Source organism: Channa argus, chromosome 3 (genome assembly GCF_033026475.1).
Source record: "Channa argus isolate prfri chromosome 3, Channa argus male v1.0, whole genome shotgun sequence".
NCBI lineage: Eukaryota > Metazoa > Chordata > Actinopteri > Anabantiformes > Channidae > Channa > Channa argus.
Window position 1 is genome coordinate 11,455,416 of NC_090199.1, and position 238,192 is coordinate 11,693,607.

Consider the following 238,192-nt stretch of genomic DNA (forward strand, 5'->3'; position numbering starts at 1 on the left):
AGTAAATATCCATCTGCCACTTGCTAATAAAAAAAACTCCTTTAGATGACATTTTCTCAAGTCATTATGTTCATGCTGCATAATTTGTAGTCTTGGTCAACCTATTCTTACAGACCATCTGAAGGACTTAAAAGATTAATATTTTACACTACAGGGGGGGCAGAGGGAACTTTAAGAAGAAGAAACCAGAGGTGACAGTAGTTTGCGGTCATTCACTGTTCAGCATCTGGGGGGGGAAAAAATCAACGCCCAAGCTGACGGAGTAACAGAATCGATGTTGTGCAAATCCTGCACATGTTGGAATGAAGGAGGAATCACACAGTTGAAGATAACGCAAAAACAGGAACATCAGTGGCCTGGACAGGATGTTTGAAATGACTATGTCCAAACTGAGGAGGGCAGTAACTCGTCACCGTTGCCTGGAAGAAAGCGAAGAAGGAGCTGCGAGCGATCTGCAAACATTTCTGCAGGAATGGGTCGTGGAGAGGATCTTAGTGACTTTCAGCGTGGCACCGTGGTTGGATGCCACCTGAGTAAAAAATCGGTCCGGGCGATTGCTGCCCTGCTAAACCTGCCTCGCTCCACCGTGAGCAATGTGATCCTGCAGTGGAAACGTGGAGGGATAACGACGGCTCTTCCGCGGAGCGGCCGACCGCACAAACTGAAGGAGGAGGACCGTCAGGTGCTGGAGAAAGTGGCGCGGGAGTCATGTCTGCCCTCGATGAAAGCGCTCGCCTCTGAGTTTCAGAGCGTCTCAGGAGCCAGTGTGAGCTACGGAACTGTCCGCAGGGAGCTGCAGGCGATGGGTTTCCTGGTGTCCACGTACAAGACTAAAGGTGCGTTCAGGACGTGTGGGTATCACAGGGTCGCCTTATCACAAATGGGTGGCAAGGTAAAGCGCCCATGAAGTTTTGGCAACATAATACATGTTCAAAATAATACAAGTTCTCAGAGAAATTACTGTCAAACTGTGTTGCAGCTTATTCTAGTATTGGGAACCAGTGTCCCCAGTTCAGCGTTGACATGGCCAGTTTTAAGGTGCAATATGTGAGTTGTGGGAAACACGTACAAAACCCATTTCCCCTCAAAAGTGTGGATACTGTGTAAAATGTACATTGCAAATCATTTAGACGTTTGGATTTTAAAAAGAACAAAGAGAACATCACAACAAATGTTGAACCTGAGAGACTTCATTGTTTTTGAAAAATATCTGCTCATTTTGAACTTTTGAAATCAGCAGCATGTATCCAAAAGATTGAGAAAACTTAACACAAGACTGGAAAAGTTATTTAATTCTTTGATAAATACACCTGTCGGCATATCTCACAGGTGTGAGGTCAGGTCGGTATAATAACTGCGTGGGAAAAAAAAGAACATCTTTACAACTTCTTTACAAATGATGGATTCTGCATCCTCCAAGCCAAAGGGGAGAGGGAGCATTTGAGTTCCCTCCAGCCCCTTTTGTTTCAGGATAGGCCTTGCTTATTTCAGCATACAATGCCAAAGCACATTCTGCAAATATAACAGCACACCTCCGTGGAAGTCTGAGTGACCTCTCACCCTTGAAAACACTTGGTGCATTGTGACATAAAAATACAACAAAGAAGGCCCTGAACCGCCCAGCTAAATTAGGAAAATTTACTTTTAGAATTAAAGTAACCGGTCTCTTCAGACTTGCAGAGTCTTGTTAAAAAGAAAAGGTTATGCAACACAGTTGTAAATGTGCCTTCATCCCAACTTTTCTTTTGAGACATGTTGCTGGTATCAAATATATTTTTCAAAAGACAATCACATCTCTCAGTTTCTAAATCTGATTTGTTTCTCAAATAATATGCAAAGCATTACATTTTACACAACATCCCAAGTTTTCTGGAAAATTGTTTTAAAGATAAAAGGAACAAGTCAATATATCAATAAGATTAGTGACATGTGACTCCCTTCCAGTAAAGACGGCACCAAACGAAAAGCCATTTTCTCCATACTGGAATGAAGCAGGTACTTTAATCGTTTGGAAACTGAGGCAGCATCCATTCCAAGAGTAGTATTATAAAATATTAAGAGCTAAATACAGAAGAAAAGAAAAGAAGCAAAGCGATGCAAAGAGAAGACTTTTGCAATAAATTAGAGACTGTGATGGAAAATGTATTTGCAAAGCATGTAGACAATTAAAGTATGATCGTATTAATACAGAGCTTGGCAGGCTCTGAGAGAATGACTAGTAGAACTAACAGTGGAATTTGAACATGAAATGAGAAATGGCTGCTTATAAAGCACTTTTATCCAAAGTGCTTTACAATGTTGTTTCTCATTCACCCATTCACACACACGCTCACACACCAATAGTGCTGATTGCCGTGGCACGAATGCCTTACCACCTCAGCTACAGCTACAGATTTACTGCTGGGGTCATATTCAATTATATGGACCGGACCCGTCGGCTAAGGCAGTAATCATGACCACAACATGCTACAGATTTGCACATTTGCACAACACTGATCAGAGGAGCGACTTCAGGAGATCCAGTGAAAATGTCATGAAGGAGCGAAGCGACATAGGAGACAGTGCGGGAGAGATGTTGGTGTAGAGGAGGAATGACTGTGTGGGGAATTGTTTTCATTGTGTTACTTTTGGCTGAAACTGGCGGCTATTGAAATGACGACATCCCACCTGAAGAGGGCAGCAGGCTCTCCGTCCAGCCTGTCAAGCCAGGACGAAGGAGACCGAAACTGGATAAAACGAGGAGGAGCTGCATGTCATCTCTACACAATTCTGCAGGAATGGGCCGTGGAGAGGAGCTGAGTGATTTTCAGCGTGGCACCGTGATTGGATGCCACCTGTCTAAAAAGTCACTACGGGAGATTTCAGCCTTGTTAAACCTGCCCCGCTCCACTGTGAGATATGTGATCCTGCAGTGGAAACGCGGAGTAACTACGGCTCTTCCCCGGAGCGGCCGGCCGCAGAAGCTGAGGGAGGAGGACCGTCAGGCGCTGGAGAAAGTGGCGCTGGAGACGCGTCTGCCCTCGATGAAAGCGCTCACCTCCGAGTTTCAGAGTGTGTCCGGAGCCAATGTGAGTTCCGGGACCGTCCGCAGGGAGCTGCATGCCATGGGTTTCCGTGGACGAGTGTCCACATACAGCAAGTCTAAAGGTGCGTTCAGGGGCTTTGGGAGATGTGGGATCACTACTGTTGACCTAGAGATCATGTCAATAGGGGGGAACTGTATTTTCACCAAGTTAGGCACAAAGGATTCCTGATCTTACTAATGTTAGCAGAGACTCTAAGTCACTGTATGAGGTGTAGACTGTCTGGAGACTGAATTTAATGGTTTGGATGAGCTGTGCAGGAATTGCAGCAGTTTTAAGTCTCAGGCCCTCAATTTTGGTGGTTAAAAATACACTATATTACCAAAAGTATTCTCTCACCTCCACAGGGTTTAATATGATGTCAGCCCACCCTCTGCAGCTATTTAGTGACATCCCATTCTTAATCCATAGGGTTTAATATGACGTTGGCCCACCCTTTCTAGCTATAACAGCTTCAACTCTTCTGGGAAGGCTTTCCACAAGGTTTAGGAGTGTGTCTATGAAATACATAACACACAGTGCTCGCATTCTTCGCTCTAATTCATCCCAAAGGTGTTCTATCGTGTTGAGGTCAGGACCAGTCAAGTTCTTCCACAGCAAACTCACTCATCCATGTCTTTATGGACCTTGCTTTGTGCACCTGAATTCATTTATTTGGATGGGTGAGCAAATACTTTTGGCAATATAGTGTATTTGGACAAAATAAAATGATTATGAAATTGTTAGTTTGGTTGCTAATCTTTCAGTGAAATGCTGCCTGAAGTCTGTATAACGCAGACATCATCAGATTTTTAGGTGTCTTTCGTGGTGACGCTCTATACTACAGCTCCCTTCACTCCCTGCTTGGTTTTGGGGTGTTCTGCTTTCAGTTATACCTTCAGGAGGTGAAACACAGCTCAGCTGGATTCTGCTCAGGTGATAGACTCCTTTTACAGCCATTGGAGAACCATAGATGTTTTGGTCCAAAGTCTTGGGTTACTTTTGCAGTTCCGCTCATGTCATTGCACATCTACACTGACACACATGCAGAACTTACTCTGCTTTTTTTTTTTTCAAGGTTTAAAATCATGGCTTCTTAAAATTAAAAAGGGTCTAATGTTTACATGTCGTCTTTTATTGTTCCTGTTTCTGGTGCATATTTTCTTATTACTGCCACTCAGTTTGCTTCTTGCTGAATAGGAGCAAGAAGGAACTATAATACTGTAAGATATCCAACACTTTTTACCCTTTTAGTTCAATGCTGTGCTGCTTTGATTGTTTGGACAGATTAAATGTGAAACAAGACCTGGAGCTAATTAGTTTCCCACATGCACTGTGCTGTGTCTCATCGTCGTCTTTACTAAACTGAAGCCCCATTATTGACTGTTTGCTGCAGTCACTGTGTTGTAAGCTGTAACATTAGCCATGCATGCTAACCTGTATCTAACCAAATGAACATGCTGTTGTTTTGATCCATGTTTTCAGATTCTCCAGGCAAATGGCTACATACCCACACGCAGATGCATTATATTTCCAAAAGTATTCGCTTACCTGTCTTTAGACCCATATGAACTTTAGTGACATCCCATTCTTAATCCATAGGGTTTAATATGACGTCGGCCCACCCTTTCTAGCTATAACAGCTTCAACTCTTCTGGGAAGGCTTTCCACGAAGTTTAGGAGTGTGTTTATGAAATACATAAAACACAGTGCTCGCATTCTTCGCTCTAATTCATCCCCAAGGTGTTCTATTGGGTTGAGGTCAGGACTCTGTGCAGGCCAGTTAAGTTCTTCCACACCAAACTCACTCATCCATGTCTTTATGGGCCTTGCTTTGTGCACCTGAATTCATTTATTTGGATCGGTGAGCAAATACCTTTGGCAATATAGTGTATGTAGGCTTTTTTTGGAACCAATAAGAAGAATTGAAGTTGAGCTTTGTCATGCTGACCAGGGACTCCAAATCTTTTATATGTGGTTGTAATTTGGAACGGAGCATGGATTTCCAACTCTTGCCAAACCATTTGGTAGTAGTTAATTCTTACACACAAAATGTAATTTTACCTCTAGTGGATATGTCATGTTTTTTCAACCTGATGATGGTTTATTGCACTAGCAGTGACAGCTTTTTGGACCTTTTTTATTGACAATTAAAAACTATGCTTTCCCAATTACAACACTTTAAATGAACTCTAAACCTTTTATCTGTTTACTTGTAAACAATCTAAAGAATGAAGAAATCCCACAAAGCCTGAGCAGCCAACTGTCCAAATATTTTTGGGACAGCGAAGCTGGTAAATAAAATAATAATTCAATAATTGAAAATGTTTTAAATCAAACCATTAAATTAAGTCTGACAGTATACTTTTTTAAGTCTATATTATTTCATTTCAAATCCTCTGTGGTGGACGTAAAGAGCCAAAATGAACTGTGTCACTGTCTGAATATTTATGGGCCCTACTGTAGATAGAAAACATTAGGTGACTTCATGCACTTGTTGGAACAGAGGGAAATCACTGCTTCCATGGTTAAAAAACATCAACCTATTAGGGAGATTGAAGTATTGCTCCTGCAGGACTGTATTGTTCAAATTAACTGAATGTACTCTGGATTGCTACAAACTCTGGGAAAGAAAGCATGGACAGATTGAGACCGTAAAACCTGCTGTTCTTTAAACTGCTTCTCCTGCCTGCAGAGGATAACCTACAGCCTCCACTGAAAGGCCCTCCCAACATTTGAGGGGACCAAAACTACCTTCACAGTGTTTGACGCAGTGATTGTTTCAATGACCACGTCCAACCTGAGGAGGGCAGCAACGCGCATCGCTGCGTCGAGCCGGCTAAACTTCAAAATAGAACGAAGAAAAAGAAAAAGGGGAGAGAAGGAGGAGGTATGGAAAGAGGAGGGGAAAGGGGATAAATTAATGCCACATGTCATCTCCAAACATTTCTGCAGGAATGGGCCGTGGAGAGGAGCTAAGTGACTTTCAGCGTGGCACCGTGGTTGGATGCCACCTGTGTAATAAATCCGTGCGGGAGATTGCTGCCTTGTTAAACCTGCCTCGCTCCACCGTGAGCTCCGTGATTTTAAAGTGGAAACGTGGAGGAATAACGACGGCTCTTCCCCGGAGCGGCCGGCCGCACAAGCTGAAGGAGGAGGACCGTCAGGCGCTGGAGAAAGTGGCCCTTGAGACGCGCCTGCCCTCGATTAAAGCGCTCGCCTCTGAGTTTCAGAGCGTGTCCGGAGCCAGTGTGAGCTTCAGGACCGTCCGCAGGGAGCTGCAGACCATGGGTTTCCGGGGCAGAGTGTCCAAATACGGCAAGGGCAAAGGTGCGTTCAGGAGGTGTGGGAATTACAGCTTAAACAACCTGTAGGTCTGATGTTTGCGTTTACGTACATATGGCCATACACCGACATGTTTTTGACAGCACACAGTTTGTTACTGAAGACGGGATCATTGATACTGATACCAGTACAAATACTTTTACATTTTGAAAGTAGCACATTTGACATTATATCATTAACACAAGAGGTCTTTGATTTTCAAATCCACTGTCAATAGGCTACATCTGAAAAACATGTTCTTCAAATCTTTTGTGTCCTGTGATAACCACAAACTTTTTAATTGGTCCAGTCATACTGATATGGTACAATTTAAATTGATAGTAATTATGTGTTGTTTTTTTTATCCATTGTATGCACCTCTTATGTGAAATACATGTGCCTTTTTTCCAGTTCTATGGCCAAGTGTATATTTCAGTGCCTCCAAGAATTAACAATGGTGGTTTTGCGTCCTTTAATTTATTCAGTACAAGTAAATATTTTGTAACCTTGCTATTTACAACATAAGAAAACCTCACAACATGCGTCACAAATTTTTAGAAAAGCTGTCACGAAATCGAGCCTTTTTCACTGCAACAATAACAAAAATCATCTGTGAAATCCTGGATACAATGGTTATTAATTTTTTAATTTACAAATATGCTGATAAAAGCATGTGGCATTATCATTTTGAGTGTCCCAGTATAAACAATGAATGGGAAGTCAGAAGAGCCTGCACTGCCATTGGAGCAAGCCTTAAGATGGCTTGCTCCAATGGCTGAAAAATCTGAACAAATCCATCTTAAGTGGTTAAAAAACATTTTAGATGTGGTAAATATTAGGCACATTCTTTGAAAGACATGTACTGGTGAGCTTTGCTTCCTCCACAGAATGTGACAAAACCTAGAACAACAGAAGAGTGTGTAGGAGGACCTGCTCATGTCCAACATACAACTATACCATAAGCAGTGTAATATTCTGCCGTAGCCGAGGCACTCGCCTGACCCGAATCCACGTTAGCATGAATTTCACTTGACGAAGACAAAACCAAGGGGGAACTGAAACATCTTGACTGTTTGTTTCATTTCCAGTTCATTGTGGTTGCATAAAAAGCGGAAATTATGAAGAATTTGTAGCAATCCAAATTTATAAAGAGCTGGATTTGTCTTTCTCTATGTAGTTTTTTAAATGTTTGTTTTTTTATATAAATATATAATTTGTGTGTATATCAATTCAGAAAAAAAGTGTTCATGGGAGTGTATTCACTGTGTGATGTACCCATTTGTTGCAGACCTATGCAGTCACAAAGTTTATTGTGTAGAAGACAATTTTTTTCAGTCCTTGCTTCTCACCATATTTACCTCAGAAATCTCATTCTCAATCCAAAGCGATGGACATGAATTTGCAGCTTCCCAGTCTTCTGGAAAGATTTCCACAGGATCTTGGCACCAGACTGCAGGGATTTACTTGCATTTAGCCACAAGAGCTACAATGTCGTCCAATACTGATTTGGGGCAAAAAAGCTTGGATTTCAGCTCCAGTTCATCCCAAGTGTCTTGGATGAAGTTGAGGTCATGAGTCTTTGCAGACTACTCATGTTCATTCACAGAAAACTAAAAAGACCATTTCTTTTGTGAATGGAGGCTGTGTCATGTTGAAATGGGAAAGATTTAGCAGTGTGGCATTGTTACCATCCACCACTATTGTTCAGATTGAAATATCAGGTGATGATATCAGCACATTTTGTACATTTGTACATTTTACTAATTCACCCCTGCTGCTATCAACAGGTTAACATTCATTCAACTATTGTCATTTCATTTGTTCTAGACATTTTTTTTTTTTCCATTTTGGCTGGGGGTGGTAATGGGCTGTTGGGGGTTTAGTGTCTTGCCCAGAGACATATAGCTGGGGTTGGGGATCGAACCACTGACCCTGTGGAAAACTGCCTTACCAACTGAGGTACAGCCTTCCCCTAACATTTCTTTTATCAGGCATATTTGCTTACATGCCTCTCTCCAGCAAACTGCCTCTAAAACTGTCCCTGAGTTGGCAGGATGTTATATCAGACCAGACCAGGTTTTAGGTACCCAACTGAGATTACAGTTTTTATTTTTGTTCAATTCCAGGAGGGAAAAAGGTGGAGAAGAAGCCGACGGCCTCCAGCCAACAGGATGCCATGGTGGATGTGTCACGTCTGGACTTGCGTGTTGGACATATAATCACAGCGCTGCAGCTTCCAGACAGTGACAATCTGTATGTGGTGGATGTGGGAGAGGTTTCTCCCAGAACAGTGATTGGTAAACTGGCAAAGCACATACCTGTGGACCAGGTACAGTGTTAGTGTTACACGATGTGTGTAGTGTATTTTTGGCATAATTTTTTTAGGATTTTTAGCTTGTTGTTACTTTAACTTTAGCTGTAAGTCTTAGAACTCATGAAAAATACCATTAAAGAACCATTAAAAAAAATTGTCTGTAATGTCTACACAGTTTATCCAATATTATTAACCCAGCTATTAAATTTAAGCCTGCAGGTTTTTGATATATATATATATATATATATAGAGAGATAGAGAGAGAGATAGAGATAGATAGAGATAGATAGATAGAGATAGATAGAGATAGATAGATAGAGATAGATAGATAGATAGAGATAGATAGAGAGATAGATAGATAGAGATAGATAGATAGATAGATAGATAGAGATATAGAGATATAGATATAGATATAGAGATATAGATATAGAGATATAGATAGATAGATAGATAGAGATATAGAGATAGAGATATAGAGATATAGATATAGATATAGAGATATAGATATATATATATATATATATATATATATATATATATATATATATATATATATATATATAATGAGAGAGAGATACATACATACACACACACACACACAACCGCGTATTTAAAACGTGGTCTTCATCATTTTGCCCCCACAGTGAGTTTGAAATGAAGCACTCAGTATGTGTTTAAAGTGTCGACTGCCAGCTTTAAGTTAATGGTTAAGTTGAAATTATTGGACAAACTATTTAGGAAATACTGTGTTTTTATCCATAGAACCCCAATTGTGGTGGCTCAAATATATTTGGAAACAATCAACATAATCTTTAGATAAATTGTCAGTTTTAGTTTGGTTGCTGTTTGCTTTGAAAAAGTCTTGGGTTTCTCTCGGAAGATGCAACAGGTAATTTTCTGTCCACGCTATGCAACACTTTCCAATGGCTTTGATGTATTTGGTTAATTCTGAAACGATCTATGAAATCAGAAATTTTGGTGATTGGTGAGGTGATATTTCAAATGTAATATTTTGACTTTGGATATTCTGATCTGATTAGTGTATTTCTTCTTTTGAGAATGTTCCACATAAATTATCTGGTCACTCCTAATTTTTTTATTTATTGTCTCTGTTGGTTTTTAAGCCTAATGCCAGTTTACTGCACTGGTAGTTGAAGCTCTTTGGCCTTTATATTGACAGGGAACCAAAAGAAACATTTAAAGCAAACTCTAAACCTTTTGTTAAAGGTAAATAAATTATAGAGGGGATAAAACACCAGGACCAGCTAAGCAGACCAACTTTAACAAAAAAAGCAATTTTTTTTAAGCCTTTGAAAATCCAGTCCAGTTTCGAATGAATTATGGCAGATTATGCAAATATTTTTTCTCATTTTGAGAAATAAAAGTGGCAAAGCCGGCCTCTGCAACTGGGGAGACTGTGGCGCAGGAAGGTAGAGCGGTTGTCCACCAATCTCACAGTTGTTGGTTCAATCCCCGGCTCCTCTGGTCACATGTCGACGTGTCCTTGAGCAAGACACTGAACCCCAACTTAGTTGCTCCCGGTGATTGGCCAGCTGCATAGCAGCTCCCCCATCGGTGTATGAATGTGTGGGCGATTTTGAGTGTGAATGGGTAAATAAGAAGCAGTGTAAAGCGCTTTGAGTGCCAATAGGTAGAAAAGCGCTATATAAGTGCAGACCATTTACTCTGTGCTTTGGCAGCGCCACACCTGTGCCCACATCAGACTAATGCCACTGCCACCTACACAAGCACCATGTCCTACAGTAGAAATATGATTTAAGGACAGCATCAAAAGTATGCTGTACAATTGGAGACGTGGTTAATTGAAAATTTGAGAAGATTTACTATAGGTTTTATGGAAACACTACCAGTCTGTTATGCTTGAATGAATAAATAGATGCTGTACAGAAATGCAATTGGTCCAAGAAATACAAAAGTTTTAAACTGTTAAGGTAAGTATCTATACTAGAAAGGAAGTACTGTATGTTAACCAAGTCAGAGTTAATTCACATAAAATAAACGTACTAAAGCTCAACTAAAATATATATATATATAACTAAACTAAAAAAAAAATTATATATATATATATATATATATATATATATATATATATATATATATATATATATATATATATATATATATATATATATAATTTTTTTTTTTTTTTTTTTTTTTTAAAACATATGTGATTCTAGGTTTGTATAGTAATTGGACAACCCCCAAAGAAGTTGGGACAATGTGTAAAACGTAAATAAAAACAGAATGCAATGATTTGCAAAAATGTTTTAGTTTTTTTTTGTCCTTTCAGCTTATCCCGTGATTTCAAGGTCGCCACAGCAGATCATTGTGCCCATGTAGATTTGGTACAGTTTTTACACTGGATGCCCTTCCGTGCTTGTCCAAGCCACATTTTTACCGACTTGGACCGGCACTGCACATGGGCTGTTGGGAGGTTTTGCCCAGAGACACCTCGACATATAGCCCGGATCGGGGATCAGTGGACTACTTACCAACTGAGCTTCAGCTGCCCTACAAATGACTTATAATATGATCAACCCATATTTTATTCACAATAACCATTGTGTAGCATCCACTTTTCTTTTAACTGTCTGTAAATGTCTGGGAAGTGAGGAGAACAGTTGCTGGAGTTTTAGGTGAGAAAAGTCCCATTCTTGTCTGATGCAGAATTCTAGCTGCTCAATAGTCCTTTGTTGCTGGATTTTTTTTTTTGTTTGTTTTATGATGCACAAAATGTTCCATTGGTGAAAGGTCTGGACTGCAGGCAGCCTAGTTCAGCACCCAAAATCTTCTCCTGCAAAGCCATGCTGTTGTGATGAATCCAGTATGTAGTTTAGCATTGTCTTGCTAAAATATGCAAAGCTATTCCTGAAAGAGACATTGTTTTAACCTAAGTTTTAACCTCTGGCCTTATCCCTTGTGGAGATTCCTCCTGATTCTCTGAATCTTTTGATGATCTCATACTGTAGATGGTGGGATCTTTTAAAGTCTTCAAAATTTAAAGTTGAGGAACGTTTTTCTGAAATGATTCCACAATTTTTTTTGATGCAGATTGGTGAACCTCTGCTCTTCTTTACATTCAAGAGGCTCTGCCTCTCTGAAATGCTCCTTCATACCCAGTCATGTTACTGACATGTTGCCAATTGGGCTAATTAGTTGTAAAATGCTCCTTCATTTGTTTTTGATTTGTGGCAATTACTCTTCCAGCCTTTTGTTGCCCCTGTTCCAACTTTTTTGGGATGTGTTGGTGCCATTAAATTCAAAATGAGCTAATATTTTCCATTAAATGCAAAAATGTATACTTTTCAATGTCTTATATGTTGCTTATGCTCTATTTTAAAGAAGATATTTTTTCTACTGTCTTGAGCATGTGGTCTGTAAGTATTTTAAAATCTCCTGTCCCTCATGTAGATGCAGAACCGCATGGTAGTCCTTTTGTGTAACCTGAGGCCAGTCACAGTAAGAGGAATGGTGTCCACGGCAATGGTCCTGTGTGCCAGCTCATCAGACAAGGTTGAAATCCTTGATCCTCCGGGTGGAGCAGTGCCAGGGGACAGAATTATTTTTCAGGGATTCCCAGGTACTACAACCTGATTACTGTACTTTCAAAAACACTTAAAGAGAGATTAAAAAGAGCCTTCTTGATGGTAGAAGTAAGAGTTGTCTTCAGCATCTGCACTCCTGGGCCACTTTAATGCAATCCAATACAGCAGCTCTGCAATGAGTTCTACCTTTACAATGTTAAAATTTCTGAGTTTTTAATTTGAAACTGTCAGGAAGGGGCTAATTCTACTCTGTTTATTATTGAGGTCAAAATGGGTAGTGGGGTTGTACTGGAGTGCATTTTAAGAAGAGGTGGCGCTGATGTTTTGGCCCCGATTCTTAGTAAATATTGTTCATGTTAAATTTAATAATAATTATATATGGATGCTTTAATGCAGACATTTTGTAGTGACTAATCATAATACTGGTGTGATGACATTTTAAGGGTTAATTTGAGCATTCAAGAAATTTTTAAATATTGATGAGTATTGCAATATGGCCTAAAAATTCTGCATCATTTATCACATTTTATTTATATAGTGCTTTCCAACAATCAACAGGTTGAACAAAGTGCTTTTACAGTTAAAAAAAAAAGAGATTTAGAATTTATAAAATGCAGAAATGTAATTAAATATAATCTACAGGATCACAGACACATTCTTAAAGTACTAAAAGGATATAAAACTCTAACAACCAATTTAAAGTTAATACAATAAGCACATTGCCTTTCCTAACACCAAAGATGGCACTGACCCAGCTTGTTGCCCAAAGACTTGACCATGACACATGGACAGGAGGAACTGTGTATTGCGCCACTAAATCTGCAATTACTGGACAACCCTGTCCACCACTTGAGCTATTGCCACCTCTTTTAGACAATGATATCCCTTGTGGCAGCAATTTAGGCGAGCTCCTTCCCTGTTTCAACATGAAAATTCCCCTTTGCACAAAGTGAACTCTCAAAGTTTTTTTTCATTTAAGTCCTTTAAACACCCTTGGGATGAATAGGACTGCGCATTGTTAGAATGCCTCATTTCCAGACCTCAGTGCTAGCCTCTATGATCCTGTGGCAGAGGGGAAGAAAATCACAGCAGCTAGTTTTCCATAGTGTATTGGGAGGTCTTTCCAGATAAGTGGAAGCTGTTACAGAGAAAGTTATGCAAGGGCATGACCTATCACAAAAGAATACATCAGACCTTGAAATCAAATCCTGTGTGGTGATGTGAGAGAAAAGAGGAGTTTATAATGCATACATATGACTTCTTGATTGCAGGTGAACCAGACAAAGAGCTGAACCCTAAGAAGAAAGTGTGGGAGCAGATTCAGGCAGATCTACGCACAGACGGCCAGTTTGTTGCAACCTACAAAGGAGCCGCTTTTGAAGTTGCCGGCAAGGGAGTGTGCAAAGCCAAAACCATGAGCAACAGTGAAATCAAATAATCTAACAGAACTGCTAGGAACAGCTTGGTGCACATCCCTGCAGCCAAAACATTGTGGAAAGTCTTCCCAGAAGAGTGGAAGCTGTTGTTTAAACCTATGGTTCTGGGTGTTTATATTTGATTGTCCACATACTTAAATAGTGAAAGCCAAGGAAGTGAGTATGTCGCCCTCCGATGGACATATCTGAGAATGACTTTTACATTTCTTTAAGTTAAAAAAATCTTTTCACTTTTGCCCAAGGAGGGCACTGGAGTACCAATGATCACGTACTGTATGTGCATGTGGGGGAATTTGTTAAAAGGAGACATGAGAGTATCCATCATGATGAAAAGTAAAGGGACGTTCTTCAAAACAATCCCTCTATGTTTGGGAAATGTTTGATAAAATGTTAAAGTTTTCCCATGACGACACACTTGTCATTTTAACTGAACAGTAGACGAAACGGAAAGTTCCAAGGAAAAGCGGGGTATTTACCATTTTAGTTTGTGTTGACAGAATGAAATTAGTTCAGTAAATACAAGGCCAAATCAAGTCAGTGTGCTATGTGCATGGTTTTATTTGAATTATCTAAGCTAATATAGTGTTATATCTGAGATCCTGCTTGAGATCCTAACAATTATGGTTTTCTTTCTTACATTTGCAAATATCTGGAAATAGAAAACTGACAGGTCTGAATTGTTGTAGTGGATGTTCATTGTAACATCATCTCGGACATTATCTGCTTCATGGTACATGTTTTTTTTTTTTTTTGGTTTGGTCACCTCCCACCACAGTTGCTATGCACCTGACAATCTCCATGGAAGAAACGGGGATTCTGTTTTTAGAGAGCAGAGAATAAACCAAAATATTTTGGTTTCTAAATAAGCTACGTTGTAATTTTTACCTCTTGAGAAATGGGAAAACTCTTTCTGTAAAATGTCCAAAAACAAAACAAAAAAAACCCAAACACGCAAGGTCCTTCTTCCTTTATTTTAAAGAAAGAACTGAAAACTGCATTTCAAAGCGGGATGTGATTCAGGAACTAAGAAGTGGAACAGATAGTGGGAGATATGATGTTGCTGGCAGTTGTTTGACAAGATGGGAAGGTTTAAATGAAGTTGGTATACACTAAATACCTTAAGTACTTTTTGGTGGAAACTATAAACCCTCTGCTGAATTGCAGATGAAAATCTAGCATACAATTTTACATTTTAATAGTATTAGTCCTGTATTCCAGCCAATGCTACAATTGTCATTTGTATGTTTCCAACAGCTGTTGTAAGAGAAGAGGTAAAAAGGCAGATCAGGGTGTTTTCCATCTTAGTCCAGTGTGTCTTGACTAACATTTCAGGCTTCCATGAATCAAAAACACTTTTATATAAAAAGGTCATAGAGTGTTAATAATAATGCCCCCCCCCCAAACGCCTACCGTAGAGTGCACTTTAAAAAACCAAGAGGAAACCATGCTGGGGAAAGCAGATACTGTACAGGTGCAGCACTCATTTTAGTACATGCATCTAAAAACTGGGTTGGCTGCCTCGGGGCTGTGAGAGTGCGCGTATCGAGACCGTGTGGCTTACCAAAAGGGAAAGTTTGTAAACAACTACCTGAAACCATATTTCAGTTGAGTTGAGTCAACCAATGAATAAAGTTATGTTCTCCATCCTCCTGCATCCTGTTTTTGAGAGACGACAATGAGCAGGAAACCCAACATAACTCTTTCACTGTCATTGCCTGTATTTAGTCACTTGCTTAACGCCTGTAAATAATCCTGCCTTCTATGACAAACTTTGGTGCAGTTAAATGTAAAGAAATCTCACTGCTTATGCATGTTTACTTTGGGTCTGCCTATGGTTAACCTCAGAGAACCCCATACTGTGTGCCTAACCTACCTACAAATACTCTATTTTGGTTTGATATTTATCATACTACCTCTTTAAAACTGGACCTAAAGCTGTTTGTACTATTACCCAAGCACACAACGTACAATACCGATTAGGTACCTGCTGTTTGCAATTTGGCAGCTGAGTAATCAGAAAAAAAGTTAAACAGGGACCAAGAACTCAACAGAGCTTTTCCCAGAGATGGGACAACCTACCAGAGGTAGAGTGGTTATACTATAGCCGCATATGGTTTGAAATTGACAAAAAAAAGTGTGTACAAGAGTCTGAGAACATAAGATCATGACCACATCTCTAAACATCTTCATAGCAGGCATTGCTCATCACAGTTAGGCATTGTGGTGGGTGCGTCCAACAGCAGCACAGAAACTGGGCAGAGAGGATGAATGCAGCCAGACACAGAAAGGCCTATGAAGAAAGAAAATCTGCTACACAATTCACAGGACATTAGACTGGGACGTTGGTCCAGAACAGTGACTTGAAGCAAACAGTCCAGGTGGGACTGGAGAGGTACTGGGACTGTCTGAGGGCTACAGCTCATTTTGCCCAGTCGCTCGTAATGGGTAAATCAGCCTCTTAAAAAAAATCTGATAAATAGATGAACAAACGGGAATATTTTTATGCTTCACTGTGCACCTGAAACTTTCCACTCAGCCCTATTGACGTTGTTGGAAAAAGGGGGCAGATTATTGGGTTATTAATGAATGAATGAATAATAGGAATCAATAGGGAAACAGCTCAGGTACCTGTGAACAAGATCAGCCTAACCTAATCCAAACGTATAATTTCGAAATAATGTAGTTTATTAACGTTTTCACGAATTCATTAATTTTCTTGACATGCCTCCACCTCCTTCTCGCTGACGTCACGCAGCCCACGCTGCACTTTCCTTATTTTCCGGCACCGCGGCGCTACAGCTGAGGAGGACAGGACCGCAGTGTTGTTGTTGTCGTCGTCTTTACTGTACAATACACGGACGGACAGCGCGGCTGGGAGCTCACACGGACTAAGGCGGTACCTGTCGGTAGGCTGGGACGCGATTCTCTCGGCCGAATAACAAAGCACGTATCGCCGGACCACTGGCCCGCACCTGACGCGGAGCATGGACAACAAAGACTGAGCAGAGCACTGCGCCGAGCCGAGCTGCATCCGAAGCCTCCAAGTACTTCATTTATCAAGAACCTGTGTTGCTGCAAAACAAGGTTTGTGCGCGCGAAATTTGGCGTTGGACGTCCACACTGCAGGCCGATACTAACCGATCCGTGCGGGCAGGTTTCATTATAACAACACTTGCGTGCGCCTCTTACTTCGCTCCGACATCCAGTAGTAGGCGAGATATTAGGCGTCGAGAAGCGCTCAGAAGAGTGTCAGGCCCTATTTATTCATCCTTTCTGAATACAATCACACAAGTTTTAATGGTCGTCGTCAACAGCCCTGTGTGTTCAATGTTCCGTTAAAAAAACAGGAGAATTATGTGGGTCAGTCCCGAAGATGTCCTACTGGCGGGTGCATTATGGATCACCGAGAGAGCAAATCCATATTTCATCCTCCAGAAACGGAAGGGCCACGGGGATGGAGGCGGAGGGCTGGCGGGTGAGTGCCATCTTTATTCTGAATGTATCAATAACAACAACAACAACACCACCACAAAAAAGCAACTTATTTGCTTATATTCCTATTTGATGAAAAGATGTTAGTCAGATGCACACGAGCAGTGAAATATGTCAGGTGAAGTGTGGATGTGAAACGTGAGCAAGACGAGTAATACTAGACAGATCACGTGACTAATTATCACAGGTGGCCTTTCACCTGCAAGAGGAGGTGAACGTGTTTAGTGTTTACTCTAACTGATTCATACACGCTCTTGTCAGATTTCTTTAAAGACCACGAAACCTTTGACCCAGTTTGCGTACATCCAACAGAGACACTTAAAGGTCAAAGTGCAGCCGGTATCTAACGTTTGGCCATAATTTCTGCAGACTTCACGTCACATCATGATCTATACTATGGTAAAATGACTTGAGCTTTTCATGCTTGCAAGGGAAATTGGATTTCAAGCAATACAACAATGCAAACAATAGAAGCTGTTGTTTCAGTTTTGCAGCTGCTAATAGCCTCAACAACAGTGAATCTATTTGGCCACCAACTAGAGACATGGTCTTTTTGCTTGCTCATGCTGAATCATTCCCCTTCTTCCTTCTCGTACTCCTCCCCCCTCAATTGCTTATTCCATCCAAAATGGGTCAAGCAACAGCAGAAGCTACATGGAGAACAGGATGAGGAGGAAGAACAGGTTATGGGAATGACTGCTGTCCTGTTTTCTCTAGGAATTGTGACATTTGGTTCATTCATTGACCTGAATTCAGTGGGCTATAGTTGACCACAAAGTGTGGTGCTTCCTCAAGTTTAACAAATGAGATGTTGTTAAACATGTTTGAAGACACAAATAAGTGTGACTCATATTCCTTTTGGTCTCAACTTTTATAGATTATATTGTATTGGCCTTTTTGTCACAATTATATTTCCTGCCTTAGGTTTAAGAGCTGCAGGGTCCTGATAAAGCTATATAAACCACCCTTCCTTCCCCTTTTTCTCGGCTATTTTGTACAATTCACCAATGGTGAAATGAGAAAAGCTAAGATCATAGATGAGTATCATAAGATCAGGATTGGATTACATAATGCAATTACAGTAGTTTCTTCTTATTGTATGTCCCAGTTTTGACATATATAATCTAGTGGTTCCCAACCTTTCTGCTAGTACATTTTGACCCTCATCATTGACAGTCAGATAATTTAAACAGAGAATGAAGATGACGTAAATCTACAACGTATTTCATAAGAATGAAGAAAAGATTATGGATTATGTCAAAACCAAATATAATTTTGTTTCACCCCTGTAATTAGCAATTACATTCAAGCCCTTTTGGAAGGCTGATCAACATGATTAAAAAACCATTTATGGACAGAACCGCTAACCTATAATTAATAATTTTGGTTAACGCATTGAACTACTTAAAATACTTTAACAAATGGTCAATAATCCTTTAAATCCCTTATTGCCATAAATCAGTGAATAATACACCCAGAGCAAAGTGGGGGATCTCTAATGGTAGACAGGTTTGTGTCATCTCAGTTATGTTGTCATATTCTCCATCCCTGCTCTGTCTAATTAAGTTTACAGTAAACATAAGATTTAGACGTGATGAATAAACACAACATGGTTACAATATAACAATGTGTTTTTACTAGAATTTGTTCCTCTCTGATATCAATAATTCAATAAGTATTAGGCCTCTTTTTCTTTCAGTCCCTGGTGTGTTTATGCTGTGCCAACTCAAATTGTGCACCACTCAAGTGGTGCTGGGGAATGATGTCATTGTTATGTAAAAGCTGAGCTTGCTGACTTGTTCTGTGTGCCAGTTGGCTCCCAGTCACACTGGTACTGTCCTTAAGCAGTTATTCCAGGGAGAGGAGAAGCCATCAGCTGCACCAGGGGGGAAGCATTTTACACATATTCCACTTGACTGGACTTGAGCTCCACCGTTGGAGCCGGCAGAAGGCCCATGAGTTTTGGTGGAAAATTAGCAAATGCGTGTTTGCTTTGATGAAACCTGGTATCAGCATCATGAAAATCTCATCAATACAATAGCTGCTCAAGCTGAGGTAGACAGCTGCATAAAAAGAGAAACTGCAGTTGTCAGGGATGAGGGATGGCAAGAGGTCATGAGGTCTTTTCTTGGATAATTTTTAGGTGGTAAATTCCATAAGTTGGATTGCACTACAACTCATAGGTCTATGGAGCCTGTGGCAAGGGATCACGAGTTGCTGTTGAATCATATCAAAAGGTTGCTAGCCAAAGTTTTGGAACCAGCGATTAAAAGGATGCATGAATCACTGTTTTGACGTAACAGTGCTGCAAATATGGGGCAGTTTGGTTTTATTTTCATGAAGCATTTAACCTGATAAGCTGCTGGCTTCCGTCACTTGGAGTCTTATCATATAATGAACCTTACGTTAAAAATGTTCGCACTCACACATATCTAACATATTCATTAAAGTGTGCCCATGAATGTGCTGTCTTTATCTTTTAGAGACAGCAAAATGGAAAAATGTATACAAAACCACAATGTACTAAATAAACATCATGTTACTTGTTGCGAAATCTGAGGCACTGTTGTCTATAGGGTAAAATAACATAATTTAAGTCCCTGTACAACACGGTATTTCACAATCTCCATTCGTTGTAGGCTGCGCAGTTATCTTGTACTTTATAACCAGTGTTCAGTGTCAGTATAAATGTTGAGAAATGGTGGAAAAACACACAGTATCTAAGAGCTTAAGTGGATGCAATGAAGCTCACATGTGACACTAAAGATTCAGACGTGTCTCAGGTTTCTGTAATCGAAAACACTGTTTATTTTAAGTCTCGGGGAGATTTTGGTCAATTGTGTGCTCAATGGAAACATCCTACAGCAATGACCAGTCACCATGAAGCTGCATTCATCAGAAAGAGGATGTAAAAAATAAAAGATCTCTTTACTCCTGATGCTTGGTTTCTTAGTTTCTGCCACTAGGTGGTTTTTATTTAAAAAAAAAAAACAAAAAAAATTTTTTGCTCTTACAATGGGGAGCTCTCATGGTGTCCTTTGTTTCGTGTGAAGCAAAAAGCATCACATGATTTTACAGCTTGCTCTCTTCAGGAGATTGCAACCCCATCAAGGAGTTTTCCAGCCACCCAGAATAAGCAAGCAGAACATGTGCCATTACAGCTGTGTGAAGTGTTTGTTTTGAAAGACAGGCACCAACTCGTGTGTGTGTGTGTGTGCGCGCGCGCGTGCGCGTGCGTGCAAGCTTGCCTTAGTACAAGTCACATGGAATTTGGTTTGATGAGTTAGCACTGCAGAAGCTTGTAAACATCACCTCCTCCTGTTTCTGTGCAAGACACTGAACCCTCAACAGCCCCCTCCCTTCCCCAGCTGTGCAGTGCCAGTCTAAGCCGGGAAGGAAAGGGGGAAAAAAATTAAAAGAATAAAAATAAAAGGTCAATGGCTTTCAGCTTGTCCCTTCAGGGGTCGCCAAAGCGGAATATGTTCCACACGTTGATTTGGTATGAGATTTTCCTGCTGCAACCCTCCAATTTTATGTGGGCTGGGGATCGGCACAGGCCCTTGGTGGCTGGGGAGGGCCACAGCTGATGGGTTGGGATTCAGAATCCCGGCCTCCTGCGTCCCAATGCTCTACAGCTGAGTCACCAGGCCCCCCAAAGATGATAAAATAAATACTTTTTAATGCCTGAATTTACAGAGACATTGAAAAACTGTCTTTTGTTAGTCTGTTATGGGCTTCACATGTGTCAGTCTAAGCAGAGGAAAGAACGAATGGATGCAGAGCGGTGATGCACCTTATAGTGGTATTGTGCATAACCCCCAGGTTTCCTGCGCTAAACCTCAAGTCACACTTCGTAGGCTGAACCCAGTACAAATAAAGTCCAAATTTTTCAGCTTCTTATTAATTTTTTTAACCGAAGGCTTCCAGGAAGGAGATGCTTGTGTTTGACATTTAACAGCATCCAGTTAGTGAGGAAATCTACTGTAGCTGGGTTAAAAACTTGAAAGCCTTGTCTGAGGTCAACATATGAGCAACTCTGCACCTTTTAACCTTGAGAGGAAGTTGTCTTCACACTTTAAAAAAATAGTTTGCCTCTCACAAAGAGACCAAACCGAAGTGTCAAATGCTATTATATCATTAGTTTCAATTGTGATGACTGATCCAGTCAGCTCAAGGCTTTTTTATTTTATTAAAAATAAACAAATAAAAAGAAGTCTATTCAACATAACACCAAGTGGCAATTTTAGAGCTCTGTTAGCAAATGTCCAAAATGGGCATAGTAAATCATGAGGAATTTGAAAAGAAAAATTGAGGAAATAAAAAGCAGCAAAGGGAGAATGATGAAGACAGAATGAGAGCAATTAACTGCCTTTAAATGATGGAGGGTTGGTGAGTTTACAAAATGCATGTCTCCTATGTCTGACTTGTTTTTCTTTGAAAATAACAAAACTTCCCCCTCATCTTCTCTCTGTGTGACTCATTCTATGTTTGCTTTAATGAGCTGTTGAGCAAAAATAACCTCATGGCTGTTATACCTTTTCTAAACCAAGGGAGAATATTCACAGCCGCAAATATTTGTAATATTACTACATTTAAGGAAAGTTCAGGTGACTGGTCCGACTTTCTACCTTTGAACTATTTTGTAAAATGTTGTTAAATGTAACTGCTCTTACATCAGTGTTTTAAGCCATGTTGTGGTTGTGAAGAATCTCTTTGGTTGTAAGATAATGACAGTCAAGTCATTAAAAAAGAAATGAGGTCATCGGTCTCAACAAAAACTATTCAGTCCACTAGGTTGTTAATAGCTCCCATGAAGCTTTCTCAAATTGGAACACAGTTTGCAACCTTACGAACAGCTAAATGAGTTTCCTTTCTGCATGACCAACTACAAAGTACTTCCAGAACTCCACCATCACTGTCTGTATCACCCACATGCTCTTGTTTATACATGAGCATGTGATCAAAAAAAAGAAAAACCCATACACTTACTATTCTACAAAATCACCATAGTGCCACTATTGAAAGCTCCGCAGGGTGCTTCTTAATGACTGGATGTTGGGTGCAGAGTCTAAGTGGTCATTTAAGGGGTCTGCCTCTTAAATTAAAGCAACACTCCACCAATATAGTTCTCGCAATAAGCAAAGGATTTGAGACCGATACATAAAACTTATCCTCACTTTCAGTATTAGTATTTGCAGGCCTCCCAAAGCCAGGATCCTACAGTACATGTCCCATAATGCAACCAGCAGAAACCCTTCATGGTAAACATCCTTGTCTTTCAAACTCCACACTCCAGCTTTTCAAAGCAGGCTTTCAGTTCAAAAGACCCTCAAGATCAGATAACTCCGATAGGATCACCAGGCTTATTTTTCAGACTACACGAAACTCCTTCAAATCCGTAAGAGATGACATACAACAGTTTACACATCCTGAGTAGGAAAGCTTAAAATGTAAAATTGGAAAGGGATAAATAACAAACATCTTACAGTACATCTTAGTCTGATGGTTTGAATGCATGGATGCTTGCTAGTCTGAAACATGAAAATGTAGTGCGTATGATTTATAAACTTTTGAGCTTGTCGATCCTTTTCCCACTGCTTGTTCTGTGTCTGTGTTGACATTTAGTTGCCCCCTTTATAAAATCTAACACCGTCAGAACAATTGACCTCAGTGTCATATATGTAGCCCACCAGTTTATCAAGTCTAACAAGTAAACAGATGAAAGTATTGCCAACCACAGACATTTGAAGCCGTGGAACATTTTTTTTATATGCTCAAATCTTAAACCACAAGACCTCGTGGGTCTCCCCCTTTGTTTATGCATAACAAAATGATCTGAAACTGTTTGTGCACAAAATGTGCTTGCTTCACACATTTGTTTGTTCAGTCTTTGTATGGGTTGTTATTTTAAAATGTGAATTGTTGATTCTTTAATATCTTTATTTAGCCTTAGAGAAGCCTTATGTGAAGTCTGATCTACGCATGTGTTTGGTTCTTAAGTTCTTTTCTGAGGTGTTAATAACAGTTTTCTGGCTTCTTATAGGTTTGCTGGTGGGGACATTGGATGTCGTCCTGGACTCCAGTGCTCGAATGGCTCCATACAGGATCCTTTACCAGACTCCGGACTCTTTAGTTTACTGGATCATTGCTCATGGTATGTGCACTATGTCTTCTGGCTCAAAAACTGCTGAAATACAGTACAGCTATTCGGAGAAACAAGTCACAAAGCTCGAGTCTACTTTGTGAATTTGTTTACTTTTAAACTGCTTCCAGTATAGACCCCTGTGTAATTTTACCCATCCTTTCCCTATTCTCCAATATACACATTATGTTATAACATCCTGCCTTTTCCCATGGTAGATGTGAATGCCAGGCATTACATCATGCCCCAATGGATTTAAAAGGCAGGATTTCAGGACCAGATGCAGAAATCCGATGTAGTTTTTTTAATTTATTTTTTTAATCAGTTGAAGGTTTTATTATGCGTTCATTTCATGTGCTGGGGTTCGTAGTATGCAAACCCTTACTCAATAAAAACTAGAGATAATAAATAATAGTGCTTCATCGACAGTCTGTGGCAGTAAATCAGCCAAATTAGCAGCTACACTCTGATTAGAAGCAGCAATGTCATTTGTATGTCTCAATAAATATGAATACGTCCCAGCTGTCTATTAGGAAAAGCCGTGACTCTTCCAACTAAAATAAAATAACAGTAAATAATCAGAATATAGTGACAGCCTCACTGTCACAGGCTTACTGCTTAGTTTGCCGAGCAGTCCAGAACTCAGAGGTGTTTACTGTCATAGAAAACTGAGAAATCCGGCAAATTATCACGATCAAGAATCTGCAACCAGTCAACCAGGCCCTTTTTTGCATAGAAAATCAATTGAACTGCAAAAATTCCCTAGAATATCTGATTGTTTAAGACCTGAGCGTTCCTATGATTACAATAAGATTAACTGGCAATGGAGTCATGACATGAATTAATTAAAAACATCATATTAATAAATCATTCTCCCCATTCTTGGCTATATATATCTCTGGACACGACACTGAACCCCTGATAGCCCATTCCCCTCCCCAGCTGTGCAGTGCTGGTCCAAGCCCGGTAGAAATTGGGGTGGGTTGCATCAGGAAGGGCATCCAGCATAAAAACTGTGCCAAATCAACATGGGGACAATGATCCGCTCTGGCGACCCTGAACTCACGGGAAAAGTCAAAAGGACAAAAAAATCACACTTATTTTACACTCTTTCTTTAAATGAAAAATTACCAAGGAGGTGTTCTTTATTGGGTTAGCCTGGTAATAGAAAAGCAGTTTAAATCTAAAATTAAATATCTGAGACACTTTGAAGACAAATGTAAAAAGGCATCATCAGCTTACCTCGTTAAGTCCTATACATTGTGCAGCAGTATACTTCAGGATCTTTTGTACAGAATGAATTACATTAATAAGATTGTGGTTTTAGAAATAAGAGAATCAAACTGGTGTAATTAGCTGTGTCTGGACGCTACAGGAACACAGGCAGAGATGACTCTGTTTGAGAATAGGTGTAACACTGTATTTATTTAGCTGTTCCCCTCTAAATGTGTGTATAAAACAGTGATATTTGTGTTCCCCATATAAAATGGAGGCTTACTAAAGACGATCCTTCCTCTGAAATGGCATTGGTGCCCATCTTCCCCTCCATCCTCTACCCCTCCCAGTTCTTAATCCCTCAGCCCCGACTGTTCCACAGTCTGGGGGATGTGGCCAATGCAGTGAATGAGCACTCACTGAAGTGCTGTTTGCAGCAGCCTTCAGTTCTAATGGTCCTTTGGCAACAATTACATCGACCAATTACTCCATTGTCCAAAAAAAAAACCCTACATTTTTCACCGTACTGATTACTGATAAGAAACAATGGGTAATGCTAGTATTAAAGTTAAAACGACAATATATTGCATTTCATTTTTACTCTTTGTTCTTTGCTTTATCTGATGCTTCATTAGCCCACCTGCCAACTCTCCTCTTACTGTTGTGGGCTTTGAAAGTCTGTTACAGTTTCATAAGTCCAAAAGTGAAATAACTTATTATTTTTCTGAACAACCATATAAAACTTAAAGATGTTTCATTTACTATCTTAAATCCCAAGAATGAAAATACAGTTTAACCTTAGAGAAGCTGGAGCCACTGTAATAGGGGTATTTTGCTGTAGACATGCAGTTAATCTTCTAATCTACTACTAAGTAATGCACCAATCAATTAAAGGACTAATCGCTTCAATTCTGCTTTGCTTCCCTTTTAATTTCAAAAGTGTAATGTGAAATATTTGAATGTCTGTCTAAGATTAAACTGTGACTTGATCATTATTTTTGAAACATTACACCTTCGAGCTCCTCCTGTGAACTTGCTGAGTGCTCTGACTCTCCCCCGCCCTTCCTTTGCAGGAACCTCCCGTAAGGAGATCACAGAACACTGGGAGTGGCTGGAACATAACCTGCTGCAGACTCTCTCCATCTTTGAGAATGAGAATGACATAACCACCTTTGTCAAAGGAAAGGTTCAGGTAAACAGAACTTTAGTTTAATGTTTGGACATTAATATTTTTCATTTTCTGTGTGAAATTAGGTCGAGAGGCAGGGTATGCCCAGGACAGGTCACTGGTCTAGCTCAGGGCCAACAGACAGACAACCTTTCACACTCACATCCACACCAACTTGCAATTTAGAGTCACTAATTAACCTAACACGCATGTCTTGGGGCTGTGGGAGAAAACCGGATTACTGAGAGGAAACTAATCTAAACACAGGGAAAACATGCAAACTCCACACAGAAAGGCCACGCTCAGTTGGGGATGTGAATCCTCAACCTTCTTTTAATAATGTGGGTTTTCTTTTCCTTCTACTTTTCTCAAATTTTCAGATCTCATTTGGCAAACAGTTGTTCTCCAGATTTTATTTATGACACAGCAACAGTCTGCATCTGTACACATAAATACATAATGTCAGACAGAGATGGATAAAACATATACATTTTGTGTATTAGTGGAGACATGCAAATGTTTAAGTAGAACACCGTACATTGGCAAAACTTAAACCTTCCTGGGGGCAGCATCAAAATGTCCTTTAGTGGATTAAGATATGTGCAGCGATTTTACTGCTGGTTGGTTAAAGCTAATAAAGTTCTCTTACACACATGAGCCAGTGTCTGATTCAACACTGGTGAAGCTGAAATTTTAGGTTTTTGCATAAAACCTCAATAACACAAACTGCTGCTGCTTCCTACAAGTGCGAGCTGATCACCTCATTCCATCTCTTTCCCCCGGTGCTGCAGGGCATCATTGCAGAGTACAACAAGAACCATGATATCAAAGAGGACGATGACACTGACAAGTTCAAAGAGGCCAGCGCCAAGTTTCGTAAGCTGTTTGGGATGCCAAAAGAGGAGAAGCTAGTCAACTATTACTCCTGCAGCTACTGGAAAGGAAAGGTGCCTCGGCAGGGATGGCTCTACCTCAGCATCAACCACCTCTGCTTCTACTCTTACTTGCTGGGAAAAGAAGGTTAGATATGAACCTTTCCTATTCTGAGGACACACTTATTTTCACCTATGCTGATTTGCTTAATTGCTCTCTCTATTAGCCAAACTGGTGGTGCGTTGGGCAGACATCACCCAGCTAGAGAAGAGCGCCACCCTCCTACTGCCCGATGTGATCAAGGTTAGCACCCGCAACAACGAACACGTCTTCTCAGTCTTCCTCAACATCAATGAGACGTTCAAGCTGGCAGAGCAGCTGGCCAACATCGCCATGCGTCAGCTGCTGGACAACAAGGGGTTCGAGCAGGACCGCTCGCTGCCCAAGCTCAAGAAGAAGTCACCCAAGAAAGTGTCGGCGCTCAAGAGGTAAGAACTGATGCAGAGCAGGAATTCTTCAGCTCTTTAATAATAATTGCTGTTTGTACATGTTTACGACATGTGGTCGAACATTAACCAGTTACGGTTATATAGAGTAGCTTGGTTCTATAATTTATCCAGGACAAAGAGTGAGCATCTAAAACTGTGTTGTAAACGTACGTGTGCAAAACTGCAAAAGCATCCCATACGTGAGGAACTACAAAGACATTAAAATGGTCCAAATATAGTTTGACCTACACATTTATGTAAGTGGCTCAGTGTCACTGAATGCAGTGCATTATAATATCTAGTCTCACTCGGGTTGTGTGATGGTTGCTTCACTACATCTTCTGTAAACTGTCACTTCACTGAATCTACATTGACACTGACGTGACAATGTAGATTCAGACATTCACCCAAATTTTATAAAACCGGAAATAAAACTGTCTACTTGGCTATAAATGTAAATTTAACATAATATATTCCGCATCGTTGTTCTTCGAACAAGGCTATTTGAAGATGCCTGAGGAGTTTAACCGCAAACAAAGCTGTTTGAAGGACAACAATGAGCTAAAAGTCTTTCAGCTAACTTGAGCTCTGAATTTACCTCTTGTAGGGATCTGGATGCAAGAGCTAAGAGCGAGCGTTACAGGGCTCTCTTCCGTTTGCCCAAGGATGAAAAACTGGACGGACACACAGACTGCACTTTGTGGACCCCTTTTAACAAGATTCACATTCTGGGACAGATGTTTGTTTCAACAAACTACATCTGCTTCATCAGCAAGGAAGAGACATTGTGCAGCCTCATCATCCCCCTGCGTGAGGTGGGTTGTTCTTGACTCGATCTGTTGGTTATCAGTTATCAGACTTTACGGAGTTTGTCACTTTAAAGAAGTATTGTATTCACAGCACTGCCATCTAGTGACCAACACTGGCTTTGTTATAAACAACTGTGGTTCTGTGTGCTATTTTATATCATACAGCTTTTCAGATAAATTTAAGCAGCTGAATGTGATCTTCAATAAGTTTACATTTCATGGTTTTTGTTAAGGTTATAGCGGTTAGTCATTATTTCATGGTGACCATGAAGGTTCCCCGACATCTTCCAGGTGACCATCGTGGAGAAAGCGGACAGCTCCAGTGTGCTGCCCAGCCCACTCTCCATCAGTACTAAAAATCGGATGACGTTCCTGTTTGCTAACTTGAAGGACCGAGACTTCCTTGTGCAGAGGATTTCGGACTTTTTGCAGCAGACCACCTCCAAGATCTACCTAGAGAGGGAACTTACCAGCAGCCTTAATAGCTCAGATGATGAGGTAGGAATTATTTAAGTGCTGATGTTAATGTTTCTGTGAATATACATGATCGAAAACATGATTTGGAATGTTTCCTCTCCAGGTTTACTCCCAGCATGGATCCCTGCTCTCCAGCAGCCCCCAGCACAGTTTTGGTTCGGAGAGCGAGCGCACGTTCAACCTGAATGACAGCAGTGTGCCAACGGCCACCCAGGCTCTCATGACTATGTACCGCCGCCGGTCGCCCGAGGAGTTTAACCCCAAGCTGGTGGGTCAAATTACACTGTCTTGTACAGTCTAAAGCAATTATTCTTGTCACGGATGGTACAGCCTCTTTTACAGCCCTGTGTGATAACACTCTGATCCATTGGGCTTCCTTTAAAGGCTTTTTGTCTTGGTTTTAAACATTTTTCACTTGCTTTTCCATAATTAGCGTTTTCACAACATTACACTGCATTGAGAATTGCTGCTAGCAACATCCTGTAAAGACATTTTTCCCTCAAGGGTTTACGTTATTAAAGCTGGATCTGCTGTAATCTTTAATTCAGTGAGGCTAAATTATTAAACTATAGAACTTTACAGTATTTATTCACTCTAGAGCGTGTAAGAAAACACACAATGTAAAAACTGCATTACGTGTTTTGTTTTTCTTCCTCCTTGCTTTGCTCAGGCGAAGGAGTTCCTAAAGGAGCAGGCGTGGAAAAACCACTTTACTGAATATGGACAGGGAGTGTGCATGTACCGCACTGAGAAGACGAAGGAGCTTGTCCTCAAGGGAATTCCTGAGAGCATGAGAGGGGAGCTCTGGCTGCTTTTTTCTGGTGAGCTCTGAAGTAAACATGAACACAATACAGTTTTCTGAGCAGATAGTCACATGCTACCATATGCAGCCATACCCTGCACATGCTGTTACATGACATTTTTTTTTTTCTGGAGGTGTTAATTAATCTTCAGACATCCTGTTGACGAATGCACAATATTAGAGCATCATGACTAATGTGAGACATGAAAATGTAGTGGGGAATAAAGCTTAGGTTATTAGTCTATGTCAAACTGTACTAGTCTATTGTAATGGGTCTGTCCAGTATAATGCAGTTTTGGCTCAGTGTTCCAACAATTACATTATTCAAGAGTGAAATTCAGTGTTTGCTCAGACCTAGGTGACTTCCCCCCCCCATGCAATAATAAAAGTGCACACACTCCTCACCACCACCAGTCATTGTTAATTATCATAACTATGTGTTATCGTAAAAATCATATCAGCGTCTTTTCACCATGTAGAAGTGTTTGTGACCCTGATGACAAAAACATACAAAACTCTTTTACATTTTTACTCAGATCTGTCAGATTTAGTGTATTTTGACATTTGTAATTGTTATTCTGAATGTATCAGAACAAAGGCTAATACACAAAATATTCATAAATCACTATTACATTAATGTTAAAAAAATGTTAGGGCTGTATCTAAAAACGTCTATTTTAATTAGTAATGTAACAAAAATCATTTCCCTTCTCCGTTTGAGAGTTGCCAAGTCTCAGAGGAAAAGGAAGATGTCACGGTGATGACCCATCTCAGTTTAATGCAAGCTGGAATGGAAAAAAACACTACAGCACATCAGCATATTCAAATAAGTAATGTATCTCCCAAACCCCTTCTACTTGTACTCAACACATCAAAGGCTCCCACCCTCACGAAGACCTCAAAAAGGAAGATGTGTTTACAGGCATCAATCACACTGACTTATCCTTTGTTGTGGCTTTCAAACAGCTGTAAGGCAATAAACCCCTTGTAGCTTTTCCGTAGACCCTGCAGCACCAAATCCACCATTTGCCATTTACAGGAAAACATTCTTCTGGGTAAAATAAGACACTTCAGGGGTTGGTGATCTTAAGCCTTCTTAAAAGCACTGTCCTTGAATGTGAACAAGCCCCCCTCATTTGAATACGCTACTCTCCAAAAACAGACTCTATGCTTAATTATTTTATGATCCATATTTTCAGTACTTAACAACAAAGTGACCGTATTAACCTGAAATGAAACATTTCCCTAATGGAACATTACATTACTGTGGAACACTGCTACATTTTCAGGCATGCACAGACTCCAGACTTTCCTGTTCAGAAGCACACATCACGTTTGTGCAACACAAGCAGCTGGTACTTGCCCTCACTTGAGCAGAGCCAGGTCATAAACAGCTCCACCCTTTCTCTGGTGACCCACTTACAGCTTACTCTGCTGTTGTCATAGCGGGATTGTGTTCACCTTAGTCACTGGCACCTTTAGAAATTAGTTTTCCACACTCTTTGGCATCCTATTTTAGTAAAGAAAAAAAAAGGATTGTGGATATTTGTGCTTAGTAAATCCTGGAACATGGTCTTACATTTAAAGATCTGGTGCAGAGGTTCTCCATTATTTCTTTTAAACATGCAAACAGGGCTCCAAGACATTTGAAGAATAAATGGTTATGATTCAATTTACATTTCATCTGAGTTATTTTGCACTTTTCTTTTTAAGAAGTCAACTATTTAAGATACAGACCTTTTGGTTTTAAGTGAGGCCTAAAGCCAGTCTGAATAAGTAAATGCCAAAATAAATACAAAGTAACTACAAGGAGTGTAAAATAACGTTTTATGGAGGTATGAAGGCATACACTGATTTGTAAATTTTGAACTGCACAGTAAAAGTGAAACTTGGATATAATCGGTTTAGGTTTTGTGGTTGCTGTGATAAGTGGCTTATCTTATAAAAACTGACTTTAATCAGTCATTAAACAACTTCATTGATTGTATCTACCATGAGATTTAGAAATGCATCTTTCTGGAAAGTAGTTTTCACATACAAGGAATCTGTCTTGGTGAGGATGGTGCACCGAGTTGTATGTTATATAGATTTGAGAAGACTAATATCGAGAGTTACATGTTCACACAGGGGCGATTAACGAGATGGCCACTCACCCCGGATACTATGAAGACTTGGTTGAGAAGTCGATGGGCAAGTACAACCTGGCGACAGAGGAGATCGAGAGGGACCTGCATCGTTCTCTCCCAGAGCACCCGGCCTTTCAGAATGAGATGGGCATTGCTGCCCTCCGCAGGGTCCTCACCGCCTACGCATTTAGAAACCCAAACATTGGATACTGTCAGGTACACACACTCTTATTTTTGTTTCCTCATGAACTGACAGAAAACTTGAAGTCCTTGCTAACACGTTATTTTTGTTGTTCTTCTCTGCATCATCTCCACAGGCAATGAATATTGTAACATCTGTGTTGCTGCTCTATGCCAAGGAAGAGGAGGCTTTTTGGCTGCTGGTGGCACTTTGTGAGAGGATGCTGCCTGACTACTACAACACTAGAGTTGTAGGTCAGTCGGGTCTTTGTCTTTTGTCAAACAAAAGTGGTCCTACTGTACTTCTTGAAGAATAATTGGATTAGTTTTAGCTTTATTTAATGCTTGGTGGAGTCACGGGCAATGAGGTCATAAAGAGAAAGATGTCATGGAATACAGAATGCTGCAGCCATATTGGCTGTCCCCAAAAATGTCTGTTTTACACTTTGATCTCGTTTCCTCCTTTCTCCCAGGTGCCTTAGTTGATCAGGGCGTGTTTGAGGAACTTGCCCGCGAGTACGTCCCCGAGTTGTATGATTGCATGCAGGACCTTGGTGTCATCTCCACAATTTCTCTCTCCTGGTTCCTCACCCTCTTCCTGTCTGTCATGCCATTTGAGAGCGCGGTTGTGGTGGTTGACTGCTTCTTCTACGATGGCATCAAGGTCATCTTTCAGCTGGCACTTTCTGTACTGCACGCCAACATCCACCAGCTGCTGGGCTGCAAGGATGATGGGGAGGCCATGACTGTACTGGGCAGGTAAGAACATGCAGCAGGGACCCACAGTATTTTGTGTATATTTTTTTACCATTTATCAGATTTCATCATGAAACGTGCCTTGATGATTTTAGACATGTATATTTTCTCTAACTGTAGATACTTGGACAGTGTGACGAACAAGGACAGCACTTTACCTCCCATTCCTCATCTACACTCCTTACTGACAGATAATGGAGATCCACATCCAGAGGTCGACATCTTTAAACTGGTCCGCAGCTCCTATGAGGTATTTCACCTGGATGAGTTATTAAGAGACTCATATGGGCAAAGTACAAACAATTATTGATCTACTACACATTTGATGGATATTTATAAATGTGTGTCGCTCTTTTCAAATGCTTCTTTTCTCAAATAAGTTGTACTGTTGTAGGTTTTACATTTTAGTTCCTCAGAATTATGCAGTTGTGTCCAGATGCCTTGTTTTCACTGTGTTGTGAGTCTTAGCACAGCTGAGCTGACGTTCTCTCTTTCTCCTTCTTTTGTATCAGAAATTTGGTTCTATTCGTGCAGATGTGATTGAACAGATGCGTTTCAAACAGAGACTGAGAGTCATCCAAACCATTGAAGATACAACAAAACGCAACGTGGTAAGGATACAGTTACACATGCATTAACTTTTAAACACATCTGTCTTGATTATAATATTGTGTAGCTTACAGACTTACATCTTATATTGGCAATAATTGCACAATTATGGAAACCTTATTCAGCTCATGTTTTCAGAATCTCACTCTGACACTTTCATATCTAAAAGGTGCTCCTGATGTCTTTGCAAGGGCCTATAGTGTGTGTATATATAAAAGTTTGCTATAAAATGTGCTTGCTCAACTTTGTTCTACAGGTCAAATTAGATCTGAGCTCTGAACCACAACTGCTTTCAAGTCAATATTACATGGTCTTCGTTTACGCTTCAAGCTACTTTCTATCTTCTATTTTTACCTAATGTGATTATATTGTGTTTCAGGTCAGAACTATTGTTACAGAGACTGCATTCAGTATTGATGAGTTGGAGGAGCTCTACGTACTCTTCAAGGTGAGTTGTAGCTCACATGTTCATGTCGTGGTGCTAAAAGAACCTTCCTAGCTTCTACTTACATTACTGCCACAATGCAATGGCTGAAATACACACAGGAAATGAATATGCTGTTTGGTCTCCACAGTGAAAAATAATAAAACAGCACAGCAGTAATAACCTTGGCACAAGTACTTTAGCTATCTTCCTTTAGTATTTTTCTGTGCTGCAGCCCTGAATAAATACAGTAAATATAAATCTCCCAGCTTATTAATGCCACAGTGTTTATAATGATTCAATTATTCAACAGTGAAATTGTTTTCCAAATACGTTGTCTTTGTTTTAATAAACATGTCATAATGCAATAGTTGTAGTACACTAGTCAACCACACTACTTTTTTAATGTCAGCAAAAAGCAGCTCAGTCTTCATGTTCTTTAGTTATTTTTGATAACTTTTTATGCAAAAACCCTCACTTTCTCTCTTTAGGCAGAGCACCTGACCAGCTGTTACTGGGGTGGCTGCAGTAACCCCACAGAGCGTCATGACCCCAGTTTGCCCTACCTGGAGCAGTACCGCATTGATATGGAGCAGTTTAAGGGCCTGTTTAACCTCCTGTTTCCCTGGGCCAACGGAGCCCACTCAGACCCCCTTGCTGTGCGCTTCTTTCGTCTCCTTGACCAAAATGGAGATGCCCTCATTAATTTCCGCGAGTTCATCAGTGGCCTAGGTGTGTAGACTTTGTCTCCTTGAAAATCCCAATGCCAGTGTCAGGTATTGGCTCCAGTACCTTCTTTGCCTACTTGTACTCAGAAAACATTTCAGATACCACACCCAGGTGGAATAATGTCTGGTTAACTGACGACAACAAAAGTAAAGCTCAACTACTGTTTTATCCTTTTGATGATTCTAATTTGTCTAAACGTTGTCATATTGTAGGTGTTTTGTGTCACGGGGACCTCACTGAGAAGCTGAAGCTTCTCTACAAGATGCATGTTTTACCTGGTAAGTGTGTATTGATGCAGTTCAGGTGTTTGTTCATTTTTTGCATTAATGCTCAATCCAAGTTTAAAACAAATCTTTATCTCCACCTTGGCCCCAGTCTCTGATGTGGCTTTCCCCTGTTTCCCCTGCGCACATGGTCAAATATTTAAAGAAAAAAAGTGGATTGGATCTAGAGTGACATATGAAAGTTGTCCAGTTGAACCAGTTAAACTGAAAAAAAAATCAAAATTAGTTTGTTCACAGGTCTTTCAAATGTTTTTTTATTTTTTATTTATTTTGTTTTTAACACATTTAATGTGAACTTAGCTTAACTTGTCTTTAGAGAATTGAAAAATGTTAAACTGTGGTCCTCTTCTCACTTTATTGGATAAATAATCTCAGAACTCCCTTTGTTCCCTTTTGTCCTTTTCAGACAATGGACAAAAATAATTATTTTAATTTAACAATATTTACTTTATTTGAAATTTTGGCTTGGAATTTGATGAAATGTTTGGATTTTCTTTGATAGTCTGGGCTTTTTTTGTCAAATCAATTTACTAGTCATTACATGTTCAAATATTGGTTCTAAAAATCTACAGTCCAACTTGAATTTTATTGAAGTTGTAAACTGTCTCCTTCCAGAAGTCACTCATGAACAGGAAGAGCCAGACTCTGCCTTTGAAGCTACTCAGTACTTCTTTGAAGACATTACTCCAGAAACATCAATTGGTAAGGGCCCAAAATAATTTTAGTGTGTATTCCTTCTACCAAAACATTGTATAACACTCCTCCCCATGGTAACATTTTATAACCCATGAAAAATTATTCTAGAAAAAGCTCCCAAGATGCAAATATTCCTCATATGGGAAAATATGCTTTTCTCTTTGTTGAGAAGCTTTCAGCAAATACTCACAACCGTTACACTGAAGTTACCAGGAATTTGATTATCATTTAATAAATTAGTGCAAACTGCCAGATGTTTAGTCATATCTCACAGGTTTTTGTGCTGATTATATGAGGTATAGACATTTTTCTATCTAGAAAATCAGGATGTCTCCACAAGTGAACTCTAACTTGGTTGCAGACATGGCCCTTGGAGTTGTAATGTCCTTGAAACTGTAGACATCACATGCAGTCTGCTGTGTGGACGCTGACATAACCACCATGTGTACACAAGTTATAATATATGTGAAAGGCTGGAGGGTCTGTAAGATTAATAAATTGTGTTGGAAGTATGTACTTATATGCTTGATGAGATAAAGCCAAATGTTTAATGTAACTTTGTTTACAGGAAAGTTTTATTTGTAATTAAAGAAATGTTTACAATCTTTTGTCTCCTCAGGTCAGGACTCAAAATGCAGGAGCGAGAAAGATGATGGCTTTGTCAGAGTTACGTTTAAGACTGAAAAAGGTAAGTAACATGACCAAAGTAATATAAAAGCCCGACTGTGTATAAATCCAAAGATGAGCAACAACTTGTTTAAAATTTCTATACAGTCTATACAATTTCTACATTTTGTTCAGTGTTGCAATGATGTGCAGAATTGACTTAAATAACTAGAGAAACAGACACACTAATTGAAAAAGATGAGTTTGTGCTTTACCCATCTTTGTACATTCAACAGTGAAGAAACTAAACACTCCTGATTACCGCCACTACCTAAAACTGTGGAACCAGGAGACCAAGCCTAAGCTAGAAAACACAAAACGTCTCCCCAAGCTTAATCAGGTAAGACTTAACCTATCAAATACATTTGTGTATAGAACGAGAGCACAACTCTGAATGACCCTGTTTTGAAAAAAAATAGTTTTTTTATTTTTTTATTTTTTTTGTCCCTTTAGAGCCAGTTCATCGAGCTTTGCAAGAGCCTCTACAGCATGTTCAGCGAAGATGTTGCAGAGCAGGAGCTGTACCATGCTACTGCCACAGTCACTAGTTTGCTGCTGGAAATGGGGGAGGTTGGAAAGCTCTTCTCATACTCTGGTAGAAAGGACCTCAACGTGGAGGGTAAATCAGAGCCGAACAACTGTATGAGAGAAACCACAGGTTCCAAAACCACCCGAGAGGCTGAGCCTGATGGCATATTCGAACAGAGCGACCAGAACATCGCCTTAATCCCCGCAGATCTGGAAAACAAGCTGAGCCCCTGCGAGGAGGGGAAAGGGGAAGAAGGGATCGAGCAGCTGCCACCTATGCAAGACATCAAGCTGGACGACTCCTCACCCAAAGACACTGGCACATCCTCTGCCATGCTTATCTCTGATGATGAAACCAAAGATGACACTTCAATGTCATCTTACTCGGTGCTCAGTGCAGGCTCCCATGAGCTGGATGAAAAGCTGCAGTGTGAGGATATTGCGGACGACACGGTGCTGGTGCGCAGCAACAGTGACAGCGGATCCAATGTAGAAAGAAATAACCGGCCTCACGATAGAGGGCTGCCTCACAGCACCAGCATTGATAAAGACTGGGCCATCACGTTTGAGCAGTTCCTGGCATCTGTGCTGACTGAGCATGCCCTGGTGCGTTATTTTGAGAAGCCAGTGGACGTGGACGCTCGTATAACCAATGCCAAGAATGTGCGCAAAGTTGGGCGCAACCTGCTGTCAACAAGTGACTATGAGATCTCACTGTCTGGGTGAAAATTCACAAGAGATGTCACACAAAGACTTGTACTTTTAAAAGGGAAACACGGTTATCAGTCAGTGGTGTAAAAGTGTCTCCGTGAGTTTTAGAGGACAATGAAGGTAAATGTATGTGTATGATAGTTGAATGAATGTGACCAAAACTGCTCTTAGCAATGTATTTTATCATATGCGAAGGACTTTTATTATAAGAATCATTAGATTCTGCCTAGTTAAGAGGGAACATGACATTAATATTAAGGTTTGCTCAGAGGAAATCTGTGTGTACATGTAGTAGCTGTACTTTAAAAAATATTATGCATAGATGTTAATATTGTTATCTAGATGTAAACGTCCACAGACACATTACAGATCCAAACGGGGTATTAATATTGTACATACAGTGTCTGATCACCTAACATTATGTCTGGTATAACTATTGCTTCCTAACTTTATGATTCCATTAGCTGCTAATCAAGTTTTATTTTTATTTTCTCAAAGATAACAATAGGAAAACTATGAAACAAAGCTGTGAAAATTCAATAGTAAAGTGAATTTTCATGCTAATGTGGAAAATTTCTTCAGTTCCACATCACTTAATGCAAGTTGTCACTTTGGCAAATCATGGTCTTTTTTTTAAACTTATGATTTATTGGGCATTCATAGAAACAATCCTGATAACTGTTCTAGTTCAGTTTATCTGGTTACCACTTTACACAGTGATGATTGAAACTGAAAAATTATATAGCAATTTTCTTTGCTCAAAACCAACTGATGCCTCAGCAGTTCCTTTGGAAACAATCTGTTTATTTAAGGAAATCAAAGGTGAGTATGTGTTCTGAGAAAAGATGATTACACTAAGAAAAAGCTGTTGAATGAGTAGCCTGCGCATTTTTTTAATGTTTACAACAAAATGTGATCCACTAATGTTTTTGCTTGCCTTTTGCATCACTGTCATCTTCACCCCTACAGAAATGCTCACCACCCTTTTTTTTAAAAAATATTTTTACCTTTTTTGCTTTGTGCATTTTTTAACAGTTATTTTTATTTTATTATAAAAGATTATAAGTATTCCTCTGGACTCTGGTGCACTGTATATCACCAATTAAAATTAGACTCAATGCTGCACTGTACATTGCCTAAAGCCTTATTTATTCATGATTATTTTTTTTTTTTTTAAATCAGATTCAGTAGTATTAAACAAGGTGCCGAGTGCTAATGCCATCTAGTGGCAGACAATTTAAGCATCTGTTTAATTTGACGTAACATTTGCAAAATTGGCTCTATTGGCTCTTTTTAATATATCTTCATAAAAAATGAATAGTTTGCAGTAACTTGAAAACATTTAGAGCATGAGTTGGGAGTGAATTAATTAGTGATAGACTGTACACAAGTTCTCCAAATTTACTTGACTACTTTAATTTCAGGCAACTGTATACTACACTAGTCCACTCTACCTAAGGGGCAAATAACTACATGTCTTTGATATTTTAAAATAGTGTTGCGTTGTTGAGGTAAGGTTTTACATACAAATCATGATTAGAGAATAAAACAACGCAGTAACATTTCTCAGTCTCAGTGAGCTACAATAATAAATTACTGATTACATGCTTTTAGTAACAAAAGTCCAATAATATGATACTGACAAGGGCCATTTTGTTGCATCATATGTATTTTACCCCCTGCTTATATTTATTACATAAAGCTTTGTGTTATAAGTACACTTTTACTTCTAAATAATTTTAGTTAATAACTGTAATTGTAGTTCTATTTGTAACAGTAGTAGTAGTATCATTACTTCAAAAAAAGGAATTCTTCCGAATTTCTATCAAAATGTCCCAGTGTTTCAAAAAGTGCAACAATTTGTGTGTGAAGCATGGCTCTTTGGAAATATAATGAATAGGACACTTAAATGGACACAATGAAAAACAAGTTCAACACAGTGGGGTTGTGGTTCAGTTGACCAATCACAGCTCAGTAAGCTTGTTAACGTCGGTTTGAACAGAGCAAGTTTTCACTCAGACACGTGAAATGTAATGATGTTCAATCAGGAACAGTGTGTTAAATCTTGATTAATTAACAAATTACTTGCATGCTTCATCTCACACATTTCAGAAATCTACATCTTTGAGCTAAAACAAAAACTTGTAAGGTTTGACAATGGCTGACAAATAACACTGTCATTTGTGTTTCCTAGTAGTTGGTGAATGAAATTATGAAGAACAGCATGAAGGCATTTTGAAAATGTTGCTTCCATGATGTCTCATGTCACTAACAAAGCTGCCATAGGCTTTCTTTGCAAAGACACACACACACACACACACACACACACACACACACACACACACACACACACACACACACACACACACACACACACACGTAAGTAAAACTCAATAGCAATTAATAGCAAAAACATCCTTCTGATTCCATTGAATTTCCCAACAAAATGTTACTTAAATACTGAGAAATTAATATAGGCAAATACTAAAGATGCATATAGAAGATGAGACAATACAAAACCCCCAGAGCCTTTTAGCTTGTGTTTTTCTCTAATTATTTTAACTACTAAATCTTTTCTTTTTAAATGTATAATATGTACAAATATTAACATATAATTACAAATATATTAGCCCTTTAAATAAATCTTGTCAAAATAAAACTGACATGAAATAAATCCTTACTACATAAAGATTACATTAAGGTCTTATTAATTTGTCTGAATTGTTTACATCAATAAAAGTGGAAACTAAAACACTACACAATTTTGCAGCACTTCAAACTACTGCCACATGAAACAACCACGATGTACGGCAGGATCGATACATCTCTAAAACAACAAAAACATTATAACCTTCATAAAGGTAATATTGGTTTTGGCTTGGTGTACCTAATACGCACATGTTACATCTGTCTTTATGTTTTCCAAAGGTTATTTTCCCATTTTTCCTGGTACAGTTTAACAAACAACATATGTTAGGTTTAGGGCAAGGTATTATGAAATAGGCACCACCACTGCCAAACTGCTGAGTGGCTGAACATGGTGTAATGCTAAAGTTCTTATCTGGTCCACAGTGAACTTCAGTCATTAGTTCAGGTCACAACTCTCTCAACCCACTTCTCCCAAAGCTTTTTTCCTAAAATATGGGTCTGTATACAAAAAAGTGTCTAATTGACAGGTAAATAGAAATCAGAGGATATAATTTGATATAGCATTACAATAACGCATGCTGCTTGACACCACACCTCCTAAGAAAGTGAAACGCCAACGTGAGGTTTGGCTACAAAACAGAAAATTTAGCCAATCAGCTCCAAACACTGCTCCTATATTTAACACATCTGTTCTGCCATTGGCTCAGACCAAAGACAAGCCTCCACTTAACTCATCTGATGTGCGCTATCATGACTTTTGTTAAGTGCAGACTCTTGATCTAATGAAGTCAATAATTACTTAATATTACGTCAGCGACATGGCACAAAAGGAAACTGCTGATATTTCTACACTGTACTGTGCTGAAGGTAAATTATAAAGTTAATTGCATTTAAAGGGAAAAAAATACATTTAGAAGATTGATGGCAGTTTATAGACGCATATCAAAACATGTTATTGTAGCAGCCAGAGAAAGTAAGAAAAAGCTTTTTTTCAGTGTTACCCCACAGTGTCTGCACGCAGGGGTAAATTGAACATTGACTATCTGTCAGTCAGTGGACTTTGAGTTGGACTATGGGTGTACAGGAGTACACAGTAACGCCTCTCTGTGGATGTCATAAAAAAAAAAAAAAGCCAGCCAGAAAATATATAAATACAGAGCAAAAGATGCCTCTTTCCTTTTTGTGCAGTGGGACCCTTTATGGATTAAAATCTGGCCTATCAATTTCGGCCTGGACACTAACTACAAAGGAGCAGAGGCAACCTTACATTTCAGACATGTAAGCGTTTATATTTTAATTGTCAAGCTAGATGTCAGTTGTTGACATGGTTAGTACTGTATGTGAGTTTAATGCATATGAATTGGTTTTCTAGAAAGAGAATCGAGCGGTGACGTGTAATGATTTGTGCATGTGCCTCTCTGCGTGTTTGTGCATACCTTTCAGCAGAAAACATGGTGGGACTCAAACCGTCAGACATTCCCCCTCCACTGGGGGTGAAGATGGCGAGTGCTGGAGCAGCAGCCTGTATAGCTGACATCGTTACATTTCCTCTGGACACAGCCAAAGTCAGACTACAGGTATCTGTTCAATAATACTGACAAAGCAAAAAATAATTTATACAATATAACAAGATTCATGTTTTCCTCACATTTACTGAAATGCATTCAGTATAGCATTGTGATAATGATCCTAAACTTCAGTTTTTGCTTTAAACTACTAAACCAGTCCAATTGGTCCCATTTCAATACCCTTAAATCAGTGCCCCTCATTTATGTACCCAGACACTGGACCATTTCATGTACATATTTTCTAATTCTGTTCTCTGTAAAGCTGGTTTTAGCCTTGAGTACAATCTGTGACCCCAGATTCAGGGAGAGAAGAAGGCAGTGGCAGGCATCCGTTACAGAGGGGTGTTTGGGACGATCAGTACCATGGTCCGCACAGAGGGCCCCAAGTCTCTGTACAACGGGCTGGTAGCAGGTCTGCAGAGACAAGTGTGCTTCGCCTCCATCAGAATTGGCCTCTACGACAATGTCAAAAATTTCTATACAGGAGGAAAAGAAAGTAAGTAATTTCAAAACATTTTAAGCACATTCAGGGTTTGCTTCTAATATTCTTGGTGCTTTTCTTTTGCTTTAAACCCTATTTAAAGCAAAAGATCTGTTTAAGTAGAAAAAACAAACCAAAAAAACTGGAAAGAGTGACCTCAGGAAGTGCTACAGTGAAGAAATCCCCCCTCTAAAACAGACTGATGTGCAACATCTGTTGTACATAATGAGTTACAATACCAAAACATAATTATAGTACATACATAATATTAAGCAAATAAACATTTGGGAGCCAAGGGCACTAACATAAAACTGAACATTAAGATTTGGTTTCATACACAGTTTGTGTTAGAAACATTGTTTTTGTTCCCAAAGGTAGAGAAACACATTCGTAGGTCTTTAAATAAAATATGAAACACTGAACTGAAAAACTGAATTGTAAAGTATTTGAAATCATATATAGGCAAAATTGCATACAAATTATTTTGAAGGTAAAGTTCATTAAAAAAAATGCAAAAGCCAGTAGCTAAAACTATGAAATACCCAGCCCTCCTAAATGTCCTAAAGTATCATAACATGAAATACTAAAAAAATATGAGTGCATGTTCACAAATACATTCTTTCAACAGTTCTCGTCTATTCTTCTCCAGATCCCGGTGTACTTGTACGTATTCTGGCTGGCTGCACAACAGGTGCTATGGCGGTGTCCTTTGCACAACCCACTGATGTGGTCAAGGTTCGATTCCAAGCCCAGATGAACCTGGACGGTGTCGCTCGTCGGTACAACGGCACCATGCAGGCTTACAAACTCATCTTCCAGAACGAGGGCTTACGTGGACTCTGGAAAGGTGCCATTTAGAAGGGGGTCTTCAAAATGTGGTGCCATGCTACCAAGACTGCGAATGGTCAGTAACAAATTAGTAAAGTGACTGATTATGTTTCTTGTTTCTTCAGGCACACTACCCAACATTACAAGAAATGCACTAGTCAACTGCACAGAGCTGGTTACATATGACCTAATCAAGGAGGCTATCCTTAAACATAACCTGATGTCAGGTGAGAGAGAGAGCGAGCTCATTTATGTGGGCTGCACTACAGTAACACACACACACACACAAACACGATGCCATGCTAGAGACACAGCTGATTAGGCAGATATCAGCACACTCTCGTACCCCTTCAACAGAGCGCATGCTGCTACAGAACATCTTGTTCCTTTTAGAGTGCTGTAAATGCATAGACATTTATCTTTGTCATGTATACGACCCCTTCGCAAGGTTATTCACAATGTGATGTTCTTTACGATAGTTTCCACCTCTCTCCACAGATAATCTACCATGCCACTTTGTGTCTGCATTTGGTGCTGGCTTTGTTACAACCGTGATTGCCTCACCAGTGGATGTAGTGAAAACCAGGTACATGAACTCACCACCAGGCCAATACAAGAGTGCTATTAACTGTGCCTGGACTATGATGACTAAAGAGGGACCCACTGCTTTCTACAAGGGGTAGGCTCTTTTGCTCTGACTCTATGAAATTCAAACTTGAGGTCAATCCTACATGACATATAAAAATATCTAAGAAATACACATTATTGCCTTTGTTTGCACTCACCACAACTGTCAAATTTTATTTTATTTTTTTTACAGATTTGTGCCCTCGTTTCTGAGGTTGGGATCATGGAATGTTGTGATGTTTGTCTCATTCGAGCAAATCAAGAGGGCCATGATGGTCACCAAGAAGAGGATAGAGGCGCCAAATTGAGATTCCCGTTTCAAACACCACTGAGTTTACAACATCGTTGAACCAAACTGAAAATATTGTTTTAGTTTTATTCAAGTTTTTATATCCTGTGGTGACAAAGAAAACATTCCTTTGTTGAAAAAGGAGTAATGGATAATCCACAAAGTATTTCACTTCAAGATCTCCCTTTGTATTTATAATCTGTCCTAATGAGTCCATTCCAAATATTGTGCAAGTGAGCGGTACATTACGAACACAAGGTTGTAAAAATGTTGCACTTGTAATGTGTAAATCTCAATCTGCCATTTAGAAATTTCAGGCAGCTAACACCGGTGCACCTTCATACTGAAAATAATATTAATGTCCGTAATAAAATGTAAAATGCGTATACCAAAAATATATTTCACTTGTTTTTACAGACACTCTACTTGATTCTTTCATTTCTGAAGCATACAAAACACATTTCAACACATCAAAGCGTTTATTTATTAACTGAGCAAGCCATGTTAATCATTGCTTAACCGGCTCAAAACCAAATCACAGCATACAAATAACAGGCAATGAAAAAAAGTTATCAGTCTTTAGACAAGACACATTTATAAAAACACATGTATAAAAGGAAAACAAAGGACTTTGAATTCCACATTACCTATAATGTGAATAATAGTAATACAGATGACATTAGCAGTGTCAGAGATTTGTTACTGTAGGTCATGCACAACTTTTAAGACCACAATGGAATTTATTCCTTATATTACAGTTCACTATTGTTTTGAGATATAAATATCACATTCCTGAGCAAGACAATTTTTAGAACAAATCCAAATTAGACGGCAGGTTAAATTTGGCTGCTTGCTTACTAAAAGTGCTTAAAGCATTACAAAACTGTCACAGCTCCAGTCTCTGCAGCAGCTCGCTCTTCCCCTTTCTGAAGGACTAGAAATCACTGGAATAGTCATGTCTGAGGTAAAGGATGTTACAATTGTGCTCTATTTGACAACCCTCTACTTACTGTACAACAAGATGAACTGAGGGTTTAAGTGGTCAATGAGCTTCAGTCTGCTTCTTGAGTTGTAATGTGCAGCATTGCTTACGTTTCTCGCCTTCTTCTATCTGATCAAACAAGGGCAGCTGCTATGAAGAGGTCAGGCCCTTTCCTTTATTCGTGTTAGTTTTTAGAATGGACAGTTAATGTGAGGGACACACTAGGGTCCTGTAGTTGAGTCTTGACTATGGTATGGAATTTTTCTCTGTACTGATTGAATTCCATGATGCTTTCTGGTTCTTCTGCCACCCAGAATTTATCAAATTCATATGCCAGGTAACCTAAAAGAAATGAAACACAAATTTCACAATTTTTTTAAACAAAGCCCCAACAATATTTGGTCTCTCAAACATTTGTTAGTATTGTTGGTCAAATATAAATAATCATAGGTGCTGAGGAACAGAAGAATGACATTATGTCTACTTACAGTATAGCTGATGAAAATGCCAGAGCTCAGGTGAACCCAGTACTGTGTTGTAGAAGTGGGGTTTCAAAGCACCACTCCGCAGAAGACTATAGGCCATCTCTGTCAAGTTGATCCCAACTATGGCATATGAATATCTAAATTACACAGAAGAAAGAATAAAGTATATGTCAATAAGTGAGAATATGCAGTATACCCATCAAAACCACATAAAACCTAAAAGAATGTTTCTGTTTTCTGTTAGATTTTGTGATAAGATGAGTGATTTTAGGAAGCCAGGCAATATTAACATAAAATGCTCTTATAGCCATACATGAATTTTGAACTTACCCTAGTTTAGGATGGTTTGCATGAGACAACACCTGGCGAGCCTCCTCTGTGTAGTTTTCACTGAAAAAACTGAAACAGAGCAAAAACATTTTAGTTCTTATACATTATGTTGGTTTATTTAGAAATGAGACCATGTTAAGCATTCATTTTTTACATTATGTGAATACATTTAAAAGGGAATTACACTGATTTTTATACAAATAGGTCAGCTTCCAGGTCTTACGAGTACTACTGCATACATGAAAAAAAGCTGTATAAACAAAGTCTGGTAAACTTCTATAAGGATATATCATGTGTTGTACAGTTAGAAGTAAGTTTACCAACCCTTTGTAGCCTGCTCTTCGTCTCCACTTAAAGCTTGAGGGTCAAGGCTACATAACTTACAACATAACACCTTACATCTAATCAAACTGTCAGCAGTCAAGTTACTTTCTGTGATGTAGGTGCCAGGCTTTAAAAGAGAACGGCAATGTGAAGAATAAAAATAAAGTTGGTTCTGCTGCTTTGATTTTGATCCCCCTTTTTTGTTTCAAACGATTGTCAGCCTGACAATATTTTTAGGAGCCAATGCTGAAATGGTGGAGCAACCTTACTTGATATAATCACCTTTGTTAAATACACGTCTTCCACTGATAAAACTCAAGAGGATAAAGCACTAATTCTCAATAATCTGCTCAAACATTCATTTGTTTGAGAAATTACTATTTGCTGCAATATAGGCCACAAGACAATGAGGTTACTACGTACAGTAAACACCCATACAAGTTGCAAAGATCTGACAGGGATCTGCAGAGCCTCAATGTATATTTACCTGTTTTAACTTTTAGAGACATTTCATACAAGTTTAGAGATTTTAGTTTGTTTGGCTCTAAATATCCCATTGGATTTGTGCACAGACCATCTCAGTGATGGTAGTTTCACCAATACCACCCAACAATTTAAAGATTTACATTGTGTTACATTGCTTAGATGTGAATAAAATAAATACTGCATTTATAGATTAACGGCAACAGTGTCCCTGCTGTTTCCCATCGAAGAACTCACACAAGGTTGATTAGGCCCAGCATGCCCATTCCTCTAAAGTCAGTCTTGGGATCATCTCCTTGAAATCCAATGTCTCCCCACTGTTTAGTTGTCCTTGATTCCAGTTTGATTGTCGGCATCAGGAGGTCCCACAGCTGTGAGTACAATTACAGAGTTGTATTTTTTTATTGCCATAGTACTGACTTGTGGTCATTTGTGATCATGTGCATAAGGTTTACGTAGTTACAACTAATGCAGTCTATCAATTCTTATTCATGACCTGTTGTTGAACTGTATTATGCAGAGAGGTTTGTCCACCTATTAGACCCTGTCTTATTTCCACTATAAGGTGAACAAAATTACAAACTCCCTTAAGAATAACACAATATAATTCAACTGCATCAGAGTATTTCAAAATGATCACACAGTTGAATCAACATCTTTCTAAAAACAAATCATAGTGTCACATTGCCAGTGCTGTTAGCATTACCTTTCAATGTGGCAATAAATAAAACTATGCAGAGTCCGTAAAACCCTTTAATATTACTCATTTGCTGCTATCACCAAGGGTGGTGGGAGACAAATCTCACCAATACCAATACCAGTACCAATTCCTGCATATTTGGGCTTTAAAACAGATGACAAATGAGTTATAAAAACATTTGGCAACTCACAAGCTTAAATCTTTTCTGAAATATGCTATGACTCCTATGCTACTTCACTGATCTATGGACCCAGACATATAAGAATGTACCTTTAAGAGCATGGACTCGTGTTCTTCGTTTTCAGAGTTGAAGACTTCCTTTCTCAAGTCTTCCACAGATATAAACAGACTCCTGTATCCAGTTATCTGTAACAGGCAGATGTGCAGGTTCTCCTTGAACCTTGAAAAGCAGGGAGATTAAAACAATAAGTAAGCTCTGAGGCACAAGATAATTTAAGGATAAAAATTGTAAAAATCAAAGTGAAAAATAAATAAATCAGAGGAGCAGATAAAAAGTAACTTTACTGAGGATCTTTCTGGGGCTTGATATCCTTCTCTTTTATAATTTGGTCCACACATTGTTCTAAGTTATCCTTTCGGGTTTCCAAAGCACCTCTTAAAATCTGCATAGAAAGAAAGCACAGCAGAGTGAGGAGGTTATTAATAAAAAATAATGATACAGCCAGCAATCAGACAGAAAACTGGCACGGCGCCTGCTGTTTAATCTACACTGTCAACCACAGTGAAAAATATCAATGACGAAGCTGTTTCCACACTGTACTGGACTGTTGATCTGAAAATGCTTATCTAGCTAGAATCATAAAAGACAAGTACAGTTGATTAATCTGAGCTTGGCAAGTAAAGTCAAAGATAAAGTCTAATTAAGCTCACAGAGACATCTTTATAGGAGATCACACATACAGTCAGAAGATAATGAAGAGGTCAGCACTTAAGCAAAATGTGTTTACTTTACCTGTAAGCCCATATAGTTCTAGTTACTGTCTAGAACTACTCAATTCAACTTTATGTAGCACCAATTCCTAACAAAGTCATCTCAAGGGACTGTATGTAATAAAGGCAAGACTTTAAAGATATGTGGAAAAAACCCCAAAAGTCCCCCTTGAGCAAGCCCTAGTTGATGGTGGAGAGAAAAAAAAAACCTAAGGGTAACAAATCCTAGAACAATCTATAACAAATTTATAAAAACTAATAAAATAATATGATCCATTATTTGGATGTAAAAAAAAAAACTATCAATAAAACTCTTTATCTATGAAAGCAGGCAAATAACAATGGTAAAATGTTCTCACCTTGTTCTTAGAAGACTGGAGAGAGTACTCTACAATAAGACACAAGAGGTGCATAATTAAAATGTGTGTGGGTTTAGAGCATTGCCTCACATTCTTGGTTTTCAGAGTTGAAGACTTCCTTTCTCAGGTCTTCCACATATACATATATATAAATAAATAAAAAACTAAGCAGAAAAAGAAGACCAGATTTAGTTAGATGTAATTCACCTGCTTTAGTTGTCCTTAAAGCTCCAGGCCTGTATCCAGAGCAAATTCTTTGCAGCTCACATTTCCCTGTCGCATGTCTGACGAGCCACTTCAGCCAGTACCTTAGGAAGGATGTGTAGACATAGTGCCAGATATACCCCAACATTTTCTACAACATAAAAAATAAATACACCAATTGCCTGAATTAATTTATAATATATTTGATATTCAAAATAACTCAAGTACAGTGTATGATAAAGTGATCAGAGCCTGTGAGCATTTTCATGTGGTTTGGATACAGGTTAAACCCCCACACATAGGGCCATTACAAATGCCTACTGACACTGATGAACTATTACTGCTGCAAGTACTACTAACTTTAAAAATAAAAATACTCAGTACAACAAGTCCTGCGGTCAAGGTTTAAATAAGTAATACATTTAACAATTCAAACAGGCTTGATGTGAACAGGCATTACAATCAATGATCATTTTCTCTGAAACCTGAAAGACAAAAATGAGAAAGTAAGGAAACCTACAGGTGAAGGTGGGTTGGTTATTTCTATACTTGTGCCCATATGCAAGATATTTAAACATTAGATGCACTTCATGTTCAAACCAAGCTTGAATGAGCTGGTTTCAGGGTTAATGCTAAATGCAAATACATTATTATCTCGTTTTTTCCTGGCACTTGTAATTGTTTTTTCCTAATGTGAAACTGTAGGCGTGTGTGCGTGTGTGTGTATTTTGTGACTCTGTCAAGAGTGAAAATGTATATTTTCTTTTACACATATATCTCTTGAAAAAAACACCTCTATGACAGTATCTGAATATATAAAGTATTTTATAAATGTAGCTGCCTTCTGACTGTGAATAGTACTATGTGTCATTGTGCTTAATACGTATAAATGTACTCAGTTTCCTGTCCATGTGAACGGTAAATGGAGCTAGCGCTCGCTCCAAGCTGTAGCAATGTATTCGTTAGCATTTAAGCTAATGCTAACTTTAGACAAACGCGACTATTCACTTTACAAGGACGGAGTGTTAACAGGCGCTGGTCTGATTCCCGCACATTATTGTAACTGCTAGCAAGCCACCCGCATTTTTAATAACATGCATGAATAAAACCAACAAGCCTTAAACTGTTAACTGTCATTTCACTGGTTCAAACAACAGGTTGTTATTGTATTCGGCTGTTAGCTAGCAGCATTACGATTACATAAGTTATGTTATGTTGCAAGAATTAATATGCTACACAGTATTCGGGAAGAAGCTGAAGTTAAGCTCACCCTTCAGCCACACAGTCAAAATGACGAGACAAAGATATGTCCAAACTTGTCTTTACTTTCTAGCTAGCAGCCGTGTGGAGGGTTAGCAACGTTCCTATTGACAACAGTGTGCTTCTGATGCGTTCACAAATACATCCGACACCACAGGAACACGACTTTACTGTTTGTGACATGCACTGTAAACATTGATGATTTGACTGTGTACATTTCCACATTTTGATGTATGTTATTGAAAAGTAGCTCACAAACATCGAGTTTGCACTGTCTGGCAAATACGGGTGGCACGTTCCTGAGAAACTTGGGTTGAATTTTATGTCAACACCGATTGACGTGCTGTCTTTAAACGCAGCACAATGCCAGCGTGACAGTCTTTTCCACAAACGATGCTGCAGCGCCACCTACTTACGACTGCTGCACCTTGTCTGCACTGCACAGACCAGGGTTGGGCCATGTTGGGCCCGCAGCCCAATGATTTCTTCGAGTGAGGCTTAAAAAAAGTCTTACAGTTGACATTTTTCCTTGTGTTAAAAAATAGTTGGCTTCCCTGTTTATATTGGTCTTTGAACGAGTGCTTCCTAAAGTATTTCCAATGTAAGTCATGGAAACATAATGAATTAGATTCTAGAGATTCATTTCAGAGGTTTCAGCTGCCTGAGATGGATATTTGAGTAAGTTACGTCATTTAAGCACAAAATCCCTAATTTGTCGACAATTTCAGTTAATGCTTTTATCAGGTTAAAACAATCTTTTCAACTCCTAAACCGCAGATTTGTTTCCCTGAACAGTTTGTCATTCTCAGGTGAAAGTTCTAAATAATAAATAAAATAGAGAAAAGAAAAAAAAGAAGAAAACAGTGAGAAGAGAGTTGTAGCATTGATTGCAGATCACATAGGCAAATAAAACAAGATTCATCCAGAACTCCAGAAATATAATAGTAAACATAAGAATTAAGTTATGTGTGTTTCTGGAATGTTACAAGTGTCTGCCTTTGTTCTACAATTTCATGTACCAGCGAATGTGGATAGACTGGTGGTAAAGCTTGTATTAAAGTATTAACCCTATTAAAGTTCTCTCACAACAGATGTACAGGGAAAATTTTGTTATAAACCTGCTTATGAAATTAAAACCCCCATATGGCTTTTTGAAAAATGTATACATTTTACACGTATACATGTATACAAAGGCAAAAAGACAAATTCCAATGTTAATCTAAACGTATTCATTAAAATGAGTAAAGATGTTTTACTGAGCGTTTACTCACTTATGAACCAAAGTCTTCATTGCAAACAAACAAAAAGTGACAGTTGTTTATGAGCATTAGTCTGGTTCAGCTAATTACCAGATTTGCTTTTCCCAAAATATCCACAAGATGATGCCAGATTCACAATAAGACTATATGTTGTTTTCAAAGTTTCACAGTCTGTTTTTATAACAGACCAATTATATTATTTAACTATAATTTGGCATCAGGTTTCCATTTACTCCATAGAAATCTTATACTCTGTGTCCTGTTCTTTCTCAACTAATCAGCCACACTGGGCTTTTAAAAGCAGGCCTTTTCCATATATCCACGGCATTCAGAGAGGATCTCCTGTCTCGGAAGGAGGCTACATTAGAAAACTGGTCTCCCCAAGACAACCACTTAGATTGTATTAGCTGTCTGAGAAGTTGTCCTAGGTTGAGGTGGGAAGCAGTCTATGATTCTAATACCAGCTCAGTTTTACCAGTCCTGACATGTAGCACAAAATCATTTTTATAGCACCACAATAGAAATGAAAAATACTAAAATGTGATCACAGTAATTTAATAGAGAGTTGCGTGTTGTTGCTCTTCCAAGAAGGGTTTAAGGAAGGGGACAGCAAAGACCGAACCACCAAGCCCTCAAAATTATTAACAAAACAGGTGGTCACTAAATACTGTGATCCATAACAGATTTTCCTGATCCTGGTCCCCTCTTTCTGTAATAGTCACTAGCAGAAACCCTGCTGGCTTCCTACAAACCCATCATTACAGTCTGTATAGAGCCAGGACAGAAAAGAGACAGAAGAATTCAAAATATATAAAAAATTAAATGAGATTAGATTGTAAGTGCATCATCAAAACTGAACGAGTATGTTACATTTATTTATTTTTTATTTAGCTTGGATTTCTTCATTTTCTTTGATGCCTTTTCAGTAGGAAGCCCTTTTTCAGTGCCAGTGCAACTTCATTAATTTCAAATGTTTCACTTACAGTTTTGATTTCAATGCCAAATCTCCTGGCTCCATATGATGTTGAAAACATATTTAAAGTATCAAAACCACTATTAGAAAAAAAACCTGAAATGAAAATAGACTTATGTGTATCAGATTGTTGTACCATACAGATTTCTCTCTGCCTACAATTACTACACAAAAAGAAAATGCTGACTTTCTCTGCAGTAGTAAAGCAAGAACTGCTTATTATTAAAGATATTTATAGTATTCAGTAGTGTCTGTTTCTTTTTATCACATTTTTCATGGAATTCCTGATGTATCTTCAGATTATATCTCCTCATTTTAAACACAAAATGTTTATATTGCTTACTGCAGCCTTTTTGTCCTCATAACTGTGCTATCATCCCAAAGAAACATGTTTTAGTGAGTCATCTCTGCAGATATCAAATATCAAATGAAAGTCAGCTTGAGATAGGGAGAGCTGGGTACTTTGTGACACAAATCCTAGTCTGTTGTAAATGTCCTGATTACTGTATGAAGGGCGTTTATTCTACAGACACGAGGACATTTCTTCAATTCAGATTCATATCTGATCCTAAGTATAACTTAGTGTACCAGGGTTCATCCCTCTAAAACGGCACAGCAGTCTGGCTGGCGTTTATTGAAAAAAACAACAACCAAAAAAAAAAAAAAAATGTCTGGGTTATGCAAAATGCCAAGGCAAAATAAACAACTTCTCTTCCATGGATATCACAGGCTGGTGCAGTCAGAGGTTAGTGCCATGATTTAAACGTAATAAAAAACCTGCGGCTGACACACTACTGCCTCCATCCTCTTCTCCATTCATCCATTCATCTGATTTACTCTGCTGCACCACGTTGCCTCGGCTGCCTGGACCGGTTCAGTCTGGGATAGAACACACTATGAGAGGTCGATTTTGTGTAAGGTTCACTTTTTCTAAGAATGAGGCAACGATAATTCAAAGATCAGAGGTAGCGTTGGCCGCCAGGGCTCCGGTGAGTCATTGCGCACAGTCAGTCAATCAGGGTGGTTGAATTTTGCGCTTTGCCGTGAAGGATCGATACCTCCAAGACCAAAATATTCTGGTGGAAGGCGTGGCTTGGTGTCACCGACACAGCGTTGGTTTTCCATATTCATTTTCTAGGGTTTAGCCTCATCTCTCTGACACGGACGCGCCATCGGCACCGGTACGGGACATAAAGCGTCTCCCAAGGTAAGCCACCCTCCTCTTTCCCATTACACTGTGATTTCTTTCACTACAGGTGATGAATTCGATGGTGAACTGAAGGTCAAATCCAGTCAGCAAAAATCGGTGGCCTCTGTGATGTTGGGGTGGGACAGGACTGCAGAATGTGAGGTGTAATAGACGGCATAATGAGCCCGAAGAGGTCATTTGCATCACTTTACCGTTTTGCATGATTTCACATCCTGCACAAACTCTTCTGGTTCTTTCTAAACCGCTGCAGGCAGTACAAGCCAGGGCGATTTAATTGCTTAATATGTAATTACAGTCATGACACGCTTTTGCAGTAAATGTTTGCACTTTGACAACACACAGGCAGATGCGTAGTGGGAGAGCACACACAAATACGCTTCACCTGCCCATGACCCAAAACTGTGACGTTGGGTTTTATTCAAGTCACAAATGAAAAATAATAACTTAGGCAAAAAATGCAATAGATCTTTATCCTTTGGATTATAATGGTGAGGGGGTGGGTGCTGTCTCCCCAGAGATGAGCAATGCACAGATTTGTGATGATACAGAAGAAAACCTCGAAATAACAGGCTGAGTGAAACATTAGTATCATTGAAATGGACTGCACATTATGCAGCATGGATTATCATCTGTAATGACTCTGGAATAGAAATGAAATGGGTTCTCTCTCTGGGCCATTGGAGTGCAGACAGGTGTCTTGTTGTCTGTTAATATGTAGCCTATATTCTGTCATGTATCATGGAAGTCCGGGTTCATTCGTCTGGCTCCTAAGGATCAGATATTTCAGATGTCTGCTGAGTGCTGGCACATTACTTGCTGATCTGGCCCAGATGCTTTTACTCATTTAGGAGACAGACTGAGATGGAGTCATTTATCAGGCCTGCCACTATGAAATTTGTGAAACTGTAGATCACTGTTCAGATTTCGAAGTAGATAGATTACAAGACAAAAAAGGATCTGAAAGAGGACTCTCATCTTGCTAACCCTGAATTGTTTTCTATTTCTGCACTGAAACATCTATTTCAAGAAAAAAGATGTTTAAAGTTCATATGCTTTGCCTCAAATATTGTCTTTGAATGCTAATATAATTTGACTAGGAAACTTAATTTAAAAGAATATTTTATGTATTAACAATGTCTTCCTTTGTTAAGTTTGCCATTTATCACAGAACACATTAACTCAGCTTACATGAAACCAAAATCACATGGTTTAGTCTCTCTGTGAACATTAACAGAAGGATTTATCAGTAAATGAATAGTTAGTTCTGCTTTATTCTTTATACGTAACAGACCTTTGAATGAGATATGGCTAAAATTCTGCAAAGCAAGCACATAGATTTGGCACAACTCTAGTGGATATAGTGGATCAACAGCAAATGTGGAGCATCCACAGCTTTTTAATTATACAAATATCCCTGTGAGCATTTTCAGCCAACGTATGTCAAAGTCTTATTTCTGTACTTTGCTCACTTTACTAGTTAAGTGTAAATGTTTGGCTTTAGTCTGACAAAGCATTTCTTTTAAGAGATTGCCATACATTATTATAATTTTATGTTAGTCATTCAATATTTAAATGCTCCAACAGAGGTTTTTAAAACATCTAAATTGATCTTCCTTTGAGTGACAATTATTTCGCCCTTAGCTGACTGTAACAAGCAAATTTCAAAGAGCATTACAGATGCAGACAGGGGGAAAAAGACAGAAATCCCAATCAATCACAGTACAAAGAAACATAGCTTGCATTCACTCAGCCTTACCTTCATTTAGACCTACAGTACTGTTATTAAGATCGTATTTTAAGATGAATGTGAAATTAGGCATAAAATGACATATATTCATCTTCATGTAATTAAAGCTGTTATTAAATCAGGCAGATATGGGTCATTAATTGTTCTGATGCCTGTCATTTATTCTAACAATGATTATTGAAGTGTTAAGTACTGCTCAGTGTCGCATTCAAATGTCTTGCTATCATTTCATTTGTTTTCATTATTAATGTTGGGAAAAGGGAAATTCAGTGAAACAAACTAAACTTTTTTTTTTCCTCCTTTAGGAACTTGTTCAAAGTGATTGGTAGCATATTGATTTTTCATCTTTGGATTACGGCAATATTTAAAGGCTAAGATTGCGAATCCGGCATGGGAACAAACCCAAAAAGGACAGTGACAGTGCAGATGGTGCCTCAGCTGGCTGTGGTTGACACGCCGAGCAATAAGGAGTCTAATGCCAACTGGACTAAAGAGCCAAACCTCAAACTCTCTCAGGTTTGTCCAAAACCCACCCTCCCGTCTCCTGAACACAAACAGGACAACTTACTTATGATGGCTGCTCCCACTAACACCAGCCCACATACCCCAAAAACCACTTCCAAAAGAGATGAACCAATTAGCAGCTCTGTGTCAGACAAACCAGCCCCAGCCAATGGCAATCAGACAAAATCAGAGCATGTGACAGGTGGAGGCCAGCACATGCCAGATCTTTCACAAACAGGCCAAGGTGTGGGTGAGGCAGGAAATGACTGGAGGGATTCTAACGCTAATGTGAACGTTCTAAGCCTGGCTGGTGAAAAGGATATCTGTAAGGCTAGTTTGTCATCTGCTGGTACAGCGTCAAAGGTCGACGTGCAGAGCAGCGTCTGCAGAGCAAAAGCGCCCAGTGCTGCAGAGGTGGAGCATGCACAGCCGACATCTTTAGCCAAATCCACAGCATGTGAGAACAGTACTAAACATGCTTCTCCAAATACTAATAATAATCTTAATGTCTCCAAATCAAGGCAACCAGCATCTGCGCTACAACTGGATAACAAAGGGAGCGTATCAGCTACCGAAACTAAGGGCACTGCTGTAGCACAGAAATCTGAAGAGCCTGATCATAAACATATTTCCTCACAAGGCCCTGACAGTCTGCAGGAGCCTCCAAAACCCAAACAAAGTATAGAAGCTACATCTCCACTTATCTCCACTTCACCTCTGTCTAACAGCAAAAAAGAAGAAGCAGAGGTCAAGTCAACAAATGTGAATTCAAGTTCTGCGCTTCAAGAGAAGGATCTGCAACCAGCAACAAAGCCACAGGTTTTCTCCGATAAACATCAGCCAGTGTCTACAGTGAAGGAGTCCTCCATTCTGCCCCAGGTTACACAAACCCTGCTGGCGTCTGTGCAGGTGGCCAAGGAAGCCAGCCAGACTGATACAGCTGTCAGTGCAGTGCACCAGCAGCAGGAGCACTGCAGGCTCTATAAAGAGGCTTCAACCATGACCTCATCCCTGACATCCACCCCAGCTAAGCGGTGTCAGGATATAGAGGTACAGGCAGTGGCTAACGTGTGCAGTAAGTCTGTGGCCACAAGTCCAAGCCTGCTTTGTTTGGCTAGTGCTCAGAGGCCGGGTGGTGGTGGAGTCCCCGGGGAGGATGTGCAGAGCCTGACTGTAGTGTATCAGGTCGACGGGGGTGTGGGTCTTCATGAAATGAACATGGCTTCCCTACCTGATCCAAGGTCAGAGAGACTCACTGTTGAGGCAGACGTGTGCCCCAGCCAAAATGCAGGAATTAGTTTTCACTCAGAAACTTCATCCCAGCCGCAAGATGCAAGACTAGGGGCCAAACCTAAAGAAGTGGGGTCTGCTTTGTGCAACACTCAGCCAGTTTATCAAATCAATATTGAACACAACAACCAGAAGGAGCGAGGAGAGATAGGTAACTCCCACAACAAAAGTGGAGTTCAGACATCTACAGTAAAAACAAGCATCACTGAAGCTCCGTCTTTGAAATCAGGAACACCCCCAGAGGCAGGCGGTGCTTCCAAGTCTGGATCTGCTGACAGTAAAAATGCTGCACTGTCTCAGGCTGCTGTTACAACAAAGCCCAACCAGGCCCTATCAACAACAGCAAATACCACATTAAAAAAAAATGAAACTAGAAGTTCGAAAGAAATAAGTAAAAAAGCTGGAAGTAAAGCGCTGAAAAAAGAGACAAATTCTAGCAAAAAGAAGATAGAATCAGAGAAAAAAAACAACAAACAGGGCGACCAGTCAGGGAAGCAGAAAGAAAAGAGTGTTCATGACGTCCTTTGGGATGAGCAAGGGATGACTTGGGAGGTTTATGGGGCTTCTGTGGATCCAGAATCTCTTGGTTTTGCCATTCAGAGTCATTTGCAGTGCAAAATCAAGGAGCAAGAGAGGAAACTGATGGCCCAGACCTCTTTCCGAAAGTCGGTCTCTGGTGTTGACTCCCCGCGACAAGGCAGGAAGAACAAAAGGAGGCAGCAGAACATTTTCAGGTCAATGCTGCAAAATGTCAGACGGCCCAACTGCTGCGTGCATCCCCCTCCCTCCTCCGTCCTCGAGTAGCACAGCACAGAGGTAGCCAATGTCGGACTTTTCCTAGAGGTGAAAACGTTTGTCCTGCCCTTGTCATGATTGCAATGCCAAGTGAAACATTAACAGGGCGACAATCCCTGCAAGTAAGTACTGCATACTGCAATGTTGTAGCATAAAGTGTCTGTGATGTTCGTGATCAAGGGAGGTAGGACATGGAAACATAAAACGAACAACTCAAGATGTATTTTCTAGAAATAGATATTATAAAAAAGGAGCAAACACTTTTATCAGATTTTAAATATTGAAGGCAATAATAGTGAAATGCATGTTTATTAGTCACCATGGCAGTTGTATGACCTAAAATAAACTCCAGACCTTCACAGTACATGGCACTGATCATGGGTAAACATATTACTGTCAGAATATTTGTGCAAATATATTAAAGCATCATCTCACTACTTTCAGTCCATTTTGTATATGTTTTGAGTTTTGTTTTGGGACCCTATATTTAATAGATTGCTGTATTTTCTTTTCATGCACATTAATTTTGTGAGTGATTATATTGTGCAAAAAGGGGACTGTATGCATACACATGCTGTATACACTCTGTTCTTTGGTTTTCTATTAAAATAACAAAAAACTAAGTTGGGCTTTACACATTCTTCATTTTTGACCTGTGGGCACTGATTGTAAGTGAAGTAATTTCACTGATTTTAATTCTAAACAAAAGATTGATTGTACTTGAAAGAATTTAAAACTTTATATTAGGAAAACAGATCGAATACATCATTAAGAGAAGTGTGTCTGTGCTTGTGTCTAAACCAAGTGAACATGTTAGTGGATGTGAGAGCAGCAGGGAACATCAGGACTCTTAACAGGAGATGTAATAAAGTGACAGGCCACGAGATTAAAGGTACAGTAGTTAATCAATGTTTAGCCTAATGAGACAGTTTCTGATCCCTAACAAGGGTTATCTCGTTTGTTGGGAAGCAAAGGCTTTGCTTCCAACTTTCCCCTTCTGATTGACAGGAAGATTAACACCATGTCGGCCGTGTCAGAAAAACATTCCCCTACATCAATCCAACATTCAAAATTAATTAGTTTTTTGTGAATGTTGAGAACGGGGTTACGTCAGCCAGAGCAAAAGCTCTAGCACAGGGGAGGCTGAAAATGGGATATTTTCTGCTTTTGCTGTTTTGATGATATTTTTTTTTATTTTACTGTACACAAAGGTGGGCCAGAACTGCAGGTAGAAAGAAAGTATGAAATATGACCTGAAGACATCTAACACAGACCTTCTCAATATAATGGCACATAATACTAAAACACACCGATTTTAGGTTTAATATTGCAGTATTGGTGGTACCATGCTTACTTGCATTGCGAAGAAGACATCACTGGTCATTAGGAAACTAGAAAGTGAGTATGTTGCCACTACAAGATTTGAATTAGTGCATCGTGTATTTTCTGATCTTAAAGGTCCCACGGGTCCTTTTTACACAGGGGTTTGCAGTCAGTGTAATTGAATATGCCACATTTGTGTCACAGGAGAGTTATGGAAATTGCAGTTTGTAAACAGAGTTCAGCATTCTAGCAAAAGTGTCATATATATACTGGATTCTGCTTCCCAAATAGGAAACTTTGCAGCTTGTTTGTTAGATATTTGTTCAAATTCAGGGAATTTTTTGGGAAGTTGTTTTGTCTCTACCGTTTGACATTTAATAGGCTAAATGTTGGATTGGTGACTTGGGAAAATAATTTAAATAAATAATGAAAAAGTTTGTATTTCTACTGGCTGAGGAACTTTGACTTTGCTGAAAACTTTCGTATATCTAACTCAGTGCTTAATAATATGGAAGCACCTGAAAAGGATAGAAATCAAGCTATTTAAGCCCAAATATAATTGACATGATATTAGTGTGCTCTGTAATCAAACAGCCATTTAATGCCATTTGATGATGCTCAAAAGCCATTAATCCGGGAATTGTTCACATGCCTACTGTCCATTCCACAGTGACATGAACATGGTATGAAACCCAGAGTCATGCTGAAATTGGGTGAAGCTGGAAAAATGTGACCTGTCACCAGAAACTATGTAACAGATGCAACAAACCTGACAGGAGACTGGGGGACATGTCAGAGTTTTTACACGCTGAGGTCTAATCAGGAAAAGTCAGAAAACCTGTGAGTGAAAAGCATGGAGGAGCATACAGCAGAGCTTGAAAATCCTTCAGACAGCTCAAAGTATTCCAAAACAACACTGCTTTTATCAAAGACAAGTACAGCAACAAGAAGATCCCTGGAAACATGTCTGGCTGCTTCAGGTTGGATTTAGAGCTGCAATGACTGGTCAGTTAATGAGTAATAGATTGATCATTTATATATTTTTTATAGCAAATACTTGTTGGTTCCAGCTTTTAAGGATTGAAGGATTAGTGTCTTTTTTGTGATGTATCACAGTAAATGGATTATTTATGGATTTTGGACACTTAAAAATGAATAACATTAGTTGTCTAATGACATCAACTTGGGCTGTAGGTAATTTTGATTTTGTTAGTCGCAGCCCTATAGAATGTCAGTGTTCTTCTGCTCAACTTTAATGAAATGTTTGGGGTTAATTGCAGAGCTCTTCTGTCTGAGTCAAGACCACTTCTCTGATATGATCTCCAGGCTTTATTGTTCAGTGTAATTACCTTTTTAAAACAGTTTGGATTACATGCACAAAGGAATAATCTCAGAGGACTTCTGATTCCTTTTCATGTGGACTTAACTGTCCAGACTGGTGTGACACTGATTTCACGCGACTGCTGTTCTTTTTCTTAACAGGCTTGTCACTTCCTGTTAATGTCAGGATGTGATAACTGGATAAAAAAAATCCTATAGTCTCTGTAACCTGTAAACACAACACAGACCCCAGTCCGTACTACCTTATCTGCCTGAAATGCTTATTTATGTTTGTGGATGTAGCCACAGGCTCTTTTTACATGCATGTGCTGGTATTTACACTAACACTACTCCTATACTACTGAGTTGATTGAGGTGTGCAAAGCGTATACCACTCCTCTGTCAAAATAAATACCAAGTCAGCGGGTAGATTTATGTGTCTATCTCTCTGACTTCTACCTGTATCACTCAGTTTCTCCTTCACACATCAACACTGACCATTTCTGTAGGCACGGTCACCAGCCTTAACTCTGATTTGTTCACCCTGGCTTTTATGAGCTGTGTTTTAATTTTTAATAACCCCCTGCTCAGTGTCTCATTATGACTGGGTTCCATTTGGCGGTGCAGATTAAATTTGAGCACAAGCAGTGGTTTGCACAGAGGGAGATTTTTCCCAGTGACTAGGAGCACCGGGGCTTTCAAAGACCATAGTTTAGAGAGGACAGCGTTCAGCTCCTACCTTCACCTCACTGTTCTCCATGTTCACCGTGGCTCTTTTAATGAGCACATGTCCTGGACAGAAAGTTGCACTTTTAATTCTCATATGGCAAACATCCAGCAGTGGTATATTATATTACAGAGACATCGAAACGTTCTATGACTTAATTTGTCCTGGGACATTTAAGGCACCTCAGTGTTTCTTTCTCTGCAGACAACTGTCAAAACATTGAAGTTAAAGGCTGCCGATATTTAAAAATTTTCTAAGTGACAAATAAGAGGTTCTCCTTATAACGTCTCCTCAGTGCTTTTAGCTTCCCTAATGTGTTTACCTATTCAGCACCAAATCTGGCCCCTGAAAATAAAAACTAACTAACTAACTAACAGAAAACATTCTTTTTATGAAGAACCCACGTTCATTTATAATACAATATAATGTAGTGTCATCTCTTTTGTGCGGGCATTTGGATAGGTTGTGCAGTCTTAACTTGGTTAAGTTAAGACTGTGGTCTTAAATTAATACTAAAAAACAAAGAGTTGGCTCAATATCAGTCAGCTGCTATGCCCGGCTTACCACACTCCACCAGGTTTTACAAAAAACATTTTACACATGTATCAACGTGTCATTAATTAATTTGGAACTATCAAAACCAAAACATGACTTTTCCTAAACATATTAACTACAGCTAGGAAAAATGGTGTCACTAAAAAGAAGGGGGGGGAGACTATTGCTAGAAAAATTATATTTCCCAAAACATGTTTGATAAAATAGATCTGTAGTATATTAAAATGTAAAACTGCTATTACTGGAAGAAGTGATTTGGCATTTGCTTGATTTCAAGTAAAAGAGCCCTGTAGGTTTTATTCAAACATAACTCATAAGCATATTTGATTGGAACTGGACTAATAGACATTTCTCTATTATACAACAATTAGTGATGCCAGAGTCATGTTTACATGCTATATTTTATGGCACACATTATCCATCCACATTACAAGAATCTTGTACAAAAAAAGTGCCACTGTATCGGAGGCTAAAATTAAAGACTGATAGTCTGTGAGAGGAAGCAGAAGCCCCCTGTCACAGCCCAAAGGCCTCCCCTGACTCACGCTGAATTGTTGAAACTAATGCTGGTACTTGAGGTGAGGAGACAGGCTTCATGTGGTGCAGTGCGTACTGTGGTTATGAAAGTGGAATTTAATGTGGTGTGAAATATTCATTGGTTTTTGTCATTAATAAAATCAAATTCGCATGTTCCTACATGCTTTTGCAAGGTTGTCCATTATTTGGATTTAAATTTACTGACAAAAATGCCCTGTAAAATAAAAAAATAAAAAAAATCTATTTATCTACTGTTGGCTAATTAATAATATTGTAAAAAAAATTAATGTTTGAGGGTACTTTGAAGCCCCAAATTACTATTGTTCAGTGGAAAAGATTAGACACTATTCTGCCCAGACTTAGCCCTGTTTGGGTGTTTTGTGTATTTTTAACATCTCAAAGTGTAAATACCACCATTTGTAGCTCGGTAATAGCATCCTCAGATTCTGGGGGAATTCAGGGCAGCAGCAACATTTCTGAGCTATAATTGAAGTCCTACAGATAAGTTGCTGTCCTGGTATTGGGATTTTAGATCTGCTTGCAGTGACCCAGTTAGCTTCATAAACACACGGGCGTCTTCAGCTACTATAGAAGCACTTATAGATGCTATAGCAGTTGGACTGAGGCTATTACATTTATTCAGACCATCATCATAGGACATAATGGATGTAATCTATCCAATCACTGATCATTTGTTGCATACTAGATAAACTTTTATCATGAGGATGAGGGTAATTACTATTTACAGATCGTATTTTGAGATTGTGGAGAGGGTAATTAGTGGTGGCTGGCGATTATAGTGTTGCCATTTCATTCTACATAATCCAGACTCTGAAACCACTCTGGAGATTTGAGTGCTCGCTGTCGGAAGCTTTTTTCCATTTTCATAAGTGTCTGTGCTGCTTTACATTGTCTTTCTTCTTCTGTGGTCCCCTCTGTCTCTCTTCCTCTCACTGTGCCTTCCCCTTCAACTCCAGCCCACTGTTCAACCCTCGGTTTCTCCCCGTCCCAGATGCTCATTTCTCTTTGGCAATGATAACGTAATGAAGAATAAGCCAGTAACAGAGAGGTGATTAAAGCTTCTGCTGGCTTCTACTCCACACAATGTTTCCTATGAAATATCCTGCTGCCGCTCCTCTCTCCTATTTATCCCGTATTGTATTAGCAAGCTGGAAGTGAGGCTCGTCCTCCTGATAGCCGCTGAGTTCCCAGTGGAATACGTGACCTACATTTGTTTGTAGTGCAGCGTTGGGCTTGGGAGTGTGTTCCTTTATCAAACAATTACATTTTCTGCTGTGAACCCTTGTTGTCTCCCAGTATTTAATGTTTTGTGGCTTTTTATTTGCCTGTCTGCACGTCTTTACTGTCTCCTTATGCAGCATTCGTTAGCTCAAAATGCACCTTTGAAAAAAGGTACAGATACGTATACATGTACGTACACAAAGGTCACCTTCTGTGGTTTCGTTACTGACTGCTTTATTATGGATGACAGATGTGCCCTTAAATCTCAGGTCCCCTGGTGAAGTGAGAACATCTAAAACCAACAGAACGCTGTGATAGAGGTGAAACACAGAGAGAAAGGAAAAGCCACAAAGAGGTAGAGAGCAGGGAAACCTTATTGTGAAGAGGGACAGACACACATATCAGTAAAATGAACAGTGTCTTAAACTCTAGGTTTCTACCAACACATGGCCTAATTTTTTTTTTTTTTCACTGTCTGGGGAGAGATAAGCTGCTTTTGTTACAATGCCTTTTGGCACAGAGAGAAAATGGAAGGAAAGTCCTTATCGTGAGAGAAAAAGGAAGTGTTTTTGCCTCACATTCAAATATATCTAAAGTGAGTCCAGGTGTCGATTCAGATAAAACACCATCGAGCTTCTTTGTATGAAGATTCAGCTGGAGATGAAACTCTGACCTCAGAGCTTTGTCACAACGTGGCCTGTGTCGCTCTGCATTGTCTGCCACACTGCAAAAGAAGTAAATCCTCCCCTTCATTTGCCAGGATGGACAGAGAAATTACTTCTTAGTTCTGTGAAAGAAACAGTTTAAATAGACATTATGGCTAAGATTTATCATCAGTTCAGACCTGATAAACCAAACGTTTATCTCCTTCTCACAACATAATGACCTGGGCCACATAGAGGACATACTGAGGTCGGCCCTTCACCTAAAACACACCTGCTGGTAATGCAGTAGAACATTTATTGTAATTCTTCAAAGAGCTGAATGAGAATATCGGACTTATTTATTTACTTTGAGACTAGAAACTCATCCTTTTAATGAATGATTACATAAATAAGCAAGTTTTCGTGTTGATTATTTTGTATGACGTGCTTGTAATGACTGACACAGGACACCTCTTTTAATAGTTCCAAACAGCATATTAAACTTTCAAATGACAACTTTTTGTCTTTATACCCTTTGATTTGACACTTTCATTTATGGCATTCAAGGTTTTATTTTAAGTGTATTACATGAATTTGTTTTATTTCATCTTACCAATTTTTTCTTTGTATTTAATTATTTCATTTTGATCATTTTTATTTCTCATCTTATTCGGTCTCAGATTGTATTCACACTGTTTTATTGCCAGCTTATGATCCTTCCATCCACTATCTTTAACCAAATGATCCTGTTCAGGGTCAAGGGGGTGCTGGAGCCTATCCCAGCTGTCACTGGGTGAGAGGTGGGGTACATCCTGCTTAGGTTAGCAGGCTATCTCAGGGCCAACAGAGAGACAAAGACAGACAGACAACCATTCACACTCACATTCACACCTACTGGCAATTAACCTAACATGCATTTCTTTGGACTTAGGTACCTGGAGGAAACCAAAGCAACCACGAATAAAGCATACTACAAGAATTTGAAGCTCTTGTAGTAACTAAGCACCAAGAAACAGATTTCTCATTAAAAAAATTACTTCAGTCTGACCAAATATTTCACAATTACTCTAAATCATATAGTTGCTGACCCTGGACTTCAAAACCTGTCACATTTGTAGTAGCAAACTGTGAACTGGGCTTTTAAAATAAAAGTTTCATTAATTGAAAATATACCTTAGCATTCATTTGCATGCTGTTGCAGACATTGTTGCTCTTTAAAGAAAATAAACACATTATTGGTTATTGGAAGAGTATAGCATAGCATTGGTATAAATTGTTTTCCTATCTTCATGTTTACTTTCTTATCCAAATGAAATGAACACAAACCGCAGAGAGGATGGGATGACCAGGAGCAGCCAGTGCTGTATTATTACTTTCATTTCTACACCTGACCACTGTACTGTCTCAGCAATTTTATCGTAATAATGTGTCATCTTAACATCAGTGGCGTTAACTCTTACACCAGTACCCCCTCCTACACTTCTCCTTCATAGCTTTCCAATTTCATTTTCCATTCAGGGGCCCATTGTTTTTTCTGGACTTGTGCAGGATAAGAGCATTTTCTCCAGTGTGAGACGTCAGTAACTGCTTAAACGAGCAGACACGTTTGTGCTGCCTGGTTTTTGTCTTTGGAAATTGAAGCGAACAAATTGTTTGCATGTCACGAGTAAAGCATAGAAATGAACATCAGCTGAACCAATTTGCTTTTAGCATCACAAGTCATCAGAATACAAGTCCTCAAGGCAGGAGTAGCATGAGGAGTAGGAGATACACACTTGTTCTGTGTTAGTTATTGTGATCTATTTCAATTATCCTGAAAAACATTTCATCTTATGAGATGCTTTGGAGGGGTCGCTATCCCCTAAACAGGACGGCTTGTTTTTCATAATCGAGCAAAAATATAATAACGTTTACAGTAATGTTCTCCCTGAATAACAAAATATATCCCAGTTTTTTTTTTTCTTTCATTTTTTTTTTTTTTTTTTGTTCAACACATCTGTGCTTCAGACTTCTCAACAGAAGCTCCTCCAGCCACAAGGGAAAACATACGGCTACTGTGGATGATGACACACGGTATAATCAATGCTGTTTCCAAGGCATCTTAATTGATTTTTATTTTTCACTGCAGAAACAATAAAGTGGTTTTTAATCATTTGTATTGTGTGATAAACATCTAATTTCCTATCCTGTGTGTGTTGTTATCATAATAATAAAAAATAACAGCTCTGTGGGCGGTGATGTTGGTCTGTCAGTGCACCACTTGCTCCACACTGAAAAATCTTAACAACTATGAGTTGGCATAACATTTTGGAGACATCCCTGATCCCCCATAGAGGATTCATCCTACTGACTTTGGTGATTTCTCCTTTTAACTTAATCAACACCAATCTGTGCATCTTGCTACGAATTTCCAAAACAAACAACTAAGTACAAGTGTCTTCTGTCCCTACTGCACTTAGGGTGTGGTGGTCCTTGGGAGCTGTCTGGAGAGTCGGGTACCTTCACCAGCTGGAACTACTCAAACAGATACAACAAAGGCAAGAGCTGCACCTGGGACATCACTGTGGACCCCAACAAGGTGACATGAATCTGCTCTTCACTGTTCACTACATGCATTATGTTTAATTATTTTTTGCAACCTTCCAAATAATCTCTGCAGTCTGCAGCCCAAGGCTTTGTGTCCATGGCTGGTTGCCAGTGAGTACATGAACCAGACAAGTAAACTGGGCTGCTGCTTTATTCACTGATGTTAGGCTCATTATTTTAATATTCTTTGCAGTGACAGTTATCAGTTACCAGTCATCAGTTTTTGGTGCACAGAATTGGCAGAACGATGGTGGTTCAGTGGTAGAGCAGTTGGTCGGTATGTCATCCTTCACACGGCAAGGTGTGGCCCCGCCCAACCACCAGGGGCCACCTTGGTGCTGATACTGAGTCCGGATAAGAAATGAGAGGGTTGCGGCAGGAAGTGCATCGGGCGTAAAAGCTCATGTCAGACGTGCAGAACACGTTCCGCTGTGGCGACCCCTGAAGGGACAAGCTGAAAGCTGCTGATCTTTGAGTGCGCAGAATTGGTGGGTAATTGTTGCTGCCCTTAGGTTTAGAAGCACATAATCCCACAGTTCAGAACTACAAAAAGTGCTCAATTGGAGTCATGGATAGATGGAGGAAATGGGCCCCTAGACACAAACACAGAAAGAGGCCCAAACCCTTTTGTACTGTCATTTTGACTCTGTGTTAATTTATATTTTCTTTGGACATTTTCTTTCTGTTTTTAGTCATATTTAGTTTCATAGTTATAGTTAACTGTTATTAATTTCTGACTTGTCTTTCATTTTTTGTGCATCTTTTTGTGGTAATCTTGTGTCTATTAACCAAGGTAAAATAACATTAACTTAAGAGTCAGTGGCCCCCTGATTAGATCAATTTATTAATTTACTTACAGAATTGTAGTTCTATGTCTCATTTTTGGTAATGTGAGTAAAACACAATGTTTACATATAGATTGTATATGTTTTTTTAGTTATAGGGCACAAAATCGGTTCGGAATCCTAAAGACTTGATTATTCCTAATGGACCTCTACAACACTACATTATCTCTTTGTACATAACACGCAAAATAATTCAGATATATGCATTTCAGTCAAAGTCTTTCATAGCGTTTTCTCCTTGTAGCTAATCACTTACAAGTTACTGTTGGGGAAATTGTCTAATGTGAGGCCAAGCAGTTGGGGACAGCTGGGAGACAGATGGCTGTCTTGTCTCCTTCATTTTCCTCAGTTCTCCTCCCCACACTCAGTGGAGAAAACAAAATCCTTGATGCTTCCGTCTTTGTCAGCATGGCTGCCATTCTACTTGCCTGATGCATTGGCTGCTTGTCTCTCTGCATCTCTCAAATTTCCTTTTGCTCCCCATCAAACATATGTGCATACTTTCACATATGTGTGTAAGCACACACATGTGTGTCTTGTGCACACACGCACTCAGCTTTCACACTCACTCTTGCCTTCCCTATCAGCAGCATCTCTCTCTTATCGACTTCTCAGATTTACAAAAGAAAGATGAAACACCTCTGATTTCATGTAGGTGATCCATCTGTCGTATGAGGACTTTACTCTGGAGGCTTTGCATGTTTGACTTTCTCATGCTACAAGACTCTCTGGGAATCATTGGTAAAAAAAATCATTGGTAAAAATCCATCGTAAACAGATGAATGGACAGACAGACAGATATACACATGCATACATGCACACAAATGCACCAGCTCCCTTAGTCTGCAGAGCTGCACAGCTAAGGGGATTGAGCTTTGATGTCATGTCCAAATAAGCCCATCCATCCATAGACAGACTCAGCAATTGAGCTCAGCGCACAGCCCTGCTGGTCCACTGCACACTGCTCTACTGACAGGAACACACACTCCAACACTAGTTCTACAACCTGACTGAGTTTAAAGCACTTTCTTCTTCACACTCTTTATGGATTTCTGTTTGTTTGCGATGATTTGTTTCATGTAATTCTCATTATGTGTCCTCTGGAAAATTAGTCAGAGGCTAGATTGGTGCACAGTTTCGAACAAAGGGAGTAAAATATTCAAATGCATTATTATTAGTTGTTAAATAATTAGTTTATTTTTTGTCATATACTGTATTAGTGCAAAACAAGCTACTTATATATTCTAATAAAACATAGTAACTCAAAAATACTATATGGAACAGATTTGTCAAAGATTGACCACTGGACACGACATAGACATGTATACAAAGCTCATTCTTAACACCAATACAGTCATGTTAATTTGCAACATTTACCATCTTTTTGTAGTCAATTTGCACCATTATGCCTTTGTTTTGTTTTGTTTGCCTTTCATTTTGCATAACTTGTGGTATTTTTAAGGTTGGTTTATGTAGACATTTTTCATCTTTTTGTGTGTTTTTTTTTTTATAATTTGCCACAAGAAATGTTGTGACAACTCTTTTCCCACCTCTGAAAATGAACAAACTCTTGATTTTAACCCCAGTGGACTGTTGTGCAGAATTGCATGGTCTCTTGCTACATAATTCTTGTTGTGTCTGTGGCTAAATACTGTGCCTACACCAAACCAAAGCCAGTGGTGTCACTAACAAACCCCCTGACAATATTTTTCAACAGTATGCGAGTGACCTAGAAAGTAAATGTTGTAGGGATAAGGAGAAGGTGGGGAAATAAAAATGAGGTGGGTGGGAGTGGAGAGGGGTGTATTGTGAGTCTCCTTGACGTGTCAGTGGAGCTGAAGTGCCCTCCATCTCTGCTGCCAGAAATAGCTGGAGCTGATGGCTTTCTCCAAGGTGACCAAAAGGATCTGATGACCCCTGGCTTCCCGGAGCAGAATTACCCGAACGCAGCATTATGCCAGGTAAAGCTATGAACGTAAACACACACAAAGCTCATATGTGAGAGTCAATTGGCAGCATGTTTAAAGTTTGTTTTTTTTAATCTGAGGAATCACTGCTGACAATTATCTAAGGATGTTAAAGTTGTAGTACAATAGTACTGCAATATACAGTACTTTACTAGATTCTCCAAAATCAACAGAGCTATATTCCTGCCAATTACTTTTGCATTTCGGCGTCTGAAAGCAGCAAGCCTCTTTCAGGCTTCCAGGCTACAACTTTCACATTTTGGTTTTCTCTGTCATTTCCAGGCGCAACAGGCAACTGTGTGCAGCTGTTTATTAACAGTTTTTATTTTTGTTTTGCTGTGATATACCCACTGTACTCTACCAGCCCAGCACAAAATGACAGACAGACAAAGCTGCCATGCTAGCCGGAAAATATAGTGGATTGTGTAGCAACTTAGAACCCAGTTCATTTCAATAGGAATTAGTGGAGTCATTGTTGTGTTTACATCTATTTAAAAAAAAAAGTGGCTAAAAATGTGGTATTTTAGTTTTATAAAAATATGGTAAAAAATGGGTTAAAAGTAAAAGAATTGTTAAAAGTACCTTTTAACAATTTTACTTTGAGTATAGGTACTTACAAGTAAACAACATCCCAACATTATGCAGATAAAATAATTCAGAGCCATTACAAGAGGCTATACACAGCTTTACACTTGATAGTTTGAATCACATTTACTTATTTATAATGTAAATGTCAATAAACAATTAAATAAAAGTAGTAGTAGTAGTAGTAGTAGTAGTAGAAGTACTAATATGGGCTATTTTGATGTATCAGATGTAACTTAATTACCAATCAATGAAATTGCATTACTTTTGTTAACAATACTACACTACACAACAATATTATACAATTTATATACTATACTACTAAGGTAAATGGGTGGAACATCTGGGAGGGTGGGGATCTACTTCTTTTGTCAATTAGCTGTAATTATCTAGTGCTCAGATCAGTCCCGCCACAGTGTAAAATGTTCTTTACACTTTACATCATGAATAGGAAATATATTTTCCTTGCAGCAATGCACTTTAGCTAAATGTAATCCCTCCATCCTTAGCAAATGTCAGCAAAAGATTTTCCAAGAGCAAAAATCCAAAAAGCTTTGACCCCATTAATACTTACCTTCATGGCCCTGTTAATACCTGGCTAAAAGTTTTCCCAGCAGACTAAGCACCTTTTTGTGAAGTGCCGCCTCCCAGTTAAGTAGTGTCATTGCCCCATTTTCTGGCTACTGAATTTGATTGCTTTAAGTTAGCATTACATGAAAACAATGAGTAAATGTTTTTTTTTCATCCTGCAATTACCTCTTACTTCAAGAAAACTAAGAAGAAGTGTTGAAAACTTAGTATAGTTAACTAAAAAAAAATCAAAGTTAGATTACTATTGGATGTTACAGTGTAGCGTTTCACACTTGTGTCAGGATTGGTTTGCATGTGGCTCTAAGCAACCCTAAATATTTCCAATTTCAAGCTAAATTCATTAACTGTAGATTTCAACACAGTCCTGCTGACAGTGATCAGTGATTAATGCATCTAATTAAATCAGAGTCAATTTTGATGTCAGGGTTTGCATGCTGGGTTTGGACGTGTTATTTGGCTGTCATGATGATTTCATCTCGCTGCGCTTTAGCTTGGCAGGTCACCGTCTGTCCAACGAGAAGCAGAATCTGTGATAAAATTATTCATGAGTTGCAATATGTCACAATGGAGCTTATGTTGCAGCTTTGAGACTTGGTGTAGGAACACATGAGAAGCATGCAGTTTTATTGGATTCATTAGAGAATCCTGTTGTAAAGTTATGGTGGGTGCAGTGATTTACATTATTTTTATTGTTTAAAATCAACTGTGTGATGTGAAATCTATCCAAATACAAATGACTGCTGTATGTCTGCACTGTGTTGGTTTTTTTATTTTAGTGGAGAATCACAGTGCCTTAAGGTAAAAGGGTCAGATTGACGTTTACCTCCTTTGACCTGGTTCCCGAGGTGTGTGCGGTCTTTGTTGAGGTTTTCGATACGTAAGCATGACCCAACATGTATACTTTTAAATAAACCCTATCCGCTGTGTACAATGAAGGACATGGGTTTTAAAACACCAAATCTTTTTTTTTCAAACATCTGCACATTTTTTGTCAAAGCTGGACCCATTAATAAAAAGGCAAAGATATATGTTAGAACTTCAGGAAAGACTATGGGCTTTGTTCAACATTAACAATGGCAACTGTGTGGATCCATGAATAAAAGATGAGCTCAATTAAAAGTTTGAGAAGTTTTACAATGGACACAGCTTCTGGAGTCTATTTTAAACTTAATGAATTTAAATCTGTCTGCATAGACTTTATTGTAAAAGCAGCATAGGTTATCTACTAATGTGTTCCTGACAAGTGTCTCAACTAAAATTTTTGAATAGTTTCTGTTATTTTTCAAGCCTCTGCCAATGTTTGCCACCTTTTATCATTCGTATTATATCCGTTAAAGCTAAATTCTGTGGCAGGACCAAGCCAAAACCAGTCGAGTCCAATAGCAATATAATGGTGCTTCGTTTTGAATTTGACATCACTTTGAATTCAAAAGGATTCAGAGCAACTTACATCAGATTTCGACCTGTTGTGGCTTCTACCACAACACAATCCCCAACCACATCCAAGACACAAGCCTCTTCACTTCCTACAACTACTGGTGAGCGTTCTCTCCAAAACCAGTTCTTCTGTTTAATTCAATTTACATAATTTAGTCTGACACAGAGTGGTTGAAACCCACCCATGAATTTTAATTTCTGTTTAAATACATGCTGTATTTGATTGCTGCATTGGTAATGTTGCTGCCGAACCACAAGAAAACTAAGCTTGACTCCTCTGCTGCATTGACTTATCCACTGGAAGTTAGTACTGTATAATCTCATTATCTATGCTCTCACATTAGGGCATAGAGAGCTTGCTGACATATCTTATATAACTGTTATGCCTACTCGTGCAGTTTTCTGCGCACACAGACGGCGCTCTCATCAGACGACAGCTACCAAATAACGATAAATGCAAGCAGCTCTCTGTGTAGGGGTGGAGAAAGCCCCCCTGAGGTTTATCTACTCATCACTGTATTAAAGCTATTGGCAGACAGACTGATTTTCTCCAGTGGCCAATTAAGGTGCTACAAAATGAACCATTCATAGGGCAGTTTTGTATCAAATTAAACTGGCCCTCATCAACTGGAAGTACACTCAAACACACACACTCAGAAAACATAGCTTTTGATCTGGTTTCCCTTCATCTGAAGAAAATTTACATAATGAGGTGTGTGTATGATGAAATGTTGTTTTCAACATGACTTCTATTGTCACAGCAAGTGGTGGTCCAATAATCCTTCAGGGGTGTGAAGGAGTGATTCAGTCTGTGGGTTTCCCAAATCCATATCCTGCTCATCTAAACAGCTCTTGGAAGATATCTGTGCCCAAAGGATTCCTGGTTAAACTGCAGATCCCTGAAATGGCCATCACAGGAGAGACAGGACAATGCAAAGAGGACAAATTCGTCATCTTAGATCGCTACAGCGTTCTAGGTGAGATTAACTTGTTCTTTTATACTTGAACACTAATTAAAAAAAAATTGGTTTTGTTATAAATATATAAAATTTTGTCATACATCTGAATAAGTCTAAATTTTGCTTATTTTTTTTTTTTTTGCTTGTTTGACTGCTCCTGATTTGTCTGTGTCTGTAGGGCCAGAATAAAGCCACTATCTTGCAGTTGGCGAAAGACTAAGACAAGCATGACAAACAAGCCCTCATTAAATCTGAGTACTTTGGATTCTATTAGGTTAGCTTTGCTCTGTTAACAGTTGTACTATTACAGTATAGCTCCGTGTCTGCCCCCTGCTGTAAAACAGTTGATTAGGATCTACTTTGCAAAGACGTCCAGAAGTAGCCTCTCAAACACACACCCTGTAAAACACTCACACATATAGGTGAAAGTGTGTGTGAGAGAGAGAGAGAAAAAGAAGATATGAAAGGAGTCATATAAAGGGCTCTTTTAAAAAACAAAAAGATACAAAATCATAAGTTTCCAATATTTTACTCTCTCCCAATATTCAAAAAACTGCTGAAAACTGAACTCTTCCGCATCTTCCTATGCACTTAAATCTCTTAAAAAAAAAAAACCTTTCTGCTCTCTTGCACTTGTATCTCGTGAACTGTGAACACTTTTCTGATAGGACTTTGCTTTGATGCTTTCTCCTTGACTTAGATTTTTGCTTCCCTTGTACCTCACTTGTAAGTCGCTTTGGATAAAAGCGTCTGCTAAATGACTACATGTAAATGTAAATGTAAATGTATTTTTTACCATACATTCATCTCATAGAGGAGGATATAGCACAATTTCAGTTTAACATATAAAACTTCTCAGTATTTATGTTTGTAAAAGAGCTCCAAAAGCTAAGAATCATTGTGTCTGAAATAGATTTGCACAAGAAAGTGTCAGGTAAAAAGTTATTGTTTTTAGCTTTACAGCTTTTGAATACACTTTATTAATTTGGTTATTTTTCTCAGTTTGACAGGGAAAATGCACATTCCTATAAAATTACTATAAAGTATTGATCTTATAATTTTGCAGCACAATAATAACCAGAAAATATTAACCTTGGTAAAAATGTCTTAAATTAAATTTTAAATAACATTACTAGAAATACAGTACATGATTGACTTAGCATTATGCAAACTATATAGCCATATCCAGCAATCTACTTGCATTTAAGGTATCAGTAATTGATTTGTTGTTGTTATTATTAACAATGGTCTCATCCTTTGCAACAAAATATTTTTTTCTGAGAAGTTGGGTTTAGCTGCATCACCCATACCACCATGTCTGTGACAGTAATGTTAGCTGCTTCTGGTTAGTGATATACATTATATTGTGTTGTCTTGCAGGCTCATGGTTCAAATGTAGGTGATGTTTAGCAGCTGATGAGGTCACCCTCATACTGTCCTGTTCATTTGTTGGTTCTCCCCATCCATCAACCACCAACCCCACAAACACATGCAATGGTGTGTAGTTATTTATTTATTTGAGCTTCATAATTTGAACCTTCCCTGCCTTCATCTGTCTATCCTCTCCCTCATTTTCAGGAACACACTGTGGCTACATCCTTCCCCCAGTGATGATCAGTCCCAGTGACACAATATCTGTCACCTTCCAGTCCGACAATCGACTCACAGACCGAGGATTCTCCGCCAAGTGGGAGGCTGTATATCCCGAGGATATTGGTGGTACTAAGCACTCACACACAGGAACACACTCACAGCTGAGGCACATGCTGCTGAAACACTTCATTAAGACCAACTACAGAAACTCTCACTTCTCTGTCACATACTGTAGAAGCAAAGTTGTTGCAAAAGCTTTGAGAAATCTGTCAAACCACAGGTCAGAGTACAGTGTGCACAGAAAATGAGATAAATCCCTTTTATCATGTTCTTTATTGTCGTTATCATGGCAGAAAAAAACACTTGAAATGGAACACATTTACACGAGTAAAGGTAGCAATACTAATGTCTATTTACTGTATCTAGATTTCAGATACACATGGAAGCAAACGTTTGAATCAATTGATTTTCAAATGTCAAAAAGATTAAAACAAAAAGTGGATGCAAACTTTTGGACTAATTCAATTGTTATTTTACAGTAACTGCAATTCTGTATAATAAATATGTACTAGTTAAATGTGCATTATTATCATGTTAGATTTAGGGTTATGTTTGCACCCCTCTTGATAAATTAACAAAAAACTTACTTTAAATTATTTCTGATGAAGGAACATTTGTACAAGCCACAATTCGAGTTAAAAAAAAAAATTTGGACGATGTGTAAAAGGTAAATAAAAACTGAATGCAATGATTTGAAAATCTCATCAAACCATATTTTATTCACATAAACATAAACAACATATCAAATGTTGAAACTGAGACATTTTGCCATCTCATGGAAAATAACTAATTTTAAATTTGATGGCAGCAAAACATACAATGCAATAATTGAGAACTGGTCCGTAACATGACTGGGCATAAAAGTAACATTTCAGAGAGGCAGAGCCTCTCCAATGCAAAGATGGCCAGAGTTTCACCAATCTGTGACAAACTCTCAGAAAATTATGGAAAAAGTTGAGAAAAAATGTCAAAATAAATTGTGAAGACTTTGAAGATCCCATCTTCTATATTATATAATATCATCAAAAGATTCAGAGAATCACTGCATTAAAAACAGGCATGATTCTCTGTTGGACATCACTGTCTGTGAACACAGTTCACCGTGCAATTCACAAATGCAAGTTAAAGCTGTATCATGCAAAGAATATTCTCTTGGTGAAAGCTAATTTAAAATTGTCTGAGGCAAAACTGTTCTATGGTTCGATTTTAAATGAGCTAAGGGTCAGAGAACACAGCGGCATTTCTGGATCATTTTTACACATTGCTTCTTCTTTGCTTTAACGGTATTAGAAACGGTTTAAAAGCCACATTTTTAGTAATGTTAGATCTTTTTAGTTGAGTAGTATTTTGTTTGTGTGTAATTCTTAATCTGCAAAGAAGATTTTACAGCTGTCATAAATTTCTTCTCCACCTTCTCTTATTTCAGAAATCAATAGTTTGACAAATGCACTGATTCAAATTATGGTAAGTTGCTTTGTGAAACTTACTACTGAAACAGTATTAAAATGATTCACTAAGCTCATTTAAATCCTAATTAACAAAATTGCCCTTATCATTGTGTCAGTAAAATAAACAGCCTTTGCAACCTAATTTACAAATATTCTTTTGATCTAATTAAGGGCCACTTTGTGGGACAAAGCTGCCTACTACCATCCGGACAAAAGGCAACAGGCTGGTGATACGTTTCCATACGGACTTGTTTAGTGAGGCCAAAGGCTTCAGGGCCTATTGGACAACAAATAATCTGCCTGCTCCGACTGAGCCACCTGTTCAGCCTAATCCTTCAGACATCTTTAAAATATCTGTTAAAACAAAATAAATAAATGTTACAATTACAATGTTACAATTAACATTGTAATGCTAAATAACATTTAAAGCTGCACTTTATTAAGACATCTATATTTATCATATTAATAATGGGTGAAAATGTATAATGCTAACAGGTTTTAGCCAATCTTAGTGCAGTGTTTTTGGCCCACAATTCTGCTCTCAAATTTCTCAAATAAACTGTAATATTTCCGTTGTGTGTAAATGCTTGCTAAACAAATTTAAGCAAATAACATGCCAGCTGTGTTTTTAGCTTGGACTTTTTTTTTTTTTTGTCCTTTCGGCTTATCCCATGAGTTCAGGTTTGCCATAGCGGATCATTGTTCGCACATTTTGGCACAGTTTTTTTTTTAAACCGGATGCCCTTCCTGACACAACCCTCCCCAAATTCTACCAGGCTTGGACCGGCACTGCACAGCTGGGGAGGAGAATCGGCTGTTAGGGGTTCACTGTCTTGCCCAGAGACACTTCGACATATAGCTGGGACCGGGAATCAAATAACTGCCTTACCAACTGAGCTACAGCCATTCCCGTGTTCTTAGCTTGGACTCCCAAATCGGCATTAGGGCTGCTTTAATATTAAGGGCTGAAATGATCAGTCAGTCTAGTCATGTTTAGGGCAAAAATGCAAAGATGCTAAATATTGTTTCTGCACTACATGTGAGGATTTTCTCATAGTCAGGGCACAGTCAGTAGTGAAACAGTGCCTGTTTGACTACTTGAATGCACTGATTTACATGACATTGTTACTGAAATATAGTCAACTATTAAATTGAAACATATAATCAGCTGCAAATCTAAAAATGAAGATGTACATGACTGTGGTACACAGATGTTTCAAATGTGGAATATTGTACTTTAAAAAATGTATTCAATTCAAATGTAAAATTGTATTTTATTACATACACAAATAACATTTCATTAACATTTTTTTCTACATTTAACTTGTATACGTCACAACTTGATGTATACAAATGTTCTAACCTAAATGCTAAATGCCCAAATGCTGTCTTTAGGGATTTTTCTCCCCCCAATTATCAACCAACATTTAGTTTTAAGCAGTTCCTAAGAAGCTTCCTACCTTATGTTTACGTATCTGATTCATGCTTACTCTCATCCTCACCTCATCTTATCATACCAATACCATCCTCCTCGCTGTTCTTTGTAGTGCAGAAAAACAATTTTGTGTGCTGAGAACCTAATATGTGGTGGCCTAGTGTTTCACTTTGCTTCCCTGCTGCCTGTAGCCTGATTCTCATTCGTCACCCAGTTATGAGCCCCAGGTATGCCAGACCCCTGCCAACCATTTGGCCAAATCGAGTTTTATAGATGCTGCCACCTCTGGGCATATTTTTTTCATCCATGCTCTGACCAGAAGTGTCCTAAGTGTTGGATTAATGTAGGAAAAAATGATAGATAAATGGAGACAATATGGGATTAGGATAGAGTAGTTAGGATAACTTGATGCCAAATCCTTACTGATCATAAGTTTGACCAGGAAATTGTGATGCTGGATCCATTGTTAGTTTGCAGGTTTCATATCTGAACACATGCAGACTAGATTAGACACAGAAGGACACATTTCATTGAAGCCAACATTGTCAACCTGCTGCGACCGAAAAATTATTTGAAAAAACAAATCAGACCACCAGAGCAAATTAAAAGTCACTTTCTAGCAATGTGAGGGCTTATCTGCAATCTGCAGGCTGCTGTGTATTCACACAAACAAACCACAGACAAATTCAATTATGATCACATGAACAGACACTGGATATGTTACAGCGGTTTACTGTGATTTTCTAGTCTGGCCCAGTCTGTGTGGGAGACCAGCCATTCCTCCACATGTCATGTCAGGCATTGTGAACGGAGACCCAGCAAGGCCACACTCTTGGCTCTGGCAAGTGTCCATGCAGGTGAGAAACACACTAGAGATCGAGGACTGATTTGCTCCATCCTCTTTTGCCTTTTCTATATTTCACAATTATTTACTGACAAATGTCAAAGTTTGAAAAGTTAACTGTCATCAGCTACTTAGCATCTTTAAAGATGAATATTTTTTTCAATGCTCTGAATAAAATGAATTTAGAAATTAAGTATGAAGGTTTTCGTTTCTTTCTTTTTTTTTTTTTACATGTTTGCATAACTTCATTGAAGCATCTTTGCCTAATCTCAGAAAGTAGTCATTGGTGTCTGTGCTTTCAGTTCAGGCAATAAACAGTGCAAAACAATGGCTTGTTAGGGATGCCTCAGTGCCTTGGCTAATGGTCCGCAGTGCCCTTTAGAGAGATACGGGTGCAGTTTGGAACCTAGATGCTCGGTTTTGTTTTGGAAAAGGATGTAACCAGTACAAGGAAATCTGCCAAATGTGCTTTATCACAGAGGTGTGGAGCAATTCAACTCGGAAAATGTTGTGTGTAGTTCCAGTGGAACTGTTTATTTACCAGTATCATTGTGTACTATATGATACAGTGGCCCTAATGTGTTCAATTGTCCAGGTCTTTTGTACTTTTATTTTATCTGCTCATTTCTTACCCAGGTATAATGATGAGCTTAAAAGAAACTAGAAACTAGGAGAAAGTTATGCTATTCACTGATAGAATGCAGTAATCTATCGACTCACACCTTTTAATGTTTTAATGTTAATGATTTATTGTTACATAGTTTGATGCCCTCTGCTGGATTTCATGTGCAAATATCTTCTGTGTTCATGCTCCTTGCTGTGTAAAAATTGCCCTCTGAATGTTTGTCAGGTGATTTTACTTAAAGCTAAAGCTGCGGCTCTCAACCAGGTCGCCCTGCCTGTTGTGCCGTATGATACCTGCAAGAAGATGGATTACTGATGGTTCCAGGTCAAGTCCTCCATGATCTGCTGTGGTTATACCCTGCCGGATGAGCTCAAGTCTGTCTGTCAGGTGAGGTCTTCAGAATGCAGAGAATAGTTAGATTTACGCTGTATGGGTCCACAGTTTAGTTATTTGTTTTTATGTAATGTGTGTCGGTGTGTAATGTAATTGTTTTACGTAATGTGTGTTTGTGACGCGTCTGTGTACTGATGATGTCATTAGTGACGCCATATAGCTTTGATAGTTGCCTTTGATGGCTGCCTTTGTAGTTTACCTTTTGAGTTTGTTGCCCAGTGGTCAAGGAAACAATGCAATGCTAAGGGTTTGTTAAAGAGAGATGTTGTTCGGCTCAGCTACTATACGTGAAGTGACACAGTAACTGGTGCAGAAGAATTGACTACAAGGAAGTGTGGACCGCAACAAGGTAGAAGAAAAAGGTTCTGTTTGTAGCTGTAGAGGCACACGGTTTCTTGTCGAGTTCTGCGAGTTCAGACATACTTTGAGAAACTTGTTTGATGAAACTGCTAGTGAACGTGCTTGTGAGATTACTGTACTTAAAGTTGTATGTACAATAGATCTGTCATCGGCTAAGTTGAGAAGCAAGTACAATAAATGGTCAATTTTTGTCTAACAACGATCTCCGGAATGAAGTATTTGCTGGAGCGTCAGATTCGAGTAAGATCACCTATACATACACCATTTTAAACATGAGTGAAAGGATTTGTATGCACAAAGCTGTATGTTAATGTTAATTTGTGACTTTAACAGGGAGATTCAGGTAGGATACCCCAGGTGGCCCTTGGGAAGTTCATGGTATAGCCAGTTTTATGAACAAGCCATCTGTGTTTACCCACATCTCTGCCTACCTAACCAGGACTGAAAATGTCATGCGCGCAGACATCTACAATTGACCCAGTTTGCTCAAAAATATGTTGCAAAGTAAAATTTTATTTTGCTGGCTTTCACTGTCTGTTCTCCCTGTGTAGCATCTGGGTGTGGAGGGCTGAAGGACTTGAATGGCATAGGTGGCACAGTATCTTCTATGGGGGACCCTGAAGCTACAACAACAAAGCTCACTGCCAGTGGAACATCCAGGTACCAGTCGGATAACTGATCCACCCCCAGTTTAACAATTTCTCCCTGGATCAGAGTCAGATGTGCATTAATGCCTGTTCTGCCTTAGAGACAGAACAGGAAATCTAGGTATGTGTATATCTGCTTTCTTTTTTTTCTACAGCTGATAAAGAATGTACAGAGTCATTTTTGAGGGTATGTGCGCATGTGATACATGCTCATTATACGTTGCTCTCCCACTTCAAACAATGGAGCACAGTTTGTGTAGTCTGTTAATATCTGTGAATGATATCTCAAAGTAAAGTTTCATAAATCAAATGCAGTTTTTGTGTTTTTAATTTCTTAACATCAACATTTTAGCTCCTGCCCTCAAAATAAAATCAGAGTCACTTGAGGGATTTTTATTAAATGTTTGCCCTTTATCTCAGGGCTTAACTTTTCACAGGTAAATCAAGAAACTAACAATGATAGAATAAACAATAAATATGATTAAACATGCAGAAAGTAATAATATACATATTATTAATATACAAATCTTCACATTCAATGTTTAAATACAACATTTAAAGATTAATAAATAATACAAAACCATATTTTTCATGTTATTGTTTGAAGCATAAAATTACCATTAAATGACAGAGCAAAATATAAAAATTATAGTCACAGGAAGTAAAATGTTCAGTCCTAGTCGTTACCAAATATTTTTATCAAATAATTTCAAAATGATTATGTATATAAAAACTGTAGTTCTCACATATAATAGAATACAGCACACTGCCCACTGTTAAATTGACTTTCTCAAGCCTCAGAGAAGTTTCCCAATCGCAAAGGCATTTCCTTTAGTATTTCTTTTTGTACTTTGCAACAAAAATGAGTTGACGGGATTTCCTATTTCCAAGCCCTCATGTGTTATGTACACTGTACATACACACATTCATGCATATATAATATAAGAAAGAAGCAACAAGAGTATCAAGCATGTTAATAGTTTTGTGACTTCAACTCTTATCAGGCACATACTGTGCCACCTAGAGACCTGGTGAGCAATGGAAACACTTCACATCAGCTTCTCCACGAATGACAAGGTGGTGGACACGGGCTTCAGTGCAACTTGGAAAGCAGTAAAGCAGAAGAGGGTAAGGCAGTAAAAAGTCCCTGAAGAGAGACTGTAGAAATCGCATCCAGGTCAAACTAAAGTCTTGTTTGTTCTTCTGCACCTTTCCTGTTTTGTCTCTTTTATTTTTTCCGGTTGTCCACGCGCGCTGCACACACATACACACACACAAAGCTTCTTGTGGAGGAAGTTTCAGCAATGCCCAGGGTGAAGTCACTTCTCCTAACTGGCCCAGTGACTATGAAGCTCAGTCTCTGTGCACAAGGCATATCACCATTCCTTCAGCAAAAAGTATCCATGTGGCTTTCACCCACTTTAAACTACAAGCTTATTTGGAAACTATGTTGACTATGTGCAGGTCATCAATGGAGAAACCATGGCATCACTAGGCTGGTTATTGTACAATTTTGGGTTGTAACTCTGTGTTTTTAGTATTTCATAGCACAATTGTAAAAACTTAATTTCTCGTTGATTCTTCAGGTCGTTTCTGTGGTTTTGTCCCTCCACCTCAACATCCCTAGCACACTGTCATCATTCGCTTCCTTAGTAACAGCGCCAATCAACAGCAGGGTTTTCGTGGTTACTGGACCACTGATGCCAGTGTTATCCCCGTTTTAGCCCCTCCACCTCCTAACCCGTGGGACGACATCATTATTAGTGAGTGTAGGCCAAACCCAACAGCAGCTCTGCCTCTGATGTGGGACTCTTTTGCTTTTCAGATGGAGCTTGGTTTACAAAAATGAAATAATATTCTACCAGTATAATAAAGGTTAAATGAAGGAATTCTTGATAATTGACAATGATAATTATTTAAAGGAAATTAAAATTGTGAGAAAACTGTGGTAACCCAGCTGTGAAACCAAATACAATCGTCTGAAGAGTGGTTAATGTGGAAGAGGCGATCCCTCACTCCTGGCAAGTCTCCATGCAGGTAATTAAACTCCTGTTTCTCTGCCTGACTGACTTACAGTGATGGACGGGAGCTTTTATTTTGTAAGAATGTATTTCTTTTCCCCAGGTTTCATCAGTATTTCCCATACCTTACATGCACAGTTGTGGAGGTTCTTTGATTCATGAAGAACGGATTCTAACAGTTTCATGCTCACTGTTTCATGTTGTGAGGTCTAACTACAGTACATGCTATTTTAAAAGTGCCCACAGTGAATATATTTGTAATGACAATATATTACAGCAATGATAAAACTATGTGATAATGTGTAAGGGGTCACTTGTGTTGATGACCCTATAGGGGACTAATAACTGATTCTGCAGCGTAGAGGAACATGTAGCAGCTTAAAGAGAAAATGATTTCCTCAGATGTTGGGTGAAACCAAGAACAGAGGGTGAAAGCAAAAAATTATGCTCTTAGCATTCGACATGTGGCCAAAACCAAAACCATTGCTCTAAATTAATGACAATGACATTCCAGGTCTGTTGGCTGTGTAAAGTTCAGAATATCCAATTAAAAAGTCATGGTGAACTTGGCACAAACAAATCATTTACTGCAGATTTAAAAGCAGCTTGCACAACATGATTAAAGTAATTTTATTAATTTTTTTCACCTTCAATCTTTCACCTACTGTCCACCACTGTGCCTGGGGAAGCACCACACGAACTCCTCCAGGGATGTTCCCACAGCAGAGGGCTGCTTATAAAGTGGACGGTATCATCCGCCATGAGGGGTTTGTCTGTGAGCAGGTTCGCACAGACATCACCAACGACATAGTCTTGGTGCATTTTGGCAAAGCCTGTCAATATGACGAGGGAGGTCAGCCCAAACCCAGGGCTGTGATGCCTGCAGGTGCATCCTGCTTTGTCACTAGCTGGAGAGACAAAAAAGGTAGAAGAGATTGCACATTTGATATTCCAGTAAAGAAATTTTGTTTTAATCTAGAAATAAGTGTGTGGCGTTCATTACCATATAAGTTTATATTAGCGTGAATGTAAATGTATCAATATTTACCTCCATCTTCTCTGAAATATTTTCTTTTTTACTTCTATCTTAGGGAGCGTTCTCCCCAAAATAGCTGAGAGGCTAAAACAGGCAGCTCTTCCTATCACTGACTTCCAAACCTGCAGCAAACCTGCTTACTGGTGGGACACCCTCAGGCCCTCTATGATCTCTGCTGGGTATGAGTCCCCACATGAACTTAAGTCAGCCTGCCAGGTGAGAGGATGATTTCAGCTTTGCAAAAACAGCAATTAATTATAGAAAGAAATTACAAATGTAGGAATTACTTTGATGTTGAAATTCTTTCCAAGCTTTTTTCACCCATTATTATACTACACATTGTTATATAAGTGTGCTGGCCTCTAATGATTGGGTTGTCTTTTATGTAACACCCTGTAAACTGTTTTGTTTGTGATCACTCAGCCTTGATTACAAAAGGCTGCCCAGTTTTCGAGCATAATTGGAAAAAAGAACATAGAAGGGTTATTTGTTTGCAGTAATGAGGGACCATGAAAGCAGGCACATGGGAAGATTAGAAATTTAGAAAAATTACGTCAGAAAAACACTGGAAGTTGGTTTTATACAACACAATATCAACATCTGAAAACACAGTTTTTTTTAACAGATTGCTCTTTGAAAATTGGATAGAAAAGATTATTTATAATGTCCATTTACATCAGTCTTGACTATAGTGATTGTCAGTATAAAATGTTTGCAGATGGATCTTCTTACCTTAGACTTGTACATTTTCTCTCCTGCAGGGTGATTCTGGAGGCCCTTTCACCTTCGTGGCTCCTGGGACCAGCACAACTTGGGAGGTTCATGGTGTAGTCAGCTTCAGACCTCTAGGCTGCATAAAAGATAGCAAACCTTCAGTATTCAGCCGTCTTTCTGCCTTCAGTGACTGGGTCAACAACAACATCAAGAAATGTATATATGAAAGTGGAAAAAACGATTAAAGCTGACATGTTGAAACGAAGAATTTAAGCTTTTTTTTCAATTTCAGTATTTTTATGGTTCTATATCAAGTAATTGTATTGTTTCATTTTGGGTTGCGCTCTTCTGCTAATGTGATTTAATTAACTTTAAAACTATTTAAAGAGCTAATAGATATTAATATATGGTTGTCTTTTAAGGCATCACCTTAAGCTATTCAAACAGACACAAAATGACCAAAAGGGAATTGACAACAATTACAAAGACCTTTTTGAGCAAAAACATAGACACAACATAACCACAAATGGTTAGAAAATTTCCAAAAAAAAAACAAAAACAACAAAAATTAGACAAAAAATGATAGAGAAACAAATACAAAAAAATAAAAAATAAATTAAAAAAAAGATCATAAAATGACCTGAAAGAGACTGGTTTTGTGTCTCTTTAAGTCTGAGGAAGTTTGGGGAACTCCATGATGTTTTTTAATATTACATATAACTGAAGCCTTAGTGTAATATGAAGCTGAATTGGCTAATGAACTGTGGAGTGGCTCAGTTGGTAGAGTGTCTGCCTTCTGACCATAGCGACAGAGGTTTGCGCCCTTTTCCTTACGGTCCTGTCAAAGTGTCTCTGGGCAAGACACTGGACCCCGAACAGCCCATTCCCATCCACAGGCACACAGTTCTGATCCCAAGCCTGGTAGAAATTGGGAAAGGTTGCGTCAGGAAGGGGATCCAGTGTAAAAACTGCTAAATCAACATGTGGAGAAATGACCCTGAACTCACAGGATAAGCTGCAAGGACAAAAAAAATTTAAAATTTGCCTAATGAATTAATTTGATTTAGGTATTTTACTATCCTCCCCAGGTGTTTGCATAAAGATTTTTATTAGGTAGAATTTTAACTTTTGTAATTAGCCTAAGTTATTAAATGACCAATAATTGTTTAATGCAATACATATTTTATTGAACAACATAAAAGATGTATCTATAAAACTAATACTTCATGCTAAATTTAAAGCTTGTTGTCCTCTTGAATAGTCTATTTCATGCGCTGCAGTAACGTTTCATTTTTATATAACTGTCTCATTGCTGATCAGTTCCTCCCGTCTTTCCTCATTTGCTCAGATGAAATCTACAGGCATAGATTTAAAGTTTTAGGTTTTAACCCCTTGATCACGTGACCAAGCCAGTTAGCCAATGGCAGAGGTCGGCTCAGATTTCAGAGAGAGGGGGAATGAAGAGGGAGGAAGAGGGAGGAAGAGAACGGGACAAGCACTAATCTGTGTGCATGGGTTAGACAGCAAATAGTTTACTGACAGTGTTTCTTTACTCTCTCTCCCGGCGTGGATTATCTTTGTTGTGCTTTTGGAGTATTTGGATGGCACGTGTTAAGATTGAAGAAGTTCCCACCACTGAAAAAAGTCCAAAAGGTTGTCTTGAAACAGAGTGAGGAGAGAGGACTGAAGCAACATTTCCACCTCATCTTTGCCTCTTCAGGCGTTTCTTCTGTGGGAGAATGGGGGCAGGAGCTCTGACCATCTGTGTGAGTAGAAGCTACAAAGCCTCAGTTGGTTCAAAGACTTTCTATTCAACTTGTGAATAAGGGCTAAAGTATGTGCAACATCACTCTCTGCTGTTCAATGTCAGTCTACGTACTCATGGTGGTGTTTAATGCTCTTCTAGACACCAGATGGCTTCTTAAAATGTCAAGGAGGAACAAATCTCTTCTCTCTGCAGTAGAATGTAACTCCCAAGTTTAAAGTAACTTTCCCAACGAATAAACAACAAACTTTCAGTAACATGAATACTTTTGCTTGCAGTACTGATAGAGTATTCAGCCTTCTTGTCAGCCTGTATCTTCTGCTTTTTAGCCTCCATTCCTTTACAACATTACAGCAGTACAAATCAAAAATACTCTCCCAGCTTCATGTTTCCTGTCCATACCTGTAATTAATTTCCAACTGATGATCCAGTGCCTCAGTGAGGTCATTTTACACATGCTTTCCATGTCTCCAAGTATTAATAAGAGCTGTGTATACTTAAAATGTTTATGTCTCTAACACAAGTGTCTTTGAGCAGAGCAGCTGTTGCTTTTGGTGCCTGTGGTGCTTTTGCTTCTTGTTGCCTCAATGACCACCCACATAGGGAAAGAGGCAAAAGGCAAGGGGAGGAGGGGGCTGAGGGTTGGGAAAGAAGGGCACATGCTTGGACTTGCTATCTGCTTCATGAGAAAGCTGAAGACACAGAAAGTTGGCCTCTTATTTTGCATTAAATCTCTTCAAAAATACTTAGTCACCCACTTAAACTACCCACAATGCCCCCCCACAAAAAAAAGGATCTCAACCACACACTTGAAAAGCAGAGTGTCTTGTCAAAAGGTTCAGAAGTTAAAACATTTTGAGAATGGGGGAGGGAAGAAGAGGATGGAGACTGATGGGCTAATCACAGCAGATTGTCCTGTTCAGGAGCAAGACAATGGCTTTAAAACCAGTAAACAACAGAAGCAATTGGGTGTTAGCTGTATGTGTTTCACCATATTCTATTCTCCGTGGTGGCTGTGTGAAAGGGACAATTTTATGAATACCCTGAACTTGATTGTAAACCCTTAATTTACTGTGTGCTCAGCTGCTTACATTGTCTCTTCTTAATGTTGCTATTGCAATTCTCAAACAGGCAGAGTGGAAGTTGTTACATTAACTTTTCACTTTATGGACAAATAAAGAAAAAGACATCCTTGTCTTGAGAGTCTTTAAATGCCCAGGTTTGCATCATCTGCCAGGGGGAAATCACTACTGTATGGAGTAGTGATCCAGAAATCATCTGGAAATATCATTGAGGGTTTTGCTTTTTATATCAAGTGTTGTCTATTTTTAATAAACTTTTTCTCATAAGATCTAATAGTTGTTTAACGGGATGGATCTATTTGTTGTTATTGGTATAAATTGTGTATCCATCTATATATTTTGAGTTTACCAGTGGCTGCCTGGTGGAGGCCACTTGTTAATAGTTGCACATTTTTATGCTTTTAGTTTGTAAATTTAAGCAGGTCACCATGTATTTTTTATGTTGGGTGTCCAGGCGGTTAATAATATTTTGTTCTTGATTGTAGTTTAACTACCATTGTAAATCAAAGGAGAAATGTTTGTGGGCATGTTATTGGGAATTAACCTGAATGGACCTTCATTTGTGAACTGCTCATTATCAAGACAAAGTGTGTGTGACAGTGGATGTTGGTAACCTGTAGGCAAAGGGGTCATTAGGGGACATGTGGTCAGTATGGCAAACCTAGCTCAGACTAGCTTAACTCTTTCACACTGACAATATTTGTATGTTACTATTGGAGACAGATAAAAAGCAGAAAAAACAAATGTCCACACTATAATGTAAATCAATTGTTAATGCTCTACTATGTAAAACAAATTGTAAAACATTATAAACTTGTTCTGCTAATGTTTTGCTCTCTAGTTTAAACCTTCTGAAATTGTGTCTTTGAAGTGATTGCTAACATCACCTAAACATCTAAGGATGGAACCAGGCCATTATGTTAAAATGTTTCAGTGCTGTTGTCCTACATCTGAGCATTAATAGACCATCCTAGCATGAAGCAGTCAAAACCAAAATTCAAGCACACGTAATTACCATTTCACATCATCAGGAATGTGCAAATTGCATATTTTAATGCACCTGTCAGAGAGAGGTGGATGACTGAGCACCATTAGCTCACATCTCTTTGCCTGTAAAAGCTTCGCAGATGCCCGTTTGAGTGTGGATGCATTAACACTGTATTAGCACTGCCAGAGCATCTGGCATGGTAAAGATCTTGTCTCCTTAGTCATATTAGCTCCATCTGTTTGGTGGGTTTTTAATCGGGTAACCTGAAAAAGGCACATGCTTGTAGCTATTCTATCTACATAACCGGCCACATAAGGAATAAATTCATAAGGTACGTCTTCCTCACCACCCACCATGCCCCTCCTAACACAGTACACTCAGTGTGACACTATCACCTCACTGGAGCCAAATCATAGTTGAGGCCTCTCATTTCACTGCATGGGTCAGTTCCCTCATGTGAAGAAGTGAACTCTGGAACAGGGTGTCACATGGTGTGGTTGTAGCTATGGCTACAAGAGTAAAACTGAAGTACAGGAAGTCTTTTTCTCCTCACCCAGTGTCTGAATGCTGCCTGTAGTTTCAGTATGTTTCCAGTTTTGTTCCTAGAACTTAATGAACAGAGACAGACACTGGATAAACTCTTAATTAACTAAACCAAACAAAACAGTAATTCAGTGTGTTTTGTCAAACGTTGGCTCATTGACTGGAGACGATGTTGCTGCAGGGTGTGTTTGTATACCTCCTGCTTGCAGACAATGAGAGCGTGTTTTGTACAGTCAGTGTATCTATGTGAGGAGCTGAAGACAACATATGGCTGTGTTTGCCTTGATAGGTTATTGGATAAGATGTAACAGCTGGTGAGTTAACACGTTCGATTTGTGCTTAGATTCTAGTCCTGTCTGCTGAAAGAAACGAGCTCAACCTGACAAACAAAGTGATTCAACTTCTGCACTGAAAACCATGTTGAGATACTCGTGCTTTACTCCTGTATTTCAGTTTTGTTGTACTTTAAACTGTACATTTAACAAAACAGACTTTTTACACAAATAGATGTAGACGTATATTATTTACTTTTCAGTGAGGCTACTTTTGAAGACTGCTCTATCTTTTAATATAGTAGTTGTATCTCTAGGTTTAACATGCAAAAACATTCTGAGTTTATTCAATACAGTATATAGATCTGCTGTGCATTCTACTCAACAGTACATAAAGTATGTAGAGGTGTTGTTTTTTTATTGTATTCTTTAATGAGTAGTTTTAAACTTACTTTTACTTAATTTTGAATGCAGTAGCTTTACCTGTTACAGAATGTATTTCAATTACAGCATTCCTTCAGAAAAGTATCTGAGGGCTTACAGGGTAAATACCAACGGAGCGCACACCCACACACATGCACTTTACTACATTAAACTGTTTCTTTTAAGAAGCCAACTCTTGCCACTCTTGTTTACTCTCAGTTCAGCTTCACAGAATGCTAAAAGACTCCGAGAGGTCTCCAGGAAAACTTTTGGATCTTAATCTTTCATGTCCAAATGTAGACATATGGGCTGTTGGTCCATCCAGCTTTCAGAGCATATTGATGTGTTCTCTATTAATATTCAGAGGTGTGTGTATGTGTGTGTGCCTCACCTGAACAAATACCTGTGTCTATATATGTATGTCTCTGGCAGTGCCTAAGAAGGTGTTGCATAGTAACCTGATATTTGTCATAGCAACACATGCATGCCCCGCCCCTTCTCTTAGCACACACTGTCCTCCAAGTGCAGCCACCTGGCATGACAGTGTGACTGCATGTATGGCCTCCATCGAGACACCACCACGAACACCTGCGCACACACAAAAAAACGTTTGAATCTATGGAGCAAAGTGAGCTTCCTTTCCCCAGTACAGGTGACTCAGCAGTATTGAAGATGATGATACCTCCACGACTGCTCTCTGTGCCCATAGTGTCAGTGGTTGACTGCTGCTCTGCTCTGTTCCCTGCAGCACAACAAGACAGCGGTGCAGGTTAAAGAAGACATGAAGAAGATGGTGCAGATACCCATACTGCGATCGAGGACAGTGGCAACCAAGCACACCAAGCTGTTTGGAGCGTCCTTGTTTGAGCTACAACAGAAAGGCCTGGTGCAGGATGGTGTGCCAGTGGTGGTGCACAGGATGGTGGAGCATCTCTGCAAGCATGGTGAATACTAACACAACAAAAAAGAACTGTTATACCTGATCACCTAAACCTTCTGTAAGACTGACCCAAAATAAGCTTCTTTTGTTTCAGATGAGTGGACACATTTAGTGCTCCACTGTGAATTTCATTGTGTCAATGTCAATTTTTTAAAACACTATTTATAAAAAAGTGACTACACAGACTTATTGGAATAAGAAATTATTATGCTTGTCTGATTTTGTTTCGGTGTCAGAACAGTTTCAGAACTGCAAAAATGAGCAAACTCTATCCAAACAGGGTGAAGCCAAGGCGGAGCAAGACAGAATAAATGCCGTTTTTAGAGAAAAAGACACTATACAGTACTAATACAGTATTATCATTCCACAATGGGTCATCAATATTATCTCAAAAGACAATACAAAATTAAACAAACTTGATGTTCACTATGATCCACCACACAGCTCAAACAAGTTTTTAATACTTTTCATACTGCCTGGCAAATAAATAGAAGCTGGTGCATGTCCCTAATGGTAGCAAACCTACATAGCATGCATTGAAAATTACAAAATGGAATGTGTCTATAATTTGAAGTAAACTCTGTAACACTTGAAAGCACAGTTGTGTAGCTCTATCTTGGTAGGCATTGACCTACTTTGTAATTTTCTGTAGTTCATCTCTTCCTCCACTAGATGTTAGTACAAGAAAGTGGAACTTCTCAGGACTATTGAAATTACAGGATCTGGTCAGTTTGAACAGGAATACCAACTATGATACCTCAGTACTGATAATGTAGTACCATTATAGAAGTGTTTCAGCAAACAATTATCTTCATTGTACAGCAATTATTTAATTTAGTTTGAGCAACTATACATTTTTAGTTAATATAAAACTGAAAAATATTCACAACTGAGAAGTTGGAATCAAGTTTTGGTATTTCTGCTTGACAACGTCTGCTTAAAATATGAACTGGTTATCAAAATTATTGATATCAACATTAATATCATTTGGTTCATTGGAACTGCAAACAGATCGTGGCGGATATCTGAAAACAAGGACAAATAAAACCAGATTCAAAGGCAAAACTTCAAAAGCAATTATGGGATGTCATTGAAGATGTTGATGATGTCATCATTTTTATCAGCATAAAATGATAAAAATCATATAAGATGTTAAAAAGCTGTATACAACCATTATTTTCCTTTTTATAAGCTGAACATTTCAAAGTTTAAATCATTAGAAGTAGTTAGGTGCCAAAAACGTACGGAAGACCGAAGTCAGAATAGTAGTAAAGATTAGGCCATCATTACTGTAAAGCTCACAGTAGATAATAATAGCTAGGAAAATGATTTCCAAAAAGAAAATGCACTGTAAATGCTCCAGCGCTTCAAAAGCTGTTTTTGCTGAAACAAAATTTCATTTTTTTATATACTGGTTATGCAGCCAGTTAGCCTTAAACACTTCAAAGGCAAAAACTTCAAAGGCAATCATGTGACGTCATTGAGACGTGGATAATTATTTAAAGTATAAAAATCATAAAATGTATAAAAGATATTAAAAAGCCATATACATGTAATAATGTCAGAAGCTGAATATTTTTAAGTTTGACCTGTGTTTCTAGCTGAAAGGGTCTTGAAGTAGTTAGGTGCCAAATATGTACGAAAGTCATAATAATGATAATAATATTTTAGTAAAGATTAGAATGTCATTACTGTGAATGCTACAACATGTCTCTTTGTTCTACTTTCAGTAGAAGCATAGTAGCAAAGACAGAAGGTATTTTTTTATTTTCTAAAAGGCTGCAACTGTAAGTGGTTCAGATAATAGCTGCGTGTTATTTATTCTTCTAATAAACTTTATAATACATTTTTGCGCAGAGGGAGCACTTTGGACTTTGAGAATCTCCTTCTTTTCCTTTCGGCTGTTCCTTTTCAGGGTTCTCCACAGTGAATCATCTGTGTAGACCCCTGCTCTGCGTCCTTTTCTCTCGACTAAACTTCATGTCCTCTCTCCCTACATCCATAAATCTCCTCTTTGATCTTCCTCTAGACCTCTTGCCTGGCAGCTCCAACCTCAGCATCCTTCTACCATCCTTCACCATCTCTCCTCTGAACATGTCCAAACCACCTCAATCTGGCCTCTCTGACTTTATCTCCAAAACATCTAACATGAGCTGTCCCTCTGATGTCCTCATTCCTGATCCTGTCCATCCTCGTCACTACCGAAGAGAACCACAACATCTTAAGCTCTGCTTCCTCCAGCTCTGCCTCCTGTCTTTTCTTCAGTGCCACTGTCTCTAAGCCAAACATTGCTGGTCTCACCACCGTCTTGAACATCTTTCCTTTCATTCTCGCTGATACTCTTTTATCACATAACAACCTGCTTGCACACACCTCTTTACCTCTGCTCCCTGTAACCTCACCGTTCCACCTGGGTCCCTCTCATTCACAAACATGTATTCTGTCTTGCTGCAGCTAACCTTCATTCCTCTGTTTCCTGTAATTAAATTGTGTTTCCCCAATATCTCTCCAGCCCTGCATCAGGAGGGTCTGTTCAGAGTAAACGGGAATGTCCGGTCTGTGGAGACCTTGAAACAGCGACTGGAGAGTGGTGAGGATGTGGATCTTCTCTCAATATCTGATATCTGTACAGTGGCCAGTTTGCTCAAACAGTATCTGAGGGACCTACCAGAGGGTCTAGTAAATTCAACAGTCCAACAGGCACTGATCCAGCACTACCAAGGTAGGAGAAAATATCTGTTTATCACAGAGTTTCTTCTTATGGCACCTGATATGTTAATTTCATATAACACTTCATGCAACACAGGCCAGGCTTTACATTTTTAAAAACTCCATGTGATACATATTTTGGACAAGTTGTGATATTAATATCCATACCAGTATAGTCAATATGGGTTTCATGACTCTGATTGGATGATAGGCAAGGCTATCTGTAGAATTTTACAATTAGCAATGCAGCCATGTGCATCATGCAGTTCATATGAAGGCACTGTAGAGTGAGGTGTGTGTGAGCGAGAGAAAGTCAGTGTGATTAGACGAATGATGGACCTCATATTTCTAGTAATAACTTTAGGGTAAAGGGCAAAGTGAGTTGTTGGAGTTTGTTATATTTTCTATGAACCCAACAGAGTCTGTGAAGGTGAAGTGTCTTTGCCCACTTTCTACTTTTCTCCATAATAGGTTTAATGTGTTCAGTGTACAGTTTGGCTGTAATATTCATTTTGCACTCACAGACTACATGAATATTAGTCTATTTTGTAGGGCCTTTGGCCAATGGTGCATTGGCAAACCACGTTTTGTTGCAGTACTTGGCCCTAAATACTAAATAAAATGATTTGGACATTCTTCTGAAAAGTGGTTTGTTCTTCTCGCCATTATAAATGGACGGTAGCTTAAGGTGGAAACTGCTTAGCAATAGGATCCATGTCAGATAATGAAAATACTGATTGATCAAATGTATTTGTGAAAGTTGAGATTTACTTGATGTCCCCATGGGCTGTTGGTTTTGTACTTGCAGCTCAGCAGATAATATCATGCATCAAAGCATTAACAATGATTTCACATCTTAAGGATACAGTAGATAAAACTTGAGCCAGCCTTTGACTTGGATCATATAATCACAAAAGTACACACTCGGATTTTATGTTGGGATAGATGAAAGCTTTGGGACGTTTTTGACTTTAGGGTACTGCTAAAGTGCTTTATTTAGATACAAGCTATGATTTAATTTATTATTTTCTATAACTGATTAATGCTTTTACGTTATACAGTAAATCTCCCAATGAGTTTCTGATTATAGTCCTTTGAATGTCTGCATTTCTCAGGTTATTATTGTATTTAATACCCATGATTCATTCAAAATGACTAGACTTATAACTTACAATGAAAGTTTTCTAAATAGTAACATACTTCCCTGTGGAATCTAGGAAAACCATATTAATGAACAAATTTCAAGTATTACATGAAATTTCACTGAAACAAACTTGTTACATAACCATACCTTAGGATTAGTTATGGCAGATTACAAAACCGACAAAAAGTAAACAATTGTTGTTATTGTTATTATTTATGTTTTTGCTTTTTTGTTATTAATATTGGATCCAGTTTGTTTGGCAATTTTATATTCTGTACAGCTTCTGCAGAAATACTTCAAACACAAATAGACCAGTTTTGACCACTGACAGTTTTGTTGGAGTAAATTCATCATTACAATCTGAGTGAATCTAGTTCATCAGAGTTCTTTTTGTCTCTCTGTTTTACAGTCTTTCCATGTTTTCAGTTACTACTTCTAACATTTTCCACATTTACTTGGCACTGATTCTGTCATTATTTGTTACGTGAAAAATGTATAAATAGTCTAAACTAATAAAATTTATTGTACAGGTCACAGCTTTCAAACAAATGTATTAGACATTAAGTTTGTTTTTTTTTCTTCTTACCTTAAGATTGATGAATTCTGCTGTTTCTTTCTGTCAGCAGAAACCATTTGTCATTCTCTGCAGTGATTTTTAGTCCTCTGATTGTCTGGTTTTGTGTTTGTCTTTTGATATGCCTCCTCTCTGTTTAAGTGGCCTCTGCACATACTTTATGTTCACATTAAATTTTTTTTTTTCCCCCATCCCTCAATGTGTATTTGTCTAAAACCTGTAAAAACAACCCACACATGTGACCATGTACTTTCCACACTATTATACACACAATATGAACTTTACTCAGGAGCAACAATGGAGCCTGTAAATGCTTTAAGCCAATATTCCCCCCACCCCACCCCTGTACACACCCATATACACATACGTGTATGAGCACACACTTGCTTGGATGCACGCACTCACAATGTCTGCGTCATTCAGGCTCTGTAGCCCGATCCTTTTATCCAACTCTGACCCAATTATGCATCCTGAGTAATAGCATCAACATATTTTTGGGCTCTTTGCTCTAATGCTCACGTATTACTAGTCACCACAACTCGAGATTAGCTATTACAGAGGACAGGCGAACGGTGCAATCACCGCCTGCTAAAGATCACCTGCGGAACTATTCGCTAACTTAGGATTTGAAGTTTGGTTTGTCCCTAGAAATCTATTTATGTTTCACAAATTGTCAACTGCTCTAAAGGAAACCAAGCAGCTCCTGTCACAAATTATTTGCTTGAGTGTGAGTAGACTTGACCAGAATACCAATATAGAAAAAAGGGGATCTCCCAAACACTGCAGCATGTTTCAACTTTAACCTTGAAGCAGTGATTAGCATCCTAACACTTAACACCTATTCTGACATGTCATTTTGTGTTTGAAGAGTGTGAAGATGATGGCACCTGGTCAGACATGAGAGACCTGCTCCAGCAGCTCCCAGACGTTCACCACAGCCTCCTCCGCTACCTCTGCCACTTCCTTACCCTTGTTGAGTGCAACCACAAGGACAATCGCATGACTGCCCTCAACCTCGCCACTGTGTTTGGACCCAGTGTCTTCCAGTAGGTTTAATCTATTTTGAGGGTACATGTGGTCATGCACTCAAAATAAATACAAGTGGGACAATCTCATCAACACTGCCTTTTCTTCTTCTTTTTTTAAAGTACTGCAGTAGTACCATAGTGATAATTATCTGTAACTTGACACTACAAGTGATAGGTTTCATTTTAAACACACAAACATAGAAGTCTGACCCATTGGAAAAGCTTAAAATAATTGTTGTTGGGTTATAATCAATAGCCCAAACATTGGTCTTAATGATTCACACTAAAGGGTATAGTAGGTATTCTGGATAAGCTAAAAAAAACTATATTTACCAAATGTTCCAAAAGTCTACTTGAGTGTGTTAATATCATTGAAGAACATAACTGACATTCCTGGAGTTTTTGCCAAGGTTGATGTGCCATCTGCAAACTATGTTTGTTGAACCCTTTAGGTAACAGACAGCTTGGATTAGTCTGGAAAAAACTGGCCATGCGGACGGTTTAGTGAGTCAGATGTTAAACATGGTTTTATACGTCAGAGCAGAGAAATGGGTAAAGTGGTTCCATGTTACATACTGACTAATATGATGAATCTCACATGACATCTACTGAGTTTTTTCATCTGTCTTTGGGCAAATTTGACCCATTACTCAAAACAGGAAGTTTTTTGTTGATATGTAATAGATTTTTTTTTTTTTTGCTTTTCAAAAAAGAAACAGATTTTAAGTGCAGCTAAAAAATCTAAGTAATTTATAAAAAAAAAAAAAACAGCCAAGTGTAACTTTGAAAACTTTAATTAATCTAACATGCTGACGCAATAGTTACAGAACATATTGAACACATGGCTTCTGTAAATACTCTTTTTCTGAAAGTCTAGCCAGCAGGTGGTGCTGTAGCTTATTTAGAGAAGATAAAACCATGACATGTCTTTAAGTCTGCTACTCCTTGAATGGTTGGTTTGCATACACATGCCCCTTGAATAAGCATCTTTCTATTTTGCCATTTCTGCTTAAACTGTTTTTCTGTCTTTTGAGAGAGAGCTGACTAAAAGCTGGTGTCCAAAGTGGTTAAAATCAGATTTCTTTTTAATGCATCTTTTAAACTGCAAGAAGGTGAAATCAGATTCTTTGTTTCATCAAAATCTGATGTTTTTTCAAATAAATTAAAGCTTCCATTATATAAGTTAGTAGTTTTGAAGTAAAGTACAGTTTAACCTTGATGTGATTTCCAATGTTATTCTGATGTTCAGAAATAAATGATATGGTCATCTCCTCCCTGCAGCTGCTTGGCTAAGTACCTCTGTTCTCACTAGTCTATTTATGAGAGATGTAGTGGGCAGCATTTTACAATTTACAGCCATCTCCCAGCTCTGTTGTTCAGCCTGTAACTGGATGGCATCTCCAGCGGTAAACTGTGTAAACATCAGTTTTCAGTCCAGGAAGCAATGCCTTATTAATGTGATTGACAACTGATTTTCAACTTCAGTTTCAAAATCATAATTGAACTGTGTTTGTTCCATGCAGCGGAGCACAGATAGTAAAATGGTATCCAGAAAGCAATTCATTAACAATATATCTACTCAATCATTTTTATTGCTTTTATTTTTGTTTTTCATTTCTTGTCCCTCTTTTTAATTATTTTTTTATTTTAGCGTGACTCCGGGGTTTGAAGCAATGAAGGACCAAAATATCTGCAACAACATTATGGTCAAGCTCATCCAGAACTACAGCGACATCTTTGACGCCAGCAAAGACCAAGAAGGCCACACAGAACAGCCTGCCCTTATCATTGTGAAGGTGTTGTTGTATACTCATTGGAAGGCCAGATGCTTATGTTTATATGAAATAGATTTGTGTTGGGGATCGTTACAGTGTAGTGCAGGTGGTAACACAACCAACTGTGAGTCACATGTTCTGCCCATGTACTTTAAACAGTGGTGTTTTCTCCTTTCTGGCCTGTGACCTCACACTCGGCTCAAACACTTGTTAGAGTGATGGTTTATAAATTCAAGCTTACATAATGTTAAGCTAAAATTGATTTCAATATTGATCTTTTATTATAACCTCCTTCACAGGTGGCTCTTCTGAGTCTCTGGTTGTTGATATATTATAGTTACTGCTTTAATGGCGGATGTCTTTATTGATTAGCTGGTTTGTCTGGTCTGTTGTTTTTCCCGGCACCATCTTGTTCCTGCTGCTCTGTAGCCATTTAGGGAAAATGTGCCTGCAAGAAATAAACCATCATTGTTGAAGGGATTTAAGTCATATGAACTCACATTCTGGTTGAATTTGTTATCACTCATGTTTCCTTTTTAAAGTGAAGTGCAGGGATTTAGTAGTAGTTTAGCATTCTAATTTAATCCCTCTGAAGAGAATTTCATTGTTTTAAATAACTAATATATTTTTAGTAATTCATTCATTCATTCATTCATTCTTTATTTATTTATTTATTTAAACATGTGTGCCTCTGTTTGTTTATTTATTTTAACACGGCTGCCTCAACATTTTATGAGCTAACAAAACAGATCTGTTTTCAGCTTGGGTATGACCATGTAAAAATATCAAAGGCATGATTTACGCAGATAGACCTTATGACGAAAGCAACCAACTGAAAAGGCTTTATGCTTTGACATTGAGATCAAACTTTAAATAATTAGTTTTGTTGAAAAATGCATTGAGAAAGAGTATCATAAGTCTGTTTCAATCCAGAAGTGGACATTACTGTTCCAAAGCTGACATAGCGTCTTTTCAACAATAACAAGCAGAATTATAAAACCTTGTTTGAATTTCCACTTTCGGAAAGACATCTGTCACCCCAGCATATAGGCAATGTCTAGATTGTTGATTGATGACTGTGTTACTGGCGTGAAATGTGACATGGGCCATGCGTGTTATTGGTTAGTAGACAAGCCATGGTTCCTCATGGTCACACAGGGTGCCTCTTCTCTTTTTACCCTCATAACACACACTGTACTGTCTGCCTCCCATGTCCCACTATGCTTACATGCAAAACATGTGTAGATGTTAGTATATCTTGAAGTAAAATCCCATGCAGGTCCCCAGTAGTAGTAAAATGAAATCTGGAAACACTGTAATGCTCTAGTGTAATTAATTTGTAATAACATGACTGGTCCCAAATGTATGTGCTGTGTTATTAAGACCTTGTTGAACTGTGGGAAACCCCTTAGTAAGAATAAATGCCACCTGACATCCAAACATGGATATATACACAAACACAGTAACACATGGAGTATGCACAGATATGTAAGAGGCCCTTTGCCTCCAGAACTTCCTTGTGGTTTGATATGGTGTTGCCATTACCTTTTAAACAAACAGCTGACAAGTTGGAGGTGTTTCTGAAAGTGTGAGTTTATACTCACCTAAAGTATTTTTGTGTTCCAGAAGGCCCACGAGACAGATGCAGACGCAAAGAAATCACCCAGTCAGCTCAGCGCAACGATGCCAACGCCAGTTCCCAGGAAGAATGTGCGTGCACTGCTTTTCAGTAGCATGCCTGCATACGTGTATTTTTGTTTAGCTTGGTGGAAGCTTTTCTCTGAGTTGGTCTACTGTAAAATGCAGTGTTGTTGTTTATGTGTAACACTCCCAGCGAAGGCTTCCATAAATGCATGACATTCCCTTACATAGTTCTTTTTTAGCATTTTCCATGGGATATGTATGATGCGATTAGCATGTTTTGGAAAAGCAGTTCTCTGACACCAAAGCCATTTCCGTGTGGGTTTACATGAGTTGTAAAAGATTAATATAATTATAAAATTAATATTATTGACATTACGGATAACCTACATAAAATTACTAAACAAAGATGACATGCACTGCAGAAGTATATTTGTTGTTTCTTTAAACTTAATATGTGGAACAATGTAGAAACGATGAAACTTCTTTAAGTTAAAGAAGCGTCATCTTTTGTTTAAAAAAAATGTTTTATTTATTTATTTATTTATTCATTTGGAGTAATAATTATCCAGCAATCCAGCTCACTGATAAGGTTTTAACTCTTTCCCCGACCTTATTTTTCACTCAGTTCTCCCAGTTTGTTTAAAAAGCCCATGGCTCCTTCAGAGTACACTAAACATTCAAATGTGTACTTAAATCTTATTCTAATATTGTCCTCCCATTCTTTTTCTAAGGTTGGAGAAAAAAAACTCTCGGGAAATGCAGAGCTTCTGGAAAAATCCTCTACTAACACTCCAAAACCAAGGCCAAGGAAAAATAAGGTACTGAAAAGTATGTTGTGTGTGTGTGTGATAAGTTGTTCTCGTTTAATGGGTGGCCTGATGAGTTACTGCAGTCTGTGCCTCGCCCACCCAGCACTTTCTGCTTTCTTATCTGCTGTATTGCTTTGGTGCTGATTAGCCTGAGGTCATCTCACAGACTGCTTCTCCACAGTATTCACTCACATGATGTAATTTGATAAAAGTGATCTGCTGCAGGAAACAACCACACACTTATTGGCAGTAAGAGACAATCATTGGGCATGGTATATTTCCAGCTGTGTTGTGGTATTATTACAGATGAGACCTGTAACAAAAACCACATTTGGTCAGAGAGTCAAGTAAAATCAAAGCTTGGAACGTCCTGCTTGTCTACACGTTTTACAAATAGAGATCTGGATTAATTAAGTCAATTTAAAGACTTCAATTAATTGATTCCATAAATGCAGTCTACATCTCAAGACAAGTGTTTCTGTAGCGATAAAAGAAATGCTGACTGACAGCAAGATAAACTTAGGGATTTAAACATCTGGAGCTGAAGGACAATTCCACCAAACAGTAGTCTGTAGTAAATGTAAGACCGGCTGTCAAATTTGTTAGATTGTAACATGTCAGGAAGAAACAAAGTACAATATTACCACTTAAACATCCTAATTCCCTCATAAGTATAATTCTGTAATAAATCTAGTAACCCCCCACACATGGTCCACAATAGTAAAAATACAAAACAGCCCAACAGTGCTTATTGAAGGGACGTTATCATACTGGGCTTTTCTCTGCTCTTATCAGTTTATAATAAGGATTCAGTGGGCAAGTAGTAGGTTCATGTGCTGTGCTGTGGTGTGGGTCACATGTTTTGCCCATGTAATAAATGCAAAACTAAAACTTTCATAGATTGTCTGCTGTCTCCCACTTTAAAGTAATCTGTTTTGTAACCCACCCATCTGTCGTGACCTTCTCACTAAACAGATATTCTCTGTCTTAAAACGGCATCTCCTTCTGTCGTATACAGGCTGTCTATGTCACCTCATTATCAGGCTCCTGGATGATGACAAACCATCGGAAATTACTGGAGGGCAGAAGGTCATTTACTGAACCATAACCATAGCCTGATAACAAACTGACAATACCCCACTGATCGGCATGTTAAGAGTAATTTTCGGCTAAGTAAACCATCAGTATACCATCATTTACTGTAACTTAGCACGCTAGCTGGTCCATAGGTGATACTTGAGTTAGGATTGGTTAACAATAAGCTGATCAAACAAGAGCTTAAGTTATGTCCCAAATATTATCCATTTTTCATTCATATAGTCTTTGCATATCCATGCATTTGCTACAACTGCTAGTCATCCAGAGGATCCTTATGGGGCTGGATTTGATACCAGCTGACCCTGAGCGAATGTGGGGCTCACACCAGGCTATCACAGGATTTACACCCTGAATGCTGACCCCCACAGATTCCTAGAAATTTTATAAAAACTTCATAAACAAATTACTTGTATTGTAAACAGTATGACCCACAGTACTTAGTGATTTATCAAAGCGATTCATCACCACTATAAATATTAACTTTTATAGCTGCAATCCCAAACACTCATGTAGATCATCGTCTATAAAACCTGTTTTAATCTCAAGGCCATTTAACACGAATTTGGCCTTGATCCAACATGTTATTTTTGGATTGCTCACCACTCATACTCATACACTACCAGAGCTTCACTACATGGTTGTCACTGGGGGGCTTTAAGTCTATAAATTATAAATTATTTATCTGCCTCGGTCAGGTGTAGTGGAGAGAGAAACACACAAAAACATTAATACATACTTGGATTACAAACTAAACAGAGCCTCTTGCCTGTGTTTAATTTATGATGCATGTGTCATTAAAAATGATCATGATGTGTGATGAAAGGGAACAGTGTGTTTTGATAGACACAGCTTTTTATGTCCATACATGACCTTTGGAATCCAGAAGCACACATGTTATGACAAAATTAAAATAGAATTGAAAAGAAGCTGTCTGTTGTTATAGTAAGGCCAAGGAAACATTTGAGGCAAATCTGCTTTTCTTTTTTATTTTGTTTTAACAAATATGCTCAAATCACTACATTAAAAAAGTCTAGTGAAAAATGTTTCTCATCAGTGAATAGAGCTGTATGAGAGTGGCTTCCTTTTTTATTATAAATTATTAGAAAAAGTTAAGCTAAGTTAAAAAATCTATATTTTTTATTTTATTATATTATCTTTAGTCGTTTTGAGATTTTAGTAACAATTATCAGTTAATCCCTTATTTAGAAAACGGGTCATATCCTCATTTTGGTTGTCAGAGATATGCAGAGACAACTTCCTTTTTTTTTCTGTGTATTCTGTATGCATTTTGGCATTTTCTATCAAATCTTTTAAAATATTTATTACATTTTCTTTACAACCAAAACAAGACATTAACAAACTGAATATCCAGAAAAATCCTCACAGACCTACCAAAAGGACAGGATTATCTCACCCACTGTGTTGACATCCATTGTCATTACACCAATTTATCTTTAGATTTGGGGATGGAGACTCGTCTGTGGTATATCTATAATGTCTCCTCGAATAATGATAAAGCTCCTCCAACTCACTTAAAAAAAACTGACAAACCACATTTTACTCCTTCTTTCCCTCTATTTTTCCCTTTTCTCTGGGTTTCTGTGAATAACAAATTTAGCCAAATCAGTTTGAAGCCCAGAGGGGCATGATCCATATTACGTCTAGATGAAGAAGAACCAAATTGCTAAATGGCTAAATGGAGGCAACATCTATTGATGTTAGAACCACCCATTAAGTTAAACCCAAAGTGGGAATGTTCCACTGATAACTGGAGTAAAGGAAAAAAGTAAAGCTTTTAATTGAACCAACGGATGTTTATGTAGGGCTGAGCCTTTGTTAGCATTGGGTGCTTTTGACCATTATTGATACTTTTGTTGCTGGCGTCAGAACCGTTCCACTTCCTTTTTACCACAGCCAGCTGTATATTTAGCATCAGCAACACGGGCAGCCATATGCAGGTAACTGCTCTTGGGATATACTAAGAGATGACTTCTTGGCTCATTCTTTACACTTTATTTGATTTCTTTGTTTGAAACACAATGCATAAGGGTACGTTTGGCAACGTGGCCGTAATTAGGTTAAGGTTCTTCTTGTACACTACAGTCGATGGTTCCAGCTGTTTGCTTCCACTCAGGGTCAGCACGGTAAGACAAACAGTGTAAACTTAACTCAAAGGAATTGTAAACTAAACTCCTATTTCCCATCACCTCTTTAGTGATTATTTTACTGCTCTCTTTCTGTAACTTGAGCAAAGGTTGAAAGCTCCTGTGTGTTTGTGTGTGTGTGTGTGTGTGTGTGTGTGTGTGTGTGTGTGTGTGTGTGTGTGTGTGTGTGTGTGTGGCTTGATTGGGTTGTATCATTTACCTCCCATGGTATATCATATTTCCTGTCACGAGACTCACCTGTTGTTGCCCTCTCTCTCGCTCTCTCTGTGTGTGTGTGTGTGTGTGTGTGTGTGTGTGTGTGTTAGAAGCAGGTGAAGAAAAAGAAAAATTATGACATTCCTCAAGTTGTCCCTCAGCCCAGCCAATCTGCTGGGATTCCCCAAGCAAGACTATGCTCCACACCAGTAGTTTTGCCGTGTACCTCATTGCTGAGGAGCCCTAGCCCAGAGGCGATGGAGACAACTCCCACACCTCTGGTTAAAGTTACCCCAGACAATGCCTCACACCCCGGCTACCTCAGTGTCAGCCCCTCTGACAGCATGGAGGCCCTGAGCAGGTCAGTATGTTTGGTTTAGACTCTTATTTTTCAGCCATGATTTTCAAATAAATAATGTAACATCATCACCTCGAGCAAAATATAGTTTTGTTTAAAAAATAAAATAAAATACACTTCCACTGTGGAATGTTGTCAGCTACTCCTGCAAGACTTTATTAGGGTCATAGGCATATCTTTAAGTACGAACTTTTATGACTGCACTAAAATAACGATCATACAACTCTAAACAAAACCGCTCTGCTGCATATCTAACATTACCATTATTTATTTATTTATTTATTTATTTGCTGTTGCTGTGTGTGTGCAGGTTGGGGTGGGGGTCGGATGTTGAGGTTATGAGTACTGTCTGCGTAGGTGATGTGCTGTTAGCCAAGGGTAAGGGTGAAGAATCCTGACTGTCTGACAGCAATCAGGGATCTAAAGCTCAAGTCCTGTGGCAATGTGCCATGGGCATGCAAACACGCCTATTATAGGAAGTTGAAACTAGAACCACTTGGTGCTGAGTATCCTCAGTTCTGGAGGAGCAAGGCGACAGCTGTGTCTGTTGTTCCAGCTCTTACTGCTTTAACCAGGGGTCTTGGATTGGAATTAACCTTGACTGTGATCACACCTGTGCTGTTTGTCTGAAAAATCTCACTACTTTACTGTTTACAACCACTTTTCACACACTCCATAATCCAGTTTAGCTGCAGGTGCAAAGGTCAAATTAGGCCGAATTACTTCTCTGATGATAATAATAATGAGTGTCTAGAGTTTGTCGCAGGTAAAAACATCAACATGTGAAGTTGGGTACAGCATTTAAGATTGTATGACATGTTGAAACACCATGATGAAAACCTATATTGCGGTTTTGGCTTCTAGTACAGCTTGTTGAACAAACCGATGACCTTTACTATGACATTAATCAGAGTTTAAAACCGTGTCAGCACCAGCTCCATTAACACATTGCATAAAAGTTTAGTATTACACACACACAGTAGTGCGCTCTCAGGCATACTGTCTGTATACCAAATTACAAATCTCGCTGTTCTGATTTATGTCAAACTGTTTATATTTTTATGTGGACTGTATTTATGTAATTTTGTCACCATAAGACACATCACATATTAAATATATGTGTTTGTCCTGCCTTTAAAAATGCCAATCATCATTACTAGTGGTACATTTTTCCGTGTTGTTTGTCCCAAAGATAATGATCAGTGTTGCTTGTGTAGTCTACAGTTTGTTAAATCAATAAGGCTTCTTAATATCCCTGTCTACAGTGGCAAATATAATACATTGATGGTGGCATGAGCTTTTCTCACTATGTAACTCTACCAGTAAATCTTCAGGTGGATTTTCCCCACACCCTATAATTCTGCTTGTCAGGTAGTATTGGGTGACTGACTGATCTACAGACATCATTACGGGGAACCCCAGTGATGTGCATCAGCAATCTGAACTCATTGGTATTTCCTAATAGACACTTCATTTTTAAATAGCCTTGATTTTGACACTTGAATCCCTAGCTAATACATGATCATTTTCAATCAGTCAAAATCTACGGTTTTGTATTTGTAGCTGAACTCATACATACTCGTTGGCTTCCTCTCACTTTCCATAGGAATGTGCCAGGCAGACTTACATTAGCATAGTGCAGTTCATACAGCACAGCACAACAAAGTGTGCTACAACTGGAATAACCATATTCAGAGTCAGAATATCTAGAAAATACAATTGTTCTATATTTGAATTAGAATGTAACATTTTCTTTTACCTGGATACTTATTTTTAATGGGTGGTAAGTAAAACCCTGTTTCCAGGAAAGTTGAGAGACGGTGTAAAATGTAAATAAAAATAGAATGGGCTGATTTGCAAATTATTGAAAACCTATTTTTTACTGTAAATAGTGCAAAGTATCAAACAATCACAAACGACGGGTTGATCACATAACAATCAAGGCCTAGACACAAATGCCTTTCTGTGATTATTGCTGCAGCCACTATTACAGCACCATTACAGCATCCCAGTCATAACCATGGCTACAGCCTGCACCAGTCAGCCCTGGCAGTGACTGGTTACAGCTTAATAACACAGCCTAGAAAGCAAGGTTCACTAGCTCGGACTCTAATATACTACTGGCTTCTCAGCTGCCACAGTTGAGGATCCTCTCAGTGGTGATCTGCCACAGTTGATAAAGGGCAGTGTCTCTCTATAGATCACAGAGAATGAAGAAGTATTACAAGGTGAACAAAAGTACTGCAAGGCAACACTATTTAGATTTTACACTGTAATCTATGAAGTCTAGAATTAGGAGTGTTGCAGAGTGATGACCACTGTACACCCTGTTAAAGGCATACGATTTTTTAAGTTTATTTTGTGATGACGTGTTAAATTAATTTCAGAAACCTTTCTTTATCTGAGTCTCCCTGTTTACTCATATCATGTTTATCACATCTCAAAAACTCCTTCTCAGATGGATCTCATGGAGCCAGATTCTGAACTCTGTACTATATCAGAGAGCCTTAGATTTTTACCATAACACTATGCTTCCTCTTTATTACATAATTCAATCTCGCACCTTTTTCACAATGCTCCTGCCTGTATCTGATATATAAGCCTCATTCACCACACAGGCACGTGAGCCAACATTGCAGCGTCGTGTGAACTTTTTATGCTCTTAGCGTTGCCTATTTGCACTTAGGGGATGCATATTGGCTTTTGTGTGGAGTTGCCATGGTTCACTGAGTCCTGTGATGTAACTATTAGGTTTCTTAGAAGCCCACTGGAAATAGATGGGAATGAGGAACATTGCAGTGTGGTGTGAGCTAAGGTTCCCTGTGGGTATAACGGTATTGTTGGCTGCCTGTCAGAACATCTCACCCATCACCCTGAAATCCTGACGGCGCATATTTACAGCAGAAACCTGCTGGCTGGATCAAACTGGTTTTGCTGCAGTTACTGTGGTACCTTTTTTTTTTTCCTGATCTCACACATCAACCCTTAATCTTTAGTTATACTAAGGTTTGATGGCAATAAGGATTCTGAGTCAATCAAATATCTACTGGTAAATTTATTGACTTATCACCAAAAATTTAATCATTAACAATCCTGATAATCCACCAACATTTTAAGGATTTTAAGGACATTTTAAGATTTTTTTTTTATTTTGTCCAATTCAAATTAAAACTGTAAAATTGAATGGATTTATTTAATGACAGCTGATGCTAATATCCTGGTAAAAGATACAGTATGCAACACTGCAATATTGTCTAAGTGATGTTTCTGCTAATCAGACACAATTATGTTTTTCTATTAGTCACTTTCCTTTTAATGTCCATAACGTTTAGCAAAAGTAAAAACTGAAAACTATGCCAGATGGCCACTATTTTAGCTCTGAGTTGCTTTAGCACTTTGATTTCCTCTGATGGAACAAGTTTAATTAGTAATCTGGACGTTTCCAAAAAATCCTACAGGTCAAAGTTCCCACATGATTTGTGCTCTGAGGTATTCTAAAGATTTACAGAACATGTGTAAAAGCTGATGTTTGAACCTGAACAGACTTTAGACTTAAAAGAAGAGCTGAGACTTAGGTGACTCTGTGCCATTTTGTTAATTAATGTCATGCAAAGAAAAATGTCATCATTGGTTTGATGTGTTTTGGATCTACATTTGTTTTGCCTGACTTTAATTATTCTAAAAATCAGTTCCTCAATACTAGCTTATTGTTGGTGTTGCGTGTTTTAGAAGTATTTTGGAAGAGGTGAGGCATGGCATGGCGGAAGGAAAGCAATCCTGCCAAAAGCCAATTGGAGGCGTATTTAGGTGACCAGCCTCGGCTAAACCAAACTACTTTTGTGTACACATTTAAAAAAATGTTGAAAAAGTGGTGCGTTTCCAGTTTGACCAACTTGCCAATGGTAGTTTTCCATTTGCTAGAGGGATCAGGAGTTTCTGAGTATCCCTACAAAGCTCCTTGTTATCCCCTCAGTAAGGTAGTGGGTAAGCAGGATTTCCGCTTTTGCAATTCATTGCAGCAGTGACAGCACACATTATTTTAATACGCTTGCCAGACTGTGTAACACCAGTTAAGAACATGAGTGTGAGAAGGAAACAAAAAAACATTCATTACTAAGGATTTTGTGGTGAACAACACCTATACCTGCACATTTCCTGTACATTGTGTCAACGAACTTTGGCCCATTTTGACTCCGGTCTGACTTGAAACCTAAATACTTTGTTTTGAATTTGTTGAGGTACTGCCTGAACTTCTATAGTGATTTCTTCTCTCCTGGATCGGTCTGTCCCTTACACTAAGCCACATAAAGGCACGCAAAGTACCAAAACCCACCACATACCAAACATTCACTGAATACTGCATTCAATAACCACTTTTTGGTCAGTATTTTATATAATTTGAGACTAAAAATATTTACAACCTTCCTGACCGATTGTGGGTCGATGTGATTTATTTTCTGTTCCCGTTTTTAATATCGAAAGACAGCAAAACAAGCAAGTCCTAATATTTAGAAGCTCTGGTAGATTAGAGTAAAAGAATATGATGTGTCCGCTCCTTTTGGCTTCAGCAAAGTTGTGGTACAGGATGGGAAAGCTAGGAAGTTACTAATAAACCACTCACCCGATTTAAAGAAGCAATTCATTCAACAAATGATTTGTTCTTTAAAATGTCAGAAAACTTGAACCCAAAACAATTTAATAGTCCACAGCAAAATCTTTAAATGGCTCGCTGAGTCAAAAGCCCAAAGATGTAAAGTATAGCTTTTTAATTAAATTTTCAGCTTTATATTGTTAAACTTACTTGATATAGCAGCATTTATCAGCCCTGTTTTGGAGTACAAACTGAAAAGGCCAAGCACTCAGTCATTCATTAAATAGAACTCAGTTGGGCAAATGTAAAAGAAAATAAATCAATACTTTCACTGTGTATGCTACGGAGGTACTTAGTTTTCAGCATTTAGTAGCCCAACTGTCTGTCCAAAGTCTTAAGTTGCGATGTTTGTAAATTGAGAGCTTTGACAGAGTTCATGCTGTCCCAACGAGTGTTCTCTTCTCACAAGCAAACATACACATTAAGACCCAGTATGGAAAATAAAAGTGATGAAAGATTTGGTTGTTTGGGTTTTTTTTTTTGTTTTTTTTTAATACTGATGTTCCTCTGTGTCTGTTTCACTTCCATTTCTAAATAAAGAATGCATAGCTAACCCTGCCTTTCTCTCTATGACAGCCGGCATAGGGTCCAGCTCCCCATGACCATGAGCAGGATAAGCAGTTTAAGATAATGAATGGATGGGTTGTTAAATGTAATATCTAATAGGCCGTAAAGTTCACAAATTCAATTTTGATTAATTTGCAGTTAAAATTAAACTGTCACGAAAAACATACTGTACCAAGACTTTTTATTGTGACAGAACATTCACGTTAAGATAATTATTTGTACAAGATATTATAGCAGGTTGCAGTGTTTTTCTTCCTGCTTTATTTTTAGAGGAGATAATACATTATTCTGTTCTGCTTAGGCAAACAAGACTAGGTGATTATGAAATTTTCAGCCTGTAAGTGCCAGGATATGAAAATGTTAAGCAAGCTCAATATTCAGTGCCAGCACTAAGTTCCTCTAATCATTGCATAATTTCATCATGTGTCATTGGCATATACTCAGCGGCAGCAACCAGCCTATATTCTAAAGCAGCTCACATTTCTCTGCTGGTTCATAATAATTACCGGAGACAAGTTCCACAAAGGCACTGATCTGTAGTACTGCATGGCTATTATTCCATGGACAAAAGCCAGCCTTGTCCTCCTATTTTTAGCCCCTATAGCATGTAGTGATGAGGAGCACTGCTTAATGTTTAAATGCCATAGTGAAGCATGTCACAGTCTCATCCTGCAAGCTAATTATGTCTGTTTATTTTTTAGTTCCCAGGAAGAAGAGAGGGCAATATCTCCTTTCTACATGAGGTAGGCTCACAGTCTGTGTCTTGTAAAGGTAGCAGAACTGGGTGAAAGTGTGTTGTTTTGGACTACAGAGGGGGGAAGTGGCTTTGTGCTGCCTCAATGCATTGGCATTGGAAACAATGGAAAGCAGTGTGGTATGCACATGCAACAGTATGCTCACCACTGTGTGCTTGTTAAAGTGGAAAGTGCAGTGCAGTTGTTCACACACCACCTGAGCTAAGGAAACACAGGTGAACACGCTAGTGTGTCATCTAAAAAACATGATAAAAAGAATAAGTGTTATAAAAGGATTTTCTATATCATCATAATGCATTTGGGTTTTGGAAAAACATAAAAAATAAAAGTTTTTTTGAAATACGTGATGGGTGTGTTTTTCACCCATTTTATTATATTCACTAATAGATTAATGGAAAACAGGAAGAAGAATAAATCATGACATTTATTCCTCACTCTATGTTGACTTAAGCCTTTAAATCACAGCAGTTTGTCCAGTAGGTGTTAATGTAGTTCTTCAGTCGGCCATATGGAGCTGACACATTTGACTTTGGAGCTGATAGAGCTCTAAGTGACTGTGCGCTTGAGGATTTTTATTTCTATGCCCTAAAATTTACCGTATGGACATGAATGGAATATTTACAGAATACGTGTGACTGTAATTGCTACTAGGTTACAGGCATTCAGAGCTAAAAGTAGAGGCAATAAAACCTTAAATTGACAAATGATTTTCTACTCTGTATATCAAATTGGACATCTAAGTTCTGCAGTAAAACAAATTAAATCTCACTGTTGTATTAGAGTTTTGTAGCTTTTGCAGAATTGTTTTTGCAGCAGCAATTAACCTGAATCACACCTAAAATGTCAAATTTAGCCAGAACATTTTGTTTCTTGGTTGAAATTTAATAAAACATAAACCCTTTTTAGATTTTATGGAACATCAAAGGGCCAAACTAGTATGCTTGTATTAATTGCGAGACGTATGTACAGATAACTAGTCGATATTGCGTAACTGTAACCTTTTTTCATTGTGGCACAGGATGTATAATCTCTTTATATGTATTTTATAATCTGTGTACTCTGCCAACAAACTCCTCACACATTCCAAGTCACATAAAGTTGAATTTAAAATATTCCATAACTTTGTTAAACTTCAGAAACACAAGTATTCATACAGTGGCGATCCTACACGTTGTGGGGCTCGAGACACTCTGAAAAGTATGTTTGTTTTACTGTGCTGACAGTTACACCTAACATTGTATGTATGACAGCGAGCTGACTGTCCTAACTAACCAGCTGACCTGTAGGAGCTAGAAGGCACCGTTTACAGTGTTGTTAGTGCTGCTCTAGTGTTCCGTAAACTGCCTTTCTAGTGCCTGGTTTGCCTCCTCAGACAGGAGCTACTGAATCACTGTCCTTAGCCTAACCGCCTAAGACTGCTCACAATTCGTTGGCAATTGGAGGAAAAAAAAAAAGCAACGTAAATTAACTTAACTTTTTAGCTCTGATTTGAACTTTTTTAGACTGGAGGTATCCTGAAAAAACAAGAGGTGCTTTGGGCCCAAGAAATGTGAGGTGCTCCACAATGCAAACGCAGTGTGCAAAATGCTATGTTTTCATTAGATAGAATTACAAACAGCTTCCCCGGGCTGTGAAAATGCCCCCTGTCCGATCAGAGCCTTTAACACTTACACCACGGAAGGTACTGTATTCAGACCCTGTCACTTCTTTACATTTTATTGTCATGCTAATTTATTTTCAAATGTTCAAGTTATAACTCTTATTTAAAAATACATTTACAATATGCAAAAAGCGAGGGTTTAATTTAGGATCTCTATGGTCTCTTTTTTAGTGCAGAAACAATTAGTGGATTAATCTGTTTCAGTAGACAGAAATTGATTCTTAATTCCTTGTTTCCTTGTACAATTGAATTGTAAAGGATGTCTGGACAATTGAATTGTTTGAAATATCTATCAATCGAATGCAGCATCTTTTTTAAACGTCTCTTCCTCAGTTTTTTATGGATGATCAGTATTTAAAACAACTACATGAAAGTTTTAGAAAAGTCTTTTACTTTTTTCTGTCAAAGTAATTTCAAACCATAACTACAATAATTCACTTTTAGCACTGGACTGTATCTTTCTCTGGCAACACCAAATGACTAAATCTCATTCACTTTTTGTCATTCATCTTTTTTCAGTGACTAACTTCATGGCCTGCCTGTACTTTCACATACTCTCTCTCCCACACAAACACACACTTTTTCTCTGCTGAAATCTGCTTGCATTCCTTCTCATACAGAAACACTCAGGCCACCACATGGTAGCTTAACCTCACATCAGTCAAACTGGATTGTGTAATTTAATTTTCTTCTGTGTGTGTAGACACTAAAACTCCTGACTAATATCTGACTGTGGTCTAATACAGGATTATCTGAACGGATGCCACTAGTACACAGTGCAGGAGATTTAACCAGTATAAGCACCTGTTGTTGAAGCTTTGGAGTTGTTTCCTCAGTACCTTTTATGCTTTAAAGACCACTTGACTTTAAATACCCAGACAATACTTAGACAAACGTATTATTTTGTTCTTGATAGTATTTGAAAAGCAATTTTCATAGCCAGAAAGTCCTGAATTAAGCAATTATAAAAAGCAAAGACTTGCAGTGCTAGCTTTTTTATAATTACACTCAGCAGGGCAAAAATAGCAAAAATGCCAGACCTGAATTCAGCAAATCTTTCAGGCGTCATTAAAATAAATACAACAGCCAACACTGCTGAATGGTCAGTGGCCTTTCAGATAAGTAATTTCAGGTAAATTCTAAGTTTTATTTATATTGTATTTGTAACTTGGATTTGGAATCTACAATAAAAAAAAACAGCTGGGATTTACATCATATGCTTCATTATTTTAGAAAATACTACATAAATAATACGTGGAATTATGTTTTAAAGTAAAATACACTTTTTTTTTAAATCCTTCTTTTAGTTGGAAGATAGACATCCCTGCAATTTAATCAAACAAACCTAACAAGGGCTCACAGATAAGGTGTTTACAACACTGTGTTGCTAAATCAACAGCTGATCAGTTCCCAGTGGAATACTGCGGTTGGTGGTATCATTTTATTTATTTAGTGTGTGTGTCCTTAAAAAGGATTGTACACTTGGCTCACTCATATTCTGATGATGATTCTCTTTATGTTTCTGTTGCAGTGACTCATCCTTCTTACCCTGTGTTCTTTTTTATCATGCAGTTCATGACTCGTGACTGTCACTATTGCAGCCAGGGCAGCAAACAGCTCAGTCTCATATCAGAGTGGTTTTCTTCTCATGCATCTTTGGTTAAAACTAAAAGATAGTGGTACTTAAGTTATTTTCGGGCAGTGATGCCACTTCCTTTGGTGATCTACCAAATTGACACACTTGTTTACTATGCCAACCCAAAGACTACGTGAGATGCTGGTGGCTGCTATAAATATTTGGTGATATTTAATCGCCAAATATTTTCATTTGGCACCGACAGGCAGTCATGCTCAGCTGTTTATTTCATTAGCGACCTAAATGTGGCACAGGCAGACATGTAGGTAAGCTGATTTAACATTACTAACGGACATAGTTTGTACAAACAAGGTGAGGAAAATGAACGTGATAACCTTTACTTAAGTCTGTTTGTACAATTAGAAGATTTGTTTCACATAACATATTAGCTTCATATATCAGTTGTAGAATTATTCTCTTTTAAGGTCCCAGTTAAATGATAATCTAAGGAAAGGCAAAAGAATGATGCAATTTTTTTTTTTTTTTTTTTTTTTTTTTTTTTTTTTTTTACAAAGAATGTAGTAATTTTTTTCCCCTTTATGAATACTTTTGCAACTTTTACCTTCAAATGAAACAACATGGGCGCTAAAACCCTTGACTTTACTCCTCTGTAGCTCACAGCATTCCATGTCTTGGAAGTAGTTGGAAAGAGGAATCCTCATAACTGACCATAAGTATAAACTACTGTCTTAAACTGATCACTGTATCAGTTAAAAGTGCAGCCGAGTGCATGTTAAGTTTGATTTGTTAGACAGGGGGCTAAAGGTTTCACAGGGTATGATGACTGTATCTTTGGCACATGTCACAGTTACATAATTAACATTGTCATCACCTTTTATATAAAGAGCAGCATACAGTCTGGGGGGGACAGCCCTAGAAAGTCATAGAGATATATATGAATTTGTGTCATATCTACAGCCTTCATGTGTGTACTGCACCTGACAAAGTCATGCATGTGACATTTGTAAATATTAGGGTCTAAGGCTACATAAACAGTAGTAAGCCTTCAAACTGTTTTCTGTTGGTGCCAGGTCTATTTTTAATCAGTTTGCAAATTTTTTAATTCCTTTATTTATTTATTTTCTTACTTGGTTTTCCCAGCAATAATGCAAAAGTTTCATCTGCTGCCTCTGGAGCCCCTGTGAGGCGCCCCAGCTGGCGTTAGAGCTTTTGCACATAATAAAAATCTGTCTTTTGGTAATTTTAGTGTTAAAACAGGCCTCACACATTTACAACCCCATGTTTATGATGTTAAGTTGTCAAAAAAAAATTTATGGCGATCACACAGCAGGCCATACATTCTTTCAATATGGCTATAGATCCATGGTAACACTTTTGATAATGTCTCTGCCATTTTAAACAGGTTCATCACAGTGAACTTTAAAGTGTACCATTAATCCATTATTTTCATTGCTGTTATCGATGCACAGATTTCTGCTAAGCTCTGCTATTACTGTCAATACCCCTGTTTATGGTTCATTAAGATATTTTTCAGGTCACCATAATACATGTTAAGGTATCTGTGCTTCATGGAACAGCAGACAGGACATTTGTCAGTCTGTGAAAGTTACATAAATATAGATTAATAAATACATATATTGATATATAAAATATAGATTTTTGTAGCTTAGTTTGTTGTATTGTGTCGAAGTATTGTCAAGCTCTTTCACAGCAATTGTAAAATTACAGTGCCTTAAGATTTATTATTTTGTTGGCATGTTGCTGCACGAACAAACTTAATTTATCAATTAGCTCTGATCAATTTTCTTGATTAACTGAGCCTTCATTTAGGTATTAATTAAAAAAACTATCATCATTTTTATTTATTTATTTATTTATTTATAATTAATTAATTAATTAATTGTTTTTAATACATTTGAAAATGGCAGTTTACATACTCCAAAACTTTTAAATAATCAATTTTAAATAATAGTAATCAGAACAAAGCAATAAATCCTACTTTTAAAGGCTAAAACCGAATTTGTTTTGTCAAAAAAATACTTTATTATTTAAGAAAATGCTGAAATGAGTTTTAAAATTATTGGTGATGATGATGATTTTGAAACTCTGTTGCATCACAGAACAAACAGTTTAGTACCTTACTTACTGGTCTTGGCAATAGGTTTTGTGTGTGTGTGTGTGTGTGTGTGTGTGTGTGTGTGTGTGTGTGTGTGTGTTAGATTTAGATTAAATGCCTGCATGTATTTTAAAAAAAGGAAACACACAGCGAGGAAGACTGACTATATGATTATTATAATAATGATCATTAAATAATTACTTTATACTTCTTCATAGATGGAACAGACTGGAACACACACTCAGCACAGGCGCTTACACATTGTCATCCATGTCTTGTCCAGTGTTCTATGTTAAAAAAAACTAAATAAATAAATAAAAAATAGGGAAGGAAATACAAGTGAATATAGAACCTATGGCCCATATAATCGACAGAAGGAATTACGGTAGTCATGGAAGGCGGTTAGTTTGCTCTCATAGGACCTACTTACGCCCCGAGCACAACTGAAGTTAACACTTACTCATGCACATGAGATGCCTCGATCACCTAGGGACAGAAACAGAGCTCGTGGGGATTTTCAGTGTTGCTCAGTGACCTGTTATGGCCACCTGTTTCTCCAGCATCAAGTCACCTTTGCCTCTTGTTTTTCTTTTAGTAATCACCTCTCTCCTGTCCACTGTAGACCAGATGCAGTAAAGTAAGTGGAATTCTTGTACTTGAAAAATTTACTTCTTTTATGTGTGAAATCTCCCATATATTATTGGAGTATAACGTGGTAAAATTCTTACTCATTTTATTCCTGCTTTTTACAGTTTCCTGGACAGGACAATACGTTCAACAGTGGAGCAGCACCTCCTTGGTGTAAACCTTTCAGAAGATCAAAGTTCACAGGACTCTGAGTTGACCTCATGTGTGCTTTCCCCAAAAGCACCGTCCTCCGCGCGGCAAAGACGTAGATACCAGAGGGAGCGGCAGGAGGAGGGCATGAGGCACCAAGAAAGAAGAAGGTACAATGGGTTTGGCATTGTCATACAGGTGGTCATTAATGGTAACTGTATAAAATGAGTGTTTATAGTATCAGTCAACACCAAAATGCACTTTCATCAATACAATTGTCTCTGTAAACTCTCCTTATGATGATTGTTATGATTGTCACCAGATACACACCAGTCCCCAACTAACAGTCTATTTGTGCCCATTTAAAGGCAGCTCCAAAGATTTTACACATCAAAGTTTGTTTAGAGGCCTTTTAAAGGATGTCTGGACTGTAAATAGGTTGTGTAATGGTTTTTGACGCCCCACTGGGACCTGCACTAAAATACTCAATAATTTTTGAAAGATTATCATTATGCAATTGCATAATGATGAACACCTGAAACCAGCGTATGGTTTCCAGGTATAGTTTATTTTGCATATTGGTAGAGACTTAAGGTAGGTAAGGTAAAGAAAAAAAAAATCTTGAAATTAATTGAAATACTCATATTGCAACACACAATGATTCATAAAACACAATCATAGTTAAAACATTGCTATTTACTTGCTGTTCACCTCACTTGTAAGTCACTTTGGACCCAACCAAGCTCAATGGGAGGCCATTCATTAATAAAGTCTGACCTTAGTGTGTCACTGCAATGCTACCACCTCCATTTGGTGTTTTGGCAACAGAAAACATTCTTAAGATTTTATTCTGCGTGGCAAGCTCATCCACTGAGACATAGTCACAGTTACAGTCATAATAACGGGAATTACTGCCCTAAGAAGCAAATCCTTGTTGGTGACCTGGTGAAGAGATCTGTGACACATCAAAAAAGGCCAGTAAGAGTGTTAACAGTAAATAGAATTAGTACATAAGCTAAATAAAAGGTTCAAGTAAATAAAGTGTCAGTGCGACCTTGGTTTTTAGCGCTGTTGAGCTGATAAAGACAGACCAAAGTGTGCAGCAGAGAGAGGGAGATGGAAGGCAGATGTCTCATTGCCTCATAGTTTTCCTTCTCTTGTTGAAAACAGAGCTGTGTCCATCAGGGCAAACCCCAACAAGGAGAACATCCCATCGAGCAGTGTGAGCAGCTTGAGGGAGGACTTGGGCAGCAGTTTGGGTTCACAGGGAGGCCAGAGTGGTCACACTGAGCAAACCCCAAAACCCAGAAAAGTGAAATCTAGCCCTAAGCTGCTACAGCTCACTGACAACCAGGACACCCACGCAGTGAGTCATAGCACTTCTCTGTCTCATCTCTTATTATTTCTTTGTGGTTTGTCATCTACTTTCCTCCATTATTGTGTCTCTTTTTCTTGTTTGGTTTCGCTACCACAGGTGAGTTTTAGTTTCAAATAGCCTTAAAATAGTTCTATTAGATGTTAATGGCAAATTGTAGAATTTCAATTTTGCATACTGCAAAATAAAATTAATAGCAGTTAAGGCCTGTCACTGGAAACAGCATCAACACGTTCACACATTTCTTGAATTCCCATGTTACGGAGAAAGTAAAGGGATTCAGCTCAACCTCTGTCAACCTTGTTTCTGACTCACTCTAAATAACTATTGCACTGCGTGGATTACTAAAAGGAGGCAAGCAGAAAGATGACAGGAAGCAGTGCAGCTGCCTAATGGCTCCCTGCTATTCTATTCCCACACTAATTATTAAACACCTCTTCCAAGAGGAGTGCGAATGTGAGGGCCAGTTATGAGTGTGCAAAAAGCTGCAGATTTTATCTCCTGAAGACACCGCGGCTGAGAATAACTTTTGATTGTTGTCATGTGGGTACTCAAGAACACAATGTTCCAAGAGCTGTGTTTGTTGAGTGCTCAGCATTACATGGTGTCAGCTGACACAATGAGGTGCTTCTTTAATGTTAGGCCTAAAGAAAAATCAGACCCTACCTTTTGTTTAGTGTATTTTTTATCTGTAGACCATTTTGCAACTGAATTTATCATATATTACCAGGTAATCACACAATTTTGGTTACTTCAACACTGTTTCAAATGTATCCCTCAAACCAAAAAGCTGTAATCAAATTATTAGATTAGTACTTTGTACTAACTGAATAATGATGAGTAAACAGTATTGTACATTTAAAATCAATTAGCCCTATGTCAGCTACCTCTCCCCTAATATGCAAGTTAGAGTGAGTTGTCTTCTCAATGTGTGAGTGTGGATTGTGGTTTTAAAAGCACGCGGTAACAGGTTAACTGTCGTAACATGATCCGTTCTCTACAGAATGTTTCTTCCACTGTAGCTGTGTTTAAGTAGGCTGAGGTATTATTCACACTTACTGTAGCTCCTAAATCATTTGTGCAAATATACTGTAATGTGCAGCTGCATGCTGTGCTGTCCCACCGACTGACTGACAGAAATAGGTTTGTTCAGTTTACAGCGTCACACTGAGGGTCCTGAATACCAGACTGAACTTTTTTTTTTTGGGCTGCATGCCAACCTCTTATGCAACAGTACAGATGACATAAGATGCCTTAACCTACATATGACTAGATAGAATATTAGCACAGCGTAGCTGAAAGTTGGGGTTCGGACAGCAGAGGTTGGATGTTAGTGTCGATCTGTGTCCCCTGTTTAATTGTGAGCTTGTTATCTCAAGAGCCACTGAGAGCAATCAGACAGTCTGAAAGCCTCTTGAGTGTTATTCCCAATGCTGATCATTGTACAACAACACAGCATGACACAACATACAGTATGGTTTGTTCTATGTGGTTTTATGGAAATAGGTTTTGCATTTATGTCACACATGCATTTTATTTCAAATACTGTTAATTAGTCTGCAGTCTTGATGTTTCAATCATAACAGATGTGTGGCTGTGTAAGCGTTAATCTCAGTCATTACCACTAACAAATGAAAAAGGATTCCTGTCAACAACTTTTTACACACATCCATGGCTTCTTCCATGTGATAAATCCTGAATTTGGTGAGCCTCTGGCATTTACTTAAGGGCCACATTGAGGTTCAGATTTGTGGTTTTTAATTAAATGTTGGAATGTTTGAACAGCTACTAGCTGGATGGTCATGAAACTTGATTCAGCCTTCATATTCCCCATTCATGTTTTTGCATTACAGCATTCATATTAAATGAGTGTGGCTGTAGTATTGTTGGTACTAACAACATTTTTATTTTAGATTTGTTTTGTAAATAAAAAGTGAAGTTAAAAAAAAAAATTGCTTTGTAGGTACTTTATAGCACTCTGTTTTAAAACACGACCTAAAGATGATTTCTAAAGAAGTTATATAAGCTTTTACATTTATTCCTTTGATATGCTATCTACAATGTATCATGTCCCAGTTTGATCCCAACAAATTGTCATAAAAACACCTATTTAGATATTGATCTTGTATATTTCCAGTTGAAAGAATGTGTTGGTGAGAAACCTGCAACATTCAACATGGACAAGAAATGGTAAGATCTTCAAAACCCTAATTTGTCTATATCTATGTTGAAATAGCTTGTTTTTATTAGTGTTTTATTACACATGATACAGTTCTCATTTTTCACACTTTTACCTTTTCCCACCTGTAAACTGCAGTAAATATTTTTGTTAGGAGTGGTAAGCAAGTGGCTAGCATTACTTGTTGTGTATGTACTGTTATGTTAGGTTATCTGTGTGGTAAACTATGATGTTTATAACATACATTGTCCCTGATAAAGACAGGCAGCAGAGATACATCTGTGTGTGTGTATGTATAAGCTGTGCAAGGTTTTTGTGAGGCTGGACTTTACATTTGCATTAAGTTGAATGTTACAGAATGATGTGTATTCGTTTAAACGTTCTTTACAGAATTTATCAAACCAGAGCTTCTCTGTCGAAATTTTTCAGGTATGACATTTCAGGAAAAGATGGCCACCCAGCTCCTCCGCACGTAGGTTCAAGATGTTTTCATGTGAGTCTTTTTTTTTGTTTTTTGTTTTTTCTTATTGTTTTAGCTCTTCTTTCTTGCCTCAGTGAAGCTGCTTTGCAATGCGCCACTGGAGAAAATTCATATCTTAATGTATATTGTAAGGACATGAATATGAACGGGGGGGACTGGTTTGTCCTGGGAGGACAGTTTTATAATATATTATGGCAGCTGCTTTTACATGGGATTGGCCTGTTATCTTCATTTAAGTAAAGTATAGAGTATGGGGGCCTGGTGGCTCAATGGGTAGAGCATTGGGTTGGGATGCAGAAGGCTGCAGGGTTGAATCCCACCCCACCAGGTGTGTGGCCGCCCCGCTATAAAGGGCCACCTTGGTGCCTGTCCCAAGCCTGTATAAAATGGGAGGGTTGCGGCAGGAAGGGCATCCGGCGTAAATAAATCAATTGTTCCAAATCAATGTGCCGAAGGTTGTTGATCTAAGCAAAGTATAGAGTATGAGTATATTATCAGTTACATATTAAAAAGGTCACATGATTTCTACCCACAGTAAGATCCACAGATTAGGAAAGTAAGCTGTGTTTGTATCGTCCCATTCAAAGTGCTCTAAACAAGACACGAACATGTATCATGACAAGGTCAAACCCTACAGTAGAAGACATAAAGATTGATTTAATTTCAAATGTATTGAAATGAAACATGTTACTGGGAAAACTTTGGTAAAAAGACTATAAGCACCTGAAAGAGCTCTAACCACCAGTTTGTTTTGGCCAGTGAGTTTTGCTGAACAGAAACTAGAGTTCCACAGAAATAAGAAATTTTACATTTGACAAAGGGAGGCTTTCTTGTGGTTAGGTATTTTCCCATTAATATGATACAAACATATACTCTTTCAAATTCTGTGGAAAGCCTGTATATTTTATTTGAAGGTGGTGACTGTGGCCATGAGCAGAAAGAAAACAAGTCACCTTCTCCATCTGCTTCAGTTTTACTCGACCAGCACCACTGAACAGAATCATACAGCACTGAAAGCAATATGCTGAACCTTTTTCGAAAACAGTCCAGATGGATGTTAGTAGCAGCTCGGGCTGCAGCTCTGCCACCACCACTACCACCACGCTGTGCCTCTGAGCGGCCATCTGGAGCTGCAGTTAGTTAGATTAATTATTAGACTGATTCTCTGTATATGGTGACCTTATGGTGACCTTCATCCTTTGGCATTTATGTGTTGTTATGCAGCACAGTGGAAACAGGACAGCAAAAAACAGGCTTGGCCTTTCAAAAACCATTACTCTAGAGAAAGGTGCATAGTTAGTGGGGGTTTTATTTGTGTGTGTTATGTTATCTGGTGAGTCTAAATTGCCCATAGGTGTGAATGTGAGTGTCAATGGTTTTCCTTTCTGCGTCTGTCTGCCTGTGTTGGCCCTGAAATAGACTGGCGACCTGACCAGGGTGTACCCCTCCACTCACCCAGTTGGTGGCTTGGATAGGCTCCAGCACCCCCCCACTCCTGAACAGGATAAGCAGTTGAAGATGATAGATGAATTGATTTATGTATTGTATTTTCTTAAATATGACCACTTCCTGTTTCACTTCTGTTTATTTTAGTATCAAATGCATTTTTTAAGGTTTTGATCTGATAAAACATTTTTTCATACTTTCTCACATTTTCTAGAATTGGCTTCCAGAAATGATCAATGCTGTAATAGACAATGAAGAAAGGTTTATTACAACTCTTCTTGTGCACAAATGCTTTCTCTGTTTCACCTCAATATCTTGAATACACGCCTTAACCTAAGTCTATATTATTTTGGTGTATGTGTGTTTAAATATGTCAGTGTGTATCCTTTGGTAACATGAGTATTTGTAAACTGATAACACACGCGGCCCCTTTGCCAGAACATGTTGTACCTATAGCCTAGAAAACTGATAGAGGGAAGTGAGAGCTGCAGAGCTTTTGACTAGTAAATGTTAAGGTCAGATTTAATGTATTAAGTAATGACTGTAACACCGCCGATCATTTACACTAAATTTACATTTAGTCATTTGGAAGATGCTTTTATCCAGTGCGCCTTACAAGTGAGATAAAAGGCGAGCCAAAAGATGAAAGAAAAAAAAAATTTAAGCAAACTGCTCTATTTCTAAGCATCTACATCTAAGCATGCTGTAGGATGTAAGTGTATACGAAGTTGTGGAAGAGTTCTTTTTTCAACAGAATATTGGAAGTGAGGCTGCTGAGTGTGCAGAATTTGGTAGTTCGTGAGACCACAGAGTTTTGCTTGGAATCGTTTGTGCGGTGATGGAAACACCAGATGCTGTTCGTTGACAGAGCGAAGTGGGCAGGAGGGATTGTAGACCTGGAGGAAGGAGTCCAAGTAGACAAGTGCTGTTGCACTGACCACTCTGGAGGTAAAAATCAGAGCTTTGAACCTGATGGGGCAGCTACAGGAAGCCAGTGCAGCTATCCAAAGAGTGCTGCGATCTGATATCCAAAGACTGCTGCGATCTGTGTCCTTTTTGATCAAAAGTGAGAAGTGCAGCTGCATTTTGGAACATCTGAAGGGGTTTGATTGTGCATGCTGGCAATTGCAATGGCAGGGGAAAGATATGATCAATTCCTGCACAATGAAAATTTTATATCACCACAAATTATTTTAGAATTGCTTGCATCAGATTGACTCCTTAACCTAATAAGTTGCTCTTTATGTAGCCAGTTTTCACACACACTTGTTTTGAAATAAGAAGTGATGAGAGATATGCCGTACATAAATCACTTGGGGAGCTCAATGAAAAAGATCTCAGCCAGAGTGCTTATATCACGCCAAACAATTCACATGTGCATGTGTGTGTCCGTGCTTGTACAGTATGTGTGCCATCTCTGCACAATGTTCCTTAAATTCCACTATGTGCTTGTTTGTAGACTGTGCATGTAAGCCCCCAAACACAATTTAATCATTTTCCAATGCATTGTCTTATCCTCTCACACCCACCCACACGCTCACACACACAGTAGCTCTGTCTGTCTCGCCCCTCCTGTTCACCAGCTGGACCTCTCATGATGATGTTATTGTGGTTCATCTGTGTTGAGAGTGAACACAGTGGTTGATCTCCCAGCAAACGGTGAGCTCTGTGTGTGTGTGCGAGTTTCTCTCCAGAGCACCTTGAACTGATGTTATGTTGTGCTGTCTCCATTGACGCCTAATGCCAGCGATTCAAGCGGTGATTATCGTCAACAACTTCATTAATTGGTTTAAGACAAGTAAGATAAACTAATTGTGAAGTCCTTTATCAAACTGCCTTTAAATTCCATATGCATTCAAAACGATTTGACAGGAAAAGGATGTCTTGCTGCAAAAGCTTTTCTTGCCTGTTCGGTCCCATAATCTGCTGTTCAGTTGCTCCCCTCTCAACATCTCTGAGACACATAACATAGCATTCACCATCATACTCTCATGTTTCAAAGACTAATGAGCCCACACTTAAACTGTATAATTACCATCAGCTGTGCTGGTAACACGTAAGAAGAAGGTACACAGAGAACAGCAATTCATTCAGAACAAGTATAGAACAAATCCCAAACTATCGCTAACTAACAAACAACTATCAAGTTCTTGAATCAGAAACTTTCAGGCCAAGTTAAGTAATTTCACATGAAACTTTTTGTATGCGAATGAGTCAGTATCTGTTGATTAGTCTGAGTCTCCATCCTTTTAATGCAAATTGTTCTTGATTAACTCTGCGTAATGTGTTATTTGGGAAAAAATCAATAAAAGTTTGGAAGTTCATATTTGACAATGGTAGTAATATTAGTAGTAAACAGTAATTTCACCCTAAAATAATAAATAAAGGAAATAAAAAAACTCAAATCTAACTAAAACTTTCACAAGCACAGTGCTGAATGTGATTGTGAGTCAGAGTAGTTTTTCAGTAGTATATAATAAAAATAGAACTCAGCAAAAAAGGCTGCTCTGTTCATTTGAGTACTTTTAGTTGTATAATTTTAAGTATATGCTGATAATACTTTTGATTGCGATATAATATTTTTATATTTAGATCAATACGTATTCCACCACTGCTCATACTGGTATAACTGTTCTGATGTTTGTGTACCTTTTTTATAGCGGTACTGCTGTTTTGTTGTTCTGGAAATAGATATAACAGAACATGTCATTCGCCCTGTGTTGTTTAAAGGATTATATGTGAGTAGATGTGAGATCAGGGGATCATGAGTGAGCGCAGTATGTACTTGTTTATGCTGGCTCAGGGCGGTTTCTTCACTTGAAATCAGTGACTGTAAATTCTCCTTCAGGTGGAATTTCTCTTATTAGTCGGCCACAGTCCACATCCACTCACTGTGCACGTATACCACCTCATTGTATCGTCTGTGATTCACTTTGCATTGGAGTTATTTCCTGTTCCACAGCTGAGGAGACTTGATAACGCAGCACAAGAATGCACACACACACACACACACACACACACACACACACACACACACACACACACACACACACACCTGAGACTAATTATGTCATTAGACTACACTACAGTCACAAACTGGCCAACAACAACTTAGTATTGTTAACAAAAAAACAAAACAAGGGTCGCTGTAACCAGATACAACTGCACCCCTTCCTGTAAGCCGTCTGTGGCATTCGTGAGGTCTAGCAGCAGTGATCTCTTTTTCCCAAAAATAGCTTGGTCCCAGTTCCAAGGGGGGATAATAGGACCCCCCACGGGTTTTACTGCTTAGTGATCAGATACATCTGCACCCATTTTTTTGATAAGCTTGTCTGTGGCATTTATGAGGTCTAGTAGCAGTGAGTCCTGATCTGTTTTTTCCTAAAAATAGCTTGGTTCCACGCCCAGATGGAGGAAATGTGACCCCATGGGCTTGGTGCTACATGATATATGGACACGTTCTAAATACATGACCACCTGAATATGCTGTTTGTCCAAATATTTTACATTCTACCAGAATGATTTCTCAGCTTTGATCCTGGATAAGCAAAGTGGAAAATGGGAACGTTTCAGCTAAAAGGAGGGAAAGCTGATGGTTTAAAAAAAAAAAAAAAAGAAGTGAGGAGGTTTGTATATATTGTCTCAGCTCTGAGCTGAATGTTTGTCTGCAGCCAGAGACAGCTAGGGAGAAAAAAAAATCACCCCGTCAGCCTACGTGTGGTGGCGCACAATCTGTCTGCTTTTTTTTTTTTGTCCTCAACTCACTGCCCCCCTGTTCTAGAAGGAAGGGAGGGAGGGAGGGAGGAAGGTAGAGGGAAGGAGACACAGAGGGGCGGGGAGGTGCTGCTGTGTCACAAACAAGTCGACAGCGGCGCTCTGGTGGGGAGTGGACGCATGTCAGACCAGAGAGAAAGCAAGGACTAGTTTGGAGGGAGAGGTACAAGGGGAGGGGAGAGGGATTCCAGTGGGTGAAGGCCGAGGCGGAGCTAATGTACAGCCAAAGACAGATGGGCGGATGTTTTGGCCAGGCGGCGCAGCCAATGGCGAGCGCGGAGCAGCCCCTTCTGTCAGGGCAGGGCCAGGCTGAGGGAGTGTGTGGCCCAACTTAAAGAGTGTGTTCACAGGCTGGGCATCGTCTTTGAGCGCCCTTTTCTTTTCTCTGATGGTTTTGCAGACGTTGAGGATGAAGATCCAGGAGTCGCCTATCACCTGTGACACGGGGAGGGTCGGCGGCGGAGGAGAGGTGCGCGGCTCGGACCCGGACTGCGAGAAGACGAGCTGCGAGGATGTGCCCCGACTGGACCTGACCGCCTTGACTGAGGACAGCAACTGGGGAGGTGAGGCTGGAGGCCGTCCCACATTTTTCTTTTTATGCTTATATTTTTCTCTCACATGCAAATCCTTATTTTTAAGTACGTTTAATGCCGTGTGGAGAACACACCTTTTTATACACACACACACACACACACACACACACGCCCAGACAACACACTCGCTGTCCTCCACCCATCTGCACATGGGTGTCTGGGGAGCAGCTGCGCACCTTCGGATGAATCTCCTCCTGCTCCTCCTCCTTCAGCTTCTCCTGCAGGATTTAACTGCGAAATATCCTCTTATGTTCTCCACCCACGTATATGTGGAGGAGAAACACTCACTGCTTGTTTGCTGTGTTGACAAGATAAGGCCGCGTGTCAGTTTGTTTTGTGTCGAGCCACATGGGAACCTCGAGTCTTTTATCTCCCAAGTGAAAATAGGAAGGTGTAGCTAACTTTAGAGCTCTTCGTGTTTTTTGTAATTAAAAGAATGAACAACGTAATTTATTTTTTGATTTTTTTTTAAACAGGATATAACGTGGCCATTTGTGTGACAGCACAGTTTACACATAAACTCTGCTTACATTTAGAGAGTTTATTGATCCTGAATCAAACTGCCAGACTCCATGGAAATATTGTTGGCTCCCTCACTCCAGGAATAGCGATGGGGGTGCGCGCGCATTTGATGGCAGCTTTGCACGAGATCAAATTTAAATGCACCCTTTTAATTTATTGATGCTGGCTTATCATGTGTCATTACTAATGCACAGTTTGCGGGCGGGGGGCAATGGGCACTGCAGCATTCGTGTCTCCACCTGCTCTTTTTGCTGTCAAACGTCTTCAGAGTTTGTTATGAATGTTCGTTTTTATGCTGCGTTTGCGTTTTTGGAGAAAGGAAACCAACGAGCCTGCGATTGTTTTGTTAAGACGTTGCGACAGCGGAGGCGGGTGGATGCTTCTGTGTTGCGCAGTCAATAAAAGGGTTTTAGCTGAACTGCAAACTGGAATGATAACCAACAGGTTACAGTCACATACAGTTGGAGGACTTGTTGCGACTTGTGTTTACCTTTGTGTTTATCTTTACGCTGCAACTGTGCTGTTTATTTAACGCTACCGCTACTTCTTCCTGTTTGATATGCAAGTAAATCTTTTACCTTCTGCAGGCTCATGTTTGCAGCGTGAGCAAAGCATTCTATGATTTATGGAGCCCCCTATGGGACATGTTTATTACTGGGAAAACAACAGTGGGCAGGGAGAGGTGGTGGTGCTAGTTGCTGTTGTTGTTGTTGTTGTTACATGCAACAAATCCTGTTAAATAGTCATAAATTGTACCTGAGCAAACAAAGTATTACCTCACTGTGGGCGAAGGTTGGTTTTTTTTTGCAACAAAACCTATGCATCATGTGGTGTGTGTGCTTGTAATTAAAATGCAATGTGATGAGGGAGATAAGCTGTTCAGGAAATCTGTGATCCAGGAGACACGTATTATATTTCTCCTCCTTGTTTTTTTTTTTACCTTGGCTTTTTGCCTTTTCTCCCTCCATCCTGTACAGTCTGTTCTGAATAACCAGAGAGCCTGGTGACAGGCAATTTCAGACATACAGTATCTCCATTAGGTGTCTTTTGAGTATGGGGTCGAGCAGGGCTTGCCGTAGCAATTAGGCAAATATACTGTGCAAATTAAAACGTTATTTCTTTCTCATTTTGGTGAAGCTTGCAAGCTTGCAAATTCTCAGTAAGGAGAGCCAATAAGAGATTTTTGTTCTGGCAAAACGAGCCAAACTGAATCCGCAGTTAATAAAGTGGTCCAGTGTTGGATGCAGTGGTAGGGGTCGTGTGGCTACAGAATGTAGCAGGCTGTAGAAATGGGCAAATAGGTGAGTGATTGGGGACAACAGGGAGTGGTGTGTGTGACCTTTGTCCCAGTAGTATTGTTGCCAATGCAGAACACGGTGATGGGATATAGTTGCTGCCTCTCTGTCACACATGTTGGAAAAGACATTATCAGACTTTTAAAGAGGGGGGAGCTACAACTCCAGAGCTCATGTCCTCTGAGTTAATTAGGGACGTGCATGCTATTTTGATTTCCCACAATTACCTACGACAAGAATGATGCACGTTGACCCTTGCTTCATCTTGTTCCTCTCTTTCTCTTTCCCCCTTTTTTCTTTTTTTTTTTATTCTTCTAGATTCTTCGTTCCTTACCACCCCTTACCTTGATTTCAAAACCATTTTCCATCCAAGTTGTTGTGATGGTAAGTGTTACGTTACTCGGCCGTCGGTGCTGAGTTGCTTTCCTGCAAAGTCAGAGAGAGAACGAAGAGAAGGAAAAGGCTTGTTTTCATGACCTTTTCCTCTGCATGATGGCAACATGCTTGAGTGATCTAGAACATTATGGCTGAGTGTCTCTCACACTCACACACACAGCAGCCTTTACTAAATTACAATCTGACATGTTTTTGTTTCATTAGTCTAGTTAATCCTGAGCCATCAGCGAGCAGTTGATTTAAAGGATTAATTTCAAATGCCGTGGAGCGGTATTTGCCGGCTGCACTACACTCTGAGCTGGATAATAGACCTCAAAGGACGATACTGGGTGTTACTGAGAGTTCCACCTGTTGCTGTGAGCGAGCACTAATGTGCCAGAATGTGATGATCTGCACGTACCTAGAAGTGTAGAAGTACTGTAGAACTCCACCCCCCCACCCACCCGGTCTCCAAAGGTGGAATCTGAGCTAAGGCACTTCTCATAAGTCCCAACTCACCCCAGCTAAGAACAATATGCACATGCAGTTTTAGATTAGGTGAGCATAGTTTCACGGGTGCTTTCTGACACCTCGAATGTTTTCACTGACAGTTGGTTTCCTTCAAAGCTTGTTTTCACTCCCTCCGTTCGTGGATACTCCTCAGAATTGTTCTAGAGTCCACTGACACCTGATTTTAGAGGTCTCTCCTCTTCCATGAAATTTACATTTAATATTTCTCCTGTTGCGTTTCATGTTGACCCAGTGAGCGCTCCCAAACCACCTGATATTCCTCAGTCTCATGGTGTATCTTTCACCATGCGGAGTGGAAATTAAAACATAAACTTGTAACTGTACCTCTTAACAAGGGTTGTGCCCTGACATTATCCCACAGAGAGCCTGGCTTTATTATTAGCCTGGGGATTGTCAGGGGTATCTCCATGGCTATTTTCACCAGACATAATTATTGCCAGAGTGGAGACTGTAACCTGGGGATGTGGAGAGTGCAAGGGTGGGCATGTCTTAACCACAGTTTCAGAGCAGCATCATTGACTGTTGGGCCCTAAAGGGATGATGCTTGCAAGAACAAACAACTAGGCTTTGGGACTTTCTGAATTTCATTTAATTTTGGAGCAAGTTATTGATTAGTCAGCTGCCAAAATGTTTTTGACACCAAGGTTCAAAAAGTGCTGATTCCTTATTCCTTAGCTGCAGAGCTCTAAGGGATCATGTGTTCAATCTGCTGTTACTGTACTAAGGCAAGCTGCATGTTGGCTGCTGACCACCCTGCACTGCTTTTCTAAACAGGATGTCCAAACTAACCTGTCCCTTGTTTGCATTGTCTCAAATTTCTCATGATTGCATTGTCTGTTTAACAGCACAACAAACACGTGTGACATTAAAACACACCCCGTATCTGTTTGCATGATCTAGAACCAGTCCCAGCATACTCGTTGCAGAGGGAAAGCATGGACCGCGAGGAAGCTCGACTATCCCCTCATGCTGGGGGACGACTGATCCGCCAGTTACTGGAGGAGGAGAGTGACCCGATGCTGTCCCCTCGCTTCTATGCCTACGGACATTGCCAGCAGTATGTGGACGACACTGAAGTGCCTCCCTCACCACCAAACGCCCACTCGTTTGTCAGGTAAATACTGGACATGGGTTTATAGGTAAACGTTGTGCTGCCGCTGTCAGTGATGTGAAGAGTAGTGTTTCCCTCTCCAGTCGCAGAAGGAGTTCGTCTCTTGGTTCCTGTGACGATGAGAGAGAGGAGTTGACATCGGCACAACTCACTAAGAGGATTCATGTCCTAAAGAAGAAGATCCACAGATTTGAAGAGAAATTTGAAGAGGACCGAAAATACAGAGTAAGTTCTGTCTTAACAACCTGTCAATTTATCACATGAGGAGAAAAAGAAAAATAAGGTCTTGCCACACAAAATCAGATTTTTACACCCCATAAAAATGGCAGACTGTCTCTCATGATGAACAGAGCTTTAATCAAATCCACATGTTGCTACGTTATTGTGAAAACAAAACCTCTTTTTAATCTTTTTTTTATTGCATTTTTTCCATGCAGCCCTCCCACAGCGATAAAGCTGCAAACCCAGAGGTGCTCAGATGGGTAAATGAACTGGCTAAACTGCGCAAAGAGCTAAAAGGTATAATACAGAAAGGATCAGCACTTCTAAAACAGCAGAAATCTAATCCGTAAATATTCAATTAAATACAGTGAAACTATTTATTTATTTATTTTCTGCTGCAACTTTTCTTCGCTAGAACACAAACTGATCAAGTCTGAAGAGGATCTGCCACCTCTGACCCGTCAGCGCAGCAACACACTGCCCAAAAGCTTTGGCTCCCAGCTGGAGAAGAAACCTCAGCAGGAGAAAGTGCCAAAGCCTCCGGTGGAAAGCACCCTGGAGTCAGTTTCAAAGAAACTGCAAGAGAAGAGGAAGGAGGTGAACCGACCTGAGGACATTAAGGTGAAACACTTTGGCAGGGATGAATAAATGTAAACTAGCAAATGGTCAATACATAAGTAAAATAATGAATCTGAGTTTAATTTAAATGGTCCCCCTTAGTGCGTGTATGTTTAAACTAGACATGAGGAATAATTTGTGTCTCAATACAGAGTGAACTCGGGTCATTAGTAAAATGTGCTGACATACATCCTGCCCCTTTGTTGACAGGATATGACACGGGAGCAGATCGGAGCAGAGAAAGTTGCCCTGCAGAAAGCTCTGCTCTACTACGAGAGCATACACGGCCGACCAGTAAGTCATTCTCCACCTTCTCAAGTAAACACACAACCAAGCACAGAACACACATCTGATCTCCTGCCAGCATTATTGGCTTAAACAGAAAGTCTTGTTTGCCACTTGACAAGTCAAGGGTGACAATGTGTTCATCTGTTTGTCTGTGTTTCTACATAGTGAAAATTATGTAAATTAAGTAAAGTTTATTGAATAAAAGCGTAATAACAGAACAAAAGCACAAAATAGCATTTAAAATAAAGCTGGAAGAATTGACTACAAGGAGCCACCACAGTGCTAACGAGGTGTCTTTGTCTTGTTTGTGCTACTTCAGGTCACCAAAAGCGAGAGGCAAATCATGAAACCTTTGTATGACAGATACCGCCTGGTCAAGCAGATCCTCTGCAGAGCCTCCACCATCCCTGTCATTGTAAGTTTCATATGTCTCGTTCATATTCTCTTTCCTCCACACATTTGTTGTGTTTCTGTTCTGCAACTGAAAAGCGGAAATCATCAGTGTTCAAACCTGTGCAGATGCCTCATCCCAGCTTATGCTGGTTTTAGTTCCTGCTACGGGGATCCTGCTGTGATCTCAGTATTGTATTGTAAATATTATATAATACAAAACCTCTAATCCCCACTGCCATAGATTAACATGCTTGTACAATGCATTTTCACCCCCAAGATAAATTGTGCTTAAGTCGTGACCTTTTTTGTTTTGTTTTTTTTAGACTTTTTTGGGTTTTCTTTGTTGTTGTTGTTTTGTTTTTTGTTTTTTGACTTTTTAAAATTATGTTTACCCAGACAGAATTGTGGGGTCTCGGGAGAAATGAGGCTAAGTAGAATCAGTAGTCATTTAAACTTCATGAGGAGAAAGGTGGCGTTATGCTGGGCAAAAGGAAGAAGCTCTGACAGAAGTTTAGATACAGAGCTCGTCCAGCTTTTGCTCGTAAATGCCCGAGCAAGCGTCTGAGGGTGGTTAACTCTTCTTAACTGTCACTACAGGGCTCTCCCTCCAGCAAGCGCAGAGGTCCCCTCCTTCAGCCCATTATCGAGGGCGAAACCGCACTCTTCTTTGACGATATCAAGGTGAAGAGCTGCTGCTGCTTCAAAAATCTGTCACCAGCTCCCTCTCCTAACTCCGTCCTATCGCCCTCCAACCTCACCTCCCCCTTATTCACTACCATCTACCCTCTAATGAAACTGATTCCTGCCTGTTGATTGGGCAGTTACCTGTTCCTGTAGCATCTATAGAAAAGCATCTGTAGAAATGTTGAATTAGTAGCTGCCTGGGTGTGATGTTTGAATCACTGACTTTTTTGTTCTTTAATCAATTATGTATATACACACTCAATGCTCTGTTTTAAATTGCAAATGTGGTTTGTTACAACTTTGGTCTTATTTTATTATTAAAATATTATTTTTATTATTAAAAATGATTTTAGTTTAGGTTAAGTTTTTTTTTTTTATAAGTTGGTTGTAATAACATTTTGTTAGTAAGCTGATCACTAAGATCTCAAGAGTGTGAGAGAATAGATGAAGGGGCAACAAACTAGCAGGTAGATGATCTTACATGTTTTAAATAAATGTAACATAATATATTCAAATTTTGCATACAATTCAGTTTTCCTGACAGGTGATGTAGTTAAACTAATTGAAGACATACATATTATTTAATAAAAAAAGAAAGCGCCATTTCTTTATATTAGTTTAATTTAGTTCCCTCTTTCTAGTTTTAGGACGCGCATGAAAATCTGATCATGTTTTAGGCCATATTATTTCAGAACTGGAGAAAGTTCTAAAGGGTCACAGAGTTTGATGCACCACTGTAAAAATGTGTTTAAAAGGTACCGTGAAGATACATCAAAGTTTAGGAAAAATAAAGTTTAGGAAATACTCGTCGAGAGTACGTTATTTGCTTGTTTTTTATTTGATAATCTGACTGTGAATGTCAACACAGTGTCAATATCAGTAATGTGCAAAGGTCAAGTCAACAAAAATGTGACCCAAGTTGTAATAAACTTGAATGATCCATTAGTTGTATTTTCTGACAAACTAATCAAATCACAGAAGAACTGATTGATTTCTCTGTGTGTGTTTTCCTGGGTATTTAATGCAGACTGTTGTAAGATGACATTTAATAGGTGGTACAGGACTTCAGATTGTGGGATGTTGGTTTTCAGTGGACTGTGGATCTTCCAGCCGTCCGCCCTCTTTAACTTCATACAACATACTAATGTGTATATATGTGAATCACAAACGAGACCACTGAAGTATATTTCGCTGCCTTACCGGTGATGATTTATAACCATTGATGACTAACACTGCATGATCCTCATGCACTGCAGTGTTTGAGCGTGGAGGCTCACTGACAGCATTGCTTCGGGTGCCACGCGTCAAATGGGGTGGACGTTATCTGACCTCTTTGTGCTCCTGCAGGAAGAAGAGGACGGCTCAGAGGATGATGGAGACTCAAAGACTCAGATTACTGTGGCTGTCCAGCCTGACGTTAGCGTGCTCAGCTTCCTGGACCACATGGATGAGGAAGTGGACGGTTTCATTTCACCAGTGGATGAACTCTCGCCCTCTAAAAACACAACAGACATGAGGCTGTCCAACCTGCACTCTGCCACCATGTAAGATACAAAAAAAACTACAATGTTCTCGCATAATGACTGGACGGTAATTCGGAAAATGATTTCAATTTTTCTCTATATAGGTAGAATTTCAAAGTAGTATTTGCAACTTATGCTAGATATAGGTAACTAAAGTTCAGGGGCAGATATAGTTCTTTTTAATCTCTTACATGTATGTCAAAGCTGGGGTTTCTTGTTTTTGTCTAGACTTTGATTTTACATTTAAAAAAAAAACAAAAAAAACTGCTTTTCAAAAAAAAAAAAAACTTCAAAAATAACTAATAGTGGTTCCCAACATTTTTGATTTGCAATGTCTTTCCAAAAACCTGTCACTGAGATCTGTCCCTTTTTAAATTTGTAATAAAGGATGCATAATAAGGTCACATAGTATTTCCCAAAGATTATAGTTTTATGTAGCAGAACGTTGTTTTTCTTTCGTTCCCTATTAATCATCTCAAGACAAGCCATGTTTATCTTGTAGTGGGCCCGTCTTCTAGGTTGGGAGCCACTTAACTACATAAATGTAATTATAGTAAAATCTAACTCCACATCCAGCAGCGACAACAGTAAAACACTGCTATTAGTTTTACCAATCTGATAATGTTGCAGACAATATAATTTATTTATTTATTTTGATCTTTTTTGCCTCTTGAAGTGCAGTTGTACATGAGGGATGTTCTATTAAAGTATTTTTACATTGTTTTAATAGATTCTTTTACACGAGTAAATTTCCTCCTCCCATTTAAAAAACTTAATCATATTATGCGATTAGATCTTTAAATGTTTCTACTCTTAATCTCACAGGCAGGAACTTGTGGAGCAGCTGCAAGAGACCAGAGAGGAGAAAAAGAGAATCCGCAAAAACCTGAAAGAGTTTGAGGAACAATTCTTTAGACAAAATGGAAGGTAACAGAAAAGAGGAATTTGTTCAGGTTATGTAACAAAGAGTAGAGTAGCTTTTTAGCTGTGAACCTGCCCACTTTCCTACTGTTTGTTGTCTTACACCCACATCTTTCTCCCACAGAAATGTGCAAAAGGAGGACCGATCCCCATTGGCAGTGGAGTACAATGAATACAAGCACATTAAGGCCAAACTGCGGCTGCTGGAAGTTCTCATCAGCAAAAGAGACTCTACTAAGTTAATCTGAGACTGTAAAAATAAAAAAAACTGTAAAGATGGACTGAAGCTTAGTCTCTAGAGATACACACCTCACACTGCAGGAGAAAAGATATGTTTTACCTTTGTTTCCACCTGTGCTGCTCGTGATTCTGGCTTGGCGAAAAAAACCGTCTGTGTTGTCCAGCACAGTGGGGGTTTCCCACACCTACAGAGAGACTGATTCAGAGCGACACAAAGTCATCTGCTTCACCTGAGAAGTTCATTTCCAGCAAAACCTCACCTTCACGAGATGACGTTTCTCGAGACCCATTCAAGATGCGCACAAATAACCTGAATCACTTTTGTGGTGTTAATTTATTTCTATCCTTCTAAATGCTTTTTTCAGATGTTATTTTTCTCAAGCTTAACTGTAAAAGTCTTAACAAAAATGAACCTAAACGTAAAATAATATCAAATTATTATTTTTAAAGAAGATTTTGCAATCAAAATATGTGTATTTTTGTAAGGGAGATGTACTATTTGTACTTAAGTTGGCTTAATAGTATTGTAAAGCTGAACAATTAACTTTCTGTATTTCAGTCCTGACCATTATATATTGTCTGAAATAATCTTATGCTGCTTCTCTAGAAGTTAAATCAAGTATTTGCTCACTAAAAGAAGTGTTTTCTAATTTTTAAATGACCCAAAGACAGTGACTGAGTGCAAACCAAAATGGCTCCAATGTTCTTCATATTTTATAAAACAGCTTATTTTTGTGATCACTAGTACTTAAGCATTTGAGTGTATATTTGATGCATTGATGTGCTTCCCCTCCCCCCCATTTACTTCATGTCAAATAAGCTATTTCTTATCTTGAAATCACTATGTTCATGTTCACACTGATAAACACTGACGAGGCCGTTTGTGAGACAGGTCTGGAGGACGATATGGCCTCTGAAAGCCACTGTTTTACAAATGGAATGTGTTTCCTTCTTATCCACTCCAGAATTGATGTTGTGTAAATATGGATCAATGTATGTTTACATTTCTGTGAGCGAGTACTTTTTTCTTTCTTTCTCCAAAATGGATGATTATCAGTGTGAATTTCGTTTTTGCTGAATGTAAACACTGGCAAGGCTTATTGAATATTGAGTGTGTACATTTTAGTACATAAATTCTATTCATATTTTGTATATAATAAGAATGAAATCATATTTTTACTGTTTTAAGGAATGTGTGGGTTTTTTTGTTTTTGCATGACTCGGTATGAAAATAGATTGAATCCATTTGTGTAATCGTGTATATAGCTTATTGTTTTAGAGCTACAACCACCATTTTTTTTCCTTGATTTTCTGATGAATAGTTAAGTCTATAAAGTTAAGAGAAAATTGAGAAAAATGGTTGTTCATCCCAGTGTCTCAATCCAATCTGACAACTTAATATTTTTAAAAACCACCAAATCCAAAAGCATTCAATTAGCAAGATAAAAACAAGAAAAAAGAATTCACCATATGGCTTTATGGCTTGTTTGCCCTAAAATTAAATATTATTATGAATTAGAGTCATTTGCATATAAATAAGTTTATGTGGCTTGACAGCTGTATATTATTGGACCCAGTAAAAAAGCAAAACCATGAAGGGAAATGTGTTCAGCTAAACACTTAAAGATAAAAATGTCATTCATAACAAGATTTTAAAAATTCATCACTAACTTTAAAGCTGTAAACCTTTTTGGTCATATTGATCAAATCTGCAAAAGTATGCTCTGCATGTGTATGGGGCTTTTAAGTCACTTTAAGAACAAATGATGTAGATTATTATACATCCAATTTAATGACTATGGATAAAATTGCCACTTGCCACACTCACAGGGTTTAGGATTATGCTCAAGACAATTCAACAGGACAGAAGCTGAGGATTGAACCACCATCCCTGTGGTGGACAACAGGTGCTGACAGCCACTGAATATGAAATATTAGAAACATGATAGAATCATTGAATATTAATGATGCGTAATTCAATCATCAGCCAAGGAGAACATTATCTTGTTTTATTCAAAAAGTTGGAACAGAGAGCTTTTTGCTTTCAACAAATAGGCAAAATCACTTGTTTCTGTAGCACATTAAAAGGTGCAAAAAAGTCCAGGGCTGCACAAACCTTTGCATAGGACTAAACGTAGGTGAAATCAAGTTTAATTACACAAATATTGACCGAACATGTAAAAGTGGGTGTACATGCAGTATATAGCATAAGTTTCATACATTTGACCCAGAGTTATCACTACATTACTGGTTTGAGTTTGTTATTGCTAAATGAATGTGTCAGAGGGAACTGTTAGGACACATCAAGTCACTTTCACACCACTGAAATGTATGAAATATATATATATAAAAATATACTTTTATATATGCAAGACCATTTTACACACTTGCACAGTCTAATCAAACATAGGGTTGAATGTAGGAATAAATACAGTATCAGGGTAAGTTATGGAACAACTGATATGAAAGATACAGTTCTCTAATATCTACTATATTTAATGGGTAATCTACCAACACTGTTAAATATGCACTTTTTGTGTTGTCCTACCACAAATGTCACATTTTAATTATGTGCCTCTGGGAAACAGCTAATTATATATTGTAATTTTATTGTATGCATTTATAAAGGAACTTTTGGTAAATATGGTTAGTAGCTTTTTAGTTGAGAGTTAAATGAGAAGATTCAAGTTTGTACCTACATTAACAACCAGAGTGAATTTATAAAATCCTAAACCTCTGGTAGTATTTGTAACTGCTAAGTAACAGCTCCATTGTGTAAATAATATCTAGAGAAGTATTTTTAAATATTTGGACTTGTGACATCTCTTCCTCTATTGGCCAATTGAATGTTAGGTGAGGGGCTGGACGTTTTGCGCAGCCCAACTACCTGGATTATCAAAATGGAAACAAGTATCTTATCTCTTTCCAAAGATAACAGAAATGTGAAAGTTCAAAAATATCATATTTATAATAATTTATTATAATAGTTTGAATAGCTTACGTTCTTTTCCAAATGAGGTCACAGAATAAGGTGCAACACTGGGAGGTGAAATAATAGACAATGTAAAACAAATTGGACGCACATTTCTTTTTATCACTTTAGTTTAAATTTCATATTAAACAAGGAATAAATTGTTAACCGGTGAGATTTATAGGTGCTGGTAAGACAGAGTTCTGTCCTTTCTTATCAAAGCCAGACTGTTCCGGTTCCGTTTGTCGATACTATAATAAGTGACAAAGTCACATCTTTATGCTGCGTTCAAGTCGGATCGTTTAAACTATAATTATGAGCAGCCAAGGGGAAAATCCCGTTCACATCAGTTTGCAACTTGTAATGCCTGCCTGAAGATACATTTTCTGATTTCCTAAAACCATTATACCAACTTCGTGAAAAGAACTACACACGTGCATTGTTTACAAATGCACACTATTGGAAATCTAATCAGAATATGATTCAATTCCACCTTGGAATAATATATGAACTCTACCAACTCAGACATTGCTTGAATGCAGCATTATAGACCATATGCCACTAATGGTGTCAATCTTCTCACCAAACTCTCCAACTCTCCAAGTTAATAAGTGGATTTTCCAAATGTCAAACTTTGAAATGACAATCATATTTTTGCTTTCACCCAACATGCACACTGACTACCACTAAAAATGTAATTTAAAAAGTCTTCAGTTCTCAGGTACACATGGTAGATTTGCTGTAGAAGGCAACACTGTTTAATGCAGGTTCAAGACAAATTCTGCTGCTCTGTGATCCACAGTTATAAAGGAATGAGGGGATTGCAAATCATTTACCATTTTCTCTTGCACTCTTCTGCGTGCCAGATACTATTTAGAGCCCATGCTGGTGTCCAGATTTAAAAGGGATCAGCTTGTTGAGCACTCCTGCACACATCAGGGCTAAAGATTATATTCAAAGTGCTATCTACATACATATATACACATTTATTTAGTCAAAAAATAACCACTCTATTTAATAAATTAAATTAACAAAAAGCAGATATACTGTGTTGTCTTAAGGTGTTTTCTTAATTAACATAATTCTTTAAAGGTGAAAAATAGAATTTAAGGAGTCAAATATAAAATACAAAGCTTTGCAAAACAAACAACAAAAAATATAACAAAAAAGACAAACACTCAGTTTCTCAACCTTTTCTGGCCTTTGATTTTAGGTCCCAACATTTGTATAATCCACTGCGAATAGAGTATATTTTGTTTTTTGTAAGACTACAATATTAGACAGATATTTTCTATCTATGAACATATAGAATCTCGTCCACATTGTCCTGAAAGGTTGAGAAAATTTGCCCAAGGCAATAAAAACATTAAGTTGTTGCATTCACATAGTTAGACCTTTCAGATTCAAGATGCTTAACAATCTTGCAAGGGCATATATATATAGTGACTGTCATTTTCCAGTATCTTGAATTCCCCCTTTGCACTGTTGACACTGACATGGGGGTGTATTGCTGTTAAAGTGCTTTAGACCTCATGCCCTCCTCAGACCAGGCTGAAGCCCTCATACTGCTCCACAGCCTGAGTGAGGCGGCGGTGCAAGATTTCTTTGGTCTGGTAGCGGGGCATGTCCAGCAGGTTGTAGCAGGTGTGGGCCACTGGCAGGTAGTGCTCCTCTGCCGTGGTGGACTGGATGATAATGCGCACACTCTCCATGCCGTGGATCGGGATGCGATCACTGCCAGTCAGGAACACTGTAAGTGGGACAAACAACCGAGTTACATTCAAGCAATAGAGTGATGTAAAAACTTTTGAACACTATATATTTTAGTATGTTTCTTATTAACACCCTAATGCATGGCAACATTTATCAATGCACAGATGAATGTGGGTCAGCTTTTCAATAAAACACACTGTGGCTTGACCGAGTCTCATATCTACCCAGTTTATTTGCTTTGGCAGACTCATCTGAATAAGACAGTGGACTCAATAGTCCTGCTTTTGTTCCTACTTACCTATCTCCTACCTATACCTCGCTTTGTTATACTATTAGCTACAAGCTAGATTGTTGCCACTTCTTGAGCTTGTAAACATTTAAAACATGAGCCCCATCTTCATACCGGAAAAGAGCCCAACCTTGGCAGTTGCGCTTCATTTACTTAGCGTAAGCTACAAGGACCCAAATGGCGTGTTGGGAAACTTTTCCGGGCCATATGAATGACCCGGATGACCCTTCTAACTATCCAAAGTAACCAGGACATCAAACTGAGTTTTTGTGTGAGAGCACATGCAAGTTTGCAAGGTCTAAACTGAAAATACTGTCTTTTCGGATCTGTCTTTAGCACTCAGCCCCATTCTTGTACTGAGGACATAAATCTTTAAAATAAAAAACGGACAACAAATGTAGTGTTTTACTTTTGGTCACTATGTGATCTTTAGAATTGTTCCACTGTAGTTTTGAGCAAACATAAATATTATTTACTAGCTCCAGCTGCAAATTTAACACACATTTGTTGCTCTGGTGCGTACTTAAAGCACCGGTATAAAATAAACATGTAATTGATTGTGATTGCTCTGCAAAAAGAATAATTACTGCAGTTAAAAGGGGGTAATTTCTGTTAAAAAAATAAAACACCCATGATGAAACATCATTTATTATCGTGAACATGTTAACGTTTTAATAAAAGTAAAAAATAAAAAAGTTTTAATAATGTGTGCAGATTTAAGACAATTCACGGCAGCATTTACAGTATATCCTCAAAAGCTTCAAATTATTTTAATACTTATAAAATGTCTGAGGCTGAGAGCATAAGAATTTCACTGTCATCCAAATGGAGCAGTGAGGCAATTATATGCTTACATAAGAACTGCTTCTTCTTCTCCAGAGGGAACTCATGGAAAACCTCCCAGAATAATCTGACCGTTGGATGAGTGGATGTGTATTCCCCTTTGTAAACAGCATTCTGCAAATAGGAGAGAGATATATGATTGTCTAACATTTTCATTTCACTAGGACATTAAAACACAAGTATGACCAGTAAACTACACCTTCCTTCTTTGTTCAGATCATAAGCTAGAAAATAAATTTATGCAAACTGTATTTTAAAACTGTTTGCCATGTTGTACATATCTTTTTGGGGTTTCTTCCACCACTGGAAAGTGAACACAAGTACAAATGCAGCCTTATGGTCTGTGTGAATACACAGAAATACATATTACAAATGAAAGTATGTGAAAGCCTTTATGCCATCATGACTCATGTGTTACTGTTCACCACAGTGTTTTAACATGATGTATTCTTTTACTGGTTAAAGTGTGACTAACATGCCAGATGCTGATTAAGTAAAATTCCAGCTCGGTCCAGCGAAACTTGATCATGATCACAGCTACAACTATAAATTTGCAGTGAAGAAAATGTATATTAACATTTGTTTGAGGTTTATATGATCAGAAATGCCTGCTACATGTGTTCAGTGCAGATGGTTACTAAAACTACTCCACACTAGGATTTGCAAACCACATACGGACCTTCTCCATCTCCTCCCAGTTGTAGTTGTTGTTTCCAACCACCATGGCCATCAACTCAGACGGCTGGAACAGCGACAGGATCTCCCCCCCGCACACCTTCAGGAACCCAGAGGAGAAGGCTGAGTATTGCTCGCTTACTGAATCCGAAAACACGTAGCGCAGATAGGCCTCCACAAACTCCCTCCTGAGAAAAAAAAAAAGAAAAAGAACACACAAAGGTTAAGTAAACATTCAGATCATTAATTTGTTCTGCGTAGCAGCTGCATCCCTACAAATCAAACTAAAAGGGAAGAATTTATTCAGACTTGAAAGTGTGACCATGAACACTTCTTTCCTCCCTAATTTTATCAGTATCTGTGTGTGTGTGTTAACATGCATTTCTAGTGTTGTAGGGACATTAACCTGTTTACAAAGTCACATATAAGCGCACTCATTGTGAGGACTTTCCTGCTTTCGGAGACAAAGCTAGAACCCATTATTTACATGTATATCATAACATTGTGGTGAAGAAGTTTAAGATCAGGCTTGGGTAGTGATTATGGTTAGGAAATGTTTCCAGGAAAGAAATGTAAATCAGTGTAATGCCTTCTTAAGTGATGGAACATAACGGTGTGTGTAACATATTCTGTAATTATTTTAGCCATGGCTTAAAATCATAAAGTGTTCTGTGAGACTAACAGGAGTTAACCATGGCCCTCTTCATTCAGCCTAATCTGAATGTGTTTACATGACAGTGAGGTGTCACTGCAGAAGTTCATTAAGAAGATTAAATCGATAATCTCTTCAACCCTGCTGGATCCACATGGGAGTCCATCACTATGCACTTATCAGGCATAACATTATGACCACCTGTGCAATTTAATGCAATCCAATAAAGTGGCTCTGCCAGGAATTCTTCTAATTTCTCATGTTTCACGTTGAAACTGTCAGAAAGGTGATAATTCTACTATGTGTTCATTATTGAAGTCGAAGTGGTCAGTGGAGGTGGTTCTAATGTTTTGGCCACCCTGTTTAAAACGAGTGAGATTTAACAGATTTTTTTACCAAAAATAATTTAACTAAAATATGATATAAAAATAATTTTGTTTTAGTCACACAATTTTATTACTTTTGTCAGTTTTTAAGTTATTTCAGAGCAATTTTTCTTCTTTTTTTGTGGAAGGGTATTAACAGCCCACAAAGTCCCATATAATGACTAATAGGGTCTTTAGCAGATCAAACATTTTTCAAGACCTCTGAAAATGATATTTAGGGCTTTTATGACTTCTGAGGCCTTCTGTTGATTAATCTGATTGCATATACCAAGCTTTATAAATTAAATTATAAAAGGTCTGGAAAGCAAATCATTTCGTGATAAGCAGAAGTACATTTGATTAAAGCCTCCACGCAGCTTTTGTAACAACCCTACCACATTTCACAAAATCAAACTGTCCTAAGCCTTAAGCCTTAATTTACATACAGAAATGATGATTTGGTGTTTTAGGTGCCAGCTCTACTTCCTGTTCCAACAGAACACAGATCGAGAAAAGGAAGCACGATGCTTTAAAAACATAATTTCACTGAGTTTAAAGATGTAAACTGAGCTGCTGGGAACAGAAAACCAAGACTTTAGACCAGCATACATAAAAGCGCGGCCACTAAGCACTTTATTAAGATGACAATAAAAATGTACCCCATATCTTGTAAAATTTACAAAGCTGCGAGAAAACAAATATGAGCTGACCCAGAAACACAAAAAAATCATCGGACAAACCTACAGTCTAAATCAGCATCTCTATAACCCCACTGCAACAGAGATTTATCTATTATCATTTTCCTATCTAAGCGCTGAGGGGATTTTGTTGAAAAATCTTGGTTCACTGCCATTCTCGCCATCTGTTCAGCGCCAGCAGCCAGCACCACCCGTTCCACAACTCTCAGAGGGCTCCTTCACATAACACTCTAATCAATGGCACTGGCACAAGGACGAGGTTAAGAAACAGGGTGTGGATCGTGAAGAATTAAACACAGTGTGACGCTTCAAATACCACAATTCTTTGTTTTTATATTTTTAGACACAGGACATGACCTTCAGTTGGAACAATGGGATACGAGCTGCCAGCTGCACGAGCACGATAATCTCCGTGCAGGAACAAAATATATTAAAAAATAAAACTCACAGTCACCTGTTTTTTCTTTCAGAGAGAACAGAGTGAAGAGTTTTTAAAAAAAATAATAAAATAAAATCATTTGAAATAGGATGGCAAGTGAAGAAAGCTTTCATATCTCTTTTGTTATAAAAATCCAATCTGTTGAAACTTTGGCATAAATAATTTGATCTGTTGAGCTGTCTCACCTGTTGTTTTTGTCCACACTGATGCTCTTCCCTCCAGGGATCAGCTCCTTGATTTCTGTCATCCCATAGTTCTCCCTAGTGATCTGAAATGTGAATACAATACAAGTTTTAAAATGCAGTTTTGTAAATATTTTTCATTGCAGGAGTGCAGATGTCGTAGATTATAGAGGAATTCTAGCATTGATAGGACCAACACCAAAGGAAAGTGGAGCTAACATGAACTCATGCTTGAAGCTCTCCTCTTTCTGCCCAGCTGCTGCTGTTATGTACACATACACACTGATCACCTCATTTCCAATTTCACACAATACACATCTCTGTTAACTACCATTGAATACTTCTTTTCACATGCCTGATTAAGTAATAACCAAAGAACAGTAAAAAAAAAGGTTGTAAGCACTTTTACTTAATAGGAAAGCTAGAAAGTTAATATATATTACATCAAAATAAAATTCAATTTTAAATCTAATACAATTGGTTCAGCTGGTTTACCGGAGTCAATACAATGCTGTAAATGGTTTCAGTTGTTATAAACTGCTATGAAAACATAAGTCATTAGCCATTTGTGTGGTGTGACTATAAGTTACCACTTGAGCTATCAAGTTAGGAAGAATATTTAACAAATCTGGATAATCTGGATTCCTCTTTCCATTCTGACAACATTGTGTAGCTTGATTTTCAAACAGGTCTCTCTTCTCTTCCTCTGTACCCCTCACCTGTTAAATCTGTTTTTACCTATCACACACTGCAGCCATTGCCGATCTACAAAGCACAATATTTTTAGGGATGTCCCAATTCCACCTCTTCCTACAGTTTGAATGACTGACACCAATTGGATCTTAAGATTTCAGCAGGGCTTGTTGTCTGCTTTATTTTTGTCTTCAATACTAATCTTAAAAAAAGAGGAGATACTGTTTGTGGTGGCACATAAAAAATGTTACAAAATCCGGAGCTACGTCTGTTGCAATAATTACATTACTGACTCATCCTATGATCTATGGACATGAATTTGGAAGTTTTCGCTGATCTTGAAAATTATTTTGCCTTAACCCAAAGACCGTGTGACAGAGGATAATGAGCAATCTAATCAAACAGCTGATTGAGTATTTATCTGTCCCTTAAATTCAGGATGGTAGTTGGAATGAACATTTCCCCTCTTTTTGCTGTAACTAGACTGTGACTGAATCATTTCCCTCTGTGCCTGGAGTTTACATTAAAGAAACAGCAACTGTTTGCTGCATCCTCCAGGCAAGGTGTGTTCAGGGACACTACAAAGTGTAGATCATCTGTTTTTTGTCAGAAAACGGTTCTCTGTGAGGCGTTCAGGTACCATATTGAAATACAGAAAAGTGGATGTGTATTTTTGTGGCACCTGAAAATAGTTCCCAAATTAAACAAGTTTTTACTCTTTTATTTTTCAAAAAATAAACGTGTAGTTGTTACAGGAAATTTCTTTGCATTTTTAAATAGTTAAACTATACTTCTGATCAGTTTTCAAAATGATTATGTATTCCAAACTAGCCATAAATTTAAAAAGAGAGAAACTTAAATATTGTAAGTCACATATTTTAGTCTTTTGACAACAAGTCTGCTGACAACAATGAAAAATGCACAATGTAAAAAATTCGGGTAACAAATTAAAAGCAACACTCACAGCAAAGTTGAGGAGAAAGGTCTCCTCCACATCACCTCCTTCATAGTCTAGAAGTTGTTGTAGACTCCTACATACACACAAATCAAAGGAATCAGTGTTGCAAAAAATGTGAATAACACATATGCACAATAGTGGTAAAGGGCAGAAGAAAACTCATATCACAAATACCACCCTCCTCCTATTGTTACTCATCCTCCTTAATATTACTTCTAGTTTTCCTACATTATCAGAAAGTTTATAGCCCCACAGGTTTAAATCTCTCTCTGACAATTAAAAGAAAAGAGACCAAATAAGTACATAGTAAAACATTCATCAATGTTAAGGCCCCAATTTGGTACATTTTGGAATGTAAAAAAAATCTTCAGGTTGGCTCCAAACCAAATGTAATGAAAATTGAAGTGGTCAAAATTATCAGCTCTCATATGCTTTTTTTCCAAACCACGCCTGAGCAAACAATCAGCCCTGAGCTTTACTTAAGGGACTCCGGGAAACAGCCAAAAAGTAATGAAATTAGTCTGGACCTCAGAAGATAGTAAATGCTCATCTTAAGGGGGAGGGTGTTTCACAGTGTTTAGAACAGCTCTAGGTTGCAGCTTTGCAAAGCACAGTGAGACAAATTCTGTAAGAAACAAATCTGGGTGTGGTCAAAATGCAAGATTTCAAAATCTTTGGAGAGGGAACTAGTCAGAGAGGTCAACAAGAATCCATGGATCTCTGCCAGGCTGATTGCTGCTGAACTGGCCTCTTTTGGACGGCTTTGAAGGCCATTCATTGTGGTGCATTTGTCTGATGAGACCTTTGGTCTGATGAGACCAAACTTGAGCTGTATGGGTACATGAATGCTGCCTTTGTTCGGCAAAGGAAATGAGAAACCTTCAACCCGGAAAACACAGTTTCCACAGTTAAACGTGGTGTTGTTAAACAAGTTAACATCAAGTTGATCTAAAACTTTTTTGAAGGACACCAAAATAAAGACCCTGGGGTGGCCTTCTTAGAGCCCAGATCTCAATCTTGTTGTGAATCTGTGGTAGGAGGAGAAGTTTAATGTACTTGCTTGATAACCATGCAATTTGGAAAAGGTACAATATACGTTGAAAGAATAAGCACAGATTCTTGAAGACACGTTCAGATCTCAATAAGAACTACCACTCTCTTTACATGATGTTAACACGATCAATATTTATAATGTGTGCAGCAAATACAATGTTTAGGAAAAACAACAGACAAAGCTACAATCTGTGTTAATCCATTAAAGTCAATTCTGCCTTGCAAAGTGCCCTAAGTGCATCATTACCTGGCCTCTGTGGGTGACAGTTCCTGGAAGTCGTCCAGTGTTGGTGAAACATTTAGCAGCTTCTTATAAAGAGCCAGAGGGAAATGGAGATCTACCACCGTGGAGTTATAGATGGCCAAACCACAGATGATCCCGATCAGGTGAAACCAGTTCTGTTCTACAAAACACTGGACACGCACACAGAAAAAGTATTTTCCTATTGACATTTGGTCCTCTGGAGATGTCAAGTTTTTGTCCCAAAGTTGATAACTAATATTTGACAAAAATATTTAATAAAATTGTAAATACAACCTAATGGGTTAGAGTCGTTAGGGTTTTCAGTATTAGTTTAGTACATGTACAGTAGATATACGATCTTTATGTCTCTGTACGTGCTTTAAACATTTCTTGTGCAAACTCTGTTTCACAAGGTCTGAATAAATATAATCCTTTGTGTTTTTAACAACTAAAATAAGAGGGTTTAATACAGAGGTTTGACTTGGCATAGACCGAAAAAAGAAGTGCCTGTACATGTAAAGGGGTCATGAGCAGTTTCATTGCTGAATTATTATTATTATTTCAGTTAAGTAAGTCATGATCAAAATTCAAAAGAAGTCAAAATTCAGAGACACATATGTATTAAGTTTTTTGTAAACCTAAACGCCTCGAGCCACATATTGCATGACTGTGTTCAATGACAGAAATGGCAGCTGCTCCTGGAAAACAAAGCTACAGGTGAAATAACATCTAATGCTCTCCAACTGAAGGTCCATTAAATATGCTTAATGTTATCAAGTCAAGATTAAAAACATTTCCAGCCAAACACTCAAAGAAGACATCAGAGTTACTCAACTATTGTCTCAAAACTGCCTTTTAAGTAACAAATGGTGCATTTTGTCTGCTTTTCATGGGAATTCCACCTAACTGTCACTACCTCTTGTCGACAAAAAGCATGGGAGTCCAACAGGTCTTTCAAAGAATGTAACAACCACAATGTAACAAATATAACAATCTCTTTCATCAACAGGGAAATACTCATGTTTCACTGGATGCTGCTATGTTTTTTGGGAGATGACTTTCTAAGAAAAAGACCTCTTGCAAATATTTGGATTTAAGTTGTATTAATTAGAACTTAAAATGCTAAAAAATAAATCCTAATCCTTCATCATAATCACTTTTACTGTTTCAATCATTTTGATGATAAGGTAATGACCACTAAGGTGTTTTTAGTTTTGCCTTTTATGAGCTTAATATAAACAGTTGTGGAACAAATACTCAGATAATTTTCTCTAAGTTATAGTGGGCAACCCTAAGCTAGCACTAACGTGAGACTCAGATACGCTTTGACTTTGCTCTTTTTGGCTACGGTTAAACGATGGCATGATATCACGCTGGAGCCACTCCAGAACTTTCAGAAACCCCATTCAAAATCCCATCCTAATAACTAAAAATCCAGCCTCAGAGCACAGCATTTTTCAACAATATGTCTTTTACCTTAATTGGTCAGTTCAGAACTATGGTAGGTTTTTGGAAAACCCATCTAGCATTATTGTTTACCCAATATTTAGCTTTGTAGCAGCCTTTTAAAGAGCACTATTTCCCATGAGCCCTTGTGGCATTCGTTGGCAGAATTATACAGCTTTGCATAAGTGGCAGGCCCAGAACAGAGTCCTTGCAAAAGGACTCAATTCTTTAGAATGTTGAATGAATGACATTAAAAGGGAGTTCAGATGGGGTTTATGGATGTGGGCCTGAGTATCTACTCAAACTTAACTTTACTTCACTCATATAGTTCAGTTTTACAACAAACTGTAACTTACCTTGTCTGAGAACCACAGTAGGTTGGATTCATTGTAGTTAGTAAACATCCCATAAACAGGATCCATTAGCTCCTTTAAGAGCAGCAGAAAGAACTCTTTAGTTACTCCACCTGCATCTACAGCCTCCTCTCCATCAAAAATCACCTGAAAGGAAGAAGAGGACACTATCTCAATAAGTACAAGAGGTTTGTGAGGTGTGGTTCTGTAGTGATTAGTGATTATTAAAGGATGCTTTCACTGATATTTAACTTGGTCCTTTTGGTTCTAATTTGGGTAGTACGTGTAAATAAATGTTATTAAACGTCACTCTGACTTCCCTATATTCAAATATCTCTCTGCCTCAGGCGGGAAAATGCCTCCAGATGACATCACGTGGAGGAAACTTCAGTTCAGATTATGTCATCTCGTTGCTCATACTATGGAGTTTGTAATCATGGTCTACCTGCTTTTCCAGAGCTCCTCCAGATGACATCATCGGAACTCCTTATGACAAAAAACTCTTCCGTGGAAATGTCATCTGGAGGAGTTTTTCCAGCTATAAGCAGAGAACAATTTTTATATAGGGAAGCAAGAGGGAAGTTTAAAAGCATTCGAATACATTTACGCCCTAAACTAAAGCCTTAGGGAGGAACTGAAAATCGCTGAAGCTGCCCTTTAATGGCTTACCTTCAGTGGTTTCTTGAGGTCCACGTCTGAGTACATGGTGAGCTCACGTAAAGTGTCACTTACTAAACGATTTCTGCGCACATGGAGCACCAGGTAAGGATTCCTAGCAAGGTGGGGTTCCAGCGTAAGCAGCATAAAGACATTGTGTACATTTGCACCACTTACTGCCATCTTGGTTGGATACAGACAGTGGTGGGAGAGGACAAAAAAGATTTATACATAATGAAAAAACGCATAATAATATCAATAATAATATACTGTAACCACAAACAAAACTATTTTTATATTTTCCAGTACCTGCATTTGCAGTTCAGCATCTGTTTGCAGCATGGTTGTCTTGGCTTGGGCGTTCAGTATGAACGGGTAGGCACATAGGTTCACTGAGGGAAAGTCGCTCTGCAAGGAGAATCAGACATGGTTGAAAAAATAATTAACACATCAATAACATCAAAAAGGGGTTAATAAAACTAATATTTAAGATTAGAGATTAAAGGGCAACTGTAAATTGCAGTACCTGTGAAGGTGTTGATTCCTTTTTCTAGAAAACAAATGAGATGAAAAAAGTGTTTAGTATAACAAGATAAACTGTTGTGGTGTGAGCTTAGACACTCAGAAACTATCAGGAACTAACAGCAAAAAACAGTCACACACCCATGTGCAGTTATGAAAAACTATTCTACAGTTTCTGCAAATATTGAGATATGATATATGAGATAAAGATGTCAGCTAACAAGGAAGTGAAACATTATCAGAGATTATCAGGACTCACAATCTCGGCTTTACTCAAAAACCATTTGAGGTAGTCTTCTTGTATGTCCACCAGGCTGGTTATGTCTGGGATATAAAAACGATTGTACTCCACATGGTGAGCTTTTAGGTTTACCTGAGAACATGGAACAACACCTGCATCACCATCAGGAAATATCACAGAACTCAGCAGACTACAGCTTCCTCAGCTACTTCCAAGAACAATTTTACCAGGAAAAACACATTTTCATTTCACTTAGGAACAGTGCAGAGCTGATGGGTTGTTTACAGAAGAAGTAGATGACCTTTGTGTTTACCTTATGGAGTTTCTCCAGCAGTCTTAGTGCGGCAAGAAAATAGTTTTCATAGAACACCGGTACAAGGAGAGTCTTGCCTCCAGTTAGCATAAACACAACAATACTCTTGTACATGTCAACCATCCTGGTGAACACGCTGCCATCCACAAAACACCACCAGTTGTCTGCAGGAACACAGGCAGAGGCAAAGGCAAAATTAAATGACAAAACAAAGAAACAAGATGATAATATTTTACTTTAATTATCTGTGTGATAAGCTGCAGTGTAGCGTCTTCCATGATCTCTTATTTTTGTTAACAAACATTAACCATACAGTAGGTGACATGGATAGTGAGGAGGATGCTGTCCCATTGTAGTAGACACTAAAGAGTAACGTGGTATTACATGGCATTATGTGCAGTGTTATCGCAGTAGCAACCAGAGTGGAATTTTACTTGACTTACATGACTTGATGAGTATAAAAACATCTAGTGTGCATGCACATATGATACCCAATACTTTGCTGGGGTTGGTGTCTAGCCGGAGGATGGCCATTGCCAGGGGGATAGTGAGGCGAATGTAGTTCTTGGAGTCCTGAAGGGCCGGATACTCAGACAAGATGAGGTAGATCCTCATGGCCTCAACATCAGGGGGAGAGCGTGGTAGCTGAGGGATCAACAGACTCTCAAAACTCTTGGTGGCCTAAACAGAGGGTTGGACACATTTAATTATATGGTTACATGGAGAAAAGTAATTGCAAGTAAAGAAATGTACTGTCTGTGATATGTCTGAAAGCCACAAGTATTAGTAAATTAACCAAAGAAACTTATACGATATTTTCCAAGACCAAAACCACTTAAATCCACCAGGCAGCAGAAGACATCAGTCAGAAAGTTCAGTCACTAAATTGTGGGAGTGGCATTTAGTGGTTTGGAATGTGGCCTCAGTCTACACACAGATTATAATTCATGAGATTCATGAGATACACAAGCCCTAAACCTTACATTACTGAGCTAATGTTAGAGGTTATGACTCAGTCCTGTATTTTGTGCCATAAATTTGTGGCAGAACTTGATGTACTTTCAAAAACAAGCACAAGATGCACAGTTGAGATGCATGTGTATTTTAAACCATATGCTATTCTATAGCCAGTGTTGTATAACTCCATGTTCCTCCTTTAACTGCTGCATTAAATGACAACATTGCAAAGAGGAAGCTAATAAGAGGTTTGTATCATAATCAAATCTGAGTCATGTCAAATTTTGTTTTGACTTTCAAAACATTTTGAATTAGAGGATCAAAACAAAAACCACTTTCTGTGGCCGCTTTTTGGGAGGTTGTGGTTTAGATCTAAAACAAAGAATTTAATTTTTAACTCTGCATTGTGACACAAATGGTATAACTTCAGTTGTTACTATACACACACTTATAAATACACTATTACCTTCTCCAAAATTCCAGAGAAGGCTGGTTTGCTGAGTGTCTCAAATAGCAGTCTGACAGAGTTGAGGTCAATTCCAGGGATCTTTGGGTTGGTTTTGAAATGGGTATCGTCACTAAGAGAGCAAACATAAGATTATCAGGGCCATCTATTATGTGTCAGTAAACACTAACAGGATAAAGATAGGTCAGAGCTCACATTCACAGATTTTTTGGTAACACCTTGATGTAAACCAGCATGAGTCTATTCCAACTTGTCACATAACGGGACACCAAAGGTAGATGTGCTAATTCACAGCACAACATGAGCTGAGTGTACACTCAGCCTAAATGTATTTAAGTCAATCTCTTAACACATATCCGCTTCAGTTTGGGAACCAGGCATAGTGAGCAGGGAGGGAAGCTTAGGGATACTGAACCTCCAAATCACCTCCACAAAGCCTTCAACATGAGGGACAGCAGCTATTTACAGTTTAAGCCATCCCATTCCTAAAGCACAGATTTTATTTAGTCATAACACAGATATGTGATATCTGATCTTGTAGAGACTGTTTACCAAACAAACAACACTGATGCAGATAGAAGTATGTGTTCTGTCCAAACATACAAATGTGAAAACAGTACAATAACAATAACTGTATGTGCTATAAACCACAACAGCACATCCCAATGATATTAATCTCAATTTCAACTATTTAATGGCTATGGATCACCATTAAAGGATTGGCTAAATCAGGCATATTATGATATTTATATAATTACTATGTTTAAGTGATATTATTTGTCTCTTTCATGATTGTGCACGGTCACTGCCCTGTGAAACCCATGCACATCCATAACATGTGACAATTATTGTTTATTCATTTTTTAAGCTTACAAAAAAGGAAAGGGTTTTTTTAACAGATGGTTAGGTTTATTACTTAAAAAAGTAATCATTTATTAATTGAAAGGAAAAAAACCTTCCCTTTATCCATATATCTATATCTATATCTAAAGGTACAAACATGATCAAAATATACTATGTGATTACATTACGCATTGTCTAACGTTACGTTCTTGTTTTTAAAAAAATGTCCCTATCTGCATTCCTTCTTTTAAAATCATTGTGGAATTTGATGTATATTTGATCTATAAGTACCACTTACTGTTCCTGCTCTACTTATCCCACATGTTCCTCTAATTTAATGAAAAATGTGAGTGGTGGGCTATGCAACTTTTAGTTTCTGGTGAGTTCCTGGAGGCCCTCTATAAAGTCCTTTTTGTTGCCTTGTTTTTCGCCTTAATGACCTCCAGATTATTCCCAGGACGTGATAGCTATCTGCTGATGAGTCCATACTAAAATCCTTTACAGCTTTATAGAGGATGATGGTCAGAGAAATACACAGCTTCACAAACCCCGATGTCAATACAGATAGCATCTTACGCAGCCCTGATGAGAAGCCTGTTTTGTTGGACTAGAAGACATGACTGAGTGAGAATGTGTGACAAGTAAACCAAATTGACCCAGTGCGAGTCAATTGCCAGGAGCTCTGATGAAATGCAAGTCTGTGCATTCAGCCAGTCGTATTTGTACTGTGTTTTTTAGGTTATATAATGGGTTTTTACACACTGTTGGCTATATTAGATACAGCTAGTTATAATTAATTAAATCCTCCTTTTATCAGGATGATTATGTTCAGTTCAAGATACACTTGTATGATCATTTTGCAGGCTGCACTCTGTGATGCTGTTCAACTGTACAGCATTATACTGACATAGGTGTCTATTATTTTGTCTACTCCATTTATATCAATGATATACACTACTACAACATTAAGACCACCTGGTGTTTTTAATACTAACATCCATCCATCCCTTATCTGTAATCACTGGCGGGTACTGGAGCCTATCCCAGTAGTCATTAGGCAAGAGGTGGGGTTGCCAGTCTATCTCAGGGCCAACAGAGAGACATACACAGACAAACAACCATTTGCACTGGTTGTCTACCACCTCCACACAAAGAAGCTGGCCAGGGATGTGAACCTGCGACCTTCTAATAGCCTAATATAGAAATATTATAAACTTATAAATGCTGATGTATCATTATAGTTTAATCACCTGTCAGCCCATAAAGTGGTTAGAATTAGCTATTACCCATGTAACTTCTTCATGACCTTAATATTAAAGATAACATGTGCATACCTTTGGTCCAAGAAGCTGGCATTCCAACAAGCAGTAGATGAAAGCTGTATTATGATCTCGCTGAGCAAAGAAACAGGGAATTATGATAAAAAATGTTAACCTGAGGCCATTTATATGTTACTGGTTTTACCAAAAATTTGCTTGTGTGAAATTACAGAAAGGAAAACCACCCTTGTTACTAGAATCTAATCCAATGTAAATAACCTATTTTACTTATGACTTACTTTGTGACAGTAGAATCTGTGTTGTACATCAGTTTCAACCTCCATGAATTTAATCTTTCATAATTAATTGGGGAGAGGCTGTTACTGATATTAATCACCCTGAAGTCTTCTGGGGGGACTGAATTCTGCAGAAAAGAATTAAAACAGAGAGAGAATAACAGGCATAAAAATGTGGAAGACTGTTTGCACATGTATAGGGTAAGGTTCAGGACAGAGGTTTGGATTTTAGATTGAGTTGTGTCTCTTTCCTACGTGTAGATAACCTAAATAAGCCAAACTGGAGGTCTAAATATCTTACCACAGAGGCTGAGAGTGTGCCTCTATCAGTGCACATTCTTGGCAATTTGCTGGTTATTTATATTAGACAATTATTCTTAATACAGTAAAGGTCCTGTAGCAGAAATGAAAAACCTTGGACACCATTGCCACCCTGTGGTATAACTATGAACTTGATTGAAATTATTTTAACTTGGTGCAAATTTTTGGGTGTAATACTTTACACACATTTCTCCACGCTTTCTTTCTAAAATGAAAAAATATGACAAGTTTGCAAATTATGATACAAAAAAGTGACATTTTGACAGCTTTCAATTCTAAAAAAACAGCGGAAGCCCAAGGAAGTGGTATGAATCACCAAGATTAATCAAAAGAGCTGTCATATCATAACTAATTATACAGCTAGTTCAAGCTCTATGTGGACTACTCCATGTTTATAAAATCACATACCTGTTCATTAGAGTACAATAAGAAACTATGATCTCCTCCGCAGATGATTTTGACCACTGTATATGTTTTGGACGCTAATAAAAAAAGAAGACAACACATTAGAAGGCCAGCAACTGAATCAAATTTACTTTAACAATCTTTCCTAGTAGTGTATCTACTGTTGATACATTGTTACAAGTGATAATGGTGATTAAATTACAACAGCATGGAAGAATGAAGTAGTTTAAAATTAATTCCATTATATCAGTTTACAGATTTCGGAATAATTTCTCTTTTGAGCTCTGTGGATTTAAATATAATATATATTAAAAAAAAATATGGTAAGTACATAATTAATATTCTTACCCTGTAAGATAATCCTGCAAAATATTCCCCTAATAGATATTACATTAAAAAAACATGACACAATTTCTTCTACTCCTTTGTCAAAAACAAAAATGGCTTATACCATCTATGAAACACGTATAAACAAACAAAGCTACTTGACAAGTAGAAGCCCCTTTAGACACTATCATATACACACAATAGGTCTTCTGCTTACCTGTTCTGTAAAAGTTTCCAGTAAGCAGACTGGTCTTAACAGGAAACGGGCTTTTAGCGTCTCCAAGCATCCCTGTACCCAGCTGTCCATGGCTGTTACAACCAAATGCATAAACTATACCAGAGGAAGGTACAAATGCCAATGTGTGGTGCCTAACAGAAGGAAAACGTAAGAGCATGAGTACCTGACGTTTTTGTCATACTTTATGCCTTTATTAGCAAGAGAGACAAACAGACAGGGGTGCGACAGGTCTCCACCCTCCTAGATTCAAACCTGGGACAGTTCAGCTAAGTTTTAACATTTAACCAATTTTTGTTTCGTTGCATTTTATTGAGAGTTGTTTCTAATATTCTGTCCCCATCAAGTAGTAAATGATATGGACAAAACAAAAAACTCACCAACATCAACTACAAAAAAAACAAAACAGACATAACATTTTGGCACAGTATCACTTTCATCAGATTGTACAAAGTGTACTAAACACTATGTGAAAAAAGTACCTGCCACAGGCGATCTGCGACACCTCAGTGCCCATAAGCTCCAGCACTCGTCTGGGTAAAAGTTCGTTATTTGTGGAGCCATGACCAAGCTGACCCCAAGAGCTATCGCCAAATGTAAACAAACCTCCATCCTGCCAGAGAGAAAACACAGCATTTGTTTTTTTAAATTGTTTTGGAAATAATCCTTAAGAATCCTTAACATTGCAGTGAAAAAGTAGCTCACGTGCCAGGATTAGAAAGGCTTTGATAAACTACCCTAACTTTAACCTTAACAAGCTCACATACCAAGACATGAGTTGCTCTATACAGGAAACACTATAATATCTGACACGTGGTTGTTAACCATCAGATGTATCAGTAGGTAGCCAATGTGGATCTCACAACTACGAAGCATTGGATAGAATTAGACTGTATTCATACTTTTGTGAGTGCTGCTGTATGTTCATCTCCACAGCTGATGTAAACAACTTTTTGAGATCTCAAAAATTTGATGTGGCACGGAACAGCACGATCTGAGGAAAGGAACACAAACAAGCAAGCAAGGTCACACTGCTCTACATTTCTACTGGTTTGACATTTTTACTTAAATGAGTGGTAAGACTAAGAGGAACATGGAAACACCTGCATTTAAAATGTAAAGGCTATTTAAAATTAAGATTGAATATTCAGTAAAACTTTTCCCCCCATCATGTCACACAATTATATAAAAAATAAAAACAAACAGGGTTTGCATGAAATGTTTTTACAGTAGTCTCTCATCCACTCATGAGCACCTATAACTACTGGCAAACATTTTCAGACGAACAAAGTTCTCCATCTAGTGTCAGCGCAATATTCTAAGAGCAGTGCACAATGTCTAGACAAGACCTACTGTATCTCATTGTGAACATCAAAACAGTAATTAATCTGTTGCTTTTTACTCAAGTGATTATTACCTTGTTTATCATTAAGACCCAGTTGACCTGCTCCGTTCTTGCCCCAGCCAAACACAGCTCCAGACAAGGAGAGAGCAAAGCTGTGGTCTCCCCCAGCTGTTATCTGGGCTAAAGGAATTCCTGACAGAGACTTCAGGGGATGAGGGAACAGCTTGCTAGGCTCTCCTTTACCCAGACCAAGCTGACCGCTGGTATTCTGGCCCCATGTAAACAGCTGGCCATCTGAAAGGGGAAAAACACAAAGTATTGTAAATGATAAAGCTACACCAACAAACTACATACATACAAATATACATTTGTTTACTACAACCCAAATTCCAAAAAAGTTAGGATGATGTGTAAACCCTAAAAAAACAAAAGAAATGCAACGATTTGCAAATCTCATTAACACATACTTTATTCACAATTCAACAAACTGTCTATAAACATTTGGGAAGTAATCAGACTAGTTGCTGGAGTTTTAGGAGGGGAATGTTGTCCCATTTTTGTCTGATACAGGATTCTAGCTGCTCAACAGTCCTGGGCCTTTGTTGCTGGATTTTTTGTTTTATGATGCACCAAATGTTTTCCATTGGTGAAAGGTCTGGACTGCTTTCAGGCGAGGTTAGCAAACGGACTTATCTCCTGTGAAGCCATGCTGTTGTGATGGATGCAGTTTGTGGTTTCGCATTGCCTTACTGAAATATGCAATGCCTTTCCTGAAAGAGACGTCTGGATGGGAGCATATGTTGCTCTGATACCTCTATGTACTTTACAGCATTGATTGCGTCTGTCCAGATGTGTAAGCTGCTCATGCCATAGACACTAATGCACCCCAATACCATCAAAGATGCAGGCTTTTGAACTGTCCCCTGATAACAAGCCAGATGGTCCCTCTCCTCTTTAGTCTGCAGGACATGATGGCCATGGTTTCCAAAAAGAATTTCATATTTTGATTTTTCTAACCACAGAACACTTTTCCATTTTGTCTCAGACCATTTTAAATAAGCTTTGGCCCAGAGAACACTGTGGAGTATCTGGATAATGTTAACATATGGCTTCTTCATTGCATGATACAGCTTTAAATTACATTTGTGGATTGCACACTGAACTGAGTTCACAGACAGTGATTTCTGGAAGTGTTCCTCAGCCCATGCAGTGATGTCCAGTAGAGAATCATGCCTGTTTATAATGCAGTGCAGGCTTAGGACCCGAAACCCAAGCGCATCCAGTTTTGACCTTCAGCCTTGAGATTCCTCCTGATTCTCCAAAACTTTTGATGATATTTTATAGATTGTAGATGGTGGGATCTTCAAAGTCTTTGCAATTTACCTTTAGGAACATTTTCCTGAACTCGTTACACAAATTTTAGACACAGTTTGTCACGGATTGATCATGCTCTGCTCATCTTTACATTCGACATTCTGCCTCTCTGAAATGCTCCTTTTATGCCCAGTTATGTTACTGGCCTGTTGCCAATTATTATATTAAATTATATTATTAGTTGTCAAATGCCCCGTTGTTTTTTAATTTGCAGAAAATATTTTTCTAGCCATCTGTTCGTTCTATGGAAATTTTTTTTTAGATGTTTTGCTGCCATCAAATTTAAAATTAGGCAATATTTTCTATGAAATGGTAAAATTTCTCATTTTCAACATCTGATATCTTGTTTGTGTTCTATTGTGAATAAAATATGGGTTGATGAGATTTGCTAATCATTGCAATTTGTTTTTATTTACATTTTACACATCGTCTCAAATGTTTTTGAATTGGGGTTGTAATATGGTGCAATGTGGATTTGTGAATCTTTACACTTACAGTCCAAATAGAATAATAGCTTTTAAATTGATCCCACCTTGACTACTGCTACTTAACAACTATCTCTGATCAAAACATTTTCAACATTATATCTCCACTTTAACAACCTAAACGTTTATAGCATAAAATGTCCAAAAATATTTTGTTTTGTGTTTGCCTATATCTGATTGTTTCTGTTTCATTTCTGTATTCTCATAATTATATAACTGAAAAACAGGAACAGCTTTGGTCTCTAAGGCTGATACAGTAAATTTGTAGGGAACCAAAATACAACTCAAGGTGAATGGTATATGCATGATTCAGCTGGCAGATTACAACTACAATCCAAATTAACTAGATATAGACATAGTTTGGACATGAAGTACATGGAGTAAATACTGTAGATGCTCAACAATGTTCGTGTGTTTACTGTGTTGTGATTGTTTCTTTCACACCTCGAGAAAGTGCGATGCAGTGCTGATTCCCACACATTACTTGGGAGATTTGATGGTCACACAGTCTTTTTACCAACCTAGGGAATTGAGGGAAAATTAAATTTGTTTGACAAGCAAAGAATGTACACCATAAAGAGTTCTGGTTTAAAAGTTACTGATATACAGCAATACAACATCTTTTCAAACCAAAAATAACATGTTTAACTACATAGCTTATTGCTTACTTTGCAAAAATGTTGGAAAATCACAAATTTCAATAAACCCTGTGGTTTCCTCTTTTCCTCTATACAAGACATGCCAAAAACTACCACAGCTCACAGTCATGAGAATGAGCAGACATGTCTGACCATATTTTTGGGGATTTAGGGAGACTATATTCATTTTTGTGAAAACAAAATTAAAAAATCGACCTCATATTAGACTCTACTGTATATGAGCAAAACTTTGAGATCAGTCACCATAAACTAATTCACACATTTTTATGATGCTACAACAGAACAAATACAAAACAATTATAATTTTTTATTCTAATTTTATGGGAACAAATTATTTCACAGCCACGGTGCCCTACACACAGTCACCTTGGAATTCGAACAGTTGTCTCTGTGGTCCCGAGGCCCAGCTGACCCCCATCGCCAGATCCCCATGCAAACACTTGACCATGCTCATTGATCGCCATAGAATGGCCCCGACCACTGGACACCATTGTTATTTTCTGAGCTTCCAGAGCTATGACTAATTCTGTTGAAGAGATTGTCAGAGTATATCAGAAACAGTTAAATGACAAAATATAGAGCAAGGTATATGTACAGCTTTGATTTGGGTGGGCAGGTATTAATTCTTCATTCATTAGAAACAAAATAGCATAATTATCCTAATTGATTTTCTCTTTTTAATCTAGGGTCTTATCTAGTATGCACTAGCCTGGCCGTTGTCTAGAATTCCAAGCAAAATGTTTTGTTTATGTAAATTCAGCTACCTTTCATTTCCACCATGGTGCTTCATTTAGCAAGCTACAACATACAAATGGTATGTATTTATATTTCAGGATCTGTTGAAGCAGAAAGTATTCACAGTACCCTCATCAGCCGTACAAGGCTTTTAGCAAGGGTATTCTATCTCACCAACAACTTTGCAGGAACCGAAAGAATGCAAACTTGTGATGTTTGTAACAACATGAGATTCAGGAATTCACTGTAGGAATTTACAATAGTATTGTAGAGGCAGGGTTACTAGTGAGCGGTCGTCCAACAATTATCCATTGCAGAGGTCATCATATGACAAAACATTGAACATTTATTCCACAATCGTGCTGATAACAATTTTCTTCAACACTTCAAAGGCAGTTATGCGACGTCAGTGATGACATCATTGATAGCTTATGAATACATTTCTTAATTTGCCTAAAAGTTTAAGTCATAGTGACTATAGAAAAAACAAAAGTAGTGCTAACACAGAGAAAACTCTCGTTGGCTCACATACCAGGGCACTAATTGTTATATTAGAAACATTTACTAACTTAATATTGGAAATAATTACTAAAATACTTATAAACTAATAAAACATCTAGGATTTTATGATTTTATGATTTCAATAATGATTTCATAATTGTGGTTTAAAACTTTTCTAAAAAGATTTCTGCAGACTTGTCATGAAGGATCTAATCAAGTAAACATACCTTATAATGACCTGTGATAACAACAATGTTAAGGAAAGTGATTACAAGTCCTTACTTTATTTTTTATTTTTCGTCCTTTCGGCTTATCCTGTGAGTTCAGGGTCACAGCGGATCATTGTCTGCATGTTGATTTGGCACAGTTTGTTTTATTCTTCTTTTTTTTAAAAATAAAACACCAGATGCCCTTCCTGACGCAACCCTCCCCAATTTCTACCGGGCTTGGGACAGGCACTGCACCGCTGGGAATGGGGAAACGGCTGTTGGGGGTTCAGTGTCTTGCCCAGACACCCTTTGACATATAGCTGGGACCGGGGATCGAACCACTGACCCTGTGGTCAACTGCCTTACCAACTGATCTACTACACAACGTGTGGGATTTAATCATAATATTTCCTTTCCTTTGCATTTGTAAGAACGTTTCTCTTGGAACTTGCCTGTTCAATGTCCACTGATTCTTGCATTTAATCATTGTTGTTACACCTTTCACCCACATACCTATCCAAAGTAATACATAAACCACACCTCCACCCACATACTATCAACCGAGATTACAGTGCAAGTTATTAGAATATTTCAAGTCTTCTAGAAACAGCTATATGGTTAGTCATATAATCTGATGTTTGGTGCAAGATAAATTAAAATAAAATGTATTATATAAATAAGATGTAAAGTGTAATATTTCCACCTTCTTGCTCATTATCTACATCCTTGAGATATCATCAAGATTGTTGATCCATTCTTACAGCTGTTAGAAGACAAAATACTGAACTTGCCATAACCTGTAAAAATAATTTCACCGCATTCTTACACGATTTGGTAACTTTCTACTAAACTAAATAGTGCAGGGTGGTACAACTTCCAATCCGTAATTATTAGCCAGAGGTCAGTTAACCAAATGTTCATGCTGAAAGCTTACCTGGGGAAGTCCCTGCTTTGTCATGGCCCAGCTGTCCACAGTTGTTAAAGCCACAGGTGTACACACTGCCATCACGGAGCAGGAACAATGTGTGTTGCCCTCCGCAGGCAACCTCTTTCAGTCCCCTGCCACTAAAAACATTACAGTTCCTTGGCTCAAACACAGTGTTCCTCTCCACACCAATGCCCAACTGTCCATCCTTTGCATTGCCCCAACAGAGCATGTTCGTGAAGACACAGGGGATGAGCACCAATCTGAATATGCAAAAAGTGTGATGGCCAGATGGAGGAAGACTATAATGTTCAGACTTGAGAGGGACCACGTTTTCGCCTCATGTAAAATGCAAACCTGGAAATAAGCAGAACAATTGTGTCATCTTTCATCATCTTAAACATAATTATCACTGCGCTTAATGTATGGAGACTTTTTTATTTTTAGAGATGAATTAGAATGGATTTAGATGTAGGTGTGGCTGTGTGTGAGAATAAACCCCATCTTTGTAATCCCTGCTTAAGCTGCTCCAGTCAGCCAACTCATGATACATGTATGTTACTGACTATGTTAGGTAAATGTAATAAACAAACAGGAAAATGAAGAAATAAACAAAACATGACAGACATGAGAAGACAGGAGTTGACTTTAGAAGGGTCAAGACTATTCATTTATGGATTGCCTTTATTAAAATAAAATTATTTTTGTATATACAGTTGCTAATTTGTTCAGTATTTAACTACCTAAACTAATGAAGTCGAATAAAAAAAGCCTCATAACATCTTAAGCAAATAAAAATCAAACAAATTAGTGGATTTTTTTTTTTTTTTTTGGAAAACAGACAAATGTACTCTGCAAATGACATGTACTGAAAAATTGCTGCATAATTGTTGAAGAAACAACTAAATCAGCTTTGAATTCCTATAATGTCAATATTAGTTGTCTAGTTTTGTTTTGTTGGCCAGAGCAAATAATAACATTAACAATAACAACTTCCAAATCAAGTGATCAAAATCATTTCTTTAATAAAAAAAGCTTAAAGAGGCTTAAAGAGCATTTATAGGTCATAACAAAATAATTTGTTAAAAATACGAATTGCAGCAAAGCCTTTAATAACACTACCTTCTCTGAACAAGGGACCAGTGCAATCTTAATCATTGTGATGAAATCGCCCAGCTAGTAGCTAGCTAACTTTAGCTGTGTATTGAGTGCTTAATGCTCCAGTTTAATCATCTGTAAGGACATTCTTTTAAACCTAACGTTGCCTTGCTGTTACGGAGAAAGTAAAGAGGAGTGGCCTAGGTCTGCGTTGTGTTGTTAGGCATGATACACCTATTGAGCAGCCAAAGCGAAATGTCTTAACTGACATAAGCGTGTTAAACAGTAACAACGGACCCAAAACAGAAGGCTGGATGACCCGAACAAGCCAGTACAGTTACAGCCTACCGTTAGCTAACTAACCTCATCAAGCTAAAGCCAAGCTGACTGCTGATCTTCACACACAAACGGAATCCGCTTACTAGCTGATGTCTGCATTGTTGGTAAACCTGCACTGTAATATACGTGCTTTGTTTAGGATAAAAACATTGTGTTCACCTGAGCTGATGCATCCTGAAATTGAGAGTCTGGTTTCGGTTCAGCTCAGAAAACAAACGAGGAAGTGCCACAGCCCCCTACGTCACTGAACGTTTCCGGGAGGAGGGTTGTTATTGGTCGATTTTTGCCCCTATGTGTCCAATAGATAGATAGATAGATAGATAGATAGATAGGTATTTAAGACTGATCTACTTTTGTCTATATGTAAAGGTGTCACAAGATTCTGGGAATTAAGCTCCTCCGGACTCAGTGCTGAGCAGCTGTGAGACAGTAGCATCCCATTGAACCACTCCTTTGGCTGGTGGTTCAGTTCCATGCAAACCACCAAGCTTTATCTTTCTGACTAGTTTGTCTGCTCAGGATCCTTCTCCTCATCACTGCCCGCAGATAACAGCGATTCGGAGAAGGGTGTCACCATAGACAGATACAAAATCTGCAACATATCTAGGTGTTTGTCCTATAATCAAAACATGTAAACTACCCAGGAACCCCAAGCTTTGATTAAAAATAGTTAGAAATGCAAAGAATATTATATAAATGGTATACTAATCTATTTTCAATTCTAAATCTTTTGAGTGTTCTGTTGATGATTGCACCTGTGATGGAACAATGCTACTTTCTGACCAACATAAACTAAAAGATTTTGTTGGTGATGTGGTGCACTCCCCAGACACTATCCACTAGTCCAGCAGGTGCCCTCAGACTTTTCTTCTTGTCCTAGTCAGCTTACTCTTAGATTTGCTTTCTCAGCTGTATCCTGTGCTTAGTCACCATAAAATGTCTGAAAGCTGTAACAGCAGCAAAAGTAGACTGTTTTTTCTTGCTGCTGGAATTGTTTATCACAAATTCTTAAGAAACAGCTTAAAATTAGTAGGCATACTTAATTAAATAGGCTTTGCATATGTATAGTTAAAATACACTGAGTGGCATTGCTTTGTTTCAAACTTGAAAGTACCAATTCATTTGTAAAGCACTACTAAGGCTCATTACATCAATTAATCTGAATAATATGTAAAATACAATGAAATTGTGATAGTAATATACAGTTAGCTTCAACAAAATATGAAGTTAATTGACGTAAAATCTAAATTAACATTTTCATATGCCGTAAGAATTTTCAGAATTACTGGCTGTGGCTGAATACAGTACAATGAGCTAGAGTACAATGTATATACAATGTATTGAAACCTTCACATTAATAACAGCGTATTTGAGTAAAATGGTTAAAATAGGGAAAGATTTTAGATTGTGAAGAAATACTTCATCAAACACACCTCATCCATTTAATCACCACTATAGATGTGTTATAGAGCATTGGCTTGGGATGCAGATGGGAGTGGGTTCGAATCCCACTGGTTTGGCACCACTCCCGAGCCAGATAAAATGCGAGGGTATGGCAGAAAGAGCATTTGGCATAAAACTCTATGCCAAATCAAGGTGCGGAACATGTTCCACCGTGGCAAACCCCTGAAAGGACAAGCCAAAAGTGCATGATCTATAGATGCATGTGTTGACATTCAGTTATTTTTATTGGCATGACAATAAATGTATAAGGGACAGAGATTTTTCACCTTTGCATTTTACCCTGGTTAATCGTGTAGCTTCAAAAATTATAAATAGTGGACAGTTTTTACAAAGTTAAAAATGTTTATAGTATAAATACATTTGTCAGGAAGCTAGTAATGAGCAGCAAGAGGGAGTTCTTTACTGTATGACCCTAAATTCCACTGGGATTAAAGGAAGATTAGGATAAACAGCTTCAGACATTTTATGTTATAAAACTCTAAATTACTGGCATGCGCATACAGGATTTGAGACATGAGAATAACAGGGAACATAGAGTGCTTAGAACATGTTTATGTGAAAAGAACTAAATAAGATCATTTTTAAAAAATCCATTATTTGCTCTACAGGCAGTACTAGAATTTAAGTAAGAGTTTATGTAAGTATTGTTTTGACAAAATTGAAGTAATTAAGTAATTCTATGTTATGCTCCTCTATACTTCGTTTCTACTACATTTCTGAGTTTCATATTCTGAATATTTACTGCACTTCTTACTTAACTACGTTTATCTTGAAGCTTTATTTTTAATTTGCAAATTCTGATTTTTAATAGAAAACACAATTTTGTCCAGTTGCCTCAGGGTACAGGGCAGGTACAGGGCACTTGAACATGAAACATATTTATGATTGGCTGCGTAGGCCAAACATGCCGATTAATGATTGGTGTACAAAACTGTCCGTCATTAATTCATTGACTAGTCATCCGCAACATACGTGGGGCGTCAAAGGAGGCGTAACGTTTCTACCACGCTGATTGGTGCGGTGACATCACAGCCCTTCTTTTATTTAGCGTTAGGACCAAAACACTGAAAGGAGGCGGGGTCTGGGTGGCGCCCACCATTTTTGCGTGAGTTAACGTTACTTAACAAAAACGGAAAATATACAGCACTCACACGTTTCGTAAGGTTCGTATATAATATATTCTTTGCTTTTGGTTTGATATATCTGGCGTATTTATATACACCGTTAATAATCCGTATATAGATTATATTTTTGTCTATGACAGTTAATGTTTCCTTGCAGTCTGCAAGGTTTGTTTAAATAAAGTTTTTGAAAAAAACGAAGGCGGTGGTTTTCATTCAGTTGTTAGGTCAACGGGTTCGTTCGAAGAAACACACACAAAAAGGATTCAATAATTCCGAAGAGCAAAGGTACGATTTGTTGTTACCACATAACTGTAAGGTCAAGGGAATGGTGTCGTTAGCGTTGAATGGTGTCAAAATGTGAGCTGCTAGCTAACGGTAGCCACCTAGCTAGCTAATCAGCTAAAAACACCTATCCTTACATAGCAAGATATTCCACTGAACAAAAATGCGCAAACGTCTTTCTTTATTCTTATAACTGCACCAGTATCTTGATATGTAGGATTATTTAAGTGTTAGAACAATAATACCCCATGAAACTTCTCTTTAGTATCGAGATGTTGGTGTATTGCTAGCGCCAGTAGCTAGCTTTATGGTTTTCAAGGGTTGCATCATTCATGTAACGTTCATGTAACGTTACTTTCAAATATTTATATCTGTGTATCTTAGTGTAACACTTAGATACTACTATATTTGATGAATTGTGTTTAATAGAAATTCACATCAGTCCTATGTTTAAGGTAGTTGTAGGCATTTTAAATTCCCGATAAGATTAAAATTGTGTGATGTAGGTTATCGTTTAACAGATTTTTATCATATTTTGTGATACTGATTGATTTTTTTGTTGTTGTTCTGTACCTGAACCAACTATGCACACATTTGTTGGCCCCTCATTTCACGTCTCAAGTTAATAAATGTCACATTTTGCTTAAAGAGAAAAAAAGCACATTGCTTTGCACCTTTCTCATTTGCTTGCTGTGTTGCTCATTGATTTTAGTTGGAAGAGACTTTTAACCCAAATACACAAGGTTGTTGGCAGCAGCTGCAACATTTTAGTCATTTTAGTATTTTTGACCCCTCCTGAACAAACAAAAAACGTTTGTGAATTTGTCAATAAAAAAGTGCATTCAGTCTAACTAACTGGTTTTTCTTCAGTGGTCAGACATCCTTCTACATCTGCATCCAGACCTTCTCCAGTTTTAGTGCTGTCAGGGGAATGTCAGCAGCCTGTCTGGCGCGCCTGGTAAGGTGCAGCGGTCCTCATGTGGGTCGGAGTGGTCTTTCACAGATGGCCTTAGTCTCACTTCCACTCCAGCAATACAGCCACCTCCAGTTCACAATCTCCCGGAGACATCTTTACAGCCCTTCAGGACTACGACACAGCAACACACGCTTTGATCCAGACAGCAGTGGCCGCCCCACCACTTGGGATTCATTTGGCATCTGGGACAATCGTATTGATGAGCCCATCCTGCTCCCTTCCAGCATTCGCTATGGGAAGCCCATTCCCAAAGTCAGCTTATCGAAGGTGGGCTGTGCTTCCCTCATTGGTCAACGCAAAGAGAATGAAGACCGTTTCATGGTCTCCCAAATGACCGACAGCATCCTCTATTTTGCTGTGTTTGATGGGCATGGTGGACCAGAAGCAGCTGACTTTTGTGAAAAATACATGGAGAAATTCATCAAGTAAGAAAACATCCAAAATCTGTCATTGTCTTTGTCACAGGAAATATGTTGACTGATTAACAATTTCAATATATAAAAGTCACACCTTTTCTGGCTGCTATTTTCACCACTTTTATCTTGTGTTTGTTGTAAATTTAGGGACCTTGTAGCAGAGGAGTTAAATCTGGAATTAGTTTTAACGAAGGCCTTCTGTGAAGTAGACAAAGCTCTTGCAAGGCATTTACACTTCTCCCCAAATGGTAGGTTCTTTCATGCTTCACGTACACTGACACACATGTAATGTATATAGGTAATGACACTTTTTTTCTTCTCTCTTCAAAACCGTCATTATTTATCCTACTTAGGCTTTGAAGCATTGGATTTCCCAACTTACATGACCTGAGCACTTTTGGTTAGAGGTCTGTCATTTAAGCTAATATAACTTAATAGCTTGTAAAGATTAACCAGCTACAAGTAGAGCAAAAACAAATACTCGATTGCTTCCAGTATCTGCATCTGCACATACAGACCGAAGACAAATTAAAGGAAAAACCTGTGTACATGCTTGAATAAACTCACAAATGTGGATATTTCGATACAGAGCATAAGGGGCACTGAATGGTTTTTAATGAGAATAAAAATGACATGAATATATTCTATCTTTTATGTGTTTAAAAATGTATTAGATTTGCACTTACCACCACAATTATAAATACTAAATGGTTGAATATGCTTTGAAAGAACGATGTGCACATCTATTTTCATGCACCAGGACTTTTAGATTTCATGCCAACAAGCAAAGCAGTTCTAAAGGCCCAACATCTTAAAGAGAGACTTAATGTTTTTTCCTTTAATTTGTCACCTATCTGTCAATCATTTCTCAGTCTGTAAATTCTATTGATTATCATGGGTTTTGAATTAGATATTTAGAAGCTTTATGTCAAATTATATGACTGACATGCTTGCCCTAGTCCTATAGAAAGTTTTCAAGTTAGCCTGTTATTTTTCAAACGGCATTAAGTCTGATTAAGGTTATCAGTTGATATAAAAGCTAGCATACCTGTTATGCGGCCATACATAGGCCACGCTGTGTGAAATGTCCCAATATGCCTGTGTGTGTGTGTGTGCATGTTATCTACGGCAGCTGCTGACCCAGCTAAGAGCTGGAGGCCCTTGGCACCAATGTGGATGACGAGAGGCTAGATATTGAAGGAGAGTCCAGCGGGTCCTAAATCCTGGACTACTGGAAGGTTCCCTATCTTTCTCTCACTCCTCTCTCTTCCTTTTCTTCTCTCACCAAGTGTATGCATTGCTTCTTGTGAGACAGTGCTTCAATATGACAAGTTGTATGAGATGCACAGTTGCCTTAGAAAGGATCCAGACCCCTTCTCTTGTTGTTCATTTGTTATATTGTTGAATGGTTTAACTTGAAATTATTCCTAAACTCATCTACTCCATCTTTTGATAACCCATAATAATAAATATGATTTACAGTTTTTTACAACTATAGTAATACATTAAAAATGAAAGCTTAAATCTCTTCTTTACAAAAGGGTTTAGACACTGATGTGGCATTCCAAGTTATGGCCAGATGCATTTTGATTGTTTAAACTGTCTTACTTCCTTAGTGTCTTGAACTTGATTGGAGCCTAATTCTGGTAAACTGAATTTAGAAAGACAAACACATATGATCCACATTTCACACTGTGTCTCAGGACAAAAACCACGCCATGGAAATCTATTTAAAGCTTTACAATATCATTTTGTGATGAGGACTAGATAAAGGAAAACATATCTTCTATTTCTAAACTTTAGAGCATGGTGGCCTTAATTGGTGTAAGGATTTGAAACCACCAGGGATCTTTCTAGAGTCGACTGTCCAGCAAGACTGATTATCCAGACAACAGGGACTTTGGTCAAGGAGGTGACTGAATGCCCAACTGCCTTCCTCACAGAGTTTGAGAAGTCATCACAGAGCAGGGAGATTTGATTATCTCAGGACTTAATGGTAGAGCAGTTAAAAATGATTTATTGTTTAAATTTTTAGTCAAGATATTTTCAATTTGTCATTATTTGTTATTGAGTGTAGATCAATGAGGGAAAAGGTTATCTATTTAAAATGTACAGCACAGTGTGCAAAATGTAAGGTGGTCTGAATGCTTTCTGAAGCTGCTGCATTTCGTTAGTGACAGATCTAGTCCGCAAGAAGCTGCATGTTTATATGTAGATTAGGCTTAAATCTACAGTAAGTGTAACATCAACAGTCATCTTGTGTATTTGTTTAGAGAGAGAAAGTCTGATGAAAGACTGTAGAAAAATGCAGAACTATATATTCACTTTGCCAGACAGTTGGCTGAAACAGTGTTGCTTAGGTCAATGTTATTTATGACATCTTACTATTTGTCTGCATTAAAAACAATTGTATCAAGTTGACATAATTGAAATTCGTTTACTTTATGAATAATAGTGGTGAGTTGTTAACATTTTGTAACTCTGGATAAATGCATGCTTAACACTGAAGAAAAGCAAAATAGGCTTTTCAGTGTACATAAAATGTATAATTATAATATGCCTTTTTTTTATCGATACTGTGTTGCTTTTTGAAAACTATCAAGTGTTTTGTCAGTTTTTAACATTTATTGTTTTGGTTCAGCCTTAAATTTAACTCTGCTGTAAAATTTGCTCTGGATGTCAACTGCTGAAAGAGTTTGACCTGCATGTGTGACTGCCTCCTGTTTTGTTAATGTACAATCTCTAGTTCGCTTTATGACTTCCCACCCATTTGTCCATGTTTTACTATGGGGATGTGAGAGTGAGATACACCATGTGATTGTTGTGAACAGTGTGAACAATGACTTTTTACGTAGACCTTCATGACTTGTTCCACGTCTAATGTTTAGTTTTTTTGTCTCTGTAGTACCTGGGATGAATGCAGGAACCACCGCCACTGTGGCCCTGCTGAGGGATGGCATTGAGCTAGTGGTAGGAAGTGTTGGTGACAGCCGCGCTATGCTGTGCCGCAAGGGCAAGGCCCTTAAACTTACTGTCGACCACACTCCTGAGAGGAAAGACGAGAAAGACAGGTACATGGATTTTGTAAGTTATGCCGTGTTTATGGGAAAAGCTGCCATCAGCAGCATCTGTGTGAAAGTGCAGTAAGTCGAAGAAACACTGCTGCTGACAGAAACGAGTAACTACACTCATATCTCCGAGAACATTAACATCTAGTGGTTAAACACAGGTTCTTGAATATTTAGGCTTCACTATGTTCTCAGTTCCTGTTAGTTGTTTAAATCTCAGTATTGTTCATGTAATATTTTCTGTAAAATAAGCTCCTCATTGGTTTTTGGTGTCAGAAATAATGTCTCTATGGGGTGACATCACCAAACTCGGAGATAAAAGCCTTTATGTAACTGTTTAGTCTGTTAATTCTTTTGCCTCCCACCCAGCAGCTTGGTGCAAGACTTGATTTGTTTGATTATGTGTACTTTTTTAATTATTAAAAAGCTTTTGTCTGTAACTTGTGAATAATTTCATTAGGGTTGAATAAGTCTTACACCTTCAAAACACACTTAAAGTTGTGTTACTGTATTGTGTCTGCAGTTATTAGCTTTAGAAAGATATCACCACTAATTTGTCTTCTTCACTCTCTTTCTGTGTTTGCCTCAAGGATAAAGAAGAGTGGAGGTTTTATTACCTGGAACAGTCTGGGACAGCCACACGTAAACGGCAGGTTGGCCATGACCCGCAGTATTGGAGACTTTGACCTAAAGAACATGGGGGTCATTGCTGAGCCTGAGACCAAGAGAGTATCGGTAGGTTTACAAAAAGTGGAGTTTAAGTCTTAATTTTATTTTTATTTTTTTTTAAACCTAAATTTTGTCTCAGCGTTTAAAACATGGTTTGCTATCAAATATAGCTTCTTAGCAGGAAGTGCAGAATTGTTTTATTTTTTTCTTAAAATTGCTTTGTTGAGTATTTCTGCAAGTGACATTTGTCAGCCCCAACCCCCCAATTGCTCCCACGCCAAACATCCTGATCCACAGGACACACTGCTTGTTAAAATTTAGGACACACCATTGACTGTGCAGTTTGCAGCTCCTAAGGGAACTTGGGCTTCAATAACTTGCCCAAGGACAGTTCAGCAGTGCCAATTTAGTCTTTTTAAGATAAATGTATTTAGCAAACACACTGGGATCAGTTAAGCTAGAACATATTTCCTCTTATCTGTATACATTTTACCTTCATTCTGTGATGTAACTGGGCAAGACACTTAACCAGCAATCCAAATTATTACCCGTCTCCTAATCTGTGAATAAAGACACTATTATTATGTATTAACACAATTGTTTCTTGAATATACCAACAACCCCATTTTGTATAGTCAGCGGCTTTCGGCTTGTACCTTCAGGAGTTGCCACGTAGGAATGTGTTCCACACGTTGATTTGCCACGTGTTTTTTGCTGGGTTCCCTTCCTGCTGCATCACTCCCATTTTTATCCGGGCTCGGGACCGGCACCGAGGTGGCGCTTGGTGGCTGGTCAGGGCCACAGCTGGTGGATTGAGATTCGATCCCGCAGCATTCTGTATACCAACCCGATGCTCTACCCATCTACCCAGGCCCCCCTAGCAAAAGTATACAAAACAACCCCATTTTGTATACTTCCTTTTTTGTTTTATATTTAATTGAGTGGTATTTGGCGTAAAATGGTTTTTAAATGTTGCTTTGCCTTTTCTTCAGTTGCACCACGTTCATGACTCATTCCTGGCACTGACCACAGATGGCATTAACTTCATAATGAACAGCCAGGAGATCTGCAATGTCATCAATCAGTGCCATGATCCTAAAGAGGCAGCTCAGAGAATATCTGAACAGGTAAAACACTGATGCTGCTCATAATGTTACACCTGATTGGTGTATTTACTCAAAGTGAAGGTTCACAGTTTGTATAAAGTAATTTGGCTTGCTCATTTATTCAGACTTTTTTTTTTATATATATATATAGTTCTATTAAAATTTATATTCATCATATATATAATTGATCTTTGAACAATTACCAGTCAGTGCACTTGTATATAATTAAGTTTTTAAAAAAATGGAATACAATATTTCTAAACTACTTCTTAAGCTTTGAAGATTTTTGCGTATGTTTCTTGCATATATTTATCCCTTTTACTGAAATACATCTGCTTTTCAAATTTGTTTTGTGCTTTTTTTTTTAACCTAAAGCTTCCTTTATCATTATAACAACTCTATCTTGAGAGAGCGTGTACATAAGTGTACAATATTTTGATCAATATTATGATCTCTCCTTTCTTAGGCTCTTCAATATGGCTCAGAGGACAACAGCACAATCATTGTGGTGCCCTTTGGTGCATGGGGAAAGCACAAGAGTTCAGACACAAGTTTCTCCTTCAGCAGAAGTTTTGTGTCCAGCGGGCGTTGGGCATAGTCAGCAGGACCTTGTAAGGAAAGTTGTGGTCTGTGGACCTAATTAAAATGTGCAATACAATCAAACAACAGTGCCCTAGAGGAAATATTCTAAACAGTATGGTTAGTCCAAACAAATACACCCAGTGGTCACAAGTTGTTTAGATTAGCATGATATTTATTGGCCTGTGTGAAATAAATGGCAGTAAATTCATGACATGTACTCAATGGAAAAAACATAGTCTTCACACAAGTTTTTATTCACTAGCAAACCAATGAGTTTATAAATAGGAAAAGCTGAGAAGTGAATGGCAGATAGGAATTCATGTGTTAAGCTGTCACTTGGGAAGTATGTAGAGCACTTAGCAAGCTCTACATGAGTCAAGGCTATAAGGACTAATATTCCTCAATGTCTGCCCTTCAGAGAGAGAGAGAGAGAGAGATATATATATATATATATATATATATATATATATATAGATAGATAGATAGATAGATAGATAGATAGATAGAGCTGGTCATAATACCCAAGTTTGCACTTTTTATTCTCAGACTTTAAAATAATGGATTAAAAAACATTTTACCGGTTGTTTGCTGTTCTTTTGGACCGTTTCTCAGTGTTATTAATAGGACTAAAATGCTCATAAAAGAGTTGAGGACAATATAATGATTAAACTGTTTTAACTGATTGAACCCCTGTATGAAAATCCCGATTTATTACTAGAATATAATGTAGTGGCTGTCATTTTTTGGGTCAAAGCATCTAATACAGAACAATTAAGAATACAGAAATATTAACAGCTCCAGTTTGAAAGGTTTTTGGTTCTGGTCCTTTTCACGAAGCATTTATAAAACCATTTACCTCCACTCTAACTTTGTAAGGATATCTTTAGAAACAAGTATCTATACTCCTTGTTTTCTTTGTAAACTTACTAAAGCACCCCTGTAAATCATCGATGCTCATTTGTACAATGATGATGGTTGGAATCGCTGATCTGGTGAACTAGTGGGCTTTGTAAATAGAGTTGCTTAATGCTGTTTATAAAAACAATTTCAATGTCTGACATTTATTAAGAAAAACAATGTTTTTTGCAATTTTAAACATTGCTGAACCTTGTATACGTGTTAATATCTGTACTGATTTTAAAACAAGTCTTTAGGGCACAATGAAGTGTTCAGGGTACAAACGTGTACAGTTTGTTTTGTAAATACCTATTTATGTACATCTAGGAAAACTGATAGTTCTCTGCTACAAGTACTTAATCTCCATTCAGTCTTTCATATCAGAATATTTCACACACACCCAGGACCTTTGCTTTGGCCAGCGTCTTGTAAAAGGCTACACGAGTTTGATCCTAACTCGGTCGCAGTGTGTAAATCCTACACTACTTTTGTCACTAAGAAAGTGTGCAGTGAATAATTGTTCAACTAAGAGCCATGTATGACAATGTGAATGTTTGCTTAAATGCCCTCCATGATTAAAAATGTAGTCAAGCCGTCTCGGCCAACTTGATGTGAGTGGATACATTTAAAAGGCAAACTTAAACTGTTACTCTATAGGTTTTTCCCTGTTGGTGTGAGCTTTTGTTTTATGGTTGTTTAATCTTTAAGGCAAAAAGTCATATTTATCTTCATTCTTGTTCTATATGTGAGCCTTAGTCCTCCTTCAAAGCCCCCTCATGTTTGTTGTCTGTCACAGGGGGTTCAGTCTTTCTCTACTGTATTTGTTTCACTGCCTTTCTAATCTAATCATTGTAGCTGTGGACCTGTATTTGGGCCCTAAATGTGACTGTCAACAACTGTAGTACTGATGTTTGGTCTAAATAACTTCAATTAAAAATGAAAATGAAAAATAAATTTTCTTTGCAGTGGTGATTTTGTGTTAAAGTAGTAGATCAGTCAAGATGAATTTCTGGCTTTTCAGGGAGATGATCCCTCTAAAGGATGGATGTTACCTCAAGTATTGGTATTTTTTAAGTTAAATTAGCTCTTTTTAGTTATTTTTTGCATATGTTACATTTAATCTATTATTAAAAATAAATCTCTCATTACTCGTTCTCTAAATGTTCCCCTCCACATATGACCACAGTGGGAAGCCAATGACATTGAATTCCAAGCATTTCTGTATGAAACTTGTTTAGTTAACACCTTGAAACGTTAGCTTGCATGTTGAGCTTGCATGAGGTTTAAGACCAAATGTATTCCCTGCTGAACCATGCAGAGCTGACCTGGTAAACGATGTAATACATATAAATTGCACCAAGTTTCACGAGCCTTCTCATATTCATGCTGATATCAGTGGAAGTGGAAAAATAGTTTTGGGAAAGGTTAAAAAGACAAATGAAGAGAAATTCCCTCTCATCTTTCAGGACACAGCGAGCGGTAAACAATGGGTTAACCCGCTGCGCTGCCTGGTGTGGGGCTGGATGGTGAGGCACCTGTGCCCGCTCCATCAGTCTGCAGCAGCGGTTCCCCTGGAGCCGCAGGATTTTTCTCTGGTAAGTCACTGCAACAACTGCTTTCCTTAATTCATCACTTTCACAGCATGTCGGCAACACGTGAAATGTTTTTTTTTTACTTTCAGTTCTAAATGAGATGCGAGTTCTGTTATTTGATTATTGTCTGAGGAGCAGGAGAAAACTACGTCTGTAAAGCCAGATGAAGAACCTAAAATTTCTCCTGCTGAATTAATTTTAATCTTTTGAATCAATTCACACTAAATTCACCACGACCTGAATTAGGATTAGGCATTGCGAGTCTTGGCCGAACCATAGGATTTAAAATGACCGAGGCTGTGTTTGGTTTTTACATGTGTATTTAGATTGATTGAACTAAAACGTGTTGTTAAAAGATGGGCTTTTTTTGAAATATGACACATTTCTTTCAAAACCCCACACACCAAATCATGCCTACAGTCTGTAGTTATAAGAACATACAGCTGGGTTACGATGTTTGCATCTTCTTTGTGTAAAAAAGATTAATTAATTAATTCGCATATTTTTTAGTGTATCCTTTATCAGAAAATAATTCAATTTTGTTTGTAATGAATTGATCAAAGGTGGATATATTTTTCATTATTTAGCTATTATTTACTTTTTTACTTCACCACCTTTGTGACTTATGACGATAAAGGAACATTACTCCATGTGCAATATTATCATATTTGGGTTAAGTTTGCATCCCCTTATAAGCCATTTCAATTTAAGGGTATGCAAACCTAATGCAAAACACAACATAAAAATAATGTTTCTAAACATGTTCCTTCATTTTCAGAAGTAACAAAATGGTCAAAGAGTTTTCTCAAATCATAGTTGCATCTCCCTTGATAAATAAATAAAATTTCTGATGGCTGGATGTGTATAAAATATTATTTTATAAAAAAAGAAATCTTTGTTTTACACCTGTTGCCATTTAAAAATAAAGGGATGCAAACCTTTGTGCCCAACTGTGGCGTGGGAGGTAGGGCGTCGTCCAGTCACATATCGAAGTGTCCTTGAGCAAGACACTGAACCCCACTTAGTTGCTCTCGGTGATTGTTGGTCAGCTGCTGAGCTGCTCCCACATCGGTGTGTGTGTGTGATTGTGAGTGCGAATGGGTGAATGAGAAGCAGTGTAAAGCGCTTTGAGTGCCAATAGGTAGAAAAGCGCTACATACAGTAAGTGCGGACCATTTACCATTTAACTATGCACCAAATCATGTCTACAGGCTCTGAGGCCCTAACATTTAAAAATTACAAGTTACACAACTTAATAACACAAAGAGCATGACGTCAGTAGCTACTGACCTCATATAATTTGTGTAAGTAGCATGTTGTTTTGTTTCATTCCATTGTATTTTAGTGGATCTTTGTTTCAATCTATTAAAATCCAAAATGTGCCATTTTGCATCGCATCAGAAATCAGACTGATTTATATCAGGTCACTGGCATCTAAAGGAATGATGGAGAGAGCCGGTCACGTCAACATTGCAATGATAGAAGATATCAGCACCAACGGGGTGACCAGGTCAAAGGTCATCCCAACCCAGGACCACTCACATGGATCCACTGTGAGCTTCCACAACATCCAGTACAAAGTGCAGCTGAAGAGCGGTTTCTTCTGCAAAAGAAAAAACATTCCCAGAGAAATCCTGGTGGACCTCAAGTTAGTCCTAAAACTGTACACTGTCTGCCCCTGTCTGCCTGCCTGTCTCCTGTGCTTTTCTAACAATGATGATGTTTTACAGATTGGTATAGACTTATTACAACTAAACTGAACACACTCAGCACTGCTTCAATTTAATTATTAAAACAAATGGCTTGTTGATTCCCCGTAACACATTCCAAAACTGTCTGTATCCCTGTAATTGGCTTCATGTATATGAAATTTATTGCAATAATCCTCTAGGGAAACCATATTACACATCAAAAGCAGTGCTTCTCTGTGTCAGTGCAGTGTGTGGCTCATTGTATCTTTATCCAAAGCAGGACAATACCTTACACTGGTTTCTTTCAGATAGTATTAAATAAAGCTGAAAGCTGGATTTCCCATGGACGAATGAATAATTTCACACAAGTGTTAGGGTCTTTTCCTGCCTCAGTTTTAATTATATGATATTAAGCATGGTTTCTCACACATAATCTTTCTGATGCACATAAGAGCAGTCTGCCAGGGAGACGAATTAAACACTGTCACATGATCCACTGCCTGTTGTTTAATTCACATTTATTATCACTGACTCTTTGTAACATTTTTGTGTAACTGTTCACTCTGAACCCAAGGGATTGGCCCCTAATTTCTTTTCAGTTCTTTAACACAGAATATTTTTATTTGTCTGCAGCTCTTAAGAAATCAGTAACAGCTACAGAAATCATTTCATGAGCATTATTTTGTCTGAGGGAGGGAAATTAATTTTGCTGTGAGGAACATGAATAAGTGCTTCGAAGGTTAATCACATGCCCAAGACGCTTGTTAATCCGCTTTGTTTCACTTTGTTACAAATATTTGCAGTGTACAAACTGACATTATAAAGTGAGCATTCGACATAATAAAGTGAGCATTCACTCAACATATGGCTGTGCATTACTGTCTTGCAGTGGGATAATGAGACCAGGCCTGAATGCCATTCTTGGGCCTACTGGAAGTGGAAAATCTTCGTGAGTCTTGTTCCAACTTCCACAACAAAAATACATTCAAAACAATCACCTGTTTCTTTTGGAGATATATTTAAATATGGCTTTGTTTAAAGATTCTTGGACATTTTGGCTGCGAGGAAGGATCCTTCAGGTCTCTCTGGAGAAATACTCATTGACGGAGCACCACAGCCTCCAAACTTCAAGTGCCTCTCTGGATATGTGGTCCAGGTAAATTTAAATCATTTAATGTGATTTAAGAGTCTGGTTTGTCCCACAATCCATCCTCAGAAAGTGGGTTTATTAGTTTTTGCTGCCTGCTGCTGCAGGAAAACAACACTAAAGAAGCTCTGTGTGTTCTCAGGTTAATATAAAATATTGATTAAATATGAATCAATCAGTAATCCTGGAGAGTTTGATAAATAGTTGTTACATATTGTAAATTACAAGTCTGCAGAAATGCACAGAAACGCAGCAGACATGTGATACAAATCCACAAAGCAAATGATCTTCTCTGCCATTGACCTTTGACCTCTGACCTATTCTCTCTCTCAGGATGATGTGGTTATGGGCACGCTGACTGTGAGGGAGAATCTGCATTTTTCTGCAGCTCTGCGTCTTCCCAGCTCTGTGCCACAGAGTGAGAAGGAGGCTCGAGTCAATCACCTCATCAAGGAACTGGGTCTCAGCAAAGTGGCAGACTCCAAGGTTTATACTGTATACACACACACGCGCGCATATGTTCCAGTCACCAATTGCTGAGTCAAGCATCTATTTTGTTCCCTCAGGTGGGCACACAGATGACTCGGGGAATCTCAGGAGGAGAGAAGAAGAGGACAAACATTGGTATGGAGCTCATTATTGATCCCTCTGTTCTCTTCTTGGATGAACCAACCACAGGACTGGATGCTAGCACTGCCAACTCCGTCCTGCTGTTGCTGAAGAGGTAATGAAGAAGATTTGAAGCTCAGACTGACTGTGTATCATTATCCTTAGTGACAGATGTAACAGACTTTCCTTTAAAGCTCATTTAACAATTAACACACTAGATTATTTCAGTAAATTTAATGTTAAGTCTGCAGAGTGTGGAGATTAAAATGTTCCACCAGAAGTATGATAATAAAATCTAACTCAACAGCTGGTCTATGGAGCTCCTGATGGAATATGATTGACAGATCATAGATAGCAAAGGTGAAAATTTCTCCTAAAAATAGTAAATAATAAATAATAATAAATGGTTCCAGGAGCTAGAGTAAATTGTGTGTTTGTCAGACTATTTCCAGCTGTAGGTTAGTACAAATTTGATGTGTGAGCAAGTATATATGACAGCAGAATCTTGCATGTTGGACTGACCCCAAACAATAAACCGTAGTACCCATGTTTAATGTAATGATGTAACATGTCACCCAGTGCTACAGTATATTTTATATGTTTTAATAGTTAATAGAACCATTATGAACCATTATGAAGTTCAAACATTCTCCCCATGTCTTTCCTTTTTGTATTTAATATTTCATTGTCATCATGTCTGTGCTACAAATGTGTCCCAAAAGGCATCTTTGTAGTGTTAACATTATATAGATATACTGTTTATATTTTACTGTTTGTTTTCAGAATGGCCAGTCAGGGAAAAACCATAATTATGTCCATTCACCAGCCTCGCTACTCCATCTACAGACTGTTTGACACTCTGACCTTGTTAGTTAGTGGTAAAATGGTTTACCATGGACCAGCGCCAGATGCTTTGAACTACTTTGCCAACATTGGTGACTATTCTGTTGAAACTGATTACTATTATGAACATAAATGTGGATGGTGAATCACCCTTTTCTTTATGGACAAATAAAAATAAATGAATGTCAGACCTAAACGCTGATGTTAAACACAGATTATTGTGTTGTGGGTGTAGGTTATCCCTGTGAGCCCCACAACAACCCAGCCGACTTCTTTCTGGATGTAATTAACGGAGACTTCAACGCTTCAACCAAAATTCACAGCTCTGAAGGTGAGAAACACCAAGATTAAATCATACCATGATTGCTATTGTCCAGATTTAATAATGCCTTCTGCCTCCATAATAGCGTGGATTTGTAAACTTTGCATAAAGAATGTAAAAAAATAATGCTGATTACTGAACAAATTTCAAATCTCAATATTTCAAGATCCAGATTTTTACACAGATAAATTAGTCTGTTTTTGGGCTGTTTCAAAAAAATTTTACTGTAAGCAAAGTGCTGCTTAAATGTCAATTAGGTAATGGACAAAACATTTTTACAATTGAATTTTTTTGTCCTTTCGGCTTATCCCGTGAGTTCAGGGTCGCCACAGCGGATCATTGTCCACATGTTGATTTGGCACAGTTTTCCGGCCGGATGCCCTTCCTGACACAACCCTCCCCAATTTCTACCAGCTTGGACCGGCACTGCACAGCTTGGGAGGGGAATGGGCTGTTAGGTCGAACCACTGACCCTGTGGTCCGTGGACGACTGCCTTTATTTTTACAATTGAATAGTCATATAAAATATTTAACAAGCAAATATTTGAAAATGTCCCTGTTTACAACTTAATCAGTTAGGGGAATTGCTGTTCTTCTCTGTTTTAATTCACTGTCAGTTGAAAATTTGGGAGTTTTGAACTGTTGGTTGGACAAAACAAAGCATTTTTGATTGTAACTACCATTTTTTACTATTTAATGATAAGGTATTTGATTATAATGGCTAAAAACTATTTTTTACCTAATAATGAAATAATCAGCATTTTCATGATGCTTGGCATAAGCTATTAAGTGAACTTTGTATCACTGCTACAATTTTTATGATCAGAAATTAACTTTAAGTTATTATTGTGTTTATATACATTTGTCTTTATTTGTCATTTCACTAATCATGCTGTAGCCATTTTAAGAGATTTCATAATTTCTTATTCCAACAACAGAGACATTTTTAATGTTTTACAAAAACAATAAAAGGCGGGGCGGCTGTAGCTCAGTTGGACCACAGGGTCGGTGGTTCGATCTCCGGCCCCATTCCCTTCCCCAGCTGTGCAGTACCGGTCCAAGCCCGGTAAAATTGGGGAGGGTGGTGTCAGGAAGGGCATCCGGCGTAAAAACTGTGCCAAATCAACATGGGGACAATGATCCGCTGTGGCGATCCTGAACTCATGGGATAAGCCGAAAGGACAAAAAAAAAAAAAAAACAATAAACATATACAGTACATATAAAACAAAAAACAACATAATTAGACACAAATTACATTTTTAGGCTGAAAATAATTGGTAAAAATGTTAAAATAAAAAATTATTAAATTATTTTTTAATTATTGAATTGTTTTTTTCACATAAAAAGATATTTAACCGAAGAATAAAAAATAGAGTTTGGTCAAATCAGGTAATGCAAGACATCACTGGATTAACGTAAAAGTTTTTGATGATTAATTTACACATTTTGCATGTACTCCATCAAGCTCATAAAAAGAAAGAACTACAAATTTCTGCAATCTTTCCTCATTTTAGTGGTTGTTTTTTTAGGCCTTTCCACAATTAAAATCAGTTCCTTTACTTTTGTGTGCTTAACCAGATTTGGACTTTGAGGAGCTCAACAACTCTAGGCAGCGCATTGAGGAGCATTTAGTTGAAGAGTACAGGAACAGCAGCTACTCCAGCAACGCACGAGTTGAACTGCAGCGCATCGCCCAGGATAAGGAGCTTGTGTCCCATTCTCAGTCCCACATCATCAGCTACAGCAGCTCCTTCTTCCACCAGCTACGCTGGGTGCTAAAGAGAACCTTCCAAAACCTCATGTTGAATCCACAAATATCTGTAGCCCAGGTACTAGTTGTTGCTTAACTTACAATACATTGGAAATTATCTGCATGTATGCATAGATAAAAATAGGCCATGTGCTAAACTACTAAAGAAATTATTTGAACATTTGGCCAATACTTTACGTTCTTGCTAAGAATAGCAGGAGCACCACTCTCTTCCCAATTGACTTCAATAAATTACTAGTTCCAAATAAATAATCCAGCACACTTTGAGACGACGAATTGTCCCTTTACACCTAAGTTTCCTTGCAGATTCAATTAAATATGTAGTTATAATTTGTTAGTGAGCTTTCAAGGAACTCACATGTGCATTTTGTTTTTCTTTAGACAGACTCAAAATAGCTGTTTTTCACTGTTTCCAGTCTTTATGCTAAGCTGAGCTAAGTCTGGCCAGTTGTTGGCCGTAGCTTTTCTGTACACACTAACTGTAAGAGTTGGTTTGAACCAGAAAGCTCATAATCAAAGTTCTCAAAATTTTTAACTCTTTCGTTGGGGCTAGGTATTCATGCATTAGCTAATTAAGTTTGGTGGCAGGATCTACATCTGAAAGTGTTTTAATCCTGGAATCTGTTTTACAATTTTAACCAGTCATGTCTGTTACCCAGTGCTCTGGAAGACAAAGAGCTACATGCAGAACAACACTCATCAGTATTGATCTGAGGTCAAGTCCCAAGCTTAATTTTCTGTGGTCCTTAGCCTCAGGTCTACAGCTCAGACAGGCAAATCCCTAATTTGCAGTTTTTGTTTTTAGGTCAGAGGTTTAAACACAATTGAATCTGTTAACAACTCAAAGAAATCAAAAGAGCAGAAAATAATTGTCAGTGCTATTAACATTTGGACGGGTAAAGACTTAAAGCTCATTAGTCAGCCCATGGCGGCAAAATGCTGTCAGAAGTCTCCTCACTTTAAGAATTATTAACAGCTATTTGGCCTTAAATAAGTCACAATAATCCTTCAAGAAGGGCTCTAGCTGGCGTGGGCACCATAATGAGCTTTGTCGACTGCTGTGACCCCACTCTTGCCTCTTTGGACCAGGATCTGTACTGATATCATATCTGGCCAAAGCTCCTTGGCCCTGCTCAGGAACTCATCACATGATGGCATCATGACCTATCCCTCCCCACCCTGCTTTCACATGAGGGGCTGAGGGGCTGAGGGGCTGAAGGGCTGGGGTGAAAAAGGCTCAATCTTATTAGCTTATCCCTTCACCCTGGGAACTGCTTAGTCCTGTCATAATGTGTAAATTGTTAGGATTAAAACCCCACAATCAGACGTGGTTGTTCTCACTGACTGGTTGATCTGGAGGAGGAGCAGGTGTCCATTTGACCCCTGATCCCCACAAACACTGACTTTTCTGTCAGGAAATTGGAGAAGTTTGATTTTGAATCTTGTAAAACAATCTGTAACAGTCCATATTCAAGTATGTGAGTAGCACTGTATTTCTGCAGTATTTGCTCTGTTTATTCCTTTAGGTTCTTTCTCTAAATAGCCGAACATCAGTTTTAATTAAACTATTCATCAAATCAGTTCTTAATGTTTTAGGTCTCAGGTGTCAGCAGAGAAATAAGACTCAGAGGGTCAAAGAGTTGTGTTAAGTAAAACTTCATTGTTAGACTTGAATCATGCAAATGTTCTTAGCAAAATTCTGCATGATGACTACAAGCTCAGCGCTCTTCAGTTTTAAAGTTCCAAACAAGACTGTGTAGATTGTCTGCGTTTCTTCTGATGTCTAAATGTAATGTTTTTCTCTGTGCAGCTGGTAGTCAACATTTTTCTCGCCCTCATCGTCGGAGCCATTTTCTTTGGAGTCAAAGATGATCAGAGTGGTATCCAGAACAGGTGAGATTGGTATTACACACTTTAAATGTTCTATGTTTTTGTCAGCCGCAACCTGTGATTCCATCCTAAAACTTCCTAAATACTACATTCACTTAAAGGATTCCTTCACTGATATTGAGCTTGCTTATTTTGGTTCTAGTTTGAATAGTGCATGTAACCAAATGGCATTAAGCTTCCCTCTGAATTCACTATATCAAAATATCTCTTAACTTTTATCTGAAAAACACCTTGATCCCCCCAATGTAGGTCCCAAAAATTTTGGGAACACAGCTGCTTAAAATAAAAAAGCTTTGTAACTAGAAACCTTTTTTAACAGACATTTGAAGGATTTTAGTGAGGGATTTTAGTTCAAATAATATTTTAGTTGTTTGCATTGTCAGGCTTTGCATTGTGGAAAAACCTGTACAATATCAATAAATGCCTGATCACATCAGTATGAAAAACTCACATAAAGTTTCGATCACACGTGCTCAATTACCAGCACAACTTTCATCTTTCAACAATAAAATGTAAAAAGTAGAGCAATTGCTGCATGACTTATGCTCTTATTATAAATTACTGTGCACAACCTAGTACTCAGAAACCCAGTGAAGCTCATCGAAAATCTCAGCGATCTGTCACTTTTTCAGTCTGTGCATGCTTCGATGGAAACAGAGGGTGTTTTTTCTCTTTCCCTATGGAACCTTGGAGACAGTATTTTAATCTAAAAATACTGTATGTATGATATGAGATAGAGAGTCTGCAATACGATCTAAAATTATTTTATGTATGAAAGACTTAATAACCAGATTTCGATTTGTTGTCTCTTACAGGATGGGTGCCCTCTTTTTCATCGCTATTAACCAGTGTTTCAGCACAGTGTCTGCTGCCGAGCTCTTCATTATTGAGAGGAAACTGTTTGTGTACGTTATCTAAGATTCCTTTCATTCTCTTTCATAAAACCATTTAAAGTTTAAAAAAGAAAACTTTCTTTTTATCAAACTGCTCGCAGTAAATATTGTGATGTAAAAGTTACGAGTAAAAATCCACCACTTTATTATAACTTTATTATAAAAGGTTCTCAAGTGTCAGAAAGCTCCACAGGTTTTAAAAGTGAATGAATGGTTTCCGGCTTAGTCAGATTTAAAAAGAACTTCTAAATGATGATCTTGTTTGTAAGATTCTTGCTGAACTACTGTTTTCAGGTTTCCTGCACATCCATCCTGTGGATGGAAAGATACAGTATCATTCAGTCAGTCTAACAAGTCTAGTGTGTGACACAAACAGGAACACTGCAGCAGCAAAGACAAAATGTGCCCACACATACCCTTAGGAACATTGTCTGATACTCAGTACTTACGGGGTACTTGAAATGCAGTTGTTTGTCAATATGAAGAGTAAAGAGATGATTGTGTAAGGTAATAAAAAGGGCTCAAAAGATGAATTCATTTACAACAAGTCAAAAATGATTTTTCTGGTGCCTCAAAAACACAATAAACAGGATAATGTTAACAAAACATACCAGCAGAACCCTGTACAATCGTGGATTGAAATTCAATGTACAGATGAAACGCAAATAAAACCTCTGTGAAAAGGAAGGATTCAAACGTAAGGCTCCAAACCCATTGTTTAACATTTTTGCATTTAGCTGAATGATTGGAAACATATAGCAACCAAACAGACATGGATTATCCTTTAATGGCTGAGCCAGTTGCCGGATCTCAGCTTAACTGAGTTGCTTTCCACTTGATCAGACCCCACAACAGGTCTGAGCTGAATGTGGCTGCAGTCAAGATTCTGGGAGAGCATCACCAGAGAGGCTACAAAGGACCTGCTCATGTTTGTGAATTGAACACTTATTGAATAGTTATGGACTTAAGGCCCCTTGTTTTAAAGGGCTGGATCTCCCACACTGTTCTTTCCATATTCCTACTGAAATCTGACAATTGATACCTTAATGCAGTATCTATTTTATTTCAAACTGAATGACTCACTGTGTGCACAGATACAAATAAGTTCTGAACTGTACTGCATGCTTAATGGTCAGTATTTGATCTCTCTTTTGATTCTCTGATGACAGGCATGAGTACATCAGTGGCTACTACAGAGTGTCTGTCTACTTCCTCTCTAAGATCCTATCTGATCTCAGTCTGCGCACCATCACCTCTGTTATCTTCAGCTGTATCGTCTATTTTATGATCGGTAAGACCAAAAAATCTGATCTGTGAATAAATTCAGGTTTAAACCTTGTAAATATTTAACTTAAAAGCTCAGTATTTAATCTCTAATAACTCTGTGTGTGTGTGTGTGTGCGCGTGCGTGTGTGTCCACTCAGGGCTGAAACCCACAGTTGCAGCCTTTTTCGTCTTCACGCTGACAGTGACCCTTGTGGCTTACACAGCCACAGCCATGACCATGGCCATCTCAGCTGACCAGAGCGTGGTGGCCATTGCCAACATCTTCATGACCATCACCTTTGTCTTCATGATGGTGAGAAAAGCAGTGACACTGAAAAGCAAATACTCATGGATGAATCACTAAAAGGGTCTACAGAGCAAAGGCCGAAGGGCCTGAGAGGTCAGAAACCCTCTGGAGCAGAGTCTTAACTTCATATTTTGAGCTCACTTAAAAGACACAAAATGGCCATTAAGATATGCAGGAAAGAGACTTAAAAGTACCAGAAACAGATGCAGATTACCAAAAACAGACACAAAATGACCAGAAATAGATAAAAAATGGCCGACAAGATACTTAAAAAAAATAATAACAGAATAATAATTATATCTAAAATCGCACTTAAAATGACTAAAACAGACACAAAATAACCAGAGATAGGAACAAAATGAGCAAAAAAATATGTCCAGTTTTCTCCTCTAGTACTTTTAAGGCTGCTTAATTAATCTTATCTGACTGTATCATATCCTTTATCGGGTTCTGATTCTTCATTAACACACTAATTTTTGTGCTGCTGTAACATCTCCAAATGTCCTCTATGAAGAAGTCCTTTAGCTTATCTTTTTGCAATGTTTGTAGATTTTCTCAGGTCTCCTGGTGAATCTGCCGAGCATCATGGACTGGCTGGCCTGGCTAAAGTACTTCAGTATTCCTCGTTATGGCCTCGCAGTAAGTCTCAATTTAGGACATAGAAGACAAGACAGTTAGACAGGAAAATTTCAGTAAAAGCAATAGTAAGAACTGTATATGTACAGTTCTAAACAAAGGTCCCTCTAAAGATACAGCTTTGACATTCTCCATATTCTTAGCATGGGACCATGAATGTCCATACACGTGCATCAACCTAATAAACAGCTATGTCAACATGTTGGTATTTGTCCAATATTTAAAGTATTTTAACATGCAAAGATCACATAGCAGCCTCAGAGGACTGTGAACAAGTCCCTGTCTGTCTCTCTGTCTGTGTCTAGGCCTTGAAGATCAACGAGTTTGTGGGTTTGAAGTTCTGCGAGGAGACTGAGATCCGAAACACCAACATGTCGACTATAATGAGCAACTGCAGTGTGAGCACAGCTGGTCTGACGTGAGTAGACGTACACACATGCTCCAGTTGTATCTTACCGGTTTACAACATGTCATCCTCCTCTGGTGCTTGAATCCAGTTTGGAAATGTCTTTCAGATGTAGAGGAGAGCAGTATCTGGACTACCTGGGATTAGAGTACACCACCTGGGGACTGTGGGAAAATCACTTGGCTCTGACTGTTATGGCCATCATATTCTTCATCATCGCCTACCTGAAACTCCGCTACATCAAGAAGTTTACTTAAATATAGGATTCTATGTTCTTCATGTTCACCACCGATTGATAAGCGTGACATTTAGGAAGAAACACCTGCTTGCTTTTGGAGCTTAGGTTAGCACACCAACAAAGAAACATGCACAAACAGAAATGTGAAAAACCTAAAAACAGTGTAGTTTTTAAAGGGGGTTGTGTACTATAGTGGGAAACAACTTTTTAATTGTGTGCTAAGCTTTGCTGTGCAGCATCTCTGTGGGTTGCTTTATGAGCTCAGGGTAATTTCATTGTGCAGTTTTTCACTTAACTAAACAAGCTCTTATATAACAGGTAAAAATAGTTTGGGAAATTTAGTGTAGGCTTTGATTGGACTACTTGCTGTCAGGCATATCTGGCAACATTCTAAATCATTGCATCGGTTACTGTTCATGAAGAAATCTCCATAAAAAATGGTTTCTACCAAACCACTGTGGGGGATTTACATTTACATTTAGTCATTTAGTCAGCGACTTACTAGTGAGATAAAAGGCAAGCAAAAATCTAAGTCAAGGAGAAAACATCAAAGCGAAGTCCTATCAGAAAAGTGTTTACATTTAACGAGATGCAAGTCCAAGAAAGAGCAGTTGTTTTTTTTTTTGTTTGTTTTTTAGAAATTAGAAATAGAATTTGCACAATAAGCTATAAACAGACACATTGTGACCTCATAAGGTCGATGTGGTGCACCTGATCAGCACCTTAGAAAACTTGGAGTCATGTTTCTGGCCATCTGATAGATTTCAGAACAAAATTCATTATCCTTTAGCTCTGTTTTTGGTTTTCTACCGGCGGCTGGAAATACCTGGTAAATGACCAGCTAGTCGCAATGTTTTTGCTCAGGTTTTCACTCAGTTGCATTAAATGTTCCTTATGAGAGCAGATAAGTGAACCAAGATTTTTGAAGATTTGCAAACTGTATGACAAAAGTAATTAGTTCCTATCTATTTGATTCATTGGTAATTATAAAATTGATCAGAGCAACTTTATGTTCGGATATAAGATATTTAATCTTCTCAGCAAGAAAGCAAGCACAGATATTTCTGAAAATGTCAAACTCCTTCAGTTTGTCTCTAGTTTGTACTATATACTGATACAGGTTGTTTCTGAACAGTTAAACAGGTCTTGTGTTACTGTCACTAACTTTTACAGGGTTGGTAGTTCTACTGAGATGAAACGACATGTTGGGTTAGTAAAATACTCTGTAACACTTAATTTTACAAGTCTGTAATTTCACAACAATTTCCAAGCATTTATTTAAATCTGCAGTGTAATCTACAGTAATTAGTCCGTCTACAGTAGGTCAGCTGAGTATACACAAATCCAAACTTTGTCTACAGGGAATACAGGGCTTATAGGAATACAACCTATAAGCTAACTATTGCTTACACAAATACATTTTATACATACAACATGAATTAATATTATAGATAAATATATTGTCTTTCTGTAAAGGAAATCCACAGCTAATTTTAAGCTAAATATGGTCATGGAAACAACATTCTGTTGGTATTTTCCCTATAATTAGAACCAGATTACATTTTTGTTTTCAGAGAACTTTACAGAAAATTACTTGGAAATAGCCCATAAAATCGACCCGAAAGTCGAATATCCCTAACTTTACGTGAGTAGTGTATTTTGAGTTTTCTTGTATTTTACATCGGAAATAAAAAAAACTTTATTGTATTGCATTAGAATAAAACATGTTCAAGTGTAATATGAATTTCCCTACAGTATGTGAGTGCATAATATATTGTGGGGTAAAACATTTTGGAAAAGGTCCCACCAATGGCCTCTTATGTTGCAGTGACTGTAAACATCTTAAATCCCTTATAAGGGCAGAATACATGGCACTGCTGCCACTGGGGGTACTATAGTCTTACATAACGTTGAAAATCTGTAACTAGAATAACAAAAAAACAGGCAACAAAGGCCTGTTGAGCAGCTAGAATCCTGCATCAGACAAGGATGGGACAACATTCCTCTTCTAAACTCCAGCAACTTTTCTCTTCACTTTCCAGACATTTGCAGACAGTTGTTAAAAGAAGAGGGGATGCTACACAATGGTAAACATCACCCTGCTAAAACCTGTTTGAGATATGTTGCTGCCATCAAATTCAAAATGAGCTAATATTTTCCATGAAATGGTAAAATGTCTCAGTTCCAACATCTGATATATTGTTCTGTGAATTAAATATGGGTTGATGAGATTTGCAAATCATTGCATTCTACTTTTATTTATGCTTTAATGAGAACATTTTGAGACTCAGATTTTGTATTTCCTATACATTTATTCTTTACGATTTTCCTGTTAATTAAAATATATCAAACTCTAAACCAGAGAAATAAAAACCAAAAATATTTTATAACACTTTATTTGATGTAAGAGATTTTAAAAAAGTTTGTAAAAAAAAAAAAAAAAAGGCATAATTAAAATATAAATGCATGGGTTTCCCATGAACACTAAATGCACTCCAAATCGAAGTTTGTTTCAAGTTACAACGTGTATCATAAAATAATAAGCCATTTAAATTGAAGCTTAATTGATGCACAAGGTACAGAGTAAACATGACAGAATGTGCCACACTTGTACCTACTGTATATTAAAAATCAGCTAAATGAAATGCCTTTTTGGTATTTGTTGAAATACTAAGATGTGTGATGAATAACAGTTTGCACAAGCATGAGCACAACCGAGATTGTTTGCAGGCTGGTTTCTTACATTATGTCTAATACTGTGATTTAATAGCATACTGTAGATCCTTCATTAATTATCAACCTCTTTGACACATTTTATTATTTCCCTTCATCACTGTTTCAAAGTAATACTTAAAATTAGCTTTAGACAGATTAAAGGACATGTTTAGTTGTCTCTTGGGAGATCCTTACTCATTTTCATTTAATCTGAGGCATTGTATCTGAGGCAGTTTTGACCCCTCCTTTGTATTATTTAAATAAATCTAAACAGCTTCAATAATTTTTTTCTTGAGGGAAATTTCCAATAGAGTTTCTTTCCAGAGCAGAGAGCGCTTCAGCTCACCATGTCTTCACACATGGTTGTTCCCATTTGTGCTTGTGTCAAGACCGTCGGTGGACAAAGACGAAGACGGACGGGGTCGGGGGCCAACAGGTGTGGGCGGCTGTGGGTGGCTGACCTGAGAGACTATGTCATCAGATTCCCATCGCTCCATTTCCTCCCTGACTAGCCTCTCCGTTTGCTCCCTGTGTGCATCCGTGTCACGCCCCAGACGCTCATCCTGATGGACAGATTAAGTCATACACAATGTTAAAACACACACACTAACACACACACACAAACCAACAACCAAACCAAAATGGAAATACACACTATATGTTTTTTATAAAAATGTTATCATGTTATCAACATCATGCTGATCATCATCATTATGCATTAACCACCTGTCAGCACAAAAAGTTGTTCAAATCAGCTTCACCTTTACTAACACTGATCTTTGATCTCTAGTTTTTAATACATACTGTACATGTTTCACCATAATTACAATAATCTGTAACATTTAAAATACATTGTTTCTTAGTGGAGTACTATTGCTTTTGTAGGTAAAATGTACTGTAGGTAATCTGCTTAGTACATTTACTTTAATAAATGATTTGAAGGGATACTTGTAATGGAGTATTTTAAGGCCAACACTTGCACTTTTACTTGAGTATTGAATTTGTGTACTTCTACCACCTCTGCACAAAATGACATACATTTTGCTGCGTATGGGGCTGTGTAGCTGCAGACTGCTCAGTATGGTCATGCTGACCCTTGTCACCCTTGTCCGTGACATTATCACTAGTGTCGAATGCTGATTAGGTTATATGTGTGCAAATCGCTTTAAGTAAGTGTAAATATACACAAGTTATGTGTGATGTTAAGTGTACAGTGGCCAGTGAGTTTATATGCATTCTGTAGATATGGGTTTGAATATTCTGGAAAACTGCACCTTTATTTAAATTTAAAATAACAAAACAATATTGCAAAAAGTCATCTGTAACCCAGTCACTTGAATTTACAACAACTTATCGTTTTACTACTTTGGAACTTTTTATACTTTTTATTATATCATCAGATTTTGTATGAACTGTGTCTAACCTCCATAACTCCATCCAGCAGTCTGCCCAGCACATCTCTCCTTTTAAGTTTAGCTCTCTCCATGGCTTCCAGCTTCACAATCACAGCATCTATCTTGGACACTATGCTCCCAATAGAGTGTTCCATTCTGTCCACACGTCTCACCAGTCTGAGAGAAACAGAGCAAAGAAACTAAGAATTTTAGCCTATTACAGATTTTTCATATTATTTATATGAGTATGTTTGCCTAATCCGTTTGCCTTCAACTTTTATTCACTGATTAACCTACATGCAAGTTACAGCATCATAAAAAACATGGTTTCATACAACTGAAATTCCTCATAGGAGACACCCCCTGAGCTGCTGCCACGGCGACGAGAGCTGTGGCCACTGTCCTCATCATCGTCCTCCTCTGAGTCATCCTGGGTACGTGGAAAGCTCCGTCCAGTGCTGGGTCTAGTCAGCGAATTGCGCTCCAGATCCAAGTCCTCCTAGCATAAGAGCAGAGGCACACTGAGCATCTGCAGGTGTTGAAGCTGTGTATATGCTTCAACATACTTGCAATGGTTTCCTGTGTATTTCTTAGTGTCAATCATGAAAACCAATGGGACAACCTTTAAAAGCATCATGACTCACTCTCTCTTTCTCCAGGTCATCTCTCATTTGCTGATGTTCATGTTCAGTCAGCTCGGGATCGCCATCTTGATCATACTTGGCGAAGATGGCCTGAATCTCTGAATCTGTGTGGCCTTTTCTGAACAGAGAAGAAAATCAGAACACACTCTTGAGGGGCGGCACAGAGTAAGAGAAATAACACTAAAATGTTGCACTGATGTCACAATTTTCAGCAAGATTTCAGGTTTTGGTTACCCTTTAAGATCCTGACGTAATTCATCAAAGTTCAGTTTGCCTCCAGCCTGACGTAAACTGTCAGAGATGTCATCTACAGCTGTCTTCTTCAGTCTTAATTTCAACAAAGCTTTGTTGCAACCCTAAGAGATGAGGTTAGAGGAATAATAAAGAATAAGCTTGTCTGTACTTTAACATTTGATTGAAAAAGAGTGACAGTCAGCAGTTACAGGTAGGCTATCTACTAAAAATCTATATAAGGTTTTTACTATTTAAGGTAACACACTACTGCAAAAGTAAATTGAGATGTTCTGATATATCTCGTATGTCGATACAACCATAGCATTACTAGAAACACCATATTGTACAATCGCTTAGCCTTTCTATGGCAGCAAGTGGTGATTTAATACAAATCTTCTTAGCCCCCCAAATATTGTGCCTGTACCTTCTTAATCAGGTCAGTCATCTCCATCTCAGACCTCTGCTGGGACATATCAGCCTTCACCTCAGAATATGTGTCATTGATGATGGCCAGGAACATGTTCTACATGGAGAGAAATAAAAAAGTCACTTTGTGTTATACAATGTGCTGAAAAGGCGTATATGTTGTCTTTAACAGGTGACTCACCATGAGTATGAAGAAAATAAAGAAAACAAAGGTGGTGAAGTAGATAGGTCCAAGCACTGGATTTGCCTCCTCAATTTCGGAGAACTCAAAGTCTCCCAGAATGATCCGGAACTGAGTGAAACTACACAGACATTTCAACATTTTTTAAGATTAGGAAAATAAGTAGTACTTGTACATTTGCGGGCTATACTTTAAAAGTTCTTACATGCTGGCTTGGAAAGTGCTGAAATCGTTGACTTGAGTCCCAAACACCAAGTAGGCCAGCTGAGCATACGCCAGGAAGATGATGAAGAACATGATTGCAAAACCAACCAGGTCCTTGGCACAGCGAGACATAGTGCTGGACAGCTGACTCATAGTCTTATTGAAGTTGATGAACTTAAAAAGCTAATAAGATAAGAATATTGTTAGCATCAGTCTATAGGGGGTGACTTATCTTGTTTGCACAATGGTGGTTTTGGATTGATCCTAAAACAAAGATTTATACCTTGACCCAGGAAAAAAACACAATGACTGCAGCCACATTGTTGAACTGGACCTGCAGGTTGGCCAGAGGCTCGAAGCTGGGGTGAGCTGAGTGGTTCTCTAACAGGCCTTTCAGAAGGTTGCCAACCATGGCTGTTCGGGTTATGTTCATGATAATAGCAACAACACTCAACTGAAAAAGGAGCAGAACGAGATGAAAACATAGACACTCAGTCTTATTATATTTACTTTCCTACTTTAATTCCAAATACATAGTTTTATACATACCACCACAATGAGAACATCCAGACAGTTCCACAGGCTCTTGAAGTAGTGCAGGCGGTGTATGCGTATCTCCAGCACCTCCTCCACCACGTAGTACAGGATAAATAAGCAAAATGCCACCTCACACATGCCCACAAAGTAGTCCCAGCTGGACACATATCTTATCAGGCGCACTGTTTGAAACTGAGAGGAGGTCACCACCCCCCCAGTGGCAGGGAACTCTGCCAACAACCTGACAAATGAACCAGATTACAGTATGTCAATGGAAAGCTATTACAGACAAACGAAGTACTATTATATAAATCAAGAATCAGCTTTTTGCAGTAACAACATTTGATACTAGAAGTAAATGTTAAGTTTATATATGTTGTTATTCTGCATTTTTAATAGGGTGCCATTATTGTTTTCCACACCATGTACTCATCCTTTCAAGTCAATAATGTTGACTGTTACAAGTTTGTTTGGGGGGTATGTCTTTCCTTGTTTACATTAAGGGTCTAATCATTGAGAGGCTCTTATGTTGTAGAAATTGTAAACTCCAGTGGGATGGCCTCATAATATTGGTCTACATTAAATAAAACTGAAAAATCACTTGACCTAAGTTGTGACTGAACTCACCTAGCAATGCAGAAGAGGTTGATATTTCCATTGTAGACAGAGAAGTCCAGAAAGACTGCTCTGGTGCCTCTGTCCAGCCACAGGTGGTCTTTAAGAAACTGCAGTTGAATTGCTGACTCCTCTTTTGTACGAGACAGATCTTCGTAGTATCCTCCGCCTCCATACTTAGATACTTGACCATGATAACTGCTCGCGTTCATCTTACTCTCTGGTGTATAGACCCAACTGACAGACACCACCAGGAACAAAATTGAAATGCAAACACAAGTTAATATAATACATATAATATGGTTGTAGTCTTTTATATAACTAATATTAGAAAAGCTGTATAGTAACTTAACAGTGAACTAAGAATAAGCATTCTTTTCTGCTAACAATGTCAAATTAAATGCAAAGACTTACGCAGTTCCATTTTTAGGACCAAAGGAGGATGTGTCCTCATCAGCTGGGGTATACATGCTGAAGCAATCCTGAACTTCATCTCTCAGATCTTCATGGACGAAGCAGGACTCATTGTGAACTTTGACCTGCCGTAGCCGTGGCACCCCGAGAAGGAGATTCTCATAGTAGATGAGACTCTGATTCTCTGGCAGGGTCTTGTTGTTGTACCACAACTCCCAGTACATGCCAGTGAGAAAGGGTCCCTCTGTGAACTAAATGTTTAGAAAGGTCAGAATTATGAAACCAGTTAGGCAAGATTTATTTCTCCTTTAAATCAACTTCACTGACACCTGAAAATGGATTTTCCCAAAATGTTTAACATTATATTTTCTTCAAGACAAATTAAAATTAGTAATAAACATTAAATAACATACGAGAGCTTAATTCCTAATTATTTACTTTTAGTGATGTTTTTAATGTATTTAATGGGATTAGCTGCTAATGATACTGCATTTTACAAAGCTTTTATTCTCACCATTTGTCTGAAATTATCTCCTTTTTATTAGTTCTGATACTTATTTTAACTATTTTGATTTTCTGAGGGTGGTCAACAGCCACTTCTATTTATTTTTATTGTTTGTGGAAGTTCTATGTTTTTGGACCTCAGAAATTATGATTAGCTGGATATTACATTTTACCTTCCAGAAATCCTCCATTGTTGAAAGGTGCTTAAAAGTGGAGGGGTCCCCAGGAGAGAGTGGTGTGTCCAGGAAAAGCTGAGACATGACTTTGGTATAGTAGTACATATTGGCACTCACCATTCCATAGGTCACTGTAGAACAAATCACATCGTACAGTTACAAAACCAAAAGTATGTAGCTTCAAGTTAGCACCAGCTGAGATAATAAAACAACCACAAGAAGCAAATAGTAGAATTAATACTGTGTGAATGGTTTGTGCCGTTTACAACCAGCATGATCCTGCAAATACTTGACAATTTAGTTCAAAATTAGATTAAACCTAATTTGGTCTGACCTATACATTAGTATTTCCTGTATTGCCCAGTATTTGTTAGGGAGTAGCTCTGGAAACTGTTTTTAATAGGCAATTTCTGTCTACCATGATATGCCTTCATCCAGTCTGCCAGAAAATAATTTCCTGGTCCACCCTAAACCACAGTTTGACATTTCTCACTGCAAAAAAGAAACTAGAGCAAAGAAACTTATCTCTTAACACACTTTTTAACAATCGTTGCCATCTCAAAATGTGGTTCTTAGATTTGCGCTGTGGTTGGCATTTAAACAACCAGTATATAGGAAGTACATTTTCTACTACCAAACCCATTAGGCACTGTAAGTTAGGAAAATAACTCAGGAAACGTGCCCAGGAATATATGGCACCACATTCTAAGAGCCTTTCTATGAGTCCTTTTTCTGAATTGAGAATGTATAACACAGGTTTAAAATAACACTTTGTTAATTTGCTAGATTAATGAGTGAGTACTTACAGATACAAATAGTAATGAGAAATGCAATATATGTAATCATCTCCCTCAGTACATTCCTGAGGTATCTTTCTCGGCTGCTGTCGCTGTCTTCCATCAGCTCTGTGCCCCACAGAACTGCAAATGAAACAATTATTCCAGAGGACATCAGCATACAATTACATCTTTATTACCTTACATCTTATAGTATGTTCAGCTTTGATTTGAATATTTGGTTAGAGCCAATTACTTGAATTATTAGCTACATACTGAACCATAAGGCCACAGACAGCCTTTAACAAAAGTGATCACATTATGTGAAATTTGTAAAGGATTTTACTAAAAGATGTTATTATTGTCCAAGTGCTTGTTATCCGAATTTCACTTCATTTAAATTGTCTCTAGATTATTTTATCTTCTATCTTTTGTTTTACATGCTTTTATTTGTGATCAGATCAATGTGGCTTGAGACTAAAAAGTTCAATTTTATTTTATTTTATATTTAGCTAGTTTATATTGGTACTAATCGCAGCATTACCATTTTACATTGAACTTCAGTAGCTTTCAGTGGAAAAGTGACACAACAGGGTATTTGTTATATTAAAAAAGGAAATATCCTTCGTAATCAGTACCATGAATTCAACTCTGGTGGCTTACTGTGCAGTAAAATGAAATTACATCCCTATATTTAATTTTATTTGGTACCGATTATTATTATTATTTTTTGCTTATCTTTAGAGAACTTTTTTAGGATGGCGTCATAATTGTAAAATAGTGCATTTAAAAAGTGTAAAAAAAAAACAAGTGACTAACTTCTCATTTTTAGGAGAACCTGCTTCATACAGCTGGGGTGCCCGTGCCTGTCTTGCTGCTGGGCATCCACAGTAGGGGTCGGGTAGAGTCCTCCTCGGGGGATGTGGGTGCTACTTCCAGCACAGGCGTAGCTGCCCAGACCGCTGCTGCAGCTGCTGCCGGAGGCCGTGGACACCGACCTCCTCCCGGGACTCGCTGGAGGCCAGTCAGCTTCCATAATCTCTTCCTCGGGTTCAAAACCCGGATTATCCCGACTCCATGCTTGTCTAGACGGAGGGGACGGAGTGCCTATGATGCCTCCGAGACCCAGGTCTTGATGCTGGATGTTCTCCATCTCTATCCCCTCGCTGGAGTCCAGTCTGTGCGGCAGCCTGCCCGTTAGGTTCTGCGGTCTAACTCGGGATGAACTCATGCTCAAGTTATTTATTTATTTATTTAATATGGTGTGGGGCATCTGAAACGTCAAATGTCCAAAAAAGCAAAAATCTCAAAAATGCTTACCGAGGCTAAATCATTTCGGGCGTTTCGCTTCAGAGACAGACAACGCCTAAAAACCAAAACAGACTGATTGTGAAAGTCAGTCAAATAGTTATAGTTGATAATTCTATACTTAAATGTTTAAACCGTAAAAGTAAAATATAGATATTAACTTGATGCTACTCTGCTCCTCATAACTCATAACTCCTCACCGTCAGAAAACCGTGGAAAAAACATTCCATGAGAGAAGCGAAACTTCAGCCCCCAAACCCCCGTCTGCAATGCACCCAGCGATGCCTTTAACGTGAATTAACCCAAAAGTGAGTTTAACGCAAGAATTCAAATGCCGTGTTTATGAAAAAGAGGAAAGATGTGTTTCTTGTCCCAGGACAGCCATCTTGTTCTCGGACCGTTCCTCCAAAAAAAAAAAAAAAAAAAAACTCTCCTTCTCATTTGTTCGGGACTCGGGTTACTGGAGAATTCATGGCGTCGTAGAAAAGGGGATGGAAAAGGTCAATGTGGAAACATTTTTCTTCGGTGAAGTATCCCTTGGCTCAATTGTAAATAAACCTTTTCAGAATTTAATAGCAGGTTAAATTGGTTTGGCATTGTTCTTTGTTTATTCGTAGAAATGTAATTTTAGTCTATCATTGGTATCTAAATAGAAGCTTACATTAAAAGCTTGTAACAAAGTAGTTAAACCCCTTCATAACATGCAACAGGCATTGCATTTACTTAAATATGTTTTAATACACTCTTTAAATTATTATGGAAGTTGCATAATCACTGTGTGTTTGGGTCGAGAGTTGCTATGACAATAAGGCGCTTAGCTAAGGACCACCTTCCAAAAGTGCTTTACTCACTCATGGGCCCCATGGCCACAAGTAATTACAAGATGCAGAGTTCTAAAAAGGACAGGATTTTAGGACTATGTGCACCTTTTGATAATAATTAGATCCAAATGTACTCAAATGCAGCAACTTTTACACATTGTTTTATTTTTGGTTCTCTTTTCATTTTACAGGTTAACTGGTTTTAACTGGAGACTGAGCACCAACAAATGGTGAAAAAAGCTTTATATGTTGCATGTAAAACATACAACTCATGCGCCATCTTCATTGTCATCATCTGTTTTCTTCATTTGTTTTTTTTCCTAGTTAATTTGTACCTCTTTGTGGTTGTTTTGTGTCACTCTTTAATGAATTTGCATGTTTTGTGGTTATTTTGTGTCATAGTTTGCATCATGTATTTGTGTAGCATCTTTTTTGCTTTTAATGTCCTTAAGGTTATTTACTCTTGTACTCATGTTTGTTTCTGTGGGTTTTACTGGTCATTTTGTCTGTCCTTGTAGTGGATGTGTGTCATTTTGTATTAGTTTTGAATCCGGGTTTAGTCATTTTGAGGGATATTTTACCCTCTATAACTGTTATTTTGTAATGCTGTTATTATGATAAACAAAGGTAGGAGATTTACTTTTTTTAGATGTATGCAAATAGTGCTGCATGAAGGATTTTTCACCAAGCTTCTTTTGCCACTTGGTGGTGCACAGTATCCACATTTGTGAAGCCAGTGCACTGATAGTAATTCAGTGCACTGAACAGCATTAACAGTATTTCAGTCCAAATTTGGTGCATTTTTATTAAAGCATAATTTTTGTTTTACATTTAATTCATGGTTAACAAGTCGGTGAACAGGTCAGGAAGCAGGCAAAGAAAATCACCAGCGACCCCTCTCACCTTTATTCGGCCACTCTGTTATCTGTAGCTGTGTCTCCTTTTCCCCCTTTGCTGTTTAGTCTTATTTTTGTCTGTAATAGTCATTATTACAATGTCTGTTATTGTTACTCTTTGAACGTCCTATAAATCTGCCTATAAATCAGATTCTGATTCTGATATGAAACTTCTTACAGAAGTTAGCCAAGGTTTGCAATGCAAAATGTACCTAATAATGTACAACATGAGATTGGTAATAAAAAAAAAAAAACAGTGATTAATTACACTAATTTACTTCATTTCTGCAACTTAAAACTTGTTTTGAGGGAAAATTTGATGAAAAAGAACTATTCTCTCTGCAGCTGCCCGAAAGGAGCTCATGGCATAAACTACTATCATGAGTTGATGTCTATCATATTTTCCCGTGTTTTGGTATTTGGATTATTAACAATATATAGCATTTGCGTGATAATCGTGTTTAGACAGAAGATTATTTGCATTCTACTTTGTCCTTTGGAAACTTTAGGAAATATTTTTATTTTCAAAAACTATAGACATACAAACAACACTAACACTGTTAAAATAAAGAAATACATATAAAAACTGTGTTTTGAGTTACAGGTGAACTAAAAAACAAAAAACGCACTAAGAACCAATAAGTAGTATTGTGTTCGACTTCCGCAGGTGTGTGCATGGTCTGCAGAGAAATTAGTAGAAAGTTTGGGAGGCGGGGTTATTGATCTGGCGTCATGAGTTATGTTGCTCAGTGTAAACAGTCCATTGGCTGAGTGGTTGTGATGGGGGTTCCCTGCCCCAGATTGCAGGGGTACAACAATAAATCCAACATATCATTTTGCATCTTCAATCTCTGGTACAGCAGAGATCCTAAACTGTCACTTAGTACAGCGTGGGAACTAATACAGTATTTCGAAACTGTTTATAGCCGTAGTTATTTATTACAAACAATTCTGTCTACATAGATAGGTCCTTCATAAGGTAAGTTAGCCGTCCTTCAACCTAAGTTAGCTATGAAAAGACTGATAAGGTAGCCGTAGCTAATGTTAGCTGCATTGTCCAGTCAAAACCACAACTACTCGACAAACAGGCAGCAATTAGAGAAATAGCTAACTACTTACGCGTGTCGTTACTATATGGATAGTCTACGTCGTTTGCGTTTTTATTTTTGACGAACAACCACATTTCTCAAATCTACCTTTCTTTGTCTTAGCTAGCATAGCATTCAACTTGTTTCACTGATAATGATTCAACAGCCGGTCGGTATAGGTTCTTTTTTTTTAAGTTTGAGAAAACCATATAATGCCAACGATTTGTAATAATTATGATACAATTGATTATAAACAAGGCGTTGATGTTTTAATATTAGAGCCCTGCAATGATAAAATGGACAACCTTTATTGGTGGCTACTACAATGGCTATCACCAGGCTTAAAGTCATGTCGGCATGATAGTTTCCACTACTTACAGTCAGCGTGCAGGTCGTTTGTTTAAAAATAAAGAGCCTTGTCAGTTGTCTCAATATTTGTGTTGATCGACAACGCTAATCGTTACTTGAAATATATCGCTTCCGCTTTGTGTAAAATTGACAACCGGCAGAAGGAAAAATACGACGACGCCACAAGTTAGCATGAGCTGGTAGCTAACTAGCGATGTCGCAAGCTTGCTGTTGGTTTTCTGTTGACTTGGCTAGCCGTAGCCTTTTAAGTTGATCGCAAAAGGGCCGGTAGATTAGCATTAGTATTCCTTCTGTTGATGTCCCAGACTGTTAAATAAAACTCATACGACTGATATTGTTAGCTCAGTGTTTCTGTAATTTTGAGAACTGACGTAACTAATAGGATATAATTATAAATTTGTCGTGTGATATTGCTAATGAACGTGCGAGAAATGTGAGATGGCAAAACGTTAGCATAACGATAAAAATAAAAGGCCTAATATAGTAGCCGACTTATCAACGAAGTCTTACTCGGGAGTCTACAGATCTGTGTGATAATAGTTCTAATTTTTCGTTCGTTTTCCACGAACGTCCGCAAAAGTCGCTTCCCGTTTTATCTGCAGCCAACTGCCTCATTGGATGAGCGTAATGGCGCAGTTGAACGTTAGCATGTTAGCTAGCATGTTAGCTTGATGGCTACACAGTCAGCTGTCTTGCTTCAGCCATAGAATTGCTGTAGGTCAGTTGAACTTGTTGCTAATGAGACAAAGAAAACGATTTTTGAATTTGTAAAAGAGACACAAACATGAATTAGCAACGTTATTACTATAAAGTTCATTACAATGGCATGACCTCAAACAATTCATGCAGGGTGTCCGAGATTAATTTGACAACTTATTGTATCTGTGAATCAGCTGCAGTTTTTTATTAGTTGTCTAAAGAAAACCAAAACATGTAAATACAGCAGTTCCGTGACTTATCCAGTCCAAATAGATAGTTCCAGTAGGTTCAAAGAAGTTTGCTTTAACCTTATGGTACTTTTGTGAAGTTGTTGAACTGGACAGTAAACAGACTAATAAAACATTGTTTTTTCAGCACTTAATATTGTTTACCAAAGAAATGGTGATGGAGAAGCCAAGTCCCCTGCTTGTAGGGCGGGAGTTTGTGAGGCAGTATTACACACTCTTAAACAAAGCACCAGATTTCCTGCACAGGTAATTTCAGAAATCTGATGTAGTAAACACTCAATCTGTAGGTGTTCGTAATACACTCTAACTATAACATTGTTTTCCTTTTTAGGTTTTATGGGAGGAACTCATCCTATGTTCATGGGGGACTTGATCCAAGTGGGAAGCTGGCAGAAGCAGTGTATGGGCAAGCGGTATGTGATATAGTTGAATAATGAAGATTCACTTTCACTGTACAATGTAGTATATATTACATTTCTCCCATTAGTGGTATTGTAAGTAATACTTTTGTTAAATTGAATATATCATAACTGAAGTAAAGTTTAGATCATTTAAGAAGAGCTTTAGAGTTCAAGGAAAGGGTAGTGACATGATAATAACATTGTTTAAAAGTCCCCTGGCTTTTTTTAAGCAGCATTTTATTGTGTCTTGTTATTGCCATTGTTTGATATCTGGACCAGATACCAGCTATCTCAAAATACAAGTTTGCCTCCGGAGAAAATTGTCTTTGCAGTTTTTGTGTTGTTAATATAATTATCTGGTCAAAACAAATCTATCCCATTTAGGAGACAAGTATCTGCGAAATGCCCTACAGTTTTAACAAATTTGTCCATCTTTTATTCCTCATTACTTTGTTTTTTCCCTTTCCCTGTATCTATTAGGAAATCCACAAGAAGGTCATGTCCCTACAGTTTAGTGAATGCCACACAAAGATCAGGCATGTGGATGCCCATGCCACATTGAGTGATGGAGTTGTGGTGCAAGTCCTTGGAGAACTGTCCAACAATGGTCAACCCATGAGGAAGTTTATGCAAACATTTGTACTTGCTCCAGAGGTGAGTACTTCTCCTTTTATACAGACATAACAGTTGAAATGGGGTTTTAACAGCGTTAAAAAATAACGACTCAAGATCACTGTTGTTATAATAAAATCACTCTGCAAAAAATTAGATGACGTTTAAATGAACTTGTACTCTATATTTATTTGGTGGTTGGCTTTGTTGTATGTTTTTTTTTTTTTTTTTTCCTAATTGTATGTCAAATTGGCTTTCCTTAGGGTTCGGTGGCAAACAAGTTCTATGTCCACAATGACATCTTTCGTTACGAGGATGAGGTTTTTGGGGATTCTGAAGCTGAGATTGATGAGGGTAAGAAGTTCGTGAATATTCCATATAGAGTTTGACTTATTACAGACTTTTTATACGTATGGGTTTTTAGTTATACTTGTGGTCTAATGTGCAATAATTTCTCATTATATGTATTTGATTTCTCTGTTTGCTTAGAATCTGAGGAGGAAGTTGAAGAGGAGCCAGAGGAGAGACAGCCATCCCCTGAACCGCTTCAGGAAAGCCCCAACAGCACCACCTATTACGAACCTCACCCTGTCACGTATGTCAAAATGTAGTCTTAATTTTGATTAGACTGAAATGTGTTTCCCTTTTTGTTTTACAACTCAAACATGAATGATTTCACTTTTGAAACTAGGTTTCTCTTAAAATGACACCTGATGATTTGTGCTCTGCAGTAATGGAGTAGAGGAGTCTATGGAGGAACCAGCTCCAGAGCCTGAACAAGAGCCTGAACCAGAGCCCAAAGTGGAGGAGATAAAACCTGAAGCAGAAGAGAAGGTTATAGAGGAGATGGAGGAGAAAGCACCTTCACCAGTACCTGCGGAATCTCCACCAAATACCCAGGAGCCTCCTAAAGTAAGACTGATGTGTTTGTAGGGGTGGGGTGACGTGTTGATGTAACTGTTCGTCGATTTACGAAACATGCTTCGAAACGTGGTGTCAGTGAGAATTTTAGGACAATGAAGGAATTACCTCACAATGCGAGGTTTTTAGTTGTTAAAGGTTAACTAGAGCACGAAAATATAAATATTTGTGTTCTGAAATCACCGGATATTAATTTTTCAAGACATCACGGAGATTAGTGAAAAAGAAAACAAGCTTGTGGAGCAGCTTCTACTCTGTGTGTGAGTGAGGGTGGGACTCAGTTAAGTGTACCTGTCTGCAGCAGAGAAGCAGAAAGCTCGGGTAAAGTCAGGTAATGTTAATTCTTAGCTTAACTGGACATTAGTGCTCATTCAGGTACCGGCATAAAATGCTCTGTAAATTAACAATCTATAAGAGTAAATTATTAAAACACTCATTAAATTATCTTAAATATGCATAAAAGTGTTAATTTCAACTGTGCTGACAGGCTATTTCTAGTTGAAGCTAACATTTTAAGCTTTGAATTAGTTATTATTCCATATTTCTATCTGCTACAGAAACATAGACATTATCACTCACATTTCAAGTCTGAAAAAACAAACTGAGGTTTTAGAGGGCTGCTTTTAAAGTAACCTCTTTAGGTTTTAGAATACATTTTTAGAGTTTGTCTCAAATCTTAATGGGTTAAAAGTTACATTCTTAAATAAAATCACCCCAAGTAAAGGTTTATGTCAAAATCAATAAAAGTTTGTTTGCAGGGCTCAAAATTAGTTAGTTTTAACCCATAACTATAGCTAAAATATCTGTATGATTTTATTTTATTTTTTTGTCTTCAGTAGATTTCTTGATTACTTTGTATTCACAGTTATATCTTAATCTTTGGTCTAATTGGCTCTGTTTTAGGGTACAGCAGTTAAATGCTTATACTGTTCTGTGCCAGAAATAACCCACAGGTGGAAGACGAACTAACATTTAAAACAAAAGACAATTCAAACTATTTTACTACACACAAATCTATAGACTGCCGAGCAAGACTTTGTTGACTTTGTATTAGGCTTTTTATTTTTATTGCTATGCAAACGTTTTGTTATTAATTTAATTCTGTAGGTGCTTAACTCATGGATTGTTTTACTACCTGAATAAGCACTGATGTCATCCATTCAAGTTTAGGAATAAGTTGCTGTAGTCAGGGACACTCAGCTAAGCTCTCCCGTCACTCATAGAGAGACAAGAGGATGCTCCTGAAATTATATTTTCAAATCTGGTAATGTCACTGATCTCTTAAGGGCATTGACATCCTTTGCACACAGGACACAATTGATTTTTTTTTTTATTCTATGTGCTTGTTATTTTTTTATATTTTAAGTGCAAAGTGCACACATTGTGATCTATTTTGCTTTATTGTTACAAAAATATACCAGATCCAGAATCTTTGTGTCCCATGTGCTAATTTTACTCTCCACATGACAACTGGACAGCGTTACTTTTGAGTGTTTTTTCCAACATACATATTTGTCTGTTTATCTATATGCTTTTATGACTCACAGAGCAGTACCATTCTGCCCAATAAAACAAGTATGGCAGACATGCAGTGCATCCAGAAGGTATGCACTGAATGTCTAACATAAATGTAACTTTTTCCACATTTTGTTCCACAAGAACTGTTATTTCATTATTTTCCTCAAAATTCTACAAACAAAACCCCATAATTACATGTGAAAGTTTGCTTGAAATCAAATCTATTAAAAATAAAAACGAAACAAATCACATGTACATAAGTATTCACTGCTTTTGCTTAATACTTCGGTTCTAAAGGTGCTTCAACATTACAGCCTCAAGTCTTTTTAAGTATGATGCTACAAGCTTGGCACACCTATTTTTGGGCAGTTTCTCGTATTCTTCTTTGCAGTACCTCTCATGCTCCATCAAGTTGGATGGGGATTGTCAGTGCACAGCCATTTTCAGATGCTTAGTTGGGTTCAAGTCAGGGCTCTGGCTGCATCACACAAGGACATTCTCAGAGTTGCCCTGTAGCCACTCCTTTGTCATCTTGGCTGTGTGCTTAGGGTTGTTGTCGTGTTGAAAGATGAACCGTCTCCACAGTCTGAGGTCCAGAGCGCTCTGGAACAGGTTTTCATCAAGGATGTATCTGTAGATTGCTGCATTCATCTTTCCCTCAATCCTGATTAGTGTCCCAGTTCCTGCAGCTGAAAACCATCCCCACAGGATAATGCTGCCACAACCATGCTTTACTGTAGGGATGGTATTGGCTAGGTAGTGAGTGGTGCCTGGTTTCTTCCAGAAATGACACTTGGCATTCAGGCCAAACACTTCAACCTTTGTTTCATTAGACCAGAGAATTTAGTTTCTGATGGCCTGAGAGTCCTTCAGGTGCCTTTTGGCAAAATCTAGATGGGCTGTCATGTGTCTTTTACTGAGAAATGGTTTCCATCTGGCCACTCTATCATACAGGCCTGATTGATGGAGTGCTGCGGAGATGGTTGTTCTTCTGGAAGGTTCTGGTTCGGGTTCTTGGTCATTTACCTGACTAAGGCCCTACTCTCTCGATCGCTCAGTTTGGGCAGTGATGATGAAGCCTCTGTGCTCATTGGGACCTTCAATGCTGCAAAAATTATTCTGTACCCTTCCCCAGATCTGTGCCTCGATATAATCATTTTCTAGAGGTCAACAGAGAACTTGGACTTCAAGGCTTGGTTTCTGCTCCATTATGCACTGTTAACTGTGGGACCTTTTATATAGACAGATGTATGGTTTTCCAAATCATCTCCAATCAACTGAATTTTCCACACATTGACTTCAATCAAGTTGTAGAAATGTGTCAAGGTCCACCAGAGCTCAATTTTGAGTGTCTTATGTAAATGTGATTTTTTTATTTATTTTTTATTTTATTTAAATAATTTTTAAATTTAATTTAAAATAAATTTGCATTGCAAAGATTTCAAACAAACTTTCACGTTGTCATTATGGGGTATTTGAGGAATATAATGAATTGAATCCATTTTGAAATAAGGCTGTAACATAACAAAATGTGGGAAAAGTTAAATTTAGTGTAGTGGTCAACAGCTTATTGTTGCAGCTTTAAAGATGCATTACGACATTCCCCACAGACTTTCTCTTGGGCCTCGGTGACCAGTAAGAACCTGCCTCCATCTGGCACTGTCACGTCCTCTGGAATCTCACCCCATGTTGTTAAGGCTCTAAGCTCACAGGTAACCAGTTACCACTGGATATGAAATTTGTGGAACATTGTAAAAATGTTTCTAATAAAATGAATCTTCAGAATGCAGTAGAAATTGGTTGCTATACATAAAGTAACTGCACTGTTTTCAACATTTTTTTTTAATTTAGTATACATTGCATTGAAAACTCAGTGGTTAACATTGTAATGTGTGGGCAGAAAGCATTTGTCTGACCTAAGGGGGGTTATATTTTATTCAGTGTTTAGGTAACAGTGAGTCCCCAAATAAGGGAAATACAGTGTACATGTGTAACGGACAGGAAGGAATTTGTGTGGCGTTCGAAAAACATAGACACCTGAATCAGAGGTTGGGTACCCCTTTCTGATATCTCTGAAGTGGTGTGTAAATTTAAGATGGAAGGTATGTGCGGTTAAAAGAATCAATTTGACATCTCTCCCATACAGGCTAGAGTTGAAGCCAAGCCAGAGACACAGACAGCACCTCTTCGCCCCAGAGACCAGCGCACACGTGACAGACCGGCCTTCACTCCACGGGGTCCTAGACCTGGTAATACTAAAAATCTAGACATCTTTATCACTTTTATCACAATTTAGTAGGAAGGTTTCAATGTGGTTTCAGCTTTGTGTCCTTAAATACTTGATGTGTTTCAATATAGAGTTGGACACAAACTTATTTACCCGCTGAAATACCCGCATTTGTTAAATATGCATCTGATGTTGAACAGCTATATTTAACTTAATCTGGGACATAGTTTTTCGAAGAGGTTCCTGATCTAAATACGGGTGTCCCAAGTTCAGAAGTCCAAAATTTGAAGTTGATGTAAATGAAAAAGTAGGAGAGTGCTGCTTCTGAAATATACATGATGGAATCCTCTAGAAGGAAGATGTATCATTCCACTAAGTTGTCGTCTTACTCTCTCTTTAGATGGTGTTGCATCTTCAGAGTCACAAACAGGAAAACCACATTTGAGTTTTGGTAATAAAGGTATGCCAATAACTATGATTATCTATAATATTGATCCTGATTACTCAATGAGAAAATTATTCAGATGTGCCAGAAATCTTTCTCACTCTTGACTTTAAGCTGAGCAAATGTTTTTCTTCCTGTTGTTCTGACCTGCAGGTGGCAGGGGTGATGCCGAATCAGGTGACATGGACAGCAGGCGTATTGTCCGATACCCTGACAGCCACCAGCTTTTTGTTGGCAACCTCCCGCATGACATTGATGAGAGCGAGCTCAAAGAATTCTTCATGAGTATGTTATGTCCGAACAATATTTTCTCAAAATTAAATTGGTTAGAAAAAAAAACCCTAGGTGATAAATGGTACATAAATGATGTTTTTGATGATGGTATATAAACCATTTTTTCTTCTTTCAGCATATGGAAATGTGGTGGAGTTGCGGATCAACACCAAAGGCGTTGGTGGGAAATTGCCCAACTTTGGATTTGTGGTCTTTGACGACTCTGATCCTGTGCAAAGAATTCTGGGGGCCAAGGTAGAAGGGGCATGTATCAACATTTCATTACCCACTTTCATTTGGTGGTGGTTTGGTGACACACATCCCTATAATTAACATGACACTTGATTTTATTTTCTTGCTCGGTTTGTTCTAAAAAACAAATATAATCTATGTGACTACCATTGTCAAATCAGGCTTGCAAACAGAATATCTAAGGTCATGTTCAGATCAGCAGCCACGCTTTGTGTTACTACATATGCATGGTTGAAAACAGTACTTTGAAGCAACAAGCTACAGCAGTAATATTCTTAAACACTAGAGCACTGTTCTTCCAGGAGTGCATTGTTGATTGAACACCATAGTGCATTTCTTGATGAGATTTGAGTGCTCTGTGAAAGAAGTTGATCTAGGATAAGATTTTAGTAAGCCTGAAGTGGGTGGTAGAAGTATGTAGGAAACAATCAAAATAGGAAAAGGAAAGTCTATCAACTTTCAAGATAACTTTTTAACATTTGTAACCTCAAAATGTAATATGTGCATGACACCATCGTTTGAGTAACTGCTTTAAAACAAGGCACTGGGGTGTGCTGGTCAGGACTAGTGCTTCAAGTACCTGTGGCAAATATGTACCAGGAAGACAGTTTGAGTAATAGATGTGACTTAAAAGACATAAAATAATGCACAGCACTTTATAATTGTCAAATTTTACAACTTTGGCAAATCAGTTGTATCTTCCCAAAACTGTCCACAGTTGTTATGAAGCTCAAAGTGCAATGATTGCAAGGTAATCTGTAAAAATAAATAAATAAATTGTGTTCAAATGTAATCCACCAGGAATGTGTATTTGCATGTATTTTCTTTGGCCAGAACAAGGCACATACAGCAGAGATGCAGAGTTAGTCATTCAGTTATTTAAATTCCTCCTCTATGGGTCCCAACAGCTGCCAATACAGAACAATGTTCAAATGACTGAGACTTGTGCCACTCTCGGCCTGAACATGGATTTAGAGCTTAAAGTGTTTCATTGCCAGGCACATAGAATTTAGCAGATCAGGCCAGTAAGGTGAATAAACTGGTGTCTGCAAACCAGCGAATGATGTGGGTTGTGAAAATGGTGGGGCAATATTTGGTCCTCCTTTTTCTTGTACTGATCTTTTGCTTTTCTGCCTGCAGCCAATTATGTTTCGAGGCGAAGTGCGTCTGAATGTGGAGGAGAAGAAGACGAGGGCAGTGCGTGAAAGAGAGACCCGTGGTGGAGCAGAGGATCGCAGGGACATGAGGCGCAACGACCGGGGCCCCGGAGGGTCGCGAGGCATTGTAGGAAGTGGAATGATGCGTGAACGTGACGGGAGGGGACTACCACCTCGAGGCGGCATGGCCCCTAAACCTGGAATGGGCCCTGGAAGAGGTTCTGGTGCCCAGGGAGAGGGCCGCTTCACAACCCAGCGCCGCTGAGAAGAGCGCCACCTGCAGTGTGGAAGTAGTACCATGTTCTTCATCTTCAGCCGTTCTCGTTAACAAAAAGAAATCTTCATGTACAAACGTATATATTTGGGTTTTTTTGTTTCGTTTTTTTTATTTTGGTTCCCTCTTTGCTTTGGAATGTGACAGCCTGTCAACCATTTGTTTGTGAAATAGACAAAACAAAATAAGCAAACAAAATTTCGCTTGTTAGCTGTGAGCTGAGCATCCTTTTTGGGTATCTCAAGAATTCACAAACTTTAATTTGTAAATTCGTGAAAAAAGGCAAACCAACCAGGAGTAGTCTGCCACATTAGGAGGGACTGATAAGACTTAACTACGATAATACAGCCCATCATTTGAAAAAGAGATTATATGCCTTGACTTAACTGGGGCGCTGCTTCACGAAATCCCTCTATTGCACATTTTATACGGTAGTTTTCTGCCCGTTACTGTTGGAAAAGAGTGAGATGCAAAATTTGTGCAGTTCCAAAGGAAAAGCTTGCTTTTTACTTTTTTCCTTTTGAGAGACCACTGCTTCAAAATTGCATAATGTACTCATCAATATGCACTAATGGGTACTTTCTGTCGTGTTACATTGACATCCATGCTCGGAACGCAGTTGGAGAGACCTGTTTTGTCTCAGTGATACGACTTACCTGGGCAGGCCTCGCTCACAGCCCATCTGCTGTGGCCAATGTACTTTTCACACTTTTGACCCAAATCTACGCTTCAATTTCTGCTGGATGGACAAGATGACAAGTAAATCTACATTATATTTTTCCTTGTTTATAAGTCAAACTAAAAAAAAAACAAAAAAAAAAAGCTAAAATCCTGGACTTTCACCAAATGAGTGGGGGGATAAAGGATAAACAAGAAACAAAGTTGAACAATAGAAAAGTGATGGCAATGGTGGTGGCTTGCTCAGTTTTTCCTTTTGATTCCAAGTTTGTGTTTCTTCATGTTTTTCCCTGCCAGCTAGACCATGAAACTGGGATGAACGACATGTCCCTCCCCTCTCCCTTCCCGTCTTAAGTGCGGAGTAACAGAATAAATGTACAGCAAAAATCATAGTTTACTGTATGTTTTTATGTGCACATTTTCATTTCTCAACAAAAGCATGATGGTGCCTTCTATTTCACCTTTTCCAGTCTTACTAAAGCAGTTAGGACTTGCTGCTCATTTTGAACTATTGTCTACTGGGAGCAGTTTAAAAAAAAAAACGCAGTATTCAGAAGATTTAAGTTTTATCAGGTGCATATTTCATTTTCCATACTGTTTACTACCTAAGATGATCTGTGTTTTGTACATTTGTTTTGTATTGTCTGTTCTAGGTTTTGTAGAGACAATAGCTGCCTCCAGTTCTGTTCTGATGTTAAAATTGTGGTTAAGGGGTGCAGCTGAAGAACTACTCCCACAAAAAGGTACATTAAAAGATGGTGACAGTGAAAAGCTTGGTCCTTGGTTTAAGGAGTTGTAGCTCCACACCACCATGATCTCAGTGAACAAAGGTTTGCATTTTTCAAAAGCAGAAATGTTTTACAATGTGTTTAACACATTGTTAATTCTTATTTTCAGTGTGACCATAGTTTCTGTGACTCATGGGCAGCATTCAGGTTAATTCCTGGACTCTGAAGTTATCAGACTGTTCTCAGTAAAAATTTTGTAATGATCTGTGTGGTTGGGCTGGCCCACAGCAGGCTGGCCCTCCAGCCTACAGACAAGTTAATAATTGTGCTCACTTTTCTAGCTGTTAATGCATTTGTATTTTCATATGATGAAGATTCATTGTGCTAATTCATTTTTATTTTATTTTATTTTTTCTTTCATTGAAGGCTAGTCTAATCTGAATGCCATACTACTCAGATCCTCTTTGTCCACTAGCATATTGTTTTTGCCATTCGGTAGGGAGGGAAGATCTTTGGTTTCAGCTGGAAAGGAAAACATGACACATAAGATGTTTGTTTTTGTTTTCTTGCACTGAAATGGGAAGTGAAACGTGATGTAGCATTTTCTGGACAAATATATGAGGTCTTCCTTGTCTGGTGGTATTGCACTATTTCCATAATTTCTGGGACAATCTGACGGTTTAAACCTCTCCAAATTTCTCCTCTGGCAATGGAGGGAAAAAAAAAATACTGCTCATCTTATTGGCACAAAGTGTTTGCTCTCACAATTAAAAAGCATTTAAAGTACAGACGTGACTTATCTAATGTAGGTTTCCACAGTGATGCTTGGCTACATGACCTTGTGGTTGAGATGAATATGTTTTCAAAAATTACAGTAGTTTTCAATACAGATTACAGACTCTAAATTTATTACTGTCAGCTTTTGACCCAAGCTTGGGGAAAAACGACACGTGAGTGTTTAACAGTTCTGAAGGGTGCCTCTGTCTCACGTTTGGTACTTGCTTATAAGACGCACCTGACTGCAATTGTACTTGCTACTGCCGCGGTTGGTGAAGAAGAGCCATCATGCTTTCAGACCAATCTTGTGCTTCTTAAGTAATTGTTGGGGGTTTAAAAAAGGACTTGCACATTGAAATTATAGTTGTCACAGAGGTTTTTAATAATCAAACCTCTTCCAAAGGATCCTCAAAACAAAGTAGAGAGGAAGAAAGAATTTTCTTGTGGTTGAAAGAGTGGATCCCCATTGTGAATCATTCCAGTTCGATTTGAGTCGAAATAGAAGTACCGTCTTGGCTTTAGTAGGTGTGGTAAACAGTTGGCTACCATCTTAATTTACTGTGTTTACCCTTGTTGCTAGTATTGCTAGTACCTTCTTTTTGTTGTTGTTGTTTTTTTTTTGTTTGTTTTATTTAGTTTTCTTTTTATTTCCTTTCCATTTTGAATGTGTTGGACTTACAATAAACTACTGATATCAGCAGCATTCATACAGTTTGTCATGTTTACAGCTGTGTAAAGCTGCTCTATTGTACAGCATGTTGATCAGCTTGCTGAAACAAAAAACAAGTATGGAAATAATAGATTCATTCCAGGCTCGTGGAGTAAAAAAGAAACGTCCCTGTGCTGGGTGGCAAAAGGTCAAGGATTTTAAACCACAAATGTTATCAATGCAGTAAAAAAAATCTTGCAAGAAGATTGTTTCAAAGGATATCTAAAATATTTGGTAATTAGACAAATTTGCTTTGAAAGAGTTACACATGGTTTTCAAACCAGAGTATGGGCAACTGTGGTACTGAGTATAGTTCTAATGAAAAAGCCTGAGAAGGTATTAAAATGTATTGAATTCCATATTTTTTAAAAAGGGGGTGTTTTTCTTATTGTTTTTAATTGCTTTATTACTGTGGGCTGTTTATGAAGTACACTTGAGGCTGATGTTACACTCAAGGTTTATTAATACATTTTTTTTTTTTTTTTTTTTTTTTTTTTTGGTGTTTGAGTTAGGACCATCAGACTAGACTTAAACACTTGACAACTGTTAAAACAGAATCTATAGGAGCTCAAAATCACAAAGGACATAGATTTTAGCACATGCTTGTGTTTTAAATAGGTTCATCCATCTACCACTGCTTTCTGTATGTTGTGTAAAATATCAAAGGCTTTTGGCTTGTCCCTTGGATGGTCGCCACAGCGGAACGTATTCTGTACGTAGACTTGGCATGCATTTTTACTCCGGATGCCCCTTCTGCCGCGACCCTCTCATTTTATCCAGGCTTCAGACTGGCACCAAGGTAGCTCTGGGGTGGGATTCAATCCCACATTCAACCCAGCCTGATGCTTTACCCATTGAGCCACCAGGCCCCGCTTTTTCTGTACATAGTTCCCCTGTCACATTAACTGATTCTAATTTTGTTTAGTCATACATATAGAAATCTGATATAACTGATAAATAATTGTAGTCCCTGTCTCTAGTGGTTTTCTGTCGTTCTTTGTTATAACTGAAGATATTAAGTTGTGTGTCATTTAAACAGTCTTTAAAAATCTTTAATTAGGTGTACAGTGCAGAAACATCAATTGAAAATTCATTACGCAAATGTTTACAGAGGGCTCTGCTGGACTGATGCCACACAAATGTTTCAGGTTGTTGGTGTTTTTAAACTTGAAGATCAAAGAACCATTGAATACCTGGGAGAAAAGTAGATGCACTAAAAGGTGAGTGTTGATCCTGACACCCTTCTTGTATAAACCTGGCACCTTGTTCATACAGTACATGTAAAATCCTACAATGACTGAGTTAGGTGGGAGAACATATTAGGGAATAACAAATAGGTAGTATACTTTACATTACATTTAAGTTTCATAAGTGACATGAACAGTCTTAACGGTGTGTTCTTCATTCTTCCACAACTATACAATAACGGTATTTTGCACAGAGCAAAAATTTAACACTGGACATCTCAAACTGTTGAGATGAGAATTACCATCATAAGTTGTCCATCATTTCCTATTTGTTGTACTGAAACAGAACATGGAATCCCCTTTGCGTTTTTTTTGTGGTGGACAGGTCAGCATGGGCATTTTGATTGGTCTGCAGCTATGCAGCAAACTGATGCACTGTGTGTTCTGACAGCTCTTGATCATGGCTACCATTAATTTTTTGTGAATCCGACCCCTGTCACTACAACATCCAGTGTATCCAGAAAGTACACTATATTGCCAAAAGTATTCGCTCACCTGCCTTTAGACCCATATGAACTTTAGTGACATCCCATTCTTAATTCATAAGGTTTAATTTGACGTTGGCCCAACCTTTGCAGCTATAACAGCTTCAACTCTTCTGGAAAGGCTTTCCACGAGGTTTAGGAGTGTGTTTATGAAATACATAATACACAGTGCTCGCAGTCTTTGCTCTAATTCATCCCAAAGGTGTTCTATCGGGTTGAGGTCAGGACTCTGTGCGGGCCAGTCAAGTTCTTCCACACCAAACTCACTCATCCATGTCTTTATGGACCTTGCGTTGTGCACCTAAATTAATTTATTTGAATGGGTGAGCCAATACTTTTGGCAATATAGTGTATCTGCATTTTGTTATGTTACAGCCTTATTCCAAAATGAATCAACTTCATTATTTTCCTCAAAATTCTACAAACAATTCCATAAAATGACAATGTTAAAGAAGTTCGTTTGAAATCTTTGCAAATTAATAAAAATAAAAAACAAAAACAAAAAAATCACATGTACATATATATTTAACATGACACTCAACATTGACCTCTTGTGGATCCTTTCTCCACTGATCCTCCTACAGTTAGGGATTTGGAAAAGCATACGTGTATATGGTCCCATAGTTAACAGTGCATGTTTGAGCACAAACCAAACCATGAAGTCCAAGGAATAGTCTGTAGACCTGCTTCTGCAGCATTGAAGGTCCCACAGTGGCTTCCCTAAATGGAAGAAGTTCAGTCCCACCATGACTCGTCCTAGAGTGGGCCAGCCGACCAAACTGAGCGATAGAGAGAGAGGAGTGTTAGTCAGGGAGGTGAGCAACAACCTGGTGGTCACTCTGAAAGAGCTCCAGTGGTTCTCTGTGGAAAGAGGAGACCCTTCCACAAGAACAACCATCTCTGGAGCACTACCCCAATCAGGCCTGTATGGTAGAATGGCCAGATAGAAACCACTCCTCAGTAAAAGGCACAAAGACTTGAGACTGTGATTGGTACTAAAGGTACTTCAACAAAACTCTAAGAGGGAATCTTTCTTTGTCTGTTAGCTCAGACATTGAACATTAAAAGTATTCTTTTGAGGTGTAATTTTAAATTTGTTACACTTGCTACTCCCCCACCACCACAGTTTTAATGGAAAGATTATAATTTTAAGATGTATTTATAAGTGTTGTTTGCAAATTAAGATTTTATATTAATATGCAGTATTAGTGTTTCAAATTGTTCAGCATCATGCCAGAAATGATCACTAGTGGGTCTTGGAACAGAAATTCCATTTAATTCTTTACCCCATTAAAGAGATAATCTTGTACTGTACATTGGACCCAGCAGACGACAACACAACCTGCATTCCATTCTTAGATTATCTGTCCACAAGTATGGACAAGTTGTCCTCTGGTAATGTATTAAGACACATGTTGAAAAAAAAATTTGTACAACATGAGCAAATTTCAACCAAATGAATAAAGGTGTTTTAAACAAGTGGCACCTATAGTGGCAATAGTGTTGCAGTAGTTCATAAAATTATTTAAGCAAACGCAATTTTTCAATATGATATACCCATATAAAAATTACAACCATTTTTTAAACATGGATCCCATTTTTAGTGGCTCAGTTTTATTTGGACTATCATAAATTAACTTAAGTCTGACACTCCCATCGTTGCTTTTGTATTATCTTTCACCAATTAACGACTAAGTGTGTGTGTTATTCTACCATCTTTCACGCGCACGGTGATAATAATAATGAAATTTCTTGCCCTTTAAATAACTGCCTGCACTGACTCCTGATCAGCCACGTATCGCCACGTTTGCGCGCATGCCCAGTGCGCTCACATTACTGTTCCGGTGTCGGTCAGCTAGTGTACACAGTGTAAAAAAAAGTAATCATTGTGTACCTTATTTTATTCTTCTTACACATTTATTACTACGAACACAAAGAGGAGAGTTTGAGGGTTTTCTGGAAGGAGAGACACTTTAAATTCGTCACCGAGAGGACGCCTGTAAAGATGAACTTCTTCCGAGGTGTGATGGGTGGGCAGGCGGCCGGGCCTCAGCCGTCCGGAGCGGAGACGGTAGGAAACCAGCCCCGGCTAGCTGCACCTAGCTTAGATATTCCTGACAAACTAATACCACACACACACACACACACACACCTTCCCAAAGAAACGTGTGTTTTTATACTGAAGATTGATTTGTGTTCTTCCTAAAACGACATCCAGAATGATAAGTTAAATTGTCGGGCCCTGTGTCATGGAAAGATAACAAGTAGCTAACTCAGAAAGCTAATTAGCCAAGGTTAGCAGGTCTGTCAGTCAGTTGCATTGGGGCTGTCTGGGAGTTACCTGACGTGTAGCTATAATAAATGGAAAATTGGTGACACAATGGGGAATATCAGCTGTCAGTTAATTAACATTTTATATTAGTATCTATGTTTCCAACAACTTTTTAAACCTAAAAACAAAACATGCTGACATACAGAGAGATATCTTATGGCTTTTATTTTGTTATTGTGCGGACTATCTTGCAGGCTACCGCTAATGGTAATCATTACCACAAAACCTGTTTTCAGTATATATTATCTAGTCGTTCGTTTTTTAATTCTTAGTGTATAAAAGTCAGGGATTGTAATATGAATTAATTTCTCATCACCATTTTGAGAGTCAAAAGATCCCTTAAGGTTGCTTGAGATGGTTAACAACTGCCTAACATTCGCAGATATTTAGTTGTTACCGATTTTAAGATTGAACAGCAGATCCTCACAGAGTATTATCTGATTTGACATATTCTATATCTCAATTCAAAGAAACATGAGAGTACTAAATACAGGGCTTTTTTGTTTGTCTTATTGACATTGCAGGATAATCACATTATTGTGTTTCTGCAGACATTCCTTCCTTGTTGCGGGAAGCAGTTTGTCCCTTCTGCAAAATGCAGTATACATCAGGAAACATCAGGGACTTTTCATGGTCTACTATGCTTTTAACGTAACACTAAATCCACCTGCCTCAGGAACTTCATTGTTCGAGTTACAGAAATAAACATTGTATTTGAAACCATCAATTAATTAAAGATTATTGGAATTGCAGTTTTTTTTTTTGCCCTTTTTATATAAGAATGTATATAGGTTTTGTCCTTTTTAAACGAGTACCAAAAATGTGAGTTAAGTACAACCCCAATTCAAAAAAAATGTTGGACGATGTATGTATGAGTATGATAGGAGTTTTCTGTGTGTGTGTTTGGCTTTAGTTTTTTTCTGTGGTCGCTGTTTCTTGGGGGGTTGGGTTGAGAAGTGTATGTATAAGTGTACCGATGATGTTATCAATGACATTACATACCTGCCTTTGAAGCATTTGCCTTTGGAGTTTGCCTCGTCAATTGTAATGGAGAATGTTTTGTTTACAGCTTTCGGAGGAACAAAGTACAGCTTTTGGTACTACAAGGTAGTAGTGGAAAATTTAGTTTGTAGCCGTGGAGCCACATGGTTTCTTTCCATGCTCTGTGGGATTATTTTGTGGAACGTATTTGTGGACTTTATTGATTAGCATCTTAAGGTTTTCTGTGGAAATACTTTATGAGCTCAGTTGTGGAAAGGGGAATGCAGTAAATCATTCAATGATTGGATAATTTTTGGACCAGACACGAGTAAGCCTGCCTCTGCAATGTGTAAAATGGAAATAGAAACAGAATGCAATGATTTGCAAATCTCATCAATTTGATGGCGTATATTATTCAATATAGAAGTTAAACGGCATATCAGAGGTTGAAACGGAGATACTTTACCATTTTATGAAAAATACTAGCTAATTTTGAATTTGATGGCATTTTTGTACTTTCGGCTTATCCCGTGAGTTAAGGGTCACCACAGCAGATCATTGTCTGCATGTTGGAACAGTTTTTACGTCCTTTCTGACGCAACCCTCCCTAATTTCTACCGGGCTTGGACAGGGACATATTTGATCAGGGCCGGGGATCGAACCACTCTCCCTGTGGTTCGTGGACGACTGCCTTTACCAACTGAGCTACAACCGCCACGTTAAGCAAAAGGCTTGAAAAGTAATTCCTTCCTTAATTGACTGCAGGTCAGTAACATAACTGGGCATAAAGCAGCATTTCAGACAGGCAGAGCCTCTCAAATGTAAAAATGGCCAGATGTTCACCAAACAGGGTGACACAAGGGACAAGGCCGAAGGTCAAAACTGGATGCAGGTGATCTTCGGGCTGTCAGGCGGCACTGCGGTAAAAACAGGCATGATTCTCTACTGGACATCACTGCATGGGCTTAGGAACACTTCCAGAAATCATTATCTGTGAACACAGTTCACTGTGCAATCCACAAATGTAAGTTAAAGCTGTATCATGCAATAAAGAAGCCATATACGAGCCAAACTGCTGCAGTGTTCTCTGGTCTGAAGCTTATTTAAAATGATCTGAGCCAAAATGGAAAACTGTGCAGTGGTCAGATAAATCAAAATTTCAATTCTTTTTGGAAACCACGGGTGTCATGTCCTGTGGACTAAAAAGGAGATCCAGCTTATTATTAGCGGAGAGCAAAAAAGCCTGCATCTCTGATGGTATGGTGTTGCCTTGTTGCCTTACTACCTATGATGTGGGCAGCTTACACATCTGGAAAGACACAATACGTGCTAAAAACTACATAGAGGTTTTAGACCAACATATGCTCCCATCCAGTCTTTTTCAGGAAAAGCCTTGCATATTTCAGCAAGGCAATGCTAAACCACATACTGCATCCATCACAATATCATGGCTTCACAGAACAGTCCTTGTGCCAATCTGGCCTGCCTCCAGTCCAAACCGTTCACCAATAGAAAACATTTGGCACATCATAAAACAGAAAATCTGACAGCAAAGGACCATTGAGCAGCTAGAATTCTGCATCAGACAAGAATGGGACATTTCTCTCCTAAAACTTTATCAAGTAGTCTTCTCACTTCTCAAAGAAAAGTGGGGGGGAAAAGTGAACACAATGGTAAAAATGACTCTGTTCTAACTGTTTTGAAATTTGTTTCTGCCATCAAATTCAAAATAAGCTAATATTTTCCATAAAATGATGAAATGTCTCAATTTCAACATCTGATATGTTGTTTATGCCCTATAATTAATAAAATATGGGTTGATGAGATTTGCATTCAGTTTTTATTTATGTTTTACACATTGTCCCAACTTTTTTTTAATTGGGTTGTAAAATCATCCAAGCATTTAGTTGACAGCAACAGTTCTAAGAACGTGCTAATAAATGCATACCTTACAATGGCTTTCAGCTTGTACTTTCGGGGGTCACCACAGCCCACAGTGTTCAGCACATTGATTTGGCATGAGTGTTTACGCCAGATGCCCTTCCTGCCGCAAGCCTCCCGTTTTTATCTGGGTACAGGACTGGCACCGAGGTGGACCTTGGTGGCTGGGTAGGGCCACACCTGGTGGGGTGGGATTTCGAGCCTGCTGTATCCCAACCCGATGCTCTACCCATTGAGCAACCAGGTCCCTAATAAATGCATACCTTGTCCTACATCTACACACTAGTTCTAGACCCAAATAAAATAAAATTTTGAAATCCATGATGATGCCCTCCCTTTAAGTGCAAGCAAAATAAATAATGATTCCTCCATCAACAGATCCAGAAGTTGTGTGACCGGGTGGCTTCCTCAACACTTTTGGAAGACCGCAGAGATGCTGTCCGCGCTCTTAAGTCCCTCTCTAAGGTATACTATAACTTTAAATTATTGTAAACAGATTCAGTTATTAACTCTATATATGACCATTGCAGCCTAATACAACAATTTAGAGAGGAAAAAAAAATCCACTTCAGGAAGGTTTCAATGTATAGTTATGTTGAAATAGTTTCAGAAAGGTATTGAAATGACTATACGACCATTCTGCAGGATATAGTTTGGATGTTGGTGCTTCTCAATTGTAGTGCATTAGTACTTGCATGTTTCTAATGTTTATTCAAAAGTCATTGTTGGAAACATTTTTAACAAAAACGTCAATCCTTTTTTAAAGTTAGACTCCATTTCATCTTGTGTGTGTGTACCTGATAAACTGAGAAATGATTGATTGTACTTTGTGTTTTTTTTTTTATGCAGTATATATTTAGTGCATTAATTTATTTGCAGGGGTAGCAGGGGTAGTAGCTTTTAACAAGATAGAAAATAGCAATACAATGTAATTACTCTTATCCCAAATGGGTTTGTTTATGTTTTCCCCTCACATAGTCATTTATAAACTGTCAACAGCCATTATCAAGGGTAATAGATAAACTTCTTATTTGTCAAACTTTGCTAATTAAAATGAACAAATCGAAATGAATCAATCCATTTCGATTCACAGACAGTTTTGTTATTGGTGGGTCCATCAACCATGAGTAAGGAGTTGATCAAGCTTTAATAAGGGGGTTAAGAAGGCACAGGGTTGCATGTTGGATAGAAACACAGATAAAGATAGATAGACTTGCTGTATTTTAAAAGACATACAATGCAGAGCTCGTCATTGGCATTTTTATTTGGCTACATTGATGGGAATTCATTTATTTTAAAAGTTTATTAGTTTAATAAAACACTGTTAGGTTAACAGTTTTAGGTCAAAATACATTTCTGATACATAGCTAAATTATGAACTGTCCCAACCTCTTAGGTCATCTGGGATAGCTCTCCTCGAGTCAAAACTAAACAGAAGAAACAGAAAAGAAAACACGTAAATAATGATAGGAACGTTTTTTTCACCGTGCTGGAGCTACGCTGTGATTTATTTTCCTGTTTTATAAATTTTAAATTGAGTAGTTAGTGGTAGTTTATTTTATACTAGCAAAATTCAAATTATACTTGCATTGCCTGGTTTTGGAAAGCTTGCAAATGAACAAACCTGCCTTTTAATATTTCGTAGAAATATCGCATGGAAGTTGGCACACAGGCGATGGATCACTTGATTAACATACTGCAAACAGACAGGTATTTGAATTTTGGCCTGATGTCTGTAATGTTTACCCATAAAAGAGCTTTTTATATATCTGAAAGTCTGTCTGTCATGTGTAATAGAACAGTTTTGCTTGACCTTTGATCGGTAAACGGTAAAACCTACTGTATGTGTTGTTGATGTTCTGAATCTCGCTGCAAATTAAACAGGTCAGACTCTGAAATTCTTGGCTATTCTTTGGACACACTGTACAACCTCATCTGCAATGACGAGGAAGAAGAGCAAGGTATCGATCCCTCCCATCATTGTTAGACATGTGCCTTAAAGATAATTCTTTCTAATTAGTTTGCTACTTTAAAAGACCTGACTGACTGAGCCATTGTTATGTTTGCATGTGTAAATGAGTTCAGTTTACTTCAGTTGGACGTACATTTGCATTCCCCTCGTCTGTAAACTGATAATGACTGCTTCATATGAAGATTCTCATCTCTCTTTTCTCTTCCATGTTTTAACCCTACAGATGAATCGGAAGGTAAAACTTTTTGACTGTGCATGATAACACTCTGCCTAATCAGCAACAACACTTAGAAATTCTAGGTTCTCCATTTTTGGGATGTGCAAAAGGAGCACAATAATAGTCTTTTATTTATTATTTATTTCGAACACATCCTGCAGTGGCCTGGTTGTAAAAACCTGATTGTTACAAGGCTGTAATTTGGTTATTGTTGTGGCATGTCTTCATGAGCGTCAGTCAGCTGATTCTTCACTTCTGGTAGAATGACTTATAGCTATTGCAAGCTTTAAACTTTCTTTTCCCCCTGCCCATGCAGACGCAGTAACCCCTCTCCCCCCTCTGTCAGGGAAGCATAAGAATGTGTCCGTGCCTGGTCAGTACTTAAACCAAGCCATATGTGCTGTAGCTTTAGTACTGTACAACTACATAACTAACTTTACTAAAATCACCTGGCACCGGTAAAAGTGACTGGACGGTGTTTGGGCAGTAACACAGATGCTTCACTAATTCCATCACATACCTCAGCCTCTGTCTGTCCTTTCTCTTTGTTTTTCTTGCATTTTAATACCTGATTATTATTGCACTGTTTAAGTAAAATTATTATACAATTTTAATGATTTTTCTAATGTGTTTTTTATGCGGCAGCCCACCCAACTGATGTTTGTTCAAATATTTTTTTAGTAGACTATATTCCAAACATGTTGATGCCTCTCATGAAGTCAGTCTTTCAGAACAGCTTTGCAACAGTGCAGCAATATTAGTTTCTTTAAGTTTTTGAAGAAGGCTCACCCTCCTAACTAATCTGAGAATTTATCTAGATTTGTAAGTTTTCCCCTTTTTATTTATTGTAATTTGATAACTAATACCTGCAGGACTTTACAGATTGTGTTGAAGGATAACAGATGGTAGAAAAGCACAGCAAAGCATGGAAAGGGAGGTGCTAGGTGAAGCAAGTAGTTTGACTTTGATCCTCTTGCTAGGATTTGGTCAAGGTGCATATTGTGGCAATAAAATAACTAAATTGAAGCTTCCAGCGTATCTCACAATCAATTTTTATACATATGAAAATCTTGTATAATTACCTAATCACAGTAACTCTATTAAGCACACCCTGATCATCCAGCTGTCCCCTCATCTGTGTTTCACCGTTCTTATTTTCCTCAGAAGGTGTATTCACAAGCGTCAGTCACCCTGAGCATTTACACAGTTATATGATGGATTCATTGTAGTATCATAATTGAACAGGACTGTCGGCAGTGATTTCGCAAGATCTACATAGTTTGTCAGTAATTATTTTGGTATTACTCAGGCTGATTGTTACGAACAAACCAGCTGCTTCCCTCACTGCGCTACTCACTCCTTATGTAGAATTGCTTACAGAAATTCTAATTTCTGCTTTAAATCTCCCTTTGGCAGATGAGAGTGCCCAGAAGCAGGCCGATGACCTGGGTGCGCTCTTCACAGAGAAGTTCATCCAGGACCCTGAGCATGTGACCTTGCTCCTCACTCTGTTGGAAGTACTGTACTGATTCTGCTTCAGTAGCAAGCGATTTGTGTTCATGTATTTCGGCTAAACAGCTGACTAATGTATTCATGCATTGTTGTGATTTCAGGAGTTTGACTTCCATGTGCGTTGGCCTGGGGTAAAACTGTTGACTGCTCTCTTGAAGAATCAAGGTCCACAGATCCAGGGAATCATTCTGGTTAGCCCCATGGGTAAGTTTCTTTTCTCCATGTGAGACAAAACTTCTGTAGCTACACAATTTGATTCTGGATGTGCGCTATTTGTTTTATTTCAGCTTTTTTTTCTAGAGCTTATAAACTCTTGAAAAGTTTACAGTGTGAAGACAAGTTGTTTGATGTTATGTTCTTAATAGCAAAATGTCCCTTTTTTTGTTTGAGCATCATTAAATAACCTGTAATTTTCCAGGTGTTTCCAGATTGATGGATCTGTTGGCAGACTCTAGAGAAGTAATTCGCAATGATGTGAGTAACTTTCTCTTCTTTTCTTTTCTGCTAAGTATTAATTCTCCCTAAATCACACAAGAAAATCGCTAAACACAAATGATAAAATATAGGCCTTTATAATAAAGGACATGACAGGAAAATATAAACACAATGCTACAACCAAATTTTCAGGAGACACGTAACAGCCTTTTTTTTCCACTGTCCACCAGGGCTTGTTGTTGCTTCAACAGCTGACTAAAAGCAATGCTGCCATTCAGAAAATTGTGGCATTTGAGAATGCATTTGAGCGTCTCCTAGATATCATCACAGAAGAGGGCAGCAGTGATGGAGGTACAGGACTTAAATTCTGTGTAGTTTGTTTCTGATTTCAATGCAGAACTGTACCTAATATTAAAACGCAGTTGTGTGTTTTAAAACAAATTTCATTAAAATTGTTCTTTACATTATTGTGTATATCCTGACCTGACTAACTTTTTTTAACCTCTATGCAGGTATTGTGGTAGAGGACTGTTTGCTGCTGCTGCTCAACCTGCTAAAGAACAACAGTTCAAACCAGAATTTCTTTAAGGAGGGATCCTACATCCAGAGAATGAAGCCATGGTTTGAGGTTGGTGATGATAACTCTGGCTGGTCTGCACAAAAGGTCACCAACCTCCATCTCATGCTGCAGGTAACATAGAACACAGTCATTAAAATGTTTCTCTAACCTATGAATTAGCACTTATAAATGCTGATCAATGTTTTCTTCTGCATTCCAGCTGGTACGGGTCATGGTGTCTCCAGTTAACTCTCCTGGAGCTACAGCCAGTTGTCAGAAGTCCATGTTTCAGTGTGGTCTGCTGCAGCAGCTGTGCACCATCCTCATGGCCACTGGCGTGCCAGCTGACATTCTTACTGAGGTAAATACAGTAATAACGAAACCAACACAGAAAACAGTTGCTTCTTCGGGCTTGGCTACCCTAAGATAAATTTGGTTTATTCTTTTCTCTTTTCATCTGGCTTCTTTCTTTCAGACCATCAATACAGTATCAGAGGTTATCAGAGGCTCACAGGTCAACCAGGACTACTTTGCTTCGGTCAATGCACCTTCAACCCCACCAAGGTAAGGAACCAACAATTTGAGTTAGGAGTGTTGTCTTCCTTTTAACTGTGATATTCTCTAAACTCTCATCCTTCTGTCTCTATAGACCAGCTATTGTGGTCCTACTCATGTCCATGGTGAATGAGAGACAACCATTTGTTCTTCGCTGTGCAGTCCTCTACTGTTTCCAGTGTTTCCTCTACAAAAACCAAAAAGGCCAGGGGGAGATAGTGGCAACACTGCTGCCCTCCACAATTGATGGTCAGTTGCACCAAGTTTAGTCTTTTGTGAGTGACATCAGGAGTTACTTGGCTGTGCTAAAAATAAATTACATGCAACATCCTAGAATTAATAATTGTAACAATTGCACCGAACCTTTCACTTATGCTCAATATAATTTTATGTCATTTCAAACGTTCAGTGATTTATGACACTTAATACTCCTACTTTGCCATTTTCCTCAGTCATGCTTTCATTGTACGATATGGATCACTGACAGACTAATCGCCATAGTGTAGAGCCGACAAAAATATAAAGTAAATGATGGAATTAACATTCAACACAAAAGTAGAAGCTACAATGAGGCCTACGATTGTCTGTACAAAAATTACTGTTTTGTCTTGAAATGGCTTACAACAGTCTGTTTTGTTTTTTTTTTTCTTTAAAAGATGTGAAGAGTCTAAGTCTAAGTCGAGCAATGATACCGGGTTATAAGATTTACAAAGCAAGTCTAGCCTTCAGTGTCTGTTTTGGTTTGTTTTGTTTTTGGGTTGTCCGTCCATCTGTCGTCCAACTCTTGTGAATTCAGTATCTCAAGAGATACTTTACTTAGATTTTTTGCTTGCCTTGTACCTCACTTGTAAGTCGCTTTGGATAAAAGCGTCTGCTAAATGACTAAATGTAAATGTAAATGTCAGGAGCGCCTTGTGGGTACTTCTTCAAATTTGGCAGAAAACTTCACTTGGGCCTAAGGATGAATATCTGCAAATTGGGCACAAATATTCAAAATGAACTGATTATATTTTAGGTGTCAATGGTCACAGTTACTTTGTCCCCACATGTGTCCTTCCCCCCCCATCCTTTTCTTGTGATTGCAATAGAGCAGTGGTTTAAGGGAATTTGTTAAAATTTGCTCTAAAAAGCCCCTCAAACATGTACTGAATAGTAGAGATGTCCTGATTCAATACCAAGTATCATTATCAGATCTGATCCTGGCATTTTATAAATTATTGTTATTGGCCGACATAAAGCTGATCCAATTTAGATTTTTATTTGGGTTCGTTGTATTGCATAAAGCAGATTATGGGCGGCTATAGCTCAGTTGGTAAAGGCAGTTGCTTACGGACTACAGGGTGAGTGGTTCGATCCCCGGCCCTGGCTATATGTCGAAGTGTCCCTGGGCAAGACACTGAACCCCTAACAGCTCATTCCCCCTCCCCAGCGATGCGGTCCAAGCCCGGTAGAAATTGGGGATGGTTGCGTCAGGAAGGGCATCCGGCGTAAAAACTGTGCCAAATCAACATGCGGACAATGATCTGCTGTGGCGACCCTGAACTCACAGGATAAGCCGAAAGGAGAGTAGTAGTATTGCATAAAGCAGATTAAGGCTCTGAGCGCTTCCGAAACACAACTGACCACCGGTCTGCACAAGTCCATGACTGACGGCCTGATCATGCTAGTTTTTTAAAAAAAATGTAAAGTCGGGACACATTAGAAAAGTGAGACATCCACTTCTGATGAGAAGAGAATAATGTCTGATTCCTTGGAAATTGGAGCTCTTCGTTTAGTGCAGTACATACACTTGTTAACACAAGGCCAGATATTTAACACATTCACAAGAGGAATGTACTCATCTTGACACTTGCAGGGTAGATGAAACAGACATTACTAAACAATGAAAAATCCTTTTTATAAAAGGTCATTGTAGAAAAAAACATTCAGCTGCAACTTGACTAAAAACAAAGGATTCTATAAGGATCGCTGTTGGTATGTAATACTGAACAATATGTTTGCAGTATTTATAACCACAAATTAAGGGACCAAACCATCACTGTTCAGCTTACATTTCCAAGTTTGTTCAGGTGTTGTGTGTGTGTTTTTTTTTTCTTTTAATTTCTTTTATTATTTTTTTGTTGTTGTTTTTTTTTAACTATATATACAGCCAACTCCATCTCAGCGGGCCAGCTGCTGTGCGGAGGCCTGTTCTCAGCAGACTCTCTGTCCAACTGGTGTGCCTCTGTGGCCTTGGCTCATGCCCTCCAGGACAACCTCACTCAGAAAGAGCAGCTGCTGAGGGTTCAACTTGCTACAAGCATGGGCAACCCCCCCGTCTCTCTACTACAGCAGTGCACCAACATCCTCTCTCAGGTAAGGCAATAAAAATTAGGCTGCAGCAGTGACGGAGATGCTAATAAGCTTTTGTCTGTGTGTAGTGTATATGTGTGTAAAACGATTTTATTTGACAAATGGGCAAAAGTTGATAGTCAGTGTAAACAACAGTGAACAGAACAGTCTTGCATTATTGTGGTTTTGCAGGGAGATAAGATCATCCGGCGGGTGAGTAAAGTGTTTGCAAATGTGTCTGTGTTTTGAGTGTTTGGGCGGCATACTGGTTATTTTGGCTTGGCATCTGTAGTAGGGGTCTCTGTGGCCCACGAGTAGGGGGATCTTGCTTCCCTTTAACTCTACTACCCCTTCTTCGTACCTAACTCATAACTATGACCCAGAACTTCCTCATTATGGTGACACACAGGTGCTCTCTCCCCACACACTTGGAAGCTCTACAGTAGTTGTCCACCAATAAATTGTGGGGAAATACACACCTGAGTGCTTAAAGAAAAGGAACACAACACTTGTATTTGTTTTTTGTTTTTTGGTCTTTAATCTCTAATACCATCCTAACGCTTGCCTTGAGCTGCGCACTTGATCCATTTGCTGTGCTATTTTATTCATCTGTTGAAGAAATTTGTGCTGCAGCAGCTTTTGGGCTTTTTTCTGTCACATGTTCTTATTACATGTACCTGCTTCTGGGTTCAAATGATTGTAAAATCGATTTTATTGTTAAGTTGAAATTATTTAGCTATAAATAAACAGACTTCCCCGTTTCTATTCATGAAGCCCTTGAAGTTGCCAATACTTTTGTGTTTCTCCCATTGTAGATTTGCAATGAGAGTTTATGGCAATCTGCTAAAATACATCAGCTTCTGTGCACCTTCCATGTATACATCTTGACAAATGTACCATTGATGGTGAAAATTGGCTCTTTGAGTGTGGAGTATCACTTTCTGGTAGGGAAGAAGCTCAGACTGCTTGTTAAAATATAAGATGGTTTCAGAAACCCTGAAACCAATGATCTGATATTTAAGCCCAATTCACGCCATGATTGGCCATTTTTGGTAACGAGTGGAAGAAGCCAGACATTGTACTTCTTTTTTGTTATATACAATATAAATGTCTTCCAGAAGACATTCTGAAAATGAACATCCATTTTCTATCTATATCACATACTCCCCTCTCTCATGGCTGGCTTGTCACTTAGCTGATGGAAGCAACTATAAACACTTTGATTTTGTGTTTAAAGTTGGTCAGACAGTGCATCATATAAAGGTCACTGCTATATAAAGCACTCAAACCAAGGACAGTGGGTTGAATCTCACAATCAAAAATGGCCAACGATGAGAGGCTTTGGGTGGGTGAGTGGAATCAAGTTTTGTGACTGCATATATAGTGTGGATGGAGACACTGACCGTTGTCTGTGCTTTTGCATTAAACATCAGCTTCAGGTATCAGGCCTTCTGATCTGAGTCTGAAGTTTTGCCATCACAAGCATGAAGTGGGGTGATTATTTTGCAAGTGGTGCTTTGTTATTAAACTGTTAAACCTGTTTGAAGAATGTGCCTGACATGACACTATAAACAAAGGAAGTATGTTGTCATGTTTAATTTGGAAATCTGTCTTGCTTGGTTAGCCTAGGAGACAACTGAATGATACCTGATACTGTGTTGTAAAATCAAAACTTTGAGATGTGCATGGACAACAAGAATGACTTTAGTTTGTCACAAAAAATGCCTCTGGCTTTGGCTTGTTTAAAGATGTTTGTTCATGTTCTAGATCACAATCTACAGGTACTGTGAGCATATGGGTTTTTATGACACAAGGGTACTTCTTAATGATTGTGTGTTATAAATATTGAAGGATTGGGATATATATCAGCACCTACAAAGCACATCAACGTTTTGTTTGTTAGTGAGAGTTATAATGGTCAATGCTTATTTCAATCCTCACCTGTGCCCATATGCAAGCAACAGAAACTGTTTTCCCACGCAGGGGTTCAGAGTGACACTACCGTGTGGCCCCATCCCCCTTCCTTGACAGTATCAATATATATGATACTATAAAGTGTTAGTGTGAATATAGAACCATTATAATGTTGTTTTTTAGTTTGACAAGAAGGACATAGTTTGAAGGGTTAAACCACAAAATAAGCAATATTTGTTAATTTAATACTTGGTCATTTCCCTTCTTTCGTTTTTTTTCCTTCATTTTTGCATTACGTCATATTTGGAGACAAAATCTGAAAAGGTGATTTCATATGTTTTTGTAGTCTGGAATGCTCGTAAGTTTCTAGCCATAACGCTCAGATCTCCATACGTGTGTATTCTTGCATCCCTTTTTTATTTATTTTTTTTTATAGGTCTGCTCTTAAAGCATGTCATGCATTAAGTGTTAATGCACCAGCCTTATGGCACCTGCAGTGTGGAGTCACATATGCAGCTTCTTATTTGTTTTTTATCATCTTAAAATTCAACTCCATGAAAATCATCCTTTTTTTTCTAATGTTGATTAAGAGTAATTATTCAATACTGACACAAGTGATTTATAAATTTGTATACTGGAAGCCTACTTTTGTAAAGAGCAGGTGAAATTAATTTTGAAGTCTATCACAGATCTTAAACCTCTTTTGTTTTCATGGAAGTGCATGATCACTTTTATATGGCATTTTCACTACTGCAGCTCATTTCCCATTATTGAAAAGCACATTTAGTGACTTTTGCTTTGCATGTGGAGAAATTAGGAAATTGAGTGAAATTTCAGTTGGAATTTCAGAATGCTATGATTTTTAAGTCAACAGTTTACTTGCAAAATGAAAATTGCAAACTGCTAAATAATTGATATTTTTTAACTTCGCTATACGCAATGGCTGGAGGTTTGTAGACTCTGAAAGCATTGATTTCTTTTGACAGCTGCATGCTCTGGTGAACCTAACTCTGTCTGATTATACTGAATCTATTAATTTTGACTTTTTCCTAGTTTTTGTGATAACCCTATTAACTACTAATTGTGATTGAAGTGCTTCAGATTAGTCTGCATTAATTTACTCTGTTAGCTCATTACTTTAATCTGAATGCAGTGTTTCAGTTAATTTATTTTCAGCTGTAAAAAAATTTGTCATATGTCCCAACAAAATAACTTTTGTAATTTTGTTAGACTTTATTATTTAACAAACAATAACCATAGTTTTTCATGTAGTGTCTCTATTGATTGAAGTCTAATAAATAGTAATGTGGTTGTCATTCTGATATGGATCATGATCATGTCCTACTGTATGATATACAGGATGTAACCTACCAGACCTACCACTCACAATGTTGTAATATCTCCCGAACTCTCTGATACAATTATTCTTTTCCATTGATGCAAGATATTGACATTTCAGTTGATTTTGTTCTCTACAGGGCAGTAAAGTGCAGACGAGGGTGGGCCTCCTCATGCTGCTGTGTACGTGGATCAGCAACTGTCCAATTGCAGTCACACACTTTCTACACAATCAGGAAAATGTTCCCTTTGTATCCTTATTCAGCGTGCATGTCTGTTTGTCAGTTTTATCATGGTAACAATAACCTAATCACAGTTTCATTTACAAACTATAAAATAAACTTTTATTCTAAATTTACTTTTGCTTTTTTCTAAACCTCATTTAGATAGACCCTAATGAACCATCTAAAGTTGAAACTAAATCAACAATAAATGTGTCATTGAGTTGAAGGGCTGTAGGCATTTCAACACTGACTAGTTTTGCCTATTCAATGCTTATTTATTAATATACTGATATTTTGAATGCATTTTGTACTTCTTAAGTGAATGTGAAGCTGTTTTAATGGTACAGGTCACAAAATGCAGTGTGACACCCGCTGCAGGCTGAGGAAGACGTTAGAAGGCAAGACATGAAATCATAAAATTGTCACCCTCTTCCTCGTTTCTTGCGTTGAATCTTTGACTTGGTGCCTCCTGTAGCTGACAGCCCAGATCTCAGAGAACCTGGGAGAGGATGAAAGGCTGGTTCAGGGCCTGTGTGCTCTGCTTCTTGGCATATGCATTTATTATAATGACAACTCACTGGAGAACAACACTAAGTAAGTCCCTTTCCCACCCTTTGAAAATCACTACACTGATTTCTAAATCAACACAGAGTTTGTTAAAAAGCTGTGGCCTGTTAAAGATCTTCCCTGTCCTCTTTGTCCTGCTCAGAGAGAAACTGAAGCAGCTTATTGAGAAGCGAATTGGAAAGGAAAACTTTGTAGAGAAGCTCGGCTTCATTGCTAAACACGAGCTATACTCGCGAGCGGCGCAGAAGCCACAGCCCGTCTTCTCATCTCCGGAGCAGATGCTATTCGACCATGAGTTCACTAAGCTTGTTAAAGAACTGGAGGGTGAGTGGAAAAAATAATTACCAACATCCCTTTCTTGATTTTAATTAAGAAAATATGTGGTTTTAATTGGGGTTTATTAGTGACCAAAGTCTTTCTAACATCCACAGGTGTGATCACCAAAGCTGTTCACAAGTCGAGTGAGGAGGAAAAGAAGGAAGAGGAGGTGAAGAAGACATTAGAACAACACGACAACATTGTAACTCAGTACAAAGAGCTGATCAGGGAACAGGTAAACAGACTGATAGAATACGCAGTCCACAGGTTTGTTTTTTATATTGTGTGTATTCAGTGTTAGACTTATTGTTTTCTGGTATTTCTATGTTTATTGATTGATTTTACTTGTGTAATCCTCAGGATGCTCAGATCCAGGAGCTGAAAGAGAAGGTGGCAACCATGTCATCTCAGAATGAACAGTTGCAGGCCACACTCACACAGCAGCTGTCCCAGATCCAGCAGCACAAAGACCAGTACAACATCCTCAAGCTAAAATTAGGTATGTTCATCTCACAGCCAGTTGGCTGATACCAACTGCTACCACATGTCCCCCTGGACAGAATAGGAACTGAAGAAGCTGTATATTTTCTAAGAGGCACAGTTACCCTGACAGTCCTGCAGTGATGTGATTATTTGTGATAGTGATATGCAGTGACAACTCATGGATACAGTTTTATGTAAGAGTGCTTAAGGCAACCACATACGTGAAATTCTATGATCGTAAAGAAATTGTTTAAAGTGTTGGGAAGTAGGAAAACAGCAGAGTAGGGTTGCATGTTGGGACGATTTCTTGGCAAACACTAAGGGGATTTTAGTCCGGTTGTCTCCTCGTGGCTGCTAGGTTTGATATTATCATAGTGTAAGAAATATAATTAAACCTTTGTTCCCCCAGGCAAGAAATTGTTACATCATGTAGCTTCCCCACAAACATGTTAAACAAAGAAGATGCAACATGTTAGTGAGCTTTCGATGCTGCCTCACCATAATGTTTGAGCCAGGCTAGAGACACAAGAGAACCATTCACACTCACATTCACACTGTTTCTGTGTGTAGTTTGCGTGTTCTCCCTGTCCTTGCCTGGGTTTCCTGTGTGCACACAAAATAAATACAGGAGCTCAGACTTGCACCTAAAATGAACAGATTTAATAATGAAGTGTTGTTGAACTGGACTTGTAGTAGCTGATGCAATTTCCTTGTTTCTCTGCAGATATTGCTGAGAGTGCAAGAACAGCAGTGTGTGAAATGTTATCATAACTGCATACTTGGACTAAGATAAGAAAATAAAACCTGGAAATTTCTCAGCCAAACTAAATCTCACAGGACACAGGCGCAGTGGTCTTAGCAGTATTCCTAAGCAAGGCAAAACAGAGACAGACTTTTTTTATACACTTGTTGTATCTCTTTGTCTAAGTTCTGACTGCACACAACAGCAGTTGCCCATCAGTTTTTCAGTATTTCTAATTGAAAAGGAGAAATCCTCGCAAATCCATTGGTCATTAAACAGAAAAACTCATGCTACATGAGGTTAAACATCACTTGTTTACTAATTGTTGCAGCTTATATAAGAATATTTTTATTTGTCAGCACATAAAATGTGGTGTATTCCGTCTTCACAGTTTGTACTATCCACATGTATATGCACTTTCTGACACTTAATAGATGTTTTTTTTCCTCTCTTTTTTTGAGAACTCAAACATAACTGCTCATATGGGTTCGCAAAGTGAATTTATCAACATTAATACTATTGCACAACATTCAAATTCCATTTCCGCTTTGGATCTTGAAATTATAATTGAATAGCTATATGTGTGTGGTTGTAACTTCAGGTAAAGAAAACCAGAGTCAGTCCAACAGTCAGACAGATGGCTCACAGGTGAACGGGCTGCAGACAGAAGAGCTGACACAGCTCAGGGAACAGTTGGAGGAGCTCCGCATGCAACACGCAGTCCTTCAGAAACAACTTGATAACAAAGATGCACTCATCAACACCCTGGTTAGTAAGTCTGTGCATATACAATATGATTGTGTGTGTCTGTGTTTGTGTGCGTAGGGGCGCCATAGCTGAGGCTGATTTGAAATAATTTTGGTGAACGCTTTGTGTGTTTGTGTTAATTTGCTTGTGTGAGCTTCAAGTGGAGGCAGAAAAACTACAAGCAAAACAGACTTCCAGACGCAGCTCAGGGAAACTCTGGGGAGCATTGTTCAAACACCTCAATATGAATTACTGATATCAGGCTGCTTTTAAAGTCCTCACTTTTCACATAATTACCTAAATTATGTTGGGTTTAAGCTGGCACAATGAGAACCATATACTGTACAATACATACACACCAGTCAGACATTGTATCCTAAACTTATCTGCAACCCCACTGCAGACAATACAGAAGTTGTCAGGAAGTGAAAATGAACTCCTTTCATAATTGGGTAAACATCTATGTGACTTCAATTCATTGTTTATCCATAGAGGTCAGAGGCTGAGCAGACAGCAGATGGTTCAGCAGGAGGATCAGAAAGCACAGAACTACTCAAGGTAGGATTCATCGTCATTCCTGTCATTGCTCACCAAGATCGATTATCCTGAGTGTGGAGAAATCCAAATTGTCTAAGCACTTCTGCTCTTTTATTTTTATCTAACATACATTTTCTTCCTCTAATTTGAGGTCTCTCTTGACCCTGTATTTGAATCTCTTTTTATTTTGTATTGTTGGCTTTTAAGGGGAGTCTTGATTGGTCTAGTAATTATCTTTTTTATTACAAATGAATCCTTAGTCTTTATGTCATATAAAAGCAACCAGTTTCTGTAGCAGGAACAGAAGAACATGTGCATGTCCTGCTTAACTGACAGCATGACACTGATACACTCTCATTCTCTCGTAGAGACAAGTGTTTTATCCTTCATTTGTAATTTACATTTTTATATTTGTATTTGATTTATTTATGGCACAGAAAAAAGAAGATAATATCATGCAATATCATACAATTTACTCTTAAACATGTTGGATATTGACAACCTTATTTTTAAAGTTTCCATTTTCAAGCATTATTTATTTTGAATTAATGGTTATATGTGTTGTGTTTTTGGGCTAAATTAGTTGTTTGTTGCAGGAGTTGGAGGCTCTGAGGAGTCAGGTTCAATCACAGTCAACAGAAATAAACCAGCTGAACACAGAGAGACAAGAACTGCTCAGAAGAGCTGAAGCTGGGGTAAATATAATCAGAATTCTACAGTTTGTGACAAAAATATCAAAGTACTGAGAAGCTATATTAATCAGCCTCTGTCTGGTTTCTCTCAGTCCCCAGATGCTGTCCCTTGCAGTGACAGCTCATTAGACACCAACAAGATGGTAGAACTAGAAAGCAGACTCAGTGCACAAACAACCGAGACACAGAAATTTAAGGTTTGTAGAAATCTGTGAAATAACTACGCACTGATTTGGTTCTTAAATTCATACTACATTTAAGTCATTCTTCTTTAAAATATTTGGTTTTCTTCCTCTTTTCTCACAATTTACAACAGCCACCTGGTATATAGCCTTTCCTGTACTCTCATTCTCATCTGTCCTGTCCTTTTTCATCATTGGTTCAGGAGGAAAATAAGAGGTTGTCACAGAGCCAGGCAGACCTGGAACAGCAGCTGGCTTCAGTAACCAGCACCGTGGCCATCCTGCAGACAGAGAAGGCACAGCTGCAAACAGAGGTACAAGAATCCAAGAAGGAGCAGGATGACCTGTTGATGCTGCTGGCAGACCAAGACCAGAAGATCCTCAGCCTCAAGCAAAGACTCAAAAGCCTTGGAGAGACGGTAGATGAACTTTACTTTCATTTTAACTGGCACAGCATTTTTTTGTCTTAGCAGTGTGCCGTTCTTAATGACGGTAGTTGAGTGAAGCTTCAGCTATTCAAACCGCTATTAATTTGTGAGGATTTTCTTATAGTTGAGGATACGGTACACATACTAATTGTTTAACCAATTATGTTATATTATAAGTCAAGTGGCTTTTATTGCCATTTCTACTATACACAGTGGTACATAGTACACAGTAGAAAGGAGATAACGTTCCTCCAGATCCATGGTGCTACAAAACAACACAAGCTATGTAAAGTGCATCGAGTGCAACCTAGTGCATAATTGTTTGTGCATCTTAACTGCTAATATCTGAAAATCATCCAGTCTTGGTCTTAATGATGAAGAGACAAAATTGTACAGCTTTGTTGACTTGTGGATGTGCAAGAATCTGAGGGATTCTCACTTTAGCTGTAAGAGATGCTGGGTTCAAATCCCAGACAAGCCCCAGTTAATGTTACAAATGAGCAGAAGCTAGTGCTAAAGATAGCAACTTAATGCCAGTGTGATCAGGCAAGTGCTGCCATTAATTGTTGCGCATGGAACAATGAAAGGTAACACTACAAGAGTACTCAAACACAGTAAGTGAGCAGAGCACACAAAGGGAGAGCTAGTGGGTGGGGCCCAAATCACCAAACAATTAAAATGGAAAATCCTCTGTCTAAACGTAACCATAGATTCAACTGCAACATGTCCATTTCAGAAGATTGACTTAGTCTTCGAATTCTTTGAAAAATCAGTGACTAGTGAAGATAGACTTGGGGGTTCCAAGACTCATGTGTGGCTTCCAAACTAGTTAAGATATCACACAATCATCTGACTTAGAACTCACCTCATTGAAAATCATCTTGCACATTCACCATTATATCGGTTTATATCAGTTTATCAGTTTAAATTTCAATTTCCTTTCCAAACTTGCTTTAGTGTCTTAAACTAAACATACAAAATCCAAACAACTACATTAAGTTTTTTTTGTGTTTTTTTTTTTTTTTATGGTGAACATATTTATTCCTGACCTCACCACAGTAGGTGTCAGTGAAGACAGGTTCAAATTGTTGTATTTTGTAAACAAAACAAAACAAAAAGTCAGTCAGCAGAAATCAACAAGCTGAAGACAGAGAGACAAGAACTGCTCAGAAGAGCTGAAGCTGGGGTAAATATAATCAGAATTCTACAGTTTATGACAAAAATATCAAAGAACTGAGATACTAAATTGCATAAAAAAGTACAATAGAGGAACAACTACAAAGACTCGCTTTGTGTATTGGTCACTCAGCCGTATTTTGTCTGTTTGCTTTAGTTAGACTGTGACACTTTCCCTACAGGTGGAAGATGAAGACGACCTTGATGCCAGGGACCCAACAGATGACGAGGATGAGGATGAGGATGATGATGAAGACTAGGACTAGAGGAAAAACACTGAGAGAAGAAAAAAAGAGATGGGAATCTGCCGACAAGCAAGCAAGAACAGACCACAGAGAAACTGAAGAATAGGACTGAAATAGGACATAGTTTCTCCTTTCAGCTGCCATGCTTTCTTAATTTCTCTTCCTCCCCACCCACCCCGTTTGTCACATTTAATGTACATTTTAGGAATTTGTGCATTTTTGTGTGTTCTCAAGCAGGTTCTTTTCTTCCAAGGATTGAGTTTTCAGTGACTGATAAGATAACCCTAACCCATTGTCAGGACATTCACCCATGGAACGTTTACCATCAGTTTGTGATGGATTTTACCAGTTTTGTGTTTATTGTAATGTATTCTCGTATAGTTTGTAATCAAACACACAAAGGGTAAACACTAGGTTAATTTTAAGTCATGTAGAACATTTCGAGACGAGGATTTAAAATGTAGCAAAATGGTATTATAAGCAGGTTTGATGTTATTCTCATTTTATCCCCGAACACGCTGGTGAGCCTGCATTGCTACTCTCACCGGACGTAAAATTCATTAACATAATCTGCGACATGTCACTGTGCTGCTCCTTGCTCCCTGAATCAGTCTAAGGTCAGTGTCACAGTGTTCTCTAGTATTGCAGATTTTTATCTTTGAGAACAACCTAGCTGATCTAAACTATGCTGCAGAACACTGACAGAATACATGTAAAGACAAAAAAGATATTTTTGCAACTTTTTGTCCAGTACTGGCATCCAGCTTCTGTATGATATCGTGTAACTTATCCGTTTATGAGCCACATTGAAATGAATAAAGAATCTATCAGTCTGTATGCCTGTATGGAGGAGTAACTGTAGATAAATTAAATTTTACTAAATCCACAATATGCGTTTGTGTGTTATATAGTAATTGTGAATATGCATTTTTCAATAAATCTGTAATAAAATTCTCTACATTTTGAAAATGTGGACAATCTGTAAACATCTGTTTTTCAATGAGGACACTTGTAAGTACTTGTCTTCTTGGGCAGATGTGCACTTAGGCATTTCCATTGCATCTTATGTCCTGATTGGATCTAGTTGCAGCATAACTGTGGAGACTATAGACTGAACCTTTTTTAAAGAGTTTTTTTATTTTTTAGGCTATATCTTTTAAAGAATATTCTTCCTTTCATAAAACCTAACAGTATAGACTGACAAGTTTAAAAAAAAAAAATGTGTTGGGTCATTTTCAGTTTAATTTACACTGAAAACGACTGGTCCCTTTCCCTATGAAGGAAAAGCCCAAATACAAACTACTGGACATTAACTTATTTTAAGAATTTTTACCACCTGGGACAGACCTACATGTTCAATTTAGGAGCATCCTCACTTGAATTTCCAGAAAAATGCAGATGATTAAAACGTGTTTTGTCTTGTTTGTTTGTTTTTTTACATTTCAAGGTAAACATACAAGATGTTTTCAAAAGGTTTCTTGGCAGTGTATATGGCACCGATTATGGTCGTGTTTATCATAGAAAGCTCCTCTTCTGTCCACGTTCTGTGGAATCTGATAAACGAATGCACAACACTATGTAGACACATGTTGTTTTTACACTCCAGGCAAAATTTAGAAGCCAAGTAAATTGTCTAAGCAGTACAAATATTTCAACACTGATGCTCTGGGGGGCTGAGGAGAGTGATGACACCCGTTGGTTTTGCTAAACCACTCCTAAAAGAGCTGGAAGCTGTTTCAAGACTCTTGTGTAGAATAACATTTCGTGTGCCATGTTTCCATCAGGCCCTGCCCAGACCCTGGACTTCCTCTCCTTCGGGCAACAGTCTGAGGTCCAGTCAAGAGTGAATCCTGTTGCTTTTATGCTCTGTATGGAAAACATGTGCCTTTCCTGAACAGATAAAGTCATTACAGTTTTTTTATCTGAGGCCAAAGTCTAAAACTGGCCAGGAATAATAAACATGAGACAGAGGATTTCTAAAGATTTCTAAAGACACATAAAGTGTAGCTAATGTTTGTCTTTGTGTCTGATACACAAAGAAATTACTTTAATTCATTAACAACTGTGAATAGTTTCACAGTTGTGAGTCTTATATAAACTGTTGGGCACACAAATGAGACATTTATTTTACATGTATCAAACACATCAGCACCAACTAGCTTATAAGTAATTGTTATGATTTCTTTATATTCTAAATATACTTAAAGTAGAGTGATTGATTTTTTTAAGTATTAGCCATAGTTAATTTTAGCTTTGATGTTTCTCAGGTTTGTCTCTGCTGCCATGAATGATCTTGTAATGTCTAATTTTCAACACAGGGGGGCAACAAGCTTTCTCAAAAGATATGAAACAAGTGTGACACAAACTGTTATGCAAAACAACAGCAGCATGTAACGAATGTTGAAAATAACATTTTGTGTGTGTGACACAACTGTATGGAATATATGCAAATACAATGACAGGTCTCGTGCACTTCCCATCCCTACACTCATATTTTACCACTTTCACTCACACCAGGACCCTGAGGCAAAACTGATCTGTGATCTTCTGTTGATAATGAATTCCTATATGTTCCAGGTTTGCATGTCACTTTGCTTGTATACAAATCTGTTTAGGAATATGTAGCACGTTTGCATTAAACTCGATTTTAGATG

The 238,192-nt window shown here is 38.3% G+C and overlaps 13 protein-coding genes and 2 long non-coding RNA genes across 42 annotated transcripts; 10 read left to right on the plus strand and 5 right to left on the minus strand.

Annotated features, from left to right (window-relative positions):
- Positions 1-316: 316 nt before the first annotated feature.
- Positions 317-15,348, plus strand: LOC137124030 (aminoacyl tRNA synthase complex-interacting multifunctional protein 1-like). Of its 2 annotated transcripts, none has more exons than XM_067498619.1 (5): positions 317-836; positions 6,018-6,392; positions 8,513-8,715; positions 12,133-12,301; positions 13,538-15,348. In XM_067498619.1, exons 1-5 carry the CDS (start codon positions 473-475, stop codon positions 13,702-13,704), a joined length of 1,278 nt encoding a protein of 425 aa, XP_067354720.1. In that variant the 5' UTR covers positions 317-472; the 3' UTR covers positions 13,705-15,348. The 2 variants fall into 2 exon arrangements, with proteins under 2 accessions (XP_067354720.1, XP_067354719.1); XM_067498618.1 differs by lacking the exon at positions 317-836 and adding an exon at positions 845-3,147.
- A 1,121-nt stretch (positions 15,349-16,469) lies between these two features.
- On the plus strand, positions 16,470-39,256 carry tbc1d9 (TBC1 domain family, member 9 (with GRAM domain)). 2 transcript variants are annotated; one of them, XM_067497341.1, is made up of 21 exons: positions 16,470-17,177; positions 23,238-23,348; positions 25,625-25,743; positions 26,511-26,739; positions 26,819-27,080; positions 27,688-27,895; positions 28,181-28,387; positions 28,470-28,634; positions 29,037-29,187; positions 31,296-31,510; positions 31,612-31,729; positions 31,948-32,233; positions 32,351-32,480; positions 32,743-32,841; positions 33,219-33,287; positions 33,755-33,995; positions 34,205-34,270; positions 34,892-34,978; positions 35,592-35,660; positions 35,875-35,978; positions 36,092-39,256. In XM_067497341.1, the coding sequence occupies exons 1-21, from the start codon at positions 17,057-17,059 to the stop codon at positions 36,890-36,892; spliced, it is 3,858 nt and encodes a 1,285-aa protein (XP_067353442.1). In that variant the 5' UTR covers positions 16,470-17,056; the 3' UTR covers positions 36,893-39,256. The 2 variants fall into 2 exon arrangements, with proteins under 2 accessions (XP_067353442.1, XP_067353444.1); XM_067497343.1 differs by having other exon boundaries at positions 16,471-16,786.
- A 1,403-nt stretch (positions 39,257-40,659) lies between these two features.
- Positions 40,660-43,739, plus strand: ucp1 (uncoupling protein 1). Of its 2 annotated transcripts, none has more exons than XM_067497345.1 (7): positions 40,660-40,804; positions 40,973-41,103; positions 41,392-41,590; positions 42,225-42,422; positions 42,529-42,630; positions 42,902-43,082; positions 43,224-43,739. In XM_067497345.1, exons 2-7 carry the CDS (start codon positions 40,978-40,980, stop codon positions 43,336-43,338), a joined length of 921 nt encoding a protein of 306 aa, XP_067353446.1. In that variant the 5' UTR covers positions 40,660-40,804; positions 40,973-40,977; the 3' UTR covers positions 43,339-43,739. The 2 variants fall into 2 exon arrangements, with proteins under 2 accessions (XP_067353446.1, XP_067353445.1); XM_067497344.1 differs by having other exon boundaries at positions 40,661-40,804; positions 40,970-41,103.
- A 40-nt stretch (positions 43,740-43,779) lies between these two features.
- elmod2 (ELMO/CED-12 domain containing 2) lies at positions 43,780-49,557 on the minus strand. Its single transcript, XM_067497346.1, has 9 exons — positions 49,408-49,557; positions 48,141-48,288; positions 47,934-47,962; positions 47,149-47,246; positions 46,894-47,023; positions 46,161-46,294; positions 45,117-45,185; positions 44,790-44,923; positions 43,780-44,643 (listed from the first exon to the last, which is right to left on the minus strand). Exons 2-9 carry the CDS (start codon positions 48,283-48,285, stop codon positions 44,486-44,488), a joined length of 897 nt encoding a protein of 298 aa, XP_067353447.1. The 5' UTR covers positions 48,286-48,288; positions 49,408-49,557; the 3' UTR covers positions 43,780-44,485.
- Positions 49,558-52,153: 2,596 nt separating this feature from the next.
- On the plus strand, positions 52,154-57,612 carry gprin3b (GPRIN family member 3b). The gene is made up of 2 exons (XM_067499607.1): positions 52,154-52,836; positions 54,892-57,612. The coding sequence occupies exon 2, from the start codon at positions 54,977-54,979 to the stop codon at positions 57,182-57,184; it is 2,208 nt and encodes a 735-aa protein (XP_067355708.1). The 5' UTR covers positions 52,154-52,836; positions 54,892-54,976; the 3' UTR covers positions 57,185-57,612.
- Positions 57,613-68,561: 10,949 nt separating this feature from the next.
- On the plus strand, positions 68,562-81,747 carry zgc:154142 (uncharacterized protein LOC555481 homolog). The gene is given in 20 exon segments (XM_067496548.1): positions 68,562-68,670; positions 68,711-68,757; positions 68,796-68,915; positions 70,874-70,974; positions 71,385-71,635; positions 72,296-72,511; positions 74,072-74,377; positions 75,766-75,950; positions 77,221-77,293; positions 77,738-77,886; positions 78,667-78,885; positions 79,585-79,594; positions 79,597-79,731; positions 79,803-79,871; positions 79,874-79,987; positions 80,054-80,085; positions 80,903-80,934; positions 80,936-81,035; positions 81,175-81,330; positions 81,526-81,747. Coding segments are annotated over 20 exon segments (2,646 nt in total).
- Positions 81,748-82,006: 259 nt separating this feature from the next.
- Positions 82,007-84,196, minus strand: LOC137123238 (uncharacterized). Its single transcript, XR_010913816.1, has 2 exons — positions 83,688-84,196; positions 82,007-83,164 (listed from the first exon to the last, which is right to left on the minus strand). It is a non-coding gene; the product is annotated as an uncharacterized lncRNA (long non-coding RNA).
- A 980-nt stretch (positions 84,197-85,176) lies between these two features.
- On the plus strand, positions 85,177-135,063 carry fam13a (family with sequence similarity 13 member A). Of its 11 annotated transcripts, none has more exons than XM_067496656.1 (26): positions 85,182-85,435; positions 89,491-89,686; positions 92,195-92,404; positions 94,978-95,155; positions 96,789-96,933; positions 98,539-98,622; positions 99,288-99,374; positions 102,934-103,184; positions 109,101-109,142; positions 115,123-115,164; positions 115,280-115,474; positions 116,475-116,670; positions 118,817-118,869; positions 119,288-119,351; positions 124,960-125,122; positions 127,288-127,353; positions 128,776-128,989; positions 129,070-129,211; positions 129,424-129,505; positions 129,624-129,829; positions 130,037-130,120; positions 130,434-130,529; positions 131,105-131,188; positions 132,539-132,735; positions 133,540-133,641; positions 133,760-135,063. In XM_067496656.1, the coding sequence occupies exons 1-26, from the start codon at positions 85,409-85,411 to the stop codon at positions 133,881-133,883; spliced, it is 3,330 nt and encodes a 1,109-aa protein (XP_067352757.1). In that variant the 5' UTR covers positions 85,182-85,408; the 3' UTR covers positions 133,884-135,063. The 11 variants fall into 11 exon arrangements, with proteins under 11 accessions (XP_067352767.1, XP_067352757.1, XP_067352761.1 ...); XM_067496660.1 differs by having other exon boundaries at positions 119,288-119,330; XM_067496657.1 differs by having other exon boundaries at positions 102,937-103,184.
- Positions 85,396-94,360, minus strand: LOC137123243 (uncharacterized). The gene is made up of 3 exons (XR_010913817.1): positions 94,122-94,360; positions 89,425-89,484; positions 85,396-89,330 (listed from the first exon to the last, which is right to left on the minus strand). It is a non-coding gene; the product is annotated as an uncharacterized lncRNA (long non-coding RNA).
- An 806-nt stretch (positions 135,064-135,869) lies between the features above and the next one.
- Positions 135,870-165,824, minus strand: herc3 (HECT and RLD domain containing E3 ubiquitin protein ligase 3). 4 transcript variants are annotated; one of them, XM_067496669.1, is made up of 25 exons: positions 165,688-165,824; positions 160,534-160,881; positions 158,521-158,680; positions 157,940-158,016; positions 155,709-155,930; positions 155,194-155,285; positions 154,774-154,904; positions 154,274-154,425; positions 153,733-153,806; positions 153,007-153,131; positions 152,783-152,842; positions 150,606-150,717; positions 149,626-149,863; positions 149,183-149,346; positions 148,888-149,001; positions 148,633-148,656; positions 148,416-148,514; positions 148,119-148,289; positions 147,453-147,596; positions 145,654-145,820; positions 144,360-144,426; positions 142,706-142,788; positions 140,371-140,554; positions 139,703-139,805; positions 135,870-138,596 (listed from the first exon to the last, which is right to left on the minus strand). In XM_067496669.1, exons 2-25 carry the CDS (start codon positions 160,754-160,756, stop codon positions 138,388-138,390), a joined length of 3,195 nt encoding a protein of 1,064 aa, XP_067352770.1. In that variant the 5' UTR covers positions 160,757-160,881; positions 165,688-165,824; the 3' UTR covers positions 135,870-138,387. The 4 variants fall into 4 exon arrangements, with proteins under 4 accessions (XP_067352770.1, XP_067352769.1, XP_067352772.1 ...); XM_067496668.1 differs by lacking the exon at positions 165,688-165,824 and adding an exon at positions 162,121-162,236; XM_067496671.1 differs by lacking the exon at positions 165,688-165,824 and adding an exon at positions 162,121-162,235 and having other exon boundaries at positions 149,674-149,863.
- ppm1kb (protein phosphatase, Mg2+/Mn2+ dependent 1Kb) lies at positions 165,763-173,499 on the plus strand. Its single transcript, XM_067496672.1, has 6 exons — positions 165,763-166,232; positions 166,371-166,471; positions 169,129-169,294; positions 169,882-170,026; positions 170,953-171,087; positions 171,533-173,499. The coding sequence occupies exons 1-6, from the start codon at positions 165,763-165,765 to the stop codon at positions 171,662-171,664; spliced, it is 1,149 nt and encodes a 382-aa protein (XP_067352773.1). The 3' UTR covers positions 171,665-173,499.
- A 2,056-nt stretch (positions 173,500-175,555) lies between these two features.
- Positions 175,556-187,258, plus strand: abcg2d (ATP binding cassette subfamily G member 2 (JR blood group)). Its single transcript, XM_067496788.1, has 15 exons — positions 175,556-175,785; positions 176,718-176,777; positions 176,870-176,984; positions 177,309-177,461; positions 177,542-177,699; positions 178,368-178,519; positions 178,663-178,758; positions 180,329-180,579; positions 182,332-182,414; positions 183,227-183,316; positions 184,474-184,595; positions 184,729-184,883; positions 185,427-185,516; positions 185,819-185,931; positions 186,029-187,258. Exons 1-15 carry the CDS (start codon positions 175,580-175,582, stop codon positions 186,174-186,176), a joined length of 1,992 nt encoding a protein of 663 aa, XP_067352889.1. The 5' UTR covers positions 175,556-175,579; the 3' UTR covers positions 186,177-187,258.
- A 1,310-nt stretch (positions 187,259-188,568) lies between these two features.
- On the minus strand, positions 188,569-196,703 carry pkd2 (polycystic kidney disease 2). Of its 3 annotated transcripts, XM_067496782.1 has the most exons (16): positions 196,486-196,703; positions 195,797-196,343; positions 195,008-195,121; positions 194,199-194,332; positions 193,522-193,772; positions 193,120-193,344; positions 192,505-192,733; positions 192,239-192,409; positions 191,957-192,138; positions 191,752-191,872; positions 191,569-191,667; positions 191,145-191,266; positions 190,911-191,028; positions 190,602-190,765; positions 190,296-190,443; positions 188,569-189,435 (listed from the first exon to the last, which is right to left on the minus strand). In XM_067496782.1, the coding sequence occupies exons 2-16, from the start codon at positions 196,206-196,208 to the stop codon at positions 189,226-189,228; spliced, it is 2,700 nt and encodes an 899-aa protein (XP_067352883.1). In that variant the 5' UTR covers positions 196,209-196,343; positions 196,486-196,703; the 3' UTR covers positions 188,569-189,225. The 3 variants fall into 3 exon arrangements, with proteins under 3 accessions (XP_067352883.1, XP_067352884.1, XP_067352882.1); XM_067496783.1 differs by having other exon boundaries at positions 190,602-190,762; positions 195,797-196,703; XM_067496781.1 differs by having other exon boundaries at positions 195,797-196,703.
- Positions 196,704-198,796: 2,093 nt separating this feature from the next.
- On the plus strand, positions 198,797-211,372 carry g3bp2a (G3BP stress granule assembly factor 2a). 3 transcript variants are annotated; one of them, XM_067496784.1, is made up of 13 exons: positions 198,803-198,981; positions 200,534-200,652; positions 200,738-200,819; positions 201,288-201,461; positions 201,683-201,773; positions 201,909-202,014; positions 202,151-202,331; positions 205,469-205,570; positions 206,005-206,107; positions 206,486-206,545; positions 206,684-206,815; positions 206,940-207,058; positions 208,196-211,372. In XM_067496784.1, exons 2-13 carry the CDS (start codon positions 200,558-200,560, stop codon positions 208,475-208,477), a joined length of 1,527 nt encoding a protein of 508 aa, XP_067352885.1. In that variant the 5' UTR covers positions 198,803-198,981; positions 200,534-200,557; the 3' UTR covers positions 208,478-211,372. The 3 variants fall into 3 exon arrangements, with proteins under 3 accessions (XP_067352887.1, XP_067352888.1, XP_067352885.1); XM_067496786.1 differs by lacking the exon at positions 205,469-205,570 and having other exon boundaries at positions 198,797-198,981; positions 206,940-207,067; XM_067496787.1 differs by lacking the exon at positions 205,469-205,570 and having other exon boundaries at positions 198,798-198,981.
- Positions 211,373-214,922: 3,550 nt separating this feature from the next.
- On the plus strand, positions 214,923-236,427 carry uso1 (USO1 vesicle transport factor). 8 transcript variants are annotated; one of them, XM_067496891.1, is made up of 28 exons: positions 214,923-215,181; positions 218,743-218,829; positions 219,761-219,820; positions 220,010-220,074; positions 220,249-220,325; positions 220,560-220,571; positions 220,870-220,926; positions 221,970-222,070; positions 222,167-222,269; positions 222,484-222,539; positions 222,731-222,851; positions 223,013-223,191; positions 223,280-223,420; positions 223,535-223,623; positions 223,709-223,863; positions 225,764-225,969; positions 226,138-226,158; positions 229,338-229,448; positions 229,897-230,015; positions 230,131-230,312; positions 230,420-230,541; positions 230,667-230,805; positions 232,133-232,299; positions 232,771-232,836; positions 233,412-233,510; positions 233,600-233,704; positions 233,893-234,108; positions 235,476-236,427. In XM_067496891.1, exons 1-28 carry the CDS (start codon positions 215,116-215,118, stop codon positions 235,551-235,553), a joined length of 3,000 nt encoding a protein of 999 aa, XP_067352992.1. In that variant the 5' UTR covers positions 214,923-215,115; the 3' UTR covers positions 235,554-236,427. The 8 variants fall into 8 exon arrangements, with proteins under 8 accessions (XP_067352992.1, XP_067352994.1, XP_067352996.1 ...); XM_067496893.1 differs by lacking the exon at positions 226,138-226,158; XM_067496895.1 differs by lacking the exon at positions 220,870-220,926.
- The last annotated feature ends 1,765 nt before the right edge of the window (positions 236,428-238,192 follow it).

Bases quoted from the DNA above. Each gene is read 5' to 3' on its own strand.
- LOC137124030 (XM_067498618.1), top strand. From the start codon at position 2,751: ATGTCATCTCTACACAATTCTGCAGGAATGGGCCGTGGAGAGGAGCTG. The intron at 8,716-12,132 runs GTACAGTGTTAG...TCCCTCATGTAG, and splicing joins AGCACATACCTGTGGACCAG to ATGCAGAACCGCATGGTAGT. The intron at 12,302-13,537 runs GTACTACAACCT...TCTTGATTGCAG, and splicing joins TATTTTTCAGGGATTCCCAG to GTGAACCAGACAAAGAGCTG.
- tbc1d9 (XM_067497341.1), top strand. From the start codon at position 17,057: ATGTGGGTCAGTCCCGAAGATGTCCTACTGGCGGGTGCATTATGGATC. The intron at 32,842-33,218 runs GTAAGGATACAG...ATTGTGTTTCAG, and splicing joins ATACAACAAAACGCAACGTG to GTCAGAACTATTGTTACAGA. The intron at 35,661-35,874 runs GTAAGTAACATG...TACATTCAACAG, and splicing joins TACGTTTAAGACTGAAAAAG to TGAAGAAACTAAACACTCCT.
- ucp1 (XM_067497345.1), top strand. From the start codon at position 40,978: ATGGTGGGACTCAAACCGTCAGACATTCCCCCTCCACTGGGGGTGAAG. The intron at 42,631-42,901 runs GTGAGAGAGAGA...CTCTCTCCACAG, and splicing joins TAAACATAACCTGATGTCAG to ATAATCTACCATGCCACTTT. The intron at 43,083-43,223 runs GTAGGCTCTTTT...TTTTTTTTACAG, and splicing joins CCCACTGCTTTCTACAAGGG to ATTTGTGCCCTCGTTTCTGA.
- elmod2 (XM_067497346.1), bottom strand. From the start codon at position 48,285: ATGTTGGGGTATATCTGGCACTATGTCTACACATCCTTCCTAAGGTAC. The intron at 47,963-48,140 runs GTGAATTACATC...GTCTTATTGTAG, and splicing joins TTTAAGGACAACTAAAGCAG to AGTACTCTCTCCAGTCTTCT. The intron at 45,186-46,160 runs GTGAGTTCTTCG...GCTCTGTTTCAG, and splicing joins CTGGGCCTAATCAACCTTGT to TTTTTTCAGTGAAAACTACA.
- gprin3b (XM_067499607.1), top strand. From the start codon at position 54,977: ATGGGAACAAACCCAAAAAGGACAGTGACAGTGCAGATGGTGCCTCAG.
- fam13a (XM_067496656.1), top strand. From the start codon at position 85,409: ATGGGGGCAGGAGCTCTGACCATCTGT. The intron at 125,123-127,287 runs GTGAGGCTGGAG...TTATTCTTCTAG, and splicing joins TGAGGACAGCAACTGGGGAG to ATTCTTCGTTCCTTACCACC. The intron at 127,354-128,775 runs GTAAGTGTTACG...TGCATGATCTAG, and splicing joins CCATCCAAGTTGTTGTGATG to AACCAGTCCCAGCATACTCG.
- herc3 (XM_067496669.1), bottom strand. From the start codon at position 160,756: ATGCTCTGTTGGGGCAATGCAAAGGATGGACAGTTGGGCATTGGTGTG. The intron at 152,843-153,006 runs GTAAGTCATAAG...TTCTTTGCTCAG, and splicing joins ACAGATTCTACTGTCACAAA to CGAGATCATAATACAGCTTT. The intron at 144,427-145,653 runs GTAATGATGCAC...GTGTGTATGTAG, and splicing joins CTGTCACCCACAGAGGCCAG to GAGTCTACAACAACTTCTAG.
- ppm1kb (XM_067496672.1), top strand. From the start codon at position 165,763: ATGTCAGCAGCCTGTCTGGCGCGCCTGGTAAGGTGCAGCGGTCCTCAT. The intron at 166,233-166,370 runs GTAAGAAAACAT...TTGTAAATTTAG, and splicing joins TACATGGAGAAATTCATCAA to GGACCTTGTAGCAGAGGAGT. The intron at 169,295-169,881 runs GTACATGGATTT...GTTTGCCTCAAG, and splicing joins AGGAAAGACGAGAAAGACAG to GATAAAGAAGAGTGGAGGTT.
- abcg2d (XM_067496788.1), top strand. From the start codon at position 175,580: ATGATGGAGAGAGCCGGTCACGTCAACATTGCAATGATAGAAGATATC. The intron at 176,985-177,308 runs GTAAATTTAAAT...TCTCTCTCTCAG, and splicing joins TCTCTGGATATGTGGTCCAG to GATGATGTGGTTATGGGCAC. The intron at 177,700-178,367 runs GTAATGAAGAAG...GTTTGTTTTCAG, and splicing joins GTCCTGCTGTTGCTGAAGAG to AATGGCCAGTCAGGGAAAAA.
- pkd2 (XM_067496782.1), bottom strand. From the start codon at position 196,208: ATGAGTTCATCCCGAGTTAGACCGCAGAACCTAACGGGCAGGCTGCCG. The intron at 195,122-195,796 runs GTTAGTCACTTG...TTTCATTTGCAG, and splicing joins GGTTCTCCTAAAAATGAGAA to TTCTGTGGGGCACAGAGCTG. The intron at 189,436-190,295 runs GTTAGACACAGT...TCTGTCCATCAG, and splicing joins TGCTGGATGGAGTTATGGAG to GATGAGCGTCTGGGGCGTGA.
- g3bp2a (XM_067496784.1), top strand. From the start codon at position 200,558: ATGGTGATGGAGAAGCCAAGTCCCCTGCTTGTAGGGCGGGAGTTTGTG. The intron at 200,820-201,287 runs GTATGTGATATA...TGTATCTATTAG, and splicing joins AAGCAGTGTATGGGCAAGCG to GAAATCCACAAGAAGGTCAT. The intron at 205,571-206,004 runs GTAACCAGTTAC...TCTCCCATACAG, and splicing joins TTAAGGCTCTAAGCTCACAG to GCTAGAGTTGAAGCCAAGCC.
- uso1 (XM_067496891.1), top strand. From the start codon at position 215,116: ATGAACTTCTTCCGAGGTGTGATGGGTGGGCAGGCGGCCGGGCCTCAG. The intron at 225,970-226,137 runs GTAAGGCAATAA...GTGGTTTTGCAG, and splicing joins GCACCAACATCCTCTCTCAG to GGAGATAAGATCATCCGGCG. The intron at 232,300-232,770 runs GTTAGTAAGTCT...GTTTATCCATAG, and splicing joins ATGCACTCATCAACACCCTG to AGGTCAGAGGCTGAGCAGAC.